This window comes from Lithobates pipiens, unplaced genomic scaffold, assembly GCF_037356315.1.
Source record: "Lithobates pipiens isolate NorthernLeopardFrog02 unplaced genomic scaffold, aLitPip1_a1.2 Scaffold_16, whole genome shotgun sequence".
NCBI classification, from domain to species: Eukaryota; Metazoa; Chordata; class Amphibia; order Anura; family Ranidae; genus Lithobates; species Lithobates pipiens.
The window spans coordinates 135322932-135533311 of record NW_027507748.1 but is presented as its reverse complement, the minus strand read 5'-3'; the positions used below and the strand labels follow the sequence as shown (position 1 = coordinate 135533311).

General features: G+C 43.2%; 1 protein-coding gene across 3 annotated transcripts; it reads right to left on the bottom strand.

Annotated features, from left to right (window-relative positions):
• Positions 1 to 44330: 44330 nt before the first annotated feature.
• CLUH (CLUH binding protein of NUMT mRNA) lies at positions 44331 to 201077 on the bottom strand. Of its 3 annotated transcripts, none has more exons than XM_077480490.1 (26): positions 200883 to 201077; positions 169407 to 169600; positions 169085 to 169256; positions 164323 to 164466; positions 163039 to 163166; positions 160969 to 161123; positions 155066 to 155191; positions 147099 to 147246; positions 146925 to 147017; positions 139738 to 140432; positions 131730 to 131959; positions 127758 to 127862; positions 126361 to 126461; positions 117275 to 117427; positions 116084 to 116146; positions 92699 to 92943; positions 89032 to 89116; positions 86828 to 86981; positions 85593 to 85732; positions 77748 to 77828; positions 77513 to 77638; positions 77163 to 77284; positions 73578 to 73671; positions 72801 to 72935; positions 61603 to 61676; positions 44331 to 46535 (listed from the first exon to the last, which is right to left on the bottom strand). In XM_077480490.1, exons 1-26 carry the CDS (start codon positions 200962 to 200964, stop codon positions 46364 to 46366), a joined length of 4017 nt encoding a protein of 1338 aa, XP_077336616.1. In that variant the 5' UTR covers positions 200965 to 201077; the 3' UTR covers positions 44331 to 46363. The 3 variants fall into 3 exon arrangements, with proteins under 3 accessions (XP_077336616.1, XP_077336615.1, XP_077336618.1); XM_077480489.1 differs by lacking the exon at positions 200883 to 201077 and adding an exon at positions 184415 to 185147; XM_077480492.1 differs by lacking the exon at positions 200883 to 201077 and adding an exon at positions 181498 to 181534.
• Positions 201078 to 210380: the final 9303 nt, after the last annotated feature.

The window sequence follows — 210380 nt, the reverse complement described above, 5'->3', positions numbered from 1 at the left end:
CTAAACCAGGTAAAGCTCCAGGCCCAGATGGCTTCACCATTCAATATTATAAAGCACTTTTACCCTCTCTTGGCCCATTCATGGTCAGACTGTTTAACACAGTCGGATCCACCTCATCCTTTGTCGTAGACACCTTGCAAGCCCATATATCAGTGATTCCTAAAGAGGGCAAGGATCCAGCCTCCTGTGGAAGTTACAGGCCGATTTCACTGCTCAATCTGGACCTAAAACTATTCACCAAAATCTTAGCGACTAGAATGCAGCACCATCTGCCCCACCTGATCCGTTTAGACCAAGTGGGATTCATCCCAACCCAAGAAGCTAGAGATTACACCACCAAAGTCCTAAACTACTACAGGTAGCAAACAAATCTTGGGTCCAATGTGTGTTCCTGGGCACTGACGTGGAAAAGGTCTTTGACAGGGTGAAGCAGGGGTTTCATGTTTTCAGTTCTAAAGCATATAGGAGTTGGCACCAACATGCTCCAATGGATCTCCACAATTTATTCCCACCCCACAGCTCAGGTTCGTGCTAATGGGGTCCTATCTGAGCCCTTCAAAATGACAAACGGGACAAGGCAGTGTTGCCCACTGTCTCCTCTGAACTTTTCTTAAATATCATACGTCTGAATCCAGACAGCACTAGAATAAACATCGGGGACACCCAACAAAAGGTTTTGGCCTATACGGACGACCTGTTGTACTCCCTTATAAACCCCTCACTCTTGATCCCGAACCTTAAAGAATTTGAGAGGTATGGGGCCCTCTGTAACCTCAAAATCAATTTCACCAAATCTGAAGCAATGGGAATTAATCTTCCGCAGCCAATTCTCTCACAAATTCAGATGAACTTTAAATTAGAATGGAACGGTACGGCGCTGATATACTTAGGCATACTCATTCCTTCCAACATGTCCAAGACATTTGAACTGAATTTCCCTCTGTTATTGAAAAAAGTCTGTGCTCTTCTGAACAAATGGAATACTGGACTCCTACAAGCCTTACCAATCTACATTCCATCTAATTGTTTCAGATTCAAGAAATATTCTTCACATTTATTTGGGCCCACAAAAGTTGAATAGACGCCATTAAAGCGCAGCCAGCTCATGGTACCCAAGCAATATAGGGGACTAGCGATGCTAGACATACGTAAATACTATCAGGCAGTACACCTGAGTAGACTCATTGATTGGAATAGACATTGAAACATCAAGTTGTGGTCCAGTTGGAACAGGCTCAAAGTGCCATACCTCTATGTAGAGCGCCCTGGTGTTATAGCTCCTTGCCAAGGTGCGTGGAAAACCATCCCCTAATCTGCCAGACCACGTGGATCTGCTGATCCTTACTTGGGCAAACACCCCTCTCCTCCCCGACCTCCCCTGTATTCCCAATACTGGGGAATCCACTTTTTACACCCGGAAATCAAGATACCACCTTTTGGAATTTGATGAACTCTAGTCATTAGCAGGCCTCTCACTTCTTAATTAAGGGGTGTTGGCCATCGATCCCCGACCTCATCAACCCCATGGGCCCCTTCCGCTTGGAATTTTGGAGGGCTCTCCACCTTATTTTTCAGATCTCTCCCATCCCTGAGCAACTTTAGTTGGCCTCTTAAACTCTAGAGCAGTACTGCTCAGAACCGGGAGTGCTGCCACACACACTCTCTGCCAACTACAAACTACTGGTCACACCCCCTGAATCCCACTCTCTACAATGCTTCCAGGAGTCTTACCCGCACTCTTCTGCCCCGTATACACAATCAGACTTTCCGACAAGAAAACTGTGGATTTTTGTTTGAAGGTTGTTGGCTCACATACACATGGTCACAATGTTGGCCAGCAATCACGAATGCAGTGACGTACAAGATGTTCGTGATATCTCCATTACGAACGCTAGTTTTACAAGACCGATCACTTGAGACTCGTACTTGATTCCTAGCATGTGTGGACTTTTGTCTGACGAACTTGTGTACACACAATCGGAAAGTCCGACAACAAACATTTTTGGCAGAAAATTTGAGAACCTGCTAGTCAACATTTGTTGGTGGAAAGTCCGCCAACAAATGTTCAATGAAGCATACGCACAGTCAGACTTTCTGCCAACAAGCTCACATCCAATATTAGTTGGTAGAAAATCTGATCGTGTGTACAGGGCTTTAGTTCACAACAAAGGCAACATGTTCTTCAATTTATGTACAAGGCTTCCATCTGCACAAAGGTGCAATAAACTAACTTTAAACTTCTGATCTGATGGTATAGGACACCGGGGAAATTGCTGCTGGAGAAGCCAGGAGGAATGGGGTACCCGCCTCCATATTTTTTGGACCTGTCACAAACTAGAACATATTTGGAAGGAGGTTAGACGTATTGCACAAAAATTCACGGAATGACCGATTTCAGATAACCCAGCTTTTTTTCCTGCTCCATGCCTCCAATACCCCTGGGAGAATTTACAAAAAAATCAATTGTTCGCCATCTCCTTGACGCCGCCAAGACATGCATTCCTACTAAATGGAAATCTCCACAAGCCCCAACCATCAGCATGTGGCTTGAGAAAGTAGAGGAAATAAACTGGAAGACCTGGTACTCTCGGCACGCCTCCAACAAGAATGCTATTCCAAAACCTGTTCACCATGGAACATGTTCATTTTTTCTGATGAGGGCCGAACCCTTTTTAACAGTGACTCTGTTGACTAAACTTACCCTATTATGATTCTGAATATCTTTGGTGCTGCGGAGATACCAAATTTGTAATCCAGACAATGTATGCATAGACCACGACTTCTCTTCTCTTATACTCAAATGTCTTTTTCGTTCTTCCTAGAGTCATGTTTCTATGGCTCTATGTTATCCTTTCTCTTTTATACAAAATTGGAAAATAATTTGGGCTGGTTCCATGGTCCCACCTTACCTACATAATTTAATTCTTGGCTATGATAACCACAAAACTAGACAGGGTTAGAGTATATCTCTTTCCTACTTTTAGCTGAGTATTATCAATATCATGAGCGATTAATGGACATAATGTCCCTGTAGGTTCTTTTGACATGACTATATGTAGTGCTGTATTACATGCCAAAATGTTCATACAATGTTGTGTGTCCTCTGACCAGGCCTTTTGACTAAATAAAAGTAAAAGATTAAAAAAAAAAAACACAATTCTGCCACGGTATGTAAACTTACAACTGTACATACTAGGGGAGTACTGAGGGAATTGACGGTGAAGAAGGATCTGGGTGTTCTGGTAGATCATAAGCTTAATAATCACATGCAATGCCAAGCTGCGGTTTACAAAGTGAGCAAAATATCCCCAGAAGGATATTGGGGAAATGGAGAAAGTACAGAGGACAGCCAAACTGATAAGAGGCTTGGAGGAGCTCAGCTTTGAGGAAATATTAGCTGAACTGAATTTATTCTCTCTTTAGAAGACAAGATAGTGAACTTTCACACGTGCGGACCGTATGTCTGTATTTCAGCCATCCGTTTTCAGATGAAATACGGACATACATACATCCCTATGGGATAGCGGGTGTCAGCAGATGAACATCTATTGACACCCGATATCATCCATCCCCGCTATGGTCTGATTCTGCAAATGGAGGAAAATCCTATTTTTCTATACATCTGCAGAGCAGACCGGATGCACACGGACAGACAGTCTGTGTTCCCCCGATCCCCCATAGGGGAGAGCAGACATCTGTCACCCGCCGGATCAGTGAAGCGATCTGCACTAAGCAAGCGGATGTTCACAGGACGGATCATCATGGATCTCACCCGTGTGAAAGGACTCTTAAGGTCATCACAGAGAACAAGGGGGCACTCTTTACGTCTATATTCATTCATATTCTCTGAAAAATGGCCAAGAAATCATAACTTCTGCCAGGGTGTTTAAACTTATGAGCACAACTGTATATTCTTTCTGTACATTTAGGAAAGAATCCAGGCCTTTTTAAAGCAATCTACTGTGCTTGCCAGAACCACCTCTGGAGAGAGTCTATTCCACATTTTCACAGCTCTTACTTTGAAGAAACCTTTCCATATTTGTAGATGAATTATTTTTTCCTCTAGATGTAAAGAGTGCCACTTTGTCCTCTGTGATGACCTTAAAGTGAATAACTAAACACCAACTTCACTATATGGACCACTTATGTATTTGTACATGTTGAGCATATCTCCCTTAATCTCTTCTCAAGAGGAAATTGATTCAGTTGTTCTAATCTTTCCTCATAGCTGAGCTTCTCCATGCCTCTTATCAGTTTGGTTGCCCTTTTCCAGTTCCCCGATATCCTTTTTGAGAACTGGTGCCCAAAACTGAGCTGTGTATTCCAGATGAGGTCTTACTAATGAGGGGTGAAATTCTCTCTCTCTCTCTCTCTCTCTCATACATATTCTTAGCCCCCAAGTGCATAACTTTACATGTATCAACATTAAACCTCATTTGTCACTTAGTTGCCCAATTAGATGATTGATGTTGGCTTGTAAATTGGAGACATCCTGTAAGGACGTTATTCCACTGCATAGCTTAGTGTCATCTGCAAAGACAGAAATTTTACCTTTAATACCATACCCTGGATTGTTTATAAAGATATAAAAAATTAAGGGTCCCAGCACTGAACCTTGGGGTACACCACTGATAACCTTAGACCATTTAGAGTAAGAGTCATTAACCACTACTTTGAATTCTGTCTTTTAGCCATATTTCTATCCATTTACAAATTGATCTTCCCAAGCCTGTAGCCTTTACCTTACACATTAGACATGTGTGTGGGGAACTGTGTCAAAAGCTTTGCAGAATCCAAGTATACCACATCCACAGCCACTCCTCTGTTCAAGGTTTTACTTACCTCCTCAAAAAAAGAAATCGGGTTTGTTTGACAACTTCTGTCTTTCATGAATCCATGCTGTCTGTTCCTTAAAATATTTTTTACAGTAAGTACTCGTCTATGTGGTCTTTTATTAAACTCTCCAGTATCTTCCCGACTATAGAAGTTGAACTAACAGGTCTATAGTTACTTGGTAAAGACTATGATCCCTTTTTAAATATGGGCACCACATTGGCCCTACACCAATCCAGTAGTACCATTCCAGTCATTAACAAGTCCCTAAATATTAGAAACATCTAGACCAGGGGTAGGCAACTGTTGCTGAACTACAAGTCCCATCATGCCTCTGGGAGTAATTGTAACTGTCAGCCTTGCAATGTCTCATGGGAAATGTAGTTTCACATCAGCCCCTGATCTAGATGACCGCCTTCTACTGTCTCAGGGCAGGAAGTAACATCTGGAATACAGGGCACTCTCGTGAAAAATATAACATCCTTATAGTGAAAACAAAAAACATCAATCAAAAAAAATTACATATATATATATATATATATATATATATATATATATATATATATGTGTGTGGGAATAAAAATAGAATTAAAAAGTGCTACAGTGTGCTGTGCAAACTTCACAATTTCAGTCCATAAGTGCTCCAAAATACTATATGCAATTCAGTGGATGTTGTGCAAACTGATTCAATATTAAAGTACTGTGTTCACACTCTGGTGTCCCCACTAGGTATTGGCCACTCACCTTAGAGCGTGTAACCCCGCTGTTTAGGCTTGGTCAATACACACATTGGAACCTTTAAATGGTTCAACAATATATCCGGAATCCTAGGTGGACTTCACTTATATCTCAGTGTGCCAATGGAGTCCCTCTTGTGCCTGCTTTAGCCTCAGGTGCCTCATCAGAGGTACTTTAGAAACACAATGATCACAGTGACAAAAGGGCAAACTATTACTGGAGAAGAAGCCTCTCCACTATCGCCATACCAAGGGGTCAATAGGAACTCCAGCAAAATAAATGGCCCTTTAAGAGCTGTGGGCTGAAGTGACGTTTTGACGTTGCTTCCGCCCAGAAATTGTATGGAGACGGGTGGGGGCCATTTTCCCCTCACTTGTCTCCATACCAAGCAGGAGACAACATGCAATCACCTCTGCCGCTGCCAACGGCTCTGGTAAGCGGCGAAGGGCACTGGATTGTGGCGGGGGGGCCCTCTCCCGTCACCAATAAAAGTGATCTTGCGGAGAATCCACCACAGAGACCACTTTTATCTTGTAGCAGACAGCCCACTGAAGAAGGGGATACCGGGGTTATGGCAGCTAGCTGCTGCCGTAACAACAATATCTTTCTTCAAACAGCCGCCGTAAAACTCCGGCGGACGGTCCTTAAGTGGTTAAAGATACTGATAGAAATGCGTATGGACTCATACAAAGTTGTCACCACCCTAAATGGCTTTCAGCAATTCCTAAGGGACAATATATGAGGTTAAGGAGGAATTGTGATACCATAAGTGATTATGAGGCAAAATCCTCCATCTTCAACAAAAGATTTGTCGAAAAAGGCTACTCTCTTCGGGCATTGCCGCAATGCCAAACAAGTCTTACACATGAATAGAGACGAACTTTTGACAAAAAAAATCTAAAGTACCATTTAAAGTGGACACAGCCTTTTTTGACAGGATTTAATCACCAGTATAAGGAAGTTTAAAAAGTTTAAAAAAAATACTAGGATCAATTAGTTTTAGGGAAAAAGGAAAAAGAGAGCAAATTTGTCCACTGATAAAGGGTTATTTTAATTCTACCCCTATTGAATCCTTAATTAAGGTATTGATGCCGTAACCAAATAGCATATGGAAAGAAGGGGGAAGCGCAGTTCGATTAGCACGGACTGCAAAAGGGGTTACTTTGGGCACCAAGAAGTATTTCAAAATGAGGTTAATTCATACAAAAATTATATTTTATTTTTATATTTTAAATATCATGATTAACCATAATTAAATTACTAAAAAACCAAGGGCAATTCATAAAGAATACCCATATTCCAAATAGACAATACATATATCGTGAAAGACAGACTACCAACAGGACATAAATAACACACACAACAAACACAGAAAATGACGCTGGTCCGGACCAATTGCTGCTAGTTGCCATAAGTGATTGTGATCAACTAATTAGACCTGGAGAAATGCTCACAATGTCAATTAAACGTTTATCAGGCAATCAACAGCAAGCTAAGGGGAGAAACTAATATTGAATTACAGCTATTACTATCAGCCTGGTTACTAGCTGGATTTGCAACAGAGTGTTCATTTAGTAATTATAAATATTAGGTTCATTCTTCAATGTTAGTATAAACAATTTCCGTAGATTTTCGGCTTAGGTCAAGCTAGTTTGTTTCAAGAAAGTTTTTTCAAAGACAAATATCTGTTCCGGGAAGCCACAAAAGGCTGGTATATTACAAACCGACTGAGTTGTTTCAGACCCGGAGGCTGTTCTTTTTAATTAAATCAATAGACGCTACGATATCCCAATAATTCAACAAATGGTTTTAAATATCCATATATATATCACATGCATTACCACAGCCCTCCTGGGCACTGTTGTTCGGTTCTCTGTAAAGATAAAGCTGTCCAGTCTTTCAGAACTTACTTAGCGGGTATGTCATTGGCTCTACCAAGCCATATTTTGCAAAGTCCACAGAGTGTGCACTACTCACTGGCCGACCGCACGCCGATTGTTATCATTTCAAATATAGATTGGTTTCGGCGGCACAAAAAAAGGGTCCTCTGCTGTTGGTAGTTCAGCGCACATAACCCGCACGAGCCGACCACAGCTTACGGAGGCACCGGTCATCCATGTAAGGGAGAAATATTTGTTTTTTTGAGAAAAGAAAAACACTCATTGTACCAAGCTGCGTCCACTGTCTCCAACCTATGCAAGGTTCGTCCAGCGTCCGGATGTGACGTCAACGCGTTTCGCTGGCTATTAGCGTAGCTTCATCTCGGACGATTCTTACCACACAGTCACACGTCCTTTTATGACAAGTTATCCAGGTTTGTTAATTAATCAATCAACTTTTATTTTTGCCTGTTTTTAGAAAATATTGCGTCTGTCAAAAAACATCCTTCCACAGAGGCTGCTCCTGTCTATTTTTTAACATTTCCTCAATTGGACATTCTTAAAGGTAAACGTATAGGATAAGTGAAGACAATAGCAAGGACAAAACAAAAACTCACAAACAAAAACAAAAAACACTCTCACAGTGACGATTGCCAATACTGAAGCAAAAGTCACTATCACCCAACATAAAAATACAATATGAAACACACTAACAGACAACATTGGAGAAGAAAAAATCTGAATTTTTATGTCTTATTACAGTACACACCTAAATAAGCAATGAATAAAAAGCGATATAGTCCCCTTTATCAAAATGCTAGTGCATCGAGCCTGGGTCTCATTGTTCCAAGAAAACCTGCAGATTGAACTCAGTGTTCAAGCCCACTGGAGCGAGCGATTTTAATTGATACACCCACCATTTTTCTTTTTGTAGGAGGATGCGATCAAAATCACCCCTCCTGCTGGGCAATTTTAGGGGATAAATACCCTTAACTGTCATACCCTTTGGATTGTGGTCATGGTACATAGCAAAATGTTTGGCTAATGGTTTCTCTGGTGGTTTGCTCTTATCTTTGATTTCCCGTATATGTTCACCGATCCTAATTCTAAAAGTTCTTTTAGTTTTGCCAACATATATTTTCGAACAAGGGCAGATGATTACATAAATCACTTTAGTTTTTGCACAATTGATTAATTCACGTATCTCAAAAGAACCTGACCTGTGGCGTCTGTGAAAACTGCAGTTCGATGCACATACGGGCAAATTTGGCACTTGGTACAGGGAAACATTCCTTTAGTGCGTGGATACTCAGACAACCCAATTGGATCGGACTCTTTAGTGAATTCAGATTAGTATGTCACCAAGATTTCTTGTACGTCTTGCTACAAGGCTAGGAGATTGACCAACAATTTTGGCCAAACCAGGTGAGTTAGTAAGAATACCCCAGTGTTTATTCAAGATTGATCTAACCTTGTCCCATTGGGACCCATAATTTGTTATAATCCTCACTGGCTCTGCTGCATTTTGTGAAACTTTCTCTATCGTAGGTGGGCCTATCAATAGGCTCTCACGTTCCCTCAAGGCTACTTTCTACTTAGCTTTTTTAATTTGCCTGTGAGAGTACCCACGCTCACGAAATCATTCGTACAATTCCTTACTTTCGCATCTAAAGTCGTCAGCACTTGCACAATTCCGTTTAGCTCGTAAAAATTGGCCAACCGGAATTCCATTTTTAAGCCAATATGGGTGGTGGCTAGTTGCATGCAAAAAAAGTATTTGCTGCTGTTTCCTTTCGGAATGTGCAAGTGCTGAGTCAGCCATTTTTGAGAGATATATGAAGGTCCAAAAAAGACAACTTCTCCTGGTCATAAGAATAAGTCAATCATATATTGCGTTGGTTTGAGTTCAGCTCTCTCATAAATTGATGTAGCTGTTCTAGGGAGCCCCTCTAAATCAACAATACATCATCGATGTACCGCAACCACACCTGGGTGTGGTTGCGGTACAACGAGGATGCATAGACGTCTTCTTCTTCTTCCCATATACCAAGGTGGAGGCAAGCATAGGATGGAGCCCATGCCGCCCCCATCGAGGTACCTCTAATCGGATGATAAAATGTAGCCAGAAACTGGAAAAAATTGTCTGTCAGAGCGAATTCTAACAGCTCTGTCAGGAATTCATTTTGCGGTCCTGATTCTGGGTATATTTTATCCAGGGATCGTGATACTGCCTGTATGCCCACTTTGTGGGGTATCGAGGTGTATAATGATTCCACGTCTATACCTACCAGCCATAACTCATCTGGCTGGCTATAGACCTCCAAAGACTCGATTTCTGCTAACACATGTCTGGTAAAATACTAGCCTATTCTTCTCAAAGATAAAGATTTGAAAAGTGTACTACCAGTAAAGCCACAGTTTATCTATAGAAGGGCACCAGGACTACGCAATAAAATTGTGCCTAATGTTCCTGATCCCCCCAAAATTTTGTCCACCTTCCTGGATAGGAAAGGCTTTCATTACTGTACCAGGTGTAAAGGCTGCAGAACTCCTAGGACAGTGATGGCGAACCTTGGCACCCCAGATGTTTTGGAACTACATTTCCCATGATGCTCATGCACTCTGCAGTATAGGTGAGCATCATGGGAAATGTAGTTTCAAAACATCTGGTGTGCCAAGGTTCGCCATCACTGTCCTAGGAGAACAAAACGAAAAATTGAAAGTTTCCAATCAGTAGTAACTAAACATCATTTTAACCACTTGCTTACTGGGCACTTAAACCCCCCTCCTGCCCAGACCAATTTTCAGCTTTCAGCGCTGATGCACTTTGAATGACAATTGCGCGGACATACAACACTGTACCCAAATTAAATTTTTATAATTTTTTTTCCCACAAATAGAGCTTTCTTTTGGTGGTATTTAATTACAGCTGGGAGTTTTATTTTTTGCTAAACAAACAAAAAAGATGCAAAATAAAAAAAAATTAAAAATCATGTTTAATAGTTTGTTATAAAATTTTGCAAACAGGTCATTTTTCTCCTTCATTGAAATGCGCTGATGAGGCGGCACTGGTGGGCACTGATAGGCGGCACTGGTGGGCACAGTTAAGGCGACACTAAAAGGCACAGATAAGGTGGCACCGATAGGCACAGATAAGACAGTACTGATGGGCACAGATAAGGCGGCACTGATGGGCACGGATGGGTGGCATGGATGGGTGGCACTAAGGGGCACTGATGGGTACCACTGATAGATGGGACTGATGGGCACTGATAGGTGGCACTGATGGGCGGCACTGATGGGCGGCACTGATGGGCACTAATGGGCACTGGTAGATGACACTGATGGGCACGGATATGTGGCACTAAGGTGCAGCAATGTTTTTGAGGCAGATTGTGGGCACTCATAGGTGGCACTGTGGGCACCCATGTGTGGCACTGTCGGTACTGATGTATGGCACTGTGGGCACTGATGTATGGCACCGTGGGCACTAATGTATGGCACTGCTGGGTGGCACTATGGGCACTGATGGGTGGCACTGCTGTGTGGCACTTTATTAATCATCTGGGGGTTACTGGCAGGAGGCAGGTGGGCACTTATACGCTGGCCGTGATTGGGACTGATGTCCCGATCACGGCCGCCGGTGATCGGCTTTTTTTTTCTCTCCTTGCGCTGTCAGTGCGAGGAGGAAAAATAGCCGATTACCGGCTCCGTTGTATCACATGATCAGCTGTCATTGGCTGACAGCTGATCACGTGGTAAGGGGTCAGGATCGACCCCTTGCTCGGATCCGTGATCAGGCGAGTCTCATAGACTCGCCGATCACAGAGCGCGCAGGCCGCTCGTGCACGGGACGACGTCAATAGATCTCGTCCCGGCAAAGCAGGTCCGCGCTGTAGCCGTCATTCGGCTATAGCGCGGATCTCAAGAGGTTAAAATTAAATCTTTAATTACCTGTGATTCAGAAATGTTATTTATGTTTTGGAATGCCCGTGCCCTAAACAGTACGTAGGCAGAACTACAAGAAAACTACGTGTACGAATCAATGAACATATAGCAAATACCGCTTTCCAAAACATAGTGTATCTAACCATTTTAGATTATTTCATAACCAGGATCCTACACTTTTAACATTCTATGGTATTGGCAAACTAAAAAAACACTGGAGAGAGACAAATCTAAAAAAATCTGTATCACAAAATGAAACAAAATGGTTATATAATTTAGACACTTTGCAACCGGCAGGCCTCAATATAGATGTCGATTTAAATTGTTTTTTAACAAATGATTCATTTGGGTTACATGTTCATCTTTTTACATGATTTTTTTTAATTTTTCATATTTTCTCTATTAATACACTTTTTTGATGAATATATTGTCACTTTTAGCATCGACTAAAATACAGTTTGGGCATATATAGTTAATGAAAGGCTACTCCCTTTTAAAAAGGATTTAATGTAGTCACTAGGGATGGCCGAACGGTTTGCCCGGCGGTCGTTTCAAGGCGAATTTCGGCTGGTCGCCGTCCGCCCGATCGGCGGACTATTGCCGCTGTTCGCCCGGCAGACTTCCATGTTTACTGTGTAAAAGAACTTTGACCTATGATGACACATCCATCAAGGGGTACAGGACAGCCAATTGAAACATTACAGCACATGGACACTTGGACATTCCCCCTAATTTATAAATAGACCCGATCCGGCGGCCATTTTACATTCTTTTGTATGTCACTATAGGGAGAGGTTGCTGTGTGGAGCAGGGAGAGACTGCAGTGACCCAAATCGCTAGCTATTTGGTCCACAAAAGTCCTTTTTAGGACTGCTATAGGTGTTAGGTGTAGTTCAGGATATAGGTTTGAGGCACTGCTGTGCTAGTGATTGTTGCAGCAGCCTGTCTTTTGTCAGTGTAGAGAGAGGGACAGGATGCTGTGTGCAGCAGGGAAAGTCAGTTTAATCATCAGCTGTTACTATTAGGTTCACAAAAGTCCTTTTCAGGACTGGTATGGTAAAGTAATACAGGATATAGTTTTGAGTGCTATTCAAGTTATTGTTCCAGCAGGCTGTGTTTTGTCAGTTTAAATAGGGACAGGCAGGAAGCTGTGTGTGGCAGTGAGGGACAATCAGTTTAATCAGTAGCTGTTACTATTAGGTCCACAAAGGTTCTTTTCAGGACTGGTATGGTAATAGGCTTGTACACGTATAATATTCTTTCTTCCAAATATAGAAAGAATATTATACTTGACTGCTGCCCTTCTGCTGCAGTAGTCCTTTATGAGTATAGGGACTGAGGTACAGTCTGCTAATCATTCACAACCTACTAGTTCCACAAAGGTCCTTATAAGGACTGGTAAGGTATAGGGTACTACAGTACATAGGGTTGAGTGAGGTACAGTTTGCTATTCCTTAAGGACTGGTATAGGTCCACAATATATAGGGTTGAGGTGCACTACTGCTGACTGCTGCCCTATACTGCAGCAGTCCTTCATCAGTATAGGGACTGAGGTACAATCTGCTAATCATTCACAACCTACTAGTTCCACAAAGGTCCTTATAAGGACTGGTAAGGTATAGGGTACTACAGTACATAGGGTTGAGTGAGGTACAGTCTGCTATTCCTTAAGGACTGGTATAGGTCCACAATATATAGGGTTGAGGTGCACTACTGCTGACTTCTGCCCTATACTGCAGCAGTCCTTTATCAGTATAGGGACTGAGAGTTTTGTCACAGGGTCATTTAAAAAATGACAGGCAGAGGAAGAGGCAGGCCCTTCCGCAGGGGTGGTAGGGGTAGGGCAGGAGCAACAGGCTTGAGCCAAAGTGGGAAGTTGCAGAAGGTGCATTCAATTACTTTAAAGGACGCACCAGACTTGGTTGAGTGGCTCACTCAGCCTTACTCTTCTGCACCCTCCTCATCCTCTCGATCTGCACCCTCTTCTTCACTCTCTGCTATGTCCAAAGACACTACTACCAACATCACCACCACCACCACATACCTTCCCCTTGAGTCACAGGAATTATTTTCCGATCCATATCAAGACATTTCTGATGCGCAGCCACTCTTGGCATTGGATCAGGAAGAGGAGGTAGCAACAACCGCCACTCAGCAGTCTGACGACAGTACCCAGATCAGCCCAAGGAGGAGGTTGGTCCCCGGTGTTGCTGCCTACTCCGAGATCTCTACTTATAGCGGTGGGGAAGGTGACGTCGATGATGACGTGTCTAGTGATGTCACGTGGGTGCCCACAAGAGAGGAAGAGGAGGGGAGTTCAGAGGGAGATATGGACCAGCAGATAGGGAGGAGAAGCAGGAATAACTTACATTGTACAGGAGGGACAAAGCAGACAGCTAATGTATCAGGAGCGAGTCATCGACCATGTACGGTCACATCTGGTGCTCCCAGGACGCCGGCACATGGCTCCGCAGTGTGGGCTTTTTTTAACGTGTCCGCTGCTGAAAATAGCATTGCCATCTGCAATCTTTGCACTCAACGCATTAGTCGCGGTAAGCCCAACACTCACCTAGGAACAACCGCCTTAAGAAGGCACATGAGCAGCCATCACCGATCCCAGTGGGAGCAACGGAACACACAAAGCCACACTCCAGGCTCTAACCATCCAGCCTCGTCTTCTACTTCTCCTCTCTCCTCACAATTGTCCTCCACTCCACCTTCCATCACGCCAAGCTCACGTTTTTCTGCAAAAAGGCAGGCTTCCGTGGGCCTAATGTTCGAGCGTAAAAAAATGATGACGCCGGATAACCTTCTTGCCCAACGGTTAACGGCTGGCTTGTCAGAACTGATAGCCCGCCAACTACTGCCATATAAACTGGTGGACTCGGAGGCCTTTCGAAAATTTGCGGCCATTGGAACACCACAATGGAAGGTCCCAGGAAGGAAGTATTTCTCAGAGAAGGGCATCCCAGAGCTATATGGCCATGTTCAGCGACAAGTGAATGTATCTCTGGCACACAGTGTCGGTGCCAAGATACATCTGACCACAGACACGTGGTCTAGCAAACACGGGCAGGGAAGGTATATCACTTTTACTGCCCACTGGGTGAACCTTCTGACGGCCGTCAAGCATGTAACCCTTGGCACCCGTGTAGATTTGGTTTTACCGCCACGGATTGCATGCACGCCTGGCTCTTCTCCTCCTCCTCCTCCTACTCTATCCTCCTCCCTCTCCTCCTCGGCTGACTCCTCCTTTTCCGCTGATAGCGTCTCTTCCGCTGCACCGCCCAAGCTCCCCAGAACCTATTCGACATGCCAGGTGAGACGTTGCCATGCCGTGCTGTGTCTGTTGTGCCTGGAAGCCAAGAGCCACACTGGCCCAGCACTCCTTTCAGCTTTGCGTTCACAGGCAGATCAGTGGCTAACACTGCTCAATTTTACAGTTGGTAAAGTGGTGTGTGACAACGGTGCCAATCTATTTAGCGCATTGAAACAGGGCAAAATGACGCACGTGCCATGCATGGCACATGTCTTAAACTTGGTCGTGCAGCGATTCGTTGTCAAATACCCTGGGGTCCAGGACATCTTGCAGCAGGCAAGGAAAATCTCGGCCAATTTCAGAAGATCTTACACGGCCATGGCTCGCCTTGCTGACATTCAGCGGCGACACAATCTGCCGGTCAGACGTCTTATTTGCGATTGCCCGACACGATGGAACCCAACCTTCTATATGCTTGATAGGTTGCTTCAGCAGAAACGTGCAGTTAACGTCTACCTGTATGAACTGTGCGGCAGAACAGGTTCTGGGGAGCTGTTTTTTTTTTCACCACGCCAGTGGCTGCTCATGTACAACGCATGCAGACTTCTGCGGCCATTTGAGGAGATCACCAAACTGGTCAGTCGCAGCCATGGACGCCATCAGTGACATGGTACCTTATGCCTTCTTTATGGAGCGTGCATTGGGTTGTGTCATTGATCAAGCTGTGGAGGAGCAGGAGCGGGAAGATGAGAAAGTCGCAATGCTGGATGAATTCCCAGGGGGGGCTACTCTATCTGAGACAAGTGAACAACAGGAGTCTGAAGAGGAGTCAGAGGAGGATGGTGCCGGGGCGGATTAGGAGGAGCAAGAAGAGCATGCTTTAAACCTTTCTGGGATCCCTGTTGTTGTGCGTGGATGGGGAGAGGAGAATCAATGAAGAGGACGACATTATCCTGGATGATGAGCAGGAGCCAGGCCACCACACCGCTTCCAGTTTAGTGCAAATGGGGGCCTTCATGCTGCAGTGTTTTAATAGGAACCCCCGTATAAAAAGCATAAGGGTCAAGGACCAGTACTGGGTGGCAACGTACTTAGACCCCGGTACAAACACAAAATGGCGGAAATGTTACCAACGTCACAGAGGGCTGGCAGAATGGAGCACTTCCAGGCCTTGCTTCGTGAAATGCTGCATTCTGCTTTTGCGCGCGCTGGCAGAGGAGCAATTCCCACTCCCAGAGAAGGAGTTGCGGGTACCAATCCAATAGCGCCTGCAAGAAGAGGCCGGTTTGAAGATGTGTGGTGACTTCGGATATGAGGTCACTCTTTCAGCCGACCCATCGATAGGTGTCATCCGGATCCAGCATCAGGGAATGCCTAGACCGTCAGGTGTCCGACTACATCGGGTTAACGGCCGATGTGGACGCTCTGAGGAGTGATGAACCCCTGGACTACTGGGTGGGCAGGCTTGACCTCTGGCCAGAGCTTGCCCAATTTACAATCGAACTGTTGGCTTGCCCCCTCGTCCAGTGTCCTGTCCGAAAGGACGTTCAGCGCAGCAGGGGGGATTGTGACCGATAAGCGTACTCGCCTAGCTCACGACAGTGTTAACTACTTCACATTTCTAAAAATGAATGAGGCATGGATCTCAGAGGAATTCAACACATGTGACCAGTAGACCATGTATATGTCTATAAACAATTTTTTTAATCAAGCACACAGACTTTCTTTCTTCATTTGGCTCACTTCCTTGTCCAAAAAAAGCACACCGTACTATATGCCTGTACCCCCCTTTTTTAAAGAGGTTGGGCGGTGTCATATTTCTACTGGGGCTACTTATTATGAGGGGCTCCCACCATCCCTGTGCTGACTTCCTCCTGGGGCTGTACCTCTGCTGTGCATATTATGAGGGGCTCCCACCATCCCTGTGCTATGCTCATTATGAGGGGCTCCCACTAACCCTGTGCTGTGCTGACTTCCTCCTGGGGCTGCTTATTATGAGGGGCTCCCACCATCCCTGTGCTATGCTGACATCCTCCTGGGGCTGCTTATTATGAGGGGCTCCCACCATCCCTGTGCTGTGCTGACTTCCTCCTGGGGCTGTACCTCTGCTGTGCACATTACGAGAGGCTCCCACCATCCCTGTGCTATGCTCATTATGAGGGGCTCCCACCATCCCTGTGCTATGCTCATTATGAGGGGCTCCCACCATCCCTGTGCTATACTGACTTCCTCCTGGGGCTGCTTACGGTGCAGGTGTCATTCCTGTATGTCACGCTGCTGATGTCAGTGCTCTCTATCACGGTGCTGGTGTCAGTGCTGTATATCACAGTGCTGGTGTCAGTGCTTTATGTCACGCTGCTGATGTCAGTGCCCTCTATCACAGTGCAGGTGTCATTGCTGTATGTCACGCTGCTGATATCAGTGCTCTCTATCATGGTGCTGGTGTCAGATCACTCTATCACGGTGCTGGTGTCAGTGCTTTATGTCACGCTGCTGATGTCAGTGCTCTCTATCATGGTGCAGGTGTAATTGCTGTATGTCACGCTGCTGATGTCAGTGCTCTCTATCAGGGTGCTGGTGTCAGTGCTGTATATCACGGTGCTGGTGTCAGTGCTTTATGTCACGCTGCTGATGTCAGTGCTCTCTATCACGGTGCTGGTGTCAGTGCTGTATATCACGGTGCTGGTGTCAGTGCTTTATGTCACGCTGCTGATGTCAGTGCTCTCTATCACGGTGCTGGTGTCAGATCACTCTATCACGGTGCAGGTGTCATTGCTGTATGTCACGCTGCTGGTGATCATCTCCTGCACCCTCTTCTTTGCCTACCCTGACCTTCCCTCTCCTCCATTGCCTTCATGCGCTCCACAGTCCTGAATTGTCACAACAATTTCACAAATAAAAAAAGAATGCTTGTAGTTGTCGATCCCAGATTCACCTCATACATGTGTTATGTCATTGGCCATGTGGTGGGACTATGTTTTCACAGCTAGTAATTATTTTGTGGCTGCCAATTTGACCTGTAGGTTTGCAAAGTTCGCTTCCCATTGAAGTCAATGGGTCCCGGCGCGAACGTTACGGTTCGCGAACTATCGGCCGCGTTCGCGGTCCACGAAACGTCCCGTCGGAAGTTCGTCCATCACTAGTAGTCACCCATTTACAATTCGCGTAATGGCAATTTAAAGGGATTGTAAAGTTTTTCTTTTTAAATAACAAACATATTATACTTACCTCCACTGTGCAGCTCATTTTGCACAGAGTGGCCCCGAACCTGCTCTTCTGGGGTCCCTCGGCGGCTGTCTCTGCTTCCTCCCGCAGGTACTTCTCACGATCATGCGAGCTCCCTCGCATGGTGAGAAGCATCTGCGGGCACGCTCCCGTGATACAGCCGGCGGCTATAGCTGCTCGCTGTATCACACGACCCGCCCCCCGGCGCTCTGTGTCAGTGGATGTGATTAAGAGCAGCGCGAGCCAATGGCTGCGCTGCTTTCCATCCATCCACTCCAGCCAATCAGCAGCCAGGCTGAGTGGTGAAGAGGACGGCGGGATTTTCGAGGGGTGAGGCAAGTAAAACGGGGGGGGGGGGCAGTGTCAGATGTTTTTTCACCTTAATGCATAGAATGCATTAAGGTGAAAAAACATTTACCTTTACAACCCCTTTAAGCTGTAATCGTTGAGGTTTATTGTGTCATTCTAAGGTGACAGTAATTTCTTGTCATCCACTGGATGGCGCCATTAACAGGACCATTAACAGGACACCATCCAGCTATTATTGACATTTTTAGTAAGCCCACAAAGGGAGCCTAAATTTTTTTTTTTTTGTTTTATATTTGCAAATGTATGTCAATTAGACAATTACTGTCATCTACGTTTAGATTTTCATATTATTTAATGTGTGGTCTTATAACCTTGTTAGTCAAGTAAAGTGTGAACAGTGCTGTTTACTTTAGCTCGAGGTAAAAGTATTTTCTTTAGGATCCAGTAGATGGCACCAGTCCTTAATTATGTATTAGATTGATTTAAAGTGGAGGTTCACACAAAAATTTTACCTCCGCTTTTCGGAAACCCTAAGGTGTCACATTTGGCACCTTTCAGGGGGGAGGGGGGTGCAGATACCTGTCTAAGACATGTATTTTCACCCGCTTCTGGACATAGACTCCCACAGGAGTCTATGCCTCTTCCCATCCCGCTGAGCTGTCTGCTGGGACACACGAGTCCCAGAGACAGCACGGACCATTTAGATTGCCCTGCGCAACTCACGCATGCGCAGTAGGGAACCGGGAATTGAAGCTACAAGGCTTAATTTCCTGATTCCCATAGCGAAGATGGCAGGGGCAGCATCCGAGGGACGGTTCGGTCTTGGGTGCAGACATCACTAGACCCTGGGACAGGTGAGTGTCCTTATTTCAAAAGTCAGCAGTTGCAGTATTTGTAGCTGCTGACTTATAAGAAAAAAAACTTTGCGGGTCTCCCGCTTTAACATCTATTCATTAGATGTGAACAGTCCTGTATTTTTAATTTTAACCAATCACATAGTATCAGGGGAATAAAAACACATCTATGCAGTGACCGGGAAGCTTCCTGACTACATCATTACAACAAAATGTACGTTGAGGCACATCCCGGTCACATTACCTTCTTCCAACCATTTCAAGTGTACAGCCTGTTTTTTTATTTACTTTTAATAAACGGATTTACACTGTGATATTGCCTTTCCACTTTATCCTAACAACCATTCCAGCGGAGCTCTCTCTGGCTTATCCATCTGGCACCAACATAGACCTCAGACCATTGATAAACATAGCACTACCTGACCTATCTTTTTAAGTAAAGAGGTCATGGTAGTCTGGTAAGTAGGATACTTACAGCCGGTTCACACAGGGGCAACACGACTCTGGGCACGACTTTGCGGGGTGACCTGGACACGACCTGAGCACGCACCTCCAGGACAGGCGACTTTCCAGTGGCCAATCAAACAACAAACAATCAGCTCTGTGGGAGGGAGGGGTTTGCCTGAGAAAACTATTTTCTCTTCCTGTATTGTTGCTTCAGTTAAGACACAATCCGACTTTGGAGGCGACTTCCATTGAAATCAATGGGTACAAGTCGCCTAGAAGTCGAATTGAAGTAGTACAGGAACCTTTTCTGAAGTCGGAGCGACTTCAGTAGTGTGCATTAAGACGGCTCTCATTCACTAACATTGATTTTATCATGTCGGGCGACTTGGGGCGACTTCAAGTCGGATCCAAAGTCACCCCTATGTGAATGGGCTCTTACCTGTATCCAGAATCATCCTTTGGCAGTGGTGATGGTGTAAAAGTTCAAAATACTTCACATAATTTATGGACGTTATTTCTGCACATCTTTTAGCTGTTTAATGATGCACATTGCAATTTATATTTAAGTGTTCACATATGTTGATGCATATGATGGTGTAACAGACCAGATAATTTCACACTACTAGTCAACATGTGGTTTGCCCTTTTTGCAGGCAGGTGTGTAATATATCTGCTATGAGCATAATACTGGCTGTTTACTGAAGCACAGTTTATTATTTTTCACTACATGTTGTACTGTGCTGACCTTCACTGGAGCAATCCTTGCTGGGGCCAGCTATGCAGCCGGATCCATTCAAAGTGTCTTTTTAGGACAAATTTAATGGTACCCATTCCTCATGGTGGAAGAAACGAGATTTTGCCTGTAACACTTCTCCTTTTAAGAGAGCTGGACCCCGGAATCCAGAGCTTTGGTTTCAGCCATAAAGTTTTTTTCTGGCGGGGTGTTTTACGGGTCCAGGAGTGTGGGTTCCCTGGTTCCTGAAGGTTTTGTAATGGAGCCCACCGTGAGAAGTGAAGATTGAGTCTGTTGGTTTTTACCACAGAAAACCCTGTGGTGGGAAAGGTAAGTGGAAGTTTCTAAGGAATTTTTTTTAAATCATCTTATGAAATGTCTCCTTTAAAAAAGCAAATTTTGTCATACCTAGGAGTCACCACTGGGGGCTGTATAGAGCACGTACCTTGTCATGCTTTCCTAAAAACATCATGCTGTGTCACAGAAGCAGCAGGCTTCTCTCCGGCGGGCAGCTCAGACCTCCGGTAAGATTGGGGGGATTTTCTTCCACGAAACACCCCCCCACCTGGATGAAGATCTCCCTCTCTTCCTGCAAGGGGGAAGCCAAAAACGATTGTTGATGCCGCTCTGGTTTTTTCACAGCCCCTGCATGGTGGCTTGTTACAGGTCTCCTCCTCCCCACCTTCCCTACACGCACACACACACGCCAATCCAGTTGGATCAGATGCTCGCACTTGTGCAGGATAACCTTCTTTTGAAAAGAGAGGGGGGCCGCAATGTGATGGAAGGGACGGGGCTTAGCGTGGCATCCTCCAACGTCCAACGTGGGAGTATGTTTAAAAGCTCAATTTTTGCTGGCTACAGATGTCGGAGGGACACAATAGCAAAAAAGGGGCATGTAAGAGGTTGGTGACACAGTCTTTACCTGACACATTTACTAAAAGCATCAGGCTAAGTGTTAATAGCAGTGGCAGTGGCTGGACTATTGCTCAAGCAGTGGATGCGATTTCTTCAGAAGGGGAGGTTGAAACACCCCCAAAAAAGGGCTCAAAGGGTCTGCCTCAATCTCTGGAAAGCTTACTCATCTCTACAACTGCATCCTCCCCAGAGTGAGCATCGGGGCCATGAAATGTTTACAACTATTTTCAACACTGCAGCCCCTGTTTGTTACTAAAAAGGTTTTTTTTTTTTTCCTCAGCCATGATAGGATTGAAAAAAAAAAAAAAGGTTAGTGGCTTTAATCACATCCCAGTGTGGGACAAAATGCGACAGGTTCTCTTCCCAGGACCCCCAAACTGAGGAACTAGGGGCAGGAGAAGATGAATTCCCTCAGGGGACCGTGGTGAGTCTGATGACTCCTCTTCTGAAGTGTCAAATGCGGGGGGATTAGCTTTCACAATCTGTAGAATTGATGGTGCAATTTCTTGCTGAATGGTCCATTCTACATTTATGTACCCTCAACTGAGTGTTTGGGTTTGCTAAAGCCTCTGCATGCCTTTCCTGTCCATTCATTGCTGGAAAAGCTTTTTGTATCTGAGTGGATCACCCAGAGAAGCATCTTTTTTTCCTCCTAAAAGTTTTTTTCATACTTTATCCTATGGAGGAAAAAATTCACTAAAAGTTGGGTATACCAGCAATTAACGCTGCTATATCTTCTATGAATAAGAATATGACTTGTCCGGCAGACAATGCTCAAATGCTTAGGGATCCAATGGATAAAATGTTGGAATTCCTATTAAAAAAACAACACTTTTTTCTCTGGCAGATTGAGTGTCTCAGTCTGCGCTGACAGTAATTGCTTAATCGTTGAGAGACCAGTTTAAACAGGTGTTCAAGGTTACCCTGTTCAGCAAGAACAGGATCTGGCAAGCTACTAGCAGCTTTATGTTTGTAATAGTTGCTATGAGAGGTTCTATCCTTCAGGCCTTGCGCCCTTCGCTAAGCGCCATGCAAGAAGCTCCTGGCTTGTCTTCCTTTTTTGTGGTTAAACGGCTATTTGGGGATGATTTGGGTAATACATCCAAAGAAATTCTAGTGAAAAGTACCCCTTTGCCATTTAAGAAAAGGAGTAAATGTATTTTCATTTTAACAAACTCTTTCTCCTGTGCCAAGGGCATCAGCCTCCAGACAGTATCGATGGTCTGTGCCGTCAAGTTCAAGAGGTAATCCTCAGGGTTAACCCCAGGCACCCCTGCTCGCTTGAATAGCGGGAATACTTCTGCAGTTCTCAAGGATCTGGCAGGAAGAGTGTCGAGACAGAGGATTTTTTCAATAGCTCCAGGGTACAAACTGGAGTTCCAAGAGTTCCTGTCTTCTTGTTTTCTCAGATCAAACGTTTCTAAGGGAACAAAGTCTTTACCAAGTAACTATAGACCTGTTAGTTTAACTTCTATAGTTGGGAAGATACTGGAGAGATTAATAAAAGACCACATAGACGAGTTCTTGCAGGAAAAAAAATATTTTAAGCAACAGATAGCATGGATTCATGAAAGACAGAAGTTGTCAGACAAACCTGATTTCTTTTTATGAGGAGGTAAGTAAAACCTTGGACAGAGGGGTGGCGGTGGACGTGGTATACTTGGATTTTGCAAAAGCGTTCAATACAGTTCCGCACACACGGCTCATGTGTAAGGTAAAGTCTACTGGTTTGGAAATATCAGTTTGTAAATGGATAGAAAACTGTCTAAAAGACAGAATTCAGAGTAGTTGTTAATGATTCTTACTCTGAATGGTCTAAGGTTATCAGTGGTGTACCCCAAGGTTCAGTACTGGGACTCTTACTTTTAATATCTTTATAAATGATATTGGGTCTGGGATCAAAGGTAACATTTCCGTCTTTGCAGATGACACCAAGCTATGCAGTGGAATAACGTCCTTACAGGATGTCTCCAATTTGCAAGCTGACCTCAATGCTCTGTCTAATTGGGCGACTATGTGGCAGATGAGGTTTAATGTTGAGAAATGTAAAGTTGGGGGCTAAGAATATGCATACATCACACATTTTAGGGGCAGTACAACTGGGGGGATCCATAGTGGAGAAGGATCTGGGGGTTTTGTTAGATCATAAGCTCAATAATAGCATGCAATGCCAAGCTGCGGTTTCCAAAGAGAGCAAAGTTCTTTCTTGTATTAAGAGAGGTATGGACTCCAGAGAGAGAGAGATATCATTTTGCCCCTGTTCAAATCATTAGTAAGACCTTATCTGGAATATGTAGTTCAGTTTTGGGCACCAGTTCTCAAACAGGATATCGGGGAACTGGAGAAAGTGCAGAGAAGGGCAACCAAACCGCTAAGAGGCATGGAGGAGCTCAGCTATGAGGAAAGATTAGAGGAACTGAATTTATTCACTCTTGATAAGAAGAGATTAACCACTTTCAGACCGGACCAATTTGCTGGTCAAAGACCAGACCACTTTTTGCGATTCGGCACTGCGTCGCTTTAACTGACAATTGCGCGGTCGTGCGACGTGGCTCCCAAACAAAATTGACGTCCTTTTTTTCCCACAAATAGAACTTTCTTTTGGTGGTATTTGATCACCCCTGCGGTTTTTATTTTTTGCGCTATAAACAAAAATAGAGCGACAATTTTGAAAAAAACGCATTATTTTTTACTTTTTGTTATAATAAATATCCCCCAAAAATATATAAAAAAAACATTTTTTTCCCTCAATTTAGGCCGATACGTATTCTTCTACATATTTTTGGTAAAAAAAATCGCAATAAGCGATTATTGATTGGTTTGCGCAAAAGTTATAGCGTTTACAAAATAGGGATAGTTTTATAGCATTTTTATTAATAATTTTTTATTATTTTTTTTTTTACTAGTAATGGCGGCGATCTGCAATTTTTATTGTGACTGCGACATTGTCGGGGACCCATCGGACATTTTTGGGACCATTGTCATTTATACAGTAATCACTGCTATATAAATGCAGTGATTCCTGTGTAAATGACACTGGCAGTGAAAGGGTTAACCAGTGGGTGGCAGTGTAGGGGTTAAGTGTTCCTAGGGGTGTGTTACTAACTGTGGGGGGGTTGGGCTTTCATTTAGTGTACACTGATCTCTGCTCCAATCACATGGAGCAGAGATCAGCGTCACTAGTTGCTAGGCAGAATGGAAAAATGTTGTTTATACAGCATTTCCTCCATTCGGCTGCTCCGTGAGATGATCGCGGGGATGCCCGCGGCGATCGAGTCCGCGTGTCCCGCGACCGGACTCACGGGGGTCCCGACCAGCACGGGAGCGCGCCGCCGGCGGCGCGCTCCCGATGGCAGGGCGGCATCGAATATTGGACGTACATGTACGCCAATATGCCTGCCCGTGCCATTCTGTCGACGTACATCGTCGTGCGCTGGTCGGGAAGTGGTTAAGGGAGGATATGATTAACATGTACAAATATATAAGGGGTCCATATAGTGAACTTGGTGTTGAGTTATTCACTTTACAGTTAACAAAGAGGACAAGTGGGCACTCTTAACGTCTAGAGGAAAAGAGATTTCACCTCCAAATACGGAAAGGTTTCTTCACAGTAAGAGCTGTGAAAATGTGGAATAGACTCCCTGCAGAGGTGGTTCTGGCCAGCTCAGTAGATTGCTTTAAGAAAGGCCTGGATTATTTCCTAAGTGTACATAATATAACTGGGTACTAACATTTATAGGTATATGGGATTGTATGATATCATTATTATTATTTTGTTTGAATAAAGCTACACATTCATAACTGTACTGCAATATCATATAGCAATGAGTTCTAATTAGATAAATGCAAAACTGCAAATTTGAGGGTAAAGGCGTATTCATCAATTAATTTGAATTGATGATTCGGTGCTAACAAGCACATGGGACCATAGTCTCATTATATTATAAAAAACTAATATGGAGGCTATCAGGATTATACAACAAACAAGTAGAGAAAAAAAATTGAGAATAAAATAGAAAATATAAGTCTAGAAAATATAGCCCAGACCTCCAACACACAGCAATATAGAAGGGGCATATGCATAGAAACAACATTTTGTGGGTTTCATAACAAATACAGATGTGTGGATTCCAAAAGAGCACTCGATGATCCAGATGTCTGACAGGATTACAAAATGAACTAGTGGCGCTTCTTACCCAAAAAGCAAGCATATTGGGGTTACAGGTCGTCCTTAGTCTCTGTCTGCTGTAATGCCAGAGATGCCGGCTTAAATGTGCTCACCATTCTGCCGGCGTCTGACATCACCGGCCGAATGCGGACGTGGTGGTGCCACCCCGCATGCTCCCAAGCCCAGGAGAGCTTCAAGGCTACATTAACCATGAGGTCGAGTGGCAGACAGGGAGGGAGGAGGCGTAAACATCTGCGCTGATAGGAAGAGTAAAATGTACCAATCATCGGAAGGCCAAAAATCCGGTGAGTCACAGCAGACCATAGGCCAAGAGGAAGGAAAGAAAAACACCACAAGCACAGAGCCTGTGTGTTAAATCCAGATGAACACCACGTGATGGGACCACCATGTGGGAGGGGGCAATGGCAGCACGGAGACACAGAATGGGTAATAACTGAGGTAGAAGTTCCCTCAGTGCCCTGGACGTCCGTATGGTCACAAAAAAGTGACCAAATACCGGGCAATCTGCACAATGAGACGCACCATAGGGGCAAGAGGTGAAAGCGTTCTGAAAAAACACAGCGGGACCAATAACCACAAAAGGATAACCCGCAGGTCATGGTGAACAGGACAAATGAGCTTAAGGTATACAAAAATAAACATTTATTAAGCAGATATACAAAAAAATAATTATCCATAATAAATACATCTTCTATTCAAAGAAAACGTAGTAAATAAAGAAAGAAAAGGCTTGTGCAATAACAAATACGGGAACATATATGATAAAATACACTAAAATTATCAGAAAATTGAAACCCAGATATTCTGTAGCTTTTAAATTATAAATCCATCAAGCCTCGAGTTGTAATAATGTTTTGTCAATGCTGCCCCCTCTCACATGTGTGGGTATGTGATCCCACCATAAAAAATATATGTTAAGGACTACCCCAAAATCACATATAAACAAGCACTTTCCCTTAAACCATCTTGTTCAGTCATTCTGAGATCTCCAATCCTGTTAAATCCATTAGCCCAGGTACTTTTGCATGTGGGCATTGCAATGTTTGTTCCTTTTTAATTAATAGTCCCAACTTTGTTCTCTCTGATGGGTGTACTCACTGTTTGAAACAGAATTACTTGTCAAACCCCTGGAGTGGTTTACCTACCTAGTTGCCTCTGTGGAGGTTTCTATATAGGGAAAACCAAGCGTTCTTATTTCAAATGGATTCAAGATCACATCAAACCCATATATAAATGTAGGATGGAAACAGTTGTCAGCAGACATGTGGGCATTTACCATAATTTTAAATCAAACATGATTAAGTTCATGGCCCTGGAACACATACCCACACATGTGAGAGGGGGCAGCATTGACAAAACATTATTACAACTCGAGGCTCGATGTATTTATAATTTGAAAGTGACGGAATATCTGTGTTTCAATGAAACTCTTAGTTTCAAGCCTTTTTTTATAGCCTACTATATATATTTGTCTTTTCCCTTCCTGCCTGCCCTCATAATGGTCTCCATGGCCATTAATTCCCTTTTTCTTTGTGTTTTTTTTTTTCCACCTCTTGCCCCTATGGGGGGGTCTGATTGTGCGGATTGCCTGGTATTTGGTCACTTTTTTGTGACCACATGGACGCCCAGGGCACTGAGGGGACTTCTACCCCAGTCACTGCCCATTCTGCGTCTCTGTGCTGCCATTGCCCCCTCCCATATGATGACCCCATCATGTGGTGTTCATCTGGATTTAAAGAGGAAGTAAACCCTGATGGGTTTACTTCCTTTTTCATTCCCTGCAAAGGTAAAGAATAATGGACTACTATGCACCGCATAGTAGTCCATTATGTGTCACTTACCTGACACAGGAGCCAGCGAAGTCACCGCTGTCCCATGTAGTCCGGCGCATCCATCTTCTCGGTGGGGTCTCACAGCTCCGCCGCTGTCATTCGGTGAAGCTGCGATGTCATGCCGACACGCGCGGCATCTTCGACGTTGGCGATGCCGCGCTCAGTGTGCCTGTGCTCTGCTGTCTACGGTGCATGCGCCTTAGACAGTGGTGCCTGTCTTCGGGCAAATATCTCCTAAACCGTATAGGTTTAGGAGATATTTCTTGGACCTACAGGTAAGGCTTAATCTAGGCTTACCTGTAGGTCAAAGTGTGTTGTAAGGGTTTACAACCACTTTAAACACACAGTGCTTGTGTTGTTTTTCGTTTCCTTCCTCTTGGCCTATGGTCCACTGTGACTGACCGGCAGGATTTTTGGCCTTCTGGCGTGATGATTGGTACATTTTACTCTTCCTATCAGAGCCGGTTTATGCCTCCTCCCTCCCTGTCTGCCACTCTGCCTCTTGATTAATGTAGTCTTGGAGCTCTCCTGAGCTTAAGTGCATGCATGGTGGCGCCATCACATCCGCATTCAGCCGGTGATGCCAGCCGAATGGTGAGCACATTTAAGCCGGTGTCTCTGGCATTACAGCAGCCAGAGACTGAGGGCAAAATGTAACCCTGATCTGCATGCTTTTTGGGTAAGAAGCACCACTAGTTTATCTGTAATCCTGTCAGATATCTGGATTATCAAGTGCTTTTTTGGATGCTACACATCTGTATTTGTTATGACACCCACAACATTTTGTTTCTATACATATGCCCCTTCTATATTGCTGGGTCGGTGGTCTGGGCTATATTTTCCAGACTTCTATTTCCTATTTTAATTTCTATTTTTTTCTCTACTTGTTTGTTGTATAATCCCAATATTCTCCAGATTCATTTTTTTATAATATAGTGAGACTATGGTCCCATGTGCTTGTTAGCAATTCAAATGAATTGATGAATATACCTTTGCCCTTACATTTGCAGTTTTGCATTTATCTATTTAGACCGCGTTGCTATATGATATTGCAGTGCAGTTATGAATGTGTAGCTTTCTTCAAAGAAATATGTGAGGATTCTAGAATTCTTGTCATATTCACGTTCCCTTTTTCTTTATTTTTATTTCTCAGTTACTAATATTAGTATTGTGTCTTTACTGGAGCCAAGATTCTCCATACACAGGCGCCCTCCTACCTCATAAAGAGAAAATTTAGATCTACTAAGAGTCTTTTTTTAAAATATTTTTTTGTTAGCCTGGTCGTTGTGTGTGGTCGCATAGTGTCCTTTGTCCGTGCTGACCTCTGCACAGTGGTTAACCCCTGTTTTCTTTTGGGAGGGCTTTGAGGTGGTAAGTTTTGGTCTCTTAGTGAAATTCAGCAAATGTGATTCTATGTATTCTGATGAGTCCATTATCATGTATTTTTCTCATGCAAAATTTTTCTGTTTCTGCACTGCTTGTTCGTTAATCCATGGTTGATGCATTTATCCCCTGATAAAGCCATAAGGAGAAACATGTCAGGCTAACTCAACCTTTGTTCAAATGAAAAACCTCTACGCTTAACCACCATAATGGAAGTATTTTACAAAACCCAATGACTTATGTCCTGTTACTGGTTTTAATATTTGTCCTGAATAAAAATATTTTGTACCTTTTTTTAATATACTTGCCTGGTTTCCATTATTATCTGTATAGCACCGCTATAGTTCCTTCCCAAACCCTCTGCTTTTTGAATGAACAATTTCCTGGAACGAGGTGCATAATTCTAGGTGTCTACTCTCAGTCGGACAAAAACACACACACACACACACACACACACACACACACACACACACACACATATATATACATACATACATACATACATATATATATATATATATATATATATATATATATATATATACATACATACATACATATAAAGCCAAGTATTGTATTCATTGATACTTTTAAACAAACCCCCCCCCCCAAAAAAAAAAAACAGACAAAACAACCAAGTGCAACTGTGCATTGACAGCCATGCAAGACAACATGATAGAAGGGGCACGAGGTAGCCTGATTGCAGGAAGTTGTCCTCCAGTATCATGGGTTTAACATAGTCACAAGTGGTTCTTGCAGAATGCATATTTGTAGGTCACTACCTTCGAACATGTTTGAGGCAAAAGTGGGAATATTGGGGATAGCAACAATGTTGGGTATCAGTCTGAGTTTGAGGGGTATCTCATTATGATCAAGCCAGGGGTTAACAGCTTTCAGAGTTTAAAAAGAAATGTTTATTTTCTTACATCAGGGGACACAGAGCCATAGTACTTACTATGTTGGTTACATGGGTCACTGATAGGTGATGGACACTGGCACACCTAAAGGCAAGACATGTACTCCCTATATAACCCCTCCCACTACTGGGAGTCCTCAGTTTTGTAGCCAAGCAATACAAGTGTACACAAAGAAGGGAGGGACCTCTGTGTCCCCTGATGTACATAAAAGAAAAGGATTTTTACAGGTAAGCTGTTTTAAAAATCCTGTTTTCTTTTCTTACATAAGGGGACACAGAGCCATAGTACTTACTATGTGAGATGTCCCATAGCAATGGCAACTGAAGGGAGGGAGACAAAACAAAAAAGGATGCCAGAAGACTCATACTGCAGCCTGCAGTACACTGCGCCCGATGGCAATATCCTCATGACCTTTAACATCGATTTGATAAAATATGGTAAACGTACAGTGCCTTGCGAAAGTATTCGACCCCCTTGAACTTTTCAACCTTTTGCCACATTTCAGGCTTCAAACATAGATATAAAATTTAAATTTTTTGTGAAGAATCACCAAGAAGTGGGACACAATTGTGAAGTGGAATGAAATCTATTGGATAATTTAAACTTTTTTAGCAAATAAAAAACTGAAAAGTGGTGCGTGCAAAATTATTCAGCCCCTTTACTTTCAGTGCAGCAAACTCACTCCAGAAGTTCAGCGAGGATCTCTGAATGATCCAATGTTGTCCTAAATGACTGATGGTGATAAATAGAATCCACCTGTGTGTAATCAAGTCTCTGTATAAATGCACCTGCTCTGTGATAGTCTCAGGGTTCTGTTGAAAGTGCAGAGAGCATCATGAAGACCAAGGAACACACCAGGCAGGTCCGTAATACTGTTGTGGAGAAGTTTAAAGCCGGATTTGGATACAAAAAGATTTCCCAAGCTTTAAACATCCCAAGGAGCACTGTGCAAGCGATCATTTTGAAATGGAAGGAGTATCAGACCACTGCAAACCTACCAAGACCTGGCCGTCCCTCTAAACTTTCAGCTCAAGACAAGGAGAAGACTGATCAGAGATGCAGCCAAGAGGCCCATGATCACTCTGGATGAACTGCAGAGAACTACAGATGAGGTGGGAGAGTCTGTCCATAGGACAACAATCAGTCGTACACTGCACAAATATGGCCTTTATGGAAGAGTGGCAAGAAGAAAGCCATTTCTCAAAGATATCCATAAAAAGTCTCATCTAAAGTTTGCCACAAGCCACCTGGGAGACCCACCAAACATGTGGAAGAAGGTGCTCTGGTCAGATGAAACCAAAATCAAACTTTTTGCCCACAATGCAAAACGATATGTTTGGCGTAAAAGCAACACAGCTCATCACCCTCAACACACCATCCCCACTGTCAAACATGGTGGTGGCAGCATCATGGTTTGGGCCTGCTTTTCTTCAGCAGGGACAGGGAAGATGGTTAAAATTGAGGGGAAGATGGATGCAGCCAAATACAGGACCATTCTGGATGAAAACCTGTTGGAGTCTGCAAAAGACCTGAAACTGGGATGGAGATTTATCTTCCAACAAGACAATGATCCCAAACATACAGCAAAATCTACAAAGGAATGGTTCACAAATAAACGTATCCAGGTGTTAGAATGGCCAAGTCAAAGTCCAGACCTGAATCCAATCGAGAATCTGTGGAAAGAGCTGAAAACTGCTGTTCACAAACGCTCTCCATCCAACCTCACTGAGCTCAAGCTGTTTTGCAAGGAAGAATGGGCAAGAATTTCAGTCTCCCGATGTGCAAAACTGATAGAGACATACCCCAAGCGACTTGCAGCTGTAATTGCAGCAAAAGGTGGCTCTACAAAGTATTAACGCAAGGGGGGGCGAATAAGTTTGCACGCTCAACTTTTCATTTTTTTATTCGTTAAAGTTTCAAAAATCCAATAGATTTCGTTCCACTTCACAATTGTGTCCCACTTGTTGGTGATTCTTCACAAAACATTTTTTTATATCTTTATGTTTGAAGCCTGAAATGTGGCAAAAGGTTGAAAAGTTCATGGGGGCCAAATACTTTCACAAGGCACTGTATGAACTGTCGCTGGTCCAGGACTGTGGGTAACCTGAGGTTCCCCTTCCCGTTCCTGAAGGTTTCCTAAAGGGTCTAGGAGCCCACCGCGAAGGGTGAAGTTTTTTTTTTTTTATCTGAGATAACCCTGCTGCGAAGAAAAGGTAAGGGAGATTTTCTCAGAAATTTCTCCTTCTATGTATAATGCTGTCATGCCTATGTGTCACCACTGAGGGCTGTATTGAGCACTCACCACCTGATGCTGGAAACAGCACAGAAGCCTTAATTTCTCCTCTCCTCCAGCTGCATCAGATCCTCCGGTAAGAAGGGGGGTCTGGTTCTGTTCCTGCGCCCTCCAATATTGTTTTTTTCTGCTTCGGGGGATAGGATGCCAAAGTAGTTTCCTTTTTGCAAAAAAAAAAAAAAAAAAGGGAAGACCGCGGCCGCTCAGCAGAGGATTTACCCCCCGCCATGTCTGCAGGTTCCACAGGATGCTGGTCGCGTGGGAAAACAAAGGGGGGGCCGTAATTTGTGTGGGGGGAATGCGTGGCTAATGGCGTCAGACGCCACCACACGTGCAGGAAGTTGATTTAAATGCGGTGTGTTTTTAGCTACTGCTGGCTGTGGAGGGAAAGAGCAGGAGCTTGACTGGATCAGGTTTGGTGACACAGGCATTCCCTTTGACACATGGTACTTTAACCACTTGCCGCCCGCCCTATAGGCAATTGACAGTGGCAAAGTGGTTGCATAATCCTGATCGGACGTCATATGATATGATCAGGATTAAGAGCCGCTGCGCGCCCCCGGGGGCGCGCATCGCGGCGATCGTTGTTGCGGGGTGTCAGTCTGACACCCGGCAACTATGATCTCAGTAAAGAGTCTCCGACGGAGACTCTTTACCACGTGATCAGCCGTGTCCAATCACGGCTGATCACAGTGTAAATAGGAAGAGCCGGTGATCGGCTTTTCCTCACTCGTGTCTGTCAGACACGAGTAGAGGAGAGCCGATCGGCTGCTCCTCTGACAGGGGCGGTCTGTGCTGATCGATTATCAGCGCAGCCCCCCCGAGGATGCCCACACTGGACCACCAGGGATGCCCAGCAAAAGGTAATCCTCCCTAGACCACCAGGGATGCCAATCAGTGCCCACAATGGGCATCACAGATTGGCATGCATTATTGTTTGGCACTGATTGGCATCCATTAGTACAGTATAACAATACAATGCCGCCTATGAGTGCCCACCTGTGCCGCCTATCAATGCCCACCTGTGCTGCCCATCAGTGCCCACCCATGCCCATCTGTGCCGCCTATCATGCCCATCTGTGCCGCCCATCCATGCCCATCTGTGCCGCCCATCAGTGCCACATATCAGTGCCACATATCAGTGTCCATCAATGCCACCTCATCAGTGCCACTTCATTGGTGCCACATCATTGGTGCCCATCAGTGCCGCCTTATCAGTGCCCATCAGTGTAGCCCCATCAGTGCCCATCAGTGAAGGAGAAAACTTACTTATTTACAAAGTTTTGAAATTGAAACAAAAAAAAAACATTTTTTCTCTAAATTTTCAGTATTTTTTTTATTTGTAGCGCAAAAAATAAAAACCGTAGAGGTGATCAAATAGCACCAAAAGAAAGCTCTATTTGTGGAAAAAAAATGCTAAAAATTTAATTTGGGTACAGTGTAGCACGACCGCGCAATTGTCATTCAAAGTGCGACAGCGCTGAAAGCTCAAAATTGGTCTGGGCAGGAAGGTGTTTAAGTGCCCGGTATTGAAGTGGTTAACAGGCTAGGATTAATAGCAGCTATGGCGCTGGACTATAGCCTAGCAGTGTACATTCTTTTGCTGATAGTGCCTCTGCTTTATGCTTCAGGCTATGAGTGGCAAAGGGACCAGGAGCTCCTCTAAGGGTTCTAAATGGTCAATGGTTACACAACAAACTAAAAACATTTCCAAAAGAATGTCATCCTCCTCAGAGTGATGCAGCTGGTCAGATTGAGCCATCAGGGGAATCTGTAGTTGCAGCTACGCAAGACACTTCAGCCCCTGAGTATATCACACAAGAGTTTTTTTCTTCTACCATTTCTAGCTTGGAAAAGAAGATTGATGCCGTTATCTCTCCATAGTGGAGTCAAATGTAGCAGATCCCCATCTAGTGCTCAGGACCCTCTTATTGAGGTTCAGGAGGCTGGGGATCAAGTAGATCTTCCCAAAGATTTGGAAGATACTTGTTTATCCTCTTCTGAGGATCCTAATATAGGAGTGACATCACAAGACAGGTTGCTTGTGCACTCTTACTAAATTGGTTCGTACAACCTTTTTTTTGCTGCCTGCAGCGCAGGCTCTTGATGAACCCACCTCTAATTTGGGATCATTAAAACCTCCACCATCTGGGATGGAGAAGATTTTAATGATCAGAAATTAGAGGTGGGTTCATCAAGATTCATGCATGGCTAAGGAAGCTTATGTAGTCTGAAGGGGAACATCCGGATAAACAATATTATCCTCCTAAGAGATTCTCCACACTTAATCCTATGGAAGAGGACTTCTATAAAAAAAAATAGGGGGTTCCAGCGATTGCTGCTGCAATTGCCTCAGTGAACAAGAATCTCACATGTCCGGTGGATAATGTGCTAATGTTAAAGGATCCAACAGATAAGAAGTTGGAACTCCTTTCCAAAAGCCATGGATTATCAGACATATTGTGTTTCACAGTAGCACGGCTTATGCTAGGACTAGTGCATTCTCACAGAGTTCTATGGCTGAAAAGTTGGACAGCCGAAGCACCGTGTAAAAAGCTCTTAGCCAGTTTCCCTTTTCATGGGGAACGGCTATTTGAAAACGATTTGGATAAATACCTCCAAAAGATTTCTAATGGGAAAAGCTCCCTTTTGCTAGTAAAGAAAAAGTTCAAACACTTCTCCTTTAAACGTGCTGCCTCACCTGTGCCAAGGGCATCAGCCTCTAGGCAGCCTCAACCATCAGGTTCAAGGGGAAGACCCCAAGGGCAGCACCGGGGTCCGAACAGATCTTGGGGCAGAAAGCCCACAAAACCGAATACTAAAGCCTCCCCCCCCCACTCTGGTGGGAGTGGAAAGGCTCCTGCCATTCTCAAGGATCTGGCAGGAACAATGTTAAGACAGATGGGTGGCTTCCGCAGTTTCTCTAGGTTACAAACTAGAGTTCCTCGTTTTCTAAGGTCAAATGTTCCCAAGGACCCAGAAAAAAAAGTAGTCTCTCCTTCTAGCTCTGGATCATCTATTATCCCAGTTTGTGATATCAGAGGTCCCCTTAGTGGTACAGGGCACAGGTTTTTATTCAAACCTTTTCACGGTTCCAAAACCAGAGAATTAAGACCTATTCTAGATCTCAAAGATCTGAATCAGCACTTGAACATCCGATCCTTTCGCATGGAGTCAATCCGATCGGTTGTTGCCATCCTGCAAGGAGAGGAGTTTTTGGCTTCTATAGATATCAAAGATGAATATCTCCACGTGCCAATATTTCCTGCTCACCAGAAATTTCTGCGCTTTGAAATAGAAAATAATCATTTTCAGTTTGTGGCTCTGACATTCAGTCTAGCCACAGCACCAAGGGTGTTCTCGAAAATTCTGTCACCTCCTTTAGCCAGATTAAGGGCTCAAAGCATAACGGTCCTAGCCTATTTAGACGATCTGCTTTTAATAGATCATTCAGTTTCAGGTCACAACTGTAAACTACCTGGAATCTCTAGGTTGGATTCTCAACCTAGAAAAATCCTGCTTAAAACCATAAAGGAGATTGCAGTACTTGGGTCTGGCCATAGATACCATACAGAAAAAGGTATTCCTACCCCAGACAAGAATCAGTTCCATTATAGAACTAATTCAACGCATCAAAGCAAAGAAAAATTCTTCCATTCGGTTGTGCATGAGATGGTTGGGGAAAATGGTGGCCTCGTTTGAGGCCGTCCCTTACTTGCAGTTTCATTCAAGACTGCTACAAAACACAATCCTGGCGGCCTGGAACAAAAAGGTTCAGGCCTTGGATTTTCCAATACACCTGGCTCCCGATGTGCGTCAGAGCCTAAATTGGTGGTTGGTTTACAGCAACCTCCAAAAGGGAAAATCGTTTCTACCAGTCTCCTGGAAAGTGGTGACAACAGATGCCAGCCTTCTAGGCTGGGAAGCAGTCCTGGGAGAAGATTCCGTCCAGGGGAGATGGTCCAAGTTTGAGACGACCTTGCCTATCAATATTTTAGAGATTCGGGCAGTTTGTCTGGCTCTAGATTCTTGGACGGTCAGACTAAGGGATGGTCCTGTCAGGATTCAGTCCGACAATGCCACGACTGTGGCAGCTCAAAAAGCCTGGGCAGAACACAACATTCCTTGCCTATCAGCAATATTCATTCCGGGAATAGAAAATTGGCAGGCGGACTACTTTAGTTGCCAACAATTATTTCCGGGGGAATGGTCTCTTCACCCCGACATCTTCCTAGCAATATGTCAAAGGTGGGGTACTCCAGACGTGGACCTGTTCTCATCCAGATTCAACAACAAGGTTGAGCACCAGGAATCCACTAGCTTGCGGAACAGACGCATTAGTCTTCCCATGGGATCAGTTTTCACTGATCTATGCGTATCCTCCAGTTCTGCTACCTCCGCATCTGCTTCGCAGGATCAAGCAGCAACTAAAGGAGTTGATTCTGGTAGCCCCAGAAGATCTTGGTTTGCCGAGATCATAAAGATGGCAGTAGGAGTCCCTTGGACTCTGCCATTATAGCCAGACCTTCTCACACAAGGTCCGGTATTCCATACTACCTTATTACAGATGCTAAATTTAACGGTTTGGCTATTGAGACCCACATTCTAAAGGATCGTGGGTTGTCTCCTTCGGTAGTGTCTACCTTGATTAATACCAGGAAGCTGGTTTCCAGAATAATTTTCTATAGAGTCTGGAAGGCATAAAAGTTTCTTGGTGTGGATCCAGGGGAAAGATAATCTTTCTGGTTGCCATTTCTTCGCTAGATGAGTATCAGAACTAGCGTCTCTGTCTTGTAAAGAGCCATATTTGATCATGCATAAGGATAAGGTGGTGTTACGTCCTCATCCTGACTTCCTACCAAAGGTGGTGACAGGATTTCACTTAAACCAAGATATCGTTCTTCCTTCTTTCTTCCCAGAGCCTCAATCTAGGGAAGAGAAGGCACTGCATTCTGTTGATGTAGTAAGAGTGGTCAGAGTGTATTTAAAGGCGACGGCTCGAATTTGCAAAACAGAGGTTTTGTTTGTACTGCCAGAAGGTCCAAAAAGGGGACAGGCAGCATCAAAAGCTACTATTTCCAAATTGATTCGTCAAGTCATTATTTAGGCTTATGGTTTAACCACTTGCTTACTGGGCACTTAAACCCCCCTCAGTCCCAGACCAATTTTCAGCTTTCAGCGCTGATGCACTTTGAATGACAATTGCGCGGGCAACACTGTACCCAAATGAAATTTATATCATTTTTTTCCCACAAATAGAGCTTTCTTTTGGTGGTATTTAATCACAGCTGGGAGTTTTATTTTTTGCTAAACAAACAAAAAAAGAAGCAAAAAAAATCATTAATTAATAGTTTGTTATAACATTTTTCAAACAGGTCATTTTTCTCCTTCATTGAAGTGCGCTGATGAGGCGGCACTGATGGGCTGCATTGGTGGGCACTGATAGGCTGCACTGGTGGGCACTGATAGGCACAGTTAAGGCGGCACTAATAGGCACAGATAAGGCGGCACCGATGGGCACAGATAAGGTGGTACGGATGGGCACTGATAGGTACCACTGATAGATGGGACTGATGGGCACTGGTAGATGACACTGATGGGCACGGATATGTGGCACTGGGGTGCAGCACCTTTGTTGAGGCAGATTGTGGGCACTGCTGGGTGGCACTGTGGGCACTGCTGGGTGGCACTATGGGCACTACTGGGTGGCAATGACGGGGGGCACTAATTTTTTTATTATGTGTAGTTATGAGGGGGCAGGTGGGCACTGGCAGGGCTGGCCGTGATCGGGACTGATGTCCCGATCACGGCCGCCGGTGATCGGCTTTTTTTTATTCTCCTCGCGCTGTCAGCGTGAGGAGGAATAATAGCCGATTACCGGCTCCGTTATATCACATGATCAGCTGTCATTGGCTGACAGCTGATCACGTGATAAGGGTCGGGATCAACCCCTTGCACGGATCGGTGATCAGGCGAGTCTCGTAGACTCGCCAATCACAGAGCGCGCCCCTCAGGGGGCGCGCAGGCCGCTCGTGCATGGGACTACGTCTATTGACGTCGTCCCGGAAAAGGAGATCCGCGCTGTAGCCGTCATTCGGCTATAGCGCGGGTCTCAAGTTGTTAAAGAAGAGGCAATTAGTGCCTCTTGGGTGGTGCATCATCAGGCCTCTATGGCTCAGATCTGTAAGGCCGCAACTTGGTCTTCAGTTCATACGTTTCCCAGATTTTATCAAATCGATGTTAAAAGCTAGGAGGTTATTGTCTTCGGGCGCAGTGTACTGCAGGCTGCAGTATGAGTCCTCTGGCCTCCTTTTTTGTTGTGTCTCCCTCTCTTCAGTTGCCATTGCTATGGGACATCCCACATAGTAAGTACTATGGCTGTGTCCCCTTATGTAAGAAAAGAAAACAGCTTACCTGTAAAATCCTTTTCCTTTATGTACATCAGGGGACACAGTGGTCCCTCCCTTCTTGGTGTACACATGTATTGCTTGGCTACAAAACTGAGGACTTCCAGTAGTGGGAGGGGTTATATAGGGAGTACATGTCTTGCCTTTGGGTGTGCCAGTGTCCATCAACTATCAGTGGCCCATATAACCCACCTAGTATGTACTATGGCTCTGTGTCCCCTGATGTACATCAAAGAAAGGGATTTTACAGGTAAGCTGTTTTAAAAATCCTGTTGTCTCACCCTGGACCACCACTCTCAACTTTGTAAGACAGAGCAAGGCATGGTAGTTTAATAAATTTGAAACTTTTTGTCAATGTTGAAGTATTTGGCCTTCTCACACTGTAATTCGGCAGAGAAGTCTGAAAGCAGTGATATCATGGAGTATTTATTTCAGTATACCCCACAGTTCTAACTCTTGTGGATAATGTCTTTGTAGTTTAATCATTTGAGCAAGAATGGTCTGTTTGCCTGTCCTGGTGGCAGCTGACATGCAGGTACTCTGTGAGCTCATTTCACTGCAAACATATTGGGGGGGGGGGGGTGAAATTGTTGTTGCCAAATCTATTAATTAATCAGTGCTCAATAAAAAGTACAGGGGTTCTTTCAGGGATGCCTATGCACACATTTGTTTTGACATAGCCAGTTTTTCATGTCTTCTGAGCATCATGGTCAGACATTTGAGACTGGGCTCGATGTAAATCTCTTTTGTTAGGGGCCTTGTCATCGTCTCATATGCTAACCCCACCCTTAAAGTGCATTTGTGCAGTTCTTTATCTTCTGCATACTGTCTAACCAGTTTAATGTCTTCCTTTATGGTTTTAAGTTCTGTGGTTAGGTCAGCTAGAGAGGTATTACAGGAACACACTATGATTAATATGTCTCAGAGGGTAGATTCTGCATCCCCATCCATGTCTGCAGAATGCTTGGTACATGCAGTGTCTGTACATGGTATAATCACGGCATTCCATGCATCCCTGCTGAGATCTTGCCATCTCTGCATTGGTCCCATCTTGTAGACTCATCCACCGCAGGAGTACGGTGCACTACTTGATCTGCTTTGGCAGGAAGGGAGTACATTTTTCCAGCTTTTTGGCCCACGCTCTAGGTCTCTGTGGCTGGGCGCAACCTTGAATGGAGGATCACACTGTAGCGGGCTTATTTTTGTTTTGTTTAGTAATAGCTGGATTCAGCTAAAACATATACCAGCTTGTGCAGTAATAGGTTCTAATGCAATTTGTATAGTTGTGTGTCGGTAATACAGGATAGAATCCTACAGGTTAACAGTACCAGTTTCAGTGGGAGAGCCCAAGCAATGGTCCACTCACATGACATACCAAAGCCATAGTCCAAAGTTTTGGAATTTGAAGATATTGAAGGATTTTAGGTCCAAAACAGGATAATTACCCCAACTGGGCTTTGGTAACGTGAACAGGTTTGAATAGAAAACTTTGAACATGACTTGCAGGCACTACTCCTCACTAGCACAAAAGATGGTTCAGGGCACTGTCTTGGACAGATTTTGGTTGATTTTTTTTTTTTTTTAAACCACTTTAAAACCACCAACTGAACATACAGGTCTGGGACATTGGTGACCCAAAGAGAGACAAACAGACAGCACCCCACTCCTAGTCGTAAGGGAGTCCCCTTCCTTTGAAAAAGGGCTTTTATGGAATATTTGGTGAGATTTTTGGTCTTTCACTTCTAACTTAGGTTTTTGAAGCTTTGTGTTTGATAGAGGTAGAAGCTCCTGAGGAGGGCAAATTGGAAGCTTCAAGAATAGGCTCGCTTTTAGTAAGATGTTACACCCATTGTTATGATGCAACAGGTTACTAAAATCACCTGCTGCCACCCTGACATGATCCTCATTGTGACAGCTACATACTATGCAGAGTTCCAGCTGTGAGACAGACTTCCCATCTAACACACAGAACAGAGTCAGTCTGAGTGGTGCTCAGCCATTCAGAGGCCTCTTTGTATTCTGTGAACGAATATAAAGATCCCTCTAATTGGCTGAGGCAGAAAGGCAGGCTGATGACATCACAATCTCTAACTCAGCCAGAGGAAGAGCTTTGTATTCATTCATACACAATATACAGAGCTGCCTCTGAATGGCTGAGTGCCATTCAGACCGACTGCTTGTTTCAGATGTAAGACAAAAAGGTCTCCGTCTCACAGCCGGAAACCAGCACTGTGTTTTGTATGTAGCAACATACAGGTCATACAACACTTTGAGCCAATGAAACACTTAGTGAAAAAATTGTTTTTCTGGACCAGCTTGGGAAGCACATATATCTGGGAGTGCTATTCTCATAGAGTGACAAGGAAACACTGTGCTGTATAACATGCTTTAAGCACTTAAGGACCGAGCCTCTTTCTGAGATTTGTTGTTTACACGTTAAACATTTTTTTGCTAGAAAATTACTTAGAAAAAATATATATACTGTACAGGGGTTCTAACACCCTAGAGAATAAAATGGCAGTCATTGCAATACTTTCACAACGTATTTGCGCAGTGATCCTACAAGCGCACTTTTTTAGCAAAAAATAAATATTTGAATTAAAAAAAAATAAATAAAAAAAATATAAGACAACAGTAAAGTTAGCCCAATTTTTTTATTATATTGAGAAAGATAACGTTACGCCGAATAAACCTATATCAAAAATGTCACGCTTCAAATTTTCGTCTGCTCCTGGAATGGCGATAAACTTGTACCCTTAAACTCCATAGGCGACATTTTAAAAATTCTATGGGTTGCATATTTTGAGTTAGAGGAGGTCTAGGGCTAGAATTATTGCTCTCGCTCTACTGATCACGGCAATACCTCACCTGTGGCTTAAACACAGTTTTCATATGCGGGCACTACTCACGTATACGTTCGTTTCTGCACACGAGCTTGGCGGAACAGGACACGTTTAAAAAAAAAAAAAAAAAAATGCTTTTTTCTTATTTATTTTACCTTTTATTTATTTTTATTAGGGGCTGCAGAAATTAACTATTAATTCCTCGATGAATCGTTAATTTTTTTTCATCTATCAAAATTCTTTTGTTCGGTAGGCTGCCTGCTCTGGGGCCGCTTTGGGCCAAGTTGTCATAATAGACAGACAGTCTGCGGGCATCTCCTGCTATGTGTCTCAGAGCTGAGTGTGAAAACTTTGACGGCACTGGCTGAAAAGTCCCGTCCTCCTAGATCAGCTTGTATGATAGACACAGTGTTCTATCACATGAGCCGCTCCAGGAGGAGGGTGGGACTTTTCTCACAGCGCAGCCAAAGTTTTCACACTCAACTCGGAGACACACAGCGTGAGATGCTCTCAGACTTTGTAATCCAGGCACAGGTACTGACTGCAGTGAGGCTGCTATTATGGGCATGGTGAGGCTGCCATTATAGGCACAGTGAGACAGCATTATGGGCACGTGAGATAGCATTATGGACAGGGTGAGACAGCATTATGGACACGGCGAGACAGCATTATGGACACGGCAAGACTGCAATTATGGGCACAATGAGACTGCATTATGGGAACATTGAGGCTGCGATTACGGGCATTGTAAGGCTGCTATTAAGGGCACAGTAAGGCTGAGTTTATGACGTGTGACGTCCTAGCCATGGCCCGCTATATGTCTGGCTTCGGCCGTTGCCATAACAACGGTGCTAAATCAGCTAAAAGTAGTTGGATCTGTGTGTGCATTATTATTGATCGAAATGTTTAATCAGGAGGAAATCTTGAATTCCTATATGGATCAGTTGGACGATTTTGAAAATAGGAACCGCCGACAAAATCTACGCATACAGTACAAAGCTTATTCAATCAAACTCTGGGGGAGACTGTGCCGGAGGCTATGGAGGTGGACAGAGTTCACCGTGTTACACCCTATGCATATCAGAATAAGGACAGGCCGAGACATATACATCATATATTTAATTATTATATGAACTCAATTATCCTTACCAATAAGGATCCATAGTTAAGGATTTGCAGAGATGGATTGCATTCTTTGACATGGTTTGGAAGAGTGAATGCGCTCAAAATTAGTATAACACCTAGAATAATTTATGTTTTATATACTGTTCCCATTCCACTGATTTTTTTTAAACGGATACGTGAAGCTTTTATATCCTTTGTATGGAATGAAAGAAGCCCTAGAATAGCATATAATATTTTACGTTAAAGGGAAGGCGGAATTGGTCTAACACGGGCTGTTTATCAGTGTGGGACACAATTAATAAAACTGGTAAATATGCTCCCCGTGTATCCCCATTGGCCCCACTGGAGGGATACCCTTGGTTCCCCCCGGGAGAGTAGGTAGGAGTTTTAGGCTGGTGGGGAGCAGAGGGAATACAAAGTATGCCAGGTATGCCCCCACAAGGAACCTTCTCTCCCTTTACAGAGCTGGTGTCAGCCCAGGGGTGCATACCTATGGCGAGGTGGAGATAGCGCTAAATGTCAAATTTTTTACAAAATTACAACCCCAAGGCCCTTGAGCTCTCTTGCTACATTTGAGACTTTGTGCATGAAGATGTCAGAGCCCAATCATTTGCCATCTTGAATTTAGAAGATAGTTCTCAGTGGTCAAAACAGTCCAACTCCTTGTTATATTGAAGAAGGGGAAAGAGCGAAACTACACATTTACTTCATTACAAGTTAAGAAATTGTTGTAATCAACGCACTTTACTTATGACATTTCTTGTGCGGTAGAATTTATATAAGTTCATGGCCAGATGGTACCAAACCCCAGCAAGATTGGCACAGATATACCCGACAGCAAACGCTTAAACCTATAGAAATGTCACCTTTACATTTTCTGTTACACGGATTGTCTGCATCTATTAAATCCTATTAAAAAAAGTTTTATTCCACACCAGTTGAATGCAGCTAAATCATTAATACTCAGGTATTGGAAACAAACCATATGGTCCACTCTGTTGGAATGTAAAAGAGGTTGATAATGGAGGTGTTAAGATGGGTGCATAATGCTGGAAACCAACAAGATACATTTAAAAATACATGTGCAGGCTGGAAGCAATACTCCTCAGAGATTGAGAAAGATTAAAATATACTAGAGGGTGGATGTAGGCTGATATTTTATGTAATAGGATGTAATATTGCCACAGAATCTCACTCCTTTTATAAGCACACCAGATATTTAGTAAATGTTTGTAAAATGAATTGTAACTTCCCCCCCCCCCTTCTGCACAATGGGCACATGGACATACATCTAAAAACACTGTAGATGGCAAAACTTAGATACACGATAGCACGCAAGAATGGAGGGGGATGTAGGTCCTTTACTCCAAATGGAGGACATTTCTAGCGCATCTCACCCTTTTTATTTTCTTCTCCTCTCCCCCCCACCTCCTTTCTCTCTACCTCTCTAGTTGTGGATTCGTCCATTCCCTCCCTTTTGTTCCCCCACCCCTTTTGTGTTTCGGTTGGTTATATATATTGTATAGAATCAAATTTATTGAGTTAAGATACAATGTATGGGATTAAGAATGGACGTACATGTATAACGATTTATCTATTTATTTTTTGTATTGAATGTTGTGTTGTTTGTAAACGATAATGCTTAATAAAACTGAACTATAAAAAAAAATAATGAATTTGAGTAAGAATTTGAGTAGTCTCCAACTGATTAACCTATTAACCTAAAATTGGTTCTGATGTCGCTGTTTTACTAACATGACAGCTTATTATTGTAAATAGAAACGTTCATTTTGTTTGCAAATATTAAAGAGTCTAACCTCCAGCAAAAATTAGTCCTTACATTTAAAGAGCACCTGTCATTTCAGATCTATCATGGCAGCGCCGATAAGAGGGCATCCACTGACCTGCTGCCGCCATGTCCCTCACCTTGTTGTGTCACTGTCTCACCACCAGCCGTTCCATTAAAGTGAATGGGACTGTCGGAGAGTCAACAGTGGGTCAGAGGAGCAGCTGTGGGACAGAGATGACAGTTGCTCTTTAAAAATGATGATTTAAAGAGAGTTAATTTAAATCAAGCCTTTTTACTAGTGATTTAAATCATGATTTAGAGGGAGAAAATATTTCCCCAAACGAGAGCAAAATAACAGAATCTAAACCTTCATGCAATTTTTACTGAAATAAAAACACAGCAAAATAATGCATTGTCATTAATTTATTAAATGCTAAAATTCTCAAATTTAGGAGCATGATGTTTAGAACAAATGACAACGGTGCTTTTAGGTATCATGGTTTGGTAAAGTACAAGTTATTTTGCCCCAAAGAATTACCATGAAGCAGTATAGAGCAGCATTTCAATGACGACAGATGAGGATCAGAGGATAGCAGTAGTTATTGGGCAGCTCCCACTAAGCTCTGCAGTGATCCACTGGTGACAGAAAGAAATGTAATGGCAGCCTAGCAGTGAAGTTCTGATCCCCAACACAGGTTAGCCACAACTGAATTAGCTTTAAACTCTCTTGCAGTGAAAAAAAAAATAATAATAAGAGAATTAAAAAATAAAAAGAACATATAACTGAAGATCTAATGATTGGCTGGAAAACACATGGGAGAAAAAAACATAACCTAAAAAAATAAAATATGATCGCTTTAACACCTTTAGGTTAAAAGGAAGACTAAAATCCTGGTTAGATGAGGATTAAGATAAATTTCACAGATTGGCAAGCTTTATCCCCTGCCAAACTCTGGCAGAAAGGTTTAAATGCCATCTTGGTCTTACTATAGCGCCAACATATAGATCACTTCCATTCTACAGGAACCATTACTGGACATGATCCCAAAGCCTATTAAAATAACTGCAATTTGCTGTACTTTTTTTCCTCGTGGGACGGAGCGAGAGAACACTAAACTCTTACATTAGTGCAAAAAGAAAAAGAGGAAAAATAAATCTGAGGTTTGATCAAGTCAAGTGTGAAGATGGGTGCTACAATCAAATGCTGCTTTAATGACGCACAAATGACCAAACAACTTTAGAGCCCTAATAAAAGCATAAGTTCATAATGTAGAGGAAACTTATATTCTACTGAAATAGTCTGATTGGGGTGTCTTAAAATTAAATTACAATGGTCCATAGATTCTTTAGAACTGCAGGAAGGCTGTACGATGAGAGAAAAATGTATTTGAGAGGAAGCCAATAAAGAAAGCATGGTGATATGTAGGAAGCACCTTCTAAGGTCACTTGCCCATAGTCAGCCTAGTCTTTCACAAAGAATCAAAGCTTTTGTAGGACAACATATTATCATTGCTGTAAGTCTTGGATTCTTCCCCAAAATACAGCACAAAAATTATGATCTGCTTTTACATTCAGGTACTAGATTGTGGGTAACAAAAGAATGTATGTAGGTTTAGTATCTTTGAATCTGGACAGATAATCTGGAAAGCCTTTGAAAAAAAAAAAAATCAAACACTCAAATGATGCAGTCCTACGTGATAATGTATCACAGTATCACCATTAAAAATAAATCGGAAACACTTTAACAGATATATAAAACTTGAAAGTCTTCAATAAAAAAAGAAATGCGGAAAAACAAAATGACCATGTCATCTCCTAAATTATAACAATTGTCTCAGGAAAAATACAATATCCATGTCTGTTTTCACTTAAATGTGCTGTGGAATCATGGTTTAGGAGCGTTCTTTTCATCTTTTTATGGCTTAGGTCTGGGATTGTGAGCTGCATGGTTTGGCTCAGAACACAGCACCATGGCCCAGAATTTAGGAGTCTGGCTTCTAATACCTTACAAGGGTTCTTGTCCCCATCCACTTTATGAAACGACCTGAGAAAAGTTCAGTCATCTTTAAACAAAGCCATACCTTTTAAGTCAAACCACAAAATTCAGAAATGGATTTTCCCAAACACACAGCGACATAAAAACCTTGAAGTCCCAGCCTGGGCTGGCAGGAGCCCCAAATTTCCCATGAGCACAGCTGCTTAGGGATGGAAGGGCCTTGTTGCAGCAGACCAAAGCCTACTGAGAGCCTTTACACTGATGGTTTACAGATTAGTACTTGCTTTGCGTATTATCAGCATGTGTATCTGTGCAAGAACATTGCAGAGACGCCCTTTCATATTCGTTTTCCTTTTTACATCTACATTCCTTGGTGACAACATCCCCCACTCCCCCCAAGGGGCTATCCTTCTACAAAGTGTGTTAGAAAGAACAGGAAACAGGGCTAGGCAGAGTTTTGTGTCTGGACAGTCTCATCTGTATCAGTGCTAGCTTTGCTTGCTTCTGTTACTTCTGTTTCTTTGTTGTCAACTTCCTGATTATCGGCTCCTTTGCTGGCTTCTTGTAACTGCTGACGTCGCTGGACCTCTGCTTTTAAATTTTCCAGGTCCTTTTGACTAGAATGACAATAAGAAAGTCAGAAAGGAAATCCAATTGCAGGTAAAGTGCAACTGAAGTCATAAAAATAAATATTCAGATAGACATTGTATTAATAGACCCCCATTTTATAGCTTCACCCCCCACTTTTCTGTTACAGTAGTCATGCAGTGTCTAAATATGAATGTGCAGCCCAATAGAAACCAGAGTTTGACCTTACAAGTCTTTGTGAAGACACGCGTGCTGAGAGGTGTGGGTCTCATTCACCCTTGTCTGCACAGAGCACTGTGTGGTGGGAGAACAGGGAATACATTTCCATAATGTGTCAGAGCACCACTATAAAGTGATAAAATGGCGCAAGACTATTTGGGCAAACAAATTATATTTATATCTACACACACACACTATCTCTCAAAAGTGAGTAGACCCCTTAAATGTTTGTAAATATTTTATTACCGTATTTTCCGGCGTATAAGACGACCTTTTACACTTAAAAAAAACTGGGCAAAAAGGAGGGGTCGTCTTATACGCCGGGTCAGCTGCTGGGATGCCTTCTGGATGTGCGGTAATACTGTATGTAGCTTCGGCTACATACAGTATTATACCGCTGAGCCAATCCCAGTGAGCGATGTATTCAAATGAATAGAGCCTGCTCGGATTGGAGTAACAATCTCTGCCAATCCGAGCAGGCTACACACAGTAGCCTGCTCGGATTGGCTTTGAGAGTCAGAGAGGCGCGGGCTGATGATGTTACAGCCTCTGCCAATCCAGGCAGGCTTTGTATTCATTAATAGAATACATTGCTCTCCGTGATTGGCTCCAGCACCAGCAAGAAGGAAATGGCTCCAGCAAGATCGAAGAAGAGGGATATGAAGCGTCGGAAGCCTCAAAATGGCAGGGTCGTCTTAAATGGTGAGTACAGGCAAAGCATTTTAAAAACATGTACAATTAGGGGGTCGTCTTATACACTGGCAAATACGGTATATCTTTTCATGTGACAACACTGAAGAAAGGACACTTTGCTACAATGTAAAGTAGTGAGTGTACAGCTTGTATAAGAGTATGGGTAATGCGAGTTTCTGTATGAGCTTTAGCACTGGCTGCCAAAAAGTTTGGAGCACAGTGAATTCCCAAAAGATATGCATCTCCAGCACGGAAGGAGTTCTGTACCAGCTTGTCACTATTTTGTAAGCAGTCTCTTGATATTTGCTGCATAGGGAAGATATGTGCGAAAGAGAGTATGCGGTCTTTTTGGAGTTCTGTGAAGGTAACCTGCAAGTCTCTCTCCCATTTAGCAAAGAATGGGGGATCCTCAGTGGCGTGAAGGTCTAACAAGGATTTGTAGGAGGTTGATAAGGACCTCCGGATTGGTCCCTCACCCAAGCAGAGTTCCTCAAAAGAGTGGAGCTTTCTGACAAAGTGGGTTGGTTTGGGCAGAGAGCTGAGAAGGTGAATCCTCCAGCGATCCAATGAGAGTGGTCCCTGACCTGAAAGACAGTTCTCCGTAGTCGGCTAACCTGATGAACGCAAAAATGAGGAGGCCCTCATGAGTGCCGGTGGGACTTGTGAGAGAAAGGGCGGGTCTGTGAGGCCAGGAAAAAAATCTGGATGACCAAAATTTGGCGTTCGTGGGGATGGAAAATTTCTTAGCGAGACTAGAGACGCAAAAACCTTTTCAATTCCATAAGAGTTGGCTCAATCAGTGGATCAGTATTCAAGTGGGTGGCGGGAGTTTTCCCTGCCCATGGAAGACCCACAAAGAGGGCCCTGGCTGCCTACTGCTCCAGAGACACACTGAACTTCAGATCATTGTGTCAGCACCAGTCCACAACCCTGGTCATATGTGCCACAGTATAGTATAGGGCTGGATCTGGAAATCCAAGACCGCCTTTATTCTTTGGTCATAGTAGGAGTGCTCTGCAGAGATGTGGGTGTTTACCACGCCAGATAAATCTGATGAATACTGATCACACTGCATGAAAGAATGTTTGAGGCATCTTGTCGGGCAACGCCTGCAATAAATAAATACAGAAGTCTGGGCATTGCATTCATTTTAAAATGCACCGGCCGAACCAGGGAAGGGCCAGAGAATCCCCCCTCCCGAGGTCAGCCGCGAGCGTAGATAAAAGGAGCTGGAAGTTGAGGGAAAATCTCTTGTAAGTTTGCAGAAATTTTCATTCCTAGGTATTGAATTGAGCGGGCAGCCCATTTGAATGGGAAGAAGGGGCGTAGGTTAGAAATGGTAGAATCTGACAAGGAAACACCTCTTATTTTTGTAAATGAACCTTAAAATTAGACGGGGTGCCTTAGCGCTTCAGCTTTTGTAACAGAGAGGGTAAAGAGGTGAGGGGCTCGGTAATGTAGAATAGAAGGTCGTCGGCATACGTGGCAAATTTGTGTTGACTGAATGCCTTTAATGGATTGATTGCCTCTGATATTTCATAGGAAAGATTCTAAGGAAAGGACGAACAGCAGTGGAGACAGGGGGCAGCCTTGTCTGGTGCCATTCAAGATGGGGAAATGGCTAGAGTTGTAGCCATTTACCCGGACAGTTGCTGTGGGATCATATATGGCCGATATCCATGACAGGATGGGATCTGGCATACCCACGAGTTTAAGCGTCTCTCAGGAGAAAAGACCAGTCCACCCTGTCAAAAGCCTTCTCAGCATCTGTGGACAGGAGCAGCAATGGTATTCAGGAATGCTTTGCCTTATCTATGATGTTCAGTGTCCGGATGGTATTATCCCTTGCCTCTCTAGTCTGGATAAAGCAGACTTGGTCCATTCCAATTAGACTTGGTAATAAGACATTCATCCTAGAGGCAAGGATTTTAGTGAATAGTTTCATATCAGAGTTCAAAAGTGAAATGGGCCTGTAACCGGCACATAGTAGTGGGTCCTTACCCGGCTTAGGAATCGGATATGGAGGCACACAGCATATCTGCCGGACGGTTGTGTCCACCGATCGCAGAATTGAAGGCTGCAAGAAAGGAAGGTGCTAAAGTGCCCTGGTACATTTTGTAGTAGGGGAGGGTGAATTCATCCGGACTGGGTGTCAGTAATTGCAGCTACGAATTCCTCCACAGTTATAGGTTTAGACAGATCCTCTCGCTCTTCTGTCGTCAGCATAGGAAGGTCAGTTTCTTGTAGATAACTGCGGATATCCAGAGTATTCTGGGGCAACGACCGGGGGGCACACACGGGATCTAAATAATACAATTTGGAGTAAAAGGTGTGTAAAGTATCCACAAATTCTGGCGATGAATGAACTCTGGAGCCTGAAGAGAAAAGAACAAGTTTGTATGTCTGAGAGCGATTGGCCTTGTACATGGAATGATTCTGTATAGCTTTGGTGAACACGGGCCAATTCCGTTTCAATAGCACCATCTGGTCGATTCTTATGTTGGCGTTCCAGAGTGTGAAGTTGCACCAGGAGGTCAGATAAGGTTTTAGCTCGATGTTGTTTGACCGCATGACCATGCTTAATTAGTATGCCTCTAATGAAGCCCTTATGTGCTGACTGTACAGTGGCTGGGTTGGCTACAGAGTCTATATTGACGGAAAGGTAGGACTTAAGTTCCCCAAGGATATCCTCGGCAATCTCAGGGTCTTTTAGAAGGGCCTCGTTAAGTTGCCACGTGGATGTTCTGGGAGATGCTTGTGAAATAGCCAGTTCCAATAGAAATCGGGGCATGATCAGCCTAGTCTAGCTTGAGAGTGGTTCCCACAACCACGGCGACTATAGTAAGCCCTTTGTGGTCAACCCAGGGGAGCTTGGCGCAGTGGATCTTTGGCGATAGCAGTCAGCAGCCAGTTAAGTACTGTAATCGGATCCATGTCAGCAAAGGTGAACAATTCTAGCAGCTCTAAGGGGTGATGCAAGGGAAAGATATCTGGGCCCTTGTGGACTAAGAGGTGAAACGGGTGTCCCCATTTGTACGCAAGACCTTTCTCCCCAAGACCATCTAGAAGAGGTTTGAGCGATCGTCACATTAGGAGAGTCTTTCTGGAAACAGCTGGTAGGAGGTGGACAGGTGTGTCATCAAATTCCAACACTCCCACCTACCAGGCCCGCTGCAAAATATCCTCCTCGAGGGTGGAGTGTAAACAGCAGGGGACGTCTCTTGGTCTGTCAGATGTATCAGATCGTGGGCCCAGGGTTCTATGAACTCTGTCAACGATGATTTCAGAGTCTGGCGGACGGTCTAGGTAACGGCTGAAGACATTAACCACTGTTGAGCGCAGTTCTGAATGTGGGGCTCTTTTGGGCACCCCCCCTTAAATCTGATGTTCTGCCTGCGACTGCGATTCTCCAGGTCGTCTTAGAGTAGATGCAGCTGTATGATTTGGTCAGTAAGTTCAGATTGTTAAGTCTGCAGGGTTTGTACAGATTGAGACTATCCAGGTCCTGCTCTATTACAGTGACACGCGAGTCCAACACGGCTACGTCTTGTCTGACAGATTGTATCTCAGCCTTCATGGATGTTTCTATTCTCTGAGCAAGTGACTCTAAATCAGTTCTTGTGGTCAGTTGCTGCAAAAAAGTCCACAGTCTGTGCTCAGTAGAGGCATGGAGAGGGAGACCATGTGATTGCTGTGTACAGTAAAGAGTACTCACTGTGGTCTGAAGCGTGGATGGCTGCCTCTGCTCCTCCATGTCTCCTGGGCTGAATTGGAAGTGAGCTGAGGGTGAAGCTGGAAGTGTTGTGCTGAGCAGGATGTCCTCCCTGTCTGGTGAGGCTGCCAGTGATCTGGGGAGACAGGGCGAGAGGTCCCTGGGAGGTGAGAAGGGCAGCATGGTGTGTTCACCCACCGTTTGCAGAGGGGAATCCGTCACACTGGGGACTTCTGCTGTGTCCTGTGCTGTATGTCGGGCCGTCAGCATCTTGGTGGTTGTGGGTGCGGAGGCCGCCGGCTGGAGTGGGTGCTCCATGGGAAAGTGATCCATGTCAGTCTCCGGAGCAGGAGGATGGTGGTCGGGATCCTCTGGTGTCAGCGGGTGTCGGTAAGAGCCGGTAATGTACGATATTCTGCTTTTATTTAGCTGCAAGAAAGTAGTCGGCCGGGAGCCCTGTGAAGATTCCTCACGCTGCCATGCCTAGGCCACGCCCCCCAAGCCTATTTTTGACACATGTTTACAAGTTAAAATCTCTAGTTTTTGCTAGAAAATTACTAAAACCGTAAAGTTAGCCCAGTTTTTTTGTATATTGTGAAAGATGATTTTACGCCAAGTAAATAACTAACATGTTACGGTTTAAAATTGCACACACTCGTGGAATGGATACAAACTACGGTAATTAAAAATCTCAATAGGCGACGTTTTACAATTTTTAACAGTTACCAGTTTAGAGTTACAGAGGAGGTCTTTAGCTAGAATTATTGCTCTCGCTCTGACAATTGTGGCAACACCTCACAGGTGTGATTTGAACACCATTTACATTTGTGGGCGCAACTTGCATAAGCGTTTTCTTTGGTGCGCGAGCAAGCGGGGACAGGGGGCTTTAAAAAAAAAAACACTTATTGCTGTCACAAGGAATGTAAACATCCCTTGTGACAGTAATAGGCGGTGACAGGTACTCTAAAAGACCCCAAATCCTTCCTTTGCACTTAAACGCCAAAATCTGCGCTTTGGAATACTAGGGATTTACCCATTACAACCACCTCCTCAAAAGGTACTTTGTTTTGCGTGAAGTGGTTAAAGATTAAAAAAAAAAAAAGCCTGACTTTACAACTCCTTTAAGTGTATCCAAGCCCAAAAAATTTTTTATCTGGATATTGGCGTGGTGTCAGTTTTTTTTTTTTTAATGCTGTTTGTGTCCCTGCTTGGGAAATTTTGTCTATTTGCCCCGGTTCAGGAAATAAATCTTTCAGTGGTGGCTTTACCTTTCTGAGATTTGTTTTTTTTCTAACTTCCTGTTGTATTACAGCTCTGGCCAAAAGTTTTGAAATTGACACAAATATTAATTTTCACAAAGTCTGCTGCCTTAGTTTTTATGATGACAATTTGCATATACTCCAGAATGTTATGAAGAACGATCAGATGAATTGCAATTAATTGCAAAGTCCCTCTTTGCCATGAAATTTTTTTTATAACAGCTTACCTGTAAAACCTTTTCATTGAAGTACATCACGGGACATTAGAGCCACAGTAGTTACTATGTTTTAGGCCACCTTCAGGTGATGGACACTGGCACACCCTAAGACAAAAAGTGCTCTACCTATATAACCCCTCCCACTACGTGGGAGTACCCCAGTTTTGTAGCCAAGCAATACACGTGTATACCAAAGAAAGGAGGGACCTCTGTGTCCCGTGATGTACTTCAAAGAAAAGGATTTTACAGGTAAACTTTTATAAAAATCCAATTTTCTTATTGTACATCATGGGACACAGAGCCACAGTAGTTACTATGTGGGATGTCCTATAGCAATGGCAACTGAAGAGAGGGAGACAACAAAAAGCAGGGCATTAAGAGACTAAAGGACCAAAGGCGATATCCTCATGACCTTTTACACAAATTTGGTAGAATCTGGTAAATGTATGGACTGAAGACCAAGTTGCAAATTGCAGATCTGAGCCATGCAGGCCTGGTGATGCACCAGGTGCCCCATGACTACTTCAAACCTGCGACGAAACGCTCCTGGAGGAGCAAAGTGCTGACGTCACCGTGCACTACGTCCGTCTGTCTGTTAGCACGGGCCTGTGTTTTGTGGCCGGCCAGCCACATTTTTATGCCAATTTTAAAGTTTTTTTGTTTATACGCTGCAGCGTTTTCTATGCCTGAATAAAATACCTTACAGGTTTTACCTATGATTGCTCCATTTTTTCTTCTTTTGAGTAAATTCTCATCTACCCTTCGCCACACCATTGGTACCAGTGGAGAGCTGAATGAGTAGGGCTGGGAGAACTTTACAGAGGAGTAGCCGATTGGATTGTTTGGTGATTGGATCATTTGGAGAGAATACTCTGAGCAAAAAACCCTGGCCAGGTTAGACCCCTTTCACACCACATTGCCCATAGCGTGAGCGGTAAAACGCTGCTATTTTTAGCAGCGTTTTATCGCCGGATTTGCTAGCGGCCGAGAAAGGGTTAAAACTGCCGGCAATACACCGCAATAGCGGCGTTTTGCCGGCGGTATTACAGCGCTGCCCCATTGATTTCAATGGGGAGCAGTGGTGGAGGAGCGGTAAACACACCGCTCCTTCTCCGCTCCAAAGACTTTTCCCTGATGTCCTACCAGCGCACCGCGCTACAAACAATGGTGCAGCTTTTTTAGGGCGGATTGCAGGTGCTATTTCTAACGCTATAGCGCCTGGCAAAACGCCCTGGTGTGAAAGGGGTCTAATGGTCATATACGTTTAAGCTTTCACAGATGGTAAGCGTGCATTTCACTTGGTGGTGGAATCTTTTCTGCACAAGTCACTTTAATGTGGAAAGATTTTCAAGCCGTCACTTGACTTCCTCACGGACTGTGGACTGATTATTTTCATTTACAATTTATTTATATATTTTTATTTTATTTTTTACTTCTATGTGGACATTTTTTTCTTCAATGATTTTTTATGATTATATTTATGAATGAGTTTTCACTATTATTGTCATTTTTTGATTCACAGTATTTGACATCTAGTCATTCACTGTTTATTAATATTGGTATTCATTTTCACTAGTATCAGTCATTTATTCTTGGTTCACAAGATATATTATTCATTTATTTACAGTTTACATTATGAATGAATGAATTTTTTGTGTATTTATTTAATTCACTCATTTTTATAAGCGCAGACCTTTTTTTGATTTGCACTGGTGATGCACTGCCCAAGAAGCACTAACAGCTCTGGTGGAGTACGCTTTAACATGAAAAGGTGGAATTTTCCTCTTTATACCATAAGCCAGAACAATCACTTGACGAATCCATTTGGAAATAGTAGATATTGATGCTGCCTGTCCTCTTTTAGGATCGTCTGTTAAAACAAACAAAACATGTGTTTTGCTAATATGAGCGGTAACCTTTAAATAGACTTTAATCGCTCTCACTACATCAAGGGAATGTAATGACCTCTCGTCCATAGACCGAGGTTCTGGGGAAAAAAAGGAAGGTAGGACAATATCGTGGTTTAAATGAAAACCTGTAACTACCTTTGGTAGGAATCTAGGATGAGGCCTTAACACCACCTTATCCTTATGAATAATCAAATATGGCTCTTTACAAGAAAGAGCCGCCAACTCCGATACTCTTCTGGCAGAGGATATGGCAAACAAAAAAATAATTTTCCTCGTCAAGAGGACCAAGGGAATATCCTGTATAGGCTCAAAAGGTTGTTTTTGTAAAGCCGACAGGACTAAATTCAAATCCCAAGGGTTCAGGGTTGTCCTGGATGATTAATGTACGTTACCCCCTGAATAAAGTTAAGAACCAGAGAGTGAGAAGCAATACTGATAAGGCCGAGACCTGGCCCTTGATAGTACTCAAGGCCAACTTCAATTCCAATCCCATCTGCAGGAATTCAAGGATCCTACCTATGACATTTTCTGGAGTGCCAAACCCTGGATTCACAGCAGCAGACATATGCCTTTCAGATTCTATAGTATATGACTCTGGAGGCCGGCTTCCTAGCACTGACCATAGTAGACAATACTGAAGGAGACAACCCACGGTCCTTTAGAATGTTGGTTTCAATAGCCAAACTGTTAAATTTAGCGTTTGTAAGGTAGGATGGAATACCGGACCTTGCGCGAGAAGGTCGGGACTCAGTGGCAGGGTCCAAGGGTCCCCTACCACCATCTTTATAATCTCTGCAAACAAAGATCTTCTGGGCCACCAGAATCACCTCCTTCCCTTCCTGCTTGATCCTGCGAAGAAGGCGTGGAAGCAGCAGAACCGGAGGGAATGCATAGATCAGTGAAAACCAATTCCATTGAAAGACCAAGGCATCTGTTCTGCATGCAAGCGGAGCCCTCGTCCTTGACACAATGTTGTCGACCTTGTTGTTGAATCTGGACGCGAACACATCCACGTCCGGAACACCCCATCTTTCACATCGACAGAATGTTGAGGTGAAGGGACCATTCTCCCTGAAGCAATTGTTGGTGACTCAAGTAGTCTGCTTGCAAATTTTCTATTCCTGGAATGAAAATTGCCGATAGGCAAGGGATGTTGCTTTGTGCCCAAGATGGAACATGATTCACCTCTTTGGGCTGCACGACTTTTCGTGCCCCCTTGGTGATTGATGTAGTCCACCGCCGTGGCATTGTTGGATTGGATCCTGACAGGACAATCAAATAGTCTGAGCGTCCAGGCCTCTAGGGCCAGACATACTGCCCGAATTTCTAGGATATTGATGGGCAAGGTCCTCTCTAACTTGGACCATTTCCCTTGGACAGATGCCTCTTCCAGGACTGCTCCACAGCCTAGAAGGCTGGCATTCGTTGTTGCCACTTTCCAGGATAATTGTAGAAAGGATTTTCCCTGGTGAAGATTGCTGGATATCATTAATTGAGGCTCCGATGCACCTCTGGGGATAAGCGCATTGGAAAGTCCAAAGCCTGGACCTTCTTGTTCCAAGTTGACAGAATACTGTTTTGCAGCAGTCTTGAATGAAACTGTGCATAAGGAGACCACTATCTTTCCTAACAACTTCATGCAAAGCCGAATAGAAGGATTTTTCTTTGTTTTGATAAGCCAAATCCGTTCCCTTATGGAACTGATACTTTCCTGGGGTAAGAATACCTTCTTTTGAACTGTATCTATGATCAGCCCCAAAAGTACTGCAATCTCCTTGATGGTTTTAAAGGAGGATTTCTCTAGGTTGAAAATCCAGCCTAGGAATTCTAGATAACTCACGGCTGAGACTAAACTTTAGTTTAGACAGGTAACTGACTGATCTACTAAGAGCAGATCATTTAAGTAGGCTAGAATTGTTATAAACGGAGCCCTTAACCTGGCTAAAGGAGGGGTCAGGATCTATGTGAATACTCGAGGTGCAGTAGCTAGACCGAAAAGGCAGAGCTACAAACTGAAAATGATGATTTTCTACCTTGAAACGCAGATATTTCTGACGAGCGGGGAAAATTGTCCCACGGAGATAGGCATCCTTGATGTCAATCGATGGCCCAAATTCTCGCCCTTGTAGGATGGAGACAACTGATCGGATTGGCTCCATGCGAAAAACGGAACAGATATTCAAGTGCCGATTTAGATCCTTGAGATCCAAAATGGGTCTGACCTCCCGGTTTTGTTTTGGCACCATGCAGAGGTTTGAATAAAGCCCTGATCCCTGGGAACCTCGGATATCACCTTTTGAGACGAGAGATGATCCAGGGCCAGAAAGACTTTTTCCCTGGGTCTCTGGGAACATTTGATCTCAAAACAAGGAGACGGGAATTCTACTTTGTAACCTAGAGAAATTGAGGAAGCCACCCATGTGTCCGGACATTGTTTCTGCCAGATCTTTGAAAAGTGTAGAAGCCTTCCCCCCAATCGAGCGAGCGAAGGCTTTAGTATTTTGCTTTGCGTGTTTCATGCCCCAGGTCCTCTTTTGGCCCTGGGACTGCCCTTGAAGTCTTCCTCTTGAACCTGACAGTGACTGCCTGGAGGCAGATGCTCCTGGCACTGGAGAAGATGCACGTTTAAAGGAACGTTTAAACTACTTCTTCACTGTTAAAAGAGAACTTTTCCCATTAGAAATTCTTTGTGTATACTTATCCAGATCGTCTCTAAACAACCGTTCACCATGAAATTTGAAACTGGCCAAGAGCTTTTTACATGGCGCTTCGGCTGACCAATTTTGCAACTATAGGATTCTATGCATATGTATCAGCCCTAGCATAAGCTGCGAGGCTTGTAGAATAGAATCTTTCATAGCATCTACTGTGAAACAATGCTTCTGATATGCCAGCCAACTTCTGGGCCTGCTGATCAGGAATAATTTTGAGTGCCTCTAGAAACTGGTCCTTTATGGACTGAGATACTCCAATTGCTGCCAATACCGGCTGAACGACTGAACCTGCAAGAGAAATGTTGCTTTTAAAAAGAAATTCCAACTTATCCGTTGGATCCTTCGACATTTGCGCATTGTCTACAGGACAAGTCAGGTTCTTGTTTACAGAGGATGTAGTAGCATCAATTTCTGGAATCCCCCATTTGTTATAGAAAACCTCCTCCATAGGATAAAGTATAGAAAACTTTTTAGGAGGACAAAACTGTTTATCTGGGTGCTCCCACTCAGAATACATAAGCTTCTTAAGCCATGAATGGATAGGAAAGGTATCAACAGATTGGGGAGGCTTTAGGGCTCTTTCACACGGGGAGGATCCATGATGATCCGCCAAGTGGACATCCGCTTGCTCAGCGGGGATCACTCCGTCGATCCCCACTGAGCAGGAAGATGACAGGTCCATCTCTGCACACTGTGAAGGGACAGACCTGTCTGAAAACCGCTCTCCCCTATGAGAGATTTGATGATGACGGACCGCAGAGTCCATATTTACCCGATCCGATAATGGATGGAAAAGTAGGTTTTTCCTCCGTCACACTTTCTTCGGATCGGAGCGGGTCGGATGTCTGCGGACATGTCACCGCTGACATCCGATGCTCCATAGAGGTCTATGGAGCATCCATTCAGATCCGCCTAAAAAACTGACAGGCGGACTTGAACAGATTGGTCCTGTGAAAGAGCCCTTAGTGATCCCAAACCAGAGGTGGGCTCATCGATTGACTGTGTTACAGGCAGCATAAAAGTTGAGCGGACCAATTTAGTGAGGGAGTATACCAACAGTCTCTCCTGTGAGGCCAATCCTTCCATATTAGGATTTTGGAAAGAGGAGTCATCAGCCTCTTCCTGATCTTTTGAGAGAATTTCATGATCTCTCACCCCTTGTTCCTCAGTATGAGGGTTCTAAGCAATGGACTGGGATCTGCTATGCTTAGGCCCACTGCAGGAAGTAAATACAACATCAATCTTCTCTTCCAAACTTGAAATGGCAGAAGAAAAAAACCTCCTCAGTGATATATATAGGGGCTGTAGTGTCCAGAGCTTCTGCAACACCAGTCCCCCCTGATGGCTCACTCTGACCAGCCACATCACTCTCAGAGGAGGATGCCATCTTTTTAGATATGGATCTAAACGATATCAGATCCTCCAGAACCCTTTGAGGTGTTCCTTGTCCCCTTCCGCTCATAGCCTGATGCACAAAGCAGAGGCACTACCAGAAGGAATGCATACACTGCTTGGGCTATAGTCCAGCACAATTGCTGCTATTAATGCCCAGCCTGATGCAGCAGTAAATATGTGTCAAAGGAAATGCCTGTCCCCAAACCTGTTAACGGAACCCTTTACTCGTGTCCCTCCACAGCCTGCAGTAACACATAAAGGTGCTTTTAAAACTTTGCCTTGTGTTGGGCGTCGGAGAACGCTGACAATCCCCGCCCCCGTGTTGCCTATGTCTCTCCCCCTTCCTTAAAATAAAGCTTTTTCACACGCGAGCGGCGGACTACAGGTCCTCTCTGACCTACAGGAAGAAACAGCATGGTGTGGGAGGGCTGCAAGCCACCGAGTTCTGTTTTTTTTAATCAAAGAAAAACTTTATAGTGGTTCTTCCCCCAAGAGGGGGAAGACTGTTAGCACGGGGGGGGGGGATAAGCGGGGCGAAGAACCACTCCTCAAGTTTACCAAAGGTCCTGCTGTCTGGCTGGAGGAAGCAGCATCTCAACTCTGACACAGCGTGCTCTCTCAGCGTGAGGCGGTGAGTGCTAAATAAAGCCCCCAGTGGTAACACATAGGCATGACGACATTTTACTGATCTTTAAAGGAGACATTCATAAGAAAATTCAAAACATTTCTTAGAAAACTCCACTTACCTTTCCTGCTGCAGGGTTTTCTGTGGTAAACCAACAGACCCAATCTTCAACCTTCACGGTGGGTTCCGTTAAACCTTCAGAAGCTGGGAATCCTCAGGAAACCCACTATCCTGGACCTGCAACAGCACCCTGCCAGTGAAACTTTACGGCCTTACTACCAAAAAGTACTGGATCCCAGGGTCCAGATCTCTAAAAAGAGAAGCATTCACAGGAAAAATCTTCAGATACAGGGCCCGGGTACCATTCAATTTGGCCAGAAGAGACACTTTGAATAGATCTGGTCAGCATGGCTAGCCCCAGCAAGGATTGCTTCAGTTGAGCTCAGCACAGCACATCTTTACTCGTGACCAACACCAAAAAACTGAGGTACTCCCACTAGTGGGAGGGGTTATACAGGGAGGGCACTGTTTGTCTTAGGGCGTGCCAGTGTCCATCACCTGAAGGTGGTCTATAACCCACATAGTAACTATTGTGGTTCTGTATCCCGTGATGTATGATAAGAAATTAACTTACTCCAAAAAAACATTTCCACTGCATTTCAGCCCTGTCACAAAAGGACCAGCTGACATATTAGTGATTCTCTCGTTAACACAGGTGTCCGTGTTGACGAGGACAAGGCTGGAAATCCCTCTGTAATGCTGATTGAGTTAGAATAACAGACTGAAAGCTTTAAAAGAAGGGCGATTCTTGAAATCATTGTCCTTCCTCTGTTAACCATGGTCGCCTGCAAGGAAACACAGGCAAGGATATTGCTGCCATTAAGATTGCAACTAAATTAACCATTGGGTCATCAAGAACTTCAAGGAAAGTGGTTCAATTGTTTTGAAGGCTACAGGGTGCATAAGAAAGTCCAGCAAGCGACAGGACCGTCCCCTACAGTTGATTTAGCTGTGGGATCGACGCGCCACCAGTGTAGAGCTTGCTCAGGAATGGCAGCAGGCAGGTGTGAGTGCATCTGCACGCACAGTGAGGTGAAGACTTCTGGAGGATGGCCTGGTGTCAAGAAAGGCAGCACAGAAGCCACTTCTCTCCAGGAAAAACATCAGGGACAGACTGATATTCAGCAAAAGGACTGCTGAGGTAAAAAGGAATTTTCTCCCATGAATCCCCTTCCCCATTGTTTGGAGCATCAGGAAAAAACCTTGACCGGAGAAGAAAAGGTGAGTGCTACCATCAGTCCTGTGTCATGTCAACAGTAAAGCATCCTGAAGCATTCATGTGTGTGGTTGCTTGTCAGCCAAGGGAGTGGGTTCACTCACAATTTTACCCCAAGAACACAGCCATGAATAAAGAATGATACAAAAACATCCTCCATGAGCAATTTCTCCCAAACATCCAAGAACAGTTTAGTGATGAACAATGCCTTTTCCAGCATAATGGAGCACCTTGCCATGAGGCAAAAATTATAAAAAAATAAAAATAAAAAAAAAGTGGCCTGGGGAACAAAACATCAACATTTTGGGTACATGGCCAGGAAACTCCCCAGACGTTAATCCCATTGAGAACTTGGGGTCAATCCTCAAGAAGCAGGTGAACAAAAAATAAAATAAAAACACAAACACAAATTCTGACAAGCTCCAAGCATTGATTATGCAAGAATGGGCTGCCATCAGTCAGGATGTCGCCAAGAAGTGAATTGACAGCATGCCAGGGCGATTCGCAGAGGTCTTAAAAAAAAAAAGAAGAGTCAACCCTGCAAATATTGACTCTTTGCATACAGTTAATGTAATTGTCAATAAAGGCCTTTGACACTTATTAAATGCTTTTAATTATTCAGTATATCATAGTAACATCGGACACAAATTTCTAAAAACACTGAAGCAGCAGACTTTGTGCAAATTTGCAAATTAACATCTGTGTCATTTTAAAAACTTTTGGCCACGGCTCTACAGGACAGTTGGTAAATAGAAATATTTCCCAGTGGGACATAGATGGCAGAGAAAACCCAACAGGTTAAACCCTTCCCCCATTCCCCATCAAAACCAAAAAAAAGATACATTATAAGCACACAATGAGGAAATCAATGTCCATGTAATTTTTCTAGTGTCCCTATCCTCCTAGGGCAGTGGTTTATATGTCAGGTGTGTTGCCCTGTGAACATCTGAAGAAATTATCTTTGCCCTGCATATCTATCCTTCAGCCCATCTATGACTGCCACCACACCTCACATTATCTCTGTGCACTATGTATGGAATCACTTATATGGTATAGTAACGAGACTGTTAGTCACCTGAGGGGAATGAAGAGGATTCCATTAATGATATTGAGCTGATCCAGGACACTGGCCATGCTGGGAGCTGTAAACTGAAAGTGGAAAACACAGTAAGAAGCACCGCTACATTCCTCATAAAACAAACACATTTTTAAGTAAACTTATCGTGAAAAAAAACGCAACCTGCCACTGATGACCATTTTTATGCAACAAGGGTACAGATCAGAAAAGTCAAACTCCAAATTACCATACTTGACTCTGGTCAGTAACTCAAAGATAAAGCAGGAGGGTCAGCATAACAACCAGGCAGGAAAGGTCAGCAATGTTTGTTTTCAACAGATTTCCTTTAATAAATGTCCAAAAATTCTGGTGAAAGAGGCATCTGGTTTGGGATCCAGGAAGGGGTATAACAACTCCACATATATGCTGAATGATTAACACACATCACTTTAGATGGAATGTGCGATTTAAACAGAAAAAGACCGAAAAAAAAGAAGACATTTTCTACTATTTGTTAGAAGAAAAATCCAATAAAGTAATTTTATCTACATGTTTAGTAAAAACAATATTCAATAAGTTTATTTATTTATTGCTTTGCGCAAAAGTTATAGCATCTACAAACTAGAGTACTGTTGTGAATTCATGAAGAAATACATTTAATAGTCACTGGCAGAGATGAGAGATTTCAGTAGGCCTCAAAAAGTGGATGAACTATAATTTTGATATTATTGAACGGTTACCCTTTTGGAGATCTTTAAAACAAAATACATGATCTCACACTTTGTTTTTCCAAATATGCAGGGGATTAGTTATCTGTAACTTTTACAAACCCTGTGTTGAAACAAGAGACTGGAACAATGGTAGCTTTTGTCGGCAAAAAAAAAGAGACGTGTACTTATTTTGTTGGTTAGATTGAGAAGACCAAACTTGCATAGGGAATGATCACATGGAAATAGCCCTTAACTAGAAAACCCCATTGTGCGCAAGTGAAGACTGTTTGGACAATATACAACCATGAAGACAAAATTCAATAGCCGACACCTTGTCCAACAAAACCTATTGAGTGAATTGTAGGGACATGATGTGCACAGCTAAGCCATCTAAACATTTATTGGACTGCTCAAAGTCCATCTCAAAACATGGTGTTAGAGGGATATGCAAGTCAGACATATTTTAAAAGTACCTATGATCTTTTATAAGACATTCAAATTATATGTGATATTTGTAGGTCATCAAAGATATTATAATTTTAGTATCTAATGATCTAAAGAACTTTGTAATAAAGAAAATATATATCAAAGTGTGATCATAAGTAGAAGTGTTTTAGCAACAAATTAGTATTATGAAAAACATAATCGTGATTATAACTGTATAAGAATTTAAACTATGTCTAGATAAACAAATCTTAATTGGATATATCAGAATTATCCAGTTGTCCGGATAAATAATTTTATGGGATATTTGATCGTAATATAGCTAACCTGTGTCCTTTCTAAATGAACTAAAGATTTGATATACATTGACAAACATATATATAACCATTTTATACAATGGGGATTATTCAAAATGATGTTAAGCATATTTTCTATTATATCAGTTACTATGGTTCCTGAACACTAGAGATATATTTGTTAGAGCATATATAAAAACTAATGCATATTTAAAAAAAATATTAACTTAAAGAGATAAACACCAAACACATGTGAGACACCTGGTGGTTGAAGGTGCTATTACCTTAAATCATTAGACTCCTGGGAAAGCTAACCATTACATGTTGCCTGCCAATGAGGAGGGAACACATACCTTCTGGCCAGAACTTAGTATAATTTTATGATCTTTTTGTTTAAGAGGATATTTAAGAAACAAGAAAGATGACACACCCTGGGGGGACACTGGGAGACCCACAGACAAACTGACACTCATGCATCATGCATGAATACATATTTTTACATTCACTAAGATCCCTGCTCCTTGGAACTTGGAGGTTACACAAAGTAATTCTTCTGTAAGAGAATCCATGTTGAAAACCAGGGCAGCCATCTTAAAAATCCTGGTAACCAACAATCCACACTAATAGCCATTTTGGAATGGGTAAATATTTTGTTGATTAGATCTTCTATGTTCTCTTAAATATTGATGTTTTGAATATTCTATTATTGAAAATCGTTCTCCTGAATCAATAACCGCCTTTTAGATTTTTTCTCAAAATTAAATTTTTCATTATAAATTTCTTTTTGCATAGTTGCCAATTTTATTGACAAACAAATTTCTAATTTATTTCACATTGTCAATCACTTACTTACCTGCAGTATAGTAATGGTTGGATGTGTGAAATACAGACGTTCTGTTTAATTGTCAATTATGAAAAGGTTATTGATTCTACCGAGAAGTGATATTGGTGATATGTCCAAAGTACTATACTCCCATTTTGTGGGTGTTTCCATTAATTGTCAAGGTGTTCATGTGACGCAATCGATATTTTAAATTTCATGTAAACATTTGTCTTTTGTCAACCAATAAATGTAACTATTTTGTATGATCGCTTGTCTCCGTGAATAAGTTTCACATGTATAGACTGTATCATATAGATTGATTTTGTATCTTAAAAATATCTTAGTTAAAAATTACTTAACCACTTTCAGACCGGACCAATTTGCTGGTCAAAGACCAGACCACTTTTTGCGATTCGGCACTGCGTCGCTTTAACTGACAATTGCGCGGTCGTGCGACGTGGCTCCCAAACAAAATTGACGTCCTTTTTTTCCCACAAATAGAGCTTTCTTTTGGTGGTATTTGATCACCCCTGCGGTTTTTATTTTTTGCGCTATAAACAAAAATAGAGCGACAATTTTGAAAAAAACGCATTATTTTTTACTTTTTGTTTTAATAAATATCCCCCAAAAATATATAAAAAAACATTTTTTTCCCTCAATTTAGGCCGATACGTATTCTTCTACATATTTTTGGTAAAAAAAAAATCGCAATAAGCGATTATTGATTGGTTTGCGCAAAAGTTATAGGCGTTTACAAAATAGGGATAGTTTTATAGCATTTTTATTAATAATTTTTTATTATTTTTTTTTTTACTAGTAATGGCGGCGATCTGCGATTTTTATTGTGACTGCGACATTGTCGGGGACCCATCGGACATTTTTGACACATTTTTGGGACCATTGTCATTTATACAGTAATCACTGCTATATAAATGCAGTGATTCCTGTGTAAATGACACTGGCAGTGAAAGGGTTAACCAGTGGGTGGCAGTGTAGGGGTTAAGTGTTCCTAGGGGTGTGTTACTAACTGTGGGGGGGTTGGGCTTTCATTTAGTGTACACTGATCTCTGCTCCAATCACATGGAGCAGAGATCAGCATCACTAGTTGCTAGGCAGAATGGAAAAATGTTGTTTATACAGCATTTCCTCCATTCGGCCGCTCCGTGAGACGATCGCGGGGATGCCCGCGGCGATCGAGTCCGCGGGTCCCGCGACCGGACTCACGGGGGTCCCGCCGGCGCGCGGGAGCGCGCCGCCGCGCTCCCGATGGCAGGGCGGCATCGAATATTGGACGTACATGTACGCCAATATGCCCGCACGTGCCATTCTGTCGACGTACATCGTCGTGCGCTGGTCGGGAAGTGGTTAATACTGTGCGGGAAACTGTCCTTAAAAAGCACAACAGTACATTTTCTGGAGTTTATGATTGCCCATCTCATTTCTTGAGATGCTAAAATTAAAGGGCAGTACAACACCCCCAAATGACCCCATTTTGGAAAGTAGACACCCCAAGGAAATTGCTGAGAGGCATGTTGAGCCCATTGAATATTTTATTTTTTATCACATTTTTTAATGATTGAAAAACGACAAAAAATAAATAAAAATTATACAAAGTTTTACTAAATGATATATTGCTCACACATGCCAAGGTTATATGTGGAATTACAAACCAAAACACATTCTGCTGCTTCTCCGGAGTATGGGGATACTACATGTTTGAGACTTTTTGGGAGCCTAGCCATGTACAGGACCCCAAAAACCAAGCACCGCCTTCAGGATTTCTAAGGGCGTACATTTTTGATTCACTCCTCACTACCCATCACAGTTTCAAAGGCCATAAAATGCCCAGATAGCTCAAAACCCCGCCAAATGAGCCCATTTTGAAAATTAGACACCTCAACCTATTTGCTGAGAGGCATGTTGAGTCCATGGAATCTTATTTTTTTTTTCCCACAAGTTGTGGAAAAAATTACAAACTTTTTTTTTTTTCTCTTTTGCACAAAGTTGTCATTAAATGATATATTTCTCAAACATGCCATGGTCATATGTGGAATTACATCCCAAATAGGGGGAGCCTAGCTGTGTACAGGTCCCCAAAAAACAATCACCGCCTTCAGGCTCTCTAAGGGTGTAAAATGGTGTTCACAGTTAGGGTGGCCCTGAAATGTCCAGATAGTAAAACCCCCACCCCCAAATGACCCCATTTTGGAAAGTAGGCACCCCAAGGTATTTGCTAAGAGGCATGGTGAGTATTTTACAGCTCATTTGTTTTTGAAAATGAAAAACACTTTTTTTCTTCTTTTTTCAATTTTCAAAACTTTGTGACAAAAAGCAAGATCTGAAAAATACTCAACATGCCTCTCAGCAGATAGCTTGGGGAGTTTACTTTCTAAAATTGGGTCATTTGGGGTGCTATCTGGGTATTTCATGGCCTCCGAAAATGTGAAACTGTGATAGGCGTTGAAAATTTACACCCTTAGAAAGCCTGAAGGTGGTGATTGGTTTTCAGGGTCCTGTACACAGTTTGGCTCCCAAAAGTCTCATAGATGTGGTATCCCCATACTTAGGAGCAGCAACAGAATGTATTTTGGGGTGTAATTTCACATATGCCCATGGCATGCTTGAGCAATCTATAATTTAGTGACAACTTTGTGTGTAAAAAATAAACATTTGTAATTTTCCCTTAACAAAATGTGGCAAAATATAAAACATTCCATGGACTCAACATGCCCATCATAAAACAGCTTAGGGTGTCTACATTCCAAAAAGGGGTCATTGGGGGGAGGGGGGGGGGTTGTTATTATTTTGCTTTTTTATTTTATTTTTAAACTGTTCCTTTTATTTTTTAATGTATTATCTTCTCAGGGAATGTAAATATCCCCTATGATAGCAATAGTTAGTGACAGGTAGTCTTTTTTGAAAAAATATAGATCTCGCCTCTGCCCTCAGAGTATCTGACCACACCAAGGTCAGCGCGATAAAATGCTTTCCCAAAGGTGCAGTTTATATTCGGCGATATATGCTTGTATCTTCCGGTTTCTTAGGACATAGAAATAATTGGCGCTTTTCTGGTCTCCGATCAGCTCTATGGTCAGCTGGCGGAACCACCGGCTGCATTCTCGACAAGAGAGTCCAAAAAAACCATGGAAGGGGGGGAATGTTCCCTTTCCACTGCTTGCAAAAGCAGTCGAGAGGCTAATTAGCCTCTAGGATTGCTTTTACATGAAAGCTGACCGCTAGCTGAAAAAAATGATACCAAGATGATACCTAATCCTGCAGGCATTATTCTGGTATAACCACTCACTCAAAGTCCAGCAACATACCAGTATGTCGCTGGTCCTTGTTGGGCATACATTGTAATGTTCTTTTTTTCATGCAGCCTGTGAGCTGAACGAAAAAGAGATTGGTTGGCATGCCCACCATTAAAATACCACCCTTCATCCACCCACTTCTAAATGATGGGCATACATGCATCATTTATTTTTATTTAATTGTGGTGGTGAAATCACCTCCTACAGCGCTGGAGTCGCTTATTTACATATCGTGGGAGCAAACGCTTTCGCTGTCAAGATAAATAAAATCAGTGCAGTAGCTGAATTGCTTACCTGCTAAGCAAATTTTGGTTAATAATAAAACAAAGTAATATTACAGTATAACAGTAAGACATACCATACCTGCAACGCAAATACAATAAAAAAATAGTAAAAATAAAAGAGAGAGAACAATAGATATAGAACAATAGTGAGCGAAGCGGAGAGTAGAGAGCGAACATGAGAGAATAGAGAGAAGAAAAATAAAAAACACAACTATTTTGGGCTTTTTTATTTTTCTGTTTTTTTTACTTTTTAAAAGCTAAACTTAACGTTGAAGATTAGGGTCTCTCAAAATGTGATGGCCATCTCGACATCTGTGTTTGTGTGCCCTAGCATTTGAAAGCATTGGTAGCGTTTGAAACAGTCACTGATGCAAGAGACCAGGTTGGTCAGAACAAGACGGATAATAAAAGCTGGTGTTACGACTAAATCTGCATTTGTTTTTTGGGTAGGGGTACCAGGGAGGACATCCAGAAAATGCCTCTCATGCAGCTGGCTCACTGCATTTGAATTAGGAAGGTGGGCCATAGCACAGTCTGGAAACAGAAGGACTGTGACAATCTCTTCCTGGAATTTTAGGAAAGATCCAGTTCATCCTGAAGCTTTGTACATAGCACAAAAGCGTTCAGCAGAGCCAATTTAAATAAGTATACAGACACTTTTTTGTACTAGCGTCTGGCCTTATGTGCAATTAGGTGTGGTCCCAACAACTGGTCGTTGAAGTCCACCCCTCCCATGTTAAGGTTGTATTCGTGGACACAGAGGGGTTTCTCCACAACACCAGTCGCCGTAGGCATTTGGACTGTCGTATCTGCGTGAAGGAAGGACAGAATGAAAACATTCCGTGAATCCCTCCACTTCACTGCTAACAAATGACTACATTTCAAGCAGGCTCTCTTCCCCATCTTAGTTGGGATTCTACAAGCCGTTGGGGGAAGCCCTGGCAATTAGATCGCATGGTGCCACATCCGCCAATTCCATAATCAAAAAGGTGACTAAAAAGTGGCACGCTCATATAATAATTGTCCACGTACAAGTGGTACCCCTTTCTGAATAAGGGTGACACCAAGTCCCACTACTGTTTGATAGACAAGTGGCAGAGAACTTGATCGGGCGTAAACAGGGCTGCAAACTTTTGGTTGAAGTGGTTTACGAGGGGCCGAATTTTGTAGAGCGATCAAATCCAGAGTCACCTCGAGGACAAAAGAGTTCATTATCATTGAAGTGCACGAACCACAAGATCTGCTCGTATTGTGTCCTGGCCATGGAGGCAGAGAACACGGGCATATGGTGAATTGGGTCAGTGGACCAATATGACCACAACTCAGTTTTTTTTAGTTATCCCCATGAGGAGGGATAGGTCCAGGAAGGTCTTCAATTCGGAGAACGTAATAGGTCTCCAATCTCTGGCAAGGGTCAACTGGGGATTAGTGGCAATCGACCAGCATACAAATTGCTTTGGTCCACAACAGATCTATAGAGGTCTTCCATGAAAAACAGCGAATAAAAATCAAGTGACGTAAAATCAACTGTTTCCACCTGAATTCCGGGTTGGCCAGTGAATGGGGGAAAATATTGATGCTGCAGAAGTGGGGTCCAAATTAGGATTGGCAAATGCAGCAAGAAAAGCACTATGGGCTTGACGAACCTTTGTCTATCTTCTTGGTTGCTGCGGGACACTACTCGTGCTAGCCACCTCACCAGCTTTCACTGCACTTATGGGACTTGCCACGTCACCAAGTGTTACTGCAGTGCTGGATGTACGACCTGGATGTACTAGGCGGCTGGTGCTTGCCAGTTCACCAGAAGGATGAGCAGCACTAGTATGGGCTCTCTGCTCCATACGAGAGCCCCGTGGTTCTTGCACCTCAACGACAGCAGAATAACGGGGTCAGGTACGCCTGACCTTGGCAGGGACCACTACTCCATCGTCAGAGCCATCTGTGAGGGTGCCGCTGCTGTCTACCGGTTCATATTCTGAGCCTGAATGTGACAGAGGGGTGACTTCCGCTTCACCATCTGTCATGCTCAGAAACGTGTAGGCCTCTTCACTACTGTACCTTCGATTTGACATTTTGGTCTCTAAATTTACTAGTACACTAGTGAGAATAACAGGAAAAAAAGCTCCTGTCAGCGACTGCTTCAAATGCTACAAAAAAAACTGTTAGCGTTTGCAGGGATCAGGCCTGACCCTGCAGTTATGCGTTTAGTGTTTTTGTAAGTGTCAGTGATCGATTTATAATTCAGTTGGGTGGGCTTGGCTGGGCAGAGGGGCTAAACGCAGGTGCTAGCAGGTATCTGGGCTGATCCTGCTAACACTGCGTCAGATCAGATATCGATCCCTTCAGATACTCTACTACATAGGGAAGTGTATGGTGCGTGCGTTGGTGTTAGTGCTACTCGCACTAATCTGGCGCTGCCTGGGGCGACGCAGACCCTAACTGACATCAGAGGGTAAACCTTTATTTAGGTAATATACGACAGGTGCCCTGACACTATAAAAAAAATAAGCTAGCTAACCAGCGTCACCCGTGACACTAATACAATGATCACTGGTGACAGGGTGATCAAGGGGTTAAACCTTTATTAGGGGGGTTGGTGAACTGGTTTCAGTGTAATGTTGATGCACTTACTGTAAGATGTCTCCTTTCCTCTCTCTGGAATGGAAAATAGTTCCACAGGAGCTGGGCCTGGGGACTGATTGGTTCTGAAGCGAATCTGATTGATGCTTCACACAGCCAGGCCAACCTGCTGCAGTATAACTGCGGCAGCAGGGCCGGAAATTTGTTAAAAGAACAAATCTACGCAAAATTAAATTTCTTGTTTTTTGTGGAGTGGGGCAGGGCACATTCGCTCAGGACTTTCTTTCCTGCTGCCCAGAAATTTAGGAGAATTCCACTTGCTCAGATATCATGTTGGAAGCAAGACAGTAGAAGTCCATTCAAATGTGTCCAGAGGGACACTGGGAGTAATGAACTGAACAAAGCAACTTGCAGATACTAAAAAGTAAAAAGAAGAAGAAGAACCACGCAATCCCTAAAGATTGATATTAGGGTGTATGCCCCCCACACGGGAAACTAAATATATAAAAAAAATAAAAAAAATAAAAAAATAAAAAGTGATTACAGTACAATATCACCTGTTACGTATATAGAATGAGCCTCATGTGATAAGAAAAAAATAAACAGTAAGTATAATGTGGTGTCACTTATTACATGTGTAGTGAATCCCAAACATATTATATCACACTCATACCTAAAATTTATACAAGAAAGTGCAAAATATATTGTGCATACACATTAGGCAAATCATAAGCTGACTAAATAAAATCTAAATGTGTCCTTTTATTATAGTCCTTAAAATGAGTCCAGAAGGATAGGCTGTAGAAAAACCACCACGTGTCACATCTAGTAACTCTGGCTTTTTGATTCGTATCCCAAATCACGAAGCATGCTGAGGTGCACCACCACCAAAAAATAAGATTGGCTCCTTACCGGACGTCCTAATAAGGTACGCTTTAAGGGGTCACGCCAAACCATATATGTGCCTTATTCCTCCAACAAAACTCCACTCTCATCCAAGACCACAATTCAGAGGTATTCCAATGTAAAAAACGGATGGTCCACCTCTTTGGTGCTCCAGCTCTCCTACTTTCCCTTCACTTCAGTCCTGCAGCCTCTGCAATTCTCTCTGGCGCTTGACAATTTTAGGATAGTTTTATACCTGTGGTGCATCCTCTTCTTGCCGTTCTTATTTTTTGGTGGTGGTGCACCTCAGCATGCTTCGTGATTTGGGATACGAATCAGAAAGCCAGAGTTACTAGATGTGACACGTGGTGTTTTTTCTACAGCCTATCCTTCTGGACTCATTTTAAGTACTATAATAAAAGGACACATTTAGATTTTATTTAGTCAGCTTATGATTTGGCTAATGTGTAAGCACAATATATTTTGCACTTTCTTGTATAAATTTTAGGTATGAGTGTGATATAATATGTTTGGGATTCACTACACATGTAATAAGTGACACCACATTATACTTACTGTTTATTTTTTTCTTATCACATGAGGTTCATTCTATATACGTAACGGGTGATATTGTACTGTAATCACTTTTTTTTTATGTTTAGTCTCCCGTGTGGGGGGCATACACCCTAATATCAATCTTTAGGGATTGCGCGGTTCTTCTTCTTTTTATTTATATGTGTATATAACCTTTGGTATATATCAGAACTGCAGCAGTATTGATTTTCACACGATTCTTGATTATTCTGTAGCGCAATTTTTTTCCTTTTTTCCCCAGATACTAAAAAGTGTCAGCTCTTCTGGTAGCCAGGTAAGGTTTATGTCAACATGGCAAACAACAAAGGTGCAGTAACTCCCGGGAACCAAAATGAAACTGGACTATAAGGCTGGGTTCACACTGCTGCGGGGGGAGATCCGGATGTGATTCACACCGCAAATCACATCCGATCTCCGTAGCGATGCGAGTACAGCCATACAGATAGTATGGCTGAATTCGCATCGCTCCCGCAGCAAACTCGCACGGGACCCTTTTTTTGGTCCGCAACAGAATCGGATCGCATGGGGGTTCACACCATGCGATCCGATTCCTGTGCGAGTCGGCAGATCGCACTGCGATATGCGGACGGATCTGGGGGTGTCATTAACATATCATTGACACTCCCAGCCGTCCGCATAGGGCAGTGTGAACTGCCGGTGGGAGTAATGCGATGCGGGAAAACGACGCGGATTCGCGGCGTTCCCGCATCGCAGCGGTGTGAACCCGGGCCTAAAAGTGAGATTTGATTACTGGAGGAGATTTCCTATTCATCCGATTAAGCAAAGCATTCTTGGAGATGCCCCTACTATCAACCATTGGTAGTGTAGGGCAGGACATTATTTTTTTTCTTAACAACCTAGCAGGTCCATTTTAAATCCCAAATGGGGCTTTCCTGAGGTTCCCAGATGAGACCGTACAATAGTAAATTATGCATCAATCACCTTTACGTGGAAATTATTAAAGTAAACAAATCTGGTTTCTAAAGGTTTCAGCACTTTAAATAACGCAAATAATTTTACTAAAATAAACCCATTTGCAGTATTTTCTATAACAAAAAAAAAAAAAAGGCAATAAATTATTATTAATAATATTAATATATTAAGAATTTAAGTAATTCGACAAATGACTAAATTACAAAAAAGTCTCATATGACCAAAGAAGTTTTAAATATGGCAGTTAAAGCTCTATGAATTTGTAGCCAAAGCAATCTTCAAGACTGTAACAAACATTTATTGTTTTCTACAGAGAGCCTTTCTGGTAAAATCCACAAGAGACATGGTTCACACACCTTGAGAGGCATTATGTTGGCACTGGATCCATTCTTGTAAATCTCATTCATTGTCCGCTGTAAAGCTACAGCCTGCTGGGTCAGGTACTTCAAGTACTCTGAGCTTTCTTTGGTCTTCTCATGCTGCTCTCCTAGCTGGATGGAGAAATAAAAAAAAAAGAAAAAAAAATGAAACTGAGCTGATGCACTTTAAAAACAGCACAAGCAAACTAATGTAAAGACAGAGTTAGCAATTCTGATCTCACTTTTTTTTTGTATGAACAGAAATATGGTCTCAAGCAAAACAGCTGCCAAGATCATATGTAAACAGTAATAATACCATCATGTTGGGGGAAAAAGGAGAATGCTAGATTGGCTTTAAAAATTAGAAATGTCAGAAGTGGGTTGACTTGTAAACAGGAAAAAAGTACCTGCTGTCTTATGCAATGCCAACTTTGCACTACACAGACTGCTGACAGTATCTACAGTCCTCAAAACTACTGATCTTATGACAAGGCCCTAGGTCCCCAAAGTTACAAGACAAATCAACTAGGTCTGACACAGGCTGGCCCACAGAAACAGCTCGCTCACCTTCTCCCAAGTAGAAGATAAGAGACAATGGAGGCTATTAAACACTGCACAGGCAAAAGGGTGCAAATTGTCATTAGGGACCAGTAGGTACTTTGTTACTGTCAGCAAAGAGCCTATATCTGCATTAAGCCAACTTATCATTTGATCTACATAGCTATCCATTAAACAGTTCACGATCAAAATACAGTGTCATTTACAACTACTGACCTGGTTTTTGTATATTGTGTATCCTTCCTTCTCGTGCTGTAAGGCAGAACGGAACTCCCCTTTAGTTTCATACACACGTGCTACAAGATGGTGACTGCAAAAGAGAATACAGAAAAATGTGATTTTTGTACTCACCGTAAAATCCTTTTCTCTGTAATTCACCGACCGACACAGCTTCTCTCTGTAACTAAATGGGTTTGTTAGCCTGCCACTAGGAGAACTAGGCAAAAAAAATGCACAGAATTGTCAGTACCGCCCAGGGGGCGGACCCTGTGATAACAACCCTCCCTGCTGCCCCAGCAGCCTCAGTACGTCAACAAGCAGTATAACGTAGCGAAAAGGAGGGATGGGTACTGTGTCGGTCGGTGAATTACAGAGAAGAGGATTTTACGGTGAGTACAAAAATCCCATTTTCTCTTATATTCACCGACAGACACAGCTCCTCTCGCTAACTAAATGGGAGGTCCCCAAGCAGTGGCAAACGAGGGGTGGTAAAAAACAGCATTAAAACTTCATCCACCATAGCAAGTGGGAACTAGTGAAACTAAACCCACAAAAAAAAAAAAAAAACAGCAGTGTACGGAAAAACACACCGCCATATAACCGGGTATTCTCAACAGGAGAGATCCCCAACAACGCAACCTTTTTGCGGAAGAAATGCAACAGTGCTGCATTTTTATCTTAAACCCAGGAAAAAAAATCTCAATTGCAACTACATGGCCGCCTGCAAAATTTGCGGCCAAAACAGGCATCAGCCGATGCACTGACGTCTACCTTGTAGAACTTGGTAAACGTATGGACAGACGACCAGGTCACCGCCTTACACACCAGAGCGACCGACGCTTGGTGTTGGAAGGCCCAAGACATTCCAATTGCCCTTGTAGAGTGGGCCGTGACTGGAAAGGGGTGCACCTGCCCCTGCAAGACTTAGGCTTGTACTACAATCTGTCTGATCCACCTGAAAATGGTGGCAGATGAGACCGCCATACCCTTCTTTGGACCAGCCACTGAAACAAACAGCGAGTCTGACTTCCGAAAGGGAGCTGTGGCAGACAAATACAATTTTAGAGCCCTAACCACGTGTAGAGAGTGAAGGGCCACCTCTTTGGGGTGCTTCGGCTTAGGACACGACGACAGTAATACAATGTCGTCATTGATATGAAAAGCCGAGACCACCTTCGGTAGAAAGGACGGTTGTGGACGCAACACCACCTTATCCCTGTGGATGGCCAGATAAGGCGCCTTGCAGGACAAGGCCACCAATTCCGAAACCCTCCTGGCCAATGTGATAGCCACAAGAAAGACCACTTTCTTTGAAAGGGTCAACAAAGGAATCTCCCTGATATTCTCAAACGGCGGGTTTTGAAGCGCCGACAACACCAGGTTCAAATCCCACAGAGGTAACAGTGGACGCACCGGAGGGATTACATGTCGTACCCCCTAAACAAAGGTACTAATGAATGAGATGCCAGGGGTCACTGAAAAAAATAAAAAAAAATAAAAAAAAGAGCCAGAGCTGAAATTTGCCCCTTAATGGTGCTCAACGCCAACTTCTGGTCTACACCTTGCTGAAGAAACAGCAGGATCCTGGATATAGAAAAGGAGCGCGGATGCCACCTTTTCTCCTCACACATGGAGATATAGGCCTTCCAGGTACGATGGTATATCTTCCGTGAAGAAGATTTCCACGCCCTCATCATAGTTGGAATCACAGAGTCCGACAGACCCCGTTTCCTCAGCACCTGGCTCTCAATAGGCATGCCGTTAAAGCCAGCGATTGTAAAGCAGGGTGAAAGATTGGACCTTGAGACAGGAGGTTCTCCTGCAGCGGCAGTCGCCAGGGAGCGTCTGCCACCAGATGCACCAGATCTGCGTACCAGGGCCGCTGAGGCCAATCTGGGGCCACCAGGATTACTGGAATCCCCTCGGCGTAGCAGGCGTGGTAACAGTTTTAGCGGAGGAAAGGCGTAGATCAGCTGGTACTGATCCTACGGAGCCACCGTCTCTTGTCCTGGACACGAATCTCGGCACCTTCCGATTGAGACGGGAGGCCAACAGATCCACATCTGGTGTGCCACATTTCAGGCACAGCAGCCTGAATATCTCCGGATGCAATGCCCATTCTCCTGGGTCCAGCATCTGTCGACTTAGATAGTCCGTCTGCCAATTTTCCACCCCCGGGATGTAAATGGCCGACAGGGCCTGAACGTGTCGCTCTGCCCACCAAAGTATGTGAGCGACCTCCCGAGCAGCAGCTGAGCTTCTTGTTCCCCCTTGGTGATTTATGTACACCACAGCCGTGGCGTTGTCTGACTGTATCCTGGTTGGACGCACTTGAAGACACATCGACCATGTGTGGAGGCACAGCCTGATCGCTCTCAATTCGAGCAGATTGATCGGCAACTCTGATTCTTCAGTCGACCAGAGACCCTGCGCCGACTGAATCCCCATGCCTCCACCCCAGCCGGACAGACTAGCGTCTGTAGTGATCACCGTCCATTTCAGAGGAAGGAACGATTTTCCGGACTGAATCACCGGGGACCTCAACCACCAGATCAGAGAGTCCCTGACTGGCTGGCTCACCTGGATCTGCCGATCCAGGGACAACGGAGATTTGTCCCATTTTGTTAAAATCTCCTTCTGCAGGACTCTGGTGTGGAACTGGGTATAAGGTACTGCCTCTAAGGAGGCTATCATGAGCCCCAGTACTCGCATGCAAAAGCGGAGCGACGACCACTTGCGGTTCATCAGTAGTTTGACCACAGATCTGAGAGTCTGCAATTTGTCTGAAGGGAGAAAGACTCTCGCTTCCCTGGAGGTGAGGTGGCCCCCGAATCGACCTCCCAGGGAATGCCCAGCTGCTCAACCCTCCGAAGCAGGGAGAGCCGTACTTACCAGTCCTAAAGAGCTGGGAGACATTCCATTACAGACCCACTCATGCGCAGTTACAGGGTGGCTGCTGGCATCAGTAGCCCGGTCATATGTATACCCCGGAGCATTGAAGCTCACCGACCACCTTTGGAGCTGAGGTATGTTGTGGCCTGCCGAGCCTTAGCTGTGACCTGCACACGCTCGATGGCCGAACTGGGGGGGACTACAAGGATAACTCAACCAGCCTGTCACCCAAATGGCAGTTGATAGAAGATCACAGGATCTTTCATCTTGCTCAAAAGTATAAATCCTGCATCAAAAAAATGGACCAAAGGGCCCGCAGGGATCCTAGGTCATTCTCCTTCACTAGGCAAAATAAAACTGAGGCTGCTGGGGCAGCAGAGAGGGTTGTTCGCACAGGGTCCGCCCCCTGGGCGGTAGTGACAATTCTGTGTATTGTGTTACAATTTTGCCTAGTTCTCCTAGTGGCAGGGTAATAAACCCATTTAGTTACAGAGAGGAGCTGTGTCGGTCGATGAATATAAGAGAAAAAAGCCTTAAAAAATAAATAAAATGAATGCAGCCACCACATCCAATGATTGGTAAGCTGCGATAGTTTACATTTTTGGTTTTGGGTTTTACACTGCTTCAAAAGGAGTATTTTTCAACACCCGTTTGCGCATATTTGTGAGAGAAATTCAACTGATTACTCACCTGAGTGCAACCTTCAACGACTTGGCTCCATGATACTTGGAGTTGATTGTAAGAGCGTTCTCCAGGAATCGCAGGGCTAGGTCATACTCCATTACTCCATGTAGCACCAAACCAATGTTACTCTGCAGAGACACGGAACACAAATCTGACTTAGCATCAAAATTACAGGACTACACAGAGTTATTTCCACAAACATGATTTGGAGACAATTTGTGTTCCACCTACGTGCCATTACATCACGATGTTCCAGCACAGGGAACAAAACTCATTTTAGAGTGAAGTGGAATGACAGATACACCAATACCACATGATAGCAAATATACCTCCTGTTTATGGATTGCTATACTTACATCTAAAAGAGCCATTTCTGGATGCCCTTCTCCAAATACAAGTAGCATGAGGTAACGAGCCCTGTACAGCAGATTTAACGCAGTGGAGAGCTGGTTATTTGCGAAACAGTACAGTGCAAGATGCATCTACAACAAAACACATATGAATGTCAGCCAACACAACAGAATACAGAGTATCAGATGGGGGCTGGTAATGGGAAATAAGACCAGGAAGCTGGTTGCATGTTACACTTACATATTCCTGAATGGTGCTGGGATGTTCAATACTCAGTATTCTCTCACTCATTAGAACTGCTTTCTGTTGGTTGTTTAAGGCCTTTAAAAACAATGCACAAAAGTAACATTTACACAATCATATGCTGAAAAACAAACTTTATATTGCAAAACAAATTGTTTTGCATTTTTAGCAGTAGATTCTGATGTCACAAGGCAGGAGTTTTGTGCATCAATAAGAGTAAGGGTCCTTTCACACGGGGCGGATCAGTTCTGATCCGCCCCGTGGATGTCCGTTTGCTCAGCGGGGATCACTCCGCCGATCCCCGCTGAGCAGGGAGATGACAGGTCTGTCTCCGCACACTGTGCAGGGACGGACCTGTCACAGCGCCGCTCTCCCCTATGGGAGATCGGATGACGACGGACCGCAGTGCCCGTCGTCATCCGATCCGATCCGCAGACGGATGGAAAAATAGCTTTTTCCTCCGTCACACTTTTTCGGATCGGAGCGGGTCGGATGTCAGCGGACATGTCACCGCTGACATCCGACGCTCCATAGAGCTCTATGGAGCACCCGTTCAGGTCCGCCTGAAAAACTGACAGGCGGGCCTGAACGGGACGTTAGTGTGAAAGGGGCCTAAGTATATGTTTCCTATATAACTGGATCAGTCAGTAGAAGTGCTCGCTATTCCACAAAATATTTTGAGATACATTGGAGAAACTTTGAAAACAGTTCCCTTTATTCCACTCCATACAGTCAAGTATAAAGTCAGGTCACTGTAGCAAGAGATTGCACTTGGATAGGGATCGCTCATCTTCCACCATTTGATTTTACAGAACTCCATATTCTGTTAGGGTAGGTACAAATTGGTGGCAGCTCTTCATTAGCATAGAAAATAAATCTGGAACCCAGGAACATGGCTACATACACAGTTGAAAGCGTTATAGGTTGATGTCATCCCATTCTTGCGATATACACTTTTGCTAGTCTGAAATCACAGGCTGCTTCCCAATTTAGCAATAATTTTCTCACTGGACAGAGATGATGATGCTAATCCCTGTCCAATGAGGAGCCTAGAGGCAAAAGTATTACATCATTACGGTGTTTACCTGTCTGACTGTGCAGTGTGGGAAATGTGTAAAAATCACAATATAGGCGTTACAAATTCTTTGGGAGTTAAAAACAGTAGATATGTATGTATATCAACTGTGTATTTAGCAGTATACCTGGTGTTTAGCTTGTATTCTTTTATGAACACAGGCACACATCAGCATTTGAGATAAATGGACTTTGAATAGTACATGTAGCATTGGGGTTCATGAAGTGGAAGGTTGATAAGATATTAAGTACCGAACTCACAAGAGTGACTTGAGCTCCACAAAGTCTGATTATTCATCTCACTTTATAGCCCAGGAACACAAAACAGGCAGCTACACGAGTGTCTCCTCTCCATGCAGCTTTCTTTATGTTCACTTCATCTACTGGCATGTAAGGTCTTTTTGCAAGGTAACATTTTGCCATAATTACATCAGATTCTGTTCTTAAGCAAATGACCATTACGGACTCCAAGATCAATCTTTTTATCATACAGATGCTGGAATACATATTGAAACATAATGTCTTTCTCTTTGGGGGCTCCCACTACCTCCAGGTGCAGGGGGTGGCAATGGGGACGTGCTGTGCACCCGCATATGCCAACCTGTACCTGGGGGAGTGGGATAAAGATTTTCTGTCCGGGGAGCAATCATCGATGTATACGTGCCACATATTGATGTGGCAGCGATACATCGATGATGTTCTAATTATCTGGGATGGCCCTGAAATCATGTTGAAGGAATGTCTACAACTAATGAATCAAAATACTTTCAATCTCTTTTTTACCATGACCTATAATCTGGAGCAAGTGAATTTTTTGGACGTTAGTATCCAAAAAGAGCCCATTGGAAGACTAAGAAGCAAATTATATAGAAAGGAGACTGCAGGAAATACATTACTTTATGCAGATAACTTCTACCCATAACCCCTCAAGAAATTTCAGTTTAGTAAATTTTTAAGAAGAAGAAGAAATTGTACATCTGATGAGGATCTTCAAACGGAATCAGATGGCCTTACAAGGAGATTACTAAGCAGAGGTTATACTAAATCTTCACTCAAAAAAGCTTTTAATCGAGTTAAAAGCCTCAACACAAAAGGACTTAGTTTTTAAATCCAAAACAAAAAAGTGTGATAATACCACTAGAATTATACTCGGATTCTCATATGAACATGAGCATATTAGAAAAATTATCAATAAATATTGGTCAATCCTAACAGAAGATTTGATCTTAAAAAGCAAGTTCACTTGAGAACATACTTACCCAGACTAAATACAAGGGCAATAAGAGAAAAGACCTGTGTAAAACCTGGGGCACATACTCGTGTGGGTCATGCTCCCAATGTGGTGTGATAGGTAGGAGGACCACACTGGCGCTGCCTAATGGAGAGACATTCACCCTGAAGCATTATGCTTCTTGTAAAACCAAGGGGGTGGTCTACCTTATGCAGTGCCAGTGTGGTGCCTACTACGTAGGCAAAACTAAACAAGAGTTTGGAAAAAGTTGAAAAGCACATGCACAGCATGCGCATATGCAACCTATATTTTTGATTACATTAGAGGTTAGCCCAGTGTGGGGTATTCTTTGGTGTTTTATTCTTTGTTGAACTGTCTGTCTGCGGACTAATTTTGTAGGGTTCTCTGATTCTAGGCATCAGCATCCTTCCCCTCTGGGATTTTTTTTGGGAGGTTTGAGGAGTGTTCATCTCCACCCTCTCACCCCTCCGTATCGGGAAAGGGTTATGTAGGTATTTCCCCCTTGCGCTCAGTATCTCTGCCCGGCAAAAGGGGGGGGCCTGGTGGTGATTTACCACTCGCAGGGAGCCCCTATCTTCTGGAAGCCCCCCTTTCAATGGAGGGACATAACAGAATATCTTTGCCGGTGGTTATTAGCCCTATATGAGATTCATGGCTGCACAGTCACGTGCAGCTCTGGCTCTCTACTTTGGTGGTGGTTGAATTGTGTTGTCCAAATTATAATATGTGACCTCCCTTTCTTTCCCCGCATATTTGTATGCCGAGAACGTAAATTTTACGGCCAGGCATGCGCTAAAAACATAGGCCAAATGGATGTTGGGCGCCATTTGTTTGCGCTATTTTGAATTATATTAGTGAATATCTCGAAAATACATTTACTGATTATACGATGTGTTGCATTGTTGTGCGGGGTTGTGGAAATGCCGTGGCACACAAATATGCAGTATGAAGCAATATATTTAATGTGCGCCGTGGTGCATATGTATGCGCAATGGCGCACGGATATGCGCCATGGTGCATGGACATACGCCGTGACTTCATTGGCATGCGCGATGACGCATCAATGTGCGCCACACCATGGCGCACGTTTGTGCAATCACACCACCATATAAAAGGACGCCAAGGGAGACAGATGGCGTCATTCCCATTTTCCTTGATAGAGAGGCCACATGACACATCCAGGACAGCTTGAATGGAAGTTCTACCTTTCAGCCCCTTATCCCCCTGCAATAGGGAAAGATCACTTGGGGTTCTGGGTTTGCCCCCCCCTTTTTTATATATACCTTGGTACTTATTATTTTTCCTTTTTTCCTTGTTTAGTCCTGTGTAGTTCTACATTTTTCTCCTTTAAACGCCGTTTGAGGACAGTGAAGTTTAGTCTCCCTGCATGAGATGGCAGAGCAGTCAAGGGTGGTCGTACCTGAGGGGTCTCAGATTTTTTCCTCCCCTCTGCTCTCCAGCCATAGGGGGAATGTGAGATGCTTTTGCCTCAGTGAATCAATGGTGTATAGTAAGTGAATCTGTATATGCTGTGTTAACAGATGAAGGTTTTTCTTGATACAAGTGTTACATATGTAATAAATTTTGCCTAATTTATTATAGAGAATGATACAATGTTTCATCCCTGAAGAAGATTATATTGTCAAAATATCGAAACGCATTGGATGACCCGCTTATTCCATTTCCATTAGTTTCTGGAGGTCTTGGAACGCATAAGCGGACAGTATCACTCTCTCACCCTTTAATTGTTTTTAGATACTATGTATAATATGTAGTGCTGCTCTGTTATTCGGCTCTTTCTTCTGTGTTATGTATATTTTTTGATTATGTGAATAAATTTATATGTTTTATAATTTTTTTCTTCTTATATTGTTGCCTTTATAATCCCACTCAAGAGAGTTGTTTTGAATGTGTACTCATTAGAAGGCATGATGGCAACTACATGCCACTGGTTATGAGCTAGAATTTTTCATAGATTTTCTCCTAGCTTAATCATTTAGGGAGAATAAAAATAGGATTTTTATAACAGCTTACCTGTAAAATCTTTTTCTTTTGAGGTACATCACGAGACACAGAGATTTAGTAATTACTGGTGGGTTATAGGGTATCACTAGGTGATTGGATACTGGCACACCCTAGACAGGAAGTTCAATCCCCCATATAACCCCTCCCCCTACTGGAGGTACCTCAGTTTTGTAGCAAATGAATATAAGTGTATTAGAAGGGAGGGAGGGAGCTCTGTTTCCCATGATGTACCTCAAAAGAAAAGGATTTTACAGGTAAGCGGTTATAAAAACCCTATTTTCTTTCTCAAACATCACGGGACACAGAGACAGAGTAATTACTGGTGGGATGTCCCAGAGCAATGCTATCTGAGGGGAGGGGGAACCACACAACACAGGGTGTACTCAGACCTGAGGACCCTGTACCGCTGCCTGCAGCACACTACGCCCAAAGGCGATGTCCTCATGCCTTCTCACATCCACCTGATAAAATTTGGTGAATGTATGGATTGATGACTAGGTTGCGGCCTTGCAGATTTGAGCCATGGAGGCCTGGTGATGCCTCACCCACGAAGCACTAATAGCCCTAGTGGAGTGTGCCTTGATCTGAAATGGAGGAATCTTTTGCTTCAAACCATAAGCTTGAACAATTACTTGTCGAATCCATTTAGCAATGGTAGATTTTGATGCTGCCTGTCCTCTCTTAGGACCCTCTGGCAATACGAACAAAACATCCGTTTTGCAAACCTGAGCCGTCGCTTCCAGATTGGATGTAGTGAGGGCAGTCAAAACCTAAGAATGTAGTGACTTCTCTTCCGTAAAACAGGGATTTGGAAGAAAGGAAGGCAGAACAATATCTTGGTTTAGATGAAAACCTTAGACCACCTTCGGTAGAAAACTAGGATGAGGGCGTAACACCACTCCTTCACTCCTATCCTTGTGCATTATCAGATACGGTTTTTTACAAGAGAGCTGCTAATTCTGATACTCTTCTGGCAGAAGAAATGGCCACCAGAAAAAAGTATTTCCTTGTCAACAGAACTAAGGGAATCTGATGTATCGGTTCAGAAGGCTGCTTCTGTAAAGCTGACAGAACCAAATTCAAATTCAAGGGTTCAGAGGCACCTTAACTGGAGGATTAAGGCGCGTTAACCCTTGTAATAAAGCTCGGATCAAAGAATGTGAAGCAAGTGGACGTTGAAACAGAACCGATAAGGCTGAGATTTGGCCCTTGATGGTACTCAAGGCCAGTTTAATCTCTAACCCATTTTGCAGAAATTCGAGGATTCTGCCTATGACATATTTTCTGGGGTGCCAACCCCTGGATTCACACCAGGAGACATAAGCTTTCCAGACTCTCTGATAAATCATTCTGGAAGCTGGCTTCCTTGCATTAATCAAGGTAGATATCACAGGGCCCGAAAGCCCACGATCCTTCAGAATGTGGGTTTCAATAGCCAAACCGTTAAATTTAGCATTTGTAAGTTAGGATGGAATACCGGTCCCTGGGATAGCAGGTCTGGACGGGACGGTAAGGTCCAAGGAGAGCCTACCGCCATCTTCCCCATTTCTGCATACCAAGCTCTTCTGGGCCATGCTGGGGCCACCAGAAGCACCGACTTCTTTTCCTGCCTGATCCTGCAAAGCAGTCTTGGCAGTAGCAGAATAGGAGGGAACGCATAAATCAGAGAGAACTGATGCCATGGAGTAACCAACGCATCTGTCCTACATGCATGAGGATCCCTCATTCTTGACACAAAGTTGTCAACCTTGTTGTTGAACCTGAACGCAAAGAGATCCACATCCGGAACCCCCCATCTCTAGCATATAGCCAAAAAGACGTTGGGGTGGAGAGACCATTCCCCTGGCACTAACTGCTGGCGGCTCAAGTAATCCACCTGCCAGGTCTCTACCCCCCGGAATGAAGACTGCCGATATGCATGGCACATGTCTTTCTGCCCAGATTAAGATCTGGTTTACTTCTTCCTGAGCGGCACGACTCTTGGTGCCACTGCTTTTCAGCAAAGCATGAACAGGAAAGGCATGTGCAGTTTGAGGAGGTTTCAGTGAACCCAGAGAAGTGGGTTCTTTAACGGACTCGGGTACGGGTAACTTAAACATGGAACGGACCAATCCAGCAAGAATTTGCACCAACATTTTCTCATCCCGAGAAGCTGAATTGGGCCCTTCTCCACTAGATTCCTCAGAAGTGGAATCATTCATTTCCTCACGATCCTCTGAGGGGGGATTCCTCTCCTTTATCCCAGAGTTCCTCACTCTGAGGGTCCTGGGTGACAGAGGGGGGCCTAGTGTGTTTTCTTCCACTGATTGAAGATGCGATTAAGGCCACTAATCTTTCCTCTAAACCGTTTATGGTTGAGGAAAAAAACTCCTGTGTAATGTACACAGGGGTTGAAGTGCCAAAAGCACCTGCAGCCCCTGACCCCAATGGCTCTCCCTGGCCAACCTCTCCGGGTCCTGCAGGGGGGGGGAGGGGGGAGCTGCAGAGGGGGGGGTCCTCAGAGCCTGAAGGGGACCCCTTAGAGCCCCTATTCTTTGGGAAAAAACCTTCAGAGACTGGGGCCCCCTTGAATAGGGGAATCCGCAGTTCTGGGCCCGTAAAGCACCTTGCCAGGAATATGGCTGAAAAAAACAAATACTGGATCCCAGGGTCCAGCTCTCTAAAAAGAGAAGCGTTAGGCCGCGTACACACGGGCGGACTGTTCGCCCAACTTTGTCCGCTGAACAGTGTTTGGGCGGACAGTCCAGCCCAGTTTCAGCGGACAGTTTGACGGACAAGGTTTTTCGGAATTTCCGAAAAACTGTCCGCTGAAACCTTGTTTGAGCGAACAGTCCGCCCGTGTGTAGGCTTGTTCGTCAAACAAAGTTGCGCGCATGCTCAGAAAGGATTTTCACGCCGAAAGCTATAATGCAGTGTATAGGACGTCGTATTTTTCGTCCCGTTGTACGTGCCGTTCACGTCACCGCGCACGGTTTCAGCAAACTGTTCGTCCGTCGTGTGTGGCCATGTCCGTCCATGCTAAGTTTGAGCGGACTGTTTGCCGAAACTGTTTGACGGACAAAGTTGGGCGAACAGTCTGCGCGTGTGTACGCGGCCTTACAGGTAAAACCTAGTTTCTTCGGACACGAGGCCCAGGTACCATCCAATTCGGCCTGGAAAAGACACTGAATGGATCCGTTTGCATAGCTGGCCCTAGTAAGGATATTCCAGCGGAGTTCACCATAGCACATCTTTACTTGTGACCAACACCAAAGACACTGGAGAAAAAACTAAGGTACCTCCAGTAGGGGGGGGGGGGGGGGGGTTATATGGGGGATTGAACTTCCTGTCTAGGGTGTGCCAGTGTCCAATCACCTAGTGATACCCTATAACCCACCAGTAATTACTGAGTCTCTGTGTCCCGTGATGTATGAGAAAGAAAGCACATTTGCTCTTCCTAATCTAACCAGGAATAACTATTACAGAATGAGACATCAGGAATAATAATTTACCTCGGTATAGTCACCCATGATATAGTTGAGTCGGGCGAGCAGTCGTAGGCAGGCACAGATCTCTACGTGCATGGCACCATACACGTTGTTAAATAAATTTAAGGCTTCATTTATTAATTCGCACCCTTCCTTTAGGAAACCTACAAATCAGGAAATAAATACACAAAGGAAGAAATAAAACAGCAATACAATACAACACAATATCCTTAGGAGTAAGGCTAAGAATAAAAGAAAGAAATAAAACAGCAACACAACACAATATCCTTAGGAGTAAGGCTAAGAATATTTTTCATTTCTAAGGTGAAAACAGAAAAAAAAAAAAGGGAACCATGCCATACAAAATGATTATAACCCCACAATGTACTTCCATTACAGAAACAATATGTGGAAGTCACCTCTGATAGGACTTTCACATTTTACGAGCTTGTAGTGTTCCTCTTCTATGATCAGATTTCATATACAAATCTGTAGATTCTTCTGATATTAGAGGAGCTTCAGACTAACCCCTAAAAAAGAAGTCAGCAGGTACAAATATTTCTGACTTTTAATACAAATACACTTACTTGTCCAGGGGTCCAGCAGTGTCCTCACCCAAGCCACTCCTCCCCTGGGCTTCGGGGCCCTAGTGCCGGCATCTTAACTAAGGGAAACCTGCTGTGGAGCCTAGTGGCTTCACGCTGCACCAGAAGGCTGCTGGTGAAGGGGAGTGAACTTCCACTCAGATCGTCATGGCAGTCCGGGTGGGAGTGGGTACCTGTCAAATCCAGGCACCCATTTCTCCCCCACCAATGCCAAATGGTAAAGAGGAGGGAGTAAGAGGCAAACAAGCAGAACTTCCCCTTTTGGGTGAGGTTTCACTTTAACCCGCATCATAAGGCTGTCAGTATTTCTATTGAGAGGACATTAATTATATGAGAAACAACATAGCGGGTCTATAGTTTTCAATCAGTCTGCACTGCACATAAGTCCACTCCTGAATCTTGCTAAAGTAAATTCTACATGTAGGAAGAAATAATGGCAGTTGCACCCCAACGTATAAGCAGTACAGATAAGCTGCACACTGGATTCATAAAGAATTGATAAACTACTATATAATGCCACAGTACATTAATGTTATCCACCACCTTCATGAGTACAGAGATCCTTCACACTGTGTGAATTTACGCTACCCCATTAAATAAGTTAACTTACATACTATATTACAACAGTAACTGCCATGATGGGCTGATGCTCACCCTGCTGTACTTTAGCTTGTCCACTCTGGAAGAAATGAAAAGCATCAGATGCTTTGGGATTGACATGTTTCACCACAGGGAAAATATTCAATATGTCTTCTTCTGTGAAGGTTGGTTTGTGCCGGGTATCAAAGTTATACTCTTTGAGCAAAACCTGGAGTTGTATGAGAAATCACATTTAGACAATTATTTCTATATATGATGTCATATGGCAAACTAGTGACTCACAGAATATTAACAGTTACAGGATCATCATAAAGAAGCAATATGGAAAAGGATACAGACATGTTGTTAATATTGTACCTGAACATTTCTGGCTCATCAGCCAAATTTGGCAACAATTAAATTGCTACATAGGTTTTATATAAAGCGGCCTTTTTCAAGACCCCTTTTTTGGAGTGCCTTGGGGTTTCTTCAGCGGTGCCCTTGCAAAATGCCTAAAAATTGCCCAAAAATGTATACAAGCCAGCAGGTGGATAAAGACTGTCTTTTAGTCATACAAAGCCACAGGTTTTTATTGTGCACCATTTCAACCTTCCAGGTTCCATCCTAACAATCAATGAAATCAGTGGATAAGAAGTGTGTTGATTGCCTGCACAGCATCCTTATTTGTCCCTCTCCATCAGCACTGGTGTCACATTAGCACTGGTGTCACATTAGCTGAGTGATGGAGAGAAACTGAGGAAGAGGAGAAACACTGGACTACTAGTCAGTACTAGAGTGCAAAAGTGTATTTGCTTTGCAAGAAAAGAAAAAAAAAAAAACACCTCTAATGTTAGGTGTCCTGTGTGTGTCGATGCTACTGTATTATGCAAAACTATTAGAATAGTTTACATTTTAGAATAATGTGCCTTGAGACTATCCATAATTTTAAAGGTGCCTTGACTGAAAGAAAGTTGATATATAGAGAGAGTACACCATTGCAGCAACTTCTAACTCCAGCAGCAATTTCCATCATTAGGATATTGATTTACCTGTTAATATTTTGTATACCAGATAGTTTATTTTCTGGAATTATATATCAATTTATGGTATATATTTATGATTGTTTATGATTCCGAGATGAATTTACCAAAATATAATAATTGTGGACATTTATCAATCCTGTCTCAAGGCAAAGCGGTTTGTTCCAAGGTTAAGGCCCAAGTCATACATTTCTCCATTGGATGCAGTAAAGTAGCATATACGGATGAAAGAAACCTGACCCTGACCACTTCTTTGTTATGCATCTATTTAGATTGGAAATCTGTCTAATATGTCTTCCATCCATGAATACAGAGGAAAAAATGGTCTATAAACCTGTCACAGAGACTTTGCTGAAGAAAACGCAGCCTGGTTTGCAACTATGTTGCCAATTCCCCTTATAAAAAGGTCTCTCAATGTATGCTGTATTTTATCACAATGCTCATTTATCAAAAAGGTATTTAATTCACTAAATGTTTTATCCCAAAAGGTCAGTTAAAGGAATGTAGGAAATATCACCCCCCCCATCCACCCCAAAAATAAATAAATAAGAAAACACATATACATACTCGCCTATATGTCTGTAGCTGTCCCACACCGGCTCTAAGACAGACAGCTGAGCAATCATATGGCTGCCGTTCTTGGCCCTTACTGAGCAAAGAGCTGTGATTGTCAGTCCCAACTCTCTGCTCTGCCCCTTCAACACTCACTAGAGCAGGGGTCTCAAACTGGTGGCCCTCCAGCTGTGTGAAACTACAAGTCCCATCATGCCTCTGCCTGTGGGAGTCACGCTTGTAACTGTCAGCCTTGCAATGCCTCATGGGGCTTGTAGTTTCGCAACAGCTGGAGGGCCGCCAGTTTGAGGCCCCTGCACTAGAGAGATGGGCTGGAGAAGGGGTGGGCTCAGGCTCTCAGCAGCACACTTCAGAGGTTGAGCCAGCTGCCAGTCAGGCATCTGGGTGGAACCTGACCTTAAAGTCAGGATCCTTCCAGAACCTGGACTAGCTCTGTGATGTCACCCAACAGCCCACTGCGAGCGGAATCTGGGTAACAGGAATGCAGAAATAAGAGCAGTAGAAGAGAAGTATTGCCAAAAAAGCTGGAAGTCAAGTATAATTATGAGATCCCATGAGGTGTTACTGAAGAAAGCCATTTGTGGTGAAGCTCAAAAAAAACTAAAACGAAGAAATAAAGGTTTAATTGCTTAAAGTGTTTGTTAAAAAAAAATGTCAAAGATTTACCTGAATGCCAACTTTAATAGAGATTTCTCTGAGAAGGCTAATTTTTTGCAGGTTGTACACTTCCACCGCATGATCCACATTTTCACTAAACAAAGAGAGAGTATATTTTTATACACAAGTTTAAAACAACATTTTTTGGAAGAGCTGGCTTGTATCAGTTTAAAACAAACCAGCAGGCTGCATCTATGCCCCACACAGAAGATCTAAAAAATAACACAATTAATAATATTTAATAACGGTTATATGTAAAATAACCAAAATGATTTTAACCACCTCCCGCCTGACATACTGTCAAATGATGGGCGGGAGGCAGCTTTATCGTTCTGGGATGACTTCATATGGCATTGTCCCACTCCCGCCTGCACACGCAGTGCGGTGGTCAGTGGTGTGGTCTGTCCCTGGGATAGGGCACATCACCGATCTGCGAGTCCCACCTATCAGTGCCCATCAGTTCAGCCTACCAGTGCCCATCAGCGCACATTAGTGAAGGCGAACAATTACTTGTTTACAAAGTTTGATGACAGTAGAGAAACGTATTTAATTTCCAGACTTTTTATGTTTTTATTAACCCAGTGGTGATTAAATACCATCAAAAGAAAGCTCTGTCTCAAAGAATATATAAAAAATGTTTTGTTTGGGTACAGAGTTGCATGACCAGCCAATTGTCATTCAAAGCGTTACAGCACTGAAAGCTGGCCTGGACAGGAAGGGGGTAAATGTGACCAGTAGGCAAGAAGTTAAAGCTGAACTCCAGGTAGGGATTAGTCACACTGGCCCAGCATCGACCAACTTAAGTATGTGGGACTACTGTGGAAGTGGATAATTACTGCAGTAGTCGCCTCAACAGTCATTGTCACTGTTGTATGGGTCCTATTCTGAGCGGTGACCCTGCTGCATAACAACCACAGGAGATTGCTCGCTTGGCATGTGGTGTCAGAGAATACCTTGCATTTTTCTTAATGATTGCAAAGATAAGGTGGAGAGGCAGGGATGGTGGACCTTCACTTCATCCAATAGAAGGAAAGATTTGCATTCATCTGTAAAACTGCAAGGAACTCTGTGAAAGCACCCCATGCTGAGTGAGAGATCCCCTGTGAACACTCTGTAACAGAGCCACTCACACAACCCAGAAGAAAGTGGTGATCACTGTAGAAGCAGTGACTACTACATAGATTTTATGCTTGAACAGCATCCCATAGGTATGGCATATGCATACTTATATTGGTCCAAGATGGGTCAATTTAACTAATTTATTAAAATCCATACCTGGAGTTCGATAGGTTATTTATGAAAACAAGTTAAACACATGCTAAATTTGGTCTGCATCTAGGCTTCAATTATTCCAGTCATGAAAGGGTTCATAAGCTGCACATGTACAAACCTTCAGACAGATTACAAATGGAATGAAAATATTGGAGATCTGAGCACACTGCTAAGCAGAACTTGGTGACTGTGCATGTAAAGTAAGCATAATAAACATGATTGTCGCAGAAATGGAACATAAGAAGCCATAGCCTGAAAAAATGTATATATCTATATCCAGCACATTTTTTATTTTTTTTTCGATAGAGTTTTCATTTTATGTCCTGACCTGTGGAGAATAGAAATGTCCCCAGATTTAAGTTCCAGTGACTACTCAAAATAGTGGTTCTAACTCACTTTCAGTGCCAGTGACACTGGTCACCAAGTAAAGTAGACAGTGAATATCTCTAGTAGAGAAGAGAATCAGATAAACACCTTGTCAGGGGTTCTAACCCCTCACAATTCTATCCTAATCTGGGATTAAAATGACCATTTCAGCCTTTGCAGATAACCCCAAGCTATACAGTAGAACATCATCCTTACAGGATGCCTCCAACTTACAAGCCAACCTCAACGCACTATTCAATTGGGCAACTTTGTGGCAAATGAGGTTTAACCACTTGCCGACCGGCACACGCCGATGTACGTCGGCAGAATGGCACGGACAGGCAAATGGGCGTACAGGTACGCCCCGTGAAATTTGCTGCCATGCCATCGCGTGCACGCTGCAGGCGGCGCGCTCGCGTCCCGGTCAGGACCTCCCATAAGACAAATCGCGGGTCCCGCGGACTCTATCGCTGCAGGGATACGTGTGATCGTCTCACAGGGAGGAAGAACAGGGAGATGCTAAAGTAAACAGGCATCTCCCTGTTCTGCCTAGCAACAGTGACACTGATCTCTGCTCCCTGTGATTGGAGCAGAGATCAGTGTTCACTAAAACAAAGCCCAGCCCCCCACAGTTAGCAACACGCCCCTAGGACACACTTAACCCCTACACTGGTAGGGGTCCCTTTGGATCCTGATAGGGCCAAACAAATTTCCAGATAATATCGGGCTGTGGGCCCTGGGGACTCCACGTTGATAGATGGGGCTAGGTCCTGCTGGAAAGGGTTTGTACCGGAGTTGTGGCAGGGGGCTTTGGATACTTATCTGGGCTCTGTCATTTCTTCAACGGAAAAGATGATACAGCTGCGGTACCTCCATCAGATGCATTATACACCGGTCAGACTATTTCGTATGCACAGGAGAGACTCCTCTACTTGTCTTAAATGTCTGGCGGCAGATGGAACATTTGTTCATATGGTGTGGGAATGTGCCAAGGTGCGACCGCTGTGGTCTAGAACTTCGACCTTCCGAATATACGTTCTCCCTTGAAATGCCTCCTAGGAATTTTTGACCATAAAAAGTTGAATGAGCTCACCAAAGTTCTCCTTAAGGTATTGTATTTTGGGGTTGGGAAGCTCGTGGCTAGATGAAAGATCCATACGGAACAACTGATGTTAGGGATGTGGCTGAAAGTATTGAATTATGACGTTCTTCTCTACCGTATGAGGCCAGGGAAGCTCCCAAGAAACTTAGGAAGGTCTGGTTTAGGTGGGCTGACTCAAAGCCAACACTGGAAAAGTGGGCTAATCAATAAAGGGTTAAGGGGTACGGAGTCGGCGTTATATATTTGTTAAATGTTGATAGGCCCGGCCTGTGGGTGGGGGTACAGACTTGGTTTGCTGCTGTATCCGATGGGGTTGTGGAGTATTCCACTATATATATATTTTTTGCTTATGGTTTTTTTATGTATATAGTTAATTTCTTTGAAATAAAAAGGCAGAATAACTGGATTACAGGTGGGGACCTCAGATTCTTACTGGAGTTTCTCTTTCCCTGTATAGGGAAGAAGGTCCTCCGGATTGGATCACTGTGAATTATGAGATGTCTTCATATATATAATGTTTCACCTACCTGATATTCTGTATGTGTATATTGTTTTAATAAAAAGTATTTGGAAAAAAAAAATTAAAAAATACTTGCAGGAAACCCAGCTCTCACCAATTAGTCACCGTCTTTTGATGACACCATGGGGCAGATTTACTAACACTGAAGCAATCAGTATCTGGTGCAGCTGTACATGGTAGCCAATACGCTTCTAACTTCAGCTTGTTCAATTAAGCTTTGATAATAAAACCTGGAAGCCGATTGGCTTTTATGCAGAGCTGTGCCAGACTTTGCACTCTCCAGTTTTAGTAGATCCCCCTCAATGAATCTACTACTCCATTATGATGTTGACAATGTGCTGCTTGCACATGCTGATGCTTAAAACTTGGTAAAATTAGTAAAAACTCAACAAGCCTGGGGTATCTGTACCACCTACCATTCAAGGTCAAAATCAAAGTAGGCTTTGGCTTCAGAGCAGATGTTCTTCCAGAGTTCCTGAGGGGTGACACTGGCCCAGGCCGTGTTGTCAACACTACTGAGGTTTCTGTTTTTGCGCTTCTTGTTTTTCTTCTTTGAGACTAGCTCATCAGCCGGGAGGTGAGCAACTGAGTTAGGGAAGGAGCTGAGGAAGCAGTTCAGGAAATGGCTAATGGCAGCAGACAGACCAGAAAGTTCTACACCCTATACAGGAATAAATACATTTATTGTCAGAGGATTTCTAACATATTAAAAAAGGCATATATTTAAAAAGTTTAGCTCTGATTAAAGCCCAACTCCAGGCAAAAATGAAATGTAAATAATGCATCAATTACCATACTCCTCAGTCTGGATTCAAAACATCTCTTGTTAAGCCACCTTGCGGCATAATGAATCAAAGTCACAATTTCCTCTATGAGAAAAGCTTGTACCTAGACATTTTTACCAGCTCATAATCTTCCTGGGCACTTGTCTCCCCACCACCCCCATGAGTTCTCCTACCTCTGGAGACTATGGAGGGCACAGCTGCTGGAGGTAAGCATTTCCTCAACCAATAGGAGATGGCCACATCAAGCAGGCAATTAAGTGAACAGCTGAAGGACTCAAGAAAGTAATTTCAGCTGAATGAAGGGTACGATACCCTGCGCATTGGTACAAAACTATATAAAATGTTTTGACTGTGTTTATATGTATACTTCAGGGAGGATTAGTATTTATTGATTGGCAAATGGCATAAGCAGTGATTTTGTGGACAAAGTAACCAGAAGAGAGGAAAAAAAAAAAATAGGAAGAAAGGAACCCTCCTTACTAAATATATATTACTTGGACAACTCCCAGCCTCAGTAACTAGGGATACAGGCTAGTCTGGTTGTCCGCTGGAGGTACTGCATTCATCAGACCCTGGACTAGATCAAACCAGGCCGTCCACTTAGAGCTCATGCTGGTCTTGACTAATAATTGGCTCAAGTCCTGTGATTAGAACTCTTCCTGAGTATTACCTCAGGCATACACTGTAATATCCACCTCAAAACCAGGGGGTTGCTCACATTCAAGGCTTTTCCTAACAGTAGCTCATATAGCTGTAGTTCCTGCCTGCACCAGAAGCTATACTAAGGGTAGCTTATTGGTAAAAAACGCAATAAGAGTCCTTATTGGTAAAAAACGCAATCCTGACCACAGCTAAAGTGACTTAAATCATTAACTCAATCTGTCTCTGCCTCTGTTCCTCTGTCAGCCTTTGTACATGCTAGTTGATCTAATCCTTCGCCTTCCATTAAGTGCCTGCAAGCATCTGTTTAACCACCTCGCGCCCGCCCTATAGCCAAATGACGGCCGTAGAGCAGGCGCGTTCGTCCGGGTGGTCGTCCCTGGATGTCCTGATGTTTACTTCAGCAATGCGCGCCGCCGCGGGCGCGCATCGCGGAAGTTCTGTGTTCGCCGTGTCCCCCGGGGACAGGCAAACACAGATCGCTGTAACCGGCCAATCACAGCGGCCGTTTACAGCGTGATCGGCGTGTCCAATGGGAGATGATCTCATATGTAAACATATGAGATCATCTCTCAGTGCCGCTCTCCCTCCTCGCACAGACAGTGTGAGAGGGGAGAGATGAACGGCTGCAGCGGCAGCCGTTCTGCCTCTAGTAAAAAAAAAAAAAAAAAAAAAAAAGGAAAAAAATAAAATAAAAAGTGCCATCCTCCCCCAGCAGTGCCATCCGCCCCAGTGCCACCTGCCGTCAGTGCCACCTGCCGTCAGTGCCACGTATAAGTGCCATCTGTCATCAGTGCCACGTGTCATCAGTGCCACGTGTCATCAGTGCCACATATTAGTGCCATCTGTCATCAGTGCCACGTATCAGTGCCATTTGTCATCAGTGCCACGTGTCAGTGTCACCTGTTGTCAGTGCCACCTGTCATTGCCACTCATCAGTGCCATCTGTCATCAGTGTCACGTGTCATTGTCCTGGTGCTTCAAAAGTGTAATAAATAGTCAACAAGTTAGATGTGTAATTTATGTTCCTAGAACACATGATGGCGCTACCTGCATGTTGGGCCTCTCTATGTGGCCAGGCTGTGAAAAAGTCCCACACATGTGGTATTGTAATACTCAGGAGGAGTAGCAGAATTTTTTGGGGGGTGTTATTTGTGGTATACACATGCCACGTGAGAGAAATAACCAATTACAATGACAATTTTGTGGAGAAAAAAAAAATGAAAAATCTTAATTTTGCAAAGAATTGTGGGAAAAAAATGACAACATCAAAAAGCTCACTATGCCTCTTACTAAATACCTTGGAATGTCTACTTTCCAAAAAGGGGTCATTTGGGGGGTATTTGTACTTTCCTGACTTGTTCGGGTCACAAGAAGTGAGATAGGCCACCAGTACATCAGATGTGATCAATTTTGTGCGATTCGCACCACACTTTGTAGACTCTCTAACTTTCACAAAGACCAAATAATATCCACTAATTTGGGTTATTTTTACCAAAGATATGTAGCAGTATAAATTGTGGCCAAAATTTATGAAGAAAAATTAATAATTTGCATAATTCTGTCACAGAAACAAAGAAATATGCGTTTTTTTTCAAAATTTTCGGTCTTTTTTTCATTTATAGCGCAAAAAATAAAAACCCCAGAGGTGATCAAATACCACCAAAAGAAAGCTCTATTTGTGGGAAAAAAAAGGACAAAAAATTCATTTGGGTACAGTGTTGCATGACTGAGTAATTGTCATTCAAAATGTGAGAGCACCGAAAGCTGAAAATTGGTCTGGGCAGGAAGGGTGTTTAAGTGCCCAGTAAGCAAGTGGTTAATCAACAAGCAGTCCACACAATATGGGCTGATTGGTTTACTTCATTGTTTTGAAGGACTATTTTTGATGTGTCTAAACTATTGGTCTAGCTAGAGTCACAATTGTTTCAGCAATTTTTTGGCCATCATTGTTTTCAACCAAGTGCTTCTTCCCTGCATACGGCTGACTGCTGGTATGACAGTGGGTAATGCATGTCAGCCTGGGTCTTTTTATTTGTTTTTATCACTATTGACAATGTTGTCTTTAATAGTTTTTACTGTGGTGAATGTTTTTTTTGTGAGAATTTTATTAATAAATATTTTCTATTTTTGTGACTATACAACTGCTGTGCGTTTCTCTTTGGAGATACTCTCTCTTGGTATATTGTTATACCCAAGTCCTCCCCTCCTTTTCTGCCTGTTACTGAACTCTGGAATTCCCCACCCCTCAATAGGGGTGAGCCTGGCAATATGCACTTCACTTCTAATTCAATCAATTGTTGATTTTCCCTTTTTTGACCCATTCGGTCTACTGGGGTTAGGAGTCTGGTGGGGTGAGGAATAGACCACTCATTCAAGACATCACAGGGCTAAACATACGTAGGACTACCAGGTTGGTAAAACAGTGATATCAGAACAGATTCAATCATACAGTTTGTAATGTACATAGATTTGCAAAACAATGGGATAAAGGAATATATGAACTATATATTTTTCAATGTCCTTCCTCGTTTATTTACACTTTTAAAGTCTTCAATGTCCATTTCACTTGGTCAAAAAGGTATTTAAAAGAATTTGAATGGGAAATCCAGAATGAAAGCTGTGGGATCATACCAAAGGGCAAGTAAACCCCTCATTTAAGCCATATGGGGGACGTGAAAAAAAACCAAATGGCCTCTGTTTTTAGCAGATATTTAACCAGAGCTTTCTTTCTTGGTCCTAATTTTGGTTGTGCAATGACCCAAAATGTGAGTTGACATAATTCTCCTCCATGCATCTGCCGCATAGGTCTGCTTAGGGGTCCATCTTTAATTTAGTGCTATATCACTAGTAGGTTCCAAGACCTGCCATCAGAACTGAAGCCGTAACCACGTAGAGTCTAAGACACAGGCACCTTGCGGCATAGATCACTCTGAGCTACAGTTGAAAAATGACTTCAGTTGGATCGTACCATTTATTTTAGATTCAAGAATGCTTTTGTTGTTGAAATAAGTGCATGTCTTTACAGTGGCCACATTTCAAACAACCCTTGTGTGTCATTCCGGTAGCCAGGTGTATATTAAGGATTGTACTGGGATTTTCTCAAGGTAACTATGCACCAGCATCTCTCACCTTCTATGTGATCATTGGATTTTTGAGGAGGACACTATTAAGAACTTTATCATCATGTTGAATATTCCAATAACGTTTGACGATGTTGAAAATCTGGCCTGATTGACGAGCCAATAATTTGTAGGCCATTTTCTTCTATTTTTGACCCAGTAAACTTTTTCTTGCGATATCCTTAATCTTTTGACATGATTTTTTAAGCTCACACATTTTATAGCCTCTGCGGGTCGAATTGTTCCACTAGTAATGCACTCTCTGCCTGGAATGCCGACTCTGGTGAGCCTTTACATTTTCGCATGATTTTTCCCTAGTTGGTATGTCTCTCTTTAGAGATGTTGGGTAGTGGCTATCTATTTTTCAGTATTTGTATTATGCAGCTTTATTTTCACTGCATCACGTAATTATTATTTATGATATACAGCCACATGTATATTGTACTGGGTGTTGTATATTACATGCAATAATCTTTGCATTTTATCTCACAATAAGTGTGAGATTTTCTCCTTTAGCACGGATTGTTTGTACTTACTCACTTTCCATATGTGATTGTGTTCATCACCTTAGCGCTACATTTTTGTTTCACATTTATTCTAACTTCGTTTGAGTGTCAGCTGCTGATTCTATTAGAGTAGCGCAGTGTCTTCCCCTTTGTTACAACCCCTACCAGTGCACTTTAAAGTGGTGCGTCTCCAGAATAACGTGCATTTGACACAAAACTAGTATGGGGCCTGGTGCAGTTGATCAGGTGCTACTTGCAAACTGGGCTAAAAGCTTATGCTGCTAAAAGCTTGCGTTTTCTAAAAAAACATATGTTTGCTAAATAGCTTATGTTGCTAAAAGCTTGTGTTTGCTAAAAGCACATGGTTTGCTAAAAACATATCTGCATTAGGCGCATAGACTTGTGTCTGCATAAGGTAAATGACACATGCCACATAGACTCAGGTCTGCGTAGGCACGCGACACGTCGCACAGACTCAGGTCTGCGTAGGCACACGACATGTCGCACAGACTAGTGTCTGCGTAAGGCACAAGTTGCATAGACTCTTGTCTGCATAAGACACGTGTCGCATAGACTCATTTGCGTAAGGCACATAGACACGTCTACACAAGACACATTTTGCATATACTAGAGTATAAGCCGACTCAAATATAAGCTGAGGCATCTAATTTTACTACAAAAAACTGGGAAAACGTATTGAGTCGAGTATAAGCCTAGGGTGGGAAATGTGGCAGCTACTTGTAAATTTTCAGGATGTGGTGCAGCACAACAGAGACTGCCAGCATCACTGTGCCCATCAATGTAGTCCCACTGTGCTCATAACCACAGCCTCACCATGCCCGTCATTGCAGCCTTACCATTCCCATCACTGCAACCTCACCAGGCCCATCACTGCAACCTCACCAGGCCCATCACTGCAACCTCACCAGGCCCATCATTTTAGTTTCACGCCCATAATTGCCGCCTCATTGCAGCCTTAATGTGCCAGTCATCGCAATCTCACTAGTAGTGACTGTGTGCCCATTCATCCAGTAAGTACCTGGATTGCACAGCGGTCATCTCCCGCTGTATCTTGGAGCTCAGTGTGAAACTTTGGACCGCACTGTCACAAAAGTACCGCCCTCTCTCGTCCTCCCTTACACAGCTGGAGACTGCTGCGTCTCAGCTGACAAACTTTCGGCCGCGCTGTGACAAAAGTACAGCCTTCCTCCAACACCAGCTTGTGTGATAGACACAGGGTTTTGTTTATCACACGAGCTGGTCTAGGAGGAGGACGGGACTTTTGTCATAGGGCATCCGAAAGTTTCACACTGAGCACCAAGACAGCGGTCACCGCTTTGTAAGGGAAGGAGAGAGGGCAGCGCAAGCAGCCTAATGTCCGGTATCCATGCCCTGAGTATAAGCTGAGGGGTTTCAACCTAAAAACGCAGCTTATACTCGAGTATATACTGTATATTTTAATATATATAAAAAAAAAATACACACACATACATATACACACACATACATATATATATATATATATATATATATATATATATATATATATAAATAACACACACACTCTCTCTCAGCGCCATAGCCATTGGGAAATAGACTTTTGAGTACTGCCAGCATTGCTGCAGAGCTTGAGGGGGTGGGGAGTCAGCCTGTCAGTGCTCAGACCATATGACGCACACTGCATCAAATTGGTCTGCATGCCTGTCGTCCCAGAAGGAAGCCTCTTCTAAAAATGATGCACAAGAAAGCCTGCAAACAGTTTGCTGAAGACAAGCAGACTAAGCACATGGATTACTGGAACCATGTCCTGTGGTATGATGAGACGAAGATAAAATTATTTGGTTTATATGGTGTCAAACGTGTGTGGTGGCAACCAGGTGAAGAATACAAAGACAAGCGTGTCTTGCCTACAGTCAAGCATGGTGGTCTGAGTGTCATGGTCTGGGGCTGCATGAGTGCTGCCGGCACTGGGGAGCTACAGTTCATTGAGGGAACCATGAATGCCACCATGTACTATGACATACTGAAGCCAAGCATAATCCATTCCCTTTGGAGACTGGGCCGCAAGGCAGTATTCCAACATGATAATGACCCCAAACACACCTCCAAGACAACCACTGCCTTGCTAAAGAAGCTGAGGGTAAAGGTGATGGACTAGCCAAGCATGTCTCTACACCTAAACCCTATTGAGCATTCTCAAACAGAAGGTGGGGGAGCGTCTCTAACATCCATCAGCTCCATCATGTTGTCATGGAGTGGAAGAGGACTCCAGTGGCAACCTGTGACGCTCTGGTAAACTCCATGTCCAAGAGGGTTAAGGCAGTGATGGAAAATAATGGTGTCACACAAAATATTGACATTTTGGTCCCAATTTGGACATTTTCACTTAGGGTGTACTTACTTTTGTTGCCAGCAGTTTGGACGTTAATGGTTGTGTGTTGAGTTATTTTGAGGGGACAGCAAATTTACACTGTCCTACAAGTTGTACACTCACTACTTTTTACTGTAGCAAAGTGTCATTTCTTCAGTGTTGTCACATGAAAAGATATAATAAAATATTTACAAAAATGTAAGGGGGGTACTCACTTTTGTGAGATTAAAAAAATATATATACACACACACATACACACACACCCACCCATGATGCATAGACACATGATTGTCTATAAACTCATGTATAAATATGTGCTTACATTAAACGGTATAGTTTGTTTGCATTTTACTACATACGCAATTGCATGAACAGCAATAATACTTGTATACTTGCATGCTTGCATTCCTAGGTACCTACATAATGGGATACCTGGGTACCTGCATACTGACATACCTACGGTGTTGTATAGCGGTGGACTAAAGTTGTCTAGGTCTGCATCCTTGTGGAACTACGTATTAGTTTTTGTTTAATATAGTCACTTTATTATGTACCGTTTAGACTAGTTAAAAGACTCCAGAAGGGAGAGGCGGCTGGGGCAGACGGGTACATCGCCCTCAGGTACAGTGATCTGACAGTGTTCACGTCTCCTGTTGGACCAATGGCATCAGGGGTATCTGAGCCACTGTGGCGCCTAATCTTGGATCAAGTCTTGTTAGTACCTGGATTGGAAACTTCCCAGGAATACCAGGGGCTAAGTTTTTTTCTCTCCTAAGTAAAAGAGGCATCTGAGGCTGCAGTGTTTTGAGAGTATGTCAAAGCACAGGTTTTTAGGGCAGTCTGAGGTGGTTTGCTCCTTCTTTAACCAGCAGAAATCTGGTAGGTTAAAAACACACCTCTTGGGACTGTCTGGGTCTGCCACAGAGTCAGTCTTTTGCCTTGCATTGGCTCATGGAGCAGACGTTATGGGCTCATTATTGTGACACAAGTAAATGGTAGTAGTTCCAAAACCAAATAGGGACACAAGGTCCATCTTAAGTTCTCAAGCCATTGAGCATCCTTCTGTTTTAGATCTAGGCTAGATCTGTTCAGTGATGACCTCTCTGCAAGGGCTACATTTTGGGGTCCATAATCATCTGTAAACGCATATCTTTGTGTTGTGGCTTGCTTCCAGGCTTAACAATTTCTGTAATTGCAGTGGAAAGTCATTTTTTTTAGGCTCTTCCCTTTGTATTGACGACAACTACGGAGGGTTCACAAAGTGTCAAGCCCCAGTGCTGGGCTTGCAGAAGACACCTCAATACTCATTACTTGCATAATCTTTCATCAGGAAGCAGTCGCTTCCAGGTGTTCCTTTGATATATTTCTGCAGGCAGAAGATGCATTTAGGTCCAAGCATGTTCCTTACATACTGTCCTACTCCAGGTCTTGGTAGAGGATCATTCTCTGTCTGGAACTTGAAGATCCAGGCACTGGATTGCCAGAGGGCTCTGTTCCCGGAGCAATGCAAAAATTGGTGGTCAATATCCTTTCTTTTCAGAAATTTGGAAGATAACCACTGATGCCAGTCTCTCCAGTTGATTTGAGGGTAACTACAGTTCAGTGGGCTTGGTCTCCACAGGAAGAATACGGCCCATCAATATCTTGGAATTTTTGGCCAGTATGCTTTGCTCTGGATTATGGGACAAACCAGTTGTAGGTTCAATATGGAAATGACTCTGCAGGCATATATATATATATATATATATATATATATATATATATATATATATATATATATATATATATATATATATATATATATATATATATAATCAATCAACCACCAGAGGGGCAGCAGAGGTCATGCGACTCAGGGAAGTAAACCACATTCTGTCTGGGGAACTCTGCAGGTGAATCGACTAGATTCCAAGTTCTACAACAAGTTGGGACAGGTGTGTCCGGGACGAGAGTCCCACTGCCAATAAGGGTAGATGAACTGGTAAAACCTTAGGGACCGATTCTCCCATATTTGAAGTTTTTCCTCTGTTTAAGCTTATGCCACATCTTTCGAGAAGAATCCGGGAGGTGGTGACACTGATATTAATGTTGGACGAATTAGCCCAGGAGGGCTTGGTACACTGACATAGCAAGTCTTGCAGGGGTTGCTCCTTGGACACTCCCAGTCCAGCGGGACCTAAAGGTCTCAAGTCCTGTATCTCAGCACTGTTGAGCCCCTGGAAGCCAGCTTCAGGGAACTTCAATTACAGGACTTGAAAATATTTTTTTGCCTGGGGTGAAGCCGGGAAGTGAGTGAGATTATTTTTTCTTTCCCCAATCGGTAGGGGACAGATTAGCCTTAAGTACCATTAAGGGTCAGAGTTTACCCCTATACATTTTTTTTTTTTTCCAGTGGCCATTGTTTCTCACTTCTTGGTTCATACAGCATGTATCTTGGACAGTCCTGCCCGTTGGTCACTCTATTGTCCTTGGGACTTGAATTTGATCTGGACTGTCCTTACAGAGGCCGCTTTTTGAACCAGTTGGGAGATTCTGTTAGTCCTTTATCTCGGAAGGTGGCTTCTTTGGTTGCTATCACTTCACTAAGTGGAATGTCAGTTGGCGGCTCTTTTTATGCAAGGAGCTGCTCTTGGTCTTGCATCATAAGATGATGTTTCATCCTCATCTATTTTTATTGCCTAAAGTGGTTTCTTGTTTTCACTTGAATCAGGACAGTGTCTTGCCTTTTACTTTTCTCCTAATCTGCAGTTGGCAGGAGAGTGCGCTACATATTCTAGAGGTAGTTCAGGTGCTCAGGATCTACTCGAGCAGTAGGCACAGGTCAGGAATCCTGGTTTATGCAGCCTGAAGTGCCCAGGAAGGGCAGGTGGCATCCAGGTCAAATAATTAGTGGTGGTTCTGCCAGTTTATCATCGATGCCGATTGTTTAAAGGGCAAAATCCAATTTTTTGTGGGGATTCTTCGCCAGGTATGGGGAGAGTATCTTGGGCCATCCGTCATCAGGTACCAGTGGCCCAGGTGTGCAAGACCACCATTTGGTCTTTGGTTTATACATTCTAGATTGTAAGCTCTAATGAGTAGGGCCCTCTAATCCCTCCTGTATGGATTTGTATTGTAAGTGTACTGTCTGTCCTCATGTTATAAAGCAATGCGCAAACTGTAGGCGCCAAATAAAACCTGTATAATACTACTACTACTACTACATCTACATCTACAGGATTTTTACGGGGTGGATGTCAAAAACATGGACTATACTGCCTTTGGCCTCAGCGTATTACAAATAGCAGAGTATGTCCTTCTCTGGTGGCAGTTTCTATGATGGTGTCTCCCTCCCCTCAATGTATATTGCTTTGGGACATCCCAAGTAGTAGTTATAATAATAGTAGTAGTTATAATAACCAGCTCTGTATCCTGTGCTGTACAATAAAGAAAGTACCTGTAAAATATATTTTTCTTTGAGTGCATCACAGGACACAGAGGTCCCTACCCTCTTTTGGAAATGTATTGCTAGCTACAAAACTGAAGTGCTTCCTGTCTAGGAAAGGTTATATAGGGGAGGACTTCCCGTTTGATTGTTCTGATTGATCTACCAGTCACCTATATGTGGTGTATAACCCAAGTAGTTATAATAACTGGCTCTGTGTCCTGTGACGTACTCAAAGAAAAGGATTTTAACAGGTAAGTATGACGGAAAAAATCCTACTTTGGTTATAATTAATTTCACTAGTGAAGTACATGCCAATTTCAGTCACGTTTAAATAGTCCACAAATTTCACAAAAGGTTTCATTAGTGCTCTTCCATAATATAAGGACGTCCTCAAAATGCACCCAAAGTAGGATTCTTGAGATATACTGATCAATAATATCAATGAATACCTGGGTGCACTCCCACCGGTCCAGAAATAAGTTGGCATATGTAGGTGCACATGCTGTGCCCATGGCAGTGCTTTTGTGCTGTTTATATATTTATCAATCAAATAAAAAGTTGTGTTCCAGTATAAAACTTCAATAGTTCCAAAATTAATTCTGTATGCATCTGGAAGAAAACTCCTCTGGTGTCCAAGAACCTGCAGGCTTGATTAGATGATGTCTAATGTTGCTAGAGGGCCTCTACATCCAAACTAGCTAGCCACGTCTCTTTGTCCAAGACTATGCCAGTCAATTTATTGACAAAGTCCCGCGTGTCCTTAACCTCTTCCCGCCCTATAGCCGAATGATGGCTATAGAGCAGGCGCTTACGTCCGGGAGGCCGTCCCTGGACGTCCTGGTGTTTACGTCCGCAATGCGCGCCGGCGCGGGCGTGCATCGGGGAAGTTCTGTGTTTGCCGTGTCCCCCGGAGAGAGGCAAACACAGATCGCTGTAAACGGCCAATCACAGCGGCCATTTACAGCGCGATCAGCGTGTCCAATGTGAGATGATCTCATATGTAAACATATGAGATCACCTCTCAGCGCCGCTCTCCCTCCTCACACAGACAGCATGTGAGAGGGGAGAGATGAACGGCTGCAGCGGCCGTAAGTGGGAAAATAAAAAAATAAATTAAAAAAGTGCCATCCGCCCCAGTGCCATCCTCCCCCAGTGCTACCTGTTAGTGCTATCTGTCCCCAGTGCCACCTGTTGTCAGTGCCATTTGTCCCCAGTGCCACGTATAAGTGCCATCTGTCAGTGGCACGTGTCATCAGTGCCACATAGTGCCATCTGTCATCAGTGCTACATATTAGTGCCATCTGTCATCAGTGCCACGTATCAGTACCATCTGTCATCAGTGCCACGTATCAGTGTCACGTACCATCTGTTGTCAGTGACACATGTCATCAATGCCACGCGTCATCGGTGCCACGTATTAGTGCCATCTGTCATCAGTGCCACGTATTAGTGCCATCTGTCATCAGTGCCACGTATTAGTGCCATCTGTCATCAGTGCCACGTATTAGTGCCATCTGTCATCAGTGCCACGTATCAGTGCCATCTGTCATCAGTGTCACGTGTCATTGTCCTGGTGCTCCAGGGCCTTCAAAAGTGTAATAGGTAGTCAACAAGTTAGATGTGTAATGTATGCTCCTAGAACGCCTGATGGTGCTCCCTGCATGTTGGGCCAGGCTGTGAAAAAGTTCCACACATGTGGTATTGTAATACTCAGGAGGAGTAGCAGAATTTTTTTGGGGTGTCATTTGTGGTATACACATGCCATGTGAGAGAAATAACCTATTACAATGACAATTTTGTGGGAAAAAATGAAAAATCTTAATTTTGCAAAGAATTGTGGGGAAAAAAATGACAACATCAAAAAGCTCACCATGCCTCTTACTAAATACCTTGGAATGTCTACTTTCCAAAAAGGGGTCATTTGGGGGGTATTTGTACTTTCCTGGCTTGTTCGGGTCACAAGAAGCGAGATAGGCCACCAGTACATCAGATGTGATCAATTTTGTGCGATTTGCACCACAGCTTGTAGACTCTCTAACTTTCACAAAGACCAAATAATATCCACCAATTTGGGTTATTTTTACCAAAGATATGTAGCAGTATAAATTGTGGCCAAAATTTGAGAAGAAAAATTAATAATCTGCATAATTCTGTCACAGAAACAAAGAAATATGCGTTTTTTTTCTACATTTTCGGTCTTTTTTTCATTTATAGCGTAAAAAATAAAAACCCCAGAGGTGATCAAATACCACCAAAAGAAAGCTCTATTTCTGGGGGGGGAGGACAAAAAATTAATTTGGGTACAGTGTTGCATGACTGAGTAATTGTCATTCAAAGTGTGAGCACTGAAAGCTGAAAATTGGTCTGGGCAGGAAGGGTGTTTAAGTGCCCAGTAAGCAAGTAGTTAATATATGATAATTCATGGACAAATGCACGCATAATGAAATCTATATATTGGCTAGCCCCTCTGTAAGATTGCAATTTCTGGACACAACTGGATGACTAGGTGGTCTATCCTGATGTTTGTGCACCTTTAATAGCGCAAAAAAGGTTGCTCAGCTGTCCAGGGAGCCCGCAATGTCACGACCCCCCCCCCCCCCCCCGGCCGATTCATCCGTCGGCTCCGGTGCAGGGGAACCGGCAGTGGAGCCCGCAGGCTTAACAGCTGGTTTTCTACTGCACATGAGCAAAAGCACAGCGCTTTCCGAATGGCCCTTTGTTTTCTGAGACACTCACAGGTCCCAGAAGGCAGCAGGGAGGAAGGGGGAGGGACAGAGACAGAAGAGGAAATGACGTACCTCGCTGGGGCAAGGCTGGGACGGAAGTTCACCCCTTTACTGCATAAAAACAGAAAAAAATTGTATATCCAAAAACAAGGGTTGGAGGGGTGGTCTTTAGTTTAAGACCAAGTAGCAAAGTTGGGTGGAAATCAGCTTTAAGATAAGTGGGTTTCTCCATCAAGACAATATTCCCTCCCTTGTCAGCTGGCTTGATCACCAGTGACATATTTTGCAATTCTTGTAGCGTTTTCCATTCAATGAATGAGAGATTAAAGGATTTCTGTCTACCACTCCTTTCCCACAGGGACTGTAAATCTCATTCAACTAGTTTAACAAATAACTGGATATTGTGGGAAGGATGGGGCATGGTTGCTTCTTGGCTTGAATGGGGAGAAGGGACCCTTAAAATGTCCCTAATTCCTCCCTCACATTCATTTTGTAAGGATTCTAGAAGTCTTAACGATTCTATATATTTTGAAGTAATGTCTTCAACTTGCTGTATAGGCTTATCCTTATATTATTTTCTCAATGCTAATTTCCTGGCAAATAGGTTGATATCCTTTACCCACTCAAATCAAAATCCTAAGTGGGTAAAAAGAACACCTCTTTTAAGCACTGCCACGAGTCTACCGGCGAGTTCTATATCAGACAGATTGTATACCTGATTACTATATATCAAGAATATATAACAAGAATTTTGTCTTCATGGAGAGACCCTTCTATCTTTAGATGTGCTACGACATCTTAAGTAATGAAGCCAACTATGGAGTGTTATCAAAAGGATCTGACACCTGAATACCTGGACAAACTAAGAAGTATTCTAAAGGGAGGGCTTGAGAGAGGAGCACCCTTCAAAGTCATTCATTTATGCATTCATCATTAACAATCACCCCCACAATCACAACCTTTTATGCACTACCAAAAGGTGCACAAACATCAGGATAGACCACCTGGTCTTCCAATTGTGTCCAGGAATTGCAATCTAACAGAAGGAGGCTAGCCAATATAAAAGATTTCATCATGTGTCCATTTGTCCATGAATTATCATAATATATTGAGAACATGTGGGACTTTGTCAATAAGTTGATGGACATAGTTCTAGACAAAAAGATACATGGCTAGTTAGTTTGGATGTAGAGGCTCTCTATAGCAATAATGGACACCAGCTTAGCTTACAAGCCTGCAGTTTGTGGATGCTAGAGGAGTTGTCTTCCAGATACATACAGAATAAATACTGGAACTATTAACCACTTTCAGACCGGACCATTTCGCTGGTAAATGACCAGAGGTCTTTTTACACTTTGGCACTGCGCTGCTTTAACTGGTAATTGCGCGGTCATGCAATGTTGTACCCAAACAAAATTTGCGTCCTTTTCTTCCCACAAATAGAGCTTTCTTTTGATGGTATTTGATTGCCTCTGCGATTTTTATTTTTTGCGATATAAACGTAAAAAGACCGCAAATTTTGAAAAAAAATGATATTTTCTACTTTTTGTTATTAGAAAAATCCAATAAACTCAATTTTAGTCATACATTTAGGCCAAAATGTATTCAGCCACATGTCTTTGGTAAAAAAAAAGTCAATAATTGTATATTTATTGGTTTGCGCAAAAGTTGTCACATCTACAAACTAAGGTACGTTTTCTGGAATTTACGCAGCTTTTAGTTTACGACTGCCTATCTCATTTCTTGAGGTGCTAAAATGGCAGGGCAGTACAAAACCCCCCCAAATGACCCCATTTTGGAAAGTAGACCCCCTAAGGAAATTGATAAGAGGCATGTTGAGCCCATTGAATATTTTATTTTTTTGCCTCAAGCGATTGAATAATGACAAAAAAAAAAATTTTTTTTTTTTTTTACACAAAGTTGTCACTAAATGATATATTGCTCACACATGCTATGGGCGTATGTGAAATGACACCCCAAAATAAATTCTGCTGCTTCTCCTGAGTATGGGGATACCACATATGTGGGACTTTTTGGGAGCCTAGCCGCGTACGGGGCCCCGAAAACCAAGCACCGCCTTCAGGCTTTCTAAGGGCGTAAATTTTTGAGTTCACTTCTCACTACCTATTACAGTTTTGAAGGCCATAAAATGCCAAGATGGCACAAAACCCCCACAAATGACCCCATTTTAGAAAGTAGACACCCCAAGCTATTTGCTGAGAGGCATGTTGAGTTCATGGAATATTTTATATTTTGCCACAAGTTGCGGGAAAATTACAAACTTTTTTTTTTTTTTTTTTTTTTTAACAAAGTTGTCACTAAATGATATATTGCTCATGCATGCCATGGGCATATGTGAAATGACACCCCAAAATAAATTCTGCTGCTTCTCCTGAGTACGGGGATACCACATATGTGGGACTTTTTGGGAGCCTAGCCGCGTACGGGGCCCCGAAAACCAAGCACCGCCTTCAGGCTTTCTAAGGGCGTTACAGTTTTGAAGGCCATAAAATGCCAAGATGGCACAAACCCCCCCCAAATGACCCCATTTTGGAAAGTAGACACCCCTAAATTTAGGGGTACACTAGTCAGACTAGGTAATAAATGGCGGGTGCCCTGAAACTATAAAAAAATAACTAACCAACCAGCGTCACCTGTAACAGTTATATGGTGATCACTGGTGAAAGGGTTAACTAGGGGGCAATTAGGGGGCTTTATGCGGTAGTATATGGGGGTCCCTGGCGCTATAAAAAGCTGCAGCGAACCTAAATACCTACCTGCCTAACTAGCGTCACCTGTGACACTAATACAGCGATCAGAAAAACGATCGCTTATTAGGCTGGGTTCACACTGGAGCGATGCGGGAACGCCACGAATGCGCGGCGGGTTCCCGCATCGCATGCCTCCCGGCGGCAGTTCACACTGCCCTATGCGAACTGCTGGGAGTGTCAGTGAAATGTTACTGACACCCCCAGATCAGTTCGCATATCGCAGTGCGATCTGCAAACTCGGATCGCATGGTGTGAACACCCATGCGATCCGATTCTGCTGCGGGCCAAAAAAAGGGTCCCGTGCGAATTTGCGGCGGGTGCGGCGGGTGCGGCGAATGGCTGAACTCGAATCGCACAGAGATCGGATGTGATTTGCACTGCAGTGCGGTGCGAATCACATTCGTTCTCATAAACCGCTGCAATGTGAACCCAGCCTTAGTGACACTGGCGACGGGGGGTGATCACGGGGTTAAACCTTTATTGGGGGGGTTAGGGGGGTACATTAGAACTAAAGGGGGCTAACTCTAACTGCCCTAACAGTTATTACAGTCACAAATGACACCAATGCAAAAAAAAAAAAAAAAAAAAAAAAAAATGACATTGGTGTCACTGTGACTGGGGGGCAGGGGTAATTGGGGGGGTGATCGGGGGGTAAAGGGGGGGTGTGAGTGTGCCTGGCATGTTCTACTGTGTGTGTAGAGTGTTGGTGCAACTTACTGATCCGCTCTCCTCCGTGTCGGAACGAAAAATACCGACACGGAGGAGAGAATACATCACTTCCTCTCCTGTGTTTACATTACAGGAGAGGAAGTGATGTCACCGGGGATTTCTATTCGTCGGGAGCGATCGCGAGGGGGTGGCCATGAATGAATGGCCGTCCCCTCGTCCGGGATCGCTCCCGTACGAATACCGACCGCCGCAGGCACCGGGCGGGGGCCCGATCGGGCCCCCGACCCGCGGGAGGCAAGGGACGTACATGTATGTCCTTATGCCTGCCCGTGCCATTGTACCGACGTACATCGGCGTGCGGCGGTCGGCAACTGGTTAAAGTGTATACTGGAACACTATAAATTTAGCCATCAAATAAAAAGTAAACCGCGCAAAAGCACTGCCACGGGCACAGCACGTGCACCAACACATGCCGTCCTATTTCTTGGTTGTTGGGATTGCACTCAGGTATTCATTGATATTATGGATCATTATACCTCAAGGATCCTTCTTTGGGTTTGCTTTATAGATTAAGTCTTTAACCTGTGGAAGGGCACTAAAGAAACTCTTGCGGAATTTGTGGACTGCTTAAATGCAAATGAAAAATCGTCATGTTCTTCACTAGTGAAATTGATTATAACAAGATCAGCCATCAAAATTTAAACTCGCCTGCTCGCATTTGGCGAGTGAAATTATGAGTAGTGTGAATGTGGACAGGGCTTTGCTGTTCCGGGAATGTATAGCCAGTGCCTTTCCCGCCGTGCACAGTGTGGGTATTTCAATAGCAACTGCCGCCTGGGACAGCCCCTCTACACCCCCCTCCTGCCGCTCATCCCTGCCCCCTGCACAGGCTCACATTGAAGGACATTGCAGTAGAAGGAGTCCTCTGCCTGGGACCACCCATCTTCACCTCCTTCCTGCCGCTCAGACCCCCCCCCCCACACAGGCTCGCAGCGAGGGGCATTTCAGAAGGCACAGTCCTTCGCCTGGGACTGGCCCTCTCCACCTCCCTCCTGCCGCTCATCCCCGCCCTCAGCGTTTACATGATATCTGACCCCTTGAAAGCAGCACACATGCTTGAGGGGGTTGGAGGCATTAAATGGGGGATATAACAAGATGTGTGCTGGGAGGAACGGGGGGTTAATTGTAAGCATAGGTCTTAATTATATTTATGCCTCAAAATTCCACACCAATACCTATGCCTCCAATTCCACTGCATTGCATTGAGACTGTATTGATGGGCACTGCCGGCCAATAGGCAGCACTGACGGACCAATAACCGCGAGGCTGCATTGATATGTGGCACTGATAGGCTGCACTGATACAAGGAACTGATCAAGTAGTTAATATTTATTTTTGTAACTTAAATGCATAAAGTGCATAAATCATTTATCAGTGTCATTTCACAAGATAAATTTATGAGGGTGTGTTTAGGAGTAGAATTAGGGGCAGGGCAAGGGTTGGGTGGGGCAACTGGGTGCGAGTAACTCTTAAGGCATGGCTAGTAGCTCAGGACTTGAAATTTTGAGCCCTGATAACATTAACTTTTTGATTGACCATCACAAGGGATGCCAATGGCACAATTCAGACCCCAATATATTGTAAGCCGACAGCCACAAATGCCCTACTCCACTGGGATAGTCACCACCCAACATCTCTAAAGAAAAGCATACCCACCGGCCAATTCATATGAGTGAAAATGTAATTGCTCAACAAAGCTGGCATTCTGGCCAGAGAGTGCATTACTAGTGTAACATTTCGCCCGCAGAGGCTAGTAAATGCACGAGCTTAACCACTAGAGAGCCGCACTATAGCCGAATGACGGCTACAGCACGGACACGCTTTGCCGGGATGACGTCTATTGACGTCGTCTCGTGCACGAGCGGCCTGCGCGCCCCCTAAGGGGGTGCCCGCGGAGCGCTCTGTGATCAGCAAGTCTATGAGACTCGCCTCATCACAGATCGGAGCGAGGGGTCGATCCCGACCCCTTACCACGTGATCAGCTGTCAGCCAATGACAGCTGATCATGTGATCACAACAGAGCCGGTAATCTGCTATTTTTCCTCCTCGCTGACAGCGAGAGGAGAGAAAAAAAAAAACCCCGATCACCGGCGGCCGTGAGAGGGACTTCAGTCCCGATCACGGCGAGCTGGAGTCAGCTCATCAGTGCCCACCTGCCCCCTGCCAGTGTCACCTATGTGTAGGAAAAAGTGCCACTCATCAGTGCCACCCATTAGTGCTCATAGTGCCACCCATTAGTGCCCATAGTGCCACCAATCAGTGCCCACAATCTGCCGCGTCAGTGCTGCACCTCAGTGCCACATATCCATGCCCATCAGTCCCATCTATCAGTGGTACCCATCAGTGCCACCCATCAGTGCCATCTTATCTGTGCCGAGCTTTGCCCATCAGTGCTGCCTTAACTGTGCCTATCAGTGCAGCCTATCAGTGCCCACCAGTGCCGCCTCATCAGTGCATTTCAATGAAGGAGAAAAATGACCTGTTTGCAAAATTTTATAACAAACTATTAAACATGATTTTTTTATTTTATTTTGCATCTTTTTTTTGTTTGTTTAGCAAAAAATAAAACTACCAGCTGTAATTAAATACCACCAAAAGAAAGCTCTATTTGTGGGAAAAAAATTATAAAAATTTAATTTGAGTACAGTGTTGTATGGCCGCGCAATTGTCATTCAAACTGCATCAGCGCTGAAAGCTGAAAATTGGTCTGGGCAGAAGGGGGGTTTAAGTGCCCAGTAAGCAAGTGGTTAAAAAAAATATCCTTCACCTTTTTGATATTTTTCGAGAGAAAGTTCACTGGGTCAAAAAAATAAATAAAAAAATGGACACAGGCAGGCCTACAAATTATTGGCTCATATTCTAACCAATCAGGCCAAATTTTCAACATCAAAGGTTATTAGAATATTCTACATGATGATAAAGATCTTAAACTGATTGTAAAGGTTTGTTTAAAAAATAAACAAACAAACATGTCATACTTCCCTCCGCTGTGCAAGGGTTTTGCACAGAGCAGCCCCAAGCCTCCTTTTCTGGGGTCCCCCCCAACAGCACTCCTGGCTCTTCCTCATCGAGTGCCCTCATGTGGAGCCGCATTCCATGGGGGGTACTCGTGCAGACACGATCTCGAGTCCTGCTGCTGCGTCCATTGGCAGACAGCAGGACTCGGCCCACCCTCAGCTCCTGTGTCACTGGATTTGATTGACAGGAGCGGGAGCCAATGGTTCCTGCTATCAATCTATCCAATGAAGACCCGAGACAGTGGCTGGAGCTGCTGGGCTTGTGCTCATCGCTGCAACAATCGGGTTCAGGTAAGACAAAGGGGGGCTCTGGGTGGCCACTGCACCACAGAAGGTTTTTTCACTTTAACCATTACAGCCCGAAAAAAAATATATATTTTTAACACCCTAAAGAAAATGGCAGTCGCTGCAATACTTTGTCATACTGTATTGTGAAAGACAATGTTACGTCGAGTAAACATGTGGTATGGAGATGGGTGGGGACCATACCACAGATGAGAGCCAACCCGATCGCTTCTGCCACTGCTGGCGGCTTCAGGAAGTGGTGGAGGGCAGAGGATACCGGGTTTATGGTAGTTAGCTGCTGCCATAACAATGATATCCCTCTTCAAAGTACCGACGTATAACGACGGCAGGTGGTCTAGAAGTGGTTAATGCATACAATGTAAACCGTGTACAAACCACACATGTGCATTATCACTGCAATCGTTCAAGCGAGAGCAATAATTCTAGCACAAGACATCATCTAACTCTAAATTGGCAACCTGTAGAAGTCTTTAAAGTGTCTCCTATGGAGATTTAAGTACTGTAGATTGTCGCCATTCCACGAGCATGGGCAATTTTAAAGCATGACATGTTAAGTATCCATTTACTTAGCGTAACATCATCTCTCACATTATACAAAAAAAAATAATTGGTCTAGCTTTACGGTTTTGGGTTTCTTCCAAAAAAATGTAAATGTAAATATATATATATATATATATATATATATATATATATATATATATATATATATATATATATATATATATATATATATATATATATTTGCTGCTGAAAATGCGGACGCCAATTCGCCATGAAGTCATGACATTTTGCATCACAAAGCAAATTTGACGGATTTGATGATGTCATCGTGGAAGTAACATAGAAAACCCTATAAACAGAGGAAGTGAAGGGGTGGCCTCAATTTTATTTCAAACATATGGGGATAGTTTGGTCCCCTCAATTTTATTTCACTTTTTATTTGGTGCGCATATTGTTTTCACGACTAAGTGCATTATTTGAGCGAAAAATTTTGCGTACTTTTGGGCGCACCTTTATTTTTTTTGGGGTTCAGCATGGTTTTGTGGGGAGGGTGTTTATGAGTAGTGGCAAGCAAGATTTATTAAAGGGATTGAAAAGTCAGAAGGTTTCTGTTACCTTAAAGCATGAAGATGATAATTAACGAAGCGCCATCCGGGACTCTCCCTCCTGATTGGCTGAGAAACAGCAGCGGCGCCATTGGCTCCCGCTGCTGTCAGTTAGCCAATAAGGAGAGAGGGGGGTCGGGGCTGAACTGCAGCTCAATGTCTGGGTGGACAGACAGAGCTGCAGCTCTGCTTGGGTGCCCCATAGTAAGCTGCTTGCTGTGGAGGCACTCAAGAGGAAGGGGCCAGGAGCACAGAAGAGGCACCTAAGAGGGAGGATCTGGGCTGCTCTGTGCAAATCCACTGCAACAGAGCAGGTAAGTATGAAATGTTAGTGATTTTAAAAAAAATGTATTCTATAAAAATAACAAAGTATATTCTGTACGAGGCAAAAGTGATCCGTAGTAGTGGCTTTCTTGGCTGGGAGTTTATTCTCAGTTATTGGGATAGTGTAGTCCTATTTTGGTTCAGGCAGTATAATTTTGATAGGTACTGACAGTATTAGCTTGTCTTGTGAGGAACCTCTGGTATATTTTGCCTAGATGACTAGTTACACCCAAGAGGAGGAGTTCTCATCACAAATACATGTCAAGATCAGTATGAATTCCTAGTGGACAGCCTGGTTTGTTTCAGAGCTAGACAGGCTTCTAACCACCAGTGGACAGACAGGCTAGCCAGATTTCTGAGTTAATGTGTTCAGTCACTTTAGCTGTGGTCAGGACTGCATTTATTACTAATAAGGGCTCTTTATGCCACAGTAGTTACCCCTAGTATACCTTCTGGTCCAGGCAGGAACTACACATATATGAGCTACTGTTAGGAAAAGCCTTGAATGTGAGCAAGCCTCTGGTTTTGGAGGTGGCTATTACAGTGTATGCCTGAGGTAATACTCAGGAAGGATCACAGGACTTGAACCAAATATTAGTCAAGACCACCATGAACTGTAAGTGGACTGCCTGGTTTGATCTAGTCCAGTGTCTGATAGATGCAGTAACTCCAGCGGACAACCAGACTATCCCGAATCTCTAGTAACTGAGGCTGGAGTTGTTCAAGTTATATATATTTGGCAAGGAGGGTTCCTTTCTTCCTCTTTTTCCTCTCCTCTGGTTACTGTATTCACAAAATCACTGCTTATGTCATTTGCCAAATGAATAAATACTAACCCTCCCCTGAAGTATACATAAAACACACAGTCAAGACATTTTATACAATTTAGAATAAAAGTTATGTTTTAATTTCAGGGGCCCTGGTGTGGAGGGTAATGTACCCTTTGTTCAGCTAAAAGTATTTGATTGCCAGAATAGGTAGTTTCTCTTTGTACAGTGAGGGAAAAAAGTATTTGATCCCCCTGCTGATTTTGTACGTTTGTCCACTGACAAAGAAATGATCAGTCTATAATTTTTTGGTAGGCTTATTTTAACAGCGATAAACAGAGTAACAACAAAAAATCCAGAAAACCACATTTCAAAAAAGTTATAAATTGATTTGCATTTAAATTAGTGAAATAAGTATTTGACCCCTTTGCAAAACATGACTTAGTACTTGGTGGCAAAACCCTTGTTGGCAATCACAGGAGGTCAGACATTTCTTGTAGCTGGCCACCAGGTTTGCACACATCTCAGGAGGAATTTTGTCCCACTACTCTTTGCAGATCCTCTGCAAGTCATTAAGGTTCCGAGGGTGACGTTTGGTAAATCGAACCTTCAGCTCTCTCCACATATTTTCTATGGGGTTAAGGTCTGGAGACTGGCTAGGCCACTCCAGGACCTTAATGTGCTTCTTCTTGAGCCACTTTTGTTGCCTTGGCTGTGTATTTTGGGTCATTGTCATGCTCAAATACTCATAGTATAGTATTTGTATTTGCTGAGCATTGCCAGATTCCAACAAGTCATTTGGCTTGACAGCCCAGGCCACAATAGACGCACAGACAGTGGAAGTCCAAACACAACTAATTTTTCCCATCTAGCTCTCTATCTGGTGCTCTTACACAGGACATTTGTCTATTAAATTTAAAACCTGCATAATTTGTCATATTTACTTTTTATATTGGAACCTTGACTCCTGGGGTCAAATGTGGAGAGTAAGTCTGGATCCAAAGCATTAAAAACAGCATCTAACCATTGCAATTTCTTAATAGCACACAAAATATTCCCATGCCTTTATATTAGCTAATGTGCTAAAAAGAGATAAAATAGTGCCACTAAAAACGAAATTTTAGCAAATCCCTCTATAAAACAACAAAAAAAAAATGTTTATATTATTATAATTATTATATTACCTGCAGATAGGTCTTGAAAACGTGCTTTGCAGATCTTGTAATCATTTCACTAATTAATATTTTCTGAAAAAAGATGAACAGAAGAAACAAATCATAACGGGGTTTTTTTTTTTTTTTTTTTTTTAACTATGAACATATACATGCAAACACCCAAAAGTAGTGCAATCAAACATATACATTGGTGTCAGGTATTTCTGATCAGAAGAGGGTGAACAGCTGCTTTTCTGTATTGATGACAAACAATCAATGTGAAATATCAGGTAACCCCCTTTGCAAGAAGACTGGTGAGCTGATAAAGTCTATGGTGGCCATAGGAAATAAAATGTTAAAATATTGATAAAGTGCTTGAATTTGAAAGATGCTGAACCAGGCTGTTTCCCCTGCAGTCTCTTGTTCTTTGACATAATCAAAAATATTTTTAAAAAGTCTGTACTAAGGAAGTAAGGAGGCTACAATTTCTGACCACCCCTCTGTCTAATAACGTTGCCTACTGAATTGAACCTGGCTGTCAGGATCATTAATCAGCTTTAGTACATTCTCAGGCACCCTGCAACAGGAATGCTGTATTCAGGGTGTGCTTTGAACAATAAATTTGATTGTAGGAATGCTAATTGGTGTACAGCTGTCATTAGTTTTGATCTTGTGAATGCAGCTGGAGACAAGCCACGAAGGAGCCAGCACCTAAATGTAAAGAAGCATTAAGTGGAGTCATCGTTTTGCTTATTAGAATATCAGCAATAGCAACCTCCACTGCTGTTCTCGCAGCACAGGCTTTATTTAAATAAATAAATGTTGTTTTATTTAATAGTACACCCAAAGTTAGTTTTCCTTTTTCAGAAAGCAGTGAATCCATAGACAATTTCCACAGTAAGATAGCCATCCTATAGCCTTGCTTTGTTCCTTAAGCCTAGTACACGGGCCAAAGTCCAAGGGACATGACCTAAAAAATAAAATAAAAAAAAAGTCTGCCATCCCCTGGTCAAAACACAATATAACAGCGGGGGAAATTGCTGTACTAACATCACAGTACAGCAGCTCCGACCTGAGCTGGCAGGTTTTTTTTACTTTCAGCCGGGAAGATTGAAACAAAAAAATAAAAAAAATAAAACACACACACTAGTAGTGTGTACCAGGTTTTAGTCCTACAATCTGCTGAAAAGAAAAAAAAAAAACACAGACTTCTTTACTTACATAAACATGATCTAATTGGGATGGAACAGGAAACTTCTTGACAATTTCTATGACTTTTCCAAGATAGCGCATATTAATTCCTCTCTGATGCATAGCTTCAGCTAATGAGGGTCCATCCATGGGAACTACATTATGGTCAAGGCAGTCCTTAATCTGTAAAGCAGGATACAGCATTACACATGGTCACATGGAGCACTTGGTGTACAAACACAAAGCTGTAACCACTAAATCAGCGTATAACAATATGCCTGCCCTTTGTGTGTCATGTCTTACTAAAATAGCACCATTATATTACCAAACCTATTTACTGACTTTGCACCCAAAATATTTAATTCCTTTTATGGCCAGAGCAATTGTGAAGAATTAGACTGTTTGTTGATTTTAGTGGCTATTTTTAATTGAAGTCTTAGGCTTAATGTACATGGGACGTTTTCACAACCTCTCCTGAACGATTTAACTTGATAAATAGTAACCCACGTTTACAACGTCCATTTTGCATTTAGCCAAAAATGAAAAACACCTGTAAATGAAATTAAGCTAAACAAAAGTTGCCCCGTTTAGAAGCGCTTGCCGCTCGAAATGCCTCTAAACTCAGCGTCTGAACTAATTTTTTTTGCTTTCCAAAAGGCCTCTATACTCAACTGCCTAAAAAGGACGTTAAACAAACCTGTGTACATGTACACATAAGAGAACATTGGATGAGTTCAGAGGCAGCTGTAAAAAGCTGCCAACTGCCTCTGAATGTTCGTTTACCAGCAGCAGTGTACATGAGGCCTAAGACCCCTTTCACACTGGAGGGGTTTTTCAGGTGCTACAGCGCTAAAAATAGTGCCTGAAAAAAGCCTCAGCTGCAAACCCAGTGAGAAAGCCAGAGTGTTTTCATTCTAGGGCACTGCGCTGGCAGGGAGTCACAAAGTCCTGCCAGCAGCTTCTTTGCAGCTGTGGAGGAGCGATGAATACACACCGCTCCTTCCCATTGAAAACAATACGGCAGCGCTGCTATACCGCTGCTGCAGCGGCATTTTGCAGGTGGATTTAACCCTCTTTCGGCCGCTAGCGGGAGTTAATACTGCACCGATAGCGGCCGAATAGTGCCGCTAAAAATGATGGTAAAGTGGCGCTAAAAAATAGGATTTCTATAACAGCTTACCTGTAAAATCCTTTTCTTTGAAGTACATCACTGGACACAGAGCCATAGAAGTTACTATGTGGGTTATAGGCCACCTTCAGCTGATGGACACTGACTGGCATGCCCTAAGACAAAAAGTGCCCTCCCTATATAACCCCTGAGTACCTCAGTTTTGTAGCCAAGCAATACACGTGTATAACAAAAGAAGGGAGGGCCCTCTGTCAAAGAAAAGGATTTTACAGGTAAGCTGTTATAAAAAATCCTATTTTCTTATCGTACATCACAGGACACAGAGCCATAGTAGTTACTATAGGAGACACAACAAAAAAATTGGGCATTAAGAGACTAGGACTCATCATACTGCAGCCTGCAGTACACCACACCCAAAGGCGATATCCTCATGACCTTTTACAGCGATCTGATAGAATATAGTAAATGTATGGATTGAAGACCAAGTTGAGGCCTTGCAGATGGAGGCCTGGTGATGCACTTCCCAAGAAGCACTAACAGCTCTGGCGGAGTGTGCTTTAACATGAAAAGAAGGAATTTTCCTCTTTAGACCATAAGCTTGAACAGTCACTTAATGAATCCATTTGGAAATAGTCAATTTTGACACTGCCTGTCCTCTTTTAGGACCTTCTTAGCAATATAAACAAAACATCTGGTTTTGCGAATCTGAGTGGTCACCTTTAAATAGACTTTGACCGCTCTCATTACATCAAGGGAATGTAGTGACCTATCTTCCATAGATTGAGGTTCTGGGAAAAAAGAAGGAAAGGACAATATCCTGGTTTAAATGAAAACCTGTCACTACCTTTGGTAGGAATCTAGGATGATGCCTTAATACCACCTTATCCTTATGAATAATCAAATATGGCTCTTTACAAGAAAGAGCCGCCAACTCTGATACTCTTCTGGCAGAGGATAAGGCAACCAAAAAAAAATGATCTTCCTCGACAAGAGGACCAAGGGAATATCCCATATAGGCTCAAAAGGCTCTTTTTTTTAAAGCCAACAGGACTAAATTCAAATCCCAAGGGTTCAGGGGTGTCCTGACTGGAGGATTAATCCACGTTACCCCCTGAATAAAGTTACGAGCCAGAGAGTGAGAAGCAAGAGGCCGTTGAAACAATACCGATAAGGCCTACACCTGGCCCTTGACAGTACTCAAGGCCAGCTTAATTTCCAATCCCATCTGTAGGAAATAAAGGATCCTACCTATGACATATTTTCTAGGGTGCCAACCCCTGGATTCACACCAGGAGACATATGCCTTGCAAACTATAGTGTATGACTCTGGAGGCCGGCTTCCTAGCATTAACCAAAGTAGACACTACTGAAGGTGACAGCCCACGGTCCTTTAGAATGTGGGTTTCAATAGCCAAACAGTTAAATTTAGCATTTGTAAAGTAGGATGGAATACCAGACCTTGCGCGAGAAGGTCTGGCCACAGTGGCAGGGTCTAAGGGTCCCCTACCGCCATCTTTATGATCTCGGCAAACAAAGATCTCCTGGGCCACCAGAATCACCTCCTTCCCTTCCTGCTTGATCCTGTGAAGAAGGCGCGGAAGCAGCAGGACCTGAGGAAACGCATAGGTCAGTGAAAACTGATCCCATGGAAAGACCGAGGCTTCTGTTCTGCATGCCAGTGGATCCCTCGACCTTGACATAAAGTTGTTGACCTTGTTGTTGAACCTGACGCAAACAGATCCACGTCTGGAATACCCCATCTTTGACATATTAACTGAAAGATGTCGGGGTGAAGGGACCATTCTCCTGGAAACAATTGCCAATTTTCTATCCCTGGAATGAAAATCTCAAATAGGCAAGGAATGGTGCTTTCTGCCCAAGTTAGAACATGATTCACCTCTTTTTGGGCTGCACGAGTCCTCGTACCCCCTTGGTAATTGATGCAGGCCACAGCCATGGCATTGTCGGATTGAATCCTGACAGGACAATTCCATAGTCTGAACATCCAGGGCTCTAGGGCCAGACGTACTGTCCGAATTTCTAGAATATTGATGGGCAAGGTCCTTTCTGACTTGGACCACTTCCGTTGTTACTAGGGATGCACCGAATGGTTTTTTTGGTGCCGAAACCGATACCGAAAATGAAAAATACACTAGGCCGAAAACCGAAACCGAAACAGCACCGATACCGAAAATGACTGTTTTCAAAAAATATTTTTATACAGGAGGTGGTCAGAGGCTGGCGACACGGTACAGGAGGTGGCCAGAGGCTGGCGACACGGTACAGGAGGTGGCCAGAGGCTGGCGACACGGTACAGGAGGTGGCCAGAGGCTGGCGACACGGTACAGGAGGTGGCCAGAGGCTGGCAACCTGATAAAAGAGATAAGTGCAGCCAGTGTTGCCCCCTGTGACGCAGCCAGCGTTGCCCCCTGTGACGCAGCCAGCGTTGCCCCCTGTGACGCAGCCAGCGTTGCCCCCTGTGATTTCCCCCGTTGAATGCTGCTGGATATCAACCACCATTTGAGGCTCTGATGCACCTCGGGGGATAAGCGTATTGTAAAGTCCAAAGCCTGGACCTTCTTGTTCTAAGTCGACAGAATACTGTTTTGCAGCAGTCTTGAATGAAACTGCGCATAAGGAACGGCCTCGAAGGAGGCCAACATCTTTCCCAACAGCTACATGAAAAGCCGAATGGAAGGATTTTTCTTTGTTTTGATAAGCTGAATCAGTTCCTTTATGGAACTGATCCTTCCCTGGGGTAAGAATACCTTCTTTTGAACTGTATCTATGATCAGCCCCAAGTACTGCAATCTCCTTGATTGTTTTAAGGAGGATTTTTGTAGGTTGAGAATCCAGTCTAGGAATTCTATGTAACTTATGGCTGAGAATAAACTTTGATTTAGACAGGTAACTGGCTGATATACTAAGAGCAGATCGTCTAAGTAGGCTGGAATTGTTATACCCTGAGCCCTTAACCTGGCTAAAAGGAGGGGCTTTGTGAATACTCGAGATGCAGTAGCTAGACCGAAAGGCAGAGCCACAAACTGAAAATGACGATTTCTATACCTCGAAGCACAGAAATTTCTGATGAGTGGGGAAAATTGGCACATGGAGCTAGGCATCCTTGATATCGATCGATGCCAAAAATTCTCCTCCTCGTAGAATGGAGACAACCGATTGGATTGACTCCATGCGAAAGGTACGGATAATCAAGTGTCAGTTTAGATGCTTGAGATCTAAAATGGGTCTTACACCCTCGTTTGGTTTTGGTACCGTGAAAAGGTTTAAATAAAACTCTGATCCCTGCTCTTCTGCGGGAACCTCTGGTATCATTTTCTGAGACAAGAGATGATCCAGAGCCAGAAAGAGAGACTTCCCTTTCCCTGGGTCTCTGGGAACGTTTGATCTTAAAAAACGAGGAGATGGGAATTCTCGGGATTCTAGTTTGTAACCTAGAGAAATGGAGGAAGCCACCCATCTGTCCTGACAATGTTCCTGCCAGATCTTTAAAAAGTGTAGAAGCCTTCCCCCCCTTCGAGTGAGCAGGGATACCCCTTCATAAGGAGGCTTTTTTTTTGCTTTGCGGGTTTCCTGCCCCAAGCCCTCTTTTGGCCCTAAGACTGCCCTTGAGGTCTCCCTTTTGAACCTGACGGTAGAGGCCATCGTAACTGCCTGGAGGCAGATGCTCTTGGCACTGGAGAAGATGTACATTTAAAAAGGAAAAATGTTTAAACAACTTCTTTACTGGTAAAAGAGCCATTCGAAAATCTTTGGATATACCTATCCAAATCGTCTCCAAACAACCGTTTATCGGCTGACCAATTTTTCAACCATAGGACTCTATGCATATGTACCAGCCCTAGAATAAGCCACGAGGCTTGAATAATATAATCTTTCTTAGCATCCAATGTGGTACACAGTGCCTCTGAAATGCCAGCTATCTGCTGGGCCTGCTGATCAGGAATCCTTTTTGATTACCTCTACAAACTGGTCCTTTATGGACTGAGATACTCCAATCTCCCCTAGTACCGACTGAACCTGCAAGAGCAATCTTGTTCTTAAAAAGAAAATTCCAACTTATCTGTTGGATCCTTCAACATTTGTGCATTGTCTACAGGACAAGTCAGGTTTTTGTTTAAAGAGGATATAGCAGCATCAATTGCTGGAATCATCCATTTCTTATAGAATTCCTCCTCCATAGGATAAAGTATAGAAAACTTTTTGGGAGGAAAAAATGGTTTATCTGGGTGCTCCCACTCAGAATACAGAAGCTTTTTTTAGCCATGAATGGATAGGAAAGGTATCAACAGATTGGGGAGGCTTTAGTGATCCCAAACCAGAGGTGGGCTCTTTGACTGCGTTACAGGCAGTAAAAAATTTTGAGAGGACCAACTTGGTAAGGAAGTTTACCAACAGTCTCTCCTGTGAGGTCGATCCCTCCAAATTAGGATCTTCGGAAGAGTCGTCATCAGCCTCTTCCTGATCTTTTGAGAGAACTTCGTGATCTCTCGCCCCTTGTTCCTCAGTACGAGGGTCCTGAGCAACGGACGGGGTCTGCTACGCTTATGCCCACTCCGAGAAGAGAATAAAGCATCAAACTTCTGTTCCAAACTTAAAATGGTAGAAGGAAAAAACATCCTGAGTGATATATATAGGGGCTGTAGTGTCCAGAGCTGCTGCAACACCAGTCCACCCTGATGGCTCATTCTGACCGGCCACAACACACTCTAAGAGGAGGATTCCATCTTTTTAGATATGGATCTAGGTTTTCGAGAAGCAACAGACCCTCTAGAACCCTTTGAGGTGTTCCTTGTCCCCCTTCCGCTCATAGCCTGATGCACAAAGCAGAGGCACTACCAGGAGGAATGCATACACTGCTTGGGCTATAGTCCAGCATAATTACAGCTATTAATGCCCAGCCTGTTGCAGCAGTAAAAATGTGTCAAAGGAAATGCCTGTGTCACCAAACCTGTTAATGCCACCTCTTTGCTCGTGTCCCTCCACAGCCTGCAGTAACACATAAATGTGCTTTTAAAAGTTTAAAAGCCTCCTTGTGTTTGGGTGTCGGAAAACGCCGAGGTCGCTGAGCCCCATACCCCGCATTTTCTACGGCTCTTCCCCCTTTTCAAAAGTAAGAATTTCCCACGTGAGCGGCAGAATACAGGTCCTCTCGGACCTTCCTGAGAAAACAGCATGGTGTGTGTGTGTGTGGTTTGGGTGGGGTAGGGCCTGCAAGCCGCCGAGCTGATCCCGCCAGTTTTCCTGTTTTTTTTTTTGCGCCCCTTCCCTCAAGAGGGGGAGATTGTCCCCACCGGGGGGGGGGGGGGGGGGGGGTAAGCGGGGAAAAACACCCTTCCCCGCAACAACCCCCCCCAGAGCTTACCAGAGGTAGAAGCTTTCTGACACACTGTTTCCAGCATCAAGCAGTGAGTGCTCAATACAGCCCCCAGTGGTGACACTTAGGCATGACAACATTTTACTGATCTTTAAAGGAGACATTTATAAGAAAGTTTAAAGTATCTCTTAGAAAACTCCACTTGCCGTTCCCGCCGCAGGGATTTCTGTAGTAAACCAACAGACCCAATCTTCATCCTTCACGATGGATTCCGTTAAACCTTTAGGAGCTGGGGATCCTCAGGAAACCCATCATCCTGGACCTGCAATAGCACCCCGCCAGTAAAACTTTATGGCCTTACTACCAAAAAGTACTGGATCCCGGGGTCACAGGCAAAACCTTGTTTCTTCAGATACAAGGCCCGGGTACCATTCAAGTTGGCCAGAAGAGACATTTTGAATGGATCAGATCAGCGTGGCTAGCCCCAGCAAGGACTGCTCCAGAGGAGCTCAGCACAGCAAATCTTAACTCGTGACCAACACCTTAGACACTGGCTAAAAAACTGAGTAATGGGAGGGGTTATATAGGGAGGGCACTTTTTGTCTTAGGGCGTGCCAGTGTCCATCGCCTGAAGGTGGCCTATAACCCACTACTATGGCTCTGTGTCCAATGATGTAAGATGAGAAATAGCACTGCTTTAACGCCGATGCCCGGGCGCTTTCAGTGCAGTGTGAAAGCACTGTTAGGGCTCAAGCACACAGGGCATTATAAAAAACAAGCTGCAAAGCCACTACTGCCAGGAAAAAGCTGTTGTAAAAATGTGCTTTTAGTAGCCCTTTGTATTGGCCTTCATGCAAGTTTCATGCAAAATCAATGGTTCCTAATGAGAGCCCATTGATTTGAATAGAAGATGCACCAGAAGTTGGAAACATGATGATCCGACTTGTGCGCTGAGGATCCTGAAGAGAAACCCCAGCCAAAGTGGAAAAAAATAAATAAAAATGATGACAAAACAACCCCCCCAGCCCCAAAGCCCCCCCATGTTGAGGGCATGTGACCCTCATGATCCGACTTCTGGTGCGACTTCTATTCAAAGCAATGGGCTCTCATAAGGAACCATTGATTCAGACGTAAAAAAAAAAAAAAAAAACAGCCGCGTTTAGCAGCGTCTAGCAATTTTACAGCTCAACAGCCTCTGCTCCTGAATGCACAGGCTGTCTTTTCTACTGCCCTTAAATGTTTATGCCTCCAAGCATGGAGATGCATTTAGAGGCAGTTAAAAAAAATGTCAGAGGCTCCTAAAAGCAGCTGTAAAAACATCTTGTGTGCATGAGCCCTTAGCAGAAGTTGAATAGTTTGCAATTCACAAAATTAAATTTTTTTTAGATTCATACTTACATACATCCTAGGTGGATGCAGCATCAGACCAATGCTGCAGCTATCGCCTGGTGTCCCTGCACCAAGAACAGAGCCACCAAACATCGCTGATGGCTTTGTTCTCACTCCTCACCCAAGTGGAGAGATGCGGTCAGTCAGCATCTCTCCTGCTCTGTTCCTCCACTCTCACTGGAGAGCTGAGCTGTGGAGGGGCAGGGAGCACTCTCAGAGGCTCGCTGAGAGGAGCCAGTTAGGCAGCTGGTAGATCCAGACTTCTGAAGTCGGGATGACATGCTACCTCGACTGATTGCAGTGATGTCAGCGGAGAGGAGAGCGGACTTCAGGCTGTTCTCCATGGAAAACGGGTCGCAGGAGTGCAAAACTAATTGCATACCTGTGACCCGTAGGAGAAGCCCAGTCAAGAAACTAAAAATGATTGGCTCCTAGGCAAGATTACAGACTTCTGCAGTCTAGCGACACTGTAATCGAAGGTCTCTCAGGGGCACACTTGAAAATATGTATTTAAAAAGAGCAAAGACAAGACCTCTGACTTGTCTTCTGGGTTATACAACATCTTCATCAGTAAAGAAGTTAAGCTGACCCCCAGCATCCTGCATAGCCAGGTTCAGATAGATATCAGCTGGAAATGCTAAGCAATCATTAATTTATACATTTGTGTTTTAATCACTTTGCTACACTTTTTCTCTTACCAAAATGGATAAAGTGAGAGACAAAATGTAGCCTTGTGGCAAACAACCAGCTTCCTTTTGTTTTCCCATACTGTAAAAAGGAAGAACGTGATGTTATCCATTATTTTAATTTTCCAGTCTTTGAACAACTTATCCCCAAAAAAACAAAAAAAATAAACACATAAATTTTTTTTTTAAAACTGTCTTACCAGTGTCAATATGACCTTCAGGGCCGGTTCACACAGCGGGCGATGCGAGGCGGCACGACTCGCCTCGCTCCCGCAAGTCGCCCCCGTTCTGTACAATGGAACCGTTCTGAGAGGAGCGACTCGAGTCGCTCCGACTCAGAAAAAAGGTTCCTGTACTACTTCTGGGCGACTTCGGGGGCGACTTGCATTGACTTCTATACAGAAGTCATCTGCAAGTCGCCGCCGAAGGTCGCGGCGAGGCAAGTCGGAGACGCCTCGCCGCGCCTGCAGTGTGAACCGGCCCTCACATTATTGTGATGACATTACAGAAACACTTGCGTGCCATTTTAAAATATAATTATGATGCAGTGGACACGATGTTCTAAAAACATTCTTACCAAACATGGAATTTGACAGGTCAGCACAAAAGAAGCTGCATCCTTCAGCAACTGTTTCTGATTCTGCACTTCTGCCTGTGCACACTCAGAAAAACGCACACCTGTGATGAAAACACATGAAAGTGGCATGTATTAATTGTCTCCCATTCACTTTCCTTTAAAATGCATGTAAAAAACATTAAAGTGGAAGTAAATTCATGCATAATTTTTACCTACAAGGCTTAACTATAGGTTATTATATAGGATTTATATAGCGCCAACAGTTTATGCAGCGCTTTACAATATAAAAGGGAGACAATACAGCTATAATACAATAAAATAAAATAAAATACAAGAGGATTAAGAGGGCCCTGCTCAGCTAGAGTATGAGATAGCCGGACAGGTTGAGGTAGAGAGTTACAGAGGATGGGAGAGGCTTTGGAGAAATCCTGGATATGAGCATGGGAGGAGGAGACAAAGGAACTTGAGAGTAGGAGGTCTTGAGAGAAGCAAAGAGGACAGGTTGTGTGATATTTGGAGACACGATTGGTGATGTTGCTTGGGGCAGTGTTGTGAATGGCTTTGTATGTTGTGGTTAGTATTTTATTTGTTGGGCGATCGGGAGCCAATGTTTAGGTATTGGCGGAGAGGTGTGGCAGACACTGAGCGGTTGGTAATGTGCATAAGTCTGGCAGTAGCATTCATGATAGACTGAAGAGGGGATAGCCTATGGAGAGGTAGGGCAATGAGAAGGGAGTTGCGAGATAACAAAGGAGTGAATGATTCGCTTGGTGGTTTCGTTTGTTAAAAAGGGGTATATATTAGAGATGCTACAGAGGTGAAGTCTACACAACCTTTTCACAACGATTGGATTTGGGGCTGAAAGGACAGGTCTTACTCTACGATTACACCAAGTACCCTGGCATGAGGGGATTGATGGCTGCATTATTTTGCAGGAAAAGTCATGGATGGGCTCATTGGGGGGGGGGGGGGGGGGGCTTGAACACACACATAGCAGTAGAAAAATGTAGAGAGTTCTTAAATGGTACCATATATTTGCATAGGCCTGCTTGAGGCTCCAAAAGCACAGCAGAGGAACTTTAAAGTTAGTGAGCATAATCTGCAGCCGCTAGATAGTACCTGCCAACCTAACATAATGTTAACACTTTTTGGACAATACTGATACCCTTACAAATAAGGCTTACTCTAGCCATTTACACTTTTGCCATTACACGAGAGTTGCTTTGAGTGATGTCACACAATTTGCTACAGAACAAGCAGCAGGCATGCCTGGTGCAAGTGTGCAGATCTAAGTGCCATGAATAGTTGCATCAAAAGCAGTACTATATCCACTATACAACACAAAATTGTTGGCCCTTCAACAATTTTCACCTATAATATTCAGAATTATTCAATACCTGGTGAAAAGATGTCCGGGTTAAAGCGAATATCAAATGATGTTTCACTGACTGAGCCAACAGCCTGACATGCTTTGCGAATTACCTCCCGACTCTTCAAATCAACTAGAAACAAGGAAAAAAAAATATTATACACACACACACACACACACACACACACACACACACATACATACACCTCAATGATTTTCAAGCACACAAATACCACTTATATGAAGATAACGAGCTAACAGTAATATAGGCGTGCTCTATACTAAGGATGTCTGACACATTTTGAATCTATTTAAACAGGTCTCCTTAAACTTTTTTTTTTATAAAACCCCAATTCCAAAAATGTTGTCACGCTGTGAAAAATTTAACATAAAAACCAGAATGCAATAATTTCCAAATCTCATACATCTATGTTTTATTCACAATAGAAAACATTAAAAGTTTAAACTGAGAAATGTACACTTAAGAAAAAACAATTTGATAATTTTGACATCAATGGTAGCAACATGTCTCAAAAAAGTTGGGAAAGGGCTAGGGTTCCACTGATACCGAGTATTTTCATGATTACTGTGAAAATGCTCCGATACCCAAAACCGATACCTTTGTGGGGCGATTTGAGTCCACACAAAAACAATGGTCTCAAATTGCAATGAAAAAAAAAATCGCATGTGTTTTGAACAGGAATGTGGTCCAATTACTGTTTGAATCACATGAGGGTTTCCCCCACTACTCCTGTGTGAACCCAGGCTTAGCTAACAGACAGTAGGGATGAGCTCAGGCGTGCTCGCATGGACCACGTGCAGAGACCACCAAGTCGTCGGTGCAGCACTAATCACAGGTAGGGAGACATTGCCCAATCTCTGCAGCCGCACATCAGGGCAATGTCTCACTGCCTGTGATTAGCGCAGACTTCCTGGTGGGCTCTGCACGTGGTCCATGGGAACACGCCTGAGCTCATCCTTGACAGTTAGTCAGCGCATCTATCCCCGCAGTGTACAGCCCATAGGTGTGGTCGTGTAAATTAGATCCGGCTCCCAGCATGCTCCAGGGGCCTCTCTCCCTACTCTTTCACATCTCATTCTGTATGGGAGGGGTGACGACATGCAGCGAAGTGTCACAAGCGGGTATACCCTGTATGCCAATGAGAATAACAAAGATGCTCCATGCAGGAAATCCCAGAGCCGGACATAGATACATTGTATCCACTCGCTCAAGAGCAAAGTTCAGAGCCATGTAGATGGATCGCTCCATACACTGGAAACTAGGAGGGGGTGATAGGAGCAGCTCCCTGTTGGAGATGCTGATCTGATGCCCCCTGGTGAAGGACAGGCCCTTCCACTACACAGTTACTGGAAGATCTCCAAAGGTTATTGTACAGTGTATGGGCTGCTAATGTGTAGCTCTGCTTTTATGGCCAGCATTAAAGGATGGGAAGATAAAAAACAAAAACAAAAACCTCTCTTTCTACAGGTGTTCTCCAATGCGTGCTTGCGCTCTTGAGGTATCTAGCCACATGAGGTCCCCGCTATAGCCGAATGACGGCCACAGCGTGGACCTGAACTTCCGGGAGGCCGTCATAGGACGTTCTCCCCTCTGCTCGCTCTCTGCGTGCCCCCCTGCAGGGCACGCATGGCGCGCGTTGTGTTCACCGAGACTCGGGTGATCACTGATCCGAGTAAGGGGCCGATCCCAGCCCCTTACCATGTGATCAGTTGTCAGACATTATAAATGTCCCTTTATTGGGCGGAAGTGACTTTATTCCATTTGGTGGACGTGGAGTTGTGACGTGACGTTTTGCTAGGGAGACGGGTGGGGGATAGGATCTGATCACCTCCGCCAAGCGGCGGAGGGCACTGGAGAGCGACAGGAGCGTCTCTCCAGCTGCCGATAAAAGTGATTACGCGGCGAGTCTGCTGCAGAGTCCACTTTTATCGGGAAGCAGACCGCCTGCTCTTGAAGAGGATACTGGGGTTATGGTAGCTAACTGCTACAATAATAATGGTGTTCCTCTTCAAAGTAGTGATGTAAAATGACGGCGGGTGGTCTGGAAGTGGTTAAAGTCTTTTCAATTTTACATTGAGGAACATTATTCTGAAAGTGTTAGGTTTTTATCCAAAGCTTTTCAGATTATTCCTTCAGCTCTTCCTTGTTAGTACAACCACCAACTTTATCAACTTTTTGTTGCCCCGTCCCATCCTTTTTGAGACTTGTTGCTGCTTCTAAAATTTCAAAATTACCTTTTTTCTTACAATGATACATTTTCTCAGTTTAAATATTTGATATGGTTTCTTTTTTTTATGGTGACTAAAATGTGGGGTTTAGGAAATATTCAAATGATTGTATTTGGTTTTTGTGTAGATTTTACACAGCTTCCCAATATTTGTGGAAATGGGGTTAAAGTTTGATGTCTTGCATGCTACCTTTGCAGTGGAATTCTTCATCCTGAATTTAAATTTCACACTGAATTCTAATAATAATATGAAAGAATCATGGTTTTCCATAGGAACCACATAAAATCACAGCTGCCTCCATTTTCCTTCCCCAATATGTACTGTATATCAGCTCATATACTGAAAGTAGTAGGGCTACACGATGCTGGATAAAATGAGAATCACAATATTTTTGCTAAAGATCACGATTCTCTAGAATTTGTTTTAAGATTTAACAACCCCTGAACATTAGGTTGTCAAACACGATAGCAATCAAATTATTATTTCAGATACTTATATAGCGCTGTTAATTTACGCAGCGCTTTACATATACATTGTACATTCACATCAGTCCCTACCCTTAAGGAGCTTACAATCTTTTCCAGTCTAGGTGTTTTTTTTTTTTTTTTTTAGTACTTGCTGATACCAATTACCGATACCTACCGCATTGTACCATTACTGACAGCTGAAGTGTAAATCTACCGTTTACACTTCAGCTGTCAGCAATGGTACAATGCATTCAAAAGTAATTTTACAAATAAAATTATTATTTATTTTTTTCACTTTTTTCAATGTGAAACAAATATATGTTAAAAGGTGTAAAAATATTAATGAACAAAGCAAACCAAAAATTTTTATTATTAGTAGTTTATAAAATAGAAAAGAAAAAAAAAATTAGCAAGAAAACAATTAAATAGGAGGAGAATAAGGAGTTAAAGAGGAAGTAAAGCCTTGGGGAAAAAAATAAATAAAAAAATATACCCTGCAAGGCAAAGGCATAATGAGCTAATATGCCTTTACCTGAGTTCGAAGCCCCTGAAGCAACCCTCGTTCACCCCCTCAATGCTGCCATCTATCCCGGAGTGACTTGCGGTTATCGCAGCTCTGGCGCTGTGATTGGCCGGAGCCGCGATGACATCACTACCACACATGCGCCGCCACAAACGACATGATCACCATTAGAAGCGGCATGCTCAGTGCTCCTGCGGCCGATGTCTACGGCACATGCGCCGTAGACATCGCTATTTCTGCAAATATCTCCTAAACCTTTTAGGTTTGGGAGATATTTCTTGCACCTACAGGTAAGCCTTAATCTAGGCTTACCTGTAGGTTAAAGTGGTTGTAAAGAGTTTACAACCACTTTAATAAGGCTGATTAGAGTACATGAAGGGTTAATAAGGGGTTAAACAGAGGAACAATATTAAAAACCAAAAACTGAATTAATTTGCAGACCAAAGTTCATCCCTTTGATCTGTAACTGAATAGGACAGATACAGTAGGATACAAATGTTTCTTTTTATCGGTCTCTTTCAGTGCTGTGCAATGTTAAAAAAAAAAAAAAAAAAAAAAAAAAGCAGCTACCAATGTTTGACAGCTGCATGCAGGGGAACTGCTCTGCACTTTTTACATGAATCATGAACATACTGGATTAAGATTTGTGTGCGGGGCGAATCAGGATCACGATCTCTTAACGATTAATCACGCAGCTCTAACCGAAAGCTTACCAGGTTCACTTATTAGAAGGCACAGTTCATGTATAAAAGGTTTCTACCTGCTTCGTTGTTGGAAGCCATAGTCTCAGCTAGCTCTTTGACTTGGGACTCGCCATCTATACTGTCCCCCATCTTGTCCTCAGACAGGCTGCTTTCCTGAGGCTCAGTTTTGGCAGATGAATCAGATGAGGTTGCAGGGCCCCCATTTTCTAGGGAACAAACATTCTCCCGTAAGGAGCTCTTCTGCTGCATCAGCTGCATGGCAGCCAACTTCATGAACAGGAGGTATCTGAAACAGAATCAAGGCAAACCATCAGTACAATAGTTAGTTCTTCAACCAATAGGTCCATTGGGCCCAAAACCGTATACTAATCAATGGATGAATTCTTTATTTATTTATTTTTTGAAGAAGAAAGAAAAGAAACCAGTGCCGTAATAAGTACCTTCCCTCTTCTAAACTACTCTACTCTTTTGATCTATATGAGAGCCAAGCAAACTGGGGAGGTTTGCAGTGGAAGCCTCCATAGTTTGCTCAATAAATGTTTCCCTTGCAATTACTTGCTGCTGCAGCCACATCCCTTCCAAACTCAGCCCAATCCTACAGCTATGCCATCACCCTCTTCCACCACTCTCGGACTCCACATCCTAAAGGCCACCACATAAAGTAAGCAAAAGGGGTTACCCCCACATCTTAACAGGAACCATAACTAACACATTCTCCCAATGTTAAGGCTACATAAGTGAGGAGGGCCCCCTCAAAAATATAAACGTTGTAATCACACGTGTACATAGGGCCTATCATTTTTGCACATTACCTAGAAAGGATTTTTTTTTTCTGCTTAGTAATGTTGTGCAGCAATTCTGCAATTATGCCTTTAGATTTCTCTCAGTGAAATTTTATCAGTCTGCTCAGGCAGATTTAAAACAATATGTGGTTTATGTGGTTTACTTTGAAATCTATTGCATCATAGTTGTCGAAAAAGGAGCCTGCATTTCTCACTATACATTTGGACAATGGGGTCAACAAGTGTGTATATGAAGCATAATCATGAAAATATGGAACAGATAAAATGCAAAAGCCACATTTAAGTGCTTTTATTTAACATTTCCAATGCTGCAATCTTTACTTTAAAACACACTTAACATCCAAAAGTTGTTATTTTAAAACTGTTATTTTAATTATTATTCGTTTGTCCTCAAACCTCAGGCTCTAGGTAACCCAATTAAAAAACTAAAAAAATTAGCTGCTAGTCTGGACTGACAGGTATATGAATTTTTAGATTTGTAATTACTGGAAGAAAATATAGGTCTGATTTTTGCATTTCCAATGTTGTAAAGGCAAGCATTTTGCAAGCTTTTACCACAATTTTATGCTCTTAATAGAGTACAGTAAAGTAAAATAGAGTACAGGACATACACTATTAGCATCCCCCTACAACCCTACCCCACTTCATGAGTTCTCAGTATTGTAGCAAGCTATGCTGATCAAACAAAGAAGAGACGGGGAAGGTGGCTTGTGGCCTGTACTTCAAGATACTGAATTTAAAGTTAAATCTAAATTCCTTTTAACTTAATTGTGCACTACAGGACATAGACTGGATATTCATAGACCCTGGGATATCCCCAAGCAATGAAAAAGTAGGGTGGGCAACAACAAGGCAAACAGAACTGTGCCAACCGGCCCAATAACACCAAGGGTCATCAGACCCAACTCAGAGTGCTGCTGCAGCAAGATTGGAGGTGCACCTAGTGGAATTTGAAATGAGGTGTAATCAAAGGTGGTGGCCTTAAAAAGTTGTGCAACAAAGGCTTGACGCCATAATTCCCAATAAATTTCAGTCTGGTAGAATGAGCATGTATTTGTGCAAGAGGTGCCTTGTTCTTTAGTGTGTAAGCTCTTGGAATTAGTTGTCTTATCAACTTAGCAATAGTCAATCTTGAAACGAGGCGTCCCTTGCAAAGGCCTAAGGCTCCATGCACACTGGAGTTCATGAACGGACGTTTTTTTGGAGTTAATGGGCTTTTAAAAAAAAAAAAAAAAAAAAAACGCCCATAAACTCCACTCTGTTATCCTATGTGTCCATGCACACATGGACGTTGTTGGACGTTTATCAGCAGTGGAGTTTATCGGCTGTTTTCTGAACGCCATAAAATCGCATTCAAGAGCAGTACTGGAAATGCCAGATACCGGTAAAAGGTGTTAAAGGAGGGTTAACGCTGTATAAAAAGTGTTAAGCCGCATCCTGCGCTTTTCTGCCTCCATTCAAAAATCAATGGTTCCCTATGGGAGCCCATTGATTTGAATAGAAGTCTCACCAGAAGTCGGATCATCATGATCCGACTTCCGGTGCGACTTGTGTGCTGAGGATGAAGGGGGCATTTTAGTCTACTGAAATCTAATGCGTTTAGTTGATTAATAATGCATTTTCTATCATTTCAACACTCATACACTCCTAGAGTAAAAAAATCGAATGGGTTTTTAATTATGCTATTAAAGTGGTGACCCCCCCCCCCCCCCCCCAAAAAAAGTGATTACAATTCCTAAAAAAAAAAAAAAAAAAAAATTGAACTCACCTCTAAATGCTTGTTGCTAGGGGGTCCCTTGTAGTCTGCCTCCTCCAGTGCCCAGGCACCTGACGTCACTTCCCCTCGGCACAGTCAGCCCTCTGGGACATGTGACAGGTCCCAGATGACAGCGCTGCGTATCACGGCGCCGCTCGCGCATGTGCAGTGGGTGGGCTGTGGCTTCACAGCCGGGTGCCCACAGTAAGAATGCCGGCACCGCCGAGCAGAGCAGGGAATGATCGGGGATTCGTTCCCCCGTATCGCTGGTGTATACACCGCTCCTAAACTGCGCCAGGGATGCTGTTTGGAGGATTTTTTTAACGTCCCACAAGCGCACCGCTCCAGTGTGAAAGCACTCGGGCTTGCACACTGGAGTGACAGGAGAGGCGCTTTACAGGTGCTATTTTTAGCGCTAAAACGCCTGTAAAGTGTCTCAGTGTGAAAGTGGCCTAAGAGATTTAGGTGGAAGGATGGTAGTAGGTTTAATGGACAGGTAGAGCTTGGAGTCATCCACCTAGAAATGGAAGTGGATTTTAAATTTTCGAAATAGAAGACCAAGAGGAAGAATACAGATTATAAACAAAAAAGGGGCCTCGGACAGAACCATGGGGCACACCAGTAGAGATGGTTGAGATTTGAAATATATGAATTGGATGAATTGATTATCTTCAGAGAAATTAGATTTAAACTAGTTCAGGGGTATGTCAGTGACTCCAATGGAGGCCAGGAGTATGTTAATGAGAAATTGTATCAAAGGCCACACTCAGATCAAGGAGGATGAGGATAGTTATGAGACCAGAGTGAGCTGCCTTTAGGCGAACATTTGAGATTTTTATCAAGGCAGTTTCAGTGCTGTTTTAATTCTTAAGGGTTGAACTTAGCCGGTATGCCAACGAGACTGCTGCACTAAAAATCCCTGGAATAGTGGGATGCAAAAATGTGTTGAAAAAAAAAAGGAAGAAGTGTGCTGTCTAACGTATACATCTTCGTTAAATTAATAAAAACTATAATCCAACAAGTGACTGTATAAATACATACTGCTATTGATTCCATTAGAACAATTTAGACACACAGTATGAAATTGAGGAATAAAACATTAAAAGATTAAATAAAAAAATAAAAAAACAGGTGCATTAAGTCCACTATCAGTGAAACCAAAGCTAGAACAAATTCCATAAGCACAAAAGCCCATCAGTGTATAAATGCCTGTGCTTAACAAAAGTATCCATCCATCTCCTAAAAGTAAATGGTGTCTTCATGCAAAAGACAAAAGACAAAACACAAAAGTGCCAGTGCTTCACCACTGTGTCATGGCTTTCATAAGAGCCCCCAGTGAAGGAAAAAAAAAAAAGCTGACTTCCGCTCATTAATGGATGAAGATCAAAGAAAAACTTGAATCGTACATTTCCCTGAATCAGAGGGGTTGGTGGATGAAATGTTATAAAACTACAGAATGAAGGAAGAAATTGGCTGCACGCCAACGTGATTGAAACCCATTTATTGAATATTCCATGCAAACAATGACACACACCACGGTTGCAGTAGTCGGAACAGAGGTGGACTAGTTTCGCACAGCCACACTGTTCTTACTCATAGCAGTGCATCATTGTTTGAATGGAATATTCAATAAATGGACTTCACTCACCTCTGTGTGCAGTAATTTCCTCCTTCATTCAGTCTTCTATGGCAGGCTAGCCAGGGCTTACACCCGCGTGAGGAGTCTTCTAATATTCCTTGTGCCTGAAATCTCTCACCTGGAGCAGCGATTTTACTTTGTCGTAAAACTACACACAACGCAATTAAAATAAAAAAGATAAAATGTTCAAGTAATGTTCAATAAACAGATTAGGTCTATAAAAAAAATGTTAATTACTGATAAAAATGAGCAAGCAAAAAAAAAAAAAAAAAAAGCGTATTAGCTCACCTCTTCCTTTACCTGCTAAAGATTACAAGAACGCATGAGAAATAAGGAAAAACCTTGTATGAATGGATATACATGGAGAAACTAAAAATCAGATGATGCTGCAATCAATGAAAATATTCTTGTAATAATTACGAAGCAGCAATCTTATACAAACTAGTGTGAAAACAAAAATTAAAAAGGCGTTTTTCAGGTGCTTTTGGGCTAAAAATAGTGCATGTAAAGTGCCTGAAAAACGTCTCCCCTGCTCTGAGGCTATGCGCTGGCAGGACGTTAAAAAAAAAAAAAAAAATGCAAGTAGCATCTTTGGAACAGTGAAGGTGCTTTACCACTGCCATCGTCCCACTGTGAAAGGGGACGTAGAGTCACGAAAAAGATGTACAGAGAGAAGGCATTATTTGGCAGTGTTGGCTTATTCACTGCTTTAGTACAATTAGACGTGGTTTGACAAATACAATTTGCAGAAAGTGCTGGTTGCAGAGCTGGGCCTGTGAGCTTAAAGAAAGCATTTAAATTTGTCAGCAGAATCTTTGAATGAAGGATCATCATCTATAGGTACAGTAAGACTGAAATGGTGGCATTCCACTATGGGAAGTTGGAACAGACCGCTTTTTTTTTTTTTTTTTTAAGCTGTAACAGAGGTAAAGGAACCTGGGGGTGAGAAATCTTTTGTAGTCTCTAACATTGCTTCCTTTTGATTCCCCTCTATTTCTACATATTTTACAGCAGGCTGACAAAGTTTTAGGGAAACATTTAGACAGAAAATCAGACAAGTCCCCATGTAGTGCAAGAAAAGGAGGAGAAGGCTCCCAAGAAGAATAGAGGTAAAGCTAAGATTGCCAGGGGCAACCGAGAAAAGAAAACGCCATTCCTACGGAAATAAAGGGAGTAACCCACTGAAAGTAACCCCCTTCTCTCTATGTAAAAAGGGGCAACTAAAGAAGGCCCCAGAGGGACACAGAAGGTTACCTTAATAAAAAAAATTAAGAGCAAGGAACAGGAAACAGGAACAGAAAAATTCTGGGGTGCGGTTCTAGATCACCACACTAGCTGAGAACACGGGGTGAAAAGTCTGTAGGCCAATCACACAACCCTAGTGAGAGAGGCAGCAAGAGCTGAGGTACTCAGAGACCACATGTGGAGAGGGAAACAAAGGCATAAGCACTGGAAACAGGGACAAAGCTAATTTTTTCAGTAATAATCTGGTGAATGGAGTCAGCCGGCTTTTCAGCCTAGAAAACTGGCGACTTGGTAATCCACAACCATGATTCTTGTGAGCCAGTGAAACGTCTGTTATGGTAATAAGGAGTAAAAAAAATAAAAAAAAAAATAAAAAAAAAAGCTGTAGGTAGTTGAACTATCCTCCCCCACAGTGAGGAGAAAAAAAATTCTGGTGACTCGAGTGGAGAAAACCGAGCACTGGCTCGAAAGGTTTCACATGCTTAACCTGAGAGAAATTCTCATGGGGAGGCAACCAAGGGGTGCTACTGAGAGTAAGTTCTTGAACATGGGACCAGACAGACAAAAAAGTTGTCCTGAAGAATGTGAATTAGAAACCTTGTTGGAATAACCCCAGGTACCCTGAACAGAACAAGGTTGGGTGATGAGCCTACTAAGGATGCAGGATTAACTGAAAGGGAGAAATGTAGGTAAAACATCTCTCCAATGAGAGATCTAATGACAAGTCTGCAAAAGACCAGGCAAAAGCCTAATTACTGCAGCAATTAGCACAGATAAGGGTCCCGTGTAGGATTTGGCAATCCCTTGTAATTGTAGGGAAACTGCCTGCTTTTTGTGAAGCAACAGGTCGGAATGGGTAGTAGATAACAGAGAGAAACACAATAGAGACTATGTACCCACCCTATTGACAGAGTGAAAAAAAAATTAAAAAAAAGAATGGGAGTCTGTTCTAAGCTGGGGAAAATGTCAGTAGCCATACCTCCACCTCCAGGGGTGAAGACAAACCTTCAATGCAAAGAAGGCTTTCGATCAGGGCTGGTAGGCATAGAGGTAGTGGTTCTGCCATGAAAGAATGGACCTGCAGTGTTATCAGGATGCCCAGAAGAGACGAACAGATTGCGCACATAAAAGGTAGATAGAGGTGGAAACATTAAAAAGGGAGGTGTAATTATGAATGGTGCGGTAGGAACCCTCTTCCCTCTATAACTGTCACAATGTATTCCTCAGGGGATTTTCCAAACAGGAGCTCATCTTCAAAGGGCATGTGTAAAAGGCACATTTCCCGAGCAGGGTGATCCGACCAAGCTTTAAGCCATAAAACTCTGTGCATGGAAAGTAAGGACATTGTGGAGATTTAACAAATCACATTCTCCAAGGGGCTTTAAGTTTAGATTAGCCCATAATCGGTGCCTTAAGATCCGCTTTTGTGCTTAGCACTGCAATGTGTTGTGGGATAAAACGATATGATGTAGTGTGTACTCCAATCCAAGTAATTTTCCAACAAGATATGTATACCAGGAACTGTTATGTAAAAGGTACAGGAAAATCATATCTTACCTTGTCCACATAGATGGTCCCAGAGTACAGGCTTCAACCGTTCCGGTGGGCAGGATCTGGGTGCCACAGAAGTAGACCACAACCCCAAACCTGCATAACGCCCTGCAACTAACTCACTTGTTGCACCACATACCAAGGTGAGAGTCAAATTCAGAAACCAGTGTCCGAAGCAAACAGAGACCGACCCCACTCTCAGGGTCTGGGTACTCTCCGTAAGAACTTAATAAGGCTAACTGAAAATTGCTAATGAGCTATAAGGCAATAAGCAGTTAGATATGATTTGTGGTATGTTTTCACCAGTTTTATTTTTTAGAACTCCTATCAAGATCTAACAGAAGTGGTCCATCAACTAAGGACGCAAGCAAAAAAACTGGAGTCTCACATAATGGCTGGGGTTACATGGATACACTGGGGGCGTTCACATGGAAGCTTTTGCCAGTGTCCAATTCACCTGAAAGTAGTGGTATCTAACTAAGATATACTAGGGTATGGTTACTGTGGTGACTGGACTGAATAAGAATCAATTCCTGTGTCCTGTACTATATGATTAAAGTGACTGTAAAAAGTTTTTTTTTTTAAATTAAACAAACATGTCATACTTACCTGCTCTGTGCAATGGTTTTGCATAGAGCAATCCTGCTCCTCCTCTGCTGCTGCTCCTGGCTCCTCCCCCACAGCAAGCCGCTTGCTATGGAGGCACTTGTGAGACACAGATACACACAGTGCGACTCAGCCCCGCCCCTTGCTCTTTCTACATAGGCTTTGATTGGCAGCAGCAGAAGCCAATGGCGCCTCCATGTCCAGTGCGGAGAAAGCTACTACTCTCAGAGGGGGACTGGGGGAGCAGCTGATCAAAGAAGGTTTTTTAATTTAAAGCAGAAAATGCATTAAGGTAAAAAAAAAAAAAAAAAAACCTTCTGCCTTTACAACCACTTTAAGTTCTAACATTTTTGGCTTGACATCATTTAATCCTTGCTTCATCACTATAGAGCAACATAAGATAAAAATTAACATCATTTCATACAAAATAAATATATCCATATGCAGATACAGGAGACATTTACCTGTGTTCCACAAAAGCGTCCACTAACTCCTGTCGTAGACAGCAAAGCTTGTGCCTGTGTTCTTTGGGGAAGCCCATTTTCTTGCATTCTTCTGGCATATCCTCACCTTCTACAGGCAAGAAATTAAGGTCTGGGGGGAAAGTCCGTAAAAGATCCAAAATGTAATGCCGTCCATCATTACCAATGATACCTTTACACTCTACAGAGGAACACAGCTCTACTTCCTCATCTTTGTCATTTAGGACTTTGTGTTTTAAAATCTTGAGTGGCCGGCTTGTTTTCTCCAGCAGTTCCAGATACTTTGGGTGGGATACAACAGTTTTTCCAAAGTCAATGGACCCGTAAATGACGCTCTGCTCTTGCTCCCGCTCCAATATCCCTGGAATAATGGATTGTGCAGTAACCCTGTAACCTCTATAGTCTACCACCACAGTTCCCAAAGTGTACAGTCCTTCCACATCTACTGCATTGTATGTCCGCACCCCATTAAGATCATTTGTAGGAGATACATAAGCAGCACTGTCTCCACCAAAATCTTTGTAGTGATCCCGGACATCAAAACCCAAACTGAAAAAAATGTTATTCCAGATGAACATCTGCATCTTTGTCTCTTCACTAGGGTTGATGGCCATAACATTACCATCAATAACTGCCATGGCACCTCTGGTAGCTGCTGCTGTAAAATCACTGTGGACCTGATAACACAAGTACAAAATAAGTTATGTGCAAAATCAAATACGTCTCATAACAATGCAGTTTTAGTTGGATTTTATGACAGACCACACAATACCGCTTACCCATCTCTGCAACTGTCACCCCTTCAATAAACATACAAAGATTTTGTAAGTACAGTCTTTATTATAGTGAAGAGCGGGGAAAAAAATATTTAACCACTTCAGCCCCGGAAGATTTGGTTGCTCAATGACCAGAGCACTTCTACAATTTGGCACGGTGTTGCTTTAACTGGTAATTGCATGGCCATGCAATGCTGTACCCAAACAAATTTTGCGTCTTTTTTCCCAAAAATAGAGCTCTTTTGACGGTATTGGATTGCCTCTGCAATTTTTGTGATATAAAATGGAAAAAGAACGAACATTTTTGGGGGAAAAAATTATTTTCTACTTTGTTATATATAAAAAAAATTCAATAAACTCAATTTTAGTCACACATGTAGGCCAAAATGCATTCAGCCATGTGTCTTTGGTAAAAAAAAAGTCAATAAGCGTATATTTGTTTGCGCAAAAGTTATAGTGTCTACAAACATTGTCTACTTTCCAAAAAGGGGCCATGGGGGGATGGGGGGTGTGAACTGTCCTGGCATTTTATGGACAAAATTAGGAGCTTATGTCACACATCACCCACTCTAACCACTTGAAGACAAAGCCCTGACACTTTTTGTTTACAAGAAAAAAAAAAAAAAAAAAAAATATATATATATATATATTTTTATATATATATATATATATATATATATATTTTTATATATATATATATATATATATATATATATATATATATATATATATATATATATATATATATATATATATATATATATATATATATATATATATATATATTTTTTTTTTTGCTAGAAAATTACTTTGAACCCCCAAACATTATATTTTTTTTTTTTTTTAAAGCAAAAGCCCTACGGATTAAAATGGTGGGTGTTGCAATTTTTTTTTTCACACAGTATCTGTGCAGCGATTTTTCAAACACAATTTTTTGGGAAAAAAAAACACATACTTATTGCTTTATATTGCCCAAATGTTTGATGACATAAACAAGATGATCTTATGCTGAGTACATGGATACCAAACACGACATACTTTAAAATTGCAGTGATGACAAAATTACTGCCCTTGATCTGACCTTCAAGGCGATACCTCAATTGCATGGTCAAAGTGCTGTTTACATATGACACCAGACCGATGGTTGCATTCGTCTTTGCGCGCAAGCATGCGGTTTGTTTTTTAATCATTTTTATTGTTATCTCAGGGAATGTAAAATATCCCCCATGAGAGCAATAGGTAGTGACAGGTATTTTTATTTTTTTTAAATTGCAGTCTATTAGACCCTAGATCTCTCCTCTGCCCTCAAAGCATCCGACCACACCAAGATCGTTGTGATAAAATGCTTTCTCAATTTCCCAATGGCACCGTTTATATCCAGCGAAAACCCAACTCATGAAATGATCCTAGCTTCCGGTTTCTTAGGCCATAGAAATTATCAAAGCCGTTCTGGTTTCTGATCAGCTCGATGGTCAGCTGGCGGAACCACTGGCTGCATTCTCGGGTTTCTTGTTGGGATAGGAGAGGCTGAGAAAACCATGCTTGTAAAAGTAGTCTAGAGGCTAGGATTCCTTTTACATGAAAACTGACTGCTGGCTGAAAAGAATGATACCAAGATGATGCCTAAACCTGCAAGGATCATTCTGGTATAACCACTCAAAGTCCAGCAACATACCAGTACGTTGCTGGTCCTTGTTGGGCATATATTGCAATGTTCTTTTTTTCATGCAGCCTGTGGGTTGCATGGAAAAAACATTGATTGTTGGGTATGCTCACCATTGCAATACCACCCTTCATCCACACACTTCTTTTTATATATATTTTTTTTTTTATTTCGTTTTCCACATTTACAAAAGACAGTAAGAAATATTTCTTATACATGTCATTACAAATCACTTTGTTTAGCATTCATGATATTTCAATATTTTCAACATTCATATAAAAACAGGAAGAAAATACACATTGGGTACCCGACCAGATCGATCTTTAATATACCTAAGATAATGTTAAAATCATCCACACACTTCTAATGATGGGTATACATGCATCATTTTTAATTTTTTTTTAAACTGTGGTGGTGAAATCACCTCCTACAGCGCTGGAGTCGTTGATTTACTCATCGTGAAAGCAACCGCTGTTGCTGTCAAGATAGATAAATCAGTGCTGCAGCTGAACAGTGTACCTGCTAAGTAAATGATGGTTAACAATAAAACAAAGTAACATAACATTATAACAATAAGACCTACTATACCTGCAAAGCAAATGCAATAAAACATAGCAAAAATAAAAAACATTACAGTTCTAAAATACAGGAATAATAGAGATCGAACAAAAGAGCAGACAATAGAGAGCGAACATAAGAGAGAAAAAAAAATAAAACTACAACTATTTTAGGCTTTTTTTTTTTTTTTTTTTGCACTTTTATATAAATTGTAAACATTCCAGATTAGGGTCTCAAAATGTGATAGCCATGTCACCTTTCCAGACCCTGCGTTAGTGGGCCCTAGGAAGGAATGTAGTGTTGTACCCTACGGTAATACTACACTAGTGTGTGGCAGCGGTCAACAGTCACCAATGCAAAGACCTGGTTGGTTAGGACAGGAGGGACAATAAAAGCGGGTGTCACGCCTATATCTGCTCTTTCTACAGACACATCATCTTTGGGGATTTCTTTGGGTAGGGGTACCAGGGAGGACATGCGGAAAATGCCTCCCATGCAGCCGGCTCACTGCATTTGTTTGCATTGGGAAGTTGGGCCACAGCACCGTCTCGAAACAGAAGGGCTGTTATGATCGCTTCCTGGAATTTAAGGAAGGATCCAGTTCATCCTGAAGGTTTGTATAGCACATAAGCATTCAACAGAGCCAATTGGAATAATTATACAGACTTTTTTTTTTATACTAGCGTCTGGCCTTAAGGGCAATTAGGTACAGCGCCAACAAGTGGTCGTTTAGGTCCACCCCTCACATATTAAGGTTATATTCGTGGACACAGAGGCATTTCTTCACAACACCAGTCGCCATAGGAATCTGGACTGTCGTGTCTGCGTGAAAGGAGCACAGAGCGAAAACATTCTCATTATCACTCAACTCATTATCACTCACTGCGCGCAAATTATTACATCTCAAATAGGCTCTCTCCCCAGGATAAGACAGGAATCTACAAGCAGCTGGGGTAAGCCCTGGCGATTAGATCACACGGTGCCACATGCGGCAATTCCATGATCAAACAAGTGACTAAAAAGTGGCATGCTTGTGTAATTATTGACCACATACAAGTGGCACCCCTTTCAGAATAAGGGTGACACCAATTCCCACACAATCTTACCAACGCTCCCTATGTAGTCTGGGCAGTTCTCCGGAACCATCTCTTCCCTCGTAAACCATAAAACTATATGTATAGCCTACAAAACAAACAGATTTCACCGCTCCAACACAAAACCACTGACAGGCTGCTAGCTCTCCAAATGGATGGGGGTTCCAGGTGCAGGCTGATTGCATAAGCCAAATGTGTAGAAACAGAACAAAACCCTGGATAGCCGCACTCCGGATTGTGTAAAAATTAGATGCCTTTTTTTCTTCAAAATGCAAGTGCAAAACTCCATTGAACAAAACGTCACAGCAAAAAGGGAACAAAAAAGGATTTTTGAATAAAATAGCTAACGCGTTTCACGCTACAAACAGCGCTTACTCATAGCTAGCACAGCACGCAGCTAGCTATGAGTAAGCACTGTTTGTAGCGTGAAACACGTTAGCTATTTTATTCAAAAATCCTTTTTTGTTCCCTTTTTGCTGTGACGTTTTGTTCAATGGAGTTTTGCACTTGCATTTTGAAGAAATAAAGGCATCTAATTTTTACACAATCCGGAGTGCGGCTATCCAGAGTTTTGTTCTTTTTCTACATATATGTATAGCCTGTTGCCCTGTCACAGAGCTTATACATCTTGACCCCATATCTGGCACGCTTGCTAGGAATATACTGTTTGAATGACAAACTGCTAGAAAACGTAATCAGGGACTCATCAACGCAGACAACTGGACTGAGTGTAAACAAGGCTGCAAACTGCTGGTTTAAGTGGTTTACAAGGGCCCGAATTTTGGAGAGCCGATTGTATCCAGGGTCACCCTGAGGACGACAGAATTAATTGTCATTGAAATTCATGAACCGCAAGATCTGCTCGTATCGTGTCCTAGTCATGGAGGCAGAGAACACTGGCATATGGAGAATTCGGTCAGTGAACCAATATGACCGAAACCCACTTTTTTTAGTTATGCCCATGAGGAGGGATAGGCCCAGGAAGGTCTAAAATTCAGAGACCGTAATAGGTTTACAATCCCTGGCAAGTGTCAAATGGGGATTAGCGGCAATGACTTGGCAGGCATACAAATTGCTTTGGTCCACAATAGATCTATAGAGATCTTCCATGAAAAACAGAGAATAAAAATCAAGTGACGAAAAATCAACTGTTTCCACCTGAATTCCGGGTTGGCCACTGAATAGGGGGAAGTACGGGTGCTGCAGAAGTGGTAGTCTCCCAATTCGGCAATTGGCAAATGCAGCAGGAAGGGCACTATGGGCTCAATGGGACTGTCTTTGTCTTCTTGGTGGCTGTGGGACACTAGTTGTGCTAGCTACCTCTCCATCTTGAACTGCACTTATGGGACTTGTCGCGTCACCACGTGATACTGCAGTGCTGGTTTGACCACGACCAGCATGTACTGCAGTTCTTGCACCTAAACAGCAGAAGAATGGGGTGGGGTACGCCTGACCTTGACAGGGACCACTACTCCATCGTCAGAGCCATCTGTCAGGGTACCGCTGCTGTCTACGGGTTTGCATTCTGAGCCTGAATCTGATGGGCGAGTTCCTCTCCACTCTCATCTGTCCTGCTCAGAAACGTGTAGGCCTCTTCACTAGTGTACCTCCCATTGGACATTTTGGCCTCTAAATTTAGTGGTACACCAGTGAGAGACTCTCAGGATATATTAAAAAAAAAAAAAAAAAAAAAAAAGGGGGGGGGGGGGAGAGCACCTGACCGTCAGCGACTGCTACCAAAAAAACTGTTCGCAGGGATCAGGCCTGACAATGCAAATGCTGCAGTTATGTGTTTAGTATTTTGTAAGTGACAGTGATCGATTGATACTGCACTTGGGTGGGGAGGGCTGGGCTAGGCAGAGGGGATAAACACAGGTGCTAGCAGGTATCTGCGCTGATCTTGCTAACACTGCATTTTTGGCAACCCTAAACAACTGGGGACGCTAGTATAGATCATATATCGATCAGTTCAGACACTACACTACTAAGGGAGGTGTAAGGTGCATGCGTGTTAGCAATACTGGCACTAATCCGACACTGCCTGGGGTGACGCAGGCCCTAATTGACACTAAAACCTAACTGATATCACCTGCTGGGGGGGTTAAACCTTTTATTAGGTAATATACGGCGGGTGCCCTGACGCTATAAGAAAAAAAATAACTGACCAGCATCATCCGTGACACCAATATTGCAAACACTGGTGACGGGGTGATGAAGGGTTAAACCTTTATTGGGGGGTTCCTAGACCTATCTGGGGCTACTACCAAGTACCCCAACGCTGATCAGTGTCACAAATGACACCAGTACATTGATCAAAAAAAATATGAACACTGCACTGTGTGACAGTGACAGGGAATGAAGGGGTTAACTTGGGGTGCGATCGGGGGGTGAAATATGTGCCTATGTGTACTGAGTCAGTGTAGTGTTGGTGCAACTCACGTTTGAACGTCCTCTCCGGAACAAAAAAATAATTCCACGAGAAAAGATGACATTACTTCCACAGTCTATGTTTACACTTACACAGGCAGGGGAGGATTTCATTCGTCAGGACCGATCAGCAGGTCCAGGCCAGAACTTGGGGACTGATTGGTTCTGAAACAAATCAGACGGCCACACGCCCAACGTTACATAATGTCATTTTACCCACCCGTGCCATTCTGTGGGACTGAAGTCATTTTACAACAGACTGTGAGCAGGCAGGCTATTATTGCACGCAATGTCTCTTCTGTGATAAAATACTCCTATGTGCCTGCTTGCAGTCTTCTGTGGCATGTAAACATCTGCTGTGCATGCACAGCTTGGCTTACATTGCCCCGTGTGCCAGAATCTTGCTGGCCAAACTAGATGCCAAAAGACCAGCATCCAGGGAGAAAATGCCGACACTGGCGATGAAGCTGGATGCTAGAGTGGCAAGAATAGTACCTTTGGTTCCATTTTAACTTTTTCACTTTCTTCTTATTGGCTGCTGGAAAAAGCCAGTAAAGACGTGTAGTCAGCTTACATACAGTGTCAACCATAGCTTTTCAAGAGGCTAAGTGAATGAAGAGAGGCACACCGCAAACACACGGTAGGTATTACCTTGAATATAGCTCTCTCTCGCAAAAGCCTCTCTGGTAAATTCTTACGAGGCAATTCTCTTGTTGTCTGCAGTTCTTCATTCCAATCTCTGGTCTGAAACAATGAAAGCTATGTATAAATATGACAAGTGTATGATATTGGGGCTAAAAACAAAACATTCAAGAAAAATCCCACCTGTCCGGGAATGTGTTCCTCGTACCCCAGGCGGGATGTATAAGCATCTTCTGCTCTGACGCAGTCCATGGCGTGTTCCACTAGGGGAGCAGTCCAGCTGTATACCTGGAATGGGGTAGCAATCCTCTCAAAGGGGTGTCTCTGAACTCTGTATGGAAGGAGAAAAAAAATTACATACTAAAAAAAATAAAATAAAGTAAGCTTCCAAAAATGTTGTCAAAAGTAAAAGGATGACAGCCCCAGAGTCTAGGACTTTAAAGACAAGTCAATATAGTGCAGATACCATATTTTTATCCTCAGGTGTACACTCTAGGTTTGACCAAAAAAAAAAAAAAAAAAGAGAAAAAAACCCTTCAAGAACTGACCAATAAAACCACCTACTTTATTTATTACAGGTACTTACACTCACCAGCCACTTTATTATTAGATACACCTTGCTTGTACCGAGTTGGACCCCCTTTTTCCTTCAGAACTGTCTTAATTTTTTATGGCAAAGATTCAACAAGGTGTTGGAAACATTCCTCAGAGATTTTGGTCCATATGGACATGATAGCATCACACAGTTGCTGCAGATTCAAGATACAAATATCCCTTTCCACCTAATCCCAAAAGGTGCTCCACTGTATTGAGATCTGGTGACTGTGAGAGCCCATTGGAGTACAGTTATCTCATCACGTTCAAGAAACCAGTTTGAGACGATTTGAGCTTTGTGACATGGTGCATTATCCTGCTGAAAGTAGCGATCAGAAAACAGGCACACTCTAGTCATAAAGGGATGGACATGGTCAGCAACAATACTCAGGTAGGCTGTGGCATTTAAACGATGCTTAATTGGTACTGAGGGACCAAAAGTGTGGAAAAAAAGTATCCCCCACACCATTACACCACCACCACCAGCCTGAACCTTTGCTACAAGGCAGGATGGATCAATGCTTTCATGTTTACACCAAATCCTGACCCTACCATTTGACTGTCGCAGCTGAAAGCGAGACTCAGACCAGGCAATGTTTTTACAATTTTGGTGAGCCTGTGCGAATTGTAGCCTCAGCTTCCAGTTCCTAGCTGACAGGCATCGTACCCGGTATGGTCTTCTGCTGCTGTAGCCCATCTGCTTCAAGGTTCAATGTGTTTTGCGCTCAGGGATGGTAATCTGCATACCTTGGCTGTATTGCGTGGTTATTTGAGTTAGTGTTGCCTATCATCTTGAACCAGTCTGCCCATTCACCTCTGACAACAAGGCATTTTCGTCCACATGCTCACTGGATATTTTCTCTTTTTCAGACCATTCTTTGTAAACCTTAGAGATGGTTGTGAGTGAAAATCCCAGGAGACCAGAAGTTTTTGAAATATTCAGACCAGCCCCTCTGGCACCAAAAACCATGTCACGTTCACCAAAATCCCCTTTCTTCCTTATTTTGATGCGCGGTTTGCAGTTCAGCAAGTTGTTTTCACCACATTTAGATGCGTAAACGCATTGAGTTGCTGCTATGTGATTGGCTGTGTTAGCAATTTGTGTTACCATGCAATTGAACAGGTATACCTAATGAAGTGGCTGGTTTATTTCCAACCTGGACTGGAAGTGACATCATTCCAGTCCTCCAAAGGTCATAGAGGCGATTGAAAACAATCTGGTCTTTAATCACCTCTGAGCAGCCGGATGCACCAGTGGATTGCTTCTCAGACCCCCCCCCCCCCCCCCCGGGAAAAATGTCAAACCCAAGAAACACTAGCGGCGGGGGCTGGGGGTTGGTGGTGTTGTGGGAGGGGACAATATGTCCCCTCTCGCCACTTCTGAAAGTGTTCCAGTGGCTCATGAGCCACTCTGACCACTTTCATGAGAAAGCCAGCCGCCACCTGAAAATAAAATAAATTTAACAAAACAAAAAAAAAATAGAAAAAAATCCGGGTTATGGCCGAAGTTATTTTTATCTTTTTTTTTTTTTTCACAAATGCTACATTTTCCGATGTGGATAAGTGACAGGATAAATCATAGCTTAAAAGTCCCAAGCTTATACACATCTCACTGACAACTCCACATGCTAATACAAAGCAGAACTAATTTCGCTCATGCGGAGGGTAGGGAGGTGGAGTTAGGCTCTACTAATGACTGGCCAGAGCTTTCCCATTTATAAACTTAATTAGGAAATCCTTTGGGTTTAACATACAGGGATTGCCCAGTTTCCCACAGAGCAGACCACAGAATTCTCCAACAAAGTAGAGCAATGATTAGACGATCCTTGCAGAAGAATATCATACTAATTGATAAAGGAGACGGGCAGAACACATACCATGATTAAATTGTGAACAGTTGCAGCACATCATGCAATTTACACACACAGTCTACACAAAGCCCGAGATCACTTATTCCACAAATCATAAAAATAACAAACAGAAGAAAATTTAGACAGAATTACAGGGCTAATTGTTCCTCAGGGCACATTTATGCCTGTACTTTACAGAACAAGGTGCTATAATTACACAATATATCATTTTTTATGATCTGAAATATAATTCCATTCCTGTAATGGTTAGATATAAATGTAAAATTACAAAGACTGATGCACAGAAAAAAATAAAAATAAAACAAAACATGGATTTTACTTAAAATACTCCAAAAAAGAAGACTGTACACTTAATTATCTAAGAGAAAAGTCAAGAGCACAGAATCAGGAGTTAAAAGTCAGGCGTGGCATGCAAAGACCTGCATTTAACCAATACTGCAAGTTAGAAGCGTGCGATTTGTTACTTTTGTGATAAAAAAAGAAAAATTGTGTCTATAGGAAACCAAACCAAACCAAAAATGACCATTAGACCAGCTTTTACATTAACATCAAAATGGTCACACTGCCAATCCAGAGTCGAAAAGGCAACAGGAGCCCCTGAGTGATGTCATTTCCAGGGGAGGAATAATGATGAACCAAATAATGGTTGCTATCCACATCCTCATTGGAAAAGATACCCTACTATATTCTGTCCCTCTGAATTACTATAAAAGAAAATCTCTTCAGTGGAGGCAGTGTCCACAACAGAGTTTGTAACCCTTCCCCACTTTATCAAAAACACACACACACGCACGCGCACGAGCACACACACACACGCACGAGCACACACACACACACACACGCACGAGCACACACACACGCACGAGCACACACACACGCACGAGCACACACACACGCACGAGCACACACACACACACACACACACACACACACGCGCGCGCGCACACACGCAAGCCACTGACTGGTCTATTAACAATAGATTGTCTAAGTAAGCCAAGACAGTTATGCCCTGTGCCCTTAACCTGACTAGAGGTGGGGCTAATACCTTAGTGAATACCCAAGGTGCTGTAGCAAGCCCGAAGGGCAAGGCTATTAACTGAAAATGCTTCTGTTCTACTTTGAACCACAGAAACCTCTGGTAAGGAGGAAATATATGGACAAGCAGCTATGCATCTCTGATGTCGATGGACACCAGAAGTTTTTCTCCTTGCAGGATGGAAATGACTGACTTGATTGACTCCATGCAAATGGAGCGGATTTTCAGGAACAGATTTAGATTACGTAGCTCTAGACTTGGTCTAATATCCCCATTTGGCTTTGGCACCGTAATTAGGTTTGAGTAAAACCTCAAACCTTGCTCTTGTTTGGGAATCTGTCTGATCACCCCTTGAGCCAATAATCGGTCTAATTCTTGCAACAGGGATTGCTTTTTCCCTGGATCCTTGGGAACGTTTGATCGCAGAAAAAGAGATGGTGGAAACTCTCAAAGCTCTAGCTTGTATCCTAGAGACACTGTGAAGAGAGTCCATTTGTCCTGAATCTCCCTTTGCCAGACTTCTGAGTATCAGAAGTCTTCCCCCCTACCTTGGTGAGGGGAGATGCCTCTTCATAAGGAGGTCTTGTATTCTGCTTTGCAGACTTGTAGCCCCAGGTCTTCCTTTATGCCTATTCTGATGGGCAGAGGCCGAACAGTTTAAATGAAAGACACTTATATTTTCTTTTGACTGGCAAAAGAGTACCATTTCCGCTGGAAATTGTTTGAATGTATTTATCCAAACTATCGTCAAATAATCATTCTCCCTTAAAGGGGAAACTAGTTAGAAGGTTCTTACAAGGTGTGTCAGCTGACCAACCCTTTAACCAAAAGGGTCCTTCGCATATGTACAAGTACAAACGCAAGGCGTGATGCCTGGTGAATAGAATCTTTCATAGTGTCTACAGCAAAGCATAATGCTTTAGGTAGCTCGGCCAGTTCCTGTGCTTGTTGTGCAGGGAGCTCATCTGTGTACTGGTCCTTTAAGGACTGACAGATGCCTATAGTTGCAATTGCAGGCTGAGCAACAGTACCTGCTTAGAAAAAAAGGATTTTAACAGACCTTCCAACTTCTCATCTGTTGGATCTTTAAGCATAAGCGCATTGTCCACTGGGTAAAAAAAAAAAAATTCACATTGGAAATCGCAGCGTCAACTGCTGGAAATTTCCATCTTTTAGTGAACCTTTCTTCCATAGGATAGAGCTTTGCGAGTCTTTGGAAGGGAAAAATGCTTATCCGGATGATCCCATATGGTATAAATAAGCTTTTTTAGTAATGCGTGGATGGGAAACGCATGCATAGGCTTCAAAGAACCCAAGGAAGAGACCGACCCTTCAGCTAACTCTGTTAGGAGTAGCATGCAAGTAGAGCGAACCATCTTTGCAAGCCTCTGTACTTCAGATTGTGAAGTAGGGATCCTTGGGAACTTCAAGTATTGTTTCCGCCGGAGAGAAATAATCGCATGTCTTTACTCCCGATCATCTGAGGGCAATACCCCATCCTGTCCCCATAATTCTCTTGGACCCTCCACTGACTAAAGAGTCTAAGGTGGGGAGGGGGATCTAGGACGCTTTCTATACACTGAATGGAGGATGCGATTAAAGCCACTAATCTTCCTTCTAAGCCTTGCAAGGCAGAAGAAAATGCATCTTCAGTCACCTCTACAGGGGCTGAAGTGTGTGAAGCAGTTGCACCACCGCTAGCTTCCATTGACTCACCCTGGCTTGCCATGTCTGATCTCTCCGAAGAGGAAGACAGTATGGAGGCATAACTAGGATTCCCAGCGCCTGGGGGGGGGGGGGGGGGGGTGACACCTTATGTACCTTTACGGTAGGTCTGGAAGACATAGTGCAAAGCACAAGCGGAGGTACACACAAAATAACAGTTCTTTTGCTACTAAGTAACAATAGTTTTTCCTGTCTGGAAATGCCTGTTTACACCCTCTTCAGTAAAAAAGTCTCTCTGAAATGAGAGTGTCTGTGATATAAAGCCTCAGGTGGAACCTGATTGACATCCTCAGCGCTTCCCCTCAGCTATGCGGCGAGTAATGTGTGTGTGTGGACGTTACATCCATACACAGCGCCACGTGACCTTACGGACATGCCCCTCTGCGTCCTCAGGCCCTGCTAGGGACCCGAATGGCAAATACAAAGTAAGGTGAACGTACTATACACCTCTACAAGGGGGGAGGGGAAGAGGGGAAAGGGAGGGGGGATTCTGTCAGCAGATTTATAGTTTTTTTTTTTTAAAACCACAGAAACATAGGGCGTTTCACAATGTTACTAGGTGGAAGTGCTGGGTTGTAATTAAACCATGCAGCTAAAGCAGCTGCGTCAACCAATCAGCCACCGCCCATATAGAAGTTTATACACATCTCTGTATAGCAACTGCTGTATTTTTTACCAAATCCCACAAGATCTATAGTAAGAACCCCCTCTGCCGCTGGGACCACACATGTTCTGAGACAGAGCTGCACTAAGACATAACATAGGTAGTGTAAGTTACTCCTTATAGAGGAGACATTTATAAAAGGCATATAAGGTATATTGAAGGAAAAAGCAAAGCTTCTTCCCTTACCTTGTCCTCGCTGCAGGATACTGCCGATTTAACAGACAGATCCAACTTTCACCCATCATGGCAGGCTGCATTTAAACAAGCTCAAAGACCGGGGCCCTTTTAAAAGGGGTTCCGCTCCTTTGGGCCTTGTATAGCATCCCTCAGGACAACTTTAGGAAATGTAGCAAGACCAAAAAGTGTCCTGGTTCCTAGGGTCCAGCTCTCAAAGAGAAGCATTACAGGTAAAACCTCATTCTTGCATCGAGGTCCAGGTACCATCCTATGGCCTCAGTGGCGGGGATGGATCGGATTGTGGAGGTTTCTTTAAATCCAGCATGGATCCCTCCTGGAGCCCCGCAGAGCACATCTTCACTCATGACCACCACCTTAGACACTGGCGAAAAAACTGAGTGCTCCTGGAAGGAGGAGGGGTTATAGGGGAGTCAACTTCCTGTATTGGTTATACCAGTGTCAACACCTGAAGGTAGGCCTATAACCCACCAAGTAATTACTTGAGACTCTGTGTCCTATGATGTACAATAAAGAAATGTAATTTTATATGTAGTTAAAAAGGAGTACATATCATAATTTCTCGAACTTATGTCTTGCGGCGGACCAAAAACTTCAAAACATTTTCGCTGCACACCTGAAAAGATTTAACTAATTTTGTGGTGAAGAACTTACTTATTTTTACATAGATATTTAAATATAATTTAAAGGATGTTCCTGTTTTTGAGAGCAATTCAGATTGAAGAAAGGTTCAGTTCAAAAGGAATAGCAACAGATATTCACTTCCTATAATACAGCTAGATTCCTACAAAGTTGTCAGGGGGTTTAAGATGCCTATTGAGAGGGGCAGGAAATGGAGAAATTTAAGGTGGAGATAAAATACAAATTTTTAAGAAATAATGGTTTTCTTTAAATATTTATTTCATGAAAAGAAATAAATGGTGTTGCATAAATAGGTTTGTGAATTGGATGTTTTGATCATAAAGTTATCTTGAGGTAAAATAAACTTGGTTAAGTGAGCAAAACATAATAGTCAATTCATTTTTATTGCCAGTGTTCTGTCTTGGGCCAAATGTTGCGCAATTTGTCAACGATAGAGACATACTGTAGAAGATACTTCCGTGGTGCTGGTGAAGTTGGTACAGAGGTTGGTACACAGGTGCAGGGCTCACGCTCTTGAGAGAGGAATGTTGCGGCCTCTGTAGTATGGACTACTAATCGCACAGACTGAAAACACGCCATTTCCTCCCAGTGATCCACTTTCCAGTAGGCGCTGCGTGTCAGTCACACTGCGCTCCAACCATTGCAGACTGCTGTCTTTGCTGACAGAAATATCCAACAGCACACATGCAATTCTAGTGTGCCCACAGTTTGAGAAACACTGTTCTAAACATGCCAGTCTACATACAACCTCTAGGTGGCAGTCTTTCTCTATCGTGGTCATAATAGCACACAAGCTGGAGCACATGAGAATCATTTAAATATTTAGCCATTCTCTGTTAAAATATATTATAGAAATGGTGTGTGAAGATTCTCATTTATCCGATATACTACAACTTACCAGTCATTGAATAAAGTGCCTGTATTCGTTTTCATTTTTGCAAGTTTTTTTTTTTTTGCATTTCTTTTCAACTGGTGATCCTGTCAGTATCATTTCTTGTTCCGGAGTGACAACACTCACAAAAAAGGTTATTAGCAAAGCTGGAGTTCTCTGTGGACTCTAGTACACCTATGCCTCTCTCTGTTCATTGTCCAAAGGGGGAGGTGTGTTATAGTCCACAACAATCTCCGGTAGGACTGATATTGTATGACAGCTCAGTAAAGCATTGTCAGCTCATTATAGGTTTGGAGCTGAGTGGATTTCTGTCAGGATTAACCAATTTTTGCAGGTTTAAAACAGATATAATAAAATGCTTTCAACTGAATATTTACCAGACCAAAATGTTTGAGAGGTCATTAATATGGTTTGCATACAAATTTAGGTCATATTTATTTGTTCCTTATTTGTGTTCAAATCTATATTTTAGTTCTATAGAGCAGACATCAGGCATTAGACATGCAGCATTTCGTCAATAGGACGTTTTACCTTTTCTTCTGAAGGGCAGCAAAGTTCTTCTTGAAAACGGGGCTGACTTGATTAAGTAGTTCCACCAGTGAGTGGCTGAGGAAGCTGGGGTTTGCTGGCTTAGGGTTAAAGTTATAGGCTGTAGATCTGCAGGAGTGACAGAAAGCGTCTGCTTATATATGATCTTATCTAGGCACATACTGTAGAATGGCTTATTGAATACAATACAAATATTCAAATGGATCAAAACACATGAGCAGGACAAGCATCAAGTTATGCTTTGTAAATGGAATTTTTAGAAAGAAATGACCTGCCAATATCATTTTAAATTCTTCCAAATGGCCCCATAACTACTAGACTGAACCAATAACCAACAGCGTTCAATATCCATTTAAAATTTTCAATTTTTAACTTACAATTAAAGCTCAACTCCAGGTACACCCCCCAAAAGCATAGTGGAGCAGGATGAATGCCAACCCTGCTGAAACTGAGAACTGTTTTTAAGCTGTACTCCAGGCAACACACAGAAAAAAAAAATACATATAACCAAATTGTATTGACTGCCACATTTGCCGATTTGTCTTCCTGTAACTGCAGTTCTGAAATATACACAGCATTGCCAGACAGTACAGTCAGGCAGGTGACACCACTTTTTTCTGTTACACTAAAAAAGGAATACAGCAGTGGGGGGTACCCTAAAACTTAGTGGTTTTAATCTGTGTCTTTAATATCTTACAAACCAAACTGCAAGACACTGACACCTAATGAATTACCATTTTTAGTAGGACATATAGATTAACACAAGATAAAAAGAAAACGCCCATTAAGTTATTTTCCAGTGAACTGCCTAGACACCTCAGATCCCTAATCATTTATCTTGTTGGCAGCTAAGATCACCATAGCGCGAGAATGGAAAACCCCTCTGATAAACTTGCCATTAGTAAAAAAAAAAAAAAAAAAACTATCAAAATTTCTTGGATCATGATAAATGAAAAATTAACTAGTATTCTTCTTGACCAACAAAATTGGTTTGAAAAGGTCTGGAAACCTTGGATTACTTGGATTAGATATCTCCGGTCACTGTGAGGGGCAGGAGGGGGTGAGGGGCGGGTGTTGGTAGCCTGGAGCGTGGAGATAGTTGTCAGTCTCCCTTCCACCTTTTTCTCTCTTCTTTTCCTCCTTTTCTCTTCTTCATCTCTTCATACAAACTTTTATTTTCCCCCCATAGTTGGGTTCCCACATGCTTGATAGTGGGCTCCACAGTACATTAAGCCCAGCATATACTTAATATCTAGGTTTTCTGTTATAACCCCAAGCTGGGAAATCTGGTTCCATCACACGATAATCCCTCTACAGAGAAATTTCCACATGCCTTCTCTCCCTCCCCCCCATTACTTTTTTGCAAGGCCTTCCAGGGTTATACCAGAATAGCCTTGACTTGTTATAAATGTTATTAATACTATCGTTGGGTGTACAGTGAAAAGTTATATTGATAGTTTGTGTTGGGCATATCATGAACCATCAGTTTGTTTATGGACAGGGTTAGTACCTTTGCTTTAGTATAATTATGTAATGATCCATTCATACTAATCTGATATCCACTATTGTAACATTACTGTTGACATAAAACTTGTATCATTGTGAACCCTTGTTGCCTGTCAAAACTTGGTTTCAATAAAAAAAAAAAAAAAAAACACATTGAAAGAGAAAAGAAAAATACACTTAAGTTAGCTTAAAACCTACGCTTGCAATAGGTCTGGAAAAATTACGTAGCATGCATTCAGGTTATAAAAATTCAAGTCATTTCACCCACCCTAACCAGACTAGAACTTGACAACTATAGAAAAAAAAAAAATATAGCAAGAGTAGATCTACTTTTAAAAGCACCTCTAGAAAACAGGTTGCTACTGTGGCTCAAAAAAGTATTCATAGCCCTTTAAAATGTTACAACCAAAAAACATAAATGCATTTTATTGGTATTTTACACAAAGTGGCACATAATTGTGAAGTGGAATAAATTTATTTTTTTTACAAATAAATGTTTGAAAAGTGTAGTGTGCATTTGTATTCAGCCCCCTTTGCTCAGATACCCCTAAAATCGAGTGTAATGCCGATTGGCTCATGATTGGAGACTGTTCCGATGGGCCTGGAGACATTTCATAAATCCAACAAACAGATGCCTACTCTTAGGTCCCTTTCACACATGCGGACCGTATGTCCGATTTCATCCATCCTTTTGCAGATGAAATACGGACATACATGCATCCCTATGGGATAGCGGGTGCCTGCGGATGAACATCCGCAGACACCCGATATCGTCCACCTCCGCTATTGTCCGATTCTGCAGACGGAGGAAAATCCTATTTTTCTATCCGTCTGCAGAGCGGATTGGATGAACACGGACAGATGGTCCGTGCTCATCCGATCACCCATAGAGGAGAGCGGAGAGCTGACAGGGCGGTCCCTGCACAGTGTGCCAGGAGTGTGCCGGGACCGCCCTGTTATCTGCCAGCTCAGCGGGGACAACAAAGCGATCCCCGCTGAGCAAATGGATCATCACGGGGCGGATTACGGATTCATCCCGTGTGAAAGGGGCATTAAGCCTCGTACACATGATTGTTGGCAGGGGATAATCTTACAATTAGTACACTCCTGTTGACAATTGTTCTCCAACTTTTGGCCAACAAATGTTGGATGACAAGCTAGTAAATTTTCAGCGGACAAGGGTTTGAAGTCAGATTTTCTTCTGGCCAGTACACAAATATGTTGCACCAAAGTCGAAAGTACAAACACGCAAGCTCAAAATCAATGCTCACCAAACAGAAAATTAGCAGAAGAGGCCCAAAGGGTGGCGCTCAAGAACTGAAATTCCTCGTAATATGTCACGTTCGTTTGTGGCACGACAATTATGTACCGTTAGTATGCAAGACAAGATCCTAGCACACGCCCTTTTTACAAAAATCAGACGCTTGCTTGGCCAACAATCGTACCGTGTGTACGAAGTTCAACTCCAATTCAAAAATACGGAACAAAGAGGCAAACAGATTCAGAGGGTGCTAGGGTTCACGGAATACAGCCTGATATGGGAAAGCCTCTCTTATGTCGAACTGGCAAAACTACAAACAGGGGCCCAAGAGGCGCTCCTTTGGTATGACTTTGCTGTCCCACATATTTCGGAAAGGCAAGTTGATATCTTTAACCGAAATACAAAATAAGTTTAATTTACCCCCCCCAACTATGCTTTACTCCCATCTCCAGCAGGTTGTAGGTATGCAGGGGTATGCAAACAACTGGGTTATAGCCAATACCCCTATTTTCCACCTATTAAAGTCAAGCGTTGAAACTAAAATGGATCTCACATTGTTATAAAATGTTACTTACACACCATTTACGGACTCACTAAGATGGCGTCCCTATGGGAAAGGGACTTGGGGCCACTCACGGTAGACCAATGGGAGGAGGCCCTGCAATCCATTTCTACCTGCTCTCTGAACAATGCTCAAAAAGGATCCCAAATATATATTGTGCTTTGGGTACACTACACCCCACTTAAACTTCATAAGATGGGTAGGCTGGCGGACCTCCTGTGCGGCAGGTGCAGACACAACACCATGGGGATCTTATGCATCTCCTCTGGTGGTGCCCAAAGTTCAACCGCTACTGGAGTGCGGTACTTGGAACTCTTAATCAAGTGGTTTAAACGACCTTCCCTTTAGATGAAATTCACTGTATCTTGGGAGTTTTGGAGGAGGTAATTCCCAAGGAGATGGTCAGGACTGCACTTTCTAGGGCACCGTTTCAAGCCCAAAAACGTATTTTGATGGGCTGGAAATCAATCTCACCGCCCATGGTTGCACCATGGATAACACACACGGGGAACACTCTGGCCATGGAACAGTATATCTATCAACACAGGGGAACGCCAGGTGGATTCAAAATAATCTGGTCACTGTGGCTGGATATCCCTGGGCTAAGCTCCAGGGAGCTGGTAATGTCTATAATTCTGCAATGCGATACAGGGGGATCTTGACATTCTAGGGTTGCTCAACATCAGCAGTAATGTATATGTAACTATGCATTAGCGTATTGTGAACTTGAATGTCATGCAAATTAAATTAATGGGCGCAAGGATAACCGTGATATGTAACTGTAGCTACTGTATGTACATTGGAAACTGTCTAATCCGTTTACCTTTTTGATAAAAAAATAAAATCTAGTGGAACCAATTGTCTTCAGACATCACTTAATTAGTAAATAGAGTCCACCTGTGTGTAATTTAATCTCAGTATAAATACAGCTTTTCTGTGAAGCTCTCAGAGGTTTTTAGAGAACCTTAGTGAACATACAGGATCACAAAGGCCAAGGAACACACCAGACAGGTCAGGGATAAAGTTGTGGATAAGTTTAAAGCAGGGTTAGGTTATAAATAAAATATCCCAAGCTTTGAACATCTCATGGAGCACTGTTCAATCCAACAAAAAATGGAAAGAGAATGGAACAACGGCAAACCTACCAAGACATGGCTGTCCACCTAAACTGACCGGCCGGGCAAGGAGAACATTAATCAGAGAAGCAGTCAAGGGGCCCATGGTAAGTCAGGAGAAGCTACAGAGATTCACAGCTCAGGTTGGAGAATTTGTCCATAGGACAACTATGGCAGGAAGAGCGGAAAGAAGTAGGTCATTGCCATAAGTCCCGTTTGCAATTTGGGAGAAGTCATGTGGGGGACACAGCAAAAATATGGAAGAAGATTCTCTGGTCGGATGAGACCAAAATTGAACTTGGCCTAAAAGGAAAACGCTATGGGTGGCGGAAAACTAACATACCATCCCCACAGCATCATGTTGTGGGGATGCTTTTCTTCAGCAGGAACAGTCAGAGTTGATGGGAAGATTGATGGAGCCAAATACAGGGCAATCTTAGAAGAAAACCTGTTGGAGTCTGCAAAAGACCTGAGACTGGGGCAGGGGTTCTTCTTCTTGCAGGACAACAACCCTAAACATACAGCCAGAGCTAGAATGGAATGGTTTAGATCAAAGCATATGCATGGGTTAGAATGGCTCAAAGTCCAGACCAAAATCCAATTGAGAATCTGTGGCAAGACTTGAACATTGCTATTTGCAGATGCTCCCCATCCAATCCGACCCGAAGGAGCTTGAGCTATTTTGCAAAGAAGAATGGGCAAAAATTTCAGCCCCAGAAGGTTTTACCCCCTTCCTGACCAGAGCACTTTTTGCGATTTGGCACTGCGTCAATTTAACTGACAATTGAACGGTTGTGCAACGTTGCACCCAAACAAGATTTTTTGCACTATAAACAAAAAAATAGCGACAATTCTGAAAAACGAAAAAAAAAAAAATTTACTTTTTGCTATAATAAATATCCCCCAAAATATCTAAAAACATTTTTTTCCTCTGTTTAGGCCGATATGTATTCTTCTACATATTTTTGGTAAAAAAAAAAAAAAACACTATATATTGGTTTGCACAAAAAAGTTATAGCATCTACTAAATAGGGGGATAGTTTTATGGTATTTTTATTATTAATTACAAATACATGTCACACTTTTCACATATTTATGTGTAAAAAATTGGGGAAACCGTTTATCATACTCCTTACACTGCACAATTTATGTGCCACTTTGTGTTTTTCTATCACATAAAATATATATTACGTTTTTGGTTGTAACATGACTGAAATGTGGAACATTTCAAGGGATATGAATACTTCAAGGCACTGTAAATAGATTTTAATTGACTGATGATCAGAAAACATGGGTCTTTTGTCCATGGCAATCAGGCACAGGATATCACTATCACTGGCCTTCCTTTAAATGTGTACACATCAAAAGCAGTGTTTAATGCTCCACCTGGTCTTGTGTAGAGTAGCTAAAACCTGAAAAGCCTTCAAAACACATAACTCACTGGTTGAGGTAGAATCCTCGAGTGGATGCAGTAATGCTGACATGTCGGTCCTCCATAGTGATCACATATAAATACATAAGGTCTCCGTGCATCTTTCTATTACCAGGAGGAGGGTTCCAGCCACTCATTGTGAATACTTTCAAACACTGCAAAGGCTGTAATAAAGTAAAATTTTCAGTCATTACAGTACGTAGCGCACACACACACAAACACACACACACACGAGCAAATGAACTCTGCATTGTACAACATCATGCTAGCTGTCAGGGGCACACAGGCAGCTACAACATTATATAAGGCTTAAAAGGGTATCCTAGTTTTGCAAACAACTTATATAATACTTTCCGATAAAGTTCAGCTAAACAAAAGAAGTGTCCAATTCCTGAAGAGTCAAGGTTTAAAAAGTTAACCCTGAAGTTGTATTCAGACAAATAATGAATGTGTAGCATGTATTATGGATGATTAGACACCTGCCATAGCCTGCTTCCATACAACAGCAGCTACAAAGAAAAAAATATATAAAAATGATCATTGTTTACAATTTGATCGTATCATAAACCAGGACTTAGAGCGGTATTAAATCCAAAACCAAAAATGTAATATATTGCAGCTTACCAATCATATGTGGTGGCTGCATTCTTTTTTTAGGCTTTTCCTTCTGTTTTCACCTGGTGATCTGGTCAGTAATACACCTCCTGTATTATACAAACACCACTCAGGATGAATGAGAATGGGGGCAGATTTGGACAACCGCATCATGGGGGGATGTACTAGCAGATTTAAATACAGTAACAAATTGAAGCTGAACCCCAGGCTAACCCTTTATAAATCAGTTACAGCAGTTTTTTCCTTTTGGGGAAAAAGGTCTTAAATAAATGCTGATCATTTTAACCACTTCAGCCCCGGAAGGATTTACCCCCCTTAATGACCAGGTCATTTTTTGTGATAGGGCACTGTCGCTTTAACTGACAATTGCGTGATCGTGTGACATTGTACCCAAAAAAAAAATATTTATGTCTTTTTCCCCACAACCTCTGCGTTTATTTTTTGAGCTATATACAGTCAAATTGCATGACAAGTCGCTTCAATGAGAACGAGGGCTTAAATTGCAATTAGTGTCTGTATATAAATAGTCAATCCTCTTGTTAGCTTTCAAGTGACTGCACTGAGCAGGCTAGATACTGAGACATGGAGAGCAGAAAAGAACTGTCAAAAAACCTGTGTAACAAGGTAATGGAACTTTATAAAGATGGAAAAGAGATATAAAAAGATATTCATAGTCTTGAATATGCCAATCAGTACTGTTCAATCACATATAAAGAAGTGGAAAATTCAGGGATCTCTTGATACCAAGCCAACGTCAGGTAGACCAAGAAAGATTTCAGCCAAAAAAAAAAAAATTTTTTTTTTAATATTTAGGATACACAGAAAAACCCACAGGTAACCTCAGGAGAAATACAGGCTGCTCTGGATAAAGACAGTGTGGCTGTTTCAAGGAGCACAACATGATGATACTTGAACAAAAATTAGCTGCATCTTCAAGTTCCCACAAGGAAGCCTTTACTGCGCCAATGGCACAAAAAAGCCTGGTTATAATATGGTTGAGTGACAAGACTAAAATAGAGCTTTATGGTCACAGCTATAAATGCTAAGTTTAGAGAGGGATCAACAAGGCCTATAGCAACAAAAATACCATCCACACTGTGGTGGTGGCTCACTGATGTTTTGGGGATCTAGGGATCTAAAAGGCACAATGAATTTTGTGAAAATATTCTTTTGCAGGAAAGCTGTGCATTGGACACTCTTGGACTTTCCAGCACGACAATGACCCTAAGAACAAGGCCAGGGGAAAGAAGTGGATCTATGGAACGGCTTATGTACAACCAGCCTGCCAATACATGGAAGGCATCTCAGCTGGTCCTAGCTGACCTGACCCATATAAGGCCGGCTTACAGATTGCAATGATTTTAACTAAATACATCGGGAGGCATTAGTATAGAATTTCCCATTAGCTGCTCTTTGAAAAGAGACAATGCACGTTAATCACACATTTTTTCCCATTCACTTTACCTTCCAGTCTTTGTTTTGTGGCTGAAGTGAACAGAGAGGTCTCTCCTTGCTACCTGGTAGTATGTATTCAGGTGGTGTACAATCAATCTGCTCCAGTTCAGCCCCCTTCTTTTTCTTTTTTCCATTCTCTGAAACAGAGATAAGATGGCAATCACCTATATTCCAATGTCCTGTGAATTTTCAGCAAAGCGGAACAGAAAAGAATACTGAAGCTGCTGCTGCCTGGCTTCTTGCATTACTAGTTCCCTCGATCAAATGGCTTGAGTTCTTTCCAAGTCACTGATCCAACATTCCACCCCAATGTTAATTTTGACATCAAATTCCAATCTAGTTTTAGTCATAATCTTAACTAAAATACACCTAAAACTGAATTTTAGTCAACTAAAATCTAATGGGCTTAGTTAAATTATAATGCATTATTTAAGCATTTCTCTAGAATTTCCAAATTCATTATATATGCCTGGAGTAAAAAAAAATAAAAATAAAAAAAAAAATAAAAAGACACCATGTTCAGTCAGCTAAAATGTACGGATTTCATAGTCCAGGCCAAAAATATTAGCATCCTTGCATTTGTCAGGTAATGTACCATTTTGTTCAGAAAATTGTTGCAATTACAAATGTTTAGGCATTCTCATGTTTAGTTTTTTTTTTGGTTTACATTGCTATGACACAAATTGGAGAAACAAAAAGCCAAATCTGACACATTCCACACAAAATTCCAAAAATGGACTGGACCAAATATTGCCACCTTCTCAAAACTGTAAGAAATAATTGCATCCCAATATTGTGATGCTCCTGTCATTTATAATTAACCACTTCGTAGCCGTGTCAATTCTGACACGTCACTCCTACATGTAAAAATCTAACTTTTTTTGCTAGAAAATGTATTTGTTTTCCATTTTCAAGGTTCTTTTGCTTTATCTTTATCCTGTCCCTGGGTGGCTATGTCACTCCTATACTGATCAATGGAATGAACCATAGGAGTCACCCAAGGCCGCTCTCCTGATATGGACTTACAAACTGTAATCTTCATCTCAAATACAAAAGGGCAGGGCAATTGGTAGTTTTCATAAGACAAATAGGAAGGAAGATACTGTTCTTAGGAAGCTCATCGGAAGTGCACTGCATTTCTTGCAAGATCAACAGGTATTTGCTGAGAATGTTCTTAATTTAAAAAAAAAAAAAAAAACACATCTAATGCAGTCAGTAAGCTGTAATATATTACATATTATTCTTGGGTTTAGTTACTCTTTAAGAATATCATAAACATCCATAAATACATACCTCCAAGATCACCATCTGTGAAAACACTTAAAAATGAGAGGGAGTTACAATCAACCCCATTGAATGCATCAGATGGATCCAGGCTCTTTAGTAAGTCTCTTATGTGGCGTACATGAATTCTGGCTTCACGAACGGTGTATGGTTCTAAAAATAAACAAAAAGTAACAGAAGATTCCAGTCAATAATTATGTATCAGTTTTTGTTTTTAATCCACATTTGTAATGGGGGCTTGGAGAGGTATAAATACCTGAATATTTTTTTTGGGGCAGAACCAGCTATAACTAAAAGACGGATTTAACATACAGCTGCAAACTATAGCAAAGCAACAGATCCAGGGCTAAGGAATTTTCTTTGTGTATGCTTTAAGGGCCGTTCCCCACATAGATTGCACAGGAACGCAACATGTGTTCCTGTGTAATTTCAGAGTGTTCCCATGCGGTGCAATTTTGCAGTACATTCATTTGAATGAGCTGAAATCACACGGCAATGCAAAGAAAGTTGGCATTACATTTAATAAAACACTCTGCACCAAATCATATGGTACTGCGGTACCATGTGATTTGGCACACGCAGACGCACTGCATTTTAGATCTGTGTTCGGGGTGTGTTAAAATTACATTGGCATCTGCAGCAGATTGAAAAGGGCAATGCAGTTTGAGCGCGGTGCGGGAAATGTGCATGGAACATGCCTTTCCTGCACCACATTCTGGTGTGAAGAAGAATAGGACGTCAGTTTGAAAGGCTTCCGAAATCATTCAGCGTTCATTGATAAAAAAAAAAAAATTTTCTACATATTACCTGTAAAATCCATTTTTGAGTATATCACAGGACACAGAGCCGGTTCTTATAACAACAATTTGGGTTATATGCCACATATAGGTGAATGGACACTGGTAGATCAAACAAATCCCCTATATAACCTCTCCTACACAGAAAGTACCTCAGTTTTGTAGCAAGCAATACATTTTCCACACAAGAGGTGAGGGACCTGTGTCTTGTGATGTACTCAAAGAAATGGGTTTTTTCAGGCAAGATAAAGAAAAATGTTTTATTTATTTTTTTCTATAAGTGTACATCACAGGACACAGAGCCAGTTATTATAATAACCATCTGGGACGTCCCAAAGCAATACCCTTCAGGGGAGGGAGACACCATCACAGAAACTGCAATCAGAGAAGGACCTACTCTGCCGTTTGTAATATGCTGAGGCCAAAGGCCGTATCCTCCATGCTTTTGACAACCATCTGATAAAAACCCTGTGGATGTAAAAACCAAAAACCACGTAGTGGTCTTGCACACCAGAGCCACTGAGACCCATTGGCCCAAGATACTCCCACACACACCTGGTAGAGAATCTCTCCCCAGAAATGTGATTTTGCCCTTTAAACCATAGGTTTCAATGATAAACTGGAAGATTACCTGCTAAAATAAATATTCAACCTGAATGCCGTCTGCCTGCGTCAGGTAGATCCTGAGCGCCTAAACTACCTCTAGAGAATGTAGCGATCTGTCTCCTGCCGACTGTGGATTAGGAGAAAAAAAAAAAAAGACAAGACACTGTCCTGATTCAAGTGAAAACTAGAAACACTCTAGGCAATAAAGATGGAGGACACAACATCACCTTATTATGAGCTCGGACACATCACTTAGTGAAGTGATAGCAATCAAAGAAGCCACCTTCTGAGATAAAGGACTAACAGAGTCTCCCAATTGGTTCAAAAAGTGGCCTCTGCAAGGACACTCAAGAGCAAATCCAAGTCCTAAAAGGACACAAGAGTGGTCTGACAGGTGGGACTGTCTACGTTACACACTGTACGAAGTATAAATAAAAAGGAGTGAGAAACAACAGCCTCTGTAAAAACATCGAAGGGGACAAAGTCTGACCCTTAACGGTACTTAAAACCAATCTGCTTTCACCTACTGCTTGGAGAAAGAAAAATATTTCCCACTCACATATTTCTGTGGGTATCACTTCCCGGCTTCACCCCAGGCATAAAATATTATTTCCAAGTCCTGAATTGATGTTCCCTGAAGCCGGCGGATACAGGACTCTACGCCCTTAGTCCCCCCAAGGGTGTACCAGTGGGACTCTCGTCCTGGGCACAACCTGTTCCCAACTTTTTGTAGAACTTGGAATCTAGAAGATCCACCTGCAGAGTTCCCCTTGCCACTATTCTATACCTGGAATATGCACTGGTGATAGAGACAGTACTTGTGCTATTCCAGACAGAATGCGGTTCACCTTTCTGAGCTGCAAGCACTCCTGGTGCCGCTCGGGTGGTCGAGATATATATATATATATATATATATATATATATATATATATATATATATACACATATACACACACACACACACACACACACACACACACACATACGCACACACACACACATACATATACACACACACACATACACACGCCACCTGCAGAGGCATTTCCAAATTGAACCTACAACTTGTTTGTCCCATAATCCAGAGCAAGGAGTACTGGCCAAAAGTTCCAAGCTATTGATGGGAAATATTATCTGCTGTGGAGACCAAGTCCACTGAACTGTAGTCACCTTCAAATCAACCATAGAGACTGGCAACAGTGGTTATCTTCTTCCAAACCCCTGAAAGGAAGAATTTCACCTTTTTTTCTAGATTCCGAACCATCAACCACCAATTTTAGCTCTGCATTACCACGGGAACAGAGCAGTGGTGGATCTTTCAAGTTTCAGACAGAGAATGATCCTCTACAAAGGACCTGGAGTAGGACTGTAAGTAGGGAACGTTCTTCGACCTAGATAAAACGTCCTCCTGCAGGAATGTATCGAAGGAAACCCTGGCATGGGCTGCTTCCTGAGCAAAGATTATTGATGTATACAGAGATCGACATCCCCTTTGCTTTCAACAAGTCCAGCACTGGGGCTAGGAGTTTTGTGAACCCTCAGGAGCTGTGGCCAGCCTGAAGGGCAGATTCCCAAGAAAAAGAAAAACACGACTTTCCACTGCAATTACAGAAATCTTTGATGAGCTGAGAAACAAACCAGCACATGAGAATATGCGTTTACTGGATGATTATGGACCCTGAAATCTACCTCTTGCAGAGAGGTGATCCCTGAACTGACCGAGCCAATCTGACACAATAGGATGCCCAGCGGCTTAAGATCTTAAGATAGACCGCATGTCCCTATTTGGTTTTGGAAACGCCACCATTTAATGGTTTTACAATAATGAGCCCATAACTTCTGCTCCAAGAGCCAATGCAAAAGACTGCAGACTCTTGTGGCAGATCCTCCTCCTCAGCTCTGTTCGGAGAGGGGCAGGGCACAGCGTGGCGAGCAGTTGACTTTACAATAGATTATTCCAGTCACAGCATCAATGCTACAACGTGGACTGCTGAATCACGATGCTGCAATTAAATTCAGTGCCACTAGTGGCAGACCTAGACAGTCCCAAGAGGTGTACTTAACCTACCAGGTTTGTGCCGGCTTCAGACACTGAAGCCCAATACTCCTGAGAAGTACACAGAGCATGACCAATAGCACACTGCCCCCAGTGGCCACCAGGAAAAAAAATAGATTTTTATTTTTTTATAAAAAGAGGAACATGCAGACTTACAATTCCTGCCATAGGACTCTGAGAAACAGGAGTCCAACCTTCACCCATTACAGTAGGCTCCGTCATTAAAGATCTTCAGGGACTGGGCCCCCCCTTAATCTGGGGTCCACTCCCCTGGACCTGTATAGCACCCTGCAGGAAAACACCTTGGTCAGAACTAATACTGCACAGGGTTCCATTACACAGGGTCCAGCGCCATAAGGCTGCATTACAGGCAAACCTTGGGGAATCTTCTTTCCTATCCAATGAGGCTTGGATACCATCCATTTTGTCTGACAGCTCTTTCAAACGGATCTGAATGACATCTATGATTTTAAATAGAACTGTTCAGACATCCAAGTATGCTTTCCAGAGATACAGACACTGGCAAAAAACAGAGTCACTTCCTGGAGTAGGAGGGGTTATATAGAGGAGGACTTCCTGTTTTTAATTGATCTACCAATGTCCATTCACCTATAGGTGGCATATAACCCAAATAGTTATTTATAATAACTGTCTCTGTGTCCTGAGATGTACGACAAAGTTCGTTTGAGTTTTCGTTGACCTTCAGATCGGTACTTCTTGCCTAAGCTGCTTCATGCTGCTTTTGCATTCCCTTTGACTAGCATGGAGACAGACGCTGTTTTAATGCAAAAGTGAACATACTTAGTGCTTCTAGCAATGCAAAATGGATATCCATTCCATTCTTCCACCATGACAAAAACAATGCTTCATTGATTCGGTTTTCAGGCACCAATTGCTTTTCCGTATAGGCAGAGCCCTACACAGTGCTTCCTGCAGAGTTACAAGAGACTAAAAGGAAGGCAAGTATGCCTGTGCAGCTGGGATTGGTGAAAGGTGAACTTGCTGCCTTGTCCTGGATAGCCAAAGAACAGGTTCACTTTAGGAAGAACCCACTGCATACCCGAGGACACAAAGGCACACGCCTTCCCTGTCTATAACTGTAAAACAGGCTCTGTCTATTGTCATTATATGCTGGTATAAACAAACTCCTATGAGACCATTTAAGATGGTGTGGGCACAATAACAAATTCATAGACTATTTTCTAAGCAAACACAATTTGTAAACAAATACAACATTTGGGCATCAAACCAAGTCAACAATGCAAACAGTAATTAGACAAACAAATATAACAAACTGCAGTAGGTGACCTACCTTCAACAACTTTTAGAACAACGCCCTCTTCAAAGCCTTCTATAGTCTTGAGCTCTGCAAAGTTGTCCAGCACATTGCCATCTAACTGCAGGGAGAAGCAAGTTCTATGACAAGTGTCCTCTCTATCCATTAGAACCTGATGGATCTCCTGAACCATCTCCTGAGGAGACACCTGAAAATTCAGAATAAGGATTCTATTTTTGATGTACTGTATACATTTCTACTTTACATTTCATTTGTTCACACAAAAAGCTAACACACTTTTTAACTGGCAGTGTCAGTGTACCATCAAGAGTCAAACTGTTCATAGCAAGCCAATTACCTGAATGGAAAAGGTCTCTAACCCAGGGACTTGAATCTTGACAGTAAAACCTGTATCCTGAATAACAATAACCTCCTGTTCACTCCCATCTTCTGCCTGTTCTCCAACATCATGGCCATTCTGCTTTGCCTCAGCCTCTGTCTGGTGTTCAGTAGCCCCATCTCCATTCATCAAGGTCATGCTACTCTGATGCTCTGAGGAAAAAACACATCAAGGTCATGTTAGTCTCCAGTGAGGACAGAATGACTGATCTTCACTTCACTGTGATATTCAAAATGCCTGCCTTTATCCATCTTAGATTGGATGGGTCACTATAAAATAAATCTGATTAGCCATGTTACAACATGGTCAGTTTTCCACATAACTATATGCACTTAAGAAGTTATAAGAGCTGGTAATAACACTGCAATGTAGAATATTTTTACAGCAGATTTTAGCGGCAAGAGACAGAAAATTTTTGCTGCTGGGATCACAAGGATGCGTTCGGGCGTGTTCGCACCTCTACATGCCCCAGCCCGCCAGGAAGTCAGCACTGCACAGCGCTGCTCACATGATCACAGGCAGCGAGACATTTCTGATCTGTAGCTGCAGAAATCATGAAATGTCTCACTGCCTGTGATTAGCGCTGTGCAGTGCAGACTTCCTTGCAGGCTCTGCAGGTGCATTTGCGAACATGTCTGAACTCATTTTTAATCACAAGCATAAGCCAACAGCAAACACACAAAAAGGAGAGATGAACATACAGACTGTGGTGCAATACCCTATATTTTTGATTTAAAAAAAAAAAACTAGATAAAAATGCACTCACAAGAAGAAATTTTTTTTTTTATTGGAGCTCATCACGTACATCTCTCCACCAGAGTACTGTTCACCAAAATCCTCTTACCATCCTTGATAGACGCTCCAGCTGAAAGTGTGGATATGGCAGCAGTTCTGGATCAAACTCAGTCGCTGCTGTGCTTGAGCTCATGCGCGTCAACAGTTTACCTGCACAGGAAATGTGCTGGGGGGGGGGGGTCATGTGATGCGAGCAGCTGGTTGCTGATGGGGTGTGTGAGCTGTTGCTATGACAAAATATTTCAGAGGGCATAGCCTCCTTTATCAAGTCCCTGACTAGGCCCTCCGAATCATGTTTTCATAGCAACAGCTCACACACCCCATCGGCAGCCAGCTACTTGCATCACGTGACTCCTGTGGAGGTGAACAGTCAGCAAGCATGCCATATCCACAATGTCAGCTGGAGCTTTTATCAAGGGCGTTGAGAGGATTTTAGTGCACAGTAACGTGGTGGAGAGATGTGATTAACTACTTCCCACCCGGCCACTGTACATAAATGGCTGGGTGGGCACTCTCTCCTTCCAAGTGGACGTTCAGGAACGTCCCTCAGAAGGAGGGGGAATCACGTACGCGCCATGGCGACATCCCGATGCGCTCGTGTCACCCAGACGATTGGCAGGAGGGCTCTGTGATTGGCCCTCCTGATCCCATGATGCTTGTGTCCAATCACAGCTGCCATGTGATGTAGATACAGAGCCGGTTGCTAGGCAATTGGCCCTCCTCACACAGAAGCTGTCAGCGAGGAGAGAAGAGCAGATCGCTGCAGCCGGCTGCAGCTGTTTTTTTACAGCTTTTTACTCATTGATCACCAGTCTAGTGTCCCCACAAAGTTAACACACAAAGTTAACACACAAAGTTAACACACAAAGTTAACACACAAAGTTAACACACAAAGTTAACACACAAAGTTAACACACAAAGTTAACACACAAAGTTAACACACGTCCCCACATAATAAAAACACCTGTCCCCCACATATGTAACAGTAAAATCACGTGTCCCAATGATTATCTACACACGTCCATGATCACCTGCACACATCTGTACATGATTATTTGCGTACACCTGTCCGTGATCAAATGAACCGATTATTATACACTTAACGGGATTTTTTTTTTTTTCAACCAAAAACCATGTAGCCGAATACATTTTGGCTTAAATTTATGACAAAATTCGATTTTGATTTCTTTTAAAATAAAAAATAAAAAAAATAGTTATTTTTTCCCCAAAAAACAAAATTTCCACTCTTTTTTCGCTTAGATCACAAAAAATAAACGATAAAAACGGAGTCGTGAATAAATACCACCAAAAGAAAGCTCTATTTGTGTGAACAAAATGATAAAAATTTAATTTGAGTACAGCATTGCATCGCGCAATTGTCATTGAAAGTGCAGCAGCGCCGAAAGCTGAAAATTTGTCTGGGAAGGAAGGGGGTGAAAGTGCCCAGTTTTGATGCGGTTAATTAGCTCCAATTAATTTTTTTTTGTCAGTGCATTTTTATCATAAAATAAAGGTTATTGCCACAACTTGTCTGCTTTTGCTTGTGTATTTGTTAGTTTCCAGTGCCTGCTGGTTGCAACAGCAGCAGGCTGTGGTGCTAATGAACATTAACCCTTTCAAGGCTGGGATTATATTGAACCTTTGGACCCTCTTGGTGCAGGTCACCTGTGGCGTTGTGCTAGTACCGGCATGTGTGTATACATACACCAACAGCAGCAGCCATTGCTCTTCCCTTGCATCCGCCAATCCAGCGGTTGCCTGTAGTTGGGGACGAGTGACCCTGGGCACAGAGAGAGCAGGCCAGGGTCAGACATCAGTCCCTTAACAGCAGTTAACCATTGGCTGTGCATTGACTGCTCCATATATTTTTACTGCAAAGTGCATTTATACAAGGATTATGATGATATTTTAGCTGTGGCTAGAGTTCTATACAGGAGGACACGGTTAGGCAATTCTCTATTTAGCTACTGTGGGTGAACAGAATATATACAGCAACTGTGTAGATCAGGGGTAGGCAACCGTTGGCACTCAACTCCCTCCCCATCAGCAGAACAGCACAAGGAAAGAGTCTGCGAGACACTAATGCATCCCCATATCAGAGTTCCAAATGCCACACCTGCACTGAGGGGGAGGCACTGTGCCCCCACACATTGTAAAAGATGGGAAACCTTGTTTGGGTCTCTAACTGTGCTGTAGCTGCGATCGTCCACTTTTGTGATGGAGAAGAGATTGGTTGCAGTTTTGCTAAGGGAGGGCAGTCCCCATTTCCAGGAGGACGACTGTCATTGGCTACTGCAAAAGCCATCACAGTCCTGCTAGCCCCACCCACCATCTGGAGGACGATGACTAGCTTGGTTGCCACTACCAATCTTAGAAAGAAGAAATTTCACTGCGATTGACACCAATCCGGTGACAGTTTGTGGAATTACTGTTGAGTTTGGGCAATTTGGGGGCCCAACTTATGATCCTGCACACAGGCCCACTGCTTTCAGAAAATACCCCTGACCTGAGCTCATCATTTTGCATCCATTGCAGATGCTTGTATGCGACATCACATACAAGAACATGGGCTGGATATGAGAGTTGGATCAGCGGGATGAGTGTGCCAGGACAGGTAGATGTATCATCTCTGCTTCCCTTCACCACTCTGCATATCACACATCATAGATAAGAGGGTACAGCAGTAGAGCAGATGAGCAGGATGGTACAGTGGTGGGGAAAATGAGCAGAAGGGGTTCAGAGGTGGGACAGAAGAGCAGGAGAGTACAGTGGTTTGGCAGATGTGCAGGGAGGTACAGTGGTGGAAAAAATGAGAAGGGGGTTCAGCAGTGGGACAGAAGATCAGTGGGTACAGTTATGGGGCAGAGAAGGGGGTTCAGTGGTGGGCAGAAAAGCAGGGGGTGTAGAGCAGTGGGGCAGATGTGAAAGGAGGTGTATCGATGGGAGATGAGCAGGGGAAACAGAGGGGGGGGCAGAAGAGCGGGGGGTACAGAGGTTAGACAGATGTGCAGGAGGTACATTGGTGGAGCAGATTAGAAAGTGAGCCACAGTGGTGGGGCAGAGGAGTTCAGTGTTAGGACAGATGAGAAGGCGATTCAGTAGTGAGACAGAAGAGCATGGGGATACGGTGGTAGCGCACATGTGCAGGGAGGTACAGTGGGGGGGCAGATGAGAAAAAAGGTACATTGATGGGGCAGATGAGCAGCGGGGTTACAGTGATGGGACAGAAGAGCAAGGGGGTACAGTGGTGGAGCAGATGTGCAGGAGGTACAGTAGTGGGAGGGATGTGTAGGGGGTTCAACAGTGGGACAGAAAAGCAGGAGGTACAGTGAGGGGGCAGATCAGAAGGGGGTTAGAGTAGTGGGAAAGATAAGTGGGGGGGGGTTCAGTGTTGGGGCAGATGAGAAGGGGGTTCAGCGTTGGAACAGATGTGAAAGGAGGTGCATTGGTGGGACAGATGAGCGGGGGGGATTGCAGAGGTTGGGCAGAAGAGCAGGGGGTACAGAGGTAGGGCAGATCAGAGGAGAAAGGAGGTACATTGGTGGGACAGATGAGCAGATAAGTTCAGTGTTAGGACAGATGAAAAGATGGTTCAGTGGTGAGACAGAAGAGAATGGGGGTACGGCGGTGGAGCAGAAGTTCAGGGAGGTACAGTGGTTGGGCAGATGAGAAAGGGGGAACATTGGTGGGGCAGAAGAGCAGGGGAATTACAGTGGTGGGACAGCAGAGCAGGGGAATTACAGTGGTGGGACAGCAGAGCAGGGGGTTAGAGTGGTGGGGCAAATATGCAGTGGGCTACAGCGGTGAAACCGATTTGCAGTAGGGACAGTGATCGGAGGTGTGAAGGTGCATGAATTGGGGCTGATCAGAGGCGTGAGTGCAGGATGGCAAATTCTTCCTTTATAAAAAAAAAAAATCCTGCTCGTGATTGAGAGTGTGAAGTTGACTTTTTTTGTTATATAATTGGCTCTCAATTTCTTTGAAAATATTGTGATTCTGTAAACTCAAAAGAAACAGAAATCAAACGCCAGAGCGCAAAAGAAAACGTAAACCCTATCCAAGCATTTTTATTTTTTTTTTATTCCTTACATAAAAAGATGCCTAAATAGAGAAATCAAGTATTTTATATCGCAAACCTAAAGTGCATAACACAAGAAAAATCCTGTTACCAGCTGCAATAAAATAAAAGAAGAGAAGAACAGAAGACAGCAGCAGCGGCGACAGAAGATCGGGCCACCGCTTGTAAAAGAGCTAGAAGAAGGCGTGGTGGCCCGGCAAGAAGAACCAGAGAGGGGGACAAGACCCCCGAAGTCGGAAGAAGAGGGCGGGCGAAGAAGAAAGCCGGGCTCCTCCGCTAGTAAAAGAGCTAGCAAAAGAGCAGAAGATAGCGGAGGAGTCCGGGGAGAAGACCCCCGAAGACGGAAGAAGACCCCCGGAGCTGTGCAATAAACTATTTTAACTCTTGTTGTTGTGTTTTTTTTTGTACATTTTTTTCACAGGTGAATGGGTAGGGGTACATTGTACCCCATACTCATTTACATAGGGTGGGGGGCCGGGATCCGGGGGCCCCCTTATTAAAGGGGGCTCACGGATTCCGATTAGCCCCCCCGCCCGCAGGCCCCGACAACCAACGGCCAGGGTTGTCGGGAAGAGGCCCTTGTCCTCATCAACATAGGGACAAGGTGCTTTGGGGCACCCCCCCATGTTGAGGGCACGCGGCCTAGTACGGCTCAGGAGGGGGGGAACTCGCTCGTCCTCACCCCCTTTCCTGGCCGGCCGGGTAGCGTGCTTGGATAAGGGTCTGGTATGGATCTGGGGGGGGGGGACCCCACGCCGTTTTTTCGGCGTAGGGGGTTCCCCTTAAAATCCATACCAGACCGAAGGGCCTGGTATGCTCTCGGAGGGGGAACCCACGCCAATTTTATTAAATAAATTTGGTGTGGAGTTCCCCCCTTGAGAGCTCATTCTCTGATTGGCCACGGCAAAAGTCGCCTAGCCTGGGGCGACTTAAAGTTGTGTTGTAAGTTGCCCCAAGTCGTGTTTAAGTCGTGTCCAAGTTGCTTCCAAAAGCAGTGTTGAAAGTAGTGTTGCCCATGTGTGAACCGGCTCTAAATGAAGTCCAGCTTATTTACAAAAATGATAACGTTTTAAGTTTCCTATGACAGCATGATTTCAATTGTAATTTTTCCCAAATTGTAATTTTTCCCAAACAATCTGGGGAATTAAAGACCTTGGCTGCAATGAGTGCTTGTAAACACTTCTTTCTAGAGGTCGACCGATATATCGGCCGGCCGATATATCGGCCGATATTTGCCGTTTTTTAAATAATCGGCATCGGCCGATTGTGCTGATAAAAAGCCGATTTAGAACTACAGCGGGACTTTGAAATGACTTCTGTATAGAAGTCAGTGTGAGTTGCCTGAGTCGTCATAGCAACACTTTCCTCCTCTCTGGGCAGACTGCCAAGAAAAGAACAGAAAGGTACAATGCACTTGAATGAATGAAGTCATCTCAGTGTGTAGAAGTTCTCAGTTTAACCATTTAAAGACTAAATCTTTTCTGACACTTGTTGCTTACAAGTAAAAATCCTGTATTTTCTGCCAGAAAATCACTTAGACCCCCCAAAAATTATATATATTTTTTTAGCAGAGATCCTAGGGAATAAAATAGCGGTTGTTGCAATATTTTATGTCACACGGCATTTGCACAGAGGTCTTTCAAATGCATTTTTTTGGGGAAAAAAATACACTATTTAAAAATAAAATAAAAACAGTAAATAGCCCATTTTTTTTTTCGTCCAAAAGTTTTGACTACCTGTTTTTATTTAATACATAGGTTTTTTTTTTTTTTTTAATCTAAATCATACATACAAGTAAACTGATTGGAGGTTTGTTTTGTTTAATAAATGTTTAAATGTAAGAAATTTTCTGTATCACTTATGAAGGCTGCTTTCACACTGGAGCGTTGATGGTAAAAACGCAAGTTTTAGCGGCTCTTTACCATCATTTTAGCGGTGCTATTTGGCTGCTAGTGGGGCACATATAACCCAGCTAGCGGCCAAGGAAGAGGTTAAATGCGCCCATGAAGCACTGCTGCCAAATCGCATTGCATGCGCTTCGGCAGTGGTGCCCATTCATATCAATGGGCAGGAGTGGTGGAGGAGCGGTATACACCACTCCAAACGTGCTGCTTGCAGGACTTTTTTTAAGATCCTGCCAGCGCATCGCCTCCGTGTGAAAGCACTGTCTTTCACACAGACTGCAGGGGAGCCATTTTGCAGGCACTTTACAGGCGCTATTTTTAGCCCAAAAGCGCCTGAAAAACGCCCCAATGGGAAAGGTGTTTTAGATCAAGGGGGATTAAAAAAAAAAAAGAAATAAATAAAAAAGGAAAAAAATAAATAAAATAAAATCGGCCTAACATATCGGCCCAAAAAAAAATCGGCATCATATATCGGCTATCGCCCGCCATGATTTCTAAATATCGGCATCGGCCAGAGAAAAACCCATATCGGTCGACCTCTACTTCTTTCACACACTTCTGAAAGACGACACATCTGGTGTTGTGTCATCTGATACAATACCTGGGTTCTCACCAAGTACAGCTACATGCAGTACACATAGCTTGGCACTCTAGAAATAAACTACTTGGGAGACGAGCCCGTTTTAGAGCTACTAAAACACATCAAAACGGTATGGACTTTTTCTAGACAGGGCCAATAATAGGTGTATAATATATATATTTTTTATTTAAAATATTAAAAAAAAAAATGATTTTTGCTTGTTATAAGATTTTGCAAAATAAGTTATTTTTCTCCTTCACTGATGTGCGCTGATAGGCTGCACTAATGGGCACCGATGAGGTGGCACTGAATGTCAGCACTGGGGTGGCATTGATAGGCAACACTGAGGTGGCACTGACATGGCACAGAGAGGCGGCACTCCCCCTCCACAGAAGCGGTAAGGCGACGGATCAAGCCTGCAACTTCAACCCCAGCTGTAAACCTGGGAAGATGATGTTGGAGGTGGGAGGGCAGTGAGAGTGAGCCAGAGTCACAGCACCGTCCATCAGAGGGCGCTGGTTCGCAGAAAATGTGCATCCCGCTCCAGCAGGCCACAAAGCCGCGGCCTCAATTTTGGCCAGCCTGTGCACCGGGGGGGGGGGGGGGGGGGGTTGGGTCACGTCCCCGCAGCTACTGTGTAGCCCAGACGCCAGGATGCAACTTCCAGTCACCATTGCGACCTGGTGTCTGGGTTTTATCGAGCCCTGATATAACTTAGGTATGCAGGCAGATCGGCCTCCCTGTGCGGGGATCACGTAATTGGTACACGATCCCGCATCGGACAGGGGGCATATATGCTCTGCAGCCGGCTGTTATTCATCATAGAACATGCCGATCACCGGGTCCTGGTGACTGACTGATTGGCTCTGAGCTTTGCCGAACACAGCTTTGTGAATGTAAACACCACAGAGGGAATGAAAACCAGATCCCCAGTAAAAGCAGCACATAGTGCACACCAACGCTTGCTAGGCACATTTAACCCCTTGATCGCCATAGATGTTAACCCCTTCTTTCCCAGTACAGCGACCATGCATATTAGCACTGATCACTGTAATAATGTCCATGGAGATGTCAGTGGCATTTAGATCCCCCACAGCACCAGTTAGTGTCAGATTGCCTGCCCCACCATCGCAGTCCCATTAGAAGTCGCTGATTGCCGCCATTACTAGTATATTAAAAAAAAAAAAAAAACAATTCCAATATCTATCCCATAGTTTGTAGACACTATACCTGAGACAAAGACATGTAGCAGAATAGATTTTGGCTAAAACGTATTAAGAGATTTGACATTTTACATTTGTATGGGATATGTTTTATAGCAGAAAGTAGAATTAAAAAAAAAAATATATATTGTTGGTTCTTTTTTTGCTTGTAATATAAATAAAAAACCCAGTGGTGATCAAATACCACCAAAAGAAAGCTCTATTTGTGTGAAATCAATTATATCAATTTAAATTGGGTACAGCACTGCATGACCACACAATTGTTGTTGAAGTAGCGCAGTGCTGCATAGCACCAAAGGGCCCGATCATGAAGGGGGTAAAAATCTTCCGGAGCTGAGGTGGTCAAAAATGCAGATTTTTTTTTTTTTTTGGTGGAATTGTTTGCAAAAAAATGCATTTACACTTAGTAAACACACCCTGCACTTTTATAAAAGTTTTATCTTTCCACGGAAACATCTTCCACTCTTCACAATCGCACCTTATGTTATTAGTTGTCAGGCAGCACCTATAATCTGTCAGAAACTATTTTCAAGGATGAAGCACAGGAAGGGCAAAATTAGAACCAAAATATCTGATGAGCACCTTGAGAATTTCTACTACATCCATCCAACCAGATATTGATGCGTTTATCAAAAACGGTGTCCCCAAAAAAAAAAAAAAATCATACTAGTTTTATGCTGCCAACCTTTTACAGTAAAAAAAAAAAAAAAAAAAAAGACGTTTTATTGCTCAAATAGGTACATTATCTATATCGGGGGAACTAACTGATCTGCCTGACTTATTCTACTCATCAGCTACCGTATCTCTATTGTTAGTGTATTTTATGTGTAGCCCAAGACAATTCTCCTTCCAATGCATCCCAGTTAGTTCAAAAGGCTGGACACTCCTGCTGTGCTGGTTTGGCTCCCAAAAAAACAGTTACAAAAATAGCATGCAACCTTTCAATAAAAAATAAAATAAAAAATAGAAGAATTACATGCCTAAAGTTAATGTTAATATATTGAACTACTTTGTGAAATTCACGCTTCACATGAATCAGAGTAGAATACCATGTGTAAAGAAACAGCTTTACTCTCCCAATCAACAATATTTTTAATCTCTATGCTGCTAGCCTTAGTAAATAGGAAGGTATATTATATTTAAGGTATATTATATTTACTTGTTTTAAATCTTTTTTTATTTTTTTATTTTTTTTTACACATTTATTCAGTTGTTTCCTGGTTTCTGGCCCAGGTCAAAATGTCGTCATACATCCCAGGAATCCTCATGGGCATTTTTTTCCCTTTCACTCTGTGAGGTTTTTCTCAGCTAAGCACACCTTCCTACCTGCATGCCTGAGATAAGGGCAGATAGGTTCCAGGAAGTAAATGCTACATAAATCATCTTCCCTTATTCACAATGACTTGGCTAGAAATGCTATAGGAGGGGCGATATCTCAAAAAAAAAAAAAAAAAAAAAAGAAAATGCATGGAGACATTGATGGATGGGGCAGTTTGCTTTGAATATTTAAAAAAAATAATTAATACTATTTTCAGTTTGTGGCAGGGTGGATATAAATCAATGAAAAAAGAAAAAAAGTCTGGACTATCAAATTTATTTTAATAAAAATGCTTTTGGAGTACAAATCCATCTAAAGATAGTTTTCTATTTATGACACAATTTCATTTATGCAGCATGAGGCTGTATATTCTGCAATATTTCCATTTTTGGTAAACTCATTCAATGGATCAAAGATCTGCAAGCTGAGAAAATGCACTGCATTTATGCATTCACACAATTTTATGCATTCACACAACCATGAAATAAAACAAAGTTCAGGAATATTCCATTAGCCCATTGTTTTGCAAATCTATGTACATTACAAACTATATGATCGAATTGGTTCGGATATTGCTGTTTTACTAACTTGACAACTTATTATTCTAATTAGGAAACCTTCATTTTGTTTGCAATTATGAAAAATTCTAACTACCAGCAAGAATAAGTCCTTACATTTAAGGCCCCTTTCACACATGCGGACAGTATGTCCGTATTTCATCCATCCGTTTGCGGATGAAATACGGACATACATGCATCCCTATGGGATAGCGGGTGTCTGCGGATGAACATCCGCAGACACCCGCTATTGTCCGCCTCCGCAACTGTCCGATTCTGCAGACGGAGGAAAATCCTATTTTTCTATCCGTCTGCAGAGCGGATCGGATGAACACGGACAGACGGTCCGTGCTCATCCGATCCCCATAGAGGAGAGCGGAGAGCTGACAGGGCGGTCCCTGCACAGTGTGCGGAGACCGCCCTGTCTGCCGCCGGCTCAGCAGGGACAACAGAGCGATCCCCGCTGAGCGAGCGGATCATCACGGGGCAGATCATTACTGATCCGCCCCGTGTGAAAGGGGCCTAAAGAGCATCTGTAATTTCAGATCCATCATGGCAGTGCCCGTTAGCGGACATCCTCTCACCTGAGCCACGTCCCTCGCCTTCTTGTGTCACCTGCTGCATCACCAGCCCTCCCATTAATGTGAATGGGACTGTCGGTGAGTCAACAGCAGGTCAAAGGAAGAGTCTCTGAGGGACAGAGATGACAGTTGCCCTTTAAAAGTCAGTATTTAAAAACAAGTTGATTTAAATCAAGTCTTTTTACGCTGGTTTGTGATACTTAGATAAAGCCAAGTTTCAGGCAGACTGTCTAGTAGACCAGCAATTCGAGGTTCAGAAATGCAAATGAGCAGTACTACCAAGCAGACAGCACGCCCTGCATATGCAATTAGCATATATGGCTGCCCCATGTACACTTATAACAACAAACTAGACACAAATAAGTTAGGCCCCTTTCAAATGGGCTGTCAGTTTTTTAGGTGGACCTGGACAGACGCTCCATGCAGGTCTATGAAGCAATGTATGTCAGCGGTGACGTGTCAGCTGACCGCCACTGACATCCGACCTGCTAAAATCAGCCGTATGGCAATACATTCGCCATCCATCCTGGCGGATAGGATGAGATCTGATGAAAACGGACATGCTGTCCGTTTCTGTCAACTCTCTCTATAGCAATCGGCAGCGCTCCACAGGCCCCTCCCTGCTCAATGAGCAGAGACAGACCCATCATCTGCCGGCTCAGCGGAGAGATCACCCGCTGAGCTGGCGGATTCCGCTAAAGATCGTTCTGCCTCGTGTGGAAGGGGCCTAAAATTAAATTGTTCAACTATCCAAAATGATCATTTACCTATGGCACAAGCTAATATAAAAATAAAAAGTAACCCCTCAGTGTAATAATGTTTATATGCAAGTGTAAGACGTTTCTTCCCAGACCTAAATGACAGCTGAGCCAGCAACTGGAACCCGATATACCTGTACACATGCAGCACTAGACAAGACACTATTCACAGTCCTAACATTTAACTGTTCATTTGTTTTGAAAGCCAGTACCATAGGCAACACAATTCTCTAGCTGGCCTATGCAAATAATTACCTGCAGAATGTGTGCTCTCCATAATTCCGAGATGCTTAAGGGGGCCTATAGAAAAATGAATGGTAATAATCCTGTGTCAGAGAAAAGGGGGGATGGATTATCTTGAATGTGTGCACAAAAATTCAAAAAAAATGCTCTATCGTGGGTGTGGTGGTAGCTGGAGGCAGGGAGGAAAACAGGCTTAGTGAGTTTGTGAGGCTGTAGGCTCTCGCTTTTAGTAATGGGACCAATTCAGCATTTTTCTTTTGTTTCTTGTGAATGCATGTCATGCTTCAACAACTCTAAACTGGTTGTTTGATTAAAACTTCAGAATGAGCCGTTCCATAAGGGATTGGACATTCACTTTTATGTGCGTTAATGACAGCTTGAGCTACGAAACCCTGTAAACACAGTTTATCAGAAAAGGCTGGACGAACCTGTAAAAAAGTAAATAGGAGCCTGAAGTCCAACTGCAGACAAAAATGTACATTTTTAGTATGAAATATTTCAGGATGACCAACAAAATTTGTTTTTTTTTCCATCCTGACAATATAATAATAAGAAAGTGTGCGCAAGTGTTACACTAATTACTAATTGACAGCTTTACAAAAAGACATATATACTTTGGGGGAACACACACACAGCAACATCTATTTTTAGGCCAATATTGGCATACTTGATTATGTGCTCCTTACCCTTGGCATAAATGTCTTTACGGTTCTACAATTTAGGCTTTATAACAGTCTAGCACTGCAAGCGGCACCATTGCCCACCATTACTCTTTTTAAAAGCCGTTTAGGATTTTTTTTCCAATTATAAAAAGGCACAAAAGTACAACCACTGACATCACAACATGTAAAACGATGGAAAGGCTATGATAAGTCCAAAATGAGCATAACCAACACGGTACTGTTCATGATTATGAGAAGACAAACACTGAACATTCATACAAAACACGCAAAGCCATTGTTGCCCTCTATCCCTCTTGTCCAGCAGCATCGTTAGTCTGGGGGAAGAGGAGTGTTAGATGGATTAACAGATATAAATACACTAACTAGAGCTGTACGATTCTGGGCAAAATGGAATCACGATTTTTTTGCTTAGAATAAAAACATCACGATTCTCTCATGATGCTCACAATGTAAAATCTTTCACATTATACAAAAAAAAAAAAAAAGGGCTAACTTTACTGGAAAGCTTCTTTTTTTCTAATTCATTAAAGTATTATTTTTTAAATTGCATTTGAAAGGCTGCTGCGTAAATACAGTGTGACATAAAATATTGCAACAACCACTATTTTATTCTCTAGGATATCTACTAAAAAATATATAGAATGTTTGGGGGGTTCCAAGTAATTTTCTAGCAAAAAAATTATTTTAATGTTGAACCTACAAATGTCAGAAAAAGGTTTAGTGTTTAAGTGGTTAAACTTTTTTCACTTACACACAAAGTCCATTCCATTGACAAATTGTTACAATGTTTATACTTAAGTGCAACTGATAAAGAATGTTTTGATTCTTGGCAGACTGCCCAGTTTTTCTCTTCTTTTTTATGGGCTGTGGCTTCACAAAAGCAGAGAGAATTCTTTGCACAGAAAGAATTGTGAAACACTTTAGTCAAGATCGCAATAACTATTCTTGACGATTAATTGTGCAGCTCTATAACAAACTGAAGCCAAATACCAACTAAAACTAAAAAGCTGTTACAGCAAGAGTTTTTTTTTACCCTTTGGGACAAAGGTTTTACATAAATTAATAAAAGCTGCTCCTTGTACACACCACTGCAAGTGGTAAATGGCTTTTCTTACCACAGTAACTGAAATGCTGCACGAGAGCTTGTTCTTTTGAAACACAACAGACTTACTGGCTGAATCACCAGATGAAAATAGAAGAAAAAAATAAAACAAATGCAGCCGTCACATCTAGGACTTGGCAAGCTGCAATATAATAAAGGTTTGTTTTTGGAGTTAATATGGCTTTAACAAAGCCACCCTCCTCCCTCCACAGATGTGTACTTACCAAGATCTGACCCCATAACTTCTATTGTTTGTTTACACCGAGCTGTGAAAACTCCCTTATCTGGCTGCGCCTGTGAAGTACAACCCCATGGAGAACTTCCATGGGGCTGGACTACTTCTGGCTCCCAAGCAGCAGGCAATTCCATAGAAGTCTATAAGACAGTAATGTGTAGGCACAGCTTTACACTGCTGGGTGCAAACAAAGGTCATGGAATCTTGGTTAAAGCGGTGTTTCAGCCGTCAAAAATTGTTTTTAAAAGTCAGCAGCTGAAACAAAAGTAGCTGCTGACTTTTAATAAGGAGACTTGCCTTTCCAGGGCACCTGTGATGTCAGCCGCAGAGGCCGACATGTCCCTCGGCTCTCGGGTCCCAGTGCTGCCATCCTCACTAAGGGAAAAGGGCAGTGGAGCCTGGCGGCTTCATTGCCCGTTTCCTACTGCGCATGCGCGAGTCGCGCTGCGCTTTGTGAATGGGACGCGCTGTGTTAGGGAACACACAGTTCCCAGAACACAGCGCGACCCATTACCCAGAAGACAACGCGGAAGAGGGGAGACACTGACATACATTGACAAAAATAAATAATGATAATAAATATTTGCACTTTGTCGGAAAGCCTCTTTTAGGGTTTTTTTTTATGCTGTCTGTGTTACAACTGGGGAGATTTTTCCTCACTCCCAGGCAGAACAGGAAGTGATGGGATATAGCCATAACATTTTTGTAGCATAAGAATGTGTTAGACGTTCTGATGTTTCTACTGCTGTCCATGTCCCTGTACTCAACTAGTCCCTGTGAAAAGGGACAGAAAATTATGCAAATTCTGAGTAACAGAATCAGACAGACAGAAAACCCTGTCAATGTAATTTTATTTTATTTTTTTTAATCCAAATGAAAAAAATAAAAAAATAATAAAGTGTTTCTCACCTGGTGCTATATTCTTCATACAGACTGCACACAGCTTCTCATGTGGGCTTTCTTTGTTTGGGTCTAAGACTATAGTAGAACTAGGATTTACCGGTATTCCTTTTACTACTATACAAGTCAGTCCTTGACCATCCAGAATACTTCTAGGACACTGGGTGGCAATTTGCAGTCCTTTACAATTAAATAAGGACCCTAAACTTGCAAAGTAACCATCAGATGTGCTCAGCTCTTCTACTGTCCCTGTAGGTGTCTGTGTAAGATTCAGTGGTGGGTCAGCTGCTGCCCCAGTTTTTTCAAGCTGTTGTGCAGCAAAGTTCAGAGCAGGAGTAGCACATGCCAACAGTGAGGGAGGAGGGCCTTGCTCGTCTGCTATGCCAACTAGAAGGTCACTGTGAAAGGCACTGAAAGCATGGGAAGTTTCTGAAGGGTTTTCCGAACAGGGGAGAGGAACCTTCTCACATTCACAAATCCCTTCATCTTCCTCAGAGTCATGACAGGCTTTGCCATCCAATTCTTCAGGGTTAGCTTCAGCTGAAAACTCCTGCTGGTGATAGCAGAGTGTGCCATAGCAGCTCCTAGAGGAATCTTGGGTAAAGCTGGGTGACCGTCTAGATGAATCTTGTAAAAGTGAGGCAGATTCAGAGTCTGACCTCATACTTCGCTTTCGGAAGATAGCTTCAAGTCGTCCACAGCACTCACAGCAAACAATACTGCCCATGCTGACCGATGCTTGCATGCGATGGAAGTTCACATCTCTGCCGCAAGAAAGATCTTAGTTTACCCAGAACTCATTCTGAACTTGCCACTTGTGCTCTGCTGTTGCTATTTATAGACAAATCACAGCCGGCAGACCTTCAGTGTAATTTGGAAGGGAGGTGCATGGGCTACAATGTTTCCCTGGTCCTACGCCAAGCCCTTGGTTTTTTTGCAAGGACCATAAAACTTAAAACAAAAGTGGATTTTGTGGAATCCTGAGCAAGAGCAGAAGGGAGGCCTAAAACGGGTGACTGCATGGGCCAAAGATATGCAGAGATCTACCAAGCAAATAAAGCAACATGATACACAACTCTACAAAGTTTTTTTTTTTTTTTTACAGTTCTTAACCACTTTCAGACCGGACCATTTTGCTGGTCAATGACCAGAGGTCTTTTTACAATTTGGCACTGCGCTGCTTTAACTGGTAATTGCGCGGTCATGCAATGTTGTACCCAAACAAAATTTGCATCCTTTTCTTCCCACAAATAGAGCTTTCTTTTAAAGGTATTTGACTGACTCTGCGATTTTTATTTTTTGCGATATAAACGTAAAAAGACCGCAAATTTTGAAAAAGAAATGATATTTTCTACTTTTTGTTATTAGAAAAATCCAATAAACTCAATTTTAGTCATACATTTAGGCCAAAATGTATTCAGCCACATGTCTTTGGTAAAAAAAAAAGTCAATAATTGTATATTTATTGGTTTACGCAAAAGTTGTCACATCTACAAACTAAGGTACGTTTTCTGGAATTTACGCAGCTTTTAGTTTATGACTGCCTATCTCATTTCTTGAGGTGCTAAAATGGCAGGGCAGTACAAAACCCCCCCAAATGACCCCATTTTGGAAAGTAGACACCCTAAGGAAATTTATAAGAGGCATGTTGAGCCCATTGAATATTTTATTTTTTTGCCTCAAGCGATTGAATGACAAAAAAAAAAAAATTCTTTTTTTTTTTTTTTACACAAAGTTGTCACTAAATGATATATTGCTCACACATGCCATGGTTATATGTGGAATTGTACCCCAAAATACATTCTGCTGCTTCTCCTGAGTATGGGGATGCCACATGTGGTTGACTTTTTGGAAGCCTAGCCGCGTACGGGGCCCCGAAAGCCAAGTACCGCCTTCAGGATTTCTAAGGGCATACATTTGTAATTTCACTCCTCACTACCTATCACAGTTTTGAAGGCCATAAAATGCCAAGATGGCACAAAACCCCCACAAATGACCCCATTTTAGAAAGTAGACACCCCAAGCTATTTGCTGAGAGGCATGTTGAGTCCATGGAATATTTTATATTTGGCACAAGTTGCGGGAAAATTACAAACTTTTTTTTTTTTCACAAAGTTGTCACTAAATGATATATTGCTCACACATGCTATGGGCATATGTGAAATGACACCCCAAAATAAGTTCTGCTGCTTCTCCTGAGTACGGGGATACCACATATGTGGGACTTTTTGGGAGCCTAGCCGCGTACGGGGCCCCGAAAACCAAGCACCGCCTTCAGGCTTTCTAAGGGCGTAAATTTTTGACTTCACTCCTCACTACCTATTACAGTTTTGAAGGCCATAAAATGCCAAGATGGCACAAACCCCCCCCCCCAAATGACCCCATTTTGGAAAGTAGACACCCCTAAATTTAGGGGTACACTAGTGAGACTCACAGGTAAAAAAGCACCTAGGCTGTCAGCGACTGTATCAAAACTCTACAAGAAAAACTGTTAGCGATCGCAGGGATCAGGCCTGACTCTGCAAACGCTGCAGTTATGTGTGTTGTGTTTTGTAAGTGACAGTGAACGATCGATACTGCACTTGGGTGGGCTGGTCTGGGCTTGGCGGAGGGGCTAAACGCAGGTGCTAGCAGGTATCTGGGCTGATCCCGCTAACAATGCGTTTTGGGAAACCTAAACTGCTGGCGACGCTAATATAGATCTGATCAGATACTATATTACTAAGGGAGGTGTATGCTTTGTGCGTGGGTGTTAGCGGTACTGGCACTAACCTGGCACTAACCTGACGCTGCCTGGGGCGACGCAGACCTTATCTGACCCTCAAACTTATATCACCCACCGGGTGATCAGGGGGTTAAACCTTTATTAGGTAATAAATGGCAGGTGCCCTGAAACTATAAAAAATAACTAACCAACCAGCGTCACCTGTAACAGTTATATGGTGATCACTGGTGAAAGGGTTAACTAGGGGGCAATCAGGGGGCTTTATGCGGTAGTATATGGGGGTCCCTGGTGCTATAAAAAGCTGCGGCGAACCTAAATACCTACCTGCCTAACTAGCGTCACCTGTGACACTAATACAGCGATCAGAAAAATGATCGCTTATTAGGCTGGGTTCACACTGGAGCGATGCAGGAACGCCACGAATCCGCGGCGGGTTCCCGCATCGCATGCCTCCCGGCGGCAGTTCACACTGCCCTATGCGAACTGCTGGGAGTGTCAGTGAAATGTTAATGACACCCCCAGATCAGTTCGCATATCGCAGTGCGATCTGCAAACTCGGATCGCATGGTGTGAACACCCATGCGATCCGATTCTGCTGCGGACCAAAAAAAGGGTCCCGTGCGAATTTGCGGAGGGTGCGACGCAAATTCAGCCATACTATCTGTATGGCTGAACTCGAATCGCACAGAGATCGGATGTGATTTGCACTGCAGTGCGGTGCGAATCACATCCGTTCTCATAAACCGCTGCAATGTGAACCCAGCCTTAGTGACACTGGCGACGGGGGGTGATCACGGGGTTAAACCTTTATTGGGGGGGTTAGGGGGGTACCTTAGAACTAAAGGGGGCTAACCCTAACTGCCCTAACAGTTATTACAGTCACAAATGAAACCAATGCAAAAAATTAATAAAAAAAATGCAATTGGTGTCACTGTGACTGGGGGGGCAGGGGTGATGGGGGGGGGTGATCGGGGGGGTGAAGGGGGGGTGAGAGTGTGCCTGGCATGTTCTACTGTGTAGTGTCGTGTTGGTGCAACTCACCGATCCTCTCTCCTCGGTGCCGGAACGAAAAATACCGACACGGAGGAGAGATTACATCACTTCCTCTGCCTGTGTTTACATTACAGGAGAGGAAGTGATGTCACGCCTCACTTCCATTCGTCAGGAGCGATCGCGAGGGGGTGGCCATAAACGAATGGCCGCCCCCTCATTCCGGATCGCTCCTGAACGGATACCGACCGCCGCTGGCACCGGGGGGGGGGGGGCCCGATCGGGCCCCCCACCCGTGGGAAGGCAGGGACGTACAGGTACGCCCATATGCCTGCCCGTGCCATTCTGTCGACGTATATCGTCGTGCGGCGGTCGGCAAGTGGTTAAGCTTCATTCATAAAGCGGCAACATTTATACCAACATAGATAGCCCAGCCCCATGGATCCAACAGATTCCCAAATGTCATACTTTACAAATAAACTGTTGATTATCCTGAACATGTTCATGCCAACTACCCTAATCAAAGGAAATCTGCACAATCCACAAATCCCAGCACCTGGAATTCTTGTATGCCACCATAACACAAGATGAGAGAAACTTGTGTATTTGATGTACACATATTGTTCCGGAAGTGGAAGAATGGACATGAAGGGAAAGTTACTATTCTAAACAGCAGCACCATACATATCATTTTGTTCCTTGCATCAATTACAAGCTCTTCATAGGAAGATCATCCTCAGCAAAACAATTCCAACATAGAATGGGAATATGGGTGGCTATCAACCACTTGCCTACTGGGCACTTTTACCCCCTTCTTCCATTTTTCTTCGTTTCTGTTATAAACTTTTGCAAACAGGTAATAGGCAACACCGATTGCCACTGTTGGGGCTGCACAGATAACCAGGACACTTATGTTAAGTGTCCTGGTTGTCAGTGCAGATGTCTCCTTTCACACTAGCTGGGTTAGTGGCTCTCTCCTCTCACTGTGACAGTGTGAGGAAAGCCATGCCGATAACCAACAAGTGTGTTTATCTCATAATCAGCTGTGATTGGACACCGCTGATGACATTGTAACGAGCCACTGTAATTGGCCCTTTACTCCAATCTGTGATCAGCTGTGTCCAAAGGACACTGATCACCAGAGCGCATGATCACAGGAGGACGCGATATGACGCACTTGTAGAACTGGGCAACCGCGCTGTAGCCATCATTTTGCTATACCACGGTCAACAATCGGTCTCTCGTGACAACTCTCTTTCAGGAGAGATGCGCACCCATAGATATGGATTTACAGATTTCTCCATCTGCTATTTTCTGGGTCTCTCTAAAGAACTATTAAACCACTGATATAGGTCTCCACCACTAATCCTTCTACATTTACCCATTCGCCCCCATGGGTAAAACAAACATGTCAAAGCCTAAGCACATTTTGCAACTTTGATATGTGTTAGTTAAACTGCACATATCAACACCATTCTTTATACTTCTAGCTGAACTCCAGGACTGGTCTTCATTGCATAGTTAAATTGAACGAGTTCAGCACAATATAAGTATGCATATCTTATACCCAAACTGCCACTGGGGAAGCTGAAAATCAGTGTAGTACTCAGTGCAAATACAGAGCAGCTGCAATCTGCAGGGTCCTGTGCAAGTAGCTTCCCCACCCAGCATTGTCACCACTCACAAAAATGCCATTGATGTGACCTCCCTTTTCCTCACCTTGGCCAACCAGAGAACGCTTTCCATTGAACAAAACACAATGTGCGAATGGAGAGGTCAGCATTGGAAGCAGACTATGTATTTCCTTCATAAGTTTACTTTCAATTATAACTAAAAGCAAAGCTTTTTGGGCTTTTGTTTTTGTTAAAGTGGAGAGGGATTATCATGATTGTTAGGTTTTATTGCTGCCTGTGTCCGTATCAGGGAGATTCACCTTCTCCAGTTGTAGTTGTCCTAATCACCAGGAATAGAAGTGGGGGTAAATCCAAAATTTTGAGTTATCATCAGAACAAGAACAGATAAATATCTTCCAGTGGGAACACTTGTTCCTGTGATAATTATTGAGAAGAGGCTTTAACTTATATTGGAAAGATATCCTCTCACTTTCTGTTGTGCCCACAGGGCAGGAAGTGAAGAGAATCTCCCGATTGAGGCAGAGATGGCAAATACAAAGTGACAGCGGTTTCAACCTTTCCCACTACATCATCCAAAATTAAATGAAAAAAAAAAAAAAAATGAAGCACGCAAAAGGGCAAAATTAGAACCAAAATATCTGATGAGCACCTTAAGAATTAATTGAGAGTTGCTAATACATCCATCCAATTAGATATCGGTGTGTTAGCTTATCAAAAACCATGTCAAACATCACACTGCCTTCTTTGACTTTTATAATAAATTTAAAAAAAAAAGGACAATGTTTTATTACTCATATTGGTACATTATCTATATCAGTGATTGTTAAAGTGGTTGTAAAGCTTTTTATTTTTTGTACTAAAATAACAAACATGCCTATACTTGCCTGCTCTGTGGAATGCTTTTGCCCAGAGCAGTCCAGATCCTCTTCTTCTGGGGTCCCCCACAGGCACACCAGGCTCCTCCTCTTCATTGGGTGCCCCCACGGAAAGCCATTTTCCATGGGGCACCAGTGCGGGCTCGCTCCCAAGTCCTGCTGCTGCGTCCATTGACACAGACAGCGGTGACTCAGCCCCACCCACGCGTCACAGGATTTGATTGACAGCAGCAGGAGCCAATGGCTCCTCCTGCTTTCAATCTGTCCAATGAGGAGAGACACAGTGGCTGAATCACTGTGCTTGTGCACATCGCTGGATTGGACTCAAGTAAGAAAAAAAAGAGGGGCTGGATGGCACATTGCAGCACAGAAGGTTTTTCACCTTAATGTATAAAATGCATTAACCACTTGACATCTGCGCTATGGCTGAATGACGGCCACAAAGTGGATCTGAGTTCCACGGCCTCCCCTGTGCACGCTCCCTGCACGTGCCCTGTGATCACCGAGTCACGGAGACTCGGGTGATCAGTGATCCAAGTAATGCGTCAGCCAATGACAGCTGATCACATGATCAAAACAAAAGCTCGGTGATCGTTTATTTTTTTCTCCTCCCACTGACAGCGGAGGAAAAAAAAAAGAAAGAAAGAAAAAAAAAAAGCCGATCTTAAAAAGGAGGGCCGTTTAAAAAAGATTTTTAATAAGCACACTTACCCGTCCCTCAGTCTCGGGTCCCGGCGCCACCATTTTGGCTAAGGGAAACAGGCAGTGGAGCCTTGCGGCTTCACTGCCCGTTTCATACTGCGCATGCGCGAGTCGCGCAGCGGTTTGTGAATGGGGCGCGCTGTGTTCTGGGACACACAGTTCCCAGAACACAGCGCGACCCATTACCCAGAAGACGCCGCACGGAGGAGAGAAGAAAGAAGATCTCCGCGGAGGAGGAAGAGGCAGATTAGGATGATGTGCCTAGCAACAGGCATTTCTGGTAAGTTAAAAAAAAAAAAGTTTTCATTTTTTTTTACTAATTTTTTATGTATTTTTTTTTTTTCAGGGTGGCCCTCCACTTTAAAAGGGACATCGGTCCTGAAAAGGAAGAGGCAATTATGCCTCATTTATGCCACCTATCAATGCCCACAAGTACAACCTATCAATGCCCACCAGTGGTGCCAATCAGTGCCACCTAGAAGTGCTCCCTATCAGTGTAACCAATCACTGCCACCCATCAGTGCCGCCTCATCAGCGTACATCAATGACGGACAAAAATTACCCATTTTAAAATTTTATAACAAAAATCGCACAGGTGATCAAATACCACCAAAAGAAAGCTATTTGCAGGGGAAAAAAATTATTATTTAATTTGGGTACAGTGTTGTATAACCGCGCAATTGTCATTCAACGTGCATCAGCGCTGAAAATTGGTCTGGATAGATTTAAGTGCCCGGTAAGCAAGTGGTAACGGTGAAAAACTTTATGGGCGAGTTTACACCACATGCAGTCCAATGCGTTTTTTCTGCATCAAAAATGCATAGAAAGTAGGTTATATGGTTTTCAATAGCATAGTTCACGCCAGTGCTGGCAGTACCAGAAAAAAAAATTAAAAAAAAGTAGAACATGCTGCATTTTTCCTGCACTGGAACGCTGTAAAAAAAGCATCAAAAACTCACGGGAATGCACCAAAACACACTGGAACACCCATGTTCTTATTTAAGGTTAAGGGGAAGAAAAAAAAAAAGGGGGGGGGGGGTGCACTGGACTGCATCAAAAACCCACTCGCAAAAAAACATCTGGAGCGCATTCTATGGTGTGAACTGGCCCTTAGGCTTTACAACAACTTTAACTTGTGATCTACCCTCTTTTTTCTGCTCATCAACTATTATTGTGCATGTATTTTATGTGTGGCCCAAGACAATTAACTTCCCCTTTAAATTTACCTTTAAATGGCTCGGGCACCTTTTTTTTTGTGCGTTTCTCATGCATAGGGCAGCCAATTGAAACAAACTTACTGCTCTAAACAAGACATACAGAAATGTGCAGAGATGTGTTAAAAAAAAAAAAAAAAAAAAAAAGGAAGAGCTTGTGTCTTTAGTTCTTCTTTAACCGCTTGCTGCATACATATAAATGTTCTGGGCAGCAAGCGGGTATACTAGGATCATGGCTGCAGCCATGATCCTCAAACTATGTTTAAAGTTGATGTTCGGCTTTCTTGTAAAAGTGAGCACCTTAAAGCCTCAAGTACACTGGACGTTTTAAAAACACCATTAGTATTAGCTGTAACTGTAGAATGGGTTTTGCAGCGGCGTTTTTGAGCTTTACTCAAACTATACTAGTTCTGTTTTTTTCCAGCCAGAAAACACCCCTCCCAAAAAACACAGATAAGAGCCTATGTATGCATGGACACATAGGATAACATGCTGGGGCGTTTACTGGCTGCAAAAAAAAAAAAAAAAACGGCATAAGCCAAAAACAGCAGCTGTAAACGTCCAGTGTACACATGGCCTTACAAAATCCTGCACAGAGCAGGCAAGTATAACATGTTTGTTATAATAGAAAAAAAAAACAAAAAGCCTTTATAACCCCTTTAAGTTAACACCTGCTGCAAAGTGCAGTGCATTTTGAAAGCGATGCGGAAAACGCAAACAGAACACAGGTTTCTCGCACCTTGCTCTGCTGCAAACTAGCCCTTAATCAGCTGCTTTGGAAGGCATGGGGGATATCAGGGGTCCAATAGACTCCTTATGTCTCCATAAAGAGTACCTGTCACTGCCCAAAGCTGTCACAACCATCTTGTTCAAACCATGTGAAAGCAACAACGTTAATATAAAAAATAAAATAAAGACAAAAGCATAGAGACATAAAATACACTTTACTTCTTTTTTTTTTTATTATTTTTTTTTTTTTAAGCGCCCCATCCCCCGTGCTCATGCGCAAATGCACACAGATATGAAATGCATATGTAAACAGTGATTGCACCACTGTACAACCACGATGCCACCAAAAGAAAGATACATTTGTGTGAAAAAAAAAAAAAAGTCATACGATTACAGTGTTGCATGACCCCGCAATTGTCAAAGTGTGACAGAGCTGAAAGCTGGAAATTGGCCAAGGCAGGAAGGGGGTAAAACCTTCCAGAGATTAACTGGTTAAAAAAAAAAAGTGTGCGGCTAAGGAAGTGATTATAAGTGTTAGCACTTCCCATTGCGCGTGGTCTCGTAATCGGGCAGTCAGGGAGATCCCTTCGATAAGCACATTTACATTACTGCAGTGCTCACACATCTTCAGATAGGCGCCGCCTTGCAAGGGGTTAACCGGTGATTTCTCCGCCCCCTTGTTATTTCCGTAACACCCGCCAACCACAACATGTGGAACAAACACTTCCGGGGTTATGGGGCGCGTCCACCTGCACCAAAATACAGGGGTGTTCAGCGTTCACTGGTGACCTCCCAAGAGCGGCATACAACCCTACAACTTCTCCGTGCGATGCCATCGCCGACACGACGACTATTTGTCATCTGGGCTTAATCCGTAACAAAAAAAAAAAAAAAAAAAAAAAAGACTCGTAAACCAATAGTGTCACGTATGGACCCCTACAAGCGTGACAGAGTGGTAGTGTCAAATGAAGGTGACCTTGATTACGGCTCTGGGAACGAGCCGTCAGGCTGCGGTTGCTATGTACTGTACACACGTTACCATGTGACCAGCTGATTGGACCACAGTAGCCTGGGCTTTCCCCACTTCAGACAGTGTCCGCTAGACCTGATGGGAGTTGTAGTCTCATGTACAGGTTGCATAAACTATACACATGCCTTTCATGTCACACCACACAGTGCGAATACTCAATTCCCTTCTATACTGCAACAGATGGGACCACGTGACCAGTCAAACTGCTACTAAATGGAAGATTTCCCATCTGCTATTACTGGAAGTCCTCCAATAGGATTTCATAGGGATACGATGACATGTTGCTTATAGTCCTCCATATTCAATCACAGTGGGCCTCTTAAAGGGTTAGATCATCTTTACCACAAAGCTGCCTGTGCAGATAAGGGGTGTCATTAGATACTTGCTACAAGTGTATTGCGTTTCCACACCTTGTGAAGTCTGCCTGGAAAACTCCCTGAACGTTGCACAGCTAGAAAGGCCTAGTGTTACTGTGACCTCAAACCATGAGCTCAGAGCTCCTGTATCAGGGCAGATAAGGCACATGTGAGGGTTGTATACAGAGAAGGAGCTTGTGGAGGTGCACAGTAACAGCTTACCAACACCCTAGTGCGTTTTGCAGGTGCTAGCTATATTGTTAGAAATAGCGCCTGCAATCCACCCTCAAACTGCTGCTCCATTCATTCCCGTGCGAAAGTCCGAGGGCTTTCACACAGGAGCGGTGCGCTGGCAGGATGGCAGGAAAAGTCCTGCCAGCAGTTTCTTTGGAGCGGGGGAGAAGCGGTGTGTTTAACGCTCCTCCACCGCTGCTCCCTATTGAAATCAATGGGGCAACACTGCATTACCACCGGCAAAACGCCACTATTGCGGCATATTGCAGGCAGTTTTAACACTTTCTCGGCCACTAGCGGGGGGAAAAAGAGCCCCGATAGGGACTGAAATGCACTGCAAATCTGATGGTAAAACAGTAAACAGTAAAATAGTGGTGTTTTACCGCCAATGCTATGGGTGCAGCAGTGTGAAAGGGGTCTTATAGCAAGGCTATTATTTAACTTTGGGGCCATTTGTTTTTATCTACAGATAAAAACAATTTATCTTTATCTTATCTGTAGTTTTTTGGTAAAGGTGAACCATGCCTTTAATATTTGGTAATAGAGATAACATTCCCCCTCCCCAGGCTCTGCCTCAACAGCCGCAGGGTCTAAGCCCTCGCTCACACGGAAGGCAGGTTTGAAATCATGCGCGTTCACCTGAACTTACACAATTTCAAACCTGCCTTTCAGTGCGAACTCGGGGGCGATTTGAAAGACATCCGTGCGGGTTCATGCACAGATGTCTATTGAAATTGACCCCAAAGTCACCAAAAGTAGCGCAGGAACTACTTTTGGAAATCCATGCAGAGCATCACCAGGAGAGAAAGCACTCACCTGGATCTGTGATGTCACTTCCTTTGTCAGGTGACCCACCAAGGTAGTGTTCCGCCACCGCTCCCTCAATGGCAAGCAACATTCGGGCAGGATCTCAGCCAGCAAGGGACCTACCCTGTACAAGCAGGTTGCCGTTCAATTTAGCAATCATGTTGCTGCCGAGTTTCTGTCTGACAAAGGCCCAAGGCTGACCATACAATCTGATTCTACAATCTCCTTTAAGGCTATTGCACAAGTTCAATCTAACCACTCTGCTTTGCTCAGCGAGGGAATCTCCACTCACTGTGCACAGACATTTCAGAGCCTCTATGGAGAGATCGGATGAAAAAGGGAAAGCCTGTCTGTTTTCACCTGATCCCAACTTCCAGACAGATGGAAACTAGGGTCTCAATCTGTCTGGATTTCACAGACAGGATCAGATCGGATAGAAGCGGACATCCGCTGCCCCATAGGAATGAATGGAGTGTTCGATCGAGTCCGCCTAAAAACTGACAGACGGACCTGATCGGAAAGCCCGTGTGAAAGGGCCCTAAGATATTCCATTAACTATGCAGTACGAGGACCTGCCTGATCTGATACTGAGTAGATTGCCCAAGTATGTCCTCTTATTACAGAGTTTTGCTAAAGGAGATAGTACAATCAGATTGCATAGTGTATGGCCAGCTTGATACACAGCTCTTACACAAATGCGTTTTAGAACCCTGCGTCTGCTAACTGAACTACTAAACTAACTCTATTTTTGGTGCAGTGTTCAACAAGTGCATCTGCTATAGAAAGGACTATAGTACCAAAAAAAAAATTGGAGAACACTCCAATCCAAATAAAGAACACAGGAGGTATGGAAGACTTCAGAGCAGGACAGTACAAGAGATACTAATGGAAACAGCCAATTGGGGGAAGGGAGTAATCAGTGAGGATTTTATACTTTTCTGACAATTTCTCCCATTAAAACCCAGCCAATGACAAGCCTGGATGCCCAGAGATGACGGTAAGCATGGGCGCCCCACGTTCAGTAAATCATTGTATGAGCAGGCTGATTTCAGACAAGCTGGGAGATTGTCTTCTAATGTCTATGGGCACCTATAGACCTACTTTATGTTCTGACTCCCAGACAGAAATTAGAATATAAATGCCCAGCGGATGTTGCTCAATTCCCAGACACATACAATAAGAGCATAGTTTAACCCATGAGCATCTACCTAAACCTGAAATGTCAGTTTGGGTAGACAGAGCATTTAATGACACTTTACAGAAATCCACAGACATTTTACTAACCCATGTGACACTGCCGTCCTAGACACCAAATTACAACCCAGAAAAGTCTACAATGCAACAACACGCCTTTCATTTATTTGGATCATGCTTAACTAGTACAAGTCAATCTCACAAGCAAACTCTTGTTCATTTTTGTATGAATAACAAAATACACAGTATTGGCAATGCTTAAACAACTTCTAAACTATGTTCATTTCTCCCATATTCCCCCCCCCCAAAAAAAAACGAAGTACACACAACTGATTGGACACATTCATCAGTTATAGCACACCAGCACAACCAAGATAAACAGATTGCAAAGCTGTCTGCGTCTTGTGAAATGGGTTGTTAAATATCAACCTCTAGGCCTCTAACAAAAATCGCTCACATTTTTTCACTGGCTTACAGATCAAGGACAGACAGATCACAGCAGGCAGACACGCTCTAGCACTGGAGGTCCAGCGCTGGGTCCTGTCTTGTTGAATTCATAGGCCAGAGGAAGTAGTAAAGAGACTGATACACAAGGGCATTGTAAATGCAAGGATTCTCCCAAGGGCATAAAGACAAGATTTTCCAAGCCGTGTAGAAAAAAAAAAAAAAAAAAAAAAACTAATGCAACTAGACAAAAGCTTTACTTACTACACTCCAATATACTTCTACTGACCTATATTTTACCAAACAAGCTCTTGAAACATAATTCTTAAAAGTTTATTCCCAAATCCCAATGGGGGCAGCACAGTGGTGTAGTGGTTGGCACATTCGCCTAGCAGCAAAAGGGTCGCTGGTTCAAACACTACCTGCCTGGAGTTTGCATGTTCTCCTTGTGCCTGCGTGGGCTACCTCCCACACTCCAAAAGACGTGCTGGTAGGATAATTGTCTCCTGTCTAAATTGGCCCAAATATTGTAAGCTCCATAAAGGCATGGACCAATGTGAATGTATAACGTAAATGGAAAGCGCTTTGTAAATTGACGAAGCTAGACAAGTACCTGAAATAAATCCCCAAGAATGCATTTATATCTCATCCCATTTAAAAATAATTTGATTCTGTGTTATACAGAACACAGGATTCTGGACCCTTTGACCCAATGTAGTAGGCATCTTCTAAAATCACAGCGGTGCATATACAGTTATAGTCACAAAGAAATCACCACCTTCATCACACTTCCACAGTGAGATTCAGCTACCAAATTCTTGGCAGAAGCAGCTTTCCGTACCTACACTTCTGCTTTGCACACACAGTCAATACTGGCACACTTCTATACAACATGTTACATGATTGTGCCCTACCATCACACATACACATTTTATGCAGTAACTATACTTTTATCTACAGTTACATGGAGTATGTCATGCTTTCTTATATCTAGTGACTGTACTATCTGTTCATAAACACTTTACAGTTGTGACATGGAGTAGGTCTTGCCTTCACACACACACTTTTTATGCAGTACTGTACTATGTACTTCTATACACTGTTTACATGAAGAACATCCTGTGTCAAGTGGACTTCTAGCAGTCCTATACTATGTACTTCTCTACACTAACATGGAGTATGTACTACATCTCACGTGCACTTCTATGTAGTACTTTACTACATGGAGTTAATCCTGCATCACATAGGCCTCTTTTATACGGTACTGTACTATGTACTTCTCTACACTAACATGGAGTATGTCCTATATCACACACTCTTTGTCTATGTAAAACTGTACTACGCCACATACATCATGCAGTACTGTGCTATGTGCTTCTCTACACTGCGACATGGAGTATGCCCTACCGTCACACAGGCTTCTATTATGCAGTAGTGTAATTCTATACATTACATGGAGTATGTGCCATGTCATACACACTTGTATGGTGCAGTAGTGTATACTGCTATACGTTACATAGGAGCATGTCCCGCCATACACGCTTCTATACGTCCCATAGGAGCGTGTCCCGCCATACACGCTTCTATACGTCCCATAGGAGCGTGTCCCGCCATACACGCTTCTATACGTCCCATAGGAGCGTGTCCCGCCATACACGCTTCTATACGTCCCATAGGAGCGTGTCCCGCCATACACGCTTCTATACGTCCCATAGGAGCGTGTCCCGCCATACACGCTTCTATACGTCCCATAGGAGCGTGTCCCGCCATACACGCTTCTATACGTCCCATAGGAGCGTGTCCCGCCATACACGCTTCTATACGTCCCATAGGAGCGTGTCCCGCCATACACGCTTCTATACGTCCCATAGGAGCGTGTCCCGTCATACACGCCTCTATACGTCACATAGGAGCGTGTCCCGTCATACACGCCTCTATACGTCACATAGGAGCGTGTCCCGCCATACACGCCTCTATACGTCACATAGGAGCGTGTCCCGCCATACACGCCTCTATACGTCACATAGGAGCGTGTCCCGCCATACACGCTTCTATACGTCACATAGGAGCGTGTCCCGCCATACACGCTTCTATACGTCACATAGGAGCGTGTCCCGCCATACACGCTTCTATACGTCACATAGGAGCGTGTCCCGCCATACACGCTTCTATACGTCACATAGGAGCGTGTCCCGCCATACACGCTTCTATACGTCACATAGGAGCGTGTCCCGCCATACACGCCTCTATACGTCACATAGGAGCGTGTCCCGCCATACACGCTTCTATACGTCACATAGGAGCGTGTCCCGCCATACACGCTTCTATACGTCACATAGGAGCGTGTCCCGCCATACACGCTTCTATACGTCACATAGGAGCGTGTCCCGCCATACACGCTTCTATACGTCACATAGGAGCGTGTCCCGCCATACACGCTTCTATACGTCACATAGGAGCGTGTCCCGCCATACACGCTTCTATACGTCACATAGGAGCGTGTCCCGCCATACACGCTTCTATACGTCACATAGGAGCGTGTCCCGCCATACACGCTTCTATACGTCACATAGGAGCGTGTCCCGCCATACACGCCTCTATACGTCACATAGGAGCGTGTCCCGCCATACACGCTTCTATACGTCACATAGGAGCGTGTCCCGCCATACACGCTTCTATACGTCACATAGGAGCGTGTCCCGCCATACACGCTTCTATACGTCACATAGGAGCGTGTCCCGCCATACACGCTTCTACACGTCACATAGGAGCGTGTCCCGCCATACACGCTTCTACACATCACATAGGAGCGTGTCCCGTCATACACGCTTCTACATACGTCACATCATGAGAGCGTGTCCCGTCATACACGCTTCTACATACGTCACATCATGAGAGCGTGTCCCATCACACACGCTTCTATGCGTCACATGGGAGCGTGTCCCGTCACACTCGCTTCTATGCGTCACATGGGAGCGTGTCCCATCACACACACACACACTTCTATACATCACATGGAGTATATCCCATCACACACACACATCTATAGTGCAGTACTGTCTTAAGCACTACAATGTTACAGATGACTTCCTCCAGCAGTGCTGGGATACAATGGAACACAATGGGGATTTTTTTACTAAAGGCAAATCCACTTTGCACTACAAGTGCACTTGAAAGTGCAGTCTCTGTAGATCTGAGGGGAAGCTCTACTGATTTTACCATCCAGTCATGTGCAAGCTAAAATGCTGTTTTTTTTTTTTTTAATTTTCCTTGCATGTCCCCCTCAGATCTACAAGGAAAATAAAAATACAGCATTTTAGCTTGCACATGACTGGATGGTAAAATCAGCAGAGCTTCCCCTCAGATCTACAGCACTTCCAAGTGGCTCTGCCTTAGTAAACCAACCGCACAGTGTGTACACAATACCCAGAGCTCTAGTGCAGACATGGAGGAGGAATGGCATGCTCTCCTCTGGGTATCCCTCCATTGAGTCTCAGAAGGTCTCCTTCCTCCTGTAGCAGTGCACAGTGTGGAGGTCATTACCACAGCAGGGTCCCGGGCTCTTGTCAGGGCTGTGAGCGGTGGCTGGGCTCTGTACGCCGGGCTCCTCTGTCTTGCTGACCATGTCCTCTGTGTTAGATGGCGCTGGAAGGACAGAGCCGGCCGCTCACACACAATCACACGTGGTGCAGCTGTAACCTCTGCCACCCGACCTTCCACAGCACACTGCACCGACGGCGGCCGTCACAGGACAAACCTCCCCCTGCCTGCTGAGTCACTGAACGCCTTAAAGGGACATTCCGTCCTGTGTGTTTACATCTGACTGGGCCTTTCTACTGTATCACAGCTTTTCACAAGACATTTCATAAACAATAGTATTACCAATCACAACGCACTAGTATGTATGTGTGTGCTGAAATCAGTCATTCTGAAGGATACACAGCAATATACTGTATATTATCTGTCCTGAATAAGGATGAGCTCAGGCGTGTTCACACGGTCCACATGCAGAGCCCACGGCTGCAGAGATCGGGCAATGTCTCACTGCCTGTGATTAGCACTGTGCTGCGCCGACTTCCTGGCGGGCTCTGCACGTGGACCATGCAAACACGCCTGAGCTCATCCCTAGTGGTTTGGGAGCGCTGCATACAGAGTCCCCAAACCGCCCCTGCCCATTGGAATGAATGGGTAGCGCTTCCAAAGTGCTGCAACACGGGCGGTGTTAACCCTTTGGCTGCTAGCGGGGGTTAACAGCACCCCACTAGCAGCTGAAAAGCGACGCTAAGATGATGGTAAAGCACCGCTAAAACAAAATGCAATTTACCGCTAACGCGGCCGCTGGGCTGCAGTGTGAAAGCAGCCTTACTGAAGACTGCAGGCAAAATATTACTTCCCAAGACACATTTTAATAAAATAAACATATTATTTAATTATTATTAATTGTATAGGGGAAGCCCCTTTGGTGGGGGGAATGTTCTCCTTATGAATCCAGTGCTGGCAACCAGACTGGTCTTATCGGGCCCCATGGACATAAAGGCTCCTTATCCTCCCCCATAATTACCTGAGCCCTCATTCGATCCAGCACTGTGCACATCTGCAGCTTTTCTCTCCCCTCACTTCTGGGTCCTCCTGGCATTGCTGGAGCACTGAAGCCACTGGCTCCCCGTGTTGTCAATTACATAGCTCCCAACTGTCCCTGATTTGGAGGGACTTTCCCTGATTTGGAGTAATGTCCCTCTGTCCCTCTTTCCTCCTCATTTGTCCCTCATTTTGATCCATATACAGTAGATGTAGATAAAATGCACTTTTTATCTATCAAAAGTGTTTCCCAGTGCTAAACCTTTCATCTGATTTCTAAATTGCTGCATTTGTAAATTCCAAAAGCCAATATAAAGGAATAGTAGTGGTTAAAAAAAGCACCTATGGGTTTAAACAATCTTGTATTTTGGGTACAATTCTCCTTTAAGGGGGCGTGGCAAGGGGTGTGTCCTATGCCTTCATACTTTTGATGATAGGTGTCCCTCATTCCCATCTCAAAAAGTTGGGAGGTATGCAATTAAAGCTGGCGACGAGGGAGCAGGCCAAGTCCCACTATCTGTGTCAATGGACGCAGTAGCTGGGCTCAGAAGCGATCTCGCAGGAGTGCCCCCTATGGGAAGCGCCTGGAGGCACTGGACAGGGAGGAGGAGCCAGGAGTGCCAGCGGGGGACCAGAGAAAAGAAGGTTCAGGGCCGCTCTGTGCAATTACATTGCACAGAGTAAGTATAGAGATGTTTGACTTTCAGTGCCACTTTGGAGTCTGTCTTTGATACAACTTTGAAGTGACTTTGATAAGTCTTTTACATTCCCTGGCATTAAAGTCGTGGCAAAGTCAGATCAAAGTAATGCAAAAACCTTTTATGAAGTCACGGCAATTTCAGTAGTGTCAAATGGAACGACTCTTATAGAGATACATGGCAGTTCACATGTCCTGTGACTTTGGGTCTCATAAGTAGCACAAGTGTGAAAGGAGCCTTAAGCCTTGTACACACGATCGGATTGTTGGCCAACAAAACCGTGGACTTTTGTCTGAAGGGTGTTGGCTCAAACTTTTCTTGCATACACATGGCACACAATTTTTGGCCAACAATCATGAACGTAGTGACGTACTACGTGGTTTTTCAGCTCTTTAGCGCTGCCCTTTGGGATCCTTCTGCTAATTTCATGTTTAGTAGAAGTTTGGTGAGTGTTGATTCGCTCTTTTCTTTTTCACGCTTTTCATTTAGCGCTTTTCATTTCATGCTTTTCAGTTCGTTTCTGAATGGCTGTTCCTCAACCAGACATGTTGTGGAATCGGAGGAGATAACGTGTTATTTATTATTGGCCTTGGAGTTATTATTATTATTTGGTTGAGTAATGATTTGATTTGGTATACTTTCTATATTTTTGGATGCATAGAATGCACTTTTTGGTTAAGTTCTATTGGCAGATAGCATGTCTAATTTTATTTGTTTTCTTTTTTTAATGCACAATAAAAAAAATTGTGTTGAATAATACTTGGCTATGTGTTTTACTTCAAACGACATTTTGGGAGTAGGCAGTTCCATTTTAAAAAATACAATGTAAAATTAACAAAGGACACTAACATGTATCTTTGATCTTATAAACTGCGGGATAATGGTGTTGTGGTAACTTTCCCAAATAATAATAAAAAAAAAAGCATAATAATATTATTCTTGATATCACTAGAAAAAAAAAGTCTTTGAAAATTAGTTTGCAATAACTCCATCAGTATCACCAGCAAAGCAGCTTCATTATTTTCCCATTAAAGAAGAAGAGAATGTGCGATGCATTTGGAGATTTCATAATTTGCCGTGTCACAAATGTTAATTCTCCATTACAAACGCTAGTTTACAAGACCGACCGCTTCTGGCTCGCCCTTGCTTCCAAGCATGCGTGTTTGTAATTTGGACTTTTGTCCGACGGACTTGTGTACACACGCTCAGAAAATCCAACAACAGACATTTGTCCGTGGAAAATTTTAAAACTTGCTATCCAACATTTTTCTGCGGAAAATCTGACAATTGTCTGATGGAGCATACACACGGTTGGATTTTCCACCAACAGTCTGTCATCACACATTTCCCCGTCGGAAAATCCAATTGTGTGTACGCAACTTTAGTCATTCCAGCTGTGGCGGCATAGAACAACCACAGCCTTCAGTCCTTCTGAATGGCTGGAAACCAAGGTTATTCTGTGCCCATGCTGCCATGTGAATAACTAATTTAGGCCTCATGCACACTGGGCATTTTTACAGCCGCTGTTTTGGGCGTCAGGTGTTTTTTTTTACTGTCAGTAAACTCCCTAGCATGTTATGCTATGTGTCCTTGCACTCGTGGGCGTTTATCAGTGTTTTTTTATGGCAGGGGCTTTTTAGGCTAGAAAGAAAAATGACTGCGTTTGAAGAGGAGTTTTTCAGCTGTAAGAATGCTCTGATGCTGAAAAATGTGGCAAAACACAGTTATCCGGCGTGTATAAGCATTTTCAGTGGGATTGCAGTTTCGCTAAAAAAACACAAACGCTAAAAAATTTGCAAAACGCTAATGCAAAAACACAACAAAACAGGGAAAAACTTGTGCTTTTTTAACGTGGCATTCTACAGCGAACGCTACAGGTGTTTTTATGTGTATGCAGTATGCATGAGGCCTTAAGGTGAGATGTAAACATCAACAATGTGTGTTGGGGGGGGGGGGGGGGGTTGGCATTGGCATGTGTGCAGAATGACCTCAGCATCATTCAGATAATTTTGCACCACCTTCACATTCGGGGAATTCAGTAAAGTACTACCAACAGTTTTCTCACACTGTGAAAGAAATTTTACATTCTGTACAAAACTGTATTCCATTTTGTATGCTTTGCCTATGTATTGCACACGGCACCTACTATATAATGTTTTGATTACATATTCACATTCCATCAAGTCTGATGAGAAACTAGCTTGCCTATGTTACACCCCTTGTTACCTTAAAAGTACAATTGTAATATTAAACACTTAAACACCAAGCCTCTTTTTGAGATGTGTTGTTAAAAACTGGGGGTTTTTTTGCTAGAAAATTACTTAGAACCCCCAAACATTATACATTTTGTTTCTAACATCCTAGAGAATAAAATTGCGGTTGTTGCAATACTTTCTGTCACACCGTATTTGCGCAGTGGTCTTAGCCCTTGTACACACGGTCGGAGATTCTGACAGAATGTGTCCTATCGGACCGTTTTGTCGGATATTCCGACTATGTGTGGTCTCCATCGGACTGTTTCTGTCGGAATATCCGTCGGACAAACTTTTCCAACTTGCCGGTAAAAATTTTCAGCCAAAATGCTCCAATCGGACACTCCGATCATGTGTAGCCTACTCCAACGGACAAAGTGGCACGCATGCTCAGATCAAATTCCTAGACCAAAGCTATTGGCTACTGGCCTGAACGTAGTCCTGTCGTAACGAAATAACGTCATCACGTTATGTACAATCGGATTTTCCGACAACTTAGTCCGACCGTGTGTATGCAACATCACTTCCGGACCTCTTCCGGAATTAATCCGTCGGAATTACTCTGACGGATTTGGTTGTCGGAATCTCCGACCGTGTGTACAAGGGCTAACAAGAGCACAACAAAAAATACACTTTTTTGAATTAAACAATAAGACAGCAGTAAAGTTAGTACAATTTTTTTTTATATTGGGAAAGATAATATTACGCAGAGTAAATTTATACCCAACATGTCATGCTTCAAAATTGCGCCCGCAAACTTTTACCCTTAAAAATCTCTATAGGCGACCTTTAAAAAATTCTACAGGTTGCATGTTTTAAGTTACAGAGGAGCTCTAGGGCTAGTATTATTGCTCTCGCTTTACAGATCATGGAAATACCTCACATGTGTGCACCGTTGAACATCATTTTCATATGCGGGTGCTACTCACGTATGCTTTCGCTTATGCACGGGAGCTCAGCGGGACAGGGCACATTAAAAATAATAATAATTTTCTTATTTATTTTACCTTTTATTTTTAATTTTTACACTGTTTAACCTCTTGAGATCCGAGCTATAGCCGAATGACGGCTACAGCGCGGACCTGCTTTGCCGGGACTACGTCTATTGACGTCGTCCCGTGCACGAGCGGTCTGCGCGCCCCCCTGAGGGGCGTGCGCAGCGCGCTCTGTGATCGGCGAGTCGATGAGACTCGCCTGATCACGGATCCGAGCAAGGGGTCGATCCCGACCCCTTACCACGTGATTAGCTGTCAGCCAATGACAGCTGATCATGTGATACAACGGAGCCGGTAATCGGCTATTTTTCCTCCTCGCGCTGTCAGCAAAAACTGAGAAAAAATAAGCCGATCACCTGCCTCCTGTCAGTAACCCCCAGATGATTAACCACTTGACCACTGGGCACTTAAACACCCTTAATAACCAGACCAATTTTCAGCTTTTGGTGCTCTCACATTTTGAATGACAATTACTCAGTCATGCAACACTGGACCTATATGAAATTTTTGTCCTTTTTTTCACACAAATAGAGCTTTCTTTTGGTGGTATTTAATCACCTCTCAGTTTTTTATTTTTTGTGCTATAAAAGAAGAAAGACCGAAAATTCTGCGAAAAAATGAATTTTTCTTTGTTTCTGTTATAAAATTTAGCAGATTAGTAATTTTTTCTTCATAAATTTTGGCCAAAATTTATACTACTACATATCTTTGGTAAAAATAAGTACAAATTGGTGGATATTATTTGGTCTTTGTGAACGTTATAGAGTCCACAAGCTATGGTGCCAATATATGAAAATTGATCACACCTGAAGGACTGACGGCCTATTTAAATTCTTGAGACCCTAACATGCCAGAAAAGTACAAATACCCCCAAATGACCCCTTTTTGGAAAGAAGACATTCCAATGTATTTAGTAAGAGGCATGATGAGTTTTTTGAAGTTGTAATTTTTTCCCACAATTCTTTGCAAAATCAAGATTTATTTTCCTTTATTTTATTTTTTTTCCACAAAATTGTCATATTATCAGGTTATTTCTCACACACAGCATATGTATACCACAAATTACACCCTAAAACACATTCTGCTATTACTCCCGAGTACGGCGATACCACATGTGTGAGACTTTTACACAGTGTGGCCACATACAGAGGCCCAACATGCAGGGAGCGCCATCAGGCGTTCTGGAGCACCCAGGACAATTCTGACATTTCTCTCCTACATGTAAAAATCATCATTTATTTGCTAGAAAATTACATAGAACCCCAAAACATTATATATTTTTTTTTTAGCAAAGACCCTGGAGAATACAATGGTGGTCGTTGCAAATTTTTATCTCATATTTGCGCAGCAATTTTTCGAACGCTTTTTTTAGGGGAAAAAAAATGTTTTGTGCTTAAAAAAAACAGTAAAGTTAGCCCAATTTTTGCATAAAGTGAAAGATGAAGTTACGCTGAGTAAATAGATATCAAACATGTCACTCTTCAAAATTGCACATGCCCGTGGAATGGCGCCAAACGTCGCTACTTAAAAAATCCCCATAGGCGACGCTTTAAATTTTTTTTACTGGTTACATGTTTTGAGTTGCAGAGGAGGTCTAGGGCTAGAATTATTGCTCTCGCTCTAACGTTTGCGGCGATACCTCACATGTGTGGTTTGAACACCGTTTTCATATGTGGGCAGGGCTTACGTATGCGTTCGCTTCTGCATGCGAGCACATGGCGACAGGGGTGCTTTAAATTTTTATTTTATTTTTTATTTTTCATTTTACTTTATTTATTTTAGTTTGACATTTTTTTCCCCAAAATAAGTTTTTGATCACTTTTATTCCTATTACAAGGAATGTAAACATCCCTTGTAATAGGAATATGGGGTGACAGGTCCTCTTTACAGTGAAATCTGGGGGTCAATATGACCCCACATCTCACCTCTAGGCTGGGAAGCCTGAAAAAAAAAAAAAAAGATTCTGGCTTTGATCGTACTGGCGAGTTGGTAGAAGCACCGGAGGGTGGTGAGGGGTGGGGGGGCGTCTATGGCTGGGTATTGCAGGGTATCACCGAGTATGGCTGGGTATCTCCGAGTATGGCTGGGTATGGCAATTTATGGCAGGGTATTGCGGGGTATTGGCGGGGTATTGCAGAGTATTGGCGGGGTATTGCAGAGTATTGGGGGGTACTGCAGAGTAATGGGGGGTACTGCAGAGTAATGGCAGGGTACTGCAGAGTATTGGGGGGTACTGCAGAGTAATGGCAGGGTACTGCAGAGTATTGGGGGTACTGCAGAGTAATGGCGGGTACTGCAGAGTAATGGCGGGTACTGCAGAGTAATGGCGGGGTACTGCAGAGAAATGGGGGGGTACTGAAGAGTAATGGCGGGTACTGCCGAGTAATGGCGGGTACTGCAGAGTATTGGGGGGTACTGCAGAGTAATGGGGGGTACTGCAGAGTAATGGCAGGGTACTGCAGAGTATTGGGGGGTACTGCAGAGTAATGGCAGGGTACTGCAGAGTATTGGGGGTACTGCAGAGTAATGGCGGGTACTGCAGAGTAATGGCAGGGTACTGCAGAGTAATGGCGGGGTACTGCAGAGTAATGGCGGGGTACTGCAGAGTAATGGGGGGTACTGAAGAGTAATGGCGGGTACTGCAGAGTATTGGGGGTACTGCAGAGTAATGGGGGTACTGCAGAGTAATGGGGGGTACTGCAGAGTAATGGCAGGGTACTGCAGAGTATTGGGGGGTACTGCAGAGTAATGGCAGGGTACTGCAGAGTATTGCAGGGTATTGCAGAGTATTGCAGAGTATTGGCAGAGTATTGGCAGGGAATTGAGGGGTTAAATTCGGTGAGCAGCGATGTGGGCACTGCAGATGCAGCCCACAATGCTGCTGACACCGATCTCTTTCCCCTCCGCTGTACCCATCGGTACAGAGAGGGGGAGGGAGGAACTGGCGTCATGTTATGACGCCGGTTTGTTTACAAGTGATCACTCCGTCATTTGACGGAGCGATCACGTGGTAAACGGCCGCGACGAGCGGCCGTTTACCGTGATCCGTGATGCGCCGTGTCCACTGGACCCGGCGGTCACGGATGATCTCGTGTGCGCCCCCAGGGGGCGCGCGAGAGCAGAATTCTGTGAGGCCGTTAATTAACAGCCTCTCAGAGTTAAACAACCGTCCTGAAGCCATTAATCGGCAATGGGCGGTTGTTAAGTGGTTAATAAAGTGCCACACAGCAGTGCCACCCATCAGTGCCCATAGTGCCACCCAGCAGTGCCATACATCAGTGCCATAAATCAGTGCCCACAGTGCCATACATCAGTACCCACAGTGCCATATATCAGTGCCCACAGTGCCACCTATCAGTGCCCACAATCTGCCTCAAAAACATTGCTGCACCTCAGTGCCACATATCCGTGCCCATCAGTGTCATCTACCAGTGCCCATCAGTGCTGCCCATCAGTGCCCAGCAGTGCCACCTATCAGAGCCACCTATCAGTGCCACCTATCAGTGCCCATCAGTCCCATCTATCAGTGGTACCCATCAGTGCCCCTTAGTGCCACCCATCCGTGCCACCAATCCGTGCCACCCATCCATGCCACCCATCATTGCCACCTATCAGTGCCCATCTATGCCCATCAGTGCCACCTTATCTGTGCCCATCAGTACTGTCTTATCTGTGCCTATCGGTGCCACCTTATCTGTGCCTTTTAGTGTCGCCTTAACTGTGCCTATCAGTGCCCACCAGTGCCGCCTATCAGTGCCCACCAGTGCCGCCTATCAGTGCCGCCTCATCAGCGCATTTCAATGAAGGAGAAAAATGACCTGTTTGCAAAATTTTATAACAAACTATTAAACATGATTTTTTTTTTTTTTTTTGCATCTTTTTTTGTTTGTTTAGCAAAAAATAAAACTCCCAGCTGTAATTAAATACCACCAAAAGAACGCTCTATTTGTGAGAAAAAAATGATAAAAATTTCATTTGGGTACAGGTTTGTATGCCCGCGCAATTGTCATTCAAAGTGCATCAGCGCTGAAAGCTGAAAATTGGTCTGGGTAGGAGGGGGGTTTAAGTGCCCAGTAAGCAAGTGGTTAAAAAAAATGTGTCACTTTTATTCCTATTACAAGGAATGTAAACATTCCTTGTAATAGAAAAGAAGCATGACAGGACCTCTTAAATATGAGATCTGGGGTCAAAAAGACCTCAGATCTCATATTTACACTAAAATGCAATAAAAAAAAAACTATTTTCGGAAACCGGACCACCGTCCGAAAAAGAGGATACTGGGGTTATGGCAGCTAGCTGTTGCCACAACTATGGTATTCCTCTTCAAAGTAAGGACGTATATCTGCGTGCGGTGGTTAACCACTTCAGCCCCGGAAGATTTGGCTGCTCAATGACCAGGCCATTTTTTGCGATACAGCAATGCATCACTTTAACTGACAATTGAGCTGTTGTGCTACTCTGTACCCAAACAAAATTGATGTCCTTTTTTCCCCACATATAGAGCTTTCTTTTGGTGGA

Bases quoted from the DNA above. Each gene is read 5' to 3' on its own strand.
- CLUH (XM_077480489.1), bottom strand. From the start codon at position 185,132: ATGGGCAGTATTGTTTGCTGTGAGTGCTGTGGACGACTTGAAGCTATC. The intron at 147,247-155,065 runs GTAAAACGTCCT...CCTTCCATACAG, and splicing joins GCTGCCCTTCAGAAGAAAAG to AGTTCAGAGACACCCCTTTG. The intron at 46,536-61,602 runs GTGACTAACAGT...TTGTCATTCTAG, and splicing joins ATCCTCTTCATTCCCCTCAG to TCAAAAGGACCTGGAAAATT.